The sequence below is a fragment of the Sceloporus occidentalis genome, unplaced genomic scaffold (assembly GCF_023333645.1).
Source record: "Sceloporus occidentalis isolate IW3139 unplaced genomic scaffold, rSceOcc1.0.p SCAF_60, whole genome shotgun sequence".
Classification (NCBI taxonomy): Eukaryota; Metazoa; Chordata; class Lepidosauria; order Squamata; family Phrynosomatidae; genus Sceloporus; species Sceloporus occidentalis.
In genome coordinates this window covers 1,718,440-1,995,000 of record NW_028317040.1, presented here as the reverse complement: position 1 = coordinate 1,995,000, position 276,561 = coordinate 1,718,440, and the positions used below count along the sequence as shown (strand labels likewise).

At 40.0% G+C, this 276,561-nt stretch overlaps 3 protein-coding genes and 2 non-coding genes across 5 annotated transcripts; 3 read left to right on the top strand and 2 right to left on the bottom strand.

Annotated features, from left to right (window-relative positions):
• Positions 1-34,068: 34,068 nt before the first annotated feature.
• LOC149287467 (androgen receptor-like) lies at positions 34,069-170,385 on the top strand. The gene is made up of 8 exons (XM_089492799.1): positions 34,069-35,315; positions 132,141-132,292; positions 158,286-158,402; positions 164,337-164,627; positions 165,435-165,579; positions 169,011-169,141; positions 169,602-169,759; positions 170,230-170,385. Exons 1-8 carry the CDS (start codon positions 34,069-34,071, stop codon positions 170,383-170,385), a joined length of 2,397 nt encoding a protein of 798 aa, XP_089348925.1.
• LOC149287469 (small nucleolar RNA SNORA35) lies at positions 57,752-57,881 on the top strand. Its single transcript, XR_016277496.1, has one exon. It is a non-coding gene; the product is annotated as a small nucleolar RNA SNORA35 (small nucleolar RNA).
• LOC149287468 (small nucleolar RNA SNORA35) lies at positions 116,398-116,527 on the bottom strand. Its single transcript, XR_016277495.1, has one exon. It is a non-coding gene; the product is annotated as a small nucleolar RNA SNORA35 (small nucleolar RNA).
• A 34,958-nt stretch (positions 170,386-205,343) lies between the features above and the next one.
• LOC149287466 (oligophrenin-1-like) lies at positions 205,344-242,610 on the bottom strand. The gene is made up of 23 exons (XM_089492806.1): positions 242,457-242,610; positions 227,758-227,853; positions 225,470-225,531; positions 224,195-224,266; positions 220,482-220,583; positions 220,188-220,298; positions 219,788-219,892; positions 219,086-219,215; positions 218,651-218,751; positions 218,030-218,121; positions 217,411-217,489; positions 216,183-216,216; positions 215,765-215,827; positions 215,393-215,467; positions 214,989-215,073; positions 214,718-214,776; positions 214,203-214,308; positions 209,767-209,926; positions 208,849-208,993; positions 208,056-208,328; positions 207,804-207,969; positions 207,475-207,525; positions 205,344-205,386 (listed from the first exon to the last, which is right to left on the bottom strand). The coding sequence occupies exons 1-23, from the start codon at positions 242,608-242,610 to the stop codon at positions 205,344-205,346; spliced, it is 2,364 nt and encodes a 787-aa protein (XP_089348932.1).
• Positions 242,611-255,789: 13,179 nt separating this feature from the next.
• Positions 255,790-261,808, top strand: LOC149287465 (protein YIPF6). Its single transcript, XM_089492857.1, has 7 exons — positions 255,790-255,834; positions 256,512-256,640; positions 258,136-258,214; positions 259,153-259,195; positions 259,966-260,091; positions 260,802-260,959; positions 261,687-261,808. The coding sequence occupies exons 1-7, from the start codon at positions 255,790-255,792 to the stop codon at positions 261,806-261,808; spliced, it is 702 nt and encodes a 233-aa protein (XP_089348983.1).
• Positions 261,809-276,561: the final 14,753 nt, after the last annotated feature.

Below are 276,561 nucleotides of genomic sequence, written 5' to 3'. Positions count from 1 at the left end.
CTATTAATCAAAGCTACAATTAATTGCATCCTTATTCAAATTAAGTGCATTGTTTAACATGCTTTGTAAGCTATTCATGATGCAGTCTACTGACCAACATAATTTAGTTTATTTAAAAGTTCTGTTCCACTTAAAGAAATAAGTGCATGCTCTAGCAGGTTGAATAATCAAGATTATTAAAAGATTATTAAAATTATTTTGAAGGCCAGGTTTACAGATTAAGTAAAATTGTATGTTAATGCAAGTAACATATCCATTGCTGATTTTATAGCACAAAACCAATGAATTGGCAACGCTGGATACGGTTTGAAGCAAGAACCTAACAATAATAATAATAATTTATGTGGGTACACTAAACACAAAAAGGTAAGTTGTGGTTAAACATATGGTAAAATGTTACAACAACAAAAAAAAGTTCCCATGTTTTCAGTACAAAATATACTTGGCCATGAAGGGGTTAATCAGGCATTTAAATACCAGCAGGGCCATCAGCAAATACCACATAAGGAAATACATAACTTGAGAATATCTGATCTAAAATAGCTGCTTTACTCGTGGGTATGGTTCCAAGAGCAAATCTGTGAACATCTTTGTTCATAGATTTACCTTTTACTTAGGAATTTCATGTTGGGTAGCCAGAGATGCTAATTTTCCATGAATTGGCAGTTAGAATACTTTCTGATTTCAGTCAAATATTTCAAGGCTCACTTTTTAAATGTTATGCTTTCTTAAGTTCACTTACTGTGCTTGACCCAAGATAGGATGATCAATCTTATACTTAGTTTTACTATTGGTGATCTATATTTTTGTATGACTAAACCTCTGGCAAGGACAGGTATAGGAAAGTTGAGTGGAGTCAATCAAAATATTTTTTCTTGACATGCTGCCCATCTTTTCAGATTTTAATTAATCATTGTCATTACAGGATGACATACTGCTGCTATACAGGCAACTTATACTTTATACTGTCAGAAGGATCAATTTATGTTACAAGTGGCATTTGTTCAACTTTGTTCATGCTCTGTGTGCAATGCTGTTCCTGTTCTGCAATAATATATTTTGAAAAGGTGGTGAAAGCTTATAATTACAATAGGACTGAAACAATGATACATTGTTTTTTTACCTGATGTATTAAAGTTCACCTTTCACCAATGACAAAGACGTTCTTTCTGGGGTAAAATCATTCTGTATTTGTTGAACTCACCTATCTTTACTGGTTTTTTTGTTTTTTTTCTGGGATAGGTGCATTGGATATGAGGAAGCTTGAGAGAATATTTGGTGTTTGATTGGATTTGTTATTATTACAGGAAACAGTTACAATCATAGCTTTTATCATAACATCTATTAACCTCTTCATAATGAAAGATACTTTGATCTTGTAAACCCCCCAAAAAACAGAGCCTTTAAGGCATTTTTGCTAGGTGCTATTCAACCACAATTTTCTTATTTTCTCATTTAATGCACATACACAAATTACATACTCACTCAATGTTCTAGAGAATGTTCTTGTGACTAGTTGGGGCTATTCTTTAAACCATCATTCAGTATTAATAAAATATAAATAAGTGAAAAAATATATTCAAACATATTTTTGCAGTTTTACCTGTAATATCTTGTACCTAATTACAGAACTGGAAAATACCATTTGAAACACAGCTATTACTGGGTAAATATGAGAAGGTGCAAGCTACAAATGAGGTGTGTTAATTACCTATCACCAAACCTAATAAGCCACCCAGCAATTCTCCATACTAACCTAACTCTAATGCCCCCAAAAATCCCACATTAGAAATGTAAAAATTAGAATTATAATTTTATATTTTTTATGTTTTATCCTTCCCTACCAATAAACCCTCTAACTTACTCTTATTTCGCACACTAAATTTAAAATAAACATTCCCTGAAAATTTCCCAGATTAACTCATTCCTTACTAAGACTTAGTGGGAAAAATTTTCAGCATTTTCACACTGTTTCCTTAACTATGATTTTCCTTTTTAATTTGTTTTAATTTTTATATTGTTTTTTTCAAGGACAGGTAGAGCTCTATTATTTTAGATGTAAAACATTTAGTATGTAAATGTCCTTTTTTAATGTTTTTTGGATGTTACAGGGGCACAATTTTAAATTTCCCAACTTGAAATTTTCAAATTTTATTTTGCGACACCTATGTCTCATTTGGGACTATTTGACAGCCCATCAGCTCAAAATACCATCACATAAAGGTATTTAAAAAAATGTTATTTGTGTTTTATTTCTGTAAGAAATTCCATTGGTTTTATTTGCAGGTGAGGAGGGGGAGGCTGCTTATGCCATAATGTTTGATCCATATCACTCAGTTTACATGATGGAAGTGTTTGGTTTGTTTGGCTTGTGGGAGTTTTGTTTCTGTCCATTTAAACAGGAAAACAAGGCGACTCCTGAGCCTTGGCAAATCTTTTAAGTGCAAACTGGTAAGTGAGGAGTTAATTTTCAGGAAGCACTTGAAAGACAGCAAGGTGGGGAAAGTTTACACACATTTAAAGTTTGTCTAAATTGTTTTGTAACACCAGTGATACCATGTTGGGAATTGCCACTCAGTGCACATCTTGCCACATGTACGCTCTCCTGAAACAAGTACCTGGGGGCTGTATTCTTGTGACAAGTGTGAGCAAGTTGCATACTTGGAATCAAATATATTGGATCTAAGAAAACAACTCACAACATTGACATTGCTAATATGAAGAGGAGCTTTGATTCTTACTGAGCATGCAATGACTGGGGCCAGTCCTGATGAGGGTGGAGGTGGTATCTAGAGCACAGAGCTAGGTAAGCTACAAGAAAGGAAGTAGGAGTAATAGGTTTAGGGTGGCTAGCTCTGGACTTGCTCAAACCAACATATTTGCCAGTTTACTCAGGAATGCTGGGGAGATAAGGTCAGATCTGGCATTACCAGGACAGGATGATTCACCTACCAGCCAAGTGAGCAGCCTCTCTAGGACCAAGTGGGATGAAACGGCAAGGAAGTCTAGACAGGTTGGGGTGACTCAATTATAAGCAAAGTAATAGGAGTAATCTGCCACAAGAGTGTCAAACACTTTGCAGTTTCCGGGTGCTCAGATTCAGCATGTTATGGATTGGGTGAACAGACTGTTGGGAGGGGCTAGTGATGATAACAATGGTCATAGTACACATTGGTACTAATGACAAAGTGAATGGCAGGTGGTGGGTCCTTAAAAAATATCTTAGGGCACTAGGTAAAAAGTTAGGCTAAGGACCTCCAATATAATATTTTCGTAAATATTACCTGTACCACGGAGGTACCACCAGGGAGGTAGCAGGAGCTTAGAGACATAAATGCAAGGCATAAAAGTGGTGTGGGAAGGAGGGATTTTTAGAGAACTGGGCGGACTTTGCAGTCCACTACAGACTATAGCATGGATGGGCTGCACCTCAATGATGGAAGGCTGCTATATTGGGGGAGAAGATAGAGAGTTGGAGGAGATTTTAAACTAGAGTTTGGAGTAAGGGTGAAGGGGTGGCTGGTGTAGGTTCGGGGTAGGGCTTAGCTTTGGGAAGCTGTGAAAGGTATGGTGGGATCAGCATAGATACAGAAATAGCTAAACCATAACATAGGTTAAAAAATAGTTGCAGTGATGTGTTCAAATGCCCGCAGTTGACACCTCCATGTTGTTGTCTCTGCGTGCAATAAATACAGTTTTAGAATCCTCATTCTAAAACTAAGGTTATAGATTTTCAAAAGGTGTATTTTTTCTAAAATGGAAATATTTGAAGGTGAGTCTGTTTTGAACAGCTTTAGATGGAGTCCAGGAAAAATTGAACTATTTCAGAAATTTCCTGCTAAAGGCAGCAGAACATTGCATCAAGTGTTAGTAATACTCCAAAAAAATGACATCATGTTCCCATCGTACAGATATTCAAAAGCCTCACCCTAAAAACACTTTTCTTTTTACAGATCCCATCACACATTATTTACAAACAGGCACTACTGTTTTCACAGACAATACAATACACTATTTACCGTTGTACAGTCGTGGCCAAAAGTTTTGAGAATGACACCTATAAGTATTGGTCTTCAGAAAGTTTGCTGCTTCAGTGTTCTTGGATAAAGGTCAAAGGCTTTTATTGACAATAAAGTCCTGCTGATGCCAGTTGGTGGTCTCGCTGACTTGTTCCTGGGGCCATCAGTGGGCGGTCACACTGACATCGCGGGACATACCGCTGTTTAAGGAGGAAATAGGCAGGGAGTGGGGCGTGTCAGAACACTGCTCCCACGGCCCAGAATTGTGTGTTTCACTTTTAAAAAAAATTAAAGGCCCCATCATTTTCCACATATTAAAACATAAAAAAACAAATCATAGTGCTGTCTTTCAAGACAAATTCCCACTCACATTATGCAGAGCTATGCAGCTTTATTTTTGTAGGCATTGAGAGATCTTAGCAGTAATCCCTTAGATCACTTGAAGATAGTAATGGGAGGCCTCTAAAATAAAGGAGAGAAGAAGACAGATGCCATACAGAGTATAACAGTTTATTCCATAAAAACAAGAATATACTACATTAAAAACTGATATCTGAAGCTTCCCGTGTACAATGCTAAAAAGCCCTGATTTCTAAGGATTATTGTCCGCAGACACAGCTCCTCTTGGCCACTCAGGTCCTTTTTGCCTAGTGTGATAATGTATGACACTCGGTGATGACGTCCCACGCTACGTGTATCCTTGTTAATCAGCTTCTTCTGCGGACAAGTTTCTTAAGAAATCAGGACTTGCATTGTAAACAGGAAGCATTAATTTGCTGTATTGTTGGGCCAACCTGGTCTTTCTTGCATGTTAAACTCACCAGGATTTACCAACCATAATATACAGATAATGCAGTTTTTTGCACAGTGAATGCCATATACATCTACATTTCTTGAATCAACTTTATGAATTATGAATCCATGAATATGAAAAGGGTCAATTGAAATAGCACAGACACTAGAAGTTTTGGAAGAAGACATTAGAAGGCATAAAGTTGGGGGTATGGTTTAGTCACCATCAAAACTTTATTTCAAGACATGAGAGCTGCTCTTAAACAAGATATGCAAGATATTGCTTTATCCCTCAAGATTGTAAGCTTACGAGCAGGGCTCTCTCCACCTAATGTATCGGTTTGTCTTAGTCTGTCGATTCTCGTCTTGTCATACCCCTTGAATATATGTATTGTATTAAGCGATGCGTAAATTGTTAGCGCTATATAAATAAAAGATAATAATAATAAAGCTGACATGTGACCTGCAAGTACTGTGAGAAAAAAAAAAACAGACCACCTAGTAAAACGCCAGTGTAACAGTACATAATCTAAAAGCTGACTCCCAGATAGAGATAGAATAGCAGACCTGGAAGATAGATCAAGTTGAAATAATATATGCATTTGTGGCATCCCTGGCAAAATTGCAGCGGAGGAGCTGGACACCCCTTTAGCCCACACCACCTGCCCAGACCATCAGTCTCAAGCCAAATATCTCACAAGATGTCACTACTAGGGTGCAATACTATGAAATCAAGGACAAAATCATGAAACACAATTGGAATCAGATCTCCTGGAACACTTTAAAGAACTGCTGCTTTTCACTGGCCCTTCGCCATCTACCACCCAAGCCACACACCAATTTTGTGATATCACTTGGTCTTTCCTCAGACATGCGATCCGATTATAGATGGTGATTCCCCACAAAATTTATCATCAATAAAGATGGGATCACCTCGGTCATCAAAAACCCAGAAGAGGGTGTCCTGATGCTTTGACCTTGGGGTCTTCTTGATCACTCACAAGGTGAGCCACGTACCCAAGCATCCCTGCCTACCACCTCAGTGGGACACTGTCAAAAAGAGGAACACATGAACATTCTGCAAAGCTACAAATGAATGGTCACAGGATTCGGTTCGAGTAGTAAGCATGGCTATAAAAATAGTTTTTTGTTATTATAATTTAGCTGTGACGGTCCGGGTAAATATCTCCCTGGACCTGTGGAGATGCAGTGACATCCAAACATTGGTCATTGTCTGGATGACCATAGATTCACCACATTTGAATTTATTAAACAGAAATGGCCTCTGCCCAACAGAGAGTTTTATAAATTCTTACAAATTAGACATATGTTGCGTGGCAGTTCCAAGTTCTGCGCCACAGGAGGGAAATCTCCACACACCATTGCTCAACTATGTGTTAGGGCACCCATTTTTAAACATGCTATCTTAGCCTTGTTAATTGAGTGCTCTCAAAAACTGAGTTAAATGACATTATGGGAGAGGGAGCTAGGATTCCAGGCCTCACCGGAGCAGTGACGTGATGTGGAGGAGGGCTTGAGAGGAGTGACAAAGTGTACTTATCATTGTTCAAAAATAGTCTGAAGGTGGTATCTCACCCCTGCAAGATTAGCCCAAATGGAAGGAGGAGGGTTGGGCCTATGCTGGAGAGGCTTTACACAATTGGGAAACATGTCACATTTTTGTTGGGAATGCTCAGGGGGTTACTCCAGTGTAGAGGAATATTTAAATTATTAAAGGATAATATTGAGCTCATCTGGCATCCTTCTACTGCTCTGGTACACTTTTTTCCTGAAGATTGCCCTGGGTATCACTGCTTTCCGTTTTGCCATCCTATCCGTTAAAAAGGAAAGAGCTATCCATATGTCAGGATGCCATGAAGCTTAGCTAGGAAAAGAAAATTACTACAAGTATAGTATATATTTTCAAGCCAACCGTAAAACAAGTGACTGATGCCAAAGATATAAGATATATTTAAAGATGTAAAGAAAGTTTTAAAAATTGTGCGAAAGTCAATAGATGTAGTTATTTCACCTTATCCCAATTAATTAGCAATTTAGATGATAATACTATAGCAACCCTTACACCACCCCTCCTTCATGCCATGGATGACCAAGCTAATTTTGCAACTACTACAAGATCATTGATTATGGAATGATGGAAGTGTCAACAGAATTGTTAGAAGACAAATTCAAGAGAACCGAGAAAAGTGGTCACTAGTGGCTACAAGTGGAAATAGCACCACGGCGCGTATAATATATACAGGAGCCTGGCAAGCAGGGTGGAACAGTGACAATAATAAAGATAGCCCTGATCATGTGTATTTAAATATACTAAATGTGGAGGAGACTGTCTCTTTTTTTATTCAAATATCTGAACTAAGAATGTTAATTTCATGGTCTATTTAGACTTAACAAATTCATGTTTTAATTTATTTCCATTTTTAGTGGAAATAAATATAAGACCACAATGTTGATGATATTAATTCAACAGCCTTCCGGTGTTACAAATGACTGACGCCCACACCTTTTTTTGTCATTGTTAAACTTGAATGTTAATACATTTAAAGATTTTCTTAAACAATCTGTTTCCCTTTCAGTAAGTAACGTGACATTTCTCTAATTGTTAGATACAATTACCACTGAATAGAATAAATAGCCCTCAACAACTCGGCACCCCCTTACATCTCTATCCTCCTATCCAAATACACCCCTACCCGCCCTCTTCGCACCTCTCACTACCTGCGGCTTTCTTCTACTGTTGTTACCTCTTCCCACTCCCGTATTCAGGATTTCACCCGCGCCGCTCTGCTCCTGTGGAATTCCCTTCCCCGTCAGACTTTCTGCCTCGTATGCGACTCAAAACCTCTCTGAAAACCCACTTGTTCAGGCAAGCGTACAACATCAACTCATCCCCATCCAAGCAGTCCTCTCCTATTGTCTCACTCCCCTCAACCACCAAGTAGATTGTAAGCTCCCAAGAGCAGGGCCCTCTTCTCCATTGCACCAGTTTGTTATTGTATGTGTTTAGAAATTGTTCTAATGAATGTAACAGCGCTGCTGGATCGGCCGACGCTTTATAAATAAATGTAATGTAATATAATGTAATAAAACCATTTTCTGTGTGTTTTAAGAACAAATATTTTCATTCACAGCTGATGATATTATATAGCTTGTTTTTGGTTAAGGTGTGTACAAATTGACTGGAGACCAATGAATTATCCAAGCACATCAATAGGAATATCCTGTTGTACTTCTCCTGAACAAACTCACAGAGTTTCTGAGCAATGACTTTTGGATATTAGATAACATGGAAAAGAAAATATATTCAAAGAGGCTATTACAAAACTCTACTTCGCAGACAGAATCAAGCCCGCAGAATAAACCCTACCGGAAAAACAATAAACGACAATCCGTGGTTCTCAGAACGATGTTTCACCACTGGCAACTCCTCCCACCCCTATCTCCTTAAGGAAGCTTAGATGTATCATGCCACCATCCTCTACTAATTCTAGTTCTACTAGTACCTATCCCTCCCAGAGGAACCAAGGAGGGATGGGTACTTTTGTTTAAAAGTTTTTTGACTCTGTAATGGGAAGAACCAAGTAGACTTGGCAGTTGTTTTGTATTTTTCTGACTTTAGGGTGTATTTCAGGGTTAGCTGATTATAAATTCTACTATAGGTTGTCTTTAGATAATTGGTGTATGCCTTCTCATTTACATTGTCAAATGACTCCTAAGGCGTCTTTAAAGGTATTTTTATGGCATTGTTAAAATAACATATAACATTTTAAGTCTACACTTTGCACAGTAGTGTCATCCAACAGATATTAATAGTCTGCTTACTCTTGTGTTATTTATTTCAAGCACAGATGGACTACCTAGTGAGCCTCTTTTTTTGCCACTAATCCAGCAGAAATTTCCCTTTATTGCGTGGCTGAATACATTTTGGCTGAAGTTGCAAACTGCAAGTGTAAAAGTGAACCACATGCATAAAGCAGGTGTCATGACGCATGTAGGTCATTTATCATCAACTGGCCTTAAAGTGCCAGAGTAAATTTTAATCCTCAGTCGATTCCTGACTTATTTTATAATTAACAATATATTTCCATTTTCAATGAACACCAAGGCAGTAAATGTAAATATAGACACAAAAAAATATAGCAATCTTCTTAAAGCATGGTTTAAAGACTGAGAAAATATTTTAGATGGTATTTTAACATGCACACTGTTTACCAAAGTCTGCCCTAAAATATCTACTTCTTGTCTAAAACTAAAGCCAACACCATCTACAGTTGACCATACAGTTAAATGACACAGGCTACCCATTCAACACATTTTAGAGCAGAACAATTATAAGAAAATAGAACAAAAATATTCATTTTGAATATTATACAAAAATATTTTTATAAATTATAAAAAATTGGTGCTGTGCATATTTGCAGGTTCTGACCAAACCTTACAGTTGAGCAGACCCACCTGCCACACAGGTGTCTCTTTAATGGTGTCCAGAAAAGGTTTTAAGTTCTTTGCGAGTCTCTATTGGTTTAAAATGCAAAGCAGTCCCACTGATTTAGCAATGTAGCCATGAAAAATTAAATAGGACTTGCCAAATTTGGAGTACTTTTACGAAGTGTTGCGCTAAACAATAAACTGTATGGCCATATAGTGTGACGGATTCTCCAATATTTATTTATGAGTTTTTTATATTCTATTCACTAGGTATGTGTTGAATTCTTGCTTTTTTTGTATATTTCTAAAATATTTTATTAAAATCTAACGTTATATAATTTGTTTTCTTCAACTTTCTCTCACTCTTAGACTATCCACCCCCAGCACTATCACACTATCTGGCAGCCCCATCAACTCTCTCCTTACATCACTTTTCACCAGATACTTGTTAGCTTGTAAATTCTGAGTCACGCTGGCTACAGCCATACAATGACATACATAGTACACTTCACTTTAAAGCCCTCTCATCAATTCTCGCTTAATTTTTATATATATAAAGAGAAGGAAAGAGAGAAAGAGAGAGATAATAAGAATATATTATATAGTAAATTAGTAAATTACAGGGACAAACCCTACATTAATAACAATAAGAATCTGTTACATAATAAAACCCAGATACAAATACTTATGTGTTGACTCATCAGTGGTTCTCAGAAGATTTTTTTCTGTGGCTGCCAATGCAACCAAAAACAAAGAATACTGGTGCCACTACCCCTGTTATCAAAACAGAGTACAAAAAGGGAATTAAATCCCACAAATACTAAACAAAAAAAATAATAATAAAAGCAAAGGTTTCCTAAAATCCTAGGGTAGCATATGTTATTTTAAGTGTAGAAACGGGAGCTCTAACAGACTGTTCTACAGGAAACTCTCCCTGCAAGCTATCTCCAGTAGAAATAACTCCCCCTCCTGTCCTGGAAGTATGAAAGTAAAGGTCCTTCTAACATCTCCAAAACCCCAATATAGCCCATGGTAGTAAAAATAGCTGTCAGAAACCCAACCTAAACATTGGCGTGATTAAAGAACAGTTAAAGTAGCTATGAAGTAAAACAAACCAAAAAAGACCAAACGCACATTTCACCGGAGCCAGGTTTCCCCTTAGTAAAATGTGCTTTGAGTCTTTTGAGAGTTCCCCCCCCCCCCATTTTAATTTAGGTCCTTTTCCTCTAATTCACCAAATGCTATTTTCAAAATTGGGAATATTATATACCTGTTACCTCATTGGTAAATAAAACAGAGCAATCAGCCTGAGATGTATCATGCCACCATCCTCTACTAATTCTAGTTCTACTAGTACCCATCCCTCCCAGAGGAACCAAGGAGTCCAAATTTTCAGAAATGCATTTTGGGTATTCTCAATTTGTGCTGTAAACTCACTCATCTGAAAGATAAAATCAATTTTCCTATGCATGTGGGGCATATTAATAGGGTCTGACCTCCAGGTTTGGGCTACACTTATCTGCCTAAGCAGCTTGTTACTTTTCTTAGGTGACCCTTGAACCAATTTGTTCAATAATGCTACCCAAAGGCTCAATCTTCACAGGATGTCCAAAAATTTTGGTTTACATCAGGAACACTTTGTTCAAATTCGCTGAATATGAATATTCCTCCTTCTGTGAATGCTAGAGGGGGTGAAAATAATTTGGCTGTATTCTCTATAATCTCTTGCCAGTGTTTCAGTGACGGCTCACACTCCAAGTCAAACTCCCAAACCCTCATGCAAGAAAGTTTTTCCTCACTTTATAGCTATATAAAGCATTATGATATCTTATTTAGGCTTCTCTTTGGTTCTAGGTTTTAGCCCAATTTTGTTTCTTATAGACCTGGAATAGCTCACAACTTTGAAAATGTAAGCCAAGTAATGAGTCAATATTGCAGTTTAGCTTGCATCAAGCACAATTCTAACAGGTCCCTCTTCCCTATGACATCCACATTTCTATAAACACCTTTATTCTCCCACGGAAATAGGGGGTCTAGGGCTGTGTTCCAGATGGGCTTTACAAAAACCATTTAGAATCTTGTTTAAACCGATGAATCAAAGAGTCCTAAATTCTCATTGTATGCCTGATTAGGGAGTGCAACTGCCATTCTTTAGGTGTCGCCTGAACTGGTATCTACCAGCGGCACCTGCCTGCCTAAAATTACCTAAAATTAATCAAGTCAATCTCTTTTGGAGAAATGATAGGTCTGCACAGGGAAGCAAACAAAAGAAGTAGAGAAGTTTATGGAGAAAGGCCATCTTTAGGGCCGCAATTCTTCCCAGCAAAGATACGTTCAATTTAGACCAGGTATTAAGGTGCATTAGCAGTTGGTTAAAAAGGGGCGGTATAATTAGCCTTATATTATATTAAATTCTGGTAATATTAACTCCTATATTTATTTGAACTCAAAATTAATGTGTAGACGTTTCACTGTGTTCTTAGGGATGGAAATATTCAAAGCTTTGCATTTCAACTGATTAAGAATATACCCTGAAATTGAAGCATATGTCTCACAGCTTTTATACAGGTATGAAAGTGAGGTGAGAAGGACGGAAGAGCCATCTACAGACAGACACATTTTATAACCTATGTCTCCCATCCTAATCCTATTAACATTCCTATCCAGTCTGATGCTTGCTACCAAGGGTTCATTAGCCAGCGCAAAGAGAAGAGGACAAAGTGGACAGCTTTCTCTGTATCTAACAATAAAAGGATAGATGGGACCCCATCACATTTTACCTGGTGAAGCAGTCTTAAGACATGCTTTATTTTGTCTGGAGCCTCCCTCTTGTATATAAAGCCCACCTGATCGGGATGGATAAGGGTCAGAAGAATACCATTAAGATGCTGGGGAAAGATCCTTGTAAAGATGTTTATGTCATTGCTACGCATGGAAACTGGGCGATAGTTTGACACTTCCAGTGGATATCTTAACAGGTTTTGGAATAACTACTGTGGTAGTGGCTAGCATCTTCCGAATGACCATAGATCATTACAACAGCAAATTACAAAGCTTGTTAGCCACAGTACTAAGATTTCCTTAGAGCAGAGCCAGGTCAGAATACCAGAGAAGAGATAGGTCAGGACAAGCCTGGTCAGGATACCAGAGAGCGGTGAGCTCAGGACAAGCTGAGTTACAATACTAGAGTGCAAAGAAGCTCAAAGCCAGCTGGGTCAAAAAACAAGAAGATTACTGGAGTGAATCTCAGGAGTAAACCATGAAAGGGTATGATCCAGGAATTGTGCAGGGTTATTATATGCTGCAAGGTGCAGCAGCCAGAAGACTAGCAAAGGATGCAGCCACACAGCTCCTGGATCTCGGGTAGTCCCGTGATCCAGGTAGTCCTCTCCAGTAGATGTTTACTCCTCCAGCAATTGACTTAGTTAAGTCTAACATTAGAGGCATCATATTTGCCATGAGTCCAAGCTGTCCCCTAACCCTGCGAAAAAAGAGAGTTGATCCTCATTAGGGGCCTCAATGTTGCATATCAACTTATGTATCTTGGTTGCAACCCCCTCTTACATGATACAGTTATTGCATGGCAGTGGATTGTGTATTCCATCTCCCAATATCCATGGATGGCGCCTATACTTGGTATAGTATATTTGGTAATGGGTCATAGTTTACGTGCCTGTCGGAGTTCAGTGATTTGTGTTGTGCCTGATTACCTTGAAGTCTACCATCTCCAAACTACTATTATAAATGTATGCAAGGCTCCCTCACTCTTACGGAAAGCCAGATGGGGACAGGGGTGGTAGGAACATGCCCTGGTTGACCCTCAGTCATCCAGGAGCCTGAAAGGAGGGACAGGGGAGAACAAAAATATTATTACATAGCTAACAATAACCCTTGTAAACAAAATAATCATAACTCTCAAGTGGAGTGGGCAATTTATGTACCTGTACTTATGTACAGCAATAGATGGAATGTTATCGGAATACCATGCTTATGTTTTCATCTTGAAGGGTCCCAAAATGTAACAACATAAGGGTCTATCATTATCATACAGCATGGTAAGTACTGCAAATACATATGGTATTTTTTTGGGATACCTCACATGGTTCCTTATAATTATTGGAGCTTAAGTAATCACATCATTCAACTGTCTGTACACTTATTTCTTGTTATTGAAGGGATAACCAGTCTTTTTCTTTACATTGATTTTACATGTTCTTAAGGATTGCACCCAGCGAAGCTACTATTTTAAATTTTGATTTACCCCTTCATGACCAGGTTTTTTTTAAACTTTCCAGCTAAAGGCAACCCCCCCCACAAATAAAATCAATAAAAGAAATCACAAATAACTATTATAATTATAAGAATTACCCTACACTCACTATAAACATTTTCTTTTTTTTCTTTAGAAATGGGCTGATGACTGGATTACAACTCCCATCACTCTCAGCCAAGCTGATGGTAAGAGTGATGGCCCACAAAAGCACACATTCTGGCATACTTGTGAAAATGTATCTTTTATATCTAAATTGTATCTGTATAGTGTATTATTATTTAACCTTTTATTTTCTGTGTGAATACTCTGTACTATTCTTTGTGGTGTTGCGCAGTGAACATGTCATGTAGTGTGCCCTGTAGATTACAAAAAAAACCAGACTAAAACGTGTGCGTATAAGGATTTTCTGTAATCTAGAGATGCAGCTGAATGCATTTGGTGGGTTTCTCTGCATATAATCTATTTTATAGAGATAGTATCACTCAGCTGGAACGCTGTTGCAATAAAAAAATGCACAAGCAGGAAGTTAATATGATAGCAAATAAATAACCAATCTGTCAGATCAAATATAATAAGGCATATAACCTATCATTATTGTTTCAAAATAGTCTTTTTGATCCTCCTCCGCACAGTATCCGTTTTTAAAAACCTGTGGGTGAATGAAAGGAAACCATAGTGTGTACTGTAAAGCTGTTTAAAACAGATACACTTTTATTTTTACATCTCGATTAAAAATTATTTGTCAGGCACATTGAAAGTATTGGTAAAAAGAATGCTGATGTGGTTCTCTCGAACACAGCTCTTCACTGGTGGCAGCTGAACTAGTTTTGGCACAATTATCATAGGAAAATAGTACAAATGTTGTTTTTTTTTAAAATATATTTTCATTATTTTAATGTATTATTCATACTAAATGTTTGACTATGCATTTAAAGAAAGCTCTATCTGTCCTTAAGTAAACAATATATAATTTATGTGGGTGCACATCAAACTAAAAAGGAGAATCATGGTTAAAAACATAATAAAAAAAATACATAAAAAGCCCTAAATCTTTCGGTAGAACATACCCTCAGTAAAGAAGGGGTTAAATCCATCTATAACACAATATCAAAATGCAGCACCGTGTACACGTTGGTCTAACTATTCTTTCCACTGTTTTTCAAGAAACAATGGAGGTAAACTTTTTGCCACTGCCACTGAACGACCTGCTGTGATGTCACATATGACAGCATAGTGTAGTGAGGGTGTGTTATATCAAACAAGTGGAAAAGTACAGGGATTTCATGTAATCCCAGCCCATGTTAGTTCAATGGAAAGAGAACTGGCTGCATAGAGAACAAAATAAAGTCAACATTTTGGTCTATAACTATAACTTATTACTTACACTACTTATCTACAGTATCTGCCTACATAGCCTAGGTCTTAGTTCAATTTAGCAGTGATGTCGATCATCTGGAATGAAAATAAAAATGCTAACTCAAACATATGAATGGAAATTAAACCTAGGATATTTAGCTGTAAAGGAGGTTACGTTTTTCAGTAAATCATGCAGCTGTTCCTCTACATCCTAAGTGGCAGCTACTTCTTCAGCCTTTGGGGACATACAGCCATTGGAAGAGTACATTAATGTGTGTCAACTGCATTCTCCTCCAGCCTTGGGGCTCAGGATTGAACCTGGATGGGTCATGTCAGTCTGCTAAGTAAACTAAAGTGCTAGAGAATGAAAGGGTAGGTGTTAAGCAACCATGGAGATTTGTCACATCTGTAGGCCAGAAAGAAAAGGCAGCTGAGACTTCAATTTTTATATGGATTATTTGAAAGTTGACATGACTTTTCTTAAGGTCATGTAAACACTGCTTTTTTCCATGTTATATTGTGAAAGTCTAAAACTCTGGGTATAATAAAATTGGATCTCCATCAAATTTAGGGGCGTGCATATGAAATAATTGCAGATCATAATGTTATTGGAATGACTCGAGCTTTCTGGAGTTACCAGCCAAGTCCCAGCTTCTTGTTGAACCAGTTCAGGTGAGGTGGCGTTTATATAAGGTGGATAAAATATATTGAGAGGCACTTTGCAATGAAAGAAGCCGTTAAGCTTGTAATCATACTGTGCCGTCAGCACCTGGCAATGATGCGGAGTATATTATATATTAATGACCATGCCCCAGGAATGGGGTGTTGGTTGGCAAGGCTGGCGGGGAAGCAACTGCTCCTTGGCTGCCGCGTGTTTCTTATTTTGTGTGTTTTCATTGTTTTTTCCATATGTAGCCACCAGGCTGTGAAAACTTGCAAGTTTTATCACAAATTTTGCTGGAATCCAACAAATCCTCCAAAATTTAAATCTGAGATTGAAAAGTGCAGAGAAAACTCAAATAAAGCGGGTCATCTAATGCATAAATAAAGTTGTCTCATATTTGTCTGCGCTTGCTTGGACATTCAATAAAAGATAAAAGAAATACCAGAAAAAAAAATGGGTACTCATAGATATTGTGTTTGGCTTTTCTTTTTTAATTGCTAATTTACAGCCGCCCCCCCAACACACACACACATATATATATATATATATATATATATATACCGGTGTGTGTATATATATATATATATATATTCATGTATACACACACACATTAATAGTGCATTTTAATATAAAGTGTAGGTTTTCTGAGGCTCCATTGTCCTTTTTAAATGGGGTAACCTTCATAATGTAGGCAAAGTAAAGTGCCAAAAAATGTGTGCAAAGTACTGTCTGAATTAGTCCATTACCATACTTAAAAACAGCGAAATTGCAATCTATCTAAACTACATCTGTAAGAGGAATTGTGGCCTTGAACTTTTGCTCTGTCCATTACATTTGTACTAATGCTAATGGTAAGTCACCTGTCAGTATTTTACTAATATGGAAACTTCAGCCTATCATATTCCCATACTCCAAAGCCCTGGATGCATAAAACAAATATAGGGGTATTTAGTAATAAATTAACTAAATACATTTTAGAAGCAAAAATATTACTTGAAATCCCTATTAACAGTTGCTCTAATCTAGCACAAAGTTTCCCAAAATATTTGCAAATTATTCTAGCAAGTGCAAAAATAAATCAAATGTATTAACACAAATTAAAAATAAAAACCGCACGGCAATTAAATGTACACTGTATAATTTTCTTTTTTTTCATTCAGATTATCCCACCTGATAATGCACATTCACTGTATGCACTATACAGGACCAATTTTTAGCTAGTTATTCACACATATATATATATATATATGCATTTTTGAGGGGGGGGTTATTATTTAAATTTGTTAAAACACATTAACAAATATTGGGTTTAAACCTTATGGGATTAACCTATTAGATAATGGGTCCTATTTTCTACAATTGATATTCACTATAAAAGAGTAACCTTACATATCCACAGTGAGACCGACCAGGGGGCAAGACTAATTATCCTCATATGTAAAATAAATGGGCATCTCCATACGATTGAACTTATGTGCTCTAACAGCTTTTGTTAGAAAGGCTATCGAGAGGGCTGAAACTATTAAACAAGGTTTATTTATTATTGGAGGGGATTTTAATATGGTGATGGACACAAACTTAGACAAAACCTTTCAGAAAAATAACATTTACCCCAAGAACCTGAAAAAAACAATCCTTGGCTTTTCAGCAAATAATCAAAGAATCTGGTTTATATGATATCTGGCGAGCCTTTAACGCAGATCAAAAAGATTTCACCCATTTTCACCCTGACTAAAATCTTAGACTATAATTGGAGACTATACAATCCTCTTCTAATCACAGAAGAGAATCAAAAATGTTTAGGTAACATAACAGTTAGACTTTAAAGAAAATAGGTCAATTGATATTCCTATCACTAAAGTCTGGTGTGCTTTTAAAGAGGTTATTAGGGGCCACTTGATTAAACTTAGTTCCAAGCAGAGGAGATCACAAAATATGTCACTTCCAGAACTCTATATGACTTTAGACCAACTAACCAAAAATAATAAACGTAATCCCACTGGAAGTATCCAAAAAATTAGCTGAAATAAAAGGTAAGATTAATACTCTACATATGTTAAAGAAAACCTCACCAAATTTAGACAAACTTGGTATTATAAAGGTAATAAAGCTGATTATTAAGCAACAAATTAAAAAAGAAAACTGCCCAACAGAGAATATTCAAAATAGTAAATAAAGATGTCGCTTATTACAGTCCTAAAGAAATTGGTTCTGCCTTTGGCAAATATTATGAAGACCTATATAACATTCCTAACTTTACTGATGAAAACGTAATAAGGAGGTAGTTAGGAAATATTAAGCTTCCAACTTTAATGAATCATCAATTAGAAACGTTAAATTCTCCTTTTTGAGTAGAAGAGATTAGAGCAGTTATTAAAAAACTAACAAATAATGTGGCCCCGGGCTCTGATGGGTTTACAAATGTATTTCATAAAATCTTGATGCTAAAAATAGTGAACCATCTAGTAGATCTCTTAAATTCAATAGATCCCAACCTAGATTTTCCAGAAGAGATATTGCAGGCTAATATTGTAACTATACTAAAAAAGGTCTGTCAGTAATTAGCAACTATAGACCTATTTCACTTCTTAACGTTGACATTAAACTCTATGCATCTTGAATTGCCAATAGGCTGAAGGCTTTAATCCCCTCACTAATCAACAATGACCAGTCTGGTTTTATAACGAAGATGCCCTAGTAACAATATTCGAAGACTTATACAAATATTGGATATGTCTAAGAGACAAAGAATACCCCTCTTGTCCCTGTTTCTTGATTCTGAAAAAGCTTTAGACGGGGTCAACTGGAATTTGATGATGGCTACATTAAAGACCTTCGGTTTCGAAGGCAAAATCTTACATGGAATAACTGCTTTATATAAAGCCCCCCTTGCAAGGATTATAGGTGCTGGTATCTCCTCTCCTTGGTTCGTATAAAAAATTGGAACTCGCCAGGGCTGCCCTTTGTCCCCGTTGCTTTACGTTCTTACACTTGAGCCTTTTGCTCAAAGCATAAGAAGTCGGTTAAACATCACAGGTTTCCCATATGGTTCAAAAACTTTTAAAATTAGTCTCTACGCAGATGACATTGTGGTAACTTTAACAAACCCATTATCTTCAATAGATAATCTGCTTAAGGAACTGAACAGATATGGCGAACTCTGTAACTATAAACTTAATATCAACAAAACATGTATCCTAACCTCTAATATATGCCCTAAAGATATACTAACGCTTAAAGAAAAATATAACTTTAATTAGTCAGCCTTCGAAATAAGCTATTTGGGCATAACTTTTACATCTAATATAAATAACATTTTGGCCATCAACTATAAAAACGTAATGTCCCAAACAACCAAGACCCTTAAACGCTGGCTACCCTTAGAAATATCTTGGTGGGGCAGAAAAAACTCAATAAGATCTTACCTTTTGCTGAAATGGCAATATCTCTTCAGATTAATCCTTTTAGCCTTTCTAAATCAAACATTATGGAAATTCAGAACGTTTTTAATAGATTTATCTGGCTAGAGAAAAAACCCAGAATTGGCACCAAAATACTAAATAAGAAGATAGATTCAGGGGGAATCGGGCTCCCAGATATTCGTAAATACCATGATGTTTATATGTTAAAACATCTAATTAAATGGTATAACGACAAGTTTATTAATGAAAAATGGTATCGGATAGTTATCCATTATGTTTAGACTTTCATGAAAGGGAAAAAAACATAATTTACTCTAATTTAGTAATAGAGAGCCTTTTAGGTTTCTGGGCCTCTTTTAAGAGAAAAAAGAAATTGGTTTCATTCCATTACCAAATGTCTCCCTAAAATGTTTGGAATTTAATATCAAAAACCTTTCACTAAAAAAATGGATAGAAAAAGGTCTGTTACTATATAAACAATTAATAATGGACGACTCAATTAAAAAAATTCAATGTTAAGGGAAGATTTTGATCTTTTTCCTGATGACACACTCACCTATCTAAGAGTCAGAAGTTACATTATGGGAGCTATAGGCGATCTAAACCATATTCATAATGAAGTATTAATTAAGATGTTCACTGAGGACCCAAAAATTAGTCAGATATACCATAGCCATGTTATTGAAAGTAATGATTACTCTAAGTGTAAAACAAAGGCGCACAAAAAGTGGGAGAAAGATCTAAGTATAGAAGCTGAGCTAGAGTCCTGGAATAAAGTAATAGTTAAAATATTCATAGCCGAAATCTTATTGAACTTCAATATAAGCTTTTATATAGATGGTATTTAGTTCCCGACAAATTAAACAAATTCTGTCCCTCCTATACAAATACATGCTGGAGATGTGGCCTAGATAAGGGCACAGATGTCCACATCTGGTGGCATTGTATCAGTCTATTTCCATTTTGGAATATGGTTAATAGCACCTTAGCGCATTTGGAAATACATGTTATAAGGCAGGATAGTGATGTATAGGGCTGAAACAACGAATCGATAACGGAAATCGTTGTCGATGATTTCCGTTATCGATTAATCGAGTGATCGATTCGTTGTTGGCTCCTTTTACTTACCTCCGCGAGCATTCCCCCGCTTCCGCTACACGCTCTGCACTCTCCGCCTTCTTTTAGTTGCGTGACGGATGTGACGCGTTCCGGAGGTAAGTATTCTTCATGTCTGTGCGAATCGCTCTGTGCGAGTGGCTCCATTCGCACAGAGCGATTCGCTCTGTGCGAGTGGCTCCGTTCGCACAGAGCGGTTCCGTTCGCACAGAGCGGTTCGCTCTGTGCGAGTGGCTCCGCGCGCAGAGAGCGGTTCGCTCTGTGCGAGTGGCTCCGTTCGCACAGAGCGGTTCGCTCTGTGCGAGTGGCTCCGTTCGCACAGAGCGATTCGCGGGGGTGGGGTTTCAGGGGATGCAGGGCAGAGTGGGGGTGGGGGGGCAGGCCAGGGTAGGAGACTGAGTGCAGGGCAGAGTGGGGGTGGGGATGCAGGGCAGGGTGTGGGGGCAGGGCAGGAGACTGGGTGCAGGGCAGAGTGGGGGTGGGGGTGCAGGGCAGAGTGGGAGACTGGGTGCAGGGCAGAGTGGGGGTGTGGATGCAGGGCAGGGTGTGAGTGTGGGGGCAGGGCAGAATGTGGGGGCAGGGCTGGGTGCAGGGCAGAGTTGGAGACTGGGTGCAGGGGCACAGTGCAAAGTGCTGGGTGCAAAGTGCTGGGTGCAAAGTGCCAGGGCTGGGTGCAAAGTTCTGGGTGCAAAGTGCCAGGGCTGGGTGCAAAGTGCTGGGTGCAAAGTGCTGGGTGCAAAGTGCCAGGGCTGGGGCAAAGTGCTGAGTGCTGGGTCCAAAGTGCCAGGGCTGGGTGCAAAGTGCCGGGTGCAAAGTGCTGGGTGCAAAGTGCCAGGGGTGGGGCAAAGTGCTGGGTGCAAAGTGCTGGGTGCAAAGTGCTGGGTGCAAAGTGCCAGGGCTGGGGCAAAGTTTCTTGAACAGTAATAGTCCACCTCTTTTCAGAATGTTTGGGGTTATTTTGTTTCATAAATATTGTGTTTGGGTTTTTGTACTTTGAAAATATTGTTTTTTTATTACATCATAACAAAATAAGAATGTTAATGTAAATTTTAAGTTGTTTTTTAACATCCAGTTCATTAAATTATTTTAAATAAACAAAAAATTTGCATATTGTTTTTTTTTATCCGATTAATCGATTAATCGAAAAAATAATCGGCCAACTAATCGATTATTAAAATAATCGTTAGTTGCAGCCCTAGTGATGTATTTCTTCTTCATGTAAACTGGCCAAGACTGAACGATATAAAAACATATTTGCTTTCCCATGTTCTAATTGCTGCTAAAATAATTATAGCTAGACACTGGAAAAGTAAAAAAATTGCCATTTGGTCTGAGCTTAAAGCTCAGATTGATCATCAATTACATATGGAGAATGGTCTATTCATAGAGAAATTTAACATTTTAGCTGACAAAGCCTTAAAGATATGGGTATCTCATTTTTAATCTTTATTTGTATTATCATGATTGTATGTTTTTATCTCACCCCTGCTGCTATAATCCCGTCTGATTGGAACCCCTAAATCAATCCAAATGTTCAGCTACTAAATGTTTGTTTTAAGTATATTTGCGACAACACAAAATTATTAGTTCTGTTGTTTTTTTATTTTGTATGTTTTCTTTGTATGTCTAAATAAAAAAAAAAGAAACCTGTGTATCCAGGCAGAGTCGCCCTTCGGCATGGCAGCTGTCACTCACATGTTGGTGTCTGGTCCGCAGGCTGATAGGAGGCAGTGTGCCCTGTGTCTGCCTTTTATTTACAGGAAGGACTCTCCCCACCGCCGCTGCTGCTTGATGGAGCCCTTCGTCTGATTTTGGAGCCTCTAATGTTCTGTATGGATCCAGTTTTTTTCTTCCATGCTTCGGAATGTCTCTCTGCCCTCATATCCCTTCAGAATTTACCTACACCTTGCTTTCCACCTTAACTTGTTACGGTGCTGCTACCAGGGCCTTTTGTCTGACAGGGGCTCAGATGTGGTGTTTGTGCTGGATGGTAGAGACCATATAGAAGGAAACCTCAAGGAAGTGACTGGAGCATGCAAAGTTTTCAGAGCCATGCTAGGAGGCAGTTATGTTGAATCTCAGCAGGGGGAGGTCTGTGTGCAAGAGGTACCTCCATGTGCCTTCATTCTAGAGGACTGCATTGGGAGGCAGGTCCCACGGTCCCGCCAGAAAACTTGAGGGCGTGGGCGGTCTTGCTGGGGTTGCAGGCGGGAGCGGGCGGTCAGGCACTGTACCTACGGGTTCCGGTAATCCCGCGCAGTCCCGCAAGGCTGCCTTCTCACTGCTCCCTTACAGTATCTCCTGTCTTGCTCCGCCCAGGAACAAAACTGAGTCACGTGATGTGACATCACTTCCCGTGACTCCGCCTTGTTCCTGGGTGGAGCAAGAGAAGAGACGCTGTGAGGGAGCAACTCGAAGGCAGCTTTGCGGGACTGTGCGGGAAATCGGCAGTTTAGGTAAGGAGGTGGGCTTGATTGGCCACAAATGTGGTGGGAGCGGGCGAGATTGGCCACAAATATAGCGGGAGCGGGCGGAGGTGTATCTACTTCACCCGCCTCTTAGGAGGGCATCATCGCTCTTCCAACTTTGCCAAAGAGCACAAGACAAGCAGAGAAACTGAGTAATTTACACACCCTTTGTGTAGCTGCACAGTGATATTTCTTCAGTGGGTATCTTCTTACTGCCCTCCCACGGGACATTTTCACCACTCTGTCCATAGTACCGAACAGCAAAATGATGATCCACCTGCTTCCAATTCCAAAATGACAGCAGCCTGGTTTTGTGTCTCCTCTGAATACCATCCACTGTCTCCCCCACTCCCTGCATTCGGTCAGATCCACCAACCCAATGTCTGTCCTCTCCAAACCACGCCTCACCATCACCTACACAGTACCTGTCCTCTCCATCCACTTCCCAACCTGCACCTACCCAGTGTCTGTACTCAATACCATCACCTACCCATCATCAGTCCTTCCCCAGCCACTCCTCAGCGACACCTACCCAGTATCCAAACCACTCCTCACCATCACCTACTTAGTGTCCATCCTCTCTGAGCAAACACCTACCCAGTATCTGTCCTCTCCCATCTGTTTCCCAATAAACATGTGCCCATCCCCTCCCGCGTACTCAATACCAACACCTATTCAGTGCCTGTCCCGTCCAATGTACTCAATACCAACACCTGCCCAGTTTCTATCCTTTCCCACATTCTCAATACCAACACCTACCCAGTGCCGATCCCCTCCTGCATACTCAATACCAACACCTACCCAGTGCCTATCCTTTCCCGCATACCCAATATAAACACCTACCCAGTGCCTATGCTTTCCCGCATACTCAATACCAACACCTACCCAGTGCCTATGCTTTCCCGCATACTCAATACTAACACCTACCCAGTGCCCATACCCCCCCCGCATACTCAATACCAACAACTACCCAGGGCCTATCCTTTCATGCATACCCAACACCTACCCAGTGCCCATCCCCTCCAATGTACTCAATACCAACTACTACCCATTGCCTATGCTTTCCTGTATACTCTATACCAACACCTACCCAGTGCCCATCCCCTCCAATGTACTCAATACTAACACCTACCCAATGTCCACCTTCTCTCACTTCTTCTTCTACTGCACTTCAAACACCCATTAGCTGAATGTACTTCCTGTTCTCCTTCCAAGTAATAAAGATCACTGTTTCAGGGTAACCCATATTGGGCACAAATAAATCTTGTGTTGAACGTAAAAAAAATAAGATGAAACTGCTTATTCAAAAATATAACAACTATATTATATTATATATATATAATAGCTGGAGTGGCCCCTTTAATTGAAAGATGGACCGCCCCTTGAAAAATATACTTAATTGCAACTTAAAAAGAGGTGCCCAACTTTGCAGCATCAATCCATTGATGTGAAATTGAAAATCAGAAAGTAGAAATTTCCTGATTTGGAAGAAAGCAGACATTTATTTTTTCTTTTGAATAGTACTTGTCTTCTTTTCTCAGTGGCTGTTGAGAAATTGTAGTGAAGAAATTACTGGCACTAGGGTGACTATTTTCAAATAACTAATGTTCAAAGTTCCAAAATGACATTATATTTATCAAGTAAATCACTTGCAAAGTCTGTTAATTAATTTTAAAGCTGCAGATTTTATCTTACATTCTGCTTAACTATTTTAAAAATATTTATGCATATAAGAAAATATTTTCAACTTTATGTGCAAACTGATTGCCGGGATCTGTTTTAGCAAGAGTGGGCAAGCCAGATGGGCCCAAGCACTAGCCAAGCTGAACCTGCCTGCAGTATATGCTAACCATAAAGGGCCTGGTGAGGACTACAGTCCTAAACTAGAAAGGAAGTTTGAACTAGCACAGCTCTGGTTGGCCAAGCAAGAGGTTGGGTTCATGCCTAGATCAAGGCCGTGTTGATTTGCCCAGCTATATATTTGATAAACTGACTTTGACACAAATAAGATGTTTTAAATTGGCAAACATTGTATGCATTAGCCAGAGAAAAATCCTGCATGACTGAAATACTACATTGCTCTCGACAGCATATGAACGACCACCTTATCATGTAACACAAAGTAATTTTATGAATTTCATATACCAACTAACAAAGTATTTCTTGAAGCAACATATTAGGAAAAAAGCCCCCAAAAGACTACACTGAGCAGTCAATTGACTTTCTTTGCATGTATTAAAAAGCATTAACTTGTAAGACAGCAGCGAAGTATCAATAGGTACAGCATTGATATCCTTTAAATTCCTTTTAGTTCAAAAATCTTCAATCAATATCATTACAACAAATAACTGGATTATTTCCAGCTTGAAGTTCTCTAAAGAGCTTTTTTTTTCAAATTGATATTCCTAATTGGGTTTTTTTTTAAAGACATGCTCTGAGAGGAATGTTCCATACCATATAGCATATAGATAATTTCTAGTTGTAACTAGTGCCTATTTTAGGTGATGCCAGGAAAAACAGGCAGATTAGATGGGCCAATTGATTCCTATCCGATGGCCAAATTCCATGTTTCTATGCAACCGTTATTTATATCAAAGATGCTTATGTCTGTAACTGCCATGCAGAAACAATTGAGGGGTCTGGGTATCATCATTTTGGGATAACCTGGAACATGAAAGCTAAATATCAGATTGCGGAACCTTAAACAGGGTCGGCTGTAGGTGCTCTGTTCGGGCCACACACCGTAGCGCCTCCCATTATCATCCCCAGTGTTCCTTTGTCCCCTCTTGAGGCTGTGACACAACTATCCTTTCCTCCCCATATAGTTCAGGCATAGCTCAAATAAACAACACAAGGAAAACAGAGCACTACTACTATTTGCAGGTACAGAATAAATAACACATGGAAATACAGCTGAATAACACACAAACCCAGTCTAGCAGATATAGATCAACTGAAAAATCACATACAAACTCAGCATTGATGGTATAGATTTAAAAACATAATGCACGGGAACATTAAATTATAGCCATAGATCACAGGTTGCACACCACAAAGGCCAGCTCTGGCACCCAGATTGCACACATAGGACTTTTCCCATTACCCAGATTGCACATAGGATTTGACCAGCATCCAGATTACACATATGATTTGCCCAGTACATAGATTGCACACATAAGACTTGCCCCAGCACCCCGATTGCATCCGTGGACTTGGCCAGTACCCAGATTGCACACATAGGACTTGACTAACACCCATATTACACATAGAACTTGCCCAATTCCCAAATTGCTGACTCCCAGATTGTATCCACATGGCTTGTCCAGCACCCAGATTGCACACATAGTGCTTGTCCCAGCAATCATCCAGATATTAGCTTGTCCTTACACATGCTTACACACAAACACACTCTCCCTCTCTCATTCCTCATAATTTCTCCCCATCTCATCATCTTTTCTCTTTCTCATTATCTATGCCCTTTCTGGCCATCTCTCCACTTTCTCTTCATCTCTACCCTTCTCTTCAATCTTCCCCTTTCTCATTATATCTCCCATTTTTTTTATCTCATCTCTCCCTTTTCTCGATTTTCCCCAATTTTCTTACTCTTTATTTCTCCATTTTCTGTTTATCTTGCTCTTCTTTTTGATCCCCTTCTCATTATCTTCCTTCCTTTTTATCTCTTTTTCTATGTCTCATCTTTTTATCTCTTAGTTCTATCTCCCTACCCTTCCTCTTTCTATCACCGCTTTCATTTCACCTCACCCTTTTGTCCCTACCCTTTCTTTGATCCCTCTTTCTCATTATATCTTGTTTCCTTCATCTTGTCTCTCTTATTTACGTTTAACTCTCATTTCACTTTATCTCTCCCCTTTCACTTTATTGCTCCCTTTTCTAATCATCTTACTATATATTCTACGATATCCCTTCCCATTCTCCCCACTCAGTATCAATAGCCGACACACTTTGCAAGAGAGCAATAAAACAGAGGCCTTGAGCTCTCTTTATTTTGGGATGGTTAGAGAGAGATCCATGATCTCCACAACCGGCCCTAATCCTCCTGCAGTGATCAGTCAAGCCCGCCTCTGGAGAGGGCTAGTAAGGCGAGATCTCTCCAGCCAGTGCCTGACAGAGCCGCAGAGGAGGCGACCTCTGGGGTGATGCGCCCTATGCAGTTGGACAGGTCACTCACCACTAAGGCTGGCCTTGACCTTCTGAAACTGAGATTAGAATTAAAAGCCCACATAACAAAAGTTATGTGCCATCATAGAAAAATATACATTTTATAAATGCAATGAGGCCAGACTTGAAAAATCTACAATATTAGCATTCAGATGCTTGTATACAGAAGCATTGGTGTCTCCTGTTACAGGACTTTTCTATTAAAACCAGTAAATAACTTAAAAATTCCCTTAAATGCACCTATTTACTTACACTCTGAGATATGAACTCATACCTTCAAAAAAAAAAGTAGCCCATATAGCAGGGTTAACAGGCCGGCCTTAGGTGTTCAGGCGCCCTGTGCGGATTACTTCTCTGGCGCCCCCCTCGACAAACAAGAAAGGGAATTAATCTAGTTTTAATTAGAGATTATTTATGTGCAAATGCAAACAAGCACAATAATATATAACTGGAAACACTTGGAACAATAATGTACCTTAAATACATTAAATATAGGAAAAAAAAAATCTTTGTAACAAAAACAATTTTCCTTTAAATATTTAACAAATTGGACCCTAGGCAATCATTTCCTTTGCACCCCCTCCACGCACCCTAGCATACAATTACTCCCTCCGCTCCCACACCAAAAAAAAAAAATATTGCCACACTGACTGCAGGTTAGGGGAAGACTGTGAGTCAGTGCAGTCTTCCCTCCTTCTGAATCCTACCGTGACTTTGAAAGGTCCTCTCCCACGTAATCATCCCCAGAGTCCCTTTGTCCCCTCATTCACTAAACCACACCTTTTACTTATTCCCTGTAGTTCAGGTATAGATCAAATAAACAACAAATGTAAACAACACTTGCATGTATAGCATTGCGGGTATAGTCCAACAGAATAACACACAAACCCAGTGTTGCAGGTATAGATCAACTGGGGATCACATGTATACCAATGAAGGTATAGATCAAATAAACAATACATGGAAACAGCACTGCAGGTATAGATCAACTAAATAAGATATACAAACCCAGGTATACATAAATAATGTATGGAAACATAGCATATCGGATATAGATCAACAGAATAACACACAAATCCGGCATTGCAGGTATAGATCAAGTGGAAATCACATATAAACACAGCATTAAAGGTATAGATAAAAAACCCTAAATTACAGGCATAGATCACAGGTTGCCCACCCCAAAGCCAGCCTTGGTGTCCACATAGAATTTGACCAGCACCTAGATTACACAGACACATTACAGCCCAGCGTGAGCCATTTTTGTCCCCAAACAGCCCAGCATAAGACATCTTTGTCCTCAAACAGCCCCCCCTGTGCCATCTTTATCCCATAAACACCCTGCCCGTGCCATCTTGGTTCCTGTGACAGACCGACCAGGGACCTCAGGTTGTCCCTCTCCGACAAGAGAGACTTCTCCCTTCAGGACAATAATACCCTGCAATCCGTAGGCAATTTTCCCAAGCAAAGTAAAGGGATATCGCTATCCAGTACCCAAATAACCAGGCAAGACTAGTCTTTAGGTACAACAAGAGGAGAACTGATTTATTTTACACACAGACGGCTGGATATATCCAGCAAAAAAAACATAAAGCAAGATACTGGGATATAAACCGCCCCCCCCTTAATCTGCATCCCCGAGACAACAGGGGCAATAAAGGGATTAACAATACAAAGGGACACAGATACCACTAAAATAAGGAATACACATTGTCTTGTTTAGATTATCTCCCAGACCTTAGTGTGCTGTGTGTAAACAGTTAGGAAATAAAGCAATAATAAAATACATTTTTATTAATAACACACAAAAGGGCTTCATGTCACTGGATAACATTAACCGAGGGGTGGGGTGACTCTAGGAACCGTCACAGTCCCAAAATGCAAGAACCCCAAATCTGTTTCTGAGCTCCACAGTTTTTCGAGTATCTTATGATTTGGATAACGTGGCACTCCTTACCAGGGCCCATAGTCTGTAGGAAGGAGGCTGGCACTCAGTCCCCTCCAGGAGCCCATGGCACGGAGGCTTCCGTGACAGTCCCCAAAGCTCAAACACACTGCTTGTACCATCTTTGCCTTTCCCCAAATCACTTATACATCTATTATATACACAAGTCACTCATTATTAATTCTCTCACTCATTCACACAAATCATCCACATATTAATTCATTCTCTCACCCATTCACACAATTCATCCACACATTACTTCATTCATTATCTTACTCATTCTCAAGATTCTTACAATCTCTTCCCCCTTCTCACTATCTACCCCTCTCCTCCCTTTCTCACAATCTCCTCCCCTTTCTCAGTATATACCCACTCCCCCCTACTCACTATCTACCCCCTCTCCTCCCCCTACCCACCCTTCTTACTATCTATCCCCTCTCACCCCTTCTTCCTATCTACCCCTCCCCCTTCTTACTATCTATCCCCTGTCATCCCTTCTTACTATCTACACCCCCCCCCCTTGCAGTTCACTTACCCTGGTGGGAGCGCGAGGCCTCAGTCATGCCGCGGCGCACACAGCTTCACAGCTGAGCGTCGGAATATGAGGTCATATTCCGATGCTCATCATGAAGCCCTGCACCACAACCAAGGTCTCGAGCTCCCACCACCGCAGTCAGGGCAGCGGCAGTGAGCAGAGGAGACAAAGGGGGCCAAGCGGTTGCTAAGAACTTTTTCTTGTGCGACCACTCGGCGCCCCTTTCTCTCCTCCTCTCCCTGCCGCCTCGGCACGGCCCTGGCCTTGGTGATGGGACGGCCGCATGGTGCCCCTGCTGCCATGGTGCCCTGTGCGGCCGCACAGTGCGCACACCCCTGAGGCCGGCCCTTATGTTAAAGGATCTGAACAGATATAGCCTGGAAGAAAGATGTGACTAGGAGATATGATACGTCAACATGACAAAGGATGAGAGTTTATTTAAAAGGAGAAATACTACCACAACGAGAGGACATAGTCTTAAGCTAGAGGGGCAAAGGTTTAAAAGTAACATTAGGAAATATTATTTTACTGAAAGTGTAGTGGATGCATGGAATAACCCTTCAGCAAAAGTGGTAGATGTTAATACAGTGGAGGTGTTTAAGCAAGCATGGTATAGGCATAAGCTGAAGCTAGATATAAGACAAGGCGAGGGACTAAGGAAAGTATGTAGAGGTGGACCGACAAGATGGGCTGAATGATTGGTATCTGCCGTCACTTTCTACGTTTCTAATAAAACCAGTTAAAATAATTTAATAATCCCCATAAATGCACCTATTTACTTACACTCTGAGATATGATCTTTTACCTTCAAAACTAAAAGTAGCCCATTTAAAAACATAACTTTACTTCAACAATTAGGGAGGGTGAGAGGGACATGCAATTCCAGGATGCTTTCTGTTATCAAGAAATCTGAGGAACTAACTTTTAGTGTTGTTTCTGAGTTTCCCACTATTTTTGCCCAGATATAAACATGTTTGCGGTACTCTAAGGTAGTATAGTATGTCTTCAATTAAGGGTGGGAGGTACACAATTTCAGAAAGATTTCTGCTGTCCACACCTCTGCGGTACTAACTTTTTTGTTTCCTGCCATTTTTGCCCAGGTATAAACTTATCTGCAGTATCCAGTGGTGTAGCTACAGGGGGGCAATTGCCCCCCTAGGATATTCCTTGCCCCCCCCTGTTGCCCCCCCACCGAATTTGGAGTCACCCAGGACAGTCCCGCAATGGGACTTTAACCCCTTGACTGCTAGTCAGGTGCTAACGATGGCACCATGCCGTCACTAGAACTACCCTACCTTGATGGAGGTCTGTGGACCTCCATCACCACCTACCCTGGCGATCCGCCCCTCAAACTGAAGGGCATCACCAGGGCCACCCGATCCGCCCGGTGACTTCTCGCGTGATGACGTCACCGCACAACTTTATTAACAACTGACAATTGTCAGTTAAAGAGGTATGGGGGCATGCTGCTTAGATGCCTGTATCTCAGACCCCCAACATATACCGTTGGAAAGGTAATCGCCTCACCTTTCCAACGGTATATAGCTTGTAAAAAGAATATTAAAAAATATTAAGTTAAAAAATTAAAAAAAGTTTAAAAAATTATTTAAACATTAAGTAGTTTAAGTATTCTAGCTAAATGATCCACTGTGGTAGCCAATGTTACCACAGTGATCATATAGCTATAAAAAGTCACATTCCCTTTTTAAAGTGATTTTTTTCTCCCTTTACCATCATTTCTTTGGGATTGTAAGGGGAAAGAATGGTGTGTGCTTCTGTGAGTGAATGTATGGAAAGTATGGTGTGTGCTTCTGCGAGTGGATGGAGATATGAAATGCGTGTGAATGATCAGTAATTAGGGTTGAAGCCTTGACGTGGCATTACTGCTCACGTAGGAAGTTAAATTATGGTACAAAAAGTACACACTTGGCGCATCAAATGAGGGGCTGTATGTGTTTCTAGTGCAAACCTGGAGTGCGCAAGACACAAATGAACATGTCGCTATGGTTAGAAAAAACATATTTTCTAGCCAAAGCGACATATTCCATCATTATTTGTGGTCAACTTTTGTCCTAGAAATACATGTAGCCCCTCAATTGAAGCTCCAAGGGGCGTAGTTTCTTAAAATGGATGAATTGTCCGAATGAGGGAGAGCATGAGTTAATATGTGGATGAATTGTCTGAATGAGGGAGAGCATGAGTTAATATGTGGATGAGTTGTCTGAATGAGGGAGAGCATGAGTTAATATGTGGATGAACTGTCTGAATGAGGGAGAGCATGAGTTAATATGTGGATGAATTGTCTAAATGAGGGAGAGCATGAGTTAATGTGTTTGTGTGTATCATAGATGTATAATTGTGGAAGGGCAAAGATGGCACTAGCAGGATGTTTGAGCCTTGGGGACCAAGATGGCACAGGCAGGGTGTATATGGGACAAATATCGCAAATCTTATGTGTGTTATCTGGGTGCTGGCCAGGTTCTATGTGGGCAGTGTGGACGCCAGAGCTTACTTTGGGGTGTGCAACCTGTGATCTATGCCTGTAACTTAGGGGGTTTAAAATATACCTTTAATACTGTGTTTTTATGTGAATTCCAATTGACCTACACCTGCAAAGCTGGGTTTCTGTGTTATTCTGTAGATCCATATCTGCTAAGCTATGTTTCCATACATTATTTATGTATAACTGCAAATACAGGGTTTGTATGTCTTGTTCAGTTGATTAATACATGCAATGCTGTTTCCATGTATTTATTTGATCTATACCTGCAATGCTACATTTCATATACTATTATTGTATACCTGCAAATACAGGATTTGTATGTCTGATTCTGTTTATTTGAGATATACCTTCAGTGCTGAGATCACAACTGAATTTCAATTGATCTATACATGCAAAGCTGGGTTTGTGTGTTAATGTGTTGATCTATACCTCCTATCAGCAGCAGGATATAATATTTATATATATATATTTATATATATATATATATATCAGCAGCAGGATCTAATATTAGGCCCTGAAATCATTTAGTGCAAAAGTTAAGGTATTGTGTTGTTTAAAGGATTTCAAGGATTAGTCGTACTAAATTGTGGCTTCAGGCTTCCCATGTTGAATGATCAAGTATTGTATTGTCCAATAACAAAACTATCATTCCATAGCACATTACTTTTGGCAATATATATATATATATATATACCGGTGTGTATATATATATATATATGTTTTTTCAGTGGTATGATTTAATGGTGGAAATTATTAATGCCCCCCCAGTTTGACTCTGGTATCTTGTGTGCCCCCCCTATATATTGTTTCTAGAGTCGCCACTGGCAGTATCCCAAATGCGTGATACCACCTTCACTGAACAATAGCAACCAAACATATCTCCATTACTACCTGTTACCATCCTGCCTTTTAACCCATGCAGAGGGTAAATTTAAGGCACATTTAAAACTGTCAGTTGTGATGTGGCAGGTGATTGACATTTTCTTTGTTGTTTCTTAAGGCAAAATGGCCTTAATTACCGGTACTTAAAGATGTGATGCAACACTTTCTATGGTATACCTATAGGTATACCTATATTTATATAACAATTAAATTATAACTGACCTTCAGTAAACTTTGATTCTTCACTTACAAACCCCTAAGACACCACTGCACAAAACTATAACACAGAATGAATTAAGGATGAGAATAAGGGGTAGTATGAAAATCAATGCTATATTAAATATAAGTTCTGATGCTACTGAACACGTCATAAGTAAAAATGAAAATCAAAATGACTTATGAGTAATTATCTATATATATATACACATCAAACAATTCTGTCCCGTTAGATGAGTGGCTTGCTAAATTAGATTATTATTATCTAGCACTCCGTTTTGATTTTTGCTCACCTAAAGATGTCAATGTTATTTAATATAAATGAATAAGCAGAATACGTAACTATATAAGCAGAGCTGCCAGATATTGTTGGCTCTGTGTCATAAAAATATGTAGCTCTCCTGAAGGTTCTATGTGGCTGTGATCAGCCATGGTTTGACCGGATGCAGCTTTCAGATGAGTTTTGACCTTTCCTTAAATCGTTCTCGCGCCCCAATAACCCCATTCATCTGTGACCCCACGTGTCATCTCATCTGTCACTAGTAAACACCTAGAAGTCTGTTCTTCCACCCTTAGCACAGCTGCCTCCGCCCCGGGGAGTTACTTGGCGAGTATCCGGGGTGAGGGGGGGACGGACCCCGGTAGAACCCGCCCGGCCCCCGGGATTTGGGCCCTCGTTGTAGTTCAGACGCGCTTGGGCTACGTTTGTACTGCGTTACTTCTGCAACCGGAGAGGTGCAGGGAGGGTACAAGCTGCTGTGAATGCAGGGTAGAGCTGGAAGCGAGAAGAGGGTGGATAGATAGCGTTGTGCAGGCACCGGGACAAGTTCTGATGTAGACAGAGGGGACGTAGCGGGACAGGCAGATTAACGCACAGTGACAGTCGCTCTAGTTTATAGCAGTTGGAAGCTCCATACCGAGGGTTCGGTAGTTTGGGGGCAGGTGGGCAGCAGTCCAGCAGTTGCTCCAGGTTTCTGCGAGCAGTTTATGGAGGGACAGTGATATACTGAGGGACTTTGGCTAAGACCTAGTCCGCGGAGGGTGGCAGCAGAAGTTTCTGACTTCGTGGGTGGGAGGGCACACTGTGCTCAGTGTAGTAAGACAGGGGGGCATTGTATTGGAGGGGAAGCACCGAGTACCAGGGCAGCAGGTACGGATAACGGCAAGTGGCACTACACCAGGGGAGAAGCGCTATAGAAGGGGTGGGCGGGCACTCTCCTGGCATTCACCCTGACCCAGGGCGGGGGGGATGGAGGTACACATTGGACTCGGAAGGGTATACAAGCAGCCTCCCGGGAAGATGATCCGGGGAGCCTTCGAAAACCTTTTCCTGAGTGTGAGGGAGGCGCTGCAGGGTGAGCGGAGAACAGTGATAGAGGGAGCCCAGACAGCGACTACTTGGAGAGATCCTGGGGGCAGCCACTCAACTTCTAGCTGGAGCGAAGGCTCGGAAGCGCAGCCCCTGCCCTCCTGGACTGACCCCAGGGTTGACCACCTGTCTCCTAGCTGGGGAGAGTCACAGGGCGCGCAGCCAGACGCAGCAGCGCCTCGGAGTCCGCGTGCTCAGGGATCCCAGTTTCCGGGACTGAGCAGCTGCCCCTCGGAGCTGAAGGAGATTCTGGGAGATCAGAGAGGGATGCTGGAAAGCGACGACAGGTCCTCCGATCACCCCCAGAAGGAAAGTTACTCGAGAGCTCCACAGGGGATCTCTGACAACGCCAAAGAGCTCTGCAAAGCGGTGTCCGTGTCACTGGGGCTCAGCATGGAGGCCCTGGAGCATCTGAACCCAGGCGCAGAGACACAGAGAGGTGACTGTATGTTTGCCGGGCCCCCCACACATACTCTAGATGCCCACAAGTGCCAAGTGGGAGAGGAGGAGAAGAGTGACACATCCTCTCCCCAGTACCATGAAGGTACATTTAGGAGGAGCAGTCAGATCAACTTTCCAGCTGGCAAAGCCCCAGTGGATGGCAGGGCACTGGGTACGGAGGAGAAAGAGCAGCCCTGCACAGACTTGGCACTGCCAGAGCCCGTAGGCTTCAGGCACCGTGGCATGGAGCTCGCACCCAGCCTCACTCTGTACAAGCCCACCACCTTCATGGAGGAGACTCCTGTTTTCTCAGGAAGGGACTATTACAGCTTTCAGATGGCACTTACACCACATGGCAGGATAAAGGTAGAGGGACCCATGGAATATGCGGGCAATGCCTGGGGGGCACCTGCCAGATACAGCGAACTGTCAGGCTTTGCCCACTGTGGTCCACCTGGCAGTTGGCACGCTTTGTTCGAAGAAGGGCAGTCCAGTGGCTCCTATGCAGATGCCAGCCTGTACAACTATCAGCGAAGTCATGTGCCACCTGGGCCAGATGGCGAATACCCACCGGACTCTTGGTATCCAGGACCAGCAATCTTGGGTAGAGTACCCTATGGCGGCCCCATGAAGAGTGAGATGTCACCTTGGATGGAGGGTTACCCAGGCGCATTTGGAGAGATGCGGTAAGTCAGTGAGCATGAATTAACGTTTATGAGAAATGTAAACAATTTGTAACATTGGCACTGTGGGGTGGCTAAACCAGGGGCACAAGAAACAGCACAGTCCACTTATCAGGCACACTATTTATTTGTGACACAATTCAGGTACTGTTTTAATTTTCATTATATTGCAAAAACATATACTCACTGTGACATTTTATATAAATAGCATACATATTGCAAACAGAGCTGAGTATATTACTGTTCATTTGCTTGGTGCTGCACTGGACAGCAGCAGTTTGTTTCTGCTAGCTCTCATCTGACAACTGCTCTGGTTCAATGTTGTAGACCTAGCTGTGCAATCTTTAGAACAAACAAACTTTTGCATGATACAAAGCTCCTACTTTTAAAGATACCACTGTTGATTTTGCTAAATTTCCCCAAACAAACCATAAGGAAGTTAACCAGTAATATCTGTACTATCTATTTTAGGCATTCCATTCCCTTAGCAAAGTTTGTCATCCTGTGTCCCACTTTTGTGTCCATTCATTAGGTAAGCTATGGTAGGTAGTAACCTGGAAGTTCTTCATGTCAATGGTTGAAGCCTCTCTAGATCCTGTTTGACCAATTGCACAATTATTTTAATTCATCAAAACAATATTTACAATTAATCATCCAAAGCCAATTAATGGGATTGAAACATGGTTACTAATCACACGCCTTAATAAATCTCCCTATTTGTGTCTCTTTTTGTGAGCTCAACTCACGCAGTTGACCATGTAGATCTGTAATTTTAAACAGCCTTTAGAACATAGTAACACACAATATATATATATATATATATATATATATACGGTTGTATCTAAGTATCAGGCAGCATGCATTAAAAACCATTTATACACACGCATGTATACAAATATATCTATGTGCCACTTGTTTATTTAATTCACGCACTTTCAAGCAGTGACTCCACAAGTGCTGCATTCTTTCCATCTGTTGGCCTCTAAGTGAATGAGAAATAATTATCATGACACAGGACATTGAGCTTTTAAACAAGAGTGACTTCAAGTCTCCACATTTTTCAGTTTAATAGTGAAAATATTTGTTTGCGATCCTGGCATGTGTACTACTTTCAGATTTAAATTTGAATTTCTCCAGTACGTCTTACACACCATTTTTTTAAAAATGGAATTCTTATTGATAATTTATCTTTAAATGCCCCTACCTATTTTATAAATGGATTTTTTGGGCAACTTGACTTACTCCAGCAAAATAATGGTATCCACAGAATTAAACTGTTCAAGTGCTATACTGTATATGAAGAGGCTGCGAACAGGAAGAGCCCCTAATATTACTAATAATTTTTCTTTTAAGGCATTTGCTTTAAGTGTTCAAGTGCCATAGGAACATTACTAATAATACTTTTAAGATAGTACTTTTGCTCATCATAATTTGATGCGTGTGTTATTTTTTAATGTAATACTGTATTACCCGAGAAGTGTTTATTAGCACGGGTATTTCTCACATTACATTGTGTATTTAAAGTGCCGATAGCTCAGTCTCTGAGGAGGTTCCATACCTGCCAAATTATTTAAAAATTAAGATGAAATTACGATAAAAGTACTTGCAGCAAATTTGCTAACACTACCTATAGCAGCATAATTTGAAATTGTAGAAATTAGACTAAATCTATTTTTCATTCGCTTATAAGATCTCAGAATCAGGTAAAATAGTCGGAACATTTTTTTTTTTTTTTTTTTTTTTTAGCACTGCAAGTTTTCTCAAATACCATTAAGCGAACAAATCTAGGCAAACAAAACAACATCCAAAAAGCTCATGTGAAAGTTGAGTGCCCTATAGAACGCGTAATATACTATTTAAAAAGATTTAAGGGCTTTTTATTTAATTTTTTTATAGAACTGGCCCTTTAACTGGCAACTAACTGGAAAAGAGTCTAGTGTAAATGCAGAGGAATTTGTCCTTGTAATGTTTGTATTTTTTTGCTTGTTTTCTTTTCTTTCGCTCTTCAGTTTTGAACCCACATAACACTGTTTTGTGAGAACATATTAGCATATTTCCTATAATAACACACATTTCGGAACACAGCTTTTAAAACGCAAACACAAGAAATAATGTAACATTGCGAAACCTATGTAAGAATATTATTAGCAATGGAGCAGGTTAAAATGGTTCCTTTTTTAAATACAGGATTTTGCCCAGAAATGCAAATCCAGACTTGAGTTGGGGTTACATAATCACTACCTAAAAATTAAATTCCATAATAAAATTAAAGTGTTCTACAGCGTTTTTACCGCCGTATTTTTCTTTTTAAGCTTTGCAGAAATTTTCCTTTAGTATGTCGGCTGGAAAACTTTTGAAAATATTGTTGCAAAAAGTTTTCAAGTCTTTTTTTTTCTGAGATTGTGTTGCAGCATATAAAAACTGATTGCTATAAGGTTCCCAAGCATATCAGGCGCTTTAGGGCAGAACACTATTATGGAGATGAATGGTTTATGGGATAAGAATAAAAATACGTATCATTTTTTTAATTGCGTTTGTAAACTTTTCGATGAATCATTTTGTTTTGCGTGAGCTCATCAACACTTATTACACCGTCAACAACAATTGGAGCCCAGAACCTTCTGGATATATTTCTGCCCTGATTTAAATGCTGTCCCACTAACTCTGTCACCCACAATATTAAAATGCATTTACGTATTTGTTCACTTATTGTGAGTTTAATTAGGGTTATGGGGCTTTGTACTCCTATAGTGGGAAAGTCGCATTTAATATGTAACGCTGAGGGTCTGATTTACAGGGGCCTCTTTCCACTGATTAAGTCCTCAATTAACCAATACAATTTCCTGTAAACATTATCTTAAGTTTTGTCTGTAGCGCACAGAGATTGTGATCAGAAAATGATTTGGGAAGGCTGCACATGTTTAACCCTTTAAACACAAGGGGGATTAAAAAGCTCCCTTTGCCTCGCTAATGCTGCTTGTAAATTTAGGTTAAACAGGTATAGTTTCCAGAGGTGAATTATTATAAAGACTATAAATACCAAGATTAAAAACATTTTAAAAGCTGAAATTAACCATTCTTTTGCCAAGGAGTGAACAGCTGTAACCCAGACAGTAATGTGTCTAATAATAATCACCGACGGGTGTGGGGACAAAAAAACTCAACTAATTCATTAATCCACTTGCCTGCCAAAGCTGATTTGTGATATGTATGTCTTTTTTTCACTTATTCTGCTTACATTCTTGTTATCAATTCTGTAATGTCTCCAAGGTGTTGTGATGATAAAAAAAACAACATATCTTTTGCCGCTATATTTGCATCTAAAACAGGACTTGTGAGTATACCAAAATCACTTACACCGGGGTAAGTTTAATAATTTTTTAAATATTTAGTGCTGTCATGAAATGGAAGCCAAACACTTTAGACTGATTCGTTTTTGACTTTTTATTTGCATTTTGTTGCCATTTGAAATGTTTCATGGAATCAAGTTGAAATAATTATCCTTTGTCTAAAAACTCTTTCAAATAATTAGGTGGAGAAGATGTTCATCTTATTTCGGCTTAGCTGGTGTATTTCACGGATTATCACTTATGACTTGTGCTATGTTTTTAAAACCTTAAAAGCTTAAAAAAAGACGAAAAAGAAACCCAGAGTATTTCATAATAAGTGGAACATATAACAAAGCGGCATAAGCAAAACCATTTGGTATACAGGAAATTTTTGGTACGCAATTGTGTGTGTACTTATACATACATATAATGACAAAGATACACAAACCATGAAAATATAGGAACATCATCAAGTCAATCTGGGAAACATAACTGCTCAACTCCCCTCTACAGTTTTTGAATATCAGACTTTTATATACAAACTGTACTTTGTTTTACTTGTTTTGTACTAGTGGCCATTTTAGGACTTGATTGCATATCCGGAAGACTATCCCTATGAAAAGCCCTTCTGAATGCTGTATTTTAAATACGTGAAATACGCTTTTGTTGTATTTTAATAGAATACTAATATTTTGAACTAAGATACAAATTTGTAAACTATTTTGCATTGGACAATCCATTTTTCATTGGATTGGTTTTCAATATACCGTGGAAATGAACATAAACTGAATCCACTGAAGGCCACGGAGATCACAGACTGAATTCAGCTGCATTATGTGACTGGTTAATGTTTATTATGAGTGGGCTTGGACAAATGTCTGTAAAATTTCACAAGCTAGGAGGAAGAAAAGGCACATTTAGGGAGATCAATGTAAGGGAGCACATAATGGTAGCTTGTAACATTTCTGGAGCCGTAGCTACCTAGTTCTTTGTATTTGCCTAACCGTGGTTACATGTTTGAATCCGAGTAAAATGTGTTAGTTTTCTATTTGTGAAATTGACGTTTAAGCATGTAGGGATTACTTTTATACAAATGCCAGGTTCCTATATAAAACCTCTCATGTGAGATTTAGAAATTTTGAAATAATTAAGTAAAATTCATTTTTTTCTTTGTGGAACAAAAACATTAAGAAAATTGAGTGCAAATAGTTAGCAAATTAGTCACCAGTTCTAATAAAAATGTAACATTCTTTACCAATTCATCCAGGGGGGTTGAAACTTCCAGCAGATTCTTCTATTACATCGCCATTTCATTCAACTATACAGATTTTTTTTTAAATTAACATAGCTGGTTTTGACAAAAAAAAAACAACTTTTAAACAGCTTAATGAAACTGGATAGATGCCTAAGATCATAGATTTTTTAAATTTCCTTTTTCTTTAATAAATAACATCTGCATTGTAGAATATTTATTAGTTCATAATAAAAAATAGCCAAATATAATTTAAGTTACACAACCATTACATAACTTTTTCCAAGAACATTTTCTAAGCCAGAGGTTGCTCTTAAGGAAGAATGGTAATTATATATATATATATATATATATATATATATAATGCATATGGTATATGTCATATATATATAGTAACCTGTACCATATATATTTTACAGAGGCATGAATGTATATTCAGCTTTATGTTTCCTGTAAATGTATTATATCATGAAGTACAGTTAATACTTAGGACCTTTTCTTGCAACTGAAAGAAGCTGTGGAATTGCAATATACCCTTAACAAAGGACTAGTACTATACCTTAATATAGCTGTTTCTTAAATAATGCGGACTTCAGACATAAAATAAGTTAAATCATTTCCATGATTTTCCTTTAACATTTATAATATTTAATACAATATTAAATTATCCATTGGATAATATAACTTCTGCGTGCCTTACTTCAGTGATGCTACAAAGCTGAGGAAGAAGTTTTTCTCATTAATTGCTTGTTTTGTGAAAATAAATAGAGAAAAGCTGTGATTATAGAGTGTTTCTGTAGCTGTGTCAGTTGTGAAGTAAGGTAGATTTACTGGTACTTTTTATTGAATGGGCATGAAATCACTTAAGCTATAAAAGCACATGCTTGTGCACGCCGGAAAATGCATTGCCGGGCAGAAGTTAATCATATATATATTAACACAAGTTAATGGATTGATTGAATGCACTATTTCCAATATTATATTCATGCACATCAAGCTCGATTTATCAATAATGTACAGTACATGCTCTTGCATACTGCCAAGGGATGCCCAGTGGTTTTCAGTGAAGTCTCACCCAGTCTAATTATTGAGAGACACAAATGCAATAATATGGCATCTAGCCACAGTAAATTGATGGTAGCTTAGACCCTTAGTAGGTGACATGAAAAAATACGCATTTTACAAGGTGCTCTCTGTGCCGTTTGTTCCCTTCTTCAATAAACGCATACTAAAGGTTAATATATAAAGCTCTCATACGAGCCTGAGACTCTAGGTTTTATGAATAATGTTCACAATCATCACTCAAGGAGTTGTAGAATATTTGTAGTTTTTCGGGGTGTTATGATGAGTAACTTTACCATGATTTTTAAAATAATTCTCATTCTAAAAATCATTTTCTGTCAGCACTTCTCATGGACTTCTTATGTTTAAAATCACTCAGTAATATAGTAGGTTTTTAACTAACCGGGGAATTTGTGGGAGTTAGCAGGGGAACTGATAATTTTAACTGCCTTATATCACTATGCACGATGAAGGGACAACCCTAAAGAATGTGATTTGGCCCTTTATCATACATAATGATTTTTTATCAATGATGACATAGTGACCATTTTAAGCATTGACCTAACGATAAGAAGCCAAAAGTTTTTACCTATAAATAGGTTGTGATCTTGGGGAAGGCGGGGGGGACCAGTAGAACTTACACCCTCTTTTCATTTTGATTTTCAGAGTGCCGAGTCTTATAATTTATATGTACAGTTTGTGTAGGAGCCTGCTATAAACTACACTAGAAGTGACATATGGTTAATAAGTGCATGCTGGCAGTGGATGAAGAAAGGAGCATTCCTCCATAAAAATAGTAATGGTGCATCTGTTAGATTTTTATGATTATAGTCTCTGTATTGGTCTAATCCCTGTGTCATAGTGGTCTTAAATACAGCAAAACAACACACTTTTCTTTCTTGGGGGAAAAAATTCAATGTTGTTTGTAATGGCTGGAAGAACAGTTCTTCTAGTATAGTACTACTAAATATTCACTCAGTATGGATCTGTTCATTACTGCTCATAAACTGACGCAACGAAAGGATTTTCGTTAAGGTTTAAGAGTTGTTTTTTGCGTGTCAGAAGAGTTTATTTGATCATATTGTAAAACAATTACTCTTTGTTTATATTATATTAATTTCTATGTGCCAATCCTGTGATCCCTTTATCACTGAAAAAAAATAAATCTCCAAATAGTCTATCAATGTTGAGATTACTGCTTAGATCCAAGTTTTCTGCTACTTAGAGAAGAAGTATATCATGATTATTTTTTTGTTTTTAATGTATACTGTCTATTTTGCATTTACTCCAACACACTGTACTTCATGAAAATTGATGCATTCATTCTGTAGTTATTGGAGTTATAAAATGAGACTTCCATCCTATTAGCCTACCCTCCCTAGCTGAAAATAACTGAAATCAATGGCAGTTCAACCTGCGTACTTGCGGGTTCAATGACATTGAGTCACTTGTATGAAAACCAAATGCTCAGCTTTCCATGTGGAGATGGAGTGTTCCTTTAATAATATGTATCTATCCTTTAAGGGTAGATATGGGACCCCTTATCAAAGCAGATTTTTGAGGTCTTATCTGGACTTCTTTGGAAATCAGCAATAGGTGTGGAGCTAAATTTAGAACTTAAAAGCAGTAAATCAATTTCAGTGTTTGTACACCTTTTGCAATGTATTTTACGATATTACTATTTAGTATTTTAGCAACTTTTTATAAATACCTATTAGCAATATAAATATAGCTATAGTCTTCTAATAAATAAAATGATTTAACAGATGGTGAAATTTTTTCTTAAGAAGGTGTTAAGAACAATACAGATGTGGAGATGTTTAGGGGTAACTTTAGGAAATTCTTTTATACAAAGAGAGTTGTGGATTCATAGATTAGCCGTCCGTCTAACACTGAGTGGTAGTAAAAAGGCATAGAACAGACATGCTGATACTCTGAGCTGAAAACAAATCTGCAGATTATAACTAGGATTTAGAAAGATAAACTAAGATAACTACATTGAAATTTCTAACTCTTTCAAAATTATAAACAGAATTCAGGAAGATTATTATAGCGAGGTATTTGAGACAAGTGCCTATACCGTTGCATTTTTGGTCATAGGTCATTTTTAATTAATCAAATCGGACTGAAAATGATACCCATAAAAGATCCTTGCAATCTTGTGGCTTGTCACAATTTTTCATCTGCTGCAGTTTCACCTGTTCAAGTGCGCCACAGCAATAGCTTAAGACGCCCTCTCTACAAATACAAACTTAATCCGTATTCATGAGCAGGGATGGTTAATTAACTGAAACTTTATCCCCTTCTCTAACATTTCTCTGAGGTCCTTACTGCCAGAGTGGGTAGAGTTACATGTTAAAGGTAACTTTTTCTAAACGATTTATAACAATTAATACCAGTGTCAGAACTCATAAAGTCAGCACAATAAAATGTCAAATTACCTTACGTTGCAAAACACTACACTTTTCAAGAGCATATATTACATATAACATACTTAAAACAAAATTATTACTCAACAAAGTGGCAGATATGAGTTGAATATATACATATATATATATATATATATATGTGTGTCTGTGTGCATGTGTGTGCATGTAATAAATATATACATCTCTGGTTTTTATCATAATTTAGAATTAGGAGCTCAAATTATCTTCCTAGTGAGATCTGCCCCCGTTCTTGTGCACTAGAGACCTCTTAATTTACTGGACTGCTATTTTTAGAGTTTTTCCAGAATGCAATGGTTGTCCCATGCCGTCTTGTATATTTAGTTGATGTACCCTAAATAAAGAGAATGTCACTGAAATCTCCCAAAAGGTGCATGCTCGTTAAACATAACAGTCACCCCATATGCTAGATATTATTGTCTACAATTTATTATGCAGTATATGCTTTATCCTTTTTTTACAAGGTTATAAATATACACACCTAACTAAAAAATAAAAGTAATAATAAAGCACTTGGGAGTTTGGCAACAACATATCTTTATTTAAGCAAATTATTCATGATATTGAATAATGATTTTATGATATGATATTGTGGTCTGACCCATAACCGATAAATGTTTATATTGCAGGTAAATGGAGTTTGAAATCCCCTTTGTTTTGTCCGTATTTTTAGAAAATATTGTCCATTTTGTGATTAGGATTGTTATTCAAGATAATCAGTATTTAGAGTGCATTTGAAACATTTAAAATGTGCACTTTAAATCTCAGGCTATGAGTGACTCCTATACATAGAGTGTTTACAGATAATATTCTGTATATAACCATATTTAAGAAAAAAAGACAAGATTTAGACTGTGTAACGTTTAGCAAAAGAAAGTACAACGTCTAAAGTACATTGTCTATTTACAGCTAAATAAACCAATTTCCATTTAGTGATATAATAAATCATTCTTAATTGATACCTTGGTTTTCTTTTGCATAATTTAGAATTCTGATTTTTATAAAGTTATAATCTTTGTGCTTTCTAACACATATCTATTTTCAGCATTAAAAAATGTGAATTTATGCCAGGGGGAGGCAATAAATCCTTCTTTGCCGTTTTTATATGTATGGTTTCCGTACGAAAAGCAAAGCTTTTATAAATACAGATATTTACTTAGTAGCATAATTACGCTGTTGTCCGTGATCAAAACCTTTAGCATCATTTCTAGAACCCACAAAGTTTTAATTAATTTACCAAAAGTAGTGCATGTTTTAATGAAATTCTAGATAATTGGTTCTGGACTCTTGTCTCTCCCAGGTTATGCTCCTGGAAATGTATCAATAGAAAAAAATACAGAGCAATAATCACTCATACACTTTGATTTAGACATATTAACCATGATAGCATTCCTGGCAGCAGATCAAACCATTTTGCATTTCTAAATATCGTGATTAATAGGAAATTGTTTAAAGACTTGTATCTTGATAATTAAACCTATTATAAAACATAAAGGAGCACCCTGAATTTGTTTTTTATTGATCAAACATTCCTTAGGTATTAGAAGGTTCAGATCAGAAGGTTTTAGTGGTTTTTATCATTTTTCTTTTTAATAGCTGCTGGCATTTTTTCCTTTTTTTTTTTTTGTAATGCTCATGGAAAGTAGATTTTTCCTTTTCATGCACTTTTTCAAATAATGTGGCGTTTATAATTTATAGGCCTTCAAGTCATCATAATTCTATGGCATAGAGTACATATTAATGCAAATCTTAAAAAATATATAAAAGTTGGACGATGTCAGCTCTGGAACTAATCTTAATTAGTATGGCAGTTAAAGCAAAATATTCTTGATATGCAAGATGGTTCAATGTGGATCGTAAACAACCCATAAACAGATATCTCGTACAGTAGTTTTCATGTCATAATTAAGCTTTAGAATTGCATGCACTGCTTTTTTGGTAGCTCGAGAGATGTATTTTTCCTCAGTTAATTATTTTTCCTTATGTCATCAAATGTGATACTTTTTAATACAGATATAAGAGGTAATTTACCGTATTTTCCGTTTAAATACACTTTAGATAAGGATATGTTTCATTTTTTTATATCAAAATAGAAGTTCACACATTTTATTTACAAATTTCATCATGGGTTCAGCAAGCCCACTTTCTTATACGCCGCAGAAAGCCCAAGCCCTTCACACTTGCTTGTAGCATCACTGTGGAGTGTCAAATATAGTGTAGAGTGTGACAATATTAGTATGTCTCAACATTCAGTCCTAAACGCAGCAGAAAAGTTGGAAATAAACAGAGAGCGGACATAAGGGCCTTCCGGTTCTTGTCAATGGTTGTTTGCTCACGCGCAGATTCCAGCACACCGGACAGACCAGGAACCTCACAGGAGCAGCTCAAAAGCTTTACTGATGCTTAACTATAAAGCATTAGTACTATTTTTTTCTAAGTAGGTTGTATGTGTCTCGTATGTAGTAAACAAGTACATTGTGCGGGTGTCTCCTTTTATAGTTACCAGGGAAGGGAATGTATTTTGTAACAATAGTTGTTTACAAACAAGAGCTATCCTTCGCCTTGTCCAGTAGAACCTTCTCCTCTTTCAGATTTCACACTTTGGTCTGATGCCAAACTGAGAAAAGCAACAGGTACAGATGCTTTGTTTATTAGACACCTGTTTGGTAAGCTAAAGACAAGTATCTGATTTAAGACGCTTGTTAGGGAGTGACATGCACAAAAGAATGGTAGCTGGAATAGTCTTCCAGTAACAAAAACACAGTTCCATCCTGAGAGCTAGTAAACAGAGCAAGACGTGCACAGTGCTATCGAATTCATACGATTGGGGGTGGGAAAGAAGAAAATTACCATTCTGCCACTTTATTTTAATTTGTTTTTCTGTAACAGAGCCGACTCTTTCAAAAGCTCAGCAGCGGCCATTTGCCTTTCGACTAAGATTAATTCAGACATATGTAGCTTGGTTTGCCAAAAAAGATGTGTAATGGAGGCAGGAATAACACACCATATTCGTTCTGTTGTGCACGGAATTGTAGGTATTCTGGTATTAACATTAATCATCCGCTCCACCAGGATCAGGAGCATAAACAGAAGTCTGACTTGCAGGAATTAACATGAAGGAGCATTATGCCCCTTATTTATTTATTTTATTTTGTCTTTTATTTCCGTTTATTCATCTATTTTTTACTTCAGATATCAAAATATAATGCACCCTGAGACAATGTAAAGACACAGTACCTTTTACTTATGTTTACTTAAGTGTGCTCGGGTACATGTTGCCCAGTTTTTAATTCAGGTTTGACACTGGCAAAGCAGGTAAGTTCTTATTGCAATCAAATTTGTGTCCAGAGAAGCAAGCAAATGTTGGTGGTTTGCATTAGTAAACTAGATTAAGGAATTATTTCTGCCTCTTTAAATTCCTCACTTTTTTATGCTGTCAATATTTAACATGTTTTGTTTGTTCCCTTAAAAGTACAAACACATGACACTAAACCAAGGCAACCAGTCTCAAAAACTTTAAACTGAGCCCCAGTAACGATACTTTGCAACGGCTGTGCTGTTGTTATGTATTAAATCTCCCCTTCTCCAGCAGGCTTAAGTTTACTGCTAAGACCATTAAGTGTTCAATTGCTCAGAACCTTACAGAATGAGGTCGAGGTCCTGCCAGTTTGTAAAAAAAAAAAACAACACTTTTTTCCTGCTGTACATTGATTGAGATACGTCTTTCGTATTTCAAAGAAAGTGGGGGGGGGGAGTTTTTTCTTTTTTTCTTTCTCTCCTCTGCTTTTATTATTAAGAGCTCAGCTCTATTTGGGAAATGATTTTAAAAAAATAACAGCTGGAGCAATTTATTTTTTTAAAAGGAGAATTCCTTTGGCAGAAAAATACACAGTAATCGTATGGGTTTGTAAATCAGTCTGCACTTTGAACGCTCATGCAACTTTTATATAATCCAGATATAATATGTACATAAGAAAATGCCAATAAGGCTTCATGTCGCTGATTTTAAGCATGGCTGCTAGATATGATTCCATGCATTTGGTCATTCACATCTGACACAGGGTCTTAAATTAAGTTTTTTTAACTTAATATTTAGGCGGAGACTTGTATAGGTTTCATGAACATACCAAGTTATGCATTTTGTTTTATTTCTCTAACTGCGGTTATATATTAAATAGCTGACCAATATAATGCTGTATATACAGTACTACAGAATCTACTGTACTTTCTATCACATGTAATATGAAATATAGCATCTTTGACATTTCTTTCCCCTGTGTTTTTTTGTTAACTTTTTTTAAGTTATTTTAAATGCGTCCTCTACTCGACAGGGAATGCTTTATCTTTTGTCTCCATGAACATATGTTTTTTGTGTGTAAAAAATATCCCTCTGCTTTATAGAATATTTTACCAGTGGAATATTTGAGTGCTATGTATATATAGTAAATTTAAATATAACAAGCTTATATAAATTATATACTTTTATCCACAAATCTTTTCCACCTTAAAAATGGGCCCAATAAAATAAAAGCACCTTAAGAGTAGAAGTTGAATGACATTATAGGGACTATTAACAACCCATGACAAACTCGTACATACTTAGATGGATATTTCACAATGTAATTAGAGCATGAGGCAGCAGTATGACGAAAAGCATCAGTTAGTATGAGGATAGAGTCCTACACTCTAAGCTTAACTATAACCACCACGCTTCACACGACCTCAGCTTTGACATCAAAGCTGCAGCTCTAACAGCCTTTTCCATCTTAAGGAAGCCCTTTTTCAAGGAGCTTAATGTGTAAAAAAAGTATCTGAACCTAAAGGACACTGAGGCGCTAACCTTATTTTCCATCATTCTTCCTCATCTTCTACAACTTAGCGATTCAAAATATGTGCAAAATTTCCCCAAAGGAGTTATTTTCTTAAGCCTGAAATATTTACCCCCATTAGGATGCATGGGAAGGTTTTTCAGTGGTTATTACTAGTTGTAAAACTCAGGCAAGTTACTATACAGCCGGGAAATACCATAAGGCTTACAGAGATCTTTTGCTGTGCTTATTTTTTTCCCTTAATTAAAATGTGTTCAACGTATGTATCTTTAAAATCGCTAAAAGTTTTATGATCGCATTCCCTCTAGTTATTGTGAATCCTGATGTGAATTTTAAGCCAGCATAAGTCTTAATATACTCTTATACTCTTTTTTTTTATTTTCTGCAGGCCACTGGTTCCTTTCTTGAGTTTTGCCATCATTTATAAAACCTGAATGTGTGGCTATATATATATATATATATATATATATATATATATATATAGATAATGTGTTTGTGTTTGTACGCAGCCAAAAACAGATATTCTGGGAAAGAATACACTGGATAAAATTCATAGTTTCTTTATTTAAGTACAATTCAAGTGTGGCTACATCTTATGCCCTTAAACAAAACACAATATTTTGTTCTCTGCATAAATGGGCAAGTGACCGTATGACATAATTTCAGCCCTGGGCAGACACTATTTGTAAACGTTTCAATGATGAGGTTTAGCGTTGAAGTCATTCAGTTTTAAAAACAAATTAAAAATGTTACTCTTCATCAGAAATGTTGTTAGTGATGACACTGAATTTTGATTGCATTATGTCCTTTGTCTTTAGTGTTTATAATTAGTTGAGGAACTTTTTTGACATTATTTTAGTGGTGATCATTTATCACAGACAACTGCTTTGCAATGCTGTGTCTGATTTCATTGAATCAATGAGAAAACATAAATGTCTATATTAACATAAAAGCCAGACATTATATGCCATTACTTAAAATAAATTAGTACTGAATTGACTGTTTTCTATAAATCCACAGTGTCTGTAAAATTGCCCTGTTACATTGTTACTCCAGATTAAGGTGTTTGTTTAGTAGAAAGCCCTAAATCTGTCAGGCAGATGCATCTGAACACTCCTTTAATCAAATGATGTGCCTTGTCAGTGCCTCGTGCATTTTATTCCATTATCTATTGTTGTAACTGCGACTGGATTTTGCCTAGTTATGACCCTGAATTAGGACAAAAACAATTTTAGTGATTACTGACCATGAGTTCTAAGTCTTCACAGCAATTAGCATCTCAAGGGCCAATTTAGAACATAAGAAGTTGCGTAAAATAAAATGAGGCCCTGGTAGGTAAACAGATTCAGTCAATTGCCGTGAAAGAGAATAGTACTTTAACCCTTTAAGTCAACATGAGATGAGAAAAATATACTTCTGAAAAACTGAAAAAAAAATAGACGTAAACAATTACGTTGTTATCAATTATCAGACACATAAGAGGCCAGTTTTACAATTTCAAAAAAGTTATGGGAAGTGTCTTAAGCAATACTTTCGAAGGGTACATTTTACATTCCCAGCTATATTGGCATTATTATTGCACGTTTCCGAGAAGGTTTAAATGCATGTGTTAGTTGGTCATTAGTTAGCTGAATGACACAAGTACCTCGTTAGCATTCAGCTAAAATTAGTAATGAAGTGAGTACAAATTGGCCATTCGAAAATAGCTCATGGGTGTAGTGCATAGTACATAATTCGAGAGATCAATTCATACACCATAATCCTTATCAAATGACCTCTACAATCTTGTGATGTTCTTGGAGTTAACTTCCAGTGCTGTTCTAAATAGAGTCCCACCTTTAAGTGATATTGTCATACAGAAATTAAATCAGTGCTACATTTTAAGGTTACCAGCATGACATATTAAATAGAAATACTACATATGATCTAGTCGGTTTCTGTATTGCGGTCATGACTTCTGACTTCAGACTTTGTTGTGTGCAACTTGAATTGCAGTGTGCATTATGCTATCCAGCAAAGTTTCCCCGACTCCGTGAAAATTCTATAAACAACATAAACAGCATTATTAAAAATAGTATTATGGGAGCAATCACTAATGTACGGAAACATTTATTTGCTGGTTAACTAACATATAAATGTTGAAACAGCCAGTATCCTTTTCCCAGTAGGCTAATAATTTGTTTTCAAGTTCATTATGAAGGATCTGGAGAACATGGAAGAATGTTCCCTAAACATGTCTTCCATGCCTTTTATATTTATATATATATATATATATATATATATATATATATATATACCGGTATATTTTTTTATTCTTTGTTTATTTTTAATAAGCAAGGTTAAAATCTTATTTCCGTTTGGTAACCTTCTGGTCTTTGTTACAATTCTGTTTACATTTTTTTCTTGGTTATTTTCTGATTTTCAGATGTGAATTTACAGCTTTTTATGTGCTCCGCGTTGTTAAAAAGATAGATTTATTAGCTGAAAGAAAAAAAAGATCAAGGTACAAATTGTTGATATATTAGAAATATTAACAAATGCTTTCTTTCTTGCGACTTGCCAAAAAAGCCTTTTTGATAAATGCGGTGCTGATGTCTCTGTAGCATTTTGATTGCATAACTGCAGAGGTAGTATTTTAACATGATAAAAGATGTCAAAGAGATATTGACAGCAGATTCAGCACGCATTAATCTGGAAATCAAAAGAAGATGCATTACTGACATACTATAATTAAGGGGTATTAGAGATATCTGGGAATTTATATATAGGTTATATATGCACCAGTTTTTGCCTTTGTAATCCTAAAACAGTTACAGGCACAAACGGGGACAGAACCTCAGGTACCTGCATTGCACTAATTTCTTTAGGAAAACAAAAAAATACTAGAACATATGCTTGATTAATTAGCGTTATCATCTGTTCTTTTTTATGCAACATTATTTGTTTGTGAAATCCTTAGGTGGTAGTGTTTAGCGTAAATGAAAGTGCTTTATTTATTCAGTTTCACTGCTATTATATAGGAAAGATTTTAAATAAAAACAATTTTGCCTGCTGAGGTTAAATTTCCTTTAATAAAACTAATACCCTCTTTTGGAAGGGAAAACATATTTATCTTGCCAGATTTCTGTTTGAAGCGGAATTATGTTTAATAGCATATCCAGATGTGCCTGGGGTTTGCATTTCATTTGATAATACACATTCTCAATAGTATCCAGTGGCAGTTATAAAACTGAATATCGCAGAATAACGCCACCTATCACACCGAAGGAAGCAGGAACTTTGGCTGCATATCTCTTTATGCAGAATTCTGTTTGGTTACGGTTGTAGCTCCTGTTCCATACAAAAATACTTTGAGCAAGATCCGGTTACAGGGATAGCAAACTATGGCTCTACAGCTGTTCTTAGACCACAGCCGCTATCTACCTCTGTCTGCAAGTGTTGGTTTATTATGATGGGAGTTAACACTAGCTGTTAACAATTCTCAAGAACCAGGTGGCTCTGGCCACAAAGTATTCTTTCAAATCTGGTTATCATCAGCCTTGTATATGTGTAAAGAAACCACTTTTGTATCTGCTTGAAGCAGTTCAAAAATTCAATTGGCGAGCTCTTGCACACCTAACTATTGTCCACTAACTTGCATACCATATACACATAAACGACAAACTAAATGTAGCTCATTTATCTAGTTGTGCATGTAAAATGCACACACAACATGACAGTAATTAGGTTACCTGTTTTTCTTATCTTGATGTTATTTGTATATAATTACAGGCTAGTTGTTTATTTCATTGGTCATGTACTTTTCCAGGTTATATTTTCAGTTATTTATGTTATGCATCATTTTGTACTAACAATCTTATTTTTTGTATTCTATAAAATAATAATAAGATTGCTATAGCTTCTGCTTTATTTTTTGTTTGCTAAATATCAAAGCACGATATAAAGAACATTTCCAAAATTACTATATTTGTGCAACATAAGCAGCAAGGCCTCCAGGAGGGAAGAGGAGATGACAATTCAACAAGAAGCATTTTACTGATCTACTGTAGTTCATTTACTTTATTCTTCAAAAACTGACAATTCATGTTGGTTACACTGCAGAGCATTTTATTAAAGATATAAATTCTATACAATATCAACGTGTGCCTCTAGAAAGAAATCAAATAGAATTGAAATTGGTAATGCATTGTTTATAGCTGGAACCATCTACTGGAATAGGGCGATACCATATGTTTAACCCCAAAAATAATGTAGGAAATGTGGATTTGAATGTATGTCATGTTTTTTTTCTGTGATTCCTTACTGAACGCAACTTTTTTATATTACAAAGTTTGGGAATTACAGCTTTGTTCAAACCGTTACTTTATTTGATGCATATTTACTACATTTTTCTTGCATAGGGTTTGCTTATCATGTCAGCATAATTGAATAATGTATTTTTCCAGTAGAGTTAAAATGCAGAGGGTCCACAGAAAACACCATACAATAATTTCCATCAGCACTTTTCACTTTCTCACTAAACTCTTTCTGTGATTTGGCAAACAGGTGATTAAATGCCTGCAGATTAGACAAGAATGACTAATACCATCCATACTATTTTGCAGCAATGGGGTTTCTTGAGTTCCAGACAGAATTTCCTGACAATCATTATCAAGAAAACAATATAAAAGCACAGTTATCTACCATCACAAGTTACTGGTTATAATAACTGTGAATTTGGGCATTTATTTATCTGTCCTTGTAAAGAATCAACTGGAAGAGTAGGCTATTTTTATTAGAAGCATTTATTTTAATTTTGAATAAAGTGGGAGTGTGATCAAAGTTTTCAAAGAATGGCCAAGTTGCCAAAAACCAAACCAGAGATGTTCAGAAAGGTAAAACCAAACTCTGTTGGCACCTGGCCATCTCTCTTTAACCTTGCCGCACCCAAAATCTAGAGGTTCTGCCAAACTTTAACAAGAATCGCGTCAATTGCCATGCGCACTTCAAAGCATCTTCACTTATTCTTCAGTCATTTTTAAATTTTACTAAATTATAGCTATTTGCAGCAGTCCTGTAACATGTAATAAAATGGTATTAGTTTTTTAGACATTGGACTGCATCTGCATTGTATAAAAAGCTAAAACATCTATTAATTCACGCACACCCCTTTAAGACCATTTCTTAAGATATTTCCAAACTCTTTCATGTGTAGCATACTTATAGAATAAGTATGACCCCTAGAGAAAAGGTCACACATAAGTTCTGTGTTATATATAAACTGCAAGCCTACCCACTTAACCTGTTTACCTGTCAGTCATGCTGCATAGACGTGTGTTGCAGATTTTGTCTAGAATGGGGTCACAGGAACTTTGTTAATGGGCTTAAGAAAGATTTATGGAAGAAATAGCTCTGTTGAAAGACAGCTCCCAGCCCATTGCACTACCAGCCCTCCCCTAGAAGAAAAAACATTTGATCAAAGTTAAAATCACAATGACACCGAAAATGGACCATAAAGTAAAAAAATGCAGAAAACTCTGTTTGGCATGCAGTTTAAGCTGATTGGCTGAGACGTGTGTTGACATCATCGTTGTGTGTCTGTAACCATCAGCTGTCAGTTGGACAGCTACAGAATATGAAGTGTAAATTCCAACAGGGCATACAAAAATAACTGGCCATTTAAAAAAAAAAGTTTATAGGATTGGCTGAAGATCTGATGTGAGAAAAAAAATAAAATAATGGAAGTTGTCTCTTAGTTAGCATTTAACTGCTGCTTTAGAAATCCCATGTTGCATGCAGATATCTACATGTCCTCAACACAGTAACTTGTGATGTCAACCTGGTAAAGGCCGCAACTGAATGTTTTTATCTTTTGCTAAGGGATCTGGCAAGTGCATCCCCAATCTTTTTTCCTGTGATAATTTCCAGAAATGAATATGCACCAGTTGGGGTTTTCAAAATTAACTCTTCTGATTTATACGTTATTTTAGGATTCTGGAGAGGCACTATTTTTTTTTCTCAAAATATGTAGCCAGCCTAGTAAGGCTATCTATTTGGACAACAAAAATAGGAGCAACTTTTTATTGCTTTTTTTTACTCAAGGAATTGTTTACTCAAGGCACTGCATAGAAAGTGATTTTGGTGCAAATCTGTAAAAATAAAAACCAATGGAATATAGCTGCAGATTTGTTACTATAGTAATACGCTTACTTAAACCTTTTTTTCCGCCAATAATCAGTATTGTACCATACAAAAGAGCACATAACATTAGCGTAGACATTATCTTAGTTTATAGCATTTCAAAACTGGGACGACTTTCTTACATTTCTCTCATCAGATCTGTTTTCTATAATAAATTCCCCAGATGTGAACGAGTATTACAGGGAGTAACATCTGTGTTTTTTCTTTCATAAATGGACAAATGCAGTTTCCTGATAGCTCCTGCTGTAATACAGATACAATATGAGTTTATGTTATCTCTGCATCATGGAAACATAGGGGGTCTACACTAGAGCCCTGCGCTGGACTGTTTTTTTAATCCCGCTCCCGCTGATTTTTTAACCAATCCCGTCCGCTCCCGCAATGCAGACGTGTCAGAGGTTCTGAACTCTTCTAATTATGCAATTAATAAATTAACTTTGCAGGATGCTTCACAAAGAAGTGTGTTGAGGTATAGTCTGCCTTAAAAAAAATCTAACTTGTTATTAACCCTAGACACTGGGATTTGGCAGCACTCTTTCAGTGCATATGAGAAAAAATATGTGAAAAATACCGTATTGGCCCGAATATAGGCCGCACATTATTCCTCCACTTTAAGTCTTTAACCCCTTCGTGACAATTGCCGGTCCTGGCACGTCACTGAAAATCGTGACGATTATGACAATTGACGTGCCAGGACCGGCACGTCTTTAAACGGGTGAAAAAAATCGATCCGTGATCGATTTTTTCACTCAAACGGTGTTGCTCTAATGCCTCGACATCGAGGCATTGAGCAACACCAAAAAAACATTCCCGCCCCCCCCGATCGCTCCTAGGAGCAAAAAAAAAAACATGTTTGAAAGACTGCACGTCTTTCAAACATGGCGGCGCCCGCCGCCGAAAAACGGGTTTAGGAAGCGATCGCGAGTCGCTTCCTTTGCTTAGCTGGTGTTGCTAAGATGCCTCAGTATCGAGGCATCTTTGCAACACCTGTTTAGCAAAGGAAGCGACTCGCGATCGCTTCCTAAATGCTCAACTTACCTTCCCGGTGCCTTCGAAACACACGCGGTGTTTCAAGATGGCGGCGCCCATCAAGCCGGGGGGCGGAGCCTGCTGACATCATCGGGGGGGTGTTGCTGGATGTCATGGACATCCAGTGAATAACACCCCTAGTGGTCAGATCACTCATAAGAGTGATCATGATTTGATAAATCAAAGGCAATGTTTTCTAAACATTGCCTTTGATCAGTATTGGATCTGCCCCCCTCCTTCACTTGCTTCTAGTGAGGGAGAGAGACAGATCGGTGTGTTCTGGTATTTCAGGTATTCCCTAATAAAAATATATATATATTGATCCAAAGGCTCTTATAAGAGCCACCCATATAATATTAACCCCTTCATTGCCATTGATCACTGCATAAACAGTGATCTTGCATAGTGGCAATTGTTTTTGGGTTTTGTTTTTTTTTTACATGTTTTTTTACTTTTTTTAGTTTTTTTTAGGTTTTTTTTTATTTTTTATTATAGCCATTAACCCTTTCCTTCCCCACTATTTTTGCTGCAATTCTTACCATGCAGCGGTATACGGCTGAGGAGGCGTATGCCTTTTTGGCCACAGATTCTGAGGCCACTGATACAGCGTCAGATTTTGACGTTGGTCAGTTCACAGATACATCTAGTGATGTATCTGTGGCTGTTAGGACGCCTACCACACGTAGTCGTGGCAGTGCACCAGAGGCATGGGTAGCGCCTAATAGGTACAAGCCAGCTATCCCTCCTTTTTCTGGAATTCCTGGCATCAATATTGATGTTACAGGATTCACTCCACTGCAATTTGTGCAGGTTTTTTTGGGAGACGATGTCTTGGGAGACATTGTCACACAAACAAACATTTATGCCCAGCAGCACCGTGCTGCTAGCCCTAATTCTTTTTGGGCAAAACAGCCATGGACTCCCATTGACGTGCCAGAATTTCTTAAATTCTGGGCACTCACAATGTTAATGGGCATTATAAAAAAGCCCTCCATCCGCTCCTACTGGAGCACCAGCCCCATCTTTAGTACCCCCATTTTTGCCCAAACTATAACTAGGCAAAGGTATGAAATGATTCTTCGTTTCATGCATTTTAGCGACAACAGCCTGTGCCCCACTAAGGAGGACCCCCAGTTTGATAGGCTGTACAAAATCCGCCCCCTGATTACCCATCTCGCTGCCAGGTTTCCAGAGGTTTATACACCTGGAAAGAATATCTGCGTGGATGAATCCCTAATGAAATATAAAGGAAGGTTGGGATTCAAGCAGTATATTCCTTCCAAGCGCTCCAGGTATGGAGTGAAGGTGTATAAGCTCTGCGAGAGCGAGACAGGATATACTCATGCCTTCCGGGTATACGAGGGTAAGGATAGCTACCTTGACCCTCCAGATTGCCCAGATCATCTGGGCACCAGTGCCAAGATTGTTTGGGACCTAATATTCCCCCTTATGAACAAAGGCTACCACTTGTATGTAGATAACTTCTATACAAGCGTCCCTTTGTTCAAGCTGCTGTATTGTTTCGATACGGTAGCTTGCGGTTCTATAAAAAAGAACCGCTTGGGTTTCCCACAACGCCTGGTACGAACCCGGCTAGGAAAGGGGGAGACCTCAGCTCTACGCCAAGAGGAGCTTTTGGCATTGAAGTTCAGGGACAGAAAAGAGGTGTGCATGCTGAGCACCATCCACGATGAGAGAACCGTGGAGGTTTCTGTCCGTGGCAGAGCTGGGGTCACTACAAAGCCAGTGTGCATCAGGGCCTATAACAAGCACATGGGTGGAGTTGATCTGTCAGATCAACTCCTACAGCCCTACCTCATTATGAGGAAGACAAAGGCCTGGTACAAGAAGGTTGCAATTTATCTAATGCAAATTGCAACCTATAACGCTTTTTTGCTGCACAAAAAAGCAGACACTGGGCTGAAGCTGTCTTTTTTGCAGTTTCAGCTCGAAGTAATTTCAGGTATCTTGTACCGTGATGCACCTGGTCCCCAAGTAGTGATGGGAACCAACAGAATTGGGGCTACCCATTTTATTTTTAAAATCCCCCCTACAGCAAAGAAGCAGAATCCCCAAAAGAGATGCAGGGTATGCTACAGCAGGGGGCAAAGAAAGGACACCACATTTTACTGTCCAGATTGCCCTGGAAAACCTGCACTCTGTGTTGGTGACTGCTTCAAGCTGTATCACACAGTTTCCCATTTTTAATTTTTTTTTTGTTCCTGCTCCATTTTTGTATTTTTTTTTAATTTTTTGTTACATTTACTGTTTTTTAGCTTTTATTTGCTCCACCATTTTTAAGCGTTTTTATTTGCACTGTCAAGTGACCCCTGTGTCCATTCCGTGGCATGAGGGACCACTTAAGGTGCTAGATCAAATCCCTTCTTGGAGATAGGCCAGGCTTTCTTGTAACCTGTCCCTACTGATAGTTGGGTACAAGCATTTTTCTTTACCCAGATGTAAAATTCCTACTGAATTTGAATTGCTCATGTTCCAAATGTGGCCCTTTTGCCCCCAAACAATCTGACAAACCCATGCATGTGGGGTATCAATGTACTCAGGAGATGTTGCTGGACACATATCTGGGTGTTGTGTGACAGCAACATATACCAGGAGCTGTAATTTCACACCTGAAGTACAAAGTATGTGAAAAAAACACCAAAAACAATTACTATCCCAAACTTTGACAAGGGTTGGTGGTAGGATTAGTGCATGGAAAGGGTTAAACTATCAGCATCTAAAATACCCTGGGGTGTCTAGTTTTCAAAAATATATGGTTTGGTGGGGTAAATTTAATTTGCTGGCTTCAAAGATGCCCCAAATACCACATAGAGACAGAATTACCAGATTCAGAGAAAAATGGTTTTGAATTAGCAAAACGCTACTTGTACTTATTGCCCCATAACGTGTAGAAGAAAGCAAAAAAACATAAAAACATTGGGTATTTCTAAACTCGGGACAAATAGTAGAATCTATTTAGCAGGTTTTTTCAGTAGTTTTTTATGATGAATAAAAGATTTTTCAAATAAAAGTGAGAAAATGTGTTTTTTTTCAATTTTTCGTCATATTTTATTATTTTTATTATAGGAAATTACATCATATGAAAAAAAATTTGGTGTCTGAAGAAAGCCCTTCTTGTCCTGAAAAAAACAATATATAACTTGTGTGGGTTTAGTAAATGGGTTAAGAGAAAATTACAGCTAAACACAAACACCGCAGAAACGATAAAACAGCCATTGTCACGAAGGGTACAAAAAGTAAAATCAGCCTTTGTCACGAAGGGGTTAAAGTGGGGGTGCGGCCTATATTCGGGGTTTAGCGCAGGAATGCGCAATTCATATCACCCGACGCCCGGGTAATGCAGTTTCGGCCGCCGGGCAGGCAGCACAATTAGGATACAGATCCCCCGCAGCGGTGCAGGGGACCTGCATCCTACTCTCCGATACACTCAGACAGCCTCCCCTGCCGGAACTTTCCACAGGGGGAGTGCCGGCACGGGAGATTGTCTAAGCGCATCGCGCAGACGTTCACCGGCAGCAGCGATGCGCGTACACAACCTCCGCTGCCGGCATGTCTGCTCGGTGTGTTTTAACAATCTCCCTTGCCGGGAATTCCCACGGGGGAAGCGAGATTGTTAAAGCACATCGTGCAGACGTGCCGGCAACGGAGGTTGTTTACGCTCGCCGGTGAACGTCTGCGCAGTAAGCTTTAACAATCCTCTTTACCAGTGCAGACTCCCGGGGCCGGCGGGGGACATCTACGCACAATAGAAGTGGAAGTTGTATACTGTTCTGCATAGAATAGATGTCCCCCGCAGGCCCCGCAAGACACCGGGGACTCCTGGAGTCTGGACTGGTAAGTCTAGGGGAGGGGGGCACATCTCGGGGGTGACACACACAGAGTGGCAGGATATCTCGTTGGGACACACAGAGTGGCAGCATATCTCGGGGGGCAGAGTGGCAGCATGTCTCGGGGGGGCAGAGTGGCAGCATATCTATTACACTTTAAATTACATTTTTTCTTTAAAAAAAGCACCTAACGTTTAGGGTGCGGCCTATACTCGGGTGCGGCCTATACTCGAGCCAATACGGTAACATTATTGTGATTTCGCATTCAGTGAAACTAGTGTTAACATTTTTATTTCTTATAGTTAATCTCTATCATAAAAATTGTCATTGTCCCATAAGAACATTGCACTTTTTTTGTCGCTATCTCTGGCTGGTCATGTATGTTCCTTAAAGCTCCTACTTTTGCTTCTGGTTTAAACCATTTAAAATTATACTTCTAGATTAATAGAAAAGGGAAAACGTTTCAATAAAAAAGAGGTACAACTTTCATTGGGCTACCAGCGATTCACATCTCAAAGGCTGGTTGGGGAGACCAGAGATCTCCCTTGTAAGCATCCAATGCTCCCTGTGGGAGTCTATGATGTTTCCTTGTAGTGCGTGGCTTTCTTTCTAACAAATGTTGCATCGCAAAAATGTACATGTTTTTAGCTAAAATAGTTTTAGCATCTATTATTGGGATCATGTCTATGGTCAGGTTATAAAGAGCATTGTAGTTTGCAGTTATTAGAAGTACTGGTGTAGAAAAGTGGCATGTTTTCACTGTTTTAATTAATTGGTGATGAGCCTATGTCTCTCAGCAAAATACAACTATTTATCTGTTATTTGTTTTCTTGAGTACTACATTTCTTTTTATTACCTTTCAATTCGTTTTGTCACTGAAAACCATCAAGTTAATCTACAAGCCGTTGTTATTTTAAACCGTGGCATTAAACTTGATGCTGAATCCATTATGGGACACTGGGTCACTGTCACACATCATTGTACTATGTCTCTGTCAACTTAATATGTCTGTGCCAGGTAAGTCACGAGATAACAGCCTAGTCAGCATTCAGGACATCCCTCATTAACTTATGCAGAAGTTATCTTTATTTACCTGCCAATTTATGCAGCTCAGTACTGCAGACGTTCTCAGACTTTGTCATGGTGCTGAGGCTTTCCACTTACTGACCATGTCATGGTTTAATAACAGGGTCTCATTTTACACACGCAGGTTCATTCAGGGTTAGCTCAATGGGCTTAATTCCTGTGTATCATTGTTTTGTCCCTGGATCGTCGTTGAGACTGAAAAAAACAGGGATACATTTTCCTGAAGTAAAATAATCCCTTTCCAGTATAATTTTTATTTTATTCTGTAGCCCTCTGAAATCTCAGTTCAGACATTTTTATTTAGTGTAGTGGATTATGTAACATTTATTTTAACCTCTCTACACTTACATTCGCTATCCTTCTGGGGATGCCGTAAGCGTTGCATTAACACTAAAGACATAGTCTCTGATCGTGGGGCAGCAACTGATCAACAACATTTGACACTATCTAAAATTTTAGAAATAAAAATTGCATATGGATGCTTGGGCAACCATATATTTTTGTTAGCATCAATCAAGACCCTTGATATACATAAGGAGAAATAAACAACCAATTAAGACAACATCAGGAAAATAGAATGGCAAAAAAGGTTGTCATGAAACGTTCTGCAAGCAATTCTTTGCTCCTGTATTTTTTTTTTTATTTGGCCATGCATGTGTAACCGGGACCTTGATTTATACATATGGTCACATGATCACATCACGTTTTACCACCCTTGGCTGAATTAGATATTTTGTTTTCTTCCCTGTGGATAGTTTCATGAAAAAACATCATCCCTATTTTAGAGCAATAATATAAATTCCACCTTTCAAAAAAGCTACTCTGTAAGTGTGTAGTTATTTATCATGGTATCCCTATGAGAACTTGTACTGCTGAGTAGCTATTCTGCTCAGATCTTGATGACACTAAAATAGCCACTCTAATCCTCCCTTATTTTTTTCGGGATCCCTTCTTGACACCACCTAAGTGTAATGGCTTTTGTTAATTGATTGAATACAGAAGGTATATTGTGTAACAGATATTTGTTTAGCTTCCAGTTTGTTCTCTCAATCCCTAAGTTAATATCTAGTGCAATAATGTTCATGTCAGTCTTTCAACAATGTTATCTCATTGGAAAGCATCCAGAAATCTTCATGAATGATGACAGGTCAGTATTCAGATAGACTGACAGAGATTAACTTTTTTTATTCATATAACACTGGTCAAACAATATAAGTACAATAGAGAATCACCATTGCCCCAGCGGTAGCTCACTCATAATTTAAGATGTTTTTAGATATCATGGCTCAGTGTTTTAAACTAAAAATTAGTAATACAGTGGGGCAAAAAAGTATTTAGTCAGCAACCAATTGTGCAAGTTCTCCCACTTACAAAGATGAGAGAGGCCTGTAATTTTCACCATAGGTACACTTCAACTATGAGAGACAGAATGGGGGGGGGGGAAATACAGGAAATCACATTGTAGGATTTCTAATGAATTCATTGGTAAATTCCTCGGTAAAATAAGTATTTGGTCATCTACAAACAAGCAAGATATCTGGCTCTCACAGACCTGTAACATCTTCTTTAAGAGTCTCTCCTGTCCTCCACTTGTTACCTGTATTAATGGCACCTGTTTGAACTTGCTATCAGTATAAAAGACATCTGTCCACAACCTCAAACAGTCACACTCCAAACCCCACTATGGCCAAGACCAATGAGCTGTCGAAGGACACCAGAAACAAAATTGTAGACCTGCACCAGGCTGGGAAGACTGAATCTGCAATAGGCAAGCAGCTTGGTGTGAAGAAATCAACTGTGGGAGCAGTTATTTGAAAATGGAAGACATACAGGACCACTGATAATCTCCCTCGATCTGGGGCTCCACACAAGATCTCACCCTGTGGTGTCAAAATGATCACAAGAACGGTGAGCAAAAATCCCAGAATCACACGGGGGGACCTAGTGAATGACCTGCAGAGAGCTGGGACCAAAGTAACAAAGGCTACCATCAGTAACACACTATGCCGCCAGGGACTCAAATCATGCAGTGCCAGATGTGTCCCCCTGCTTAAGCCAGTACATGTCCGGGCCCATCTGAAGTTTGCTAGAGCGCATTTGGATGATCCAGAAGAGGATTGGGCGAATGTCATATGGTCAGATGAAACCAAGGTAGAACTTTTTGGTAGAAACTCAACTCGTTGTGTTTGGAGGAGAAAGAATGCTGAGTTGCATCCAAAGAACACCATACCTACGGTAAAGCATGGGGGTGGAAACATCATGCTTTGTGGCTGTTTTTCTGGAAAGGGACCAGGACGACTGATCCGTGTAAAGGAAAGAATGAATGGGGCCATGTATCGTGAGATTTTGAGTGAAAACCTCCTAGGCATTGGGCATTGAAGATGAAACGTGGCTGGGTCTTTCAGCATGACAATGATCCCAAACACACCGCCCGGGCAACGAAGAAGTGGCTTCGTAAGAAGCATTTCAAGGTCCTGGAGTGGCCTAGCCAGTCTCCAGATCTCAACCCCATAGAAAACCTTTGGAGGGAGTTGAAAGTCCGTGTTGCCCAGCGACAGCCCAAAAACATCACTGCTCTAGAGGAGATCTGCATGGAGGAATGGTCCAAAATACCAGCAACAGTGTGTGAAAACTTACAGAAAACGTTTGACCTCTGTCATTGCCAACAAAGGGTATTGATATGGACTTTTGTTATTGACCAAATACTTATTTTCCACCATAATTTGCAAATAAATTCTTTAAAAATCAGACAATGTGATTTATGGACTTTGTAGTCATTCTGTCTCTCATAGTTGAAGTGTACCTATGGTGAAAATTACAGGCCTCTCTCATCTTTGTAAGTGGGAGAACTTGCACAATTGGTGGCTGACTAAATACTTATTTGCCCCACTGTATATTTAACAGCATAAAACTTAAATTCCTTTCTATTGACTTATATATTTTACCATACGTCACTAATAAATTCACAGTTCTGATGCCTTACAGTTCTAGTAATAACTTTGTCAAGCAAAATATTCAGTTCAGTATAACTTCTCCTGTGACATTCTTCCTCTACCTGCTTTTTTGTACAATTTGACCTTTCCTAGTACCTAGGAAGATTGGTAGATCTTTATCTCTTGATCGTAATTGACCTGTATGAATGTGCATGTATTTAAAAATACAAAAAATATTATATATATATATATATATATACCGTATTGGCTCGGATATAGGCCCCACCCGAATATAGGCCGCACCCTGAAAGTTAGGTGCTTTTTTAAGGAAAAATTTTTCGTAGTTAAAAAAAACGTAGAATAGATATGCTGCCACTCTGCCCCCCCGAGATATGCTGCCACTCTGCCCTCCACCCGATATATACAGCCACTCTGCCCTCCACCCGATATATATACTGCCACTCTGCCCCCCCGAGATACGCTGCCACTCTGCCCCCCCGAGATACGCTGCCACTCTGCCCCCCCCGAGATACGCTGCCACTCTGCCCCCCCCGAAATACGCTGCCACTCTGCCCCCAAGATGTGCCCCCCCCACAACTTACCAAAGCAGACTCCCGTGTGTCTTGCGGGGCCGGCAGGGGACACCTACGCAATACGCGTAGACAACTTCCGGTGCCGGCACTTCCGCCGGCACGGGAGATTGTCTAAGCGCATCATGCAGACGTTCACCGGCTCCGGCGATGCGCGAAAACGACCTCCGCTGCCGGCATGTCTGCACGATGTGCTTTAACAATCTCCCTTGCCGGGACTCCCCTCGTGGGAATTCCTGGCAAGGGAGATTGTTAAAGCACATAGAGCAGACGTGCCGCCAGCGGAGGTCGTTCACACTCATCGCCGCTGCCGGTGAACGTCTGCACGATGCGCCTAGACAATCTCCCGTGCCGGCACTCCCCCCGTGGAAAGTGCCGACAGGGGAGGCTGTCAGAGCACATCCGAGAGTAGGATACAGGTCCCCTGCACCGCTGCGGGGGATCTATATCCTAACCCTGCTGCCTGCCCGGCGCCCGGAACTGCATGTCCCGGGCGTTGGGCGCTAGACCCCGAATATAGGCCGCACCCCCACTTTAAAGACTTAAAGTGGGAGAAAAAAGTGCGGCCTATATTCGGGCCAATACGGTATATATATACTATTTTTGAAACAAAAGCAAATTTTGTCCATTAAAGTAACATGAAATGGATAAAAAATACAGTGCAGACGTTGTTAATGTTGTAAATGACTATTGTAACTATATTGTATTACAAGTTTAACGCCTGGGCCCCCAATGCGCCTCCCATCATCCCACCCAATGTCCATCCCACTATCCTACCGATTGGTCCACCGGCCACGCCACCTCCCATAAGCACACCTTATGAGAACAGTGGCAAGCCTAGGGTTAGTGGCACCTAAGTGCAGTATACTGTATCTTCAGGGCCTCCTTATAACTAACATGCATACACGCAAACTTGCTTTAACACCCACTCACTCTAGTACCGTACACTTACAAACACACACATTTGTTCTCCTGCTCCTCCTCTCCACCTCCCAAGTGCCACTAACCCTATGGAAACAAATTGATGAAGAGCTATTTAAAGTACTGGGATAACACACTACAATTAGATTAACCCCTTAACGTCCATTGATGGGTCAGGCACGTCACGCAAAAATGGTCACTTAACGACCAATGACATGCCTTGTCATTTCATTAAACAAGCTTAGAAAGTGATCTACGATCACTTTCTTCGCTTAAACGGTGTTGCTGTAATGCCTCGATGTCGAGGCATTCAGCAACACCGAGATCGGCATTAGGGTCACAACCGCCACTGCAAATGATTTTACCACTCGCAAGATGGCGGCGCGTCCTTTAAAAAAAAAACTAAGTTGGAAAAGTTCGTCAGAGTGTCTCCAGACCCTCTAGAGAACTCTGGCTCCACTTGCAGCTTTCTAATCACAATGTGAGTAGTAAAATATTTAAAAAAGAATAAAACAATACTGAATATGGAAAAAAAGCTTAAGAAAAAAAGTGGTAACGTTTAAATATAATTATGCATCAAATGAACCATGCAGTTCCAACAAAATGTAAAAAAAAAAGTCCAAAAAGAATAATAATTTTTTAATAAATAAAATAAATAGGTTTGAGCAAGTGCTAAAATTAGCGTTGTATCTTCCAAAAAATCTTGACATGGAAAGAGTTAAAGTAAAAGTATTTCAAATTCCGAAGGGGTGTCTTCATTTTGAAAAATGAATGGTTTGATGGGGTAAATTGGAGTGGCCGGGCTCAAAGATAGGGCATAGGCACAGACTGACCAAAATGGGGAGAAAAGAAGCGCACAAACCCATGCATGGGTGGTATCACTGTACTCAGGCGTTCTTGCTGAATACACATTGGGTGTTTGATAGTGACATATACCTGGAGCCTGAAATAAAATTTGTGTGAAAAAAATGCAAAAAAAATTACCACCACAAACTTTGGCAAAGGCTGGTGGTAGAATCGCATGCATGGAAAGGGTTAAAATACTAGGATTTGAAATACCTTGGGGTGTCTAGTTTTCAAAAATATATGGTTTGATGGGGTAAATTGGATAAACCGGCTTCAAAGATACCCAAAATGGCACATGGGGGCAGTAGGACCAGATGTAAAAGTTCCAAGTTAAAAAATGCGCCCTTCTTAAATGTGGCATTTTACCTCCAAAATAACCCGACAAACCCATGCATGGGGGGTATCACTGTACACGGGATATATTGCTGAACACATATTAGGGTCTTGTTTGAAAGTGACATACACCAGGAGCTGTAAAACTATACCTGAAGGGCAATTTTAGCGATAAAAAAGGGTGGTAGTAGAATTAGTGCATGAAAAGAGTTAAAATACCAGCATTTGAAATACCTTGAGGTGTCTATTTTTCAAAAATATATGGTTTGATGGGGTAAATTGCATGGGCCAGCTTCAAAGATACCCAAAATAGCACATGGGGCAGAATGACCAGCTTTGGAAAACAAAATGGTTTTAAAACAGCAAAACGCTACTTGGGCTTATTGAGAGGAACAAAAAGTCAGGAGTAAGAGTGTTGGGAAAAGATCAGAAAGAGAGGGAGAGAAAAGAGAGGAAGAGTAAAAAGGTTAGAAGAAGGGGAAGAAACACTGGGAGAGAACATAGGTGGGCAGAGATAAGAAAGAGAGGAAGAGAGAAAAATGATGTGAGAGAAGAAAGACAAAATAAAGTAGAGAGAGGGGGGATATGAAGAGAGGAAGAGAAGAAAGGAGGGAAAGACAGAGAATAAATATATTTGTTATGTTTCATTTAAGATGGTTTTAATTGTATACTAATAAGGAAAGTGCACACTATAATACCCCATGCAATTTAACTTTATTTTATCTGTCCCCTTGTGCCATACTATCTATTACTGTAGTCTGTTAGATTAGCCCCCTATTGCTTTGTATACATTAAGGGCTTCCTTGTTATCTCTTTACTTACACATTAATTGCAGACAATTAGTAAGCCATCTTGTTACAAACAGAATATACCGATCACCAGATGTGCATCATTATGATCTCAGTAGGAACCAATTTACAACCTAAATATCTATTCTGGCAGCTATATAAACTGTGTGTAAAGGGAGCTGTGCATGTTGTGAATGTTGCAGGATTAGTTTCTTCTTCATCTTTCAGTGGCAGGAAGCAGAAGGCCAGAGGTGACTTGACTACAAATGTTTTATGATTGCTCTGTAAGTGATATTATTGAATTCTGCGGTCTGAGCAGGCTGACCAAAATCGAGAGAATATGTTTTCTATTTTTGGCTCTGGTACCTAGAAAAAAACACCATTATGTGTTGAATGAGATTAAGGAGTCGCAGAATCCTTTAATACTTTCAGCAGCTAGGGTTTGTGCAACACATGAAATGGTTAACCAAAATTTGTATTTGTTTAGGTTGTAATTACTTTCTGTATATATATATATATATATATATATATATATATATATATATATATATATATTAGCTTAATTTGTGTTAGGCAAAACAAACTGCCTTTTTCAGAACAGAAAAAGGGTTAGATTTCAAGTTGGACAATTTGCACATATCTGCACATGCTGTAAAGTGCTGCCCAGCAATATGTGGATTTTAAGACTAAATAACTGATTCCCTTCTTTGTGTTTATACATCCCACAAATTGCAGGGCTGCACTTTACATAAGCAATATACTAACAATACATGAAAAAAATGGCTAGCAATCTAAACTGTGAGTTATAATGCTCCTTTCATCCCCAAATTCTACCCACAATTCTCTTTTCCAGGAAATGGAATAGGAGAGTAATATAAAAATCTGAATTGTATTATAGCCGACAACAGCCCTAAGTATGCCCACAGTCCTAACCACTGGAGTTAAGTCCTAGCTGTTTGGTGGTCCCTGGCAGAATCTCAAGTATGAGCACATTTTACATCCATAAAAGAAGCAGATGGGCATTCAGTGGGAGAACTGATGATACTGATGACATTATAGGCAAACTTGTCTTTATGTCACCCTCCCTTGCGTGTCCCAGGAAAGTTGCATTCATATGTTGGTAAGTAGTTTAATTTCTACTTTAGGAGATTATATTGAGAATATAAGATAATTATTAACCTACTCATATACATATAATGGTGGATATGTTGCACAGTAATTAAATATATTCTCATGACCACACAGTTTTATACCCATATGAAAGTGTAATTGGAAAAGCAGGACACATTATTGCATGGAAAGGTGGAAAGTCAATGCAAGTTATTTTTATTCTGGAATCCTGATATGTTATGGCCTTAATTATTTTTTCTGGCTTATACAAAACGAACACTTGTACTTGTTGCTTCTGGCCTGAAAAATGGTACAGTAGAAAATGAAGTGTGTTGACAGACAAGTTAATTATTTAAAAGTATATCTTTTTGTAACAAAGTAAATGCTAATTTACTGTAAATTTATTAAATGTTTTATCAATTATAATATGCATGAATACATTTTAAATGCAGTGCTAAATGCCAGATATTGTTGAAGCTATAGAAAATCCCTCTCCAGTGCGTGTCCATCATTTTAGCCAGTTCTGTAAGTAAGGTCAGTAAATTATGCTAATCTACGAAGGCCTATTGAACAAATCTAGGGTCTACGTCAGGGGTGGGGAACCTTTTTTTCTGCCAAGGGCCATCTGGATATTTAAAACAAGATTTGCGGGCCATACACAATTATCAATTTACAAATTAGCCCTATATTGTATATTTATCCCACCCCCCTTTTATTATTGATTTATATGATGCCCCAAGCCAGCACCCCTTGTGAATTAGTGCCCCCACACCCTTGCGTATTGCCCCAGCCAGCCCCACAGTGTCTATGTATGCCACCCAACCACCCCTCCTTAGTATCATGTCAACCCTGGCACCCAGATTACATCCACAGGACCTGTCTAGCACCCAGACTGGAAGCATACAGCCCCCAAACAGCCTCCCTGTGACATCCCTGCCTCAACCAGCCTCCGTGTGCCATGCTTCTCCCCACTTAGTAACATAGTAACATAGTTCATAAGGTTGAAAAAAGATGCCAATTGCCCCATACCAGGGGGAAAATTCCTTCCCGACTCCAAATATGGCAATCAGAATAAATCCCTGGATCAACGTTCTGTCCCTATTAATCTAATATCCATAACTTGTAATATTATTGCTTTCAAGAAACACGTCCAGGCTCCTTTTGAACTCTTTTATTGAGTTTACCATAACCACTTCCTCTGGCAGAGAGTTCCATAATCTCACCGCTCTTACTGTAAAGAACCCCCGTCTGTGCTGGTGTAGAAACCTTCTTTCCTCCAACCGTAGAGGATGTCCCCTTGTTATAGATACAGTCCTGGGTATAAATAGGTCCTGGGAGTGATCTCTGTACTGTCCCCTTATATATTTATACATAGTTATTAAATCCCCCCTAAGCTGTCTTTTTTCCAAACTAAATAACCCTAATTCTGATAATCTTTCTGGGTACTGTAGTCCTCCCATTCCCCTTATTACTCTGGTTGCCCGTCTTTGAACCCTCTCCAGCTCCACTATATCTTTCTTGTACACTGGTGCCCAGTACTGTACACAGTATTCCATGTGTGGTCTGACTAGTGACTTGTACAGTGGTAGAATTATTTCCTTGTCGTGGGCATCTATGCCCCTTTTGATGCACCCCATGATTTTATTTGCCTTAGCAGCAGCTGCCTGACACTGGTCGCTACAGGTAAATTTACTGTTAACTAAAACTCCTAAGTCCTTTTCCATGTCAGTCGTCCCCAGTGTTTTCCCATTTAATACATATTCCCAGCCTGGATTTTTCTTCCCCATGTGCATAACCTTACATTTATCTGTGTTGAACCTCATCTGCCACATCCCAGCCCAAGCCTCCAACCTATGCAGATCCATTTGTAATCGTGCACTGTCCTCTATTGTGTTAACACTTACACATCCATGCTATCACACACACACATATTTAGTAATTCATTCACTCATACACAAATATTAATTCAATCATTCACAGATACTCATTCATTCATTCCCTCATTCATCTATACTCATTCACAAATACTCCCTCATTCAAATACTCATTAATTCACAGATACTCATTCATCTACCCTCTTCCACCCCCTTACCTGAACCGCAGATCTCTCTGTGCTGCTGCAGACTTTCGCAGGGATCGCTGCTTCCGTCTGTGTTGCTTGCACTCTGTGCAAACAACTGCTCTTTTTACAACCCAGGGGAAGCAGGAACAGAGCAGGGCCATGTGACGTGACATAAACAAAAACTCCCCTGTGACCGTGGTTGCTGCCCCTTTTGGCCCGTGGGCCAGATCAAATGAAGTATAAAATAGTAAAGGAACAGATTAGTGCTAAATCAAGTTAGTGTAACTGGGTGTTACAAATAAGCCAAATAGACAAAATACATTGATTTAGAAAACTTATATTGTCTGGACATTTGGTGGCCCTACTCATCATCCTGCACATCTCTACAAACTTTGTGTTACTATTAATCACTCCCTTCTCCTGCAAACACTTCATTCGTAGGGTACCTATGACCAGTGGCGTCGCTACAGGGGGGCAAGGGGGGGCAATTGCCCCCTCTAGGTTAATCCTTGGCCCCCCCTGTTGCCCCCCTGACAAATTTGGAATACGCAATGCGACTTTAAATCCCGTCTTTTTTTTCTTATTATTTTTTTTTAATGCGGAGGAAAGAGAGGGTGCGGCCTGCGTAAGATCGGCAGCCAGGGCAACCGATCTTACGCGGGCCGCACCTCTAGCCCTGCTACTTACCTGTGGGAGGGTCTTCTGTACTGCATAGAGGAAGCGGAACCTAGCAGAGTTCACGTGACATCACATGACTCTGCTCCAGTCCTGCTTCCTCTGTGCAGTACCAGAGAATGCAGAGGGAGGCCGCGAAGTCTGTGAGCGGCATCAAGGAGCTGTAGTGCAGGTAAGGCGGTGGGGAGGGTGTTTGAATGAGTATGCGTGATTGAGGGAATTAATCTGTGAATGAATGAGTATATGAATGAATGAGTGTGTGTGATAGCATGGATGTGTAAGTGCTGGAACCTAGGCATGATGGGACTGTGATTGCTGTTAGCAATCACACTCCTATCATGCCAAGTCAGCCAGTACATGCTGAAACCTAGCTAGCTGCCCCCTTGTGTATTGATGCTGCCAGCAGTATGTGGTCTGCACATCACTTACAGCCACCCTGTACCAGCATGTACTGGCTGACTTGGCATGATAGGAGTATGATTGCTAACAGCAATCACAGTCCCATCATGCCTAGGTTCCAGCATTTACCGGTTGGATGTGTAAGTGCTGGAACCTAGGCATGATGGGACTTTGATTGCTGTTAGCAATCACACTCCTATCATGCCAAGTCAGCAAGTACATGCTGAAACCTAGCGAGCTGCCCCCCTTGTGTATTGATGCTGCCAGCAGTATGGGGTCTACACATCACTTACAGCCACCCTGTACCAGCATGTACTGGCTGACCTGGCATTAATCGGAGTGTGATTTCTCACAGCAAGCACAGTCCCATCATGCCTAGGTACCAGCATTTACTGATTGCCTGGGTATGATATGAGTGTGATTGCTGTGTGGGCAGTGTGGACGCCAGGGCTGTGGATGTGGGTGTGTCAGAGCCTGTTCTGGTGTGTGTGTGTTTGGATGTGGGTGTGGCAGAGCCTGTCCTGGTGTGTCGGTGTGACAGAGCCTGTGTTGGTGTGTGTGTTTGGTCATCTGTTCCTTGGCACTTAACTTACAGTACTAATTATTTAATTTATATTCATCCAGAGATAAAATGCCCTCCTGAAGTTGTAGTGACTTCAAGGGACAAAACGTTCAAGGCCCTGAAATCATTTAGTGGAAAAGTTTAGGGCTGAAACAATGAATCGATAAAATCGATAATAATCGATAACGGAAATCGTTGTCGACGATTTCCGTTATCGATTAATCGAGTGATCGATTAGTTGTTGGAGCACTCGGCTCCTTTTACTTACCTCCGCGAGCGTTCCCCGCTTCCGCTACACGCGCCTTCTTTTAGTTGCGGTTCGCTCTGTGCGAGTGGCTCCGTTCGCACAGAGCGGTTCGCTCTGTGCGAGTGGCTCCGTTCGCACAGAGCGGTTCGCTCTGTGCGAGTGGCTCCGTTCGCACAGAGCGGTTCGCTCTGTGCGAGTGGCTCCGTTCGCACAGAGCGATTCGCTCTGTGCGAGTGGCTCCGTTCGCACAGAGCGGTTCGCTCTGTGCGAGTGGCTCCATTCGCACAGAGCGATTCGCGGGGGTGGGGGTGGGGTTTCAGGGGATGCAGGGCAGAGTGGGGGGGGGCAGGCCAGGGTAGGAGACTGAGTGCAGGGCAGGGTGGGGGTGGGGATGCAGGGCAGGGTGTGAGTGTGGGGGCAGGGCAGGAGACTGGGTGCAGGGCAGAGTGGGGGTGGGGGTGCAGGGCAGAGTTGGAGACTGGGTGCAGGGCAGAGTGTGAGTGTGGGTGCAGAGCAGAGTGGGTGCAGGGTGTGAGTGTGGGGGCAGGGCAGAATGTGGGGGCAGGGCTGGGTGCAGGGCAGAGTTGGAGACTGGGTGCAGGGGCATAGTGCAAAGTGCCAGGGCTGGGTGCAAAGTGCCAGGGCTGGGTGCAAAGTGCCAGGGCTGGGTGCAAAGTGCCAGGGCTGGGTGCAAAGTTCTGGGTGCAAAGTGCTGGGTGCAAAGTGCCAGGGCTGGGTGCAAAGTGCCAGGACTGGGTGCAAAGTGCCAGGGCTGGGTGCAAAGTGCCAGGGCTGGGTGCAAAGTTCTGGGTGCAAAGTGCCAGGGCTGGGTGCAAAGTGCTGGGTGCAAAGTGCCAGGGCTGGGTGCAAAGTGCCGGGTGCAAAGTGCTGGGTGCAAAGTGCCAGGGCTGGGTGCAAAGTGCCAGGGCTGGGTGCAAAGTTCTGGGTGCAAAGTGCCAGGGCTGGGTGCAAAGTGCTGGGTGCAAAGTTCTGGGTGCAAAGTGCCAGGGCTGGGGCAAAGTGCCGGGTGCAAAGTGCCAGGGGTGGGGCAAAGTGCTGGGTGCAAAGTGCCAGGGCTGGGTGCAAAGTGCCGGGTGCAAAGTGCCAGGTGCAAAGTTTCTTGAACAGTAATAGTCCACCTCTTTTCAGAATGTTTGGGGTTATTTTGTTTCATAAATATTGTGTTTGGGTTTTTGTACTTTGAAAATATTGTTTTTTTATTACATCATAACAAAATAAGAATGTTAATGTAAATTTTAAGTTGTTTTTTAACATCCAGTTCATTACATTATTTTAAATAAACAAAAAATTTGCATATTGGTTTTTTTTATCCGATTAATCGATTAATCGAAAAAATTATCGGCCAACTAATCGATTATTAAAATAATCGTTAGTTGCAGCCCTAGAAAAGTTATTTATTGTGTTATAATATTTATTTCAAGGATTAGTCTCACTCAATTGTGGCTTCAGGCTTCCCATGTTGAATGATCAAGTGTTATTTTAGCCCAATAACAAAAGTATAATTCCATAGCACATTACTTTTGGAAATTATGAATGCCCCCCCAGTTTGACTGTGGTATCTTGTGTGCCCCCCCTATATATTGTTTCTAGAGTCACCACTGCCTATGACACAGCTCTCTTAGCATCAGGTAAATAACTGAATCTTGTCAAGCTTCTAAATGTTTGCCATTTGCTTCCTAATGTTACAATTACAATGGTGGTGATTTACTTTAGTCTATTGTGTGTATATTCCAAGCCACTACAATGATAAACATGGACATGGATTTTGTCATGGAATCTGATTTCCCAGATGGTAACATATGCATGGTTATTACATTGTATGTTGTCATTCAGGAACAGGAACTCATTGCTGTGGATGGAACTTGCACACATGATCACAACTGAGAACTGTGTTTCTTGAACATTATATCTAATAACAAGTCTGAAGAATACTAGCAAAGTTATGGTCATTAGGACCATATGAACCAGGTTGGTCATAGTAAGAGACACTACACTACAATACAAGCAGAAACCATAACAAAATTAATGTAAAACCGAGCAGATTGCTAGAAGAAAATTGTTAATGCTAAAGAGGTATGGTGTCTACCCCACATCAACAGTCTCAACCAGGGCAGGGCTGGCAGGTTTTGGCCAGGGTGAGCAGGTAAAGCCTAACGGCCCCAACATAGACACAAGCACACTCACATCATCACGCTAACACACATATTTACATATTCATGCTCACACACATTTACACGTGCGCACATACTAAAATACACTAACTCTATCACAGCTAGCTCTCATTTTCACACCTCAGTTTATGATCCTCACACCAAACTCTACCACACCTTACACCTCATTCTATCACATCTTACACCATCACACCTTTACCTTGCCTGGAGCCTTTTTTTATAGCTTGAATGGCCACACTATTACTGCTGGTCATGTAACGGAGCATTACTGTGTAAGCCTACTTTGCTCCCTCCTCCGTGAGAAATATGCATATGTATCAGGGTGACTGCATCAGCAGTTTTACCGAGGACACATATACATTTCACATATTGCTGACCAGAACAGAATAAAAGGGTCGGGGTTAATCTCTGTTGATCTGTAGAGTGCGGAGGACTGTCTTTGTGCTGGTACAGAATTCCAAGTTAGGACTCATTAAATGGACCAGAGAGCCTTACAATTTCTCTCTGGTCTAATAATGCCATGTCCCACTGGGCTGCTTGATTGATCTGACCATGGTGATACGAGTCTTATTGATTAAGCCCTAGATCATTTAATTTAGGGTACATGATAACATTTTTATCCAGTAAAATTTTCTTTTAATGAGTAAATATTGAAACTGACACTTCAACCGTGAGAGTGATTGTGCAGCTTTAAACCCTTCAATACCTCAATTGGGTCTCTGACTGATTTTAGGGGTTAATGTTTGCCTTCAGTGCTCACAATGTTGTGGAGACCAAATGCCAGTCAATGCTGTGCTCCTAAGAAAAAAAATAAATAAAATCCAGCACTGACCTGGAAGTCTAAGGTTCTTCCAGGTCAGTTGCTGCCAGTTCAAAATGTTGCAGACCCAATCGAGTGATCTGATCATTTTGACCAGTAACAGCTGCCCTAGAGAGGGGGGGGGGAGGGGTCATGCAAGGTAAGATAAAAAAACATACACATAGTAATAAAAAGTAATAATTTTATTATTTTTAATACATAATTATTACTACCTGACCACTTATCAGTGACACTTCAGGTCACTTATTATTGATCATGACCTAATCCAATCCCTATCGCTAACACTATACACTAACTCAGGGCTCGACAAATCTCCTGCAGTCAGTTATTAACTTGATTTACTAATAATTCGATGTATTGATATATCAGTTTATTAAAAGAAATAATGTTTTTACTAATTTATTTATACATGGATTATCATTAATATATATTTTAATTTTTTTTGCCAAAAATATCATGATTAATCAATACTTTATTTTTTTTTTCTATTTATTACACATATTTTGTGAAATGTCAATTGTCTTTAGAATGGGATGCATTTCTCATCTATAATATATATATAAATATTTATATATATATATATATATAAATATTTATATATATATATATTTATATACTAAAGAAAAATAAGTTAGAGCAGGGCTTGACAAATTTGTAAGGAGTGATCTGATCATCATCAGCCCACTTACTAAACTCACAGCATTTGACCTGGAAGCACCCTGGACTTTCAGGTCAGTGCTGTTTAAAAATTATTTTTTTTTTAACTCTTTCAATGCTGATGTTCCATTGGAGCACAGCATTGACTGATATTTAGTTGTCACAAGCTTGTGGGGACAAATGTTAACCCCTGCAATGCCACGAATGTGTCATACACAGTTGTGGCATTGAAGGGTTTAACGCTGCACTGTCACTCTCATGGAGCAATCAGGCAGTAGGGGAGGGTTGGGGCTGGTCTTCAGACTCATGTGGAGACCAAAGAACCCTCTCCCCCTTTCCCTGAAGCTGCCTCTGGCACGGTAGACCGGTGCCTGGTGGGAGGAGTCTCTTTGATCACTCCTGTAGGAGTGATCAAAGGGCTTGTGGGGGCTCGTTTTAACCCCTAAAATGCCGCAATCGCTCTCATGGAGCGATCAGGCAGCAGGGGGATGTTGTGTCAGGTCAATCAACACTCAACCCCCTTTCCTGAAGCTGCCTGCGGCAGCTGAAAACACAATTGCTGGTTTGCCGGCAATCGCGTTTTCAGTCTACAGATTCACTCCGTGGGAGTGATCATAGGCTCGGGGGCGGGCTTGGAGTGGCTGCGCTGGTCTTCCCAGACACCTGGGCAGACAGCAGCAGCAGCGCCCCCGCGATCAACACGATTGTGGCGACGTAGGGGCATTTTTGGGGGGATGTAGCAGTATGACAAACACCTAGGCGCCTCGGATTTGTCGAGCCCTGAGTTAGAGCATCATCTTAGAAGAGAAAAAGGAGAGAGAAGATATGACCAAAACTTTAAATATATGAAAATAAAAACATGATTAGGAAAAAAATTGCTCCCACATTTTTTGCTCAAAAATTGTTGCCTCCTACACACTAGCCCTAACATCTAAGTGTACCTAACACTAAAATGACTGCTAGGTATATTTACTAAACTGTGCTAGTTGGTTCTGAGACACTAAAACACATTTGAAAAGTTAGCCCCAAACCCAGTTAAGCAGAGACCAAAACCAACATTAAAAATAGCCCCAAACCTAGGGAAGGAAAAACACCAAAAACATGAAAAAATTGCCCTCAACGCAGGAGAGGAACATCAGCAAAATCCATGCTTATGTCCAAAAAATCCTATTACATGCAAAACATGTGAAGAGGTAAAAAGAAATATTACTCAATCTCCTGTGTTCCTGTTAGATTCGAGGTCGTGGCAGTCCATTAAGGGAGGTAAGTTAAGTGTCTTTGAGGTCCTTGGGCAATGTGCTTTTTGTGGATAAATAATTTATGGGGATATTTTCATGTTTAGGGGTAGTTTTACCCCAAAAGCATGAGGTGCACTTTCCTGGTTGAACTGTAAAAAAGTTGAAACCCCCTTTGCACTTGGGGACTCCTGTGACCATGTAACACATACCACCTATATGTGGTACCTATGTGCTCAGGAGAAGTTCGAGATTCTTTTTTTGTTTTTTCTTTCTTGTTCCAGGTAGCACAAGGTGAAAAGGTAGAGCAAAAAAATTCAAACTGTTTTCCTGTTAGATTTTTGGTTGCAGTGGGAAACCTAGAGAGGTAAGTGGGGTGTCTTTGAAATCTTCAACGGGTGCATTTTTTGGAAATATGCAGTCTAATGGGGTTAAATTGAATTATGAGAGATCTACTGTGCCTCGCATAAGACATGGGCCCAGTACAGTGATCTGTCAAAATTCCAACTTTGAAAACAGAAATGTGCAATGTCTGAGAAATATGCCATACCCATGCATGTGGGGTAATGCTGTAGTCAGGAGGCGTTGCTGAATACGAATCAGAAACTTACTTGTTCTATAACATATTCACTCAGGAAAAAACATGGTGAAACTGAAAAGTGCATGTAAGAAAAGGTTTCTTTTTTGTTATACCAACTTTGAAAGATGTTGGTGTAGAATCAGCTGCATTGAACATGCCAATATGTCCCCGATCAGTTTTCCTGTGCTGTTGTGTTATAAGGTAAATTGAAACATGGGAACTCTGTTGTGCCTCAAATGAGACATAGACCTAGCAATGTGATCTGTAAAACTTCCAAGTTTGAAAACTGTAATGTACATGTTCCCATTTTGACCCCCAACTTCCAAAAAACATCCCATACCCATGCATGTGCAGTATTGCTATACTCAAGGGTGTTGCTGAATACAAATTATATTGTTTTTATATTATGTGTTTGTTAAAAATGGAAAAACCATAATTTTTACTGCAATATTCGGCACAGATTGGTGCTAAAATGGTTAAATAGAAAGTGTTAAAATGTCCCTAGTAAAATATTTTGGGTTGTCAACTTTTAAAACGATATATAAACTTTTGTTTAGCACTTTTAGTATATCACATTTTTAAAAAAAATGTAGTTTAGAACCTACATACCTTTGATGCACATATTTAGCCTCATAGCTACCAAAATAGATGAAATAGATTCTCTCTTCAATTTTCGATCTGCTATTGTCGAATCTACGTGGACATAACTTCTGCCAAAATGAAGGCGCTTGCAATGACGTCCTCTTCCTGATCCTCCAATCAGGGAGAGGATGTCACTGAAAGTGCCATAATTTTGCCCTAACGTGAATTGAGGGCAATATGTCATCATGTCCGGTGACATCCTCTCCTGCGACTGGAGGATCGAGTAGATAATCTCTGCGTCAATTTAATAAATAAACTTAGTTATACTAAAATATGAGAAGGTGAGAGTTTCTATTTAAAGGAGAAATTTGTGTACAAGCAATAAGGGTATTACGACGGACGTCATTGTCTGTTTTCTAACTCATGTTTCAGGAGTCATGGACAAGGATCAGCCTCCTTTGTGTTATGATTATGTTCCTTCTCTGTGGGAGACTTTCATTTTTGTTTGTTTTATTGCCTGATGACCAGTTTATAGATGGAGCACATTTAGGCCCATGCAGTTGCTTGAATGGTATATTCATCAAGCAGAACAGTAAGAAAATGAAAACAAAAACAGAACGCAACTGTACCAGTACCGCACAGCAAGTAGCATTTAACTGCTTGGTACTTTATATGTTACAATACAGGGAGATTAAGCATCTTCTTAGGGCCCCAGGGCCCATTAGAGAATATAGATAAAATACCTGTGAACGTGGGACACATGCTAATCCTAATGTTAAATTGCTGTATAATTTTGTGAATTATTAAATTAATCATTTCTTTCAAGGTAAGTCAAACAAGGGGTAGCAAATGTTGTATAGGTCTTGTTAATGTCAATGTTTGAAATTTAGCATCTTTTTTTAAAGATTTGTTAATATTCATGCTTTTGGGTTTCACTTACAGTATCTGAATGAAGGTATATATTGTGTACTTGCCACAAAGACAGACTATAGAAACCTTATACTAGCTGCATCCCCAAAGGATTTTGTTCATTGTACAGAGAGTTCCAGACATTTATCATGTTGATAAATGGTCATCTCAAGTGAATTTCTTTGGGAAAGAGGCGTGTATTGGCGCTGCGCAATGCATAGTTAATCTGTGATATAAGTAGTGCGATATATGCATGTTTTCAGTGCTTTAATAAGTGCCAGCCAATTAGAAATTGTGGCCACTTGGGCATTTATCTTTAATAACTTACACTTTGTATTGAAATGAAACAGGCTTCATTCTGGTTCATTCATGTTAAAGGCCATTTAATAATGGACCTCAGTTGTTAGGATTGCAGTTTCAAATGCTGATAGCATCTGGCCTTTGGCTATTCTGGTTTAGCCTAGCTTAGTAAATATGGCCATAAATATTTTTGTGAAACAGTCCGTAAACAACGTTTTGTGTCATGTAAAAGGGACCTGGCGCTTTAAACAGGATATAACAATCGCGGTAAGGAGGCTGAGCTTTCCAATGTTTAGTCTAATGGTGCAGCCTTAGGAACACTTTCAAGTGTTACAGCTTGATGTCAACGTTTCAGAACTGAGCCATTTTAAAGCTCCAACAAAAATATCACTATAACAGTTTTGGCAGCAGCTGAGCGCTCAGCATCCTCTCGATTTCACTTCACACCTGTCAAACACTACACTCCAATTAACCTCTTCAGCTCCATCATGTATAACTGGTTTATATTACAAAGCAGATGCTTATGTGCTCTGTATGTCATATGTTTTTAGAAGGGGACGGTTTGGCAAATTTCAGTCTCATACATATACCTGTTTTACTTGACAAGCTTCATGGTATTAACATTATTGATGCCCCCTTTGGTTTTAGTGTGAAATTCCATGTAAAAACAACTGTTACTCATGGCCCCCATTGAATTGGACTGTCCATAATTAGGCATTCCCTACTTTATAAACGATTTTGTATACATTGTCATTGCTGCTTATACCCTAAATCGTGCTCATTTTGCATTTGCAATATGCAGCATTTTGAGTCATTCCTGGGCTCCTAGGCTATAATGTTTTCTAGCATGTATGTTGTACATGAAAATAATGCATAATATCTCTTTGCAGGACCTTTCCTTACGCTCCCTCCATCTCAGTACCCCTCTGTGTCCACTCCCTCAGGCTTAGCACCAATTCTCTTTTCCTCTCACCATATCATTGTCCCCTGCTTTTTAGTGTTCATCTAGTTAATTAAGGTCTGGTTTAGGGCTGAAACAACGAATCGATAAAATCGATAATAATCGATAACGGAAATCGTTGTCGACGATTTCCGTTATCGATTAATCGAGTGATCGATTCGTTGTTGGCTCCTTTTACTTACCTCCGCGAGCTTTCCCTGCTTCCGCTACACGCTCTGCACTGCGTGACGGATGTGACGCGTTCCGGAGGTAAGTATTCTTCATGTCTGTGCGAATCGCTCTGTGCGAGTGGCTCCGTTCGCACAGAGCGGTTCGCTCTGTGCGAGTGGCTCCGTTCGCACAGAGCGGTTCGCTCTGTGCGAGTGGCTCCGTTCGCACAGAGCGGTTCGCTCTGTGCGAGTGGCTCCATTCGCACAGAGCGATTCGCGGGGGTGGGGGTGGGGCTTCAGGGGATGCAGGGCAGAGTGGGGGTGGGGATGCAGGGCAGGGTGTGAGTGTGGGGGCAGGGCAGGAGACTGGGTGCAGGGCAGAGTGGGGGTGCAGGGCAGAGTGGGAGACTGGGTGCAGGGCAGAGTGGGGGTGTGGATGCAGGGCAGGGTGTGAGTGTGGGGGCAGGGCAGGAGACTGGGTGCAGGGCAGAGTGGGGGTGGGGGTGCAGGGCAGAGTGGGAGACTGGGTGCAGGGCAGAGTGGGGGTGTGGATGCAGGGCAGGGTGTGAGTGTGGGTGCAGGGCAGAGTGGGTGCAGGGTGTGAGTGTGGGGGCAGGGTGTGAGTGTGGGGGCAGGGCTGGGTGCAGGGCAGAGTTGGAGACTGGGTGCAGGGGCACAGTGCAAAGTGCTGGGTGCAAAGTGCCAGGGCTGGGTGCAAAGTGCTGGGTGCAAAGTGCCAGGGCTGGGTGCAAAGTGCCAGGGCTGGGTGCAAAGTTCTGGGTGCAAAGTGCCAGGGCTGGGTGCAAAGTGCTGAGTGCAAAGTGCTGGGTGCAAAGTGCCAGGGCTGGGGGCAAAGTGCTGAGTGCTGGGTGCAAAGTGCCAGGGCTGGGTGCAAAGTGCCGGGTGCAAAGTGCTGGGTGCAAAGTGCCAGGGGTGGGGCAAAGTGCTGGGTGCAAAGTGCTGGGTGCAAAGTGCTGGGTGCAAAGTGCCAGGGCTGGGGCAAAGTTTCTTGAACAGTAATAGTCCACCTCTTTTCAGAATGTTTGGGGTTATTTTGTTTCATAAATATTGTGTTTGGGTTTTTGTACTTTGAAAATATTGTTTTTTTATTACATCATAACAAAATAAGAATGTTAATGTAAATTTTAAGTTGTTTTTTAACATTCAGTTCATTAAATTATTTTAAATAAACTAAAAATTTGCATATTGTTTTTTTTTATCCGATTAATCGATTAATCGAAAAAATAATCGGCCAACTAATCGATTATTAAAATAATCGTTAGTTGCAGCCCTAGTCTGGTTTTGATCCTATCCCCTAAATGTAACAGTTTTCCCCATGGCAATGTTCAGGTTACAGTAACCAACCTAAAGTTATCCTTAAGTCAGAGGGTATCAGAGCCATTATTACCTTCACTTCTTCTAACCCCCAAATTCTGCTCACACTAATTTATAACCACCTTAAATTTCTGTAAGTCTACCATGCTCCTTAACCTCTATACTGCTGCCCATGTGTCACTTAGATGTCTGTGGTCAGTATTGCTTTTGACTTGACAAAGGAAAGTTTATACTCTCTAAAGATCATCCTTAACTCCTTAACGACAAAGCTCGTACATGTACGGGCTGCTGTGAAACAGCTGCATTGCCGCAATTTCTGCCACGATCGGCGGCTTTGCAGCATCCACGGAAGCCTCACAAGTGAGGCTGACCATGGATCCGGGGAAGAAAGCCCTCCCCACAAAAATAATGGCAGCCGCACCGATCATCAAAGATCGCGGCGGTGACAGGCTAAAACAGCTTAGGAAGCGATCGGAATTGCTTCCTAAGCATAAACGGTGTTGCTTACATGCCTCGGTATCGAGGCATGAAGCAACACAACCCCCCTACCCTGATAGTCTTGTGATTGCTCCGAAGAGCAACCACAAGCTCCATCATGTAAATGACGTTGCCGCCACTCGCAAGATGGCGTCACCATCTAAAAAATCAATGAGTTCACAAAGGGTCTATCCAGACCCTCTTGGGAACTCACAAGCTCCTCCTACCATGCAATGTCAATGGAGCCCAGCTCACTAATCAGTGTGATTAGTAAAAAAAAAAAAAAATATATATATATATATAAAAGTTTACATTTAAAAAAAAATGGTAACGTAAAAATATTTCCCCACTGTCACGAAAAAAGTGCATTCATATATTTGCATATATATATATATATATATATATAAAGTTTTTTTATGAGCAAGTCCTATAATTCTATATCTATATCAAAAATTCCTGCATGGAAAGAGTTAAAATATTGGCATTATAAATGCCCATAGGGTGCCTAGTTTAAAAAAAAAATGTATGATTTGATGGGCTAAATTGAATTGGCCGGCTTCAAAGATGGCCCAAATATCAGAGTGACCAGATGTCTAAATGGCAAAAAAATACACACCTCACAAAGGTCTTTTACCTCCCAAATAACCCAACAAACGCATGTATGTGGGGTATCACTGCACTCAGGAGATCTTGCTGAACACATATTGGGGTGTTGTTTGGCAGTGACATATACCTGGAGTACAACGTGTGTGAAAAAATACAAAACATTTTTACTACCATAAAGTTTGACGAAGGCAGGTGGTAAAATTAGGGCATGGAAAGGGTTAAAATACCAGCTTTTGAAATACCTTGGCGTGTCTAGTTTTCAAAAGTATATGTTTTGATGGGGTAAATTGTATTGGCCGGGTTCAAAGATACCCAAAATAGCACATGGGGCAGAATGACCAGCTTTGGGGGAAAAATGGTTTTAAAAAAGCAAAACGCTACTGCTACTTATTGCCCCATAACGTGCAGAAAAAAGCATAAAAACATTGCGTGTTTCTAAACTTAGGACACATAGTAGAATCTATTTAGCAGTTTTTTTTCATTAGTTTTTGCAAAAGAGTAAAAGATTTTTTTTTTAAAAAGTGAGAAAAAGTTATTCTTTATAATTTTTCTAATAGTAAATTAGATGATATGATAAAAACAATAGTATCTAAAGAAAGCCCCGTTTGTCCTGAAAAAACCCCCCCAATATATAATGTGTGTGGGTGCACAAAATGAGAAAGAAGAAAATTACAGCTAAACAGCAACACTGAAAAATGTTAAAAGAGCCTTTGTCCCAAAATGTAGTACGAGTAAGAAACGGTCTTGTCATTAAGAGGTTAAAATTTAATGTTAGTCCAATAAAAATATATTATTTTATATTGTAATACTGATTGATTTTTTAAAATTTACACTACTTGACTAACAAGCAAAATAACCTTATTCTTGTGATACATTTACTGGAGACACACTAGAAACATTAATTTCTGGTGTCACATACGGACAATCAGGAGGTTTCTGTTATCTGGGTTAACTGGCTGGAAGCAGGAAGACCAAAGGTCTGCATTTTTTGCAGTAAATGCCATGGGTACATGTGGGAATCCTGAAGTCAATGCCAATAATAAAAGAGACGCAGAGATAAACCAAACAAAAACACATACTGTTTTCTTTGAACTCTGCGATTTATTTATTTTCTTGCTTTTCTTCTGAAAATGGACACTTTAGTGGTATAACATTCACTTTATAAACGCAGGATGTACAAATGCCTATTACAAGGATATTACATAGATGTGTGTACTTATTAGTATGACCAGTTTTATATATTTGTATAAAATATTTGGCTGTTATCTCTAATGGCCCAGTGCCTTTTTTCATCCATAACTATGTCAGGTGCCGTGTTTATGAGTGTTTTAAGATCCCTTTATTTGTATATGAATGCGACCACCGTTGTGCCCTCTTTGCTTGTCTGTACTTTTTTTTTGAGCTGGACATGGATGATTATGTTTCAAATCCTTGTCAGGATCTTTTTAAAATAAAAAAAAATATCCTAAAACAGGATTTTTCAGGCCCAGAAACTATAGAGTAAGTTTTTCATAAGGAATGGTGGGGATTTGTTAAAGAGTAAACTGAGATGAAATACATCCAGCTCCATTCATCTAGCAAGAGAAATCTGGCCCTTCAAATTTTTCCTATTTTACTTGTTCTTAAGTTTTTCAGCTCATCATCATTTCATAACTGAACCTGTTATTCAAGTATAGTCCTCAATAAGCACCAATGTTTTACTGCCTGGTTCTTCACCTTATGCTCCTCTTCAGTTTGCTGAGTGATAGAATATGATGTCATATCCCTGTATTCAGCTTTCATAGGGAACAAGTGAGGAAGATAGAGCTGTCCATCTATTGCTTTGGTGACTGGTTTTATGAAGGTCTCCCCAAATGGTCCTGTTGTGTGCATTGTAGTAGGACCGGGGTGTGGCGCACCCTGTGTTTTCATCTTATCCCCTCCCTGGAATAGGTTAATGTCCCATTTATCAAAAGAAGCTGAGCCAAGTGGCTCTATATAGACTTTTCAACACTGAGTACCCTCTGAGTACTATAGAACATGTACTCATTTTTATGTACACTGGGAGCCAGTCTATACAGGGATAAAGCGATCTGGTTTGTTATGTTTGTCTATATACTGTTTAATTGTATGTAGTGTGATTGCAAAGCTCCCACTTGGTGCGCAGATTATTTTGGGTGTAATTAGACACAACATTTAAATTGTTCAGTTGCTCTTTTTTAATAGAAATTATTTTTATTAAAGCAGAAACAAATTAAACTTCAGTAAAGGGGGGTTATTAGCTGCCTGCTTAGTATACGCCTAAGTGGACACTGGCATTCTTTTTCACAGTTAAACTAAAACATAACAACTATGTGAGTGTGGAGAAGGAAAAAACTAGTACACATGAAATAAATTGTATCCAGTTATTGAGACAGATCCTAAAGCCTTTTACAAGCAAGTTTTTATAACAAAAATACTTTGCAGAACAGATTTTAGTGTCTGGTTTCAGTTTCCAGAATCCCAGGCGGACCTGAAAATAAAAAACAGATTATTATGTCGTCCTTGGCATCGTTTTGTTACAGTTGCCACAATTCTCTCCCTTATTTTAATTATAACGGTGCTGTTTCTCCTCATGTTGTTCCTTTTTTTGCCAGGGTATTTTTTTTTACCATGTCTGATCACTTATTATGCCACAATGTAAAATTGATCGAATGCTTACACTTTAATTAGGATATGTTTTTTGTGTGCCATTTTCCAGACTGTGCTAAATACTCCAGCATGTGTTCGATTTTATGTGCCTCTAGATTTATCAAGTGCTATGAAAATATCATTAGTGCAAGAATCTGTTGCAGACAGGTTTTCTAGGCATTGCAATAAATCAGCAGCATTGGGGAATAGTAACTGGGTTTAGGAGAGATTTTCTCAATGGCGAATTTTATCACCCCTGAATAAATTGAGGCTTTATAACTTAATAGAGTTTAGAACCTCTAATCAACCAGTCATTTGTCTTCCTACCTCTTTTAATACATGTGTGCTGCCTTGGCATTTTAAATGTTTCCTTTGCGTCTTGCTTTGGAGCATGTACTAGGAATTAACTTTTTCCCTTATTTTATTTGACACCTCCACCATCCTTGGTCAGAAAATGAACTTTCCATAATACAGTCCTCCTTTTGCGCCATGTGCTTTTCCTTAATGCCGAGGAACATTTCTTTCACATCTTATCTTCTTAGTGGTTACTTGCATGTGCCCTTGTGCATTTTAATGCTCGGAGTAGCTATCACTCCTGTTGAGTGCAGATATTATTTGCAGACATATTTTGCAACTCTTACATTTAATATCACAGTCTCTTTCTATTTGTTCAAGATGTGATGTGTTTGTATTCCCACTTTCCTATCAGATATGATCACCTTCTGAATGACTTGTACACCGTAATATAGACTAAAGCATACCTCCCAACAGTCCCAATTCCCTGGCCCTATCTAGCTGTCCTGGGTAGTTGTCCCACTGTTGCACATTTTGCTGGGAGTGGTGAGGTAAGGTGGGGCGGATGGCCATGCCTCGGGCTATTAAGTGTTCCTAGTCTGCAGTCCTGTACAATAAGGTTACAAAACATTTATATTTCAACAAACCTATAGAGGAAGATATGTGGGTAATGTTTACATGCCCCATGTATTTCTTCTAGCTATTGTGGAATGAGCTAATTTAAAGTAATATTGAATTAGTTCAGGGTACCTCTGGAATAAAAATGTATTCAGATTTTTTTTAATAGGACCAATATTAAATTCTTTGTACCTTAATTATGGTAACTAAACGTAAAGTGTGACAGCCTCATCTGTTTGTCCCACATTCTGGCCCTGTTCCTGTTTGCATGTATTGTACCCCATCCTACGTCTTACCCCCTCAGGAGGTAAAAGGAGTGTATTCACTGACATTTACAAGGATTATGGGCTCATAGACCCATGTGTTCCCCTTGTGCTTGTCGGATTCCCTTTTTCTCCCTGCCTGGCCAGGACCAGGACCTAGCCCCAAATCCATGGAACTGTACAACGGCTAGAAATTGTGGTAATTTGGAACTGAGTCACTCTGGACGTCCGTTGTCCCACCACGTTGCTCTTTTGGGTTATGTTGTGCTTCTGCTGGGTTGCTATCGGAGGTGGTTACAGAGAGAGAGAGCTCATTTGGGAAACCTGGTGTTATTAGTACCCATCCTTAGAACCAGGGTTTACCCAGCTGCAGCTCTGGAACTCTGGCCCGGCTTTTCCCAGGGACGTCCCCAGCAATGTCGCTAAGGGTCCCAATGTCAGATCAAGTCACTTTCTAGAACATAACATCCTTGGGCCCTGGGCTCTCCATCTGTACCCTAGGATTGACACCGTTGCCTTGGGATCATCCCGAAATAGTAACTCTTTGTCGGGTGGGCATTGCTAGCCATAGAATGGTATGGAGACGCCAGGCTGTCTGGTAGTTGATGGAATTATACTCCTGATCTAATTATGGTAGTGTATAAATATCTGTGCTGTTCCCAATAAACCTAGTTCTGTTTGCACCCTACACTAAGTTTCGACTAGTGCTTGGGGGTCACAAAGTGTTAATCCACTGAGCAATTGAGCTTTCAGTGACAGGGAAGATTTCAGTTCGAGTACGGGTCTCCATCACATAAACGTTCTTCTTTAACAGTCTTTTTGGAAAACAGTAAGCCTGAAGGTCTATTTTAGGGATATTTCTAATGAGCAAACCTAAGACCTTTCAAGGGCTGGCTCCCCTCTCCCAAGGGCAGGAGGGGTGTGTGTGGCTGCAACACACTTCACAGCGGCAGTGGTTGCCCAAGTAAAAATTTGAAGGGATTGAAGTGCATGGTGAGTGGACAGGACCTGGGTGGAAAGGTGCTCCCCTACCTAGATACTGAACACACCATCCCAAAGCTCATGAAAAACTAAATATCAAGCAAGGGGTAAAATTGAGTACGTTCCCAGCTCCTTTGCTGAGCTTCCCAAACTCTAGGCTTGTTAGTGTGCTATCCCTTTAGAATCCTCTAAACTAGCAATACATTTCTTGTTTACCTCCATGAAGAGGAGAAGCCTTTACATTAAACTAATTTCTTCTTTCTACACCATCACCTAACACCTTTATATTTCAATAATATAACCTTGGCTATCATTATACTGTATATGAAGTTATTTTTGTTGGATCTCTTACAGAAATTATAAAAAAGATGTATTTATGTTGTGCTAACACTTTTTTCCATGTTATATTTGAACATATACACTTTAGCCCCTTTTCTGTGTGTATAACGCTTCTCTTATCCCATCTTTTATACCAGACTGTAAGCCCAGGGCTCAGAAGTGATAAGGTAACGAGGGTTATTCAAGTACTATGTGAGCTGCAGCTCTATTACTATTACTATTGCTGCAGCTCTATTGCATGGTCTGACATTTCTTGTTACTGATTGGCTACTTGAAGCAGCCAGTGACAGCATATGGGAGCACTTTCCACACCACCACACTGCTAGAGCTGACTGGGCGTAAGTATATGTGCATAGAGATATGTGCTGCCTTCTGCCTCCAATAGCACAGCTCTCTCTTCCCAGTGGACAATTACGTACACCAGGTAAATGCCAGATTTTCATGCTTACCAGGGCCGGCCAGACAATGGAGCCGAGTGGGGCAACCGCTCCAGACGGCACTTTTGAAGGGGCGGCACTTTGCCGCCCCGAGCCCTTTTTTTTTTAAATTTTTTTAAAGCGAAAGAGAGAGAAAGGGGCGCCGAGTGGTTTTCGCTTACCAAGCTGTCAGTACCCGCTCGGCGCCCCTCTCTTCCTCCTCTGCGGCGAGTCTTCCTGTTGGGTCTCGGTGCGGGCTTGTAATGCTGAGTTCCGGCGCTCAGCATTACAAGCCGGCACCGAGACCGAACAGGGAGATTCGCCGCAGGACTGCTGAAAGGTAAGTACAAGGGGGGGGAGAGGAAGGGTAGATCGGGGGGGGGGGGGGCGGCATTTTAAAATTCGCCCCAGGCGGCATTTTGCCTTGGGCCGGCCCTGATGCTTACACAATACACTGTGCAGTGCTACATGAAGCAGCCGCTAGAAAAGAGTTGCATTCCTTCACTAATTTAAAAAACATTGGGCATTACTGTCCCTTTAAAGATTGCCTGAATTTGAGTCTTGTGCATTATCCCAGCCATTTTTTTTAATTACAAGTCATTTATACTATATTATTCTACATAGAAATGTTTGCAATTTCATAGCATGCGTGTAGTGAATGTTAGCTGTAATATGATATGTATGTTTTTTATGATAAAGTATACAATTTTTTTTATGCTAGGTAAACTGAAACCTGAACATTCATTCTGAGTAAAACTGACAAATAGTACAAATAAGCCTTGGTTACTCTGAGGCCAATTCAAAACACAACATAGCTATTGTGTTTTGTGAAACTCATATTTTAACCCCTTAAGGACCGGGCTAGTTTTTTCTTTTTGTACCCTGTGGGACCGAGGCTGTTTTAATACTTTTGTGGTGCTTGTGTTCAGCTGTCATTTTCTCCTCACCCATTTAGTGTACCCACATAAGTTATATATTGTTTTTTTCAGGACAAGATGGGCTTTCTTCAGATACCATTATTTTGATCGTATCATCTTATTTACTATAAAAAAAAATAAAAAAAACATGGTTAAAAATTGAAAAAAACCCAGATTTTATGACTTTTATTTGAAAAATCTTTTACTCACCTAAAAAAGCAAGTAAAAAAACTAGCTAAATAGATTCTACTACTTGTCCTGAGTTTAGAAATACCCAATGTTTTTATGTTTTTTTGCTGTTTTTTGTAAGTTATAGGGCAATAAGTACAAGCAGCGTTTTATGATTTCCAAATCTTTTTTAACAAATCTGGTCAGTCTGCCTCCATCTCCTCTTTGGAACATCTTTGAAGCCGGTTAACTCAATTTAACCCATTCAAACCATATATTTTTGAAAACTAGACACCCCAGGGTATTCCAAATGCTGTTATTTTAACCCTTTCCATGCACCAATTATACAACTACACTTTGTCAAACTTTGTAATAGTATTTTTTTTTAATTTTTTTCACACAAATTGTACTTTAGTTACAGATATACAGGTTCTGGTATATGTCACTGTCAAACAACACCCCTGAGTGCAGTGATACCCGACATGCATGGGTTTGTCGTGTTGTTTGAGATTTAAAATGCCACATTTGGGAAGTGCGCTTTTTTTCTCCATTTTGGTCAGTCTGTACCTATGCCCTATCTTTGAGCTCGGCCACTCCAATTTACCCCATCAGCCATTTTTTTTTTATATTAGACACCCCTTGGGTATTTGAGGTGCTTTTATTTTAACTCTTTGTTGATATTTTTGAGAAATCTTAGCACTTGCTCAAAATAATAAACTTTATTTTTTTATTTTATTTTTTTAATACTTTTTTTATATTTTTTTACACATTTTGCTGGTACTGGATGGTTCATCTAGTGACATCACTGCATAATTATTTTTAAATGTTAGCACATTTATTTTTTTCCCCATTTTTTTTTTTTATTATTATTTTTTTAATATTTTACTAATCACATTGTGATTAGAAAGCTGGGCTCCATTGACTTGCATGGTTGAGTGCAGTACCTGTATTCAACCTGCAAGTGGAGCCAGAGTTCTCTAGAGGGTCTGGAGACCGTCTAGCGAACTCTTTCTTCTTTATTGGTTTTTTTCCCGGGCCGCCGCCATCTTGCTGATGGCGAAGATCACCGGCAGCTGCGGCTGTGACCGCTCTCCGGAGCGGTCACAGCCCATCCAGGGGTAAGTGTTTGGTGTCGCTGGATGCCTCCTGATCGAGGAATTCCAGCGACACCATTTAAGTTTAGGAGGCGATCGTTGATCGCCTCCTAAACGCGTTTAAATGTATGGCGGCTGTTGACGCCCCGGGGAGGGGCCAGACATGGCCCCCGATGCCGATCTCGGCCTTGCTGAATGCCTCGACATCTATTTCCTATAGTGAAGTTATCAACCTTCAATTCCACCACCCTTGCATGGGCTGTCTGATCCAATCAACAACAAGCTGCAGTGTAACCACAATGCAGATACATTAATGGGGAGCAATAATAATTTCTCCATTATATAAACTTAAAGTGAGTTTCAAATGTGTATTCTTATTTTAATCTGTAAACACTAGTACATAGGTTTGTTTAGTGTATAAAACATTAAAATATACAATTTGGGGGAAAATGACAATTCTACTTTGAGGATTAAAAATAAGATTAATATTTCTATAAGAACAAAAAACATTTCTATTATCTTGTTTAAATAGAATGGAAATTATAAAACAAAACCAATATATACATTGTGGTTTCAATATTGTCTTATTGGTGGCAATTCTCTTTAATGCTTGTCTGTGGCCTGAAAAACACCAAATGAGCTGAACGTTTTCATCAAACCAAAATGTAACTAATGTTGCAATACCTCCCAATATTTAAAATAGCCAATGACATTTTGTTTTACTGAGACTCTTCTCATTTTGTGACCTACTCACAGCTATTTATTGTAAGGGCATTGCATTAAATGTAAAGACAATGTCATGCAGCCATTGGTCACTGTTCTTGTACACCCCCAAGACAGACATACATAATTGTTGAGTTGAGTCAAGGTTTCATGGCCCGTAAGTCTAATATGCGCTATATAAATCAACAAATAATAATAATGCTGCTTGGTATTTTGTATAGATTTCTATGGATTTACTTCTTCCTGACTCCTACAGTACTCTCAAACAACATTTGTCAAGCCCTTGAAAAGCTTGATTCTAATATATTAATAAATCTCTCTGCTATGTACCACACATAGAGTGACCACATGTCTCGGATTGCCCGGGACGGTCCCACAATGGAACTAAAAGTGCCAGGTCCCGGGCAGCCTCAATCCAGGTCAATGCATTGAGGTATCAGCCAATAAGGAGAGACTTCTCAACTCTCCTGATTGGCTGAGACTTCAGAAGACTCTCCTGATAGGCTGATTCCGTCCTTCACACCAAGCTCAGTCTAAGCTGCAGTCAGCACCAGGTATGTGTGTGAGACTGTGTGTGGCTTTATCTGGTGATAGAGGGGTTCATTCTCTGAATCTGCTCGTCTGGTTATAGAGGGGTTATTACTCTAAATCTGCTCATGTCTGGTAATAGAGGGGTTCATTATCTGAAACTGTCCATGTCTGTATATTATTAAATCTGAAACAACATGGTTCCCAAGGCTTTCTAATAATATATAACAGTATATGTGGATCACTGTGTATGTATAATATATACAGTGTATTTTATGTGTATGTGATGGTGTGATCAGTGTGTATATGAAATATATATATATATATATATATATTTATATATATTATAAAATGTATTTTATGTGCATGTGTGTATATGTGAATCAGTCCTGTGTAATCACGTAGGACTGTTTTAAAGACATAAATTACTCTTTATGAAACACTGGACAAAACTGCCTTTTAATTTGTGTGTTGCCTGAAAATGAGTATAAAATCTCAATTTATTGGTCATAGTACAGTATCTGCAGTGTTAAGAAAAAAACATTGTTGGGTCCCCTAGGCATGCACAAAAATAATTTCATTAGTTTCGCAAGGTGTTACGCACTCTACACCTGCTTACATGTGGTTATATTCTGTAGACATTAAGAAAGGAAGAAAAACATTTGCAAATGCCCTGGAGTGAACAGCGTTCTCAGTAATAGACTAATCAATAGCTCTGATTGTGTTTTTCCCTTGGGTAGTTTCTCCCCTCATCATTAAAAAGTCTTACTGACCTGTGGGATAGCTACACCACCTCCCAATAACCCTTCCACAGCCAAAATGAAATGCTTTAAATAATAAATTGTATGTGTTGTGTTACAGAAGCCATCTGGCAGTCCATGAATTAACACGCTGTGAAGAGCCAATAAGATATTTTTCTGACCTCTCATGTAAGAAACATACGTTTCGAGTCTGCCTTAATCACACTTAATTTCCCAAACTTCACACATATCTGATTTTAAATACAGATATCCTGCTATAAGCCTGGAAATATTTCTCTAAAGCCTGTGAAATCTTCCAAAAACCACATTTATTTTGTAATAGAAGCAACTACAAGTCTCCCATTTCCATTCTGTATATAACCAAGTACTATGTAGTCCTCATTATTCTAGTGAAATGTCCACTCCTTGCAACTCCTCACAGTAGGTGCTTCATTCTCCTTAACGGTACTGAGGATACTTTTAGATACGAGACAAAGAAAACAAATATTTATGGAAGGTGTTTGGCCTGCATAGTAATGTAGTGAACAGCCTTACTCTTGTTGCAGATGGACATGCAGAAAGATTAAATACAGGATGAAAACTTAATTCAAGGTCAGGAAATGGATATATTATGATCCCTGTTTGCCAGCCTGACGTTTGGATGCCAAATTTGGGTAGGAGTTATTTGGCACCTCAACAGGCCAAAGCTGGAGTGTACGTTACTGGGTTTACAGATCCAGTGAAGATAAAATGTCTGTTAGGGGGGCTATTGATCAAACAGGACACAAGGACTTTTGGTAGACAGCTGCATCCATGATGATAACATACATAAATAAGGAGAGCTGGCAGTTTGAAGAAGCATATAAAGTCTTCTAGTGGCCTGTTCGTTTATGCCTCCAAAAACATCAACCTAATAAGAATTGAGAGACAGAAGTATGTGCTTTGGCCTAATGCTCTGCAGAGCTGTATAATGGAACCCTGAATGACCTCTGTTTACTTTCCATGAAAACATGGATTGCAGGGGATAACTGAGGAAAGTAGGTGAGACATAAGAAGGAAGATACAATGGTAGATCATAGATTCAAAGGAATTGATGGAGCACATGAATGAGTTTAACTGAACACTGTCGTGGACATGTAAATTGGCATAAATTGAGTTAATATAAGCTATCATGAGTCCCACACCCTTGAGAACCGCTTGCCTTGACCTTTAAATCTCACGCCTCTCTGGCCTTGTCGCCGTGTTATGTCTACAGGCGCATCTTTGGACACTTCCCACATCTTTGTCTCTGACACTTCACACACATCCTCCCCATAACCCCTGCCACCACAACCTTTCAGTCATGAAAACATTTGTACTACTCACTGATTCAATTACTCTGTTCATGTGTAGACACTAAACACACATAGAACAATCAACTGAATTCATGATATGTTTTGTGATACTTCTATTTGCCATAAACTTTCAGATGGCCAAAACAAAAATCCAAAGTTTACCTGTAATGTCTTAGTATGTGTTATTTAGACATTTAATCAGTTCTGTGTATTTTATACTGCTTGCAGTTCAAGACTGGGATCATTTTTAAATCTTTTCATATCTCTTAAATGTTGTAGCATAAGTTACATACTGAGAGTGCCATATACCAGCTATGAGCTGGCATTGAGGATATTAAAACTAAAAAAGAGGTTTTTAAGATTTTGTAAAAGATGGATCAAAGCATGTAATACGCAAAGTTGATTTTGCAGGTATTTTTAATACATAACTCCTATTGCAAAGTTAAATAATATAATTCAAATGTACACCATTTCCACAACAAATAAGTAGACATTATCTTGCTCAGAAGACCTGCATACCATTTTTTTAAATTACATAATTCTATGTGTACCTGTCAGTGATACCCAGAAAACCCAACTCTTGCAGCACACTCCCAACACAAGTGTCCCAATTTGCAGCAGAACACCTCCTCCATGGTCGACATGTTGAACCAATCAATAAGTGTCAGGAAAGCTCTCCCATCGAAATTAATGCACATCTACATAGGGGTAAAACTCGTGCTGGACCTGTCTGGTGGTAACCATGTCTAGTTGCAGGGGATGTGTTCTGTTCCAAATAGTCAGGGGGAATGTGAAAGGGGCGAATGCATATGAGGGGATTCTCTAGAACTGCCCTGTGCGTTTTCAATGAGGCTGTAAAAATAATGGACCACTCAATTATATGGATTATGTCCCAATTATGTGTGTATAACCATAATAAAATAAGGTGTGCAAATAATATATTACGTATTGTTTTACAAAACAAACTGCATAGATTTAATCCAAATATTTTATTTCATGGGACAGCTCAGATACAATACTTTATGCAATGCAATAATTGACCATGCCTGACACTGGAGCTGCCCTGACAGTTAAGCGTGAATAAAAGCTATTTAAAATGTCCCCTTTTTTATCTGAACAGTCTGTTTTGTGCCAGCATGTTATAATGGACAAACAATTTGTACTTTTTACCGCCATGTTTATGAGATAAATGAAAAAAACACCACAAAACTGATTTTAAAAAAAATAAATCTTGGTAACATACTTTTTAACACATCTGAATATTCTTTTACTGAATGCATGTTCTACTGTACAAATCTGTACAAGGATATAGGCAGAAGTATATTGACATTTGCCCAACTGGATCCAGCAACACCCTTCAAAATGGTGCTCCTGGCAAATGTATAATAATGGGAATACCAGACCAGTTGGTAATTTGTGTCTGGCTTTACTTTTTAACAACGTGGGTACGAACAAACAGGAACACATAGCAAAATTGTGGAATGTGATGGTTACAAGAAAACAAAAGAATACAAATTGAACAGTTAATTAGATGTTTTCATCATAGGTAGGTGTGATGTTAATAAATCTCAGGGCTAGTATGGGAATGGCCAGTTTTTTAGAGCTCTACTAGTGACCACCCTAGTTAAAATACTGTTGACCCATGTCTGGCAGGGCAGGTGTACAAAGTCTTAAAAACAGAATTGGATGTGTCAAAATATCATGTTAAATGCTGGACCTAAATGTTACTGTTACCGATCCTGTATTTCACCATTGAACATGTAATTGCTCTTGAAGCAAGTAGATGCTTGGATCCCTGGTACTTATGCACTCCTAGCACACAAAGCATTGGAAGCAGCCTGCAGGTGTGCAGCTGAGCAATAAAGTGCTCCATGCATTGAGAGAAACAGCATTTGTTTCAAAGATACCTGAAAGTAACCATTCCAATAACAATCTTTATTCAATCTTTATTGAAGGGCATGTATTCTCACCACTACCTGCCTTGTAATGTAGCCCAGAACCAGCTTTTATATAAATGGACAGGACTGTAAACCATGACAAATGCTTCTTATATTAGGCCGCTGATGCCCAGCCAAAAGTAGTGTATGGTGATGGCCCAATTACCAGACCAGAAACATAAAACAAATGCAACGTGGACACAGTGGAAAATGATTTTTTCTGCTCTGCTCTCACAGCTTTATGAACTAAGGACAGCTACTGATCAGTTTTATTATACTGCGTCCTTTTCATAAAACAACTATACTGTCTATTAAATTTAAATAGTCATGTAAAAAAAGTCTGGGTATGTTTCTGGTTGTATTCTTTTTTATAGGACTATGAATCATTTGGCTGATTATCTACGTTTCTTGCTTCCATAAATGCAGTACTATTACATGCATCAGTTTTGACAGCTGGAGGCAAACAGTTGGTGAAATGCTTAAATATGAGATGTCCGAGATATTGCTTGCCATTTAGAAAAGTCTTGAGGTCTTTGTGTTTTTTTGGAGTGACAATTTATTTTAATTCACAAGGCCTCTATAGGTGAGTCTGTTACCAAGGCTCTGTCTTGGTTGTGGTGCAGACGAAAGTCATATCCCGGTGCTCAATAGTGAAGCCACGCACACCAGTGAGACAGAGGCCTTACGCTCCCACCACATGACTTCAGGTAGGCAAGTGAATAAGGAAAGGGATAGTGAGAAAAGTGAGACATACATAGTGAGAAGGGGGGGGTAATTGAAATAAATAAAAAAAGAGAAACATATAGGGGAGAGATAATGAGGAGGAGAAAGAATGGTGGCAGGCACCATGTGTGCAACCTGGATGCTGGAGCAAGTCCTATGAGTGCAATTTGGGTGCTGGGCAAATCTTAAGTGTGTAATCTGGGTGCTGCAGCATGTTTGGATGTAACCTGGATGCTGAGGCAAGTCCTATGAGTGCAATTTGGGTGCTGAGCAAGTCCTCTGGACGCAATGTGTGTGCTGGACAAGTCCTTTGGATATAACTTGGGTGCTGAGTGTAAGAATGCCTTTTATTTCATATATGCTGAGCAAGCCCCATGGATGCAACCTGGGTGCTGGTTTGGCTGTAACTTAAGTGCTTACCAAGTCCTGTGGATGCAACCTGGGTGTCAGGGCTGGCCTTTGGGGTGTGCAGCCTGTGATCTATGTCTGCTATATTGTAGTATGTAGGCGTTTTTTGTTTGGTTTCTTTTATTCTAACTTTGTTAACACCATAAAATTGAATTTGTTGATCTGTGATGAATCAATGTTTATATTCTTAATAGTACATTTTGATAGACCAACCTTTTATAATTTCTTCTGCATTCATGGTGTAGCTGGTCCTTTTATATATTAAAACTGGCCCTTCATAACATGGGCGTTGGAACCGGAGGGGACGGATCAGTAAATCATGCGGGGGAATGATAATGAAGAAATCCCCCCCTAGGGCCGTAGGAATCCCCCCAAACGAAACGCCGTACGGCACCTAGGCGGAGGAGAGAGAGGGGTGGCGAGCGGTCGCTCATGAAAGAGTTTTCCGCAACCGCTCAGCGCTCCTCCTCTGTTCCCTGCCACCACCTGCCTCAGCGTAGCCCTGACTGCAGTGGTGGGAGGGGGAGACGTCTGTCTCGGTGCCGGCGCTTCACGCAATGAGTCCAATGTCATATGCCGGCGCTCAGCAATGAAGCCGCACAATGTGGCAGAGCAGCGAGACAGAGGCCTTGCGCTCCCACCACAGGACTTCAGCACGGTAAGTGAACTACAAGGGGGGGTAGGGATAGGGTAGATAGTGAGAAGGGAGGGTAGGGATAGGGTAGATAATGAGAAGGGGTAGGGAGAGGGTAGATTAATGTGTGGATGAATTGTGTGAATGAGTGAGAGAATGAATTAATGTGTGGATGAATTGCTTGAATGATTTGTGAGAATGCATTAATGGATATGTGTATCATGGATGTGATTTAGGGAAAGTCAAAGATGGCTCAAGCAGGGTGTTTGAGCCATGGGGACCAAGATGGCACAGACAGCGTGTTTATGGGACAATGATGGCAGAGGGCGGACTGTTTGGTGACAAAGATCGCTCACGCTGGGATGTTTAGAGACAGAGTAATCTGGACTGTAATCTGTTTGTGTAATCTGGGTGCTGGTCAGGTTCTATGTGGGGAATGTGGATGCCGTGGCTGGCTTTGGGTTGTGCAACCTGTGATCTATGCCTGTAATTTATGGGGGTTTTATCTATACCTTTAATGCGTTTTATGTGAATTCCTGTTGATTTATACCTGCAAAGCTGGGTTTATGTGTTATTCTGCTATGCTATGTTTCCATTATTTACATATACCTGCAAATACAGGGTTTGTAATGTCTTATTCAGTTGATCTATACATGCACGTGCTGTTTTCATGAACTACATGGAATAAGTAAATGAGCTTAGTGAATGAGGGGACAAAGGAACTCTGGGGATGATTACGGGGCAGAGGACCTCTCAATGTCACGGTTTTTGCTGCGGGAGCGGAGGGAGTCCCAAGGAAATGCTTGCCTAGGGTCCAATTTTTCAGTATTTAAAGAAAATGTTTTTTTACAAAGATTAGCTGTTTTTCCCCTATATTTAATGTATTGAACGTATTTTTACCAGTGTTTAAAGTTATATATTATTGTATATGTGGGGAATGGGATAGTGAGGAAAGAAGTATAGGATGGGGAGAAAAAAGGGGGTATCTGATGGGGGAAAATGCTATCCCCCCAGATTTTTAGGGGTTGCTACCCACATGCTTCATAATTATTGGACACATGTTTTACCTACAACATCTTGGTGTAAAAACTAGGAAAGCTTGCACCAATGGCCCAGCACATATAATTAAAAAGTGGTATTAATATACTGATATTGAGACTTATGCTTTACCACCATCAATGTCTTGCTCAGTTTATAGTGATGGGAGTTGTGGTGTACCACCAACAATGTCTGGCACAATATTTAGTGATGGGAGGTATAATGTACCGCCTTCTGTGTCTGCCTTGCTATATATAACGATAAGAGATATACTGTACCCCCCTCAGTGTCTGCATAACTGTATAGGCTCTGTATATATTGATGGGAGTTATACTGTATCACAATCACGCTCATTATATAATGATGGGAGTTATTCTGTACCATTATCAAAATGTGAATAAACCACTGAGTTTGTAGAAATTTGCTTTACTATTTTTTTATGCTCTGCAATTCTAATTGTTATTTAGTTTCCTCAAAATAACCTCTGTAAAGATATAGCGGCGAGCACAATTTTCTGTTCTTGCCTTGGGCGCAAAAGGAGCTAGCTACGGCTTTACCCCTCTCGCTCAGCAGCTTCTTTAAAGTCACATCACTGGAAGTCACTGACAAATTAAGTGTAATGCTGTTTGTGGGGCAAAAGTTACACTGACAAAATGGCACTGACAAGCTGTTTGAAGGCAAAGATGGCACTGAAAAGCTGTTTGGGGACAATAATTAATCCCCCAGTAATATAGGGCGTTGAGACGCACGGTAGGGGACAGGGCAGGACCTGGCAGACAGACCCACCTAGCCACCCCACACCAGAAAAAACAAGAATTGGAATGAAGGAAGGAAGTATAAGGAAGGACACTGAGGTACAGGAAAGACCAGGCACTGGCAGACAGACACATCCAGTTATGGTATTGTAAATGCACAACTGTCTTAAACCCAATTCAGGAACAGTATTTTAACAACTAAAACACAGTCATACTTTGTGCAAGTACAGTCAAATGCCTCATTTTGTCAATATGAGTATAATAATAATTGTTTTGTGTTGTCCACAAACTAGAGGATGAGCTGGCAGCATAAATGTGCATTAATGTGCAGCTTGGACAGGAAGAGTATTTCAACACCTAAAACACACTGTGTGCACGCACAGTCAAACACATCATTTTGTCACAATTTTTGGTATTGTTTTGGGTTGACCAAAAACTAAAGGAATGGAAACGAATGTCTCCTGCAGTCCCTGTTTATCAATAGTTAACTGATATACAGTTTTATGCACTGAACGTTTGAATTGTCTTGCAGTATGGTAGATGAGCATCAATCTCGGCGTCTGCTAACTGCCACTGTGACTGATTATTTCACACTCCGTCTGTCTGTAACTGCTACTGACAAGTTAAAATGATATCAGCACACTTATATATTAGTATTAGTAGTATTAGTAGTGCTGTACAATGGCTAGACAGGACATAACAAGTAGTATGTAACATAAAAATGTGACTTACAGAAACAACGGGTGAGGAGGGCCCTGCTCAACAAGCTTACAATCGAAAGCGTTATGGTAGGGGAAAAGACAGATAGGCCGGGGAAGGGCATTGCAGAGGATAGGGGCAGCCCTTGACAAATCTTGTAAGCATGCATGAGAGCTAGAAATCAGAGGAGAGGATAAAAGGAGATCATAGGATGAGCGGAGAGACCTGTTAGGAGTGTATTCAGAGATGAGTGAGGAGATCTAAGTGCACTTTTGAATCCTAAAGTGCACAGGCAGCCAGTAAAGAGACTGACAGAGGGGAGAGGTTTTAGTAAAGCAATGGGAGAGGAAGATAAGTCTGGCAGCAGCGTTCATGGTGGATTGTAGAGGTGCAAGGCAGGTAAGAGGGAGATCTGCAAAACTGGGTTACGATATTTAATAAGAGAGAGAGATAATAAGGGCATGGACAAGGGTATATACATCTAAGGCTTGTCTCTTCCCCTTGTAAATGCTGCTTGGCCAGAGTAAGGAAAAAACCTACAGGTGGGAAAATTACCCCCACTTTATTAAAAGTAACACAGCAAAATGGGACAAAAATGCAGTAACAAAATATATATATATATATATATATATATATATACCGCATTTGCTCAATTATAAGATGACCCCCCCAAATATTAATCCATGTCAACTATTTTTATTTAATAAAGGCTATCAGTGAGAAAAATATTTTTTGTTTTTATTTCCTTTTATTTGCCAACCTGCCCCCCCCAGTTATGCACATCTGCCCCCAGGCTTGCCACTCTGCCCCCAGAAATGCCTTATACCCCTATATGCCACTCTGGCATACTCATTCATTCCCTTAATCAAGCATACTTGCTCATAAACCCTCCCCCACCCCTTACCTGAACTGCAGATTTCTCAATCGCAGACTTCTGTAGAGGCCCGGCTTCTTCCCTCTGCAACTTCTCTTGTCCCGGCCCCCGGGGGAAGAAGGAGGGGAGCAGAGTCGTGTGATGAGCATTCACGTGACTCTGCTGGGTTCCTGTTCTCCTGGCTAGTAGAAGAGACGCAGCTCGCACACTGTGCGACCAAAGCACCGGTAAGCAGCCTGGCCCCAGCGGACAATTTATTTTCTATTTGAGGTCTGATTAGAAGACGAGGAGTATTTTTCAGAGTATTTGCGCTGAAAAAAACCTTGCCTTATAATCGAGCAAATACGGTATAAATATGATTGTTAACAGCAATCGCACTGCTAGTATGCCCAGGCAACCAGTACATGCTAGAACCTGGGCATGATAGGAGTCTGATTTCAATATTATATGATTGTTAGCAGCAATCACACTCCTATCAGCCAGTACATGCTGAAATCTAGGTATGTCTGGGCATGATAGGAGTGTGATTTCTGTTAACAATCATATGTAAATATATATATATATATATTGTTATTGCATTTTTTGTCCAATTTTGGTGTGTTACTTGCTTTTAATAAAAATGGTTAACACACCAAAAAAAATCAATAAATTTATATATATGTATATATATATATATCTATATATAATGTCTAACAGCAATCACACTCCTATCATTCCCAGGCAGCCAGCACATGCTAAAACCTGGGTATGACAGGAGTGTGATTACCGGCTCCCTATGTCACCCCCACACACTCATATACTCAAACAGATACTCATTAATTCCCTTAATCACACATACTTGCTCATACACCCTTCCCCACCCCCTTACCTGAACTGCAGATCTCTCACTTGTAGACTACTACAGGGGCCCTGCTGCTTCCTCTCGAACAACTTCTCTGGCCCTGCCCCCAGGGGGAGAAGGAACGGAGCAGAGTCATGTGATGTGCATTCACATGACTGCGCTGGGTTCCTGCTTTTCTTCACCGGTACAAGAGACGCTGCTAGCATAGTGTGCGACCAACACGCAGGTAAGCAGCCCAGCCCCTGCGGACAATTATTTTCAGCCGTTTTTTTATTTCAGCATTTTGCCAATAATGCCCTTTTCGGCCGATATATTTCAGCCACCAATAAATCCTTTTTTCACAGCCATAACTATTAATGAGAAACCCCCCCGATTTTTGTCTACATCTACATATCAGTCATTTATTTGTACCCTCCTAGACACAATCCCTTCCCATTCTCATCAAAGAGTGCCCACAGACTTAAATAAGCACTCAACTTCGTCTGTGATTTCTATGCAACTTTCCAGTCACGGGACAAAAGTTGTTTGTGTATATCTGTTACATAGCTTTCCAGGCCCTTTCGTGCAAATCGGATATAGGTTAATTTGTTCTTCTCAGTAAGTATCTCTATTTTACATCAGTGATCAAACTCGGTTTATCCAAAATTGTTTCAAATCAGTTCATCTGCCGCACTCACGTTTAGAAGATCACCATTGGTGTAATAACTGAAACATTTGAAGGGTTAACACATCTTTGAAACCTACGTGTATCACACTAGCAAACCAGTTTTCTCACAGAAGGAAAATATGGCTTTATGAATTAGTATAAGAAATGAAGAGCTTCTCATGCTAGTCTTAAATCTCTCCAGCGTGTCATACCTCATTGCAAATATCACTTTGGCATTAGGCCAGTCCCTTACACTCCACTACCAAAAGTGTATATTGAGCAAAAATTTACTGTACTTTGTAAATGTGTGTCCTGGGATGGTTAAGCTTTCAGAGTCTTATAAAAATACCATTTTAAGATCATAAGTGAAGGTTAATTAATACGGTAGCAAATACAACATGTGGTTTGATGTTTTTCATGAATGTTTTAAATTAAATATAGCTATATATTTAAATACCATGTAGTCCCAATCCTACACCTTGAGAAGAAATGGTGGAAAAGCCACCTATATCTAGTCTGCAGCTTGCATCTGCCTTTAGCTGTAATTTTCTACGCAGGCATGTTTAAACTTAAAGGGTAATCTCCCTTTTTATTAATAATAGCATTTGTGATCATTCAGTACAGTGCTAGATACAGAAATGTAGATTAGCCCTGATGAAAAGTGCATTTTATTTTATTTTATTTTATTTTGTGAGCTTTCCATAAGCTTCTCTACCATTGTAGACAGGGGTGATATTTTGGGAGACTTCCCAAAACAGCACACAATGAGCTAACTCTTCATGGCAGCGCTAAAGAAGTCTTGTTTGTCCAATGAAATCCTTATTACCAAAGACTTTCATTAGTCCAAGTGTCAATGTCTAGGTTATTAAGACTGATCCTTTTTAATATTTAAAACAAGACGGTTTGTTAGTTTGTCAGGGTATTTGTCTGGTGGATTGGGCTAAGATAACAGCTAGAACAGTTTATTAAATTGTTACAATATGATGGAAGTTCCCCTTTAAAATAGATTTTACAAATATTGTGTTGTTTTGTCTTTCAAAGCAATTATAATTTTCACATCAGTTTATCATCATATTTGCTGTATGTGTTTTAGCTCTCTTATCTTAGCCCAAACACAAACAAGTCTTTATCCTATTGCCTTGTGGAAAACAACCGCATGTTTGCAAACTTCCCTGGGTCCCACACCAGGACATTCGACATGTGTTACATCACAGCAACTTCTCCCTCAATATATGTGGTGTGAAGTGCGGCAATATGGCTAGTGTCATGGTACCAGGAAATGTTTCACTCACAGAGCACACTTTTTTATTCGTTCACAATTCCTGTTTCAGTAAATTGTAAAAGCTGCCGGCAATTTCCCGGTTGAATGACAACCAGTACTGGGGAATTCAGTAGTTATGCAATACAATTTAAATAAACCCTCTGACTAATAAAAGTAGCGTATTTGCTCGATTATAAGACGACCCTGATTATAAGACGACCCCCCAAAATCTGAATATTAATTTATGAAAAAAAAGAAAAAGCCTGAATATAAGACGACCCTATAGGAAAAAAGTTTTACCAGTAAATGTCAATTCATGTAAACTATGTGAACAATTCTTTGTTAATAAAATATTTTGTTTTTGTTTTTATTTCCTTTTTTTTTCAACCTGCCCCCCCAGTTATGCACATCTGCCCCTAGGCTTGCCACTCTGCCCCAGAAATGCCTTATACCCTCTAAATGCCACAGTGCCCCATGATACGCCTTTTAACCCTCTATATGCCACTGTGCCCCATGATATGCCTTTTGACCCCCCTATGGGCCACTCTGCCTCCAGAATTGCCTTATACCCCTATATGCCACTCTGGCATTTAGGGGGTTAAAAGGCATATTATGGGGCAGAGTGGCATATAGGGAGGTATAAGGCATTTCAGGAGGCAGAGTGGCGCATAGAGGGTTAAAAGGCATTTCTGGAGGCAGAGTGTCATTAAGGGGGTTAAAAGGCATTTCACAGAGCACTCTACCTCCAGAAATGCCTTATGGCCCCCCATTTAACACTCCCTCCCTCCTTCAAACTTCCCGGTGCTTCTGAGTCCCCGGTGCTTAGTCCGGGCAGCGTGTAGAGCTCTATGCGCTTGAGCAGAAGTTGTCTACGTGAATCGCGTAGAGCTCTATACGCTGCCCGGACTAAGCACCGGGGACTCAGAAGCACCGGTAAGTTGGGGGGGGGGGAATAACACAGGAGGATCCAGGTCCCCTGCATCTGAGTCCCCGGTGCTTAGTCCGGGTACCATGTAGAGCTCTACGCGCTTGAGCGGAAGTTGTCTACGCGAATCGCGTAGAGCTCTACACGCTGCCCGGACTAAGCACCGGGGACTCAGAAGCACCGGTAAGTTGGTGGGGGGCATAACACAGGAGGATCCAGGTCCCCTGCATCTGAGTCCCCGGTGCTTAGTCCGGGCAGCGTGTAGAGCTATTTGAGGTCTGATTATAAGACGACCCCGATTATAAGACAAAGGTTTTTTTTCAGAGCATTTGCTCTGGAAAAAACCTCGTCTTATAATCGGGCAAATACGGTATGTGGGGAAAGTGAGTAGCATTTAAAAAAACAGTAGCTTGCCAAGGGAGGAGCAATTTGAAGGCCTGTATCAACAGACCTCACACTCCCTTTATTTTGGGCCAGAGGTTGTAGAGGGAGATCCATGATCTTCTCAACCGGCCTTGATGGGCAGTATAGGAGAGGTCGAACACCAGGGGCCGGCCCTGGTGGCAGTCCCTTATGAGAGGCACCTGCCCTCCCCTAAGTATGCAACTGGGACACAGACATTTCAGAAATGTTTCATGAGACCCAACAGTTCCCAGATACCTTCAATTCTAACCTTTCTACTCTCAGAAATTAACCCCTGGATATCAACCCCCACTCTTTCCACGATTATGTCATCCTCTTTTACTACTGCCATTCTAACGTTTATTAAATTGTGAATAATTTAGAGTGGCATTGGAATGAATGTGGCAGTGTGCAGCACTGAGAGATCATGTGCTAGTATGTGCTGCCCTGTGAGATCATATGCCCCAACCTTCAGAGCTGCGATAATCTGTCCTGCGATACCATATTATCTGCTGGGTTAACATGCTTTATTATGTGATATCATGTGCTACTTTATGCTGTCTGACATGACAACAGTCTTACCTTGTGCCTGTCAATCACCCATTACAAGAAAACAAATATTGCAGGTAAAAAGTATTACTGGACTTTATGGAGAGAAATGTATAAAATTATATTTATGATGATCTAGCAGAAGGACTGAAGGAGACTCTTAAAGGGACAATCAAGTCTCTTTTTCACTGATCACTGAAATAAGGAAACTCTCTTGCCTGTCCGTTAATTGAATTAGATCATTAAAAATATCTTTCTGTTGTGCTTTTAAAGACAGAAGATTTTTAACATGTTTCAATAAAAAATTCTACTGCAATTGCTAGGAGCTCATAATAATGGTCACAATAATCACAATACTGTACAAATGACTCCACCTCCACTGCTCTCTGTTTTCTCCACCAGTTTTAAAACAAGCTAAATATATCAAAATAATCAAATAATTACCTAAAGGAACCAAGCTACTGCCGATTATGTAGGTGACCACATTTTATGTCTGCCATTCAGGGACACACTATGAAGCCCATGAGATCACACACACACATATATATATATATATATATATATATATATATATATATGCTTTAGACATGCATTTTTAACTACATTATATGTACTTATCTCTTTGAAATTTGACTTCAAAATAACAGCTGAACTGGCAGTTTCTTTAATATTAGCCCCTGCTGCCAATATACCGTATTGGCCGAACATAGGCCGCACTTTTCCCCCCCACTTTAAGTCTTTAAAGTGGGGGTGCGGCCTATATTCGGGGTCTAGCGCCCGACGCCCAGGACATGCAGTTCCGGGCGCCGGGCAGGCAGCAGGGTTAGGATACACATCCCCCGCAGTGGTGCAGGGGACCCGTATCCTACTCTCTGATACGCTCAGACAGCCTCCCCTGCCGGCACTTTCCACGGGGGGGAGTGCCGGCACGGGAGATTGTCTAAGCGCATCGCGCAGACGTTCACCGGCTGCAGCGATGCACGCGTAAACAACCTCCGCTGCCGGAACGTCTGCTCGATGTGCTTTAACAATCTCCCTTGCCGGTGAATGTCTGCGCGAACAATCTTCCTTGCCGGTACTTCCCACGGCACAAGTGCCGGCACCGGAAGTTGAATTAGCGTTATGCGTAGATGTCCCCCGCACACCCCGTGGAGTCTGCACCGGTAAGTCTGGTGGGGGGGACATCTTGGGGACAGAGTGGCAGCATATCACGGAGGGGGGTAGAGTGGCAGCATATCTCGGGGGGGATAGAGTAGCAGCATATCTCGGAGGGGGGATAGAGTGGCAGCATATCTCGGGTGGGTACATCTTCGGGACAGAGTGGCAGCATATCTCGGGGGGGCAGAAACTTTTTTCTTTAAAAAAGCACCTAACGTTTAGGGTGTGGCCTATATTCGGGTGCGGCCTATATCCGAGCCAATACGGTATATAAATATATATAAATATTAGCCCCTGCTGCCGATATTTATTAATATTAGCCCCTGCTATCAATATATATAAATATTAGCCCCTGCTGACAATATATATATATATAAATATTAGCCCCTGCTGACAATATATATAAATATTAGCCCCTGCTGCCGATATTTATTAATATTAGCCCCTGCTGCCAATATATATATAAATATTAGCCCCTGCTGACAATACATATAAATATTAGCCCCTGCTGCCGATATTTATTAATATTAGCCCCTGCTGCCAATACAATATACCGTATTTGCTCGATTATAAGACGAGGTTTTTTCCAGAGCAAATGCTCTGAAAAATACCCCTCGTCTTATAATCAGGGTCGTCTTATAATCAGACCTCAAATAGGTCTGATTATGAGACTAAGATCCAGATCCCCCGCAGCGATGCAGAGGACCTGGATCCTCCTGTGTTAATCCCCCCCCCCCAATTTACCGGTGCTTCTGAGTCCCCGGTGCTTAGTCCGGGCTGCGTGTAGAGCTCTACGCGATACAATCGCGTAGAGCTCTACACGCTTCCCGGACTAAGCACTGGGGACCCAGATGCAGGGGACCTGGATCCTCCTGTGTTAACCCCCGACCCAACTTACCGGTGCATCTGAGTCCCCGGTGCTTAGTCCGGGCTGCGTGTAGAGCTCTACGCGATTGTATCGTGTAGAGCTCTACGCTCTACACGATACAATCGCGTAGAGCTCTAAACGCTGCCCGGACTAAGCACCGGGGACTCAGATGCACCGGTAAGTTGGGTCGGGGGTTAACACAGGAGGATCCAGGTCCCCTGCATCTGGGTCCCCAGTGCTTAGTCCGGGCAGCGTGTAGAGCTCTATGCGCTTGAGCAGAAGTTGTCTACGTGAATCGCGTAGAGCTCTATACGCTGCCCGGACTAAGCACCGGGGACTCAGAAGCACCGGTAAGTTGGGGGGGGGGGAATAACACAGGAGGATCCAGGTCCCCTGCATCTGAGTCCCCGGTGCTTAGTCCGGGTACCATGTAGAGCTCTACGCGCTTGAGCGGAAGTTGTCTACGCGAATCGCGTAGAGCTCTACACGCTGCCCGGACTAAGCACCGGGGACTCAGAAGCACCGGTAAGTTGGTGGGGGGCATAACACAGGAGGATCCAGGTCCCCTGCATCTGAGTCCCCGGTGCTTAGTCCGGGCAGCGTGTAGAGCTATTTGAGGTCTGATTATAAGACGACCCCGATTATAAGACAAAGGTTTTTTTTCAGAGCATTTGCTCTGGAAAAAACCTCGTCTTATAATCGGGCAAATACGGTATGTGGGGAAAGTGAGTAGCATTTAAAAAAACAGTAGCTTGCAAGGGAGGAGCAATTTGAAGGCCTGTATCAACAGACCTCACACTCCCTTTATTTTGGGCCAGAGGTTGTAGAGGGAGATCCATGATCTTCTCAACCGGCCTTGATGGGCAGTATAGGAGAGGTCGAACACCAGGGGCCGGCCCTGGTGGCAGTCCCTTATGAGAGGCACCTGCCCTCCCCTAAGTATGCAACTGGGACACAGACATTTCAGAAATGTTCATGAGACCCAACAGTTCCCAGATACCTTCAATTCTAACCTTTTCTACTTCTCAGAAATTAACCCCTGGATATCAACCCCCACTCTTTCCACGATTATGTCATCCTCTTTTACTACTGCCATTCTAACGTTTATTAAATTGTGAATAATTTAGAGTGGCATTGGAATGAATGTGGCAGTGTGCAGCACTGAGAGATCATGTGCTAGTATGTGCTGCCCTGTGAGATCATATGCCCCAACCTTCAGAGCTGCGATAATCTGTCCTGCGATACCATATTATCTGCTGGGTTAACATGCTTTATTATGTGATATCATGTGCTACTTTATGCTGTCTGACATGACAACAGTCTTACCTTGTGCCTGTCAATCACCCATTACAAGAAAACAAATATTGCAGGTAAAAAGTATTACTGGACTTTATGGAGAGAAATGTATAAAATTATATTTATGATGATCTAGCAGAAGGACTGAAGGAGACTCTTAAAGGGACAATCAAGTCTCTTTTTCACTGATCACTGAAATAAGGAAACTCTCTTTGCCTGTCCGTTAATTGAATTAGATCATTAAAAATATCTTTCTGTTGTGCTTTTAAAGACAGAAGATTTTTAACATGTTTCAATAAAAAATTCTACTGCAATTGCTAGGGAGCTCATAATAATGGTCACAATAATCACAATACTGTACAAATGACTCCACCTCCACTGCTCTCTGTTTTCTCCACCAGTTTTAAAACAAGCTAAATATATCAAAATAATCAAATAATTACCTAAAGGAACCAAGCTACTGCCGATTATGTAGGTGACCACATTTTATGTCTGCCATTCAGGGACACACTATGAAGCCCATGAGATCACACACACACATATATATATATATATATATATATATATATATATGCTTTAGACATGCATTTTTAACTACATTATATGTACTTATCTCTTTGAAATTTGACTTCAAAATAACAGCTGAACTGGCAGTTTCTTTAATATTAGCCCCTGCTGCCAATATACCGTATTGGCCGAACATAGGCCGCACTTTTCCCCCCCACTTTAAGTCTTTAAAGTGGGGGTGCGGCCTATATTCGGGGTCTAGCGCCCGACGCCCAGGACATGCAGTTCCGGGCGCCGGGCAGGCAGCAGGGTTAGGATACACATCCCCCGCAGTGGTGCAGGGGACCCGTATCCTACTCTCTGATACGCTCAGACAGCCTCCCCTGCCGGCACTTTCCACGGGGGGGAGTGCCGGCACGGGAGATTGTCTAAGCGCATCGCGCAGACGTTCACCGGCTGCAGCGATGCACGCGTAAACAACCTCCGCTGCCGGAACGTCTGCTCGATGTGCTTTAACAATCTCCCTTGCCGGTGAATGTCTGCGCGAACAATCTTCCTTGCCGGTACTTCCCACGGCACAAGTGCCGGCACCGGAAGTTGAATTAGCGTTATGCGTAGATGTCCCCCGCACACCCCGTGGAGTCTGCACCGGTAAGTCTGGTGGGGGGGACATCTTGGGGACAGAGTGGCAGCATATCACGGAGGGGGGTAGAGTGGCAGCATATCTCGGGGGGGATAGAGTAGCAGCATATCTCGGAGGGGGGATAGAGTGGCAGCATATCTCGGGTGGGTACATCTTCGGGACAGAGTGGCAGCATATCTCGGGGGGGCAGAAACTTTTTTCTTTAAAAAAGCACCTAACGTTTAGGGTGTGGCCTATATTCGGGTGCGGCCTATATCCGAGCCAATACGGTATATAAATATATATAAATATTAGCCCCTGCTGCCGATATTTATTAATATTAGCCCCTGCTATCAATATATATAAATATTAGCCCCTGCTGACAATATATATATATATAAATATTAGCCCCTGCTGACAATATATATAAATATTAGCCCCTGCTGCCGATATTTATTAATATTAGCCCCTGCTGCCAATATATATATAAATATTAGCCCCTGCTGACAATACATATAAATATTAGCCCCTGCTGCCGATATTTATTAATATTAGCCCCTGCTGCCAATACAATATACCGTATTTGCTCGATTATAAGACGAGGTTTTTTCCAGAGCAAATGCTCTGAAAAATACCCCTCGTCTTATAATCAGGGTCGTCTTATAATCAGACCTCAAATAGGTCTGATTATGAGACTAAGATCCAGATCCCCCGCAGCGATGCAGAGGACCTGGATCCTCCTGTGTTAATCCCCCCCCCCCAATTTACCGGTGCTTCTGAGTCCCCGGTGCTTAGTCCGGGCTGCGTGTAGAGCTCTACGCGATACAATCGCGTAGAGCTCTACACGCTTCCCGGACTAAGCACTGGGGACCCAGATGCAGGGGACCTGGATCCTCCTGTGTTAACCCCCGACCCAACTTACCGGTGCATCTGAGTCCCCGGTGCTTAGTCCGGGCTGCGTGTAGAGCTCTACGCGATTGTATCGTGTAGAGCTCTACGCTCTACACGATACAATCGCGTAGAGCTCTAAACGCTGCCCGGACTAAGCACCGGGGACTCAGAAGCACCGGTAAGTTGGGGGGGGGGGCATAACACAGGAGGATGCAGGGGACCTGCATCCTCCTGTGTTATGCCCCCTCCAACGTACCGGTGCTTCTGAGTCCCCGGTGCTTAGAGCTCTACGCGATTCGCGTGGAGCTCTACATGCTGCCCGGACTAAGCACCTGGGGCTCAGATGCAGGGGACCTGGACCCTCCTGTGTTATGCGCCCCCCCCAACTCAGAAGCACCGGTAAGTTTGGAGGAGGGAGGGGGAGTGTTAAATGTGGGTTTGAGGCATTTCTGGAGGCAGAGTGCTCTGTGAAATGCCTTTTAACCCCTTTAATGCCACTCTGCCTCCTGAAATGCCTTAAACCTCCCTATATGCCACTCTTCCCCATAATATGCCTTTTAACCCTCTAAGTGCCAGAGTGGCATATAGGGTTAAAAGGCATATCATGGGGCACAGTGGCATATAGGGTTAAAAGGCATATTATGGGGCACTGTGGCATTTAGAGGGTTAAAAGGCATATCATGGGGCACAGTGGCATATAGGGGGTATAAGGCACTTCTGGGGCAGATGTGCATAACTGGGGGACAGGTTGGAAAATAGAAGGAAATAAAACCAAAATATTTTTCTCAAGCATAGCTTTTATTAAAAAAAGTGTTTAAATGAATTAACATTTACTGGTAAAACTTTTTTCCTATAGGGTCGTCTTATATTCAGGCTTTTTCTTTTTTTCCTAAATTAATATTAAGATTTGGGGGGTCGTCTTATAATCAGGGTCGTCTTATAATCGAGCAAATACGGTATATCACTCCCTCCTCTCCTGTACCACAAAATAGGTATAGATCAAGTACACAACACAAAAAGCAGCACTTGCATGTATAGATCAACTGAATAAGACTTACAAACCTACATAACTACATACATAAATAATGTATGGAAACATCGCATAGCAGGGATAGATCAACATAGTAACACACAAACCAAGCTTTGCATGAATAGATCAACTGGAAATCACATGTAAACTCAACCCTGATGGTATAGATCAAAAAACACATGGAAACAGCACTGCAAAACTCAGCAAAAAAGGTATAGATAAAACCCCCTAAATTACAGGCATAGATCACAGGTTGTACACCCCAAAGCCAGCCCTGGTGTCCACACTGCCCACATAGAACCTGACCAGCACCCAGATAACACACATAAGACAGTCCAGCATGAGTCAGCTTTGTCCCCAAACAGTCCGTCCTATGCCATCTTTGTCCCATAAACACCCTGCCTGCGCCATCTTGGTCCCCGAGGCTCAAGCACCCTTCTTTTGCCTTTCCACATCTATGATATACACAAACACTTTTACAGTCACTCACTAATTCACACTTTCATTCACATAATTCATTCACATAATCATTTATTCTCTCCCTCATTCAGACAATTCATCCACACACTAATTAATACTCTCCCTTATTTAGACAATTCATCGACACATTAATTCATACTCCCTCTTTCAGACAATTCATCCACACATTAATTCATTAATTCTCTCCCTCATTCACACAATTTATCCACACACTAATTCATTTATTCTCTCACTCAATCTCACTCTTTATTTATTTCAATATTCTTACTACCCCCTTTCTCACTATCTACTCCCCCTTTCTCACTATCTATCCCCTCTCCCTTCTCATAATCTGCCCCCCTCCCTCCCTTCTCATAATCTACCCCCTCTACCTCCCTTTTCATTATCTACCCCCTCTCCCTCCATCCCTATTATCTACCCTTCCCCCCCTTTGTAGTTCACTTACCTTCCAGAAGTCCTGCGGGGAGAGTGCAAGGCCTCTGTCTCCCTGCTCTGCTGCGGTGCGCGCTGCTTCACTGCTGAGTGCCGGAATATGACATCATATTCTGGCGCTCAGCATGACATGCCGGCACTGCAACCAAGCTAGAGGCCTCACAGAGGAGACGGAGGGGCTCCAAGAAGTTGCTGAAAACTTAAGGAGCGACCGCTCGACACCCCTCTCTCTCCTCCGCGTTGAAAAAAAAAAAAGACGACACTTCAATTCCGGGACAATGCATTGTCCCGGACTGTCCCGGGCAATCCGGGACGTGTGGTCACCCTACATCAGTGAAGATCTGTTACTGAAACTGACTTGTAAACTACAGCATTGTTAAAAAAGAAAGTAAATATGACAAGACAATTACAATTTTAAAGGGACACTCCAGCCATCATATAAACACATTATACTGAAGTGGTCCCTTTAAATGTATGTGTTAACTAAGTACATTAAGGGATTGAGCAGATTCCTCCCCACATGCATTTGCCACCACCTTTCCCCATTTGGCAAGCCCATCTCCTGAAACGTAGTATATTTAACACCAATCAGCTCCAGTGCTTGATTCATGTTTTGTGGTAAGGGGTCTAATGAGACCCTCAGTGTGCATGCATGGCAAGCACTCCCATTGATTTTAGCTGCCAATCAGTGGTGTGAATCGTCAGACTACGGATGAGGTGTTTTTCTGCAGCTCTGGAGCTACAGTTTCTACTAAAAGGTGATTGCTTATGTTTCTTTCAGGTTTAAAGCATGTATATTAAAGTACTTACAAGGTGCATTACAGTGCAATATTTGTTTTGCCAAGGACAGTAGTTCTGTCTGTAGTTCTGCTGAGGACAGTAGAGTGTCCTTTAACCCCTTAACGTCCATTGCCGGGTCATTGTATGGCGGCAGACGCCCGTTTTAAAAGCGTTTAGGAGGCGATCAACGATCACCTCCTAAACTTCAATGGTGTCGCTGGAATGCCTCGATCAGGAGGAATCCAGCGACACCAAACACTTACCCCAGGACGGGCTGTGACCGCATTTCAAATACCCAAGGGGTGTCTAATTTAAAAAAGTAATGGTTTGATTGGGTAAATTGGAGTGGCCGGGCTCAAAGATAGGGCAAAGGCACAGACTGACCGAAATGGGGGAAAAAAAGCGCACTTCCAAAATGTGGCATTTTAACCCCAAACACCAGACAAACCCATACATGTGGGGTATGACTGCACTCGGGAGATGTTCCTGAACACACATTGGGGTGTTGTTTGATAGTGATGTATACCTGGAGCTATAAATTTATACCTATAGTACAATTTGTGTGAAAAAAATACCAAAAAAAAATACTACCACAAAGTGTGGCAAAGGCTGGTGGTAGAATCTGATGCATGGAAAGGGTTAAATACTACCATTTTAAGTACCTTGGGGTGTCTAGTTTTCAAAATTATATGGCTTGATGGGGTAAATTGTAGTGGCTGGGCTCAAAAATAGGGCATAGGCACAGACTGACCAAAATAGGGGGAAAAAAGCGCACTCAAATGGGCCTTTTAACCCCAAACAGGTGCCAAACCCATGCATGGGTGGTATCACTGTACTCGAGAGATGTTGTTGAACACATATTAGGGTGTTGTTTGATAGTGACGTATACCTGGAGCTATAAATTTATACCCAAAGTACAACTTGTGTAAAAAAAATACCAAAAAAATACTACCCCAAAGTGTGGCAAAGGCTGGTGGTAGAATCTCATGCATGGAAAGGGTTAAAATACTAGCATTTGAAATACCTTGGGGTGTCTAGTTTTCAAAAATATATGGTATGATGGGGTAAATTGAATTAGCCGGCTTCAAAGATGGTCCTATTTGGACATGGGGCAGAATGATCAGATGTAAAAGTTCCAAGTTAAAAAAAGGGCACTTCCTAAATGTGGCGTTTTACCTCCCAAACAACCCGACAAACCCATGCATGGGGGGTATGACTGTACTCGGGAGATGTTGCTGAACACATGTTGGGGTGTTGTTTGAAAGTGTTGTATACCAGGAGCTGTAACTCCATACCTGAAGAGCAATTTTATCGATAAAAAACACAAAATAAATTACTACCACAAAGTTTGACAAAGACTGGTGGTAGAATTAGTGCATGGAAAGAGTTAAAATGCTAGCATTTGAAATACCTTGGGTTGTCTAGTTTTCAAAAATATATGATTAGATGGGGTAAATTGCGTTGGCCGGCTTCAACGATACCCGAAATGGCACATGGGGGGAAGAATTACCAGATTTGGAAAAAATGGTTTTGAAATAGCAAAACGCTACTTGTACTTAATGCTCCATAACGTGCAGAAAAAAGCTTTTTTGGCTAAGTAAAAGATTTTTGGGGTAAAAGTCAGAAAAAGTGTTTTTTTGTAAATTTTTCATCATATTTTATTATTTTTTTTATGGGAAATTAGATAATATGATCAAAACAATGGTATCTGAAGAAAGCCCTTCTTGTCCTGAAAAAAAACAACATATAATTTGTGTGGGTTCACTAAATGAGTGAGGAGAAAATTACATCTAAACACGAACACCGCAAAAGTGTTGAAACAGCCTCGGTCCCAATGGTACAAAAGGTAAAACACAGCCTGGTCCTTAAGGGGTTAAGCTAGTTAGGTTTAAATAAAATTCAAATTAGTGCTTATGTCTAGAGTTATGTATTTTATTTTCAATGAAATAGGATATTATATGTTTCTGGGCCAGTGGTATACACCAAATCTTACATACATAGTATTGGCACACCCAGAGCTGTAGCTAGTTCCTTTTACGCCCAAGGTGCCCCAGCCCCAGCTATTTTTTTTACAGAGGTTATTTTATTTAACCCCTTCGTGACAAAGGCTGATTTTACTTTTTGTACCCTTCGTGACAATGGCTGTTTTATCGTTTCTGCGGTGTTTGTGTTTAGCTGTAATTTTCTCTTAACCCATTTACTAAACCCACACAAGTTATATATTGTTTTTTTCAGGACAAGAAGGGCTTTCTTCAGACACACATTTTTTTCATATGATGTAATTTCCTATAATAAAAATAATAAAATATGACGAAAAATTGAAAAAAAAAACAAATTTTCTCACTTTTATTTGAAAAATCTTTTATTCATCATAAAAAACTACTGAAAAAACCTGCTAAATAGATTCTACTATTTGTCCCAAGTTTAGAAATACCCAATGTTTTTATGTTTTTTTGCTTTCTTCTACACGTTATGGGGCAATAAGTACAAGTAGCGTTTTGCTAATTCAAAACCATTTTTCTCTGAATCTGGTAATTCTGTCTCTATGTGGTATTTGGGGCATCTTTGAAGCCAGCAAATTAAATTTACCCCACCAAACCATATATTTTTGAAAACTAGACACCCCAGGGTATTTTAGATGCTGATAGTTTAACCCTTTCCATGCACTAATCCTACCACCAACCCTTGTCAAAGTTTGGGATAGTAATTGTTTTTGGTGTTTTTTTCACATACTTTGTACTTCAGGTGTGAAATTACAGCTCCTGGTATATGTTGCTGTCACACAACACCCAGATATGTGTCCAGCAACATCTCCTGAGTACATTGATACCCCACATGCATGGGTTTGTCAGATTGTTTGGGGGCAAAAGGGCCACATTTGGAACATGAGCAATTCAAATTCAGTAGGAATTTTACATCTGGGTAAAGAAAAATGCTTGTACCCAACTATCAGTAGGGACAGGTTACAAGAAAGCCTGGCCTATCTCCAAGAAGGGATTTGATCTAGCACCTTAAGTGGTCCCTCATGCCACGGAATGGACACAGGGGTCACTTGACAGTGCAAATAAAAACGCTTAAAAATGGTGGAGCAAATAAAAGCTAAAAAACTGTAAATGTAACAAAAAATTAAAAAAAAATACAAAAATGGAGCAGGAACAAAAAAAAAATTAAAAATGGGAAACTGTGTGATACAGCTTGAAGCAGTCACCGACACAGAGTGCAGGTTTTCCAGGGCAATCTGGACAGTAAAATGTGGTGTCCTTTCTTTGCCCCCTGCTGTAGCATACCCTGCATCTCTTTTGGGGATTCTGCTTCTTTGCTGTAGGGGGGATTTTAAAAATAAAATGGGTAGCCCCAATTCTGTTGGTTCCCATCACTACTTGGGGACCAGGTGCATCACGGTACAAGATACCTGAAATTACTTCGAGCTGAAACTGCAAAAAAGACAGCTTCAGCCCAGTGTCTGCTTTTTTGTGCAGCAAAAAAGCGTTATAGGTTGCAATTTGCATTAGATAAATTGCAACCTTCTTGTACCAGGCCTTTGTCTTCCTCATAATGAGGTAGGGCTGTAGGAGTTGATCTGACAGATCAACTCCACCCATGTGCTTGTTATAGGCCCTGATGCACACTGGCTTTGTAGTGACCCCAGCTCTGCCACGGACAGAAACCTCCACGGTTCTCTCATCGTGGATGTTGCTCAGCATGCACACCTCTTTTCTGTCCTTGAACTTCAATGCCAAAAGCTCCTCTTGGCGTAGAGCTGAGGTCTCCCCCTTTCGTAGCCGGGTTCGTACCAGGCGTTGTGGGAAACCCAAGCGGTTCTTTTTTATAGAACCGCAAGCTACCGTATCGAAACAATACAGCAGCTTGAACAAAGGGACGCTTGTATAGAAGTTATCTACATACAAGTGGTAGCCTTTGTTCATAAGGGGGAATATTAGGTCCCAAACAATCTTGGCACTGGTGCCCAGATGATCTGGGCAACCTGGAGGGTCAAGGTAGCTATCCTTACCCTCGTATACCCGGAAGGCATGAGTATATCCTGCCTCGCTCTCGCAGAGCTTATACACCTTCACTCCATACCTGGAGCGCTTGGAAGGAATATACTGCTTGAATCCCAACCTTCCTTTATATTTCATTAGGGATTCATCCACGCAGATATTCTTTCCAGGTGTATAAACCTCTGGAAACCTGGCAGCGAGATGGGTAATCAGGGGGCGGATTTTGTACAGCCTATCAAACTGGGGGTCCTCCTTAGGGGGGCACAGGCTGTTGTCGCTAAAATGCATGAAACGAAGAATCATTTCATACCTTTGCCTAGTTATAGTTTGGGCAAAAATGGGGGTACTAAAGATGGGGCTGGTGCTCCAGTAGGAGCGGATGGAGGGCTTTTTTATAATGCCCATTAACATTGTGAGTGCCCAGAATTTAAGAAATTCTGGCACGTCAATGGGAGTCCATGGCTGTTTTGCCCAAAAAGAATTAGGGCTAGCAGCACGGTGCTGCTGGGCATAAATGTTTGTTTGTGTGACAATGTCTCCCAAGACATCGTCTCCCAAAAAAACCTGCACAAATTGCAGTGGAGTGAATCCTGTAACATCAATATTGATGCCAGGAATTCCAGAAAAAGGAGGGATAGCTGGCTTGTACCTATTAGGCGCTACCCATGCCTCTGGTGCACTGCCACGACTACGTGTGGTAGGCGTCCTAACAGCCACAGATACATCACTAGATGTATCTGTGAACTGACCAACGTCAAAATCTGACGCTGTATCAGTGGCCTCAGAATCTGTGGCCAAAAAGGCATACGCCTCCTCAGCCGTATACCGCTGCATGGTAAGAATTGCAGCAAAAATAGTGGGGAAGGAAAGGGTTAATGGCTATAATAAAAAATAAAAAAAAACCTAAAAAAAAGTAAAAAAAACTAAAAAAAGTAAAAAAACATGTAAAAAAAAAAAACAACCCAAAAACAATTGCCACTATGCAAGATCACTGTTTATGCAGTGATCAATGGCAATGAAGGGGTTAATATTATATGGGTGGCTCTTATAAGAGCCTTTGGATCAATATATATATATATTTATTAGGGAATACCTGAAATACCAGAACACACCGATCTGTCTCTCTCCCTCACTAGAAGCAAGTGAAGGAGGGGGGCAGATCCAATACTGATCAAAGGCAATGTTTAGAAAACATTGCCTTTGATTTATCAAATCATGATCACTCTTATGAGTGATCTGACCACTAGGGGTGTTATTCACTGGATGTCCATGATGTCAGCAGGCTCCGCCCCCCGGCTTGATGGGCGCCGCCATCTTGAAACACCGCGTGTGTTTCGAAGACACCGGCACCGGGAAGGTAAGTTGAGCATTTAGGAAGCGATCGCGAGTCGCTTCCTTTGCTAAACAGGTGTTGCAAAGATGCCTCGATACTGAGGCATCTTAGCAACACCAGCTAAGCAAAGGAAGCGACTCGCGATCGCTTCCTAAACCCGTTTTTCGGCGGCGGGCGCCGCCATGTTTGAAAGACGTGCAGTCTTTCAAACATGTTTTTTTTTTGCTCCTAGGAGCGATCGGGGGGGGGCGGGAATGTTTTTTTTGGTGTTGCTCAATGCCTCGATGTCGAGGCATTAGAGCAACACCGTTTGAGTGAAAAAATCGATCACGGATCGATTTTTTCACCCGTTTAAAGACGTGCCGGTCCTGGCACGTCAATTGTCATAATCGTCACGATTTTCAGTGACGTGCCCGGACCGGCAATTGTCACGAAGGGGTTAAACTACCCTTACACACTGCCTTTACACTAGGGCTGCAACTAACGATTATTTTAATAATCGATTAGTTGGCCGATTATTTTGTCGATTAATCGATTAATCGGATAAAAAAATACATTATTTTAAATTGAAGAAAAATTGCAATAAAAAACGTACAATTTACACTTTCATCTCTTTATTGCAATGGCCTCTCTCTATTCACCTTCTTATTTTACTGACATAATAATAAAAGCTACAAGAACCCAAACACAGTGTTTCTCAAACTAGGTTTTAATACAAAGTTATTAGGAAATATTAATTCATATGTTAACTATTTTTCATATTTAATAAAAACTGAGAAAAAAGCCTTGTTTACATTTTTTTTATTTACCAAACTGCCCCCAGTTATGCACATCTGACCCCCAGCTTGCCACTCTGCCCCCATATATGCCTTATACCTCTTATATGCCAGATTCCGCTGAGCCCTCTGATATACCTTTTACCCCAGATTTGTTTTATGCCCCTCTGATATGCCTAATATCGATATGCCACTGAGCCCCCTGATACCTTTTACCCCCAGATATGTTTATGCCCCCTGATATGCCTATATGCCCTGAAATTCATAATACCCCCCATACACCACTATAACTCACCCATACACCACTCTGGCTCCTCCCCCTCCCATACACCACTCTGGCTCCTCCCCCCTCTCATACTCCACTCTGCCTCCTCCCCCCTCCCATACATGACTTTGGCTCCTCCCCTCCCATACATGACTTTGCCTCCTCCCCCTCCCATATACCACTCTGCCTCCTCCCCCTCCCATACTTCACTCTGCCTCCTCCCCCTCCCATACTCCACTCTGCCTCCTCCCCTCCCATAAATCACTTTGGCTCCTCCCCCTCCCATACTCCACTCTGCCTCCTCCCCCCTCCCATACTCCACTCTGCCTCCTCCCATACACTACTCTGGCTCCTCCCCCTCCCATATACCACTCTGCCTCCTCCCCCCTCCCATACTCCACTCTGCCTCCTCCCCCCCTCCCATACTCCACTCTGCCTCCTGTGAACCTCCGTTGCTGACAAGACACCAGGGAGCCGGGTAGAGAGGCAGAGTGCCGTATGGGAGGGGGAGGAGCCAGAGTGGTGTATGGGAGGGTGGCTCCCATACACCCCTCTGACTCCTCCCCCTCCCATACACCGCTCTGCCTCTCTACCCGGCTCCGTTACTGAAGGCACTTTCACTGCAGCTTCATAGAAGCCTCAGTGTAAGTGAAGGTGAGTAACGGAGTCTGTCTGTGCGATGCAGACCCTCACCGGCTGACAGAGAGGATGATCCTCTGTCAGCCGGTGGGGGTCTGCATCGCACAGACAGACTCCGTTACTGCCCTTCACTTACACTGAGGCTTCTATGAAGCTGCAGGGAAAGTGCCTGTCAGTAATGGAGCCGGGTAGAGAGGCAGAGTGATGTATGGGAGGGGGGAGGAGGCAGATGGGAGGGGGGAGAGAGACGGAAGTGAGAGCCCGGCCGACAGTGAGGAGAATCCAGGTCCCCTGCAGCGTTGCGGGGGATCTGGATTCTAGTGTTATAATCCGATCTCTGTTTGAGGTCGGATTATATAAGGAGAGGAGTTTTTTATCGATTTTATCGATTAGTTGTTTCAGCCCTACTTTACACACACCTGTACATAAACACACATACATGATGCGTTTACGCACACCTGCCCATTAACCGCATATACGCATACATTGCCCATTCACACACTAGCTTACAAACACACACATATATACACATACACTGCCCTTACACAAGCCTGTCCATACATACGTGTATACACATACACTGCCCTCACACTCCACTGCCTTTACACACACATATACACACACACACCAGCTTACAAATACACAAATACATACACTGCTCTTACACAGACTGCCCATACACACACACACACTGCCCAAACACACACACCAGCTAACATACACATATACACAGCGCTTACACCCCTTTTATGATATTGCATTCTAAATACATAGACATTAAGATTAACATGTAGTTGGCAGCTATAACAGCTTTCACTCTCCTGGGAAGGCTTTTTCACAAGATTTTGCAGTGTTTTTGTGGGATTTTTTGCCCATTCATCCAGTAGAGCTGTCCTAGCTCGCAATCTCCATTCCAGTTCATCCAAAGGTATTCAACAAGGTTGAGGTCAGGGCTCACTGTGGCCAGTCAAGTTCTTCCACACCAAACTCATCCACCCATGTTTTCATACACCTTGCTTTGTGCAATGGGGCACCGGCATGCTGGAACAGAAAAGAGCCTTCCCCAAACTGTTTCCACACAGTTGGAAACATAGCATTGCCTAAAATGTCTTGGTATGCTGAAGCATTAAGATTTCCCTTCACTGGAAGAAAGGGGGCCTAACCCTACCTCTGAAAAACAGTCCCATACCATTATCTCACCACCATCAAACTTTACAGTTGGCACAATGCAGTCAGACAGGTAACAGTCTCCTGGCATCTGCCAAACCGAAACTCGCATTCAGACTGCCAAACAGAGAAGCGTCATTCGTCATCCACGAAACGCGTTTCCACTGCTCCAGAGTCCAGTGGCAGCATGCTTTACACAACGCTTGGCATTGTACTTGGTCATGTGAGGCTTCCATGCAGCTGCTCAGCCATGGAAACCCATTCAATAAAGCTCCCGCCGCACAATGTTTGTGCTGATATTAATGTCAGTGGAAGTTTGGAACTCTTCAGCTATGGAATCAGCAGAGCGTTGGCGACTCTGTAACCTCTCTTTGTGGTCTTCCACTTCGTGGTTGAGTAGCTGCTGTTCCTAAACTCCTTTACTTTACAAAAATACCAGTTACTGTTGACCGTGGAATATCCAGCAGGGATGGAATTTCACAAAGGTGGCATCCTATCACAGTACCACGTTTGAATTCACTAAGCTCTTTAGAACAACCCATTTTTTTCACAAATGTTTGTAAATGCAGACTGCATGGCTAGGTGCTTGATTTCATACACCTGTGGCAGCAGGTCTGATTGAAACACCTGAATTCAATAATTAAGAGGTGTGTCCCAATATTTTTGTCCATATAGTGTATATTTTAAGACACAGAGACTGGGTGCATGTTGCCCACATGTGCAACTTGATGTGTTAATATACAATTATTTAATCAACTGTAGTTCTACATCTAGGGTATATTATACATAATATTAGATGATTATATCTGTGCATTTTTTTCAGTTTGTTCACCTTGATGAACATTTTCCTCAAATCTCACCTTAGAAATTGAACACTGAAACATGTTTTATGCATGTGACACGTATTCTATATCACCATTTAATATATCAGCAAGGTTGATTTTTAACATCTAGCACATCTGATACAATAATATAGATTCTGACACACATGGAAAGAGATAAGGTGCTGTTCCTAACAACTAATTCCTCTGTTAAGGCTGAGAACTATAATTACAAATGTCATGTATGGAATATTTACTCAAGAACAAGAGATCCAAGACCTCATAAAATGTTTTAAGCAATATGGGAACCACATTGCCACATTAATCTCAGCTTGATTGGGGTTTCTGAGAGGGGGACAGCTGGCTCTTTTCCCTTTCCTGGCTAGTCATTCCTTAAGTTTAAAAATATGAGACAAAGTTATTCTGATGCAGCAAAACTTAATTTGAAAGTGAACTTCACAGCATTGGTATGTGGGCCTGTGAGAAATTATTTAAGGGCACTCTTCCATATATTCTGCTGCATTTAACACTTTTGTAACTAAATGCAGTGATTTTTTTGGTAAATAATATCTATAAAGTCTTTTGTGTATTTGGATGTGTTTGTAGAATTAGACACATCATCTATTAATTAGTACTGTTATGAATTTCTCAGAAATAATTATTTAATCAAGTAAAGTTATGCCTCATTCATTATTTTGGCCAGGAACACTTAAAGGGACACTCCAGCCACCATATGCACTTTATTGCATTTGATAACTGCCTAGTTCCTTTAAATTTTTGTGTCATCCCTTTTGCAAATGTATTTGCCCCTTTCCCTTCCTCGAGCAAGTTCCCGTGCACGAGATATCTTTGGCCAAACATATCTGCTCCAGTGCTGATTTCAATGGGAGTACTGAACTGTCAGTACTTCAATATGCAGAGCCAAGAGGAAAGGATGACAGATCTGCTAAGGCTTATTTGCTTAACGTTTTAGAAAATGTAAATAATATTTTGTGTAACAGCACCTTGACTTTGGCACTATATATTAACATACAGCGTAAACCCAAAACTTAAATAAGACACAAGTAGGGCTGCAACTAACGATTATTTTCATAATCGATTAGTTGGCTGATTATTTTTTCGATTAATCGATTAATCGGGTAAAAAAAAAACAATATGCTAATTTTTCGTTTATTTTAAATAAAAACGTATAATTTACAATGGCATTTCACGATTCGCCTTCTTATTTTACTGACATAATTAAAGCTATATTTTAACAAGAACTCAAAAAATACCAAAAAAAGCTTTACTAGTAAATATTCATGTAAACTATTTTTGCCCAGTTATGCACATCTCACCCCCAGCTTGCCTCTCTGTCCCAGAAATGCATATCAGGAGGGGTATAAGGCATATCAGGGGACAGAGTGGCATATAGGAGGTATAAGGGGATACCTCCTATATGCCACTCTGTCCCCTGATATGCATTATACCCCTCCTGATATGCCTTATAGCCCCCTATATGCCACTTTGTCCCCTAATATGCCACTGTGCCCCCTGATATGCCTTATAGCCCCATATATGCCACAGTGCCCCGATATGCCACTGTGCCCTCCTGATATGCCTTATAGCCCCCTATATGCCACCATGCCCCGATATGCCTTTTACCCCTATATGCCACTGAGATGCCACTGTGCCCCCTGATATGCCTTATAGCGCCTTTATGCCACTGTCCCCCCTGATACACCTTATAGCCCCTTTATGCCACTGTCCCCCCTGATATGTCTTATGCCTCCCCGATATAAGAAAAACTGACATCACTAAAATAGTTTTTTTATATTTATATTTATTAAATATAGACAAAAAAAAATACACAATACAATATAAATATATATAAATATATGGACAATAAATCAAATATTATAGACATAAAAAAAAAACACAAATGCACATAATTAATAGATCCCGCAAAAATTCTACCTGCCCCACCAGGGGTTAATATATCAACAGAAGAAACACAGGCCAAATGAGCATAAAAATAAAGATAATACTTACCCAGTGCTGCTTACTTGTCCTGTTTTTCTTCTGTTGATATATTAACCCTGGTGGGGCAGGTGGAAGTGGCAGTGAGATGAAGTAGCGAGGTTGCGCACATCGCGCACTAAAATCCAAATCCCCAGCAGGCGCTGCAGCGGGACCTGGATCCTCTCCGGCAGCCGGTAGGGGTCTGTGTGATGCGCGAAGACAGCCGCTTCTCCCCTCCGCTTCCGTTGGGGCTTCCATGATGGAAGCCGCACCGGAAGGTCACGTGACGCCGGGTTCAGTAATAGAAGCCCCGGCGGAAGTGGAGGGGAGAAGCGGAGGATGTCTGTGTGTTTTGCACAGACCCTCACCGGGTGGCAGAGAGGATCCAGGTCTCCTGCAGCTTTGCGGGGGGTCTGGATTCTACAGTTATAATCCGATCTCTGTTTGAGATCGGATTATAGAAGGACGGGAGTTTTTCAGAGCGTTTGCTCTGAAAAACATAATTTTATAAATCGATAAAAATCGATTCAACTAATCGATTATGAAAATCGTTGACAACGATTTTCATAATCGATTATTATCGATTTTATCGATTCGTTGTTGCAGCCCTAGACACAAGAGACTTGAGGTTGTTGGAAAGTGTAAGGCCACAGCGCTTTATTACTGTGACAAATGCAAGAAATAAATTAAGAAAATATGAGATAGGTTATGCCATCAAATAAAATGTAAAACCATAACCATCGCTTAATAACGTTTTGTTATTTAGCGAAAGATCCCCCAGGGACTGAACCCGTGGAGAAAATACAATGAACATAAAATGTTGGTATAACATTTTAAACATAGCATACCTATCTCTAAAATCCGCCGAACACCACAGTCAAATAAAGAAAGGTGAACAAAAAAGGGAGGGAGGGTGGGGATTCACCGATTTACAATGCTGGTCAATAGAATCTGACCAGTGACAGTCTTCTAAGTAGCCACCCAAACCCCACCCAATAGGCTGAGCAATCCTATACGATGCCCCCCACAAAACCCCTTAAATCCAAACCTGGCAGGCTTGGTGTTAATCTAGGCCCAGTCATCCAGGGCTTTTGTTTAATGCTGAGGAGAAAAAATATATATGCCTTTTTCTCAGACTGTTTGCAGATATACAAACACTTTTTCCAAAACAGAAAAAAGTGTTATTTATGGAATCTGGGTGCAGGACATTTTCATCTTTCACACTTAAAGTGGCATCCTCAAACAGGATATCTCTTAAAATGTTTAATAGGAACACCATTTTTGCGACACAGTCCCGATTTTACCACTCTATCCCACTGTCTCACCTAGCTCTGGTTTGTGGAACACTGGAGAATGCATACTGCACATGCACAGAATTGTGCGCATTCACAGTAGCACTGCCAGTTTGAGTGACACGCTACCTCAGCAACATAATAAACAATAACCTGTTGGTTGTGGTGACTTCAAAGTAGTTAATTATGTACTAATAAGATAACTCAGTTGTCCCTATATAATGCATTGTTAGAGCAATGAGAGAATATTGAGATTGTTCTGGCTTTCTTTCAGTATCTGGAACCTTGATATTTGAACCAGCAGCTCTTCAATTAGTGATTGAGATAAGGCTAGATAGAATTAGTCTCAGAGAAAAGTTTCATTCTGTGCGGTCTCCAGGAGTGGGTTGGACTAGACATTGTCAGAGCTGATTACCTGGTTTACAGCAGTACAGACATAGTTATAGGGAAAGCCTTATATTTGACAAAGGACGTTGGGCTAGACCTATTTGCATCGGTTATACTGGTACCTTACAGGAGCAACTCTTCAATTAGTGATTCAAACAAGTTATTTCGAAGGATGACATGGAAAGTGGATCTTTATAGTTCCTTGCCCTAAGGAAGGTAGACCAAAAGTCAAACAGAAGACTGTGTGCAGTTATTAATGAGGCCATGGTTTGCCTGCCATTAGCAATATTGCCATTTGTTGCTATGGGCCACTCTTTATACATAACTGTCTCTCACCATTTTCCCTTACGGAATCCACAAAAGTCTTAATAATAATAATAGTTATTTTCATCTTGTTGATCATCAAAAAGCAAACATGCATACACTTAAAATAAAACTGGTGTCTTATTTCAGTCTCATTAGCAATGTAACCATAAATAAACCATTTGTGTTGACACTGAAAGATCATTTCACTCAATAGGCATTTCCCACTCAAGCCTTATGCTCTACCAGAGTACACACTACATGGTAGGGGTCACAGTTAAAGCTTTTGTTACTGTTAAATTATCCCACTAATTTGCAGTATACCATCTAAAACATAAATGATCAATTTGCCAAACTAAACTTACATGTTTTGCAGTTTTCATAAACACTTAAACATATTGTGTGTTGTCTTACGCCCAGATTATGTGCTAGTATTTAAGTAGCAATAGGTGATGTTTTCTACAAGTGAAATGGTAAAACAGTATTTTACCTAATAAACAGGAATACACGTAATTAAAATTTTTGGTATCTATTATGCAGTTTGTCAGCATATGTTATATATAAACAGAAATTTTAAAAACCAAATGCCCTCCTGATATGCCACTCTGCTCCCTAGATATGCTTTATGCACCCCCCTATATATGCCACTCTGCCCACCTAGATATGCCACTGTGACCCCCCCCCCCCCCCGACTTACCAATGCATCCCCAGACTCCCTGGTGTCTAGCCGGGGCAGCCGGTGTAGGTCTGCGTGATGCGCATAGACAACCTCTGCTCACCACTTCCGCCGGTGCTTCAATGCTCCATCATAGAAGTCCAGGCGAAAGTGCAGGCAGCGTTCACCGGCTGCCAGAGAGGATGATACAGGTCCCCTGCAGTGCTGCTGTTGGCACTTTTGCTTCTATGGTGGAGCACCGGAAGGTCATCTAATGCCGGGGCTCCTTCATAGAAGTCCCGGTGGAAGTGCCAACAGCAGCGGTGCAGGGGACCCGAATCCTAACCTGCTGCTTGCCCACAGCAGGGCTAAAAAATAATACCTGCCCGGCGCCCAGAATTGCATGTCCTGGGTGTCGGGCGATACGAATTGTGCACCCGTGCTAAACCCCGATTGCAAATGAAAAAAGTCATAACGAATATATATGTATCAACTGTATATATATATATATTGGAAGAGGAACTTGAGGCAGCATTTACTCTGTGGCTGGGTCCTTTATGGTTTTACTTTGTTGGTTTACTTTCAAAAAATGAATAGTGAACATTTAGTGAGCTATATTACAGGGTGGTTTGGCTGAAATTGATTGATTGACCCCTGGCCAAAAATGATTCTGTTTAAATATTCCCTGAGTGTATAGTATAATTAGGAACTACCATAGTCAATTGATGACAAATAGACATTATTGTCCAATGTGATTGTTCCTTTTTTTAGCAGTCCTACCATTATTAGACAGGTGGGTACCTCCTTGAACAAAACTTTACAAACCTAAGTAAATTTAAAACTGCAATTTAAAATACCTTTTTATTGCACCAACATTCTATTTTAAGGACAAGCTTTCAAGTGTACCAACCTGCCTTTATCAAGTCAAAAGTAATACTAACCAGTAAGTCATGGACAGCAGTACAGGATTTAAGGGTAATGATAGAGATTGCAGTTATGGGTCACTTTAATTTAAATTGGCCGTACATTAGTTTAGCCAGTGTAAGAAGAATTCGGAGGGGTAGCCACTTATGGGATGCATGTAGTGATATCCTTCACATTGTATTGTAATGCATTGTTAGATTACCAGAACTTTATATGACATTTACTTTTATTCTAATGTATGCATTCTCCTTATTCAACAGGCCTTACTTTATTTGCCTAAAGATATATGCATGAGTTTTTACAATGCCATTATCACCCTCAGTCCTACAAATCTCACACTGGCTAAATTAATTTATGAACACCTTAAACTGCTGTGAGCTGTATGTGATCAGTCTATCATTCCCCTTACCTCCTGTACTGCTGCCCATGTCTTACTTAGATGTTTTGTGGTTAGTATTGCTTTTGACTTGATAAAGGGAGGTTGACGCTCTTGAAGGCTGGACCTTAAAATGTAATGTTAGTCCAACAAAAAGGTGTTATTTTAAATTGCAGTACCCTTTTTTTAATTTATAATACTGGACTAACACAGCTATCTCTAGCTGTTCAAACTAAATATGAACACTTAATCTGCCTGTTATTCGTTCTCTAGCGTGTTGGCTGTCATGCTACTAAACTGGTTAACCTGTAAGTAAAAGGACAAGCCTTATTGTGCCAGGATTTTGAATCCAAAATGAAAAAATAAAATGTCTAGCTTATACTTATTTTATGGGCTGTTATGGATAAGCCAGTTTCTCTTCTCCAAATATATTTATTTTATTGTTCTTTTCTTTGTTCTTCAGTGCAAGAGGCTTGTAGCATTTGGCAAGATTAGAGTAAAAAGAAACAAGAAAAATAAATATTTCAGCATAATAGGGAGCTTATAACATTGTTCTGTGTATTGCATTTAATAATAAGCAGGTCGGGTCTATGCAGCGCTAAACCTCAAAGGCACTGGTATAAGGTACTGTTTTATAAAACACAAATAGTCAATTATAAATTAATTAGAAAAATATTAAATCTAGTAACCCTTAATACATAAGTTCTTCATGCAGATTTGTATAAATCCATCAATATGGTCTTATCTCATACTTACCACTTTACACAGTCCCAGAACACCATATGTGGGTGGCAGCATGGTGTCACATCTTGCTTTTCCCATGTTAAGTCTGCACGAGTGACACCTCTCTGCGTTTTCTGCTCATGGAATGTCCTGCTTTGGCATCATTTTACACACGTAGTTTTCATTTGTAGCTGTACTAGACAGCCTTTAAAGAAAAGCCCACTTTTTTCCCCTCGCCATAACATATTATTTGTGTAAAAAAACTTTACAGAAATATATCACCATGATTAAAATGCCTTACCCTTCTTCACTGGTGACTGGTTTCTCATTAGACAGTGGCCACCTATTTTTACTATTACACAAGGCAGGCAGCTGAAGCAAACGTTGCTTTAAATAAAAGGTCAGTAGGGCTTCTAGTAGTGATTACTGCCAAATCCAGTCAATATTTATTACAGGATGGAATGCATTAATTATTATAACATCTAAAAAGCAGCATGGTATATCATCTCCCTGTGGCTAAAATGCTCAGCTCACCTTTTCCAGTATGAGACAATCTATGTGATTTGTTTAATTGTGGCTCCAGTACATCTTCACATATTTAATTTAATTATATTTCCCTCTACAAAGTACTTATTATGCCTTATTTCCAAAAATATAAAGAAAATATATACACACATAAATATATATATATATATATATATACATACAAGGGTTTCTAGCGTTGAAATGATCACCTCCTTTTGCATGTAAGTCAACTTTATACATGGATCCCTTAGAGTGCATGCCTGCTGTGCTAGAGAGCTTTTTAACAATGCCTGAGACAGAGGTTCAGAAACCAGATCACCATTCTTGGACAGCTGTTTTGTCCTTAATGAGACTAGTCCGCATAAGGTTGGTTACTGGTTTATTGCTTAACTAACCACATGCTGACAAGTGCCATAACATGTGAGAAATACTATACCTTTTCAGTCTGCCTTTAGATATACTTCTCTGGGTCAGATTGTGTGAGTACTATTAAACATATATTGTCCACTTATTGCATTTGGAGAAAATCACAGCTTAGGCAAGGTGGCGAGGGCCTCCTAATTTTTGCTTTAAGTCCCAATAATAGATAAAAATCCATAGATGCTTGTGTTAAAAGAAAACCCTGCTTCTATAGTTTTGTATATATAATCGGAATCTCCTTACCCATTCCACCAGACTTTCTCCCTCGTACACAACTTTTAAAAGCTTTCTGAAAACCCACCTTTTTCAAGAAGCATAAAACTTTTCCTCATAACACTCTCAGCCATCATAATAATCAAGCTATCTGAATGACCAATAACATTTACAGATGTGGACCCTATCAACTCATCCTAATCCAAGCAGTCCCCTCCTATTGTTTCACTTCCACTCAACCACCGACTAAATTGTAGCACTATCACAATAGGGAGAATCAATAAAATTAACATTTTCAATGTACAAAACTGACAGTAACATTAATACACGTTAAGGCATAATGGTACAGAACATGAGTAAGGCTCTTGTGAGCTCTTTTTAAATAAATGAAAGAGAGAAAAATCCCATCCTGGAGTGAAAAAGGAGTTAAGAAAGAGTAAAGATTAAATTCTTTCTGAAATCAGATAAACATTTCACATTTTATTTAACAGTTGGGTCTCTTAGTGTGTACTGTGTGCAGACTCCACAAAATGAAAGTTAATGTAGTATCCTCTGTTTACTGTACCTGCTGGTTGTAATACAAATTTGAATCCAATTTAATGTGTTCATGACTTTAAATGCTTCTGAGTGTGTCTGTCTATATTATACATATGTCATCAGGGAAGGTTGAGCGGTCATTCATACTGACATAAACCAAAACCTGGTGTAGGAGTTGGCCCCAAGCCACCTGGATGATAGGGTCCATGAAATATTTTTGCGCAGGGACCATAGAGGTGGTGTCAGTATGCCCCCAAAAATACCTCTCAACATCTAATAAATCTGTATTATGAGTAACAATAAATGAAAATAAAAAGCTATCATTAGGCAGTAGATACCTACCTAAGCTGATGTTTGTCCACAACATTGAAAAATAAAAGACGGTGGTGACATTGTAGGAAGTGTATAAATGTAGTTATGTAAATATATCTTTGTTGTTAATGCTTTACACCATTAATCAAATTACAGCTATCGTAAATACCATAAATAGCAATTTATAAATCACACCTCAACGCCTCTATCCACTGTCTAAAACAAACTATGCTCCTTGGTCACATTAAAATTGGAAGGTGTGAAAATAATTGTGTGTGGGGGTTGTGTATCGTCTCATCTAAAGGTTGTAAGAAATAGAACGCTTCTTGCTTTTTCCTGTATTGCATGTATTTTGTTGCAGTTGCTTGTAAAGGGATCAATAAAATCCACTGGGGTCATGAAATACCTAACTACATAATAGTTTTAAAGGGCATTAAAGACCTTGTTTTAGATTTTATTCACAGTCCCGATTTCTAATGTTTTACTCGAATTTCAAGCATAATACAAACATTTCAAATGGCTAATAAGGGACGAGAGTACTGCTAAATGTCACTAACTTGTTTCAATGTTACTGTGCATTAACAGGGCTCTGAGACTCCAGCTGCAGTGCTTAATGATTTTATTAACAGATCTTCTTAAAACATACTGTATAAACTTCAACTCCAACTTATACTCAGTTCACATGTGTCTCATCCTACTTAACTACATCCTGGTTAACTGCAGTGCAACACATATTAAACTCCCCCCCCTGGAACCAAACCCTCTCTTTGGTTCCATACATATTGATACATAACTAACCTTGAGGCACACATTTGATTACTGTCTAAAATACTTTAAACTAAAACAAGACAATGCAGTATACATATATATATATATATATATATATATATATATATATATATATATATATATATATATATATATATATATATATATGTAAACATGTTAATAATGGAATTCACCTATTGTCAATGTATGTAACCAGAGCTCTTTCTGACCTTTTTCAGGCTAGAGGCTGGCAGAGATCACCTGTTACCCATTGATTATTACTTCCCACCACAGAAAACGTGTCTGATCTGTGGTGATGAGGCCTCCGGCTGCCACTACGGAGCTCTAACATGTGGAAGCTGCAAAGTCTTCTTTAAGAGAGCTGCTGAAGGTAATCACTTGTTCAACCATTACACTATACACAAAGTTATAAAAATTTGAAGTAATTTGAACAGATATAGCACTGTGTAGCACTGAAAAGGCCCATGTAATCATTAAAGAGCATATTGCTAGCAAAAAGTGAAACAGATGTAATTAAAAGAAAGTATGTATTAAAGCTGATTATAAATGACATTCCTGCTCAATAACCAAGATAATTACAAAACCAATGTTTATATATTTTCTTGCCACTGTTCCCATTGATGTTGGGGTTCTTTCCTTTCTGTAAGAAAGGACATGAAACAATGCTTTTACTTATTCCTTTGCTTTAGAATGGCTTGAGTAGAAAATCTGAAATTAATATGTTGGTTCGTGAAGATCAAGAGAAGGCAGACATTTTAAATCATTGTTTACCAATGAAAAACCAATGCCTGCAGGTTTGCAGATTAAGCCTTTCATTCCCCTACGGACCTACAAGTACATCCACAAAAGTTATGGTAAGATTGCCTTCCTCACATTGTTGCAGCGGCAGGGACATCTCTAACCTACTGACCGATCGTGTGTAACAACACGAGCACCGGTTACATAAGGAATGCACGATTATGCGATCAGCCATTCCTTTCCAGTAGCTGTCACCGCTGATCTCTAATCCCCCTGCTGGCTCACCGAATGCATCGCGATCAGCAATGCAAGCGTATGGAGCCCTGCTTGCTAATTACAGTGTAATCAGTGCAGGGGCAATCAGAGGGACGAGTGTGAGAAACAATGTTTCTCCCTCTTCCCACAAAGGGAAATGTTATTTATATTTCATTATATAATAATAATAATGAAATATAAATAAAAAATAAAAAATGAACAATACAGTGAGATCAGGCTTGTCATTGTGACTTTACTGGCATACATAAGGTGTACGAGAAATCCCTAAAGGGATCTCTGTCCGTATTGCACTAATAATAATGAAATAAAAAAGCCCTGACATCTCATTGCCCTAGCACTACATGTAAAAATTATAACCCACCACTGTTCACTACCTCCTAACCCTTTAAACCAAAAGTATTAAATATACTTCCTTATAGGGTACTATGTAAGGAATAGAATAATAGCACTCACAATTTGTGTATTTCTATGGTTTTAAACGAAAGCCCTATTTGTTTTTAGAAAAGGATGTGTAATTTTTGTGGGTGCATCAAACAGGGAAAAGGGCAAAAAACGTATGGTACAAAGGGTACTAAAAAAACCCTGGAAAGGAAAGGGTTAAAATTACAAGTAAAATTGCTCAAACATGACATAAGGGAAAAAAGTGATGCATTTGCTAATAAAGTTAACCCCTTCAGTCTCAGGGGTTTTTGTTACCTCGAGTCCCTGAACAATTTCACCATTTTTACCATATATGGGTTTCATTAAGGTTCCTTTTTTTCTGTGTTTGATGTACTCAAACAGATTACACATTCTTGTTTTCAGAACAATAAAAAACATTTTTTGTGATTCTTAGAATGTATTTTACATTTAGGTACCACTATTGAATAATGACTGAATTTTTGTTTAGCAACATCCCTGATTACAGATATACCCCACATACATATTTTTTATGTTCAAGAGGGCCACATGCATCCCTTACATAGTACCCTGTAGGGTGGTGTTTTTAATAGTTATGGCTTAGTGGGTTTGGGGGTTGTGATTGAGGGTGGGGGATTATTTTACTTACATTTAGAGCTAGGGATGTTTTTTATAATTTATTCGTTACAAACAATTGGTCAGCCAGGAAGCTAGAAATATGTCTCTGTCCCTGCAAGAAAGTCAGGACGTACCTGTAAATCCTTAAAGGCTTTTAACCAGAGCTTTATAGAATGTACATGTACGTCCATATGGGACTGAAGGGGTTAAACTATATAAAGTCCCAGGGCCATATGGTATACATCCTCAAGTACTTAGGGAATGCAATCTTCAAGGAGTCTCTCTTATCTGGCATGGTGCCAAAAGACTGGTGTAAAGTAGAAGTGGTACCAATACTCAAAAAGGGATAACATTCTAAGCCATGCAATTACAGACCCATGAGCCTGACATCTGTAGTGAGATAATTATTTGAAAGTGTGTTAAAGCATCAGACTGACTTAATTGCATTCTATGGAGAGCAAAATATAGATTACGGTTTCAGTATATGTATTCTGAACTTTTATTTAAAAAATATTTTACTCATCTACAAAAGCTAATGAACAAACTTGCTAAATAGATGCCCTGAGTTTAGAAATACACAATGTTTTCATCTTTTTTTGCAAGTTATAGGGCAATAAGTACAAGTAGCATATTGCTATATCAAAACCATTTTTCAAGTCTGGTCACCCTGCGCCCATGTCCTATTTGTGACATGTTAGAAGCATGCCAATTCAATTTACCCCCATCAAACCATATATCTTTGAAAACTAGATACCCTAAGGTATTTTAAATGGTGGCATGTTACCGCTTTCCATGCACTTATTCTACCACCAGCCTTTGTCAATGGTTTTGCTAGCAATTTAATTACAGGAAAAATAATGTAACAAAGAAAGACTACAAAAGTTGAATTTGTTTACTCGATTATAAGACAAGTTTTTTTCAGAGCAAATGCTCTGAAATATAACGACCATCTGAAAAATAACTACAAGACTAAGATCCAGATCTCCCGCAGCGATGCGCGCAGACAACCTCTGCTGCTGCCGGCACTTACTCTGGGGCTTCTATGACGGAGCGCCGGCATCACATGACTTTCTGGTGCTCGGTCATAGAAGCCCCAGCGGAAGTGCCGGCAGCACCAGCGGAGGTTGTCTGCGCGCATCGCACAGACCTCCACCGCTGGTGCGCTGCCCCCACTAGACACCAAGGAATCTCAATCATAGTTTTTATTAAATATGAAAAAATAGTTTACATGTGTACTAGTAAAACTTTTTTCTTATAGGGTAGTCTTATATTCAGGCTTTTTCTTTTTTCCCTAAATTAATATTCAAATTTGGGGGGGGTTGTCTTATAATCGAGCAAATACGGTAAGTACAAGCAGGACCATACAAAGAACAAGCGGTCATCCATTCAGAAAAACATTTTCACTAAAAAATGCAAAAAGGACTCTTAACAGTAAGAGCAATATAGCTCTTAGCTCACAGAGGCTGTGTTATTTACTTCAACCAAACTTTAAGTAGGCTGGATTAGTTTTTTTTTTAGAAAAGCTATATACCTGGTTATAACGACCTAATGAGTTATAAATTGTTGATCCAGTGATAAAATCAGATTACCATTTTGAAGACAAATATTTTTTCCCCGTTTTGAAGCGCAGCTCTGAACCAGCTCCTTTTAGATCAACAATGGGCTTGACCGAATTGACTTTTTTCAACCTATATTACTATGTTACTTTACAAGAGATTTGGTACAAGTCTTTTGACATTGTGCTTCCAATGCTTAAAGGAGATCTTACAGCAATGACAACTTTACTTTAACTAATGTAAAAATTTATATTTTAAAAAGAAAAAATGTTCAGCAGTTTTAAAGTTATTTTAATATGCAATATGAAAATAACTGCCACAAAATGCATTACAAAAGGTGCACTACTAATCCCTCCTGCCCTAAGTATTTTGTTTAAACAAGTTATGAATATTTAAAAACATAAAAAATAAATTGGCCAGTTAGAGAGAATGTATCTGTCATTGTCTTGCTAGGAAATAACATGTTTTACATTTATGCACATAACATATTATGTAGTTGGACAACTGGTGACTCGTTTGTAAATGTATTCACACAAAAATAGCTTTAAAGAATTTATAATGTAGTTTAGAGACAATTACAATCATGTTGATTTAATGGACATTGTAGGAGCTGCAGTTGATAGTTTTATAATTATATACTAAGGAATTAAGTAAAATTTAACATTAACAAAATTTGCAGTGCAATTTGAATGTTTGCCTCCTTGTATTTGGTATCAGGCATCTAGAATAGGAGAAATATACGGTATATTTTGTTCTGGATTTAAGGCATTACCACATTTGGGAATACATTTTCAGGTATAGTATATTCTCCTTGCTGTCACATGACAGCTCCTTCACATGCTATGGCAAAGGACCTTCACTGAAAGGAAGAGCTGTGAGAGCTATTTCAGGGCTGTTGAGACATAGATAAGGTGAATTCATCTGGCAGGAACTCAAGGCTGTCTGTGCATCTGATTTAGCCATAAAACCTCTAGTACCACAGCTCTCCTCCCTGCTTCCAGTCTGAAGGGTTTAACATTGTTCAGATAGCTTGAATGTCAGAGTGTCACTATTAAGGATTTTCAAGTGATCTGCAGATCGTTGCAGCAAAGTGCAATTAGTCCTCATTGTTTTTTAGAGCTGGAAATTACTTAAAGCTTGGTGAAAGGGAACTAGAATACATTTAAAGTTATTTCTTAATGAAAAACAGATGCCAGAAATGTATACCAGATTTCTCACAGAAAAATAATCCCACTGAAGGCAGTGATTTATTTTTCTTTCATAAATATGGCAGAGCCTTTGCTGCATTATGTTTTATGCAGTTCAGAAGAGTAAGAGCTTGGTAAATATCTGCCCCAAAGCAAAACAAACGCTCTTTCTTTTTCTTTTTGGAAATGCAGTAACATAAATAAATACATGGCCATCCTTAATACAAATGAGGCTCTGGGCAAACCTTTGCTTTGAGAATTCATATCTGACTTAGAGTTTGCAAGCTCATTATTGGTTCCTGAAGTCTGCGTTTCTGGGTTATTTCTAGGAGAGCTGCCATTGGCTCAGTCCAGGTTCCAGCCAAACCTGAACCAGAAGTGGAGCCACCTTAGGAACTCTCTTCCCTCTCTGGTTGTGGGTCCTTTCAGGATCCCTCTAAACTTGCCACAAACTATATCTGTGGATGACTATCGCCACAACCTAGGATGGGAGCTGGCTTTACCACTTATTTAAGGTTTTAGGGGCATTTTCCTTAAGGTATAAAACACTTTTTACTCAAACTTCGTAATTACCTTAATTCCTATGTCCTTTGGTTATTAGATTGTGGACTTCTATAGGTCACTGGGTTCTGGGCAGTGTCCCTTTGACCTCTGTGCAGAAAACCTAAATAAATAAATACATAATTGATTTATTCAGGCCAAGCCAACCACCTGTATACATTTGTTCAGCAGGGCACATTTTCTGTATTTTTTGTACCTGTTCTCGTGTCATTTGATATTGGCACTGTACCTCTGCATCTTTCAGTAGCCAGCAAGGTATTATACAATAGTTTTGGGATGTGATCTGTACAGAATATAGTAATGTCTACACTATAAAGAGGTTAGCTAGTATAACTCACCATTTTAAACTTGAAAAAGTACATTTTACTAACAAATAACTCTTTCTTATAATATTTTAGAATTCCGTTTTAATATTTTTCTGCATAAAGGAGCCAAAGCAAGAAAAAGTGGTTGAAAAATAAAGCTACATAAGCTTTATCATGGGTATCTACAAAGTAAATCCTAACCTAGGGAGGTTTAGGTTAATGTATAAACTAAATATAGCAAATTTACCCCTATGAAACATCCTAAATTTTCATTAATATAAATGATTTTGTGTGTTTTTATGGCAAACCATTTTACTAATGGATTTTTAGTCCCTGTGCACCTAAAGCAGATGTGTTATGTTGTGTATCACGCATATTGCACAGTCTGTTATTTTAACAAAGTAAGTTTAAATAGGTACTACAATCAGGGGCGTACCTAGCGTATTTGGCACCTGGGGCGGATCCTGTATGTGGCACCCCCCCACACACTTTAAAACTGCATAGCTTCTACCGTTATATACCGGCGCAGACACTGAAGGTGGTACAGCATAACACTTACTGTTATCATTATATACTGAGGCAGACATTGACGGTGGTACAGCATAACACGTATCACTATATACTGAGGCAGAAATTGACGGGGGTACAGCATAACACCTATCACTATATACTGAGGCAGACATTGACGGTGGTACAGCATAACACCTACCACTATATACTGAGGCAGACAATGAGGGTGGTACAACATAACACCTATCACTATATACTGAGGCACACATTGACGGTGGTACAGCGTAATCCCTATCACTATCCATTGAGCCAGACATTGACAATAGTGCAGCATAACTCCTATCACTATATACTAAGCCAAACATTGATGTGGTGTAGGCCTACCACTTCATTAGTAGTAGGGATGCACCGAAACGAATTATGGACTGAAACCGAAAAAGCAGCATTTACCTGGCCGAAACCGAATATGGGCCCCCCCACACCATAAAAAAAAATCTAACACTTTTATTTCAAGTAAGTAACACACCAAAATAGGACAAAACAATTAAATAACAATATTAATATATATATATATATATTGTGAGCTGGGATCATGTAACCACACAGTCTTAAGGTTTGAAATACCACATAAGGCTGAATTATTTTTAGAATTGTAGTCCTTTTTATTAAAAGGTCTGTAAACAAACATAAATAAAACAAACAAAAAGAAAAGCCTTGCTCTCTGAGCACTTACTGACAAACAAAAACTAACTATCGTTGGACGGCTTACCCGCTACCAACAAAAAAACATTTAGCACAGACCTTTTTCGTTTAGGAACCGTTCAGCAGATTTGTTTAGGAGAAAATGCAGTCTCACTCACTGCTTGTATGTTTCTCACCTGACTAACTTACAGGGCTCCTTTTTGTAGCAGCCCCCTGCTGCTCATTGGTAACAGGTGAGTAAATCTCTGAACCAGAACTCCTGGACTGGCTGCATCACCTGCTGCAAGTAAACTGTGGAGTGGAGCACTGGCCCTCCCTTCTCTCCAAATGCTCCACCCCAGGGACCCAAACATAACTACAACATTACCATTACTTTGCTGGTAACAAAACATTCTCCCTGGGGTTATCGAATACATTGCACTGCAGTATTTGGTGGGAAATGTACATGTTATCCACCACAATGCCCTGTTCCCTGTCACAATATATATATATATATATGATTGTTAACAGCAATCACATTTCTATCATGCCCAGGCATACCCAGATTCCAGGATGTACTCGCAGACTTGGCATGATAGGAGTATGATTGCCCTATCTACCCCTTCTCACTCCCTTTTGTCCTACCTACCCCTTCTCACTCCCTTCTCCCTATCCCCCCGTCTCACTCCCTTCTCCCTATCTACCCCCTCCTAACTATCTACCCTCTCCCACTTTGAAGTTCACTTACCTTTCAGGAGTCCTGCGGTGGGGGTGCAAGGCCTCTGTCTCCCAGCTCTGCCACTGTATGGAACAGTATAGAGTGATGGGAGTTATGATGTACTAGAGCATAATTATATAATGAAAAATACATTGGAAATGGTACAGCATAACACCCATCACTCTCACACACTTACCAATCCGCACATATGCCAATCCACACACATACCAATCCACACACACACCAATCCATACACACACCAATCCACATATATACCAATCCACACATACCAATCCACACATATACCAATCCACACACATACCAACCCACACGCATACCAATCCACACGCATACCAATCCACACATATACCAATCCAGACATATACTAATCCACACATACCAATCCACATATATACCAATCCACACATATACCAATCCACACATATACCAATCCACACATATACTAATCCACACATACCAATCTACACATACCAATCCACACACATACCAATCAACTCTCACTCACTGAATGCTTTCCTACCTTTCCTCCTCTTCGCTCCTCTTCTTCAGTTCTTCTGTCTTCTTCCGGGTCAGAGGTCACGGACGGCAGTGGGCGCGGCTTCAGTGTTGTTCGCCGGGATCTGACAACAAATCCCGGCGCACAGCAGCTGTTGCCGCGCGGATCGCAAGGGAGCGATATCGGAGGTCTTTAACAGACCTCCGGCTCCCTTGAGTGGTTTTAAGCCGGGTTCAAGGGTGGAACCCGGCTTAAAATCACTCAAGGGAGCCGGAGGTCTGCTAAAGACCTCCGATACCGCTACCTTGCGAGCCTGCTCCTCCAACGGCGGACATTCTCTGGAGCGGTGCCGAGTGCCGGCAAGTTGGCACCCCCCTGATGAGCGGCACTCGGTGCGGACCGCCCCCCCCCGCCCCCCGCTAGGTACGCTACTGACTACAATACAAGTAAAGGTTAAAAATAAACCAGTTGCTTCCCTGTTGCATGTTGATGGTATACACAGTTCATTCTTCTGTGGGTATCACAGAAACTTTTCAAGGGAGGACAACCCCAAGATCAAAGTCATAAGTCACTCCATTCTCCATAAATTTATTTTAACCCATTGTTCATTGTTATTTTAGACAGTAGCCCTGTGAAATGTATACATACCTCACAAATTGGGACATACCTGCATTGGGAATGGGAAGATTTGGGGTCGGTGTAGTGGGCAGAGTTAGCAGCATTACCACCTTACATTGCCACGTGGGAAGCGCAGTGAAGGTCTGTGTTATTGCATTGATTTTACAGCTCAGACTGTCCCAAGCAAGGTAGGATACTTGGGAGTATATATTTAGCTTCTCCTGCTTCTGGGTCAGTAATAATGGTTGAGCCAGAATTAGGCTTAGCTCCTTAAGTTCCCTTGGGTGTATGCCCTCCGGTCCAGGGGCCTTGTCTACCTTAACATTATTTCATTGCTTGAGAACTTTTTCTTGTGTCAGCCAATCCCATGTTTGCTTTAATGGTTCCTTAAAATTAAGTTCTTAAAAAAGTTCCTCCTTGGTATAAACTTAAGGGAAAAAAGTATTTAAGATGTCAGCTTTCTCTCTGTCCTCACTAACCAAGTTTCCCGTTTCAGATAATAAAGGACCAACATTTTCTACCTTTAACTTTTTTCCATTTACATACTTGAAAAAATTATTGGGATTAGTTTTACTCTCCTTGGCAATTAGTTTCTCATTTTCCATTTTTATCACCTTTTTGCAGACTTTGTTGGCATCTCTGTATGCCGTAAATGATACTGCTGATCCCTCACTTTTATAACGCTTAAATGCCATTTGTTTATTTCCTATTTCCCTTCTTACTTTCCTGATAAGCCACATTGGTTTTGCTGTGCTTCTTTTGTATTTGTTTCCCATCTATATATTAAGATGTGCAATTTTGCAATGTGTGCTTAAAGGAATTCCATTTGTCCTCTGTGTTTAGTCCAGAGAACAATCCATCCCAGTCTATACATTACATAGTTGACCATAGCCCATCAAAGTGTGCCCTTCCGAAATTGAGTGTAATTGTAGAGTAGTTACCAATTTGTTTTTTTTGGAACTAATGTCAAATGAAACCATGTTATGTCAATATTCCCCAAGTGTTCTCTTACTTTGATGTTTGAGATAAATTCCCCTTTGTTAGTTATTACCAGATCCAGACAGCCATCCATTCTGGTTGGGGTCTCTACAAATTGTGACATAAATTGGTCATTAGGCTGCTTCAGAAACTTGCTGCCCTTAGTGGAACTAGTTCCACTATTCCAATCTATATCTGGGTAATTAAAATCTCCCATGAATAAAACTTAATTCCAATTTGTAGCCTTTTCAATTTGAAATAGCAGCTTATCCTCCCCTTCATTGCTAATTTTTGGTGGCTTGTAGCATACACCTACAAGTAGTGTGAGACTCTATTTACTAATGCGTCTCCACATTACTACTGTCATCATGCACAGCTTCCTTAATACTGGGCTTTAGTTTAGGGTTTGCATATAAACAAATCGCTCCCCTTTTCTATTTACTCTGCCCGTTCTAAAAAGTAAGTAACCTTGTAATTTAACTGACAAGTTGTGCGTATCATCCCACCACGTTTCAGTGATACCATTTAAATCATACTGTTCATCACTTACCAGTATCTCCAGCTCACCCATTTTGTTTGCCAAGCTTCTCGCACTTACTAAAAGACATTTAAGGTTACTACCCATTTTTGGTTCATCAGTTGACGAATACTACATGACTGCAGGTTTTGTACTATGTAGCTCCATATTGTCTATGCTAACTCCACCCCACCCCACTAGCTAGCACTTCATTTCTATCTTTATCCTCCTCCCCAGAATAAAGTTTAAAAGATCCTTGATTCCTCTAGCCATCCTCTCCCCTAGCATTGTAACCCTCCTTTTTATTGAGGTGCAGTCCATCCCTGCTGAAGAGTCTGTAGCCGACTGTCTGCCCAGTGCTCCAAAAACCCAAATCCCTCTTTCTTACACTAACCTATTAGCCATGCATTTATCCCCCTAAGCTGTCTCCCTGATGTAGCATGTGGTACCTGTAATATTCCAGAGAATATTACTTTGGAGGTCCTTTGCCTATGTTTCTGACCTAGTGCCCTAAAAGGACCCCCCAGCTGCCCTTAACTTAGTCATTGTGTACTACAACCGCGTAATCATCTCCAGCCCCTCCCAACAATCTGTCTACCCGATCCGCAATATGTGGAACCTGCACACCCGAGAGACAGCATACTGTTCAGCATTCAGGGTCCCGGCGACAGATTACCCTATCAACCTTCTTTATAATTGAATCACCTACCACCAGCACCTATCTAGCCTTCCTTGCCTTATGGTTCCCCATTATGCTGGAGAGGCTACTCTCCTGGCTGCTTTTTTGATCTTTGAGTTTGGTGCGGAAGAACTTGACTGCCTCGCACAGAGCCCTCAACCTCATTGAACACCTTCAGGATGAACTGCATTGAACATTGCGAGTCAGGCCTTCTCATCCAACATTAGTGCCTGACCTCAGAAATAGATGAATGGGCAAATATTCCCACAAACACTCCAAAATCTTGTGGAAAGCCTTCCCAACAGTGGAAGCTGTTATAGCTGCAAAGGGGGGACATACTACCGTATTTGCTCGATTATAAGACGAGGTTTTTTTCAGAGCAAATGCTCTGAAAAATACCCCTCGTCTTCTAATCGGGGTCGTCTTCTAATCAGACCTCAAATAGAGTCTGATTAGGAGACTAAGATCCAGATCCCCCGCACCGCTGCAGGGGACCTGGATCCTCCTGTCTCACCCCCTCCATCATACACACACTTACCGGTGCTTCCTGCTGTATTGCCGGGGCAGCGGGTTGACGTCTACGCGATCCGCGTAGACAACGTCCGCTGCAGCCGGAAGGAGGTGTGGCTAGCAGCGGGGGTTGTCTGCGTCCGTCGCGCAAACCTTCCCCGACTGTCAGAGATCAGAGTTCCCCGCACCGGTGCGGGGAACTCTGATCTCTGACAGCCGGGGAAAGTATACGCGACGGACGGATACAAACCCCCGCTGCCAACTCCACCTCCTTCCGGCTGCAGCAGAAGGCGACGTCAACCCGCTGCCCCGGCTGGAAGCACCGGTAAGAGAGGGCTGAGAGGGGAGGGGAGGGGAGAGTGTGTGTGTGTGTGTGTGTTAGTTAAATGGGGGTATAGGGTGTGTGTGTGTGTGTGTGTGTGTGTTAAATGGGGGCATAGGGCATTTCTGGAGTGGCGTTAAGGGGGCATTTAATAGAGCACTCTGCCTCCTGAAATGCCTTATACACCTATATGCCACTCTGCCCCATAATATGCATTTTAACCCCCTAAATGCCAGAGTGGCATATAGGGGTATAAGGCATTTCTGGAGGCAGAGTGCTCTATACAATGCCTTTTAACTCCCTTAATGCCACTCTGCCTCCTGAAATGCCTTATACCTCCCTATATGCCACTCTGCCCCATAATATGCATTTTAACCCCCTAAATGCCAGAATGGGATATAGGGGTATAAGGCATTTCTGGAGGCAGAGTGGCATATAGGGGTATAAGGCATTTCTGGAGGCAGAGTGGCACATAGGGGGTCAAAAGGCATACCATGGGGCACAGTGGCATATAGAGGGTTAAAAGGCATATCATGGGCCACAGTGCCATATTGGAGTGGCAAGCCTGGGGGCAGATGTGCGTAACTGGGGGACAGGTTGGAAAATACAAGAAATAAAAACAAAAAAAATATTTTTCTCAATCATAGCTTTTATTAAAAAAAATAGTTTACATGAATTAACATTTACTGGTAAAACTTTTTTCCTTTAGGGTCGTCTTATATTCAGGCTTTTTCTTTTTTTCCTAAGTTAATATTCAGATTTTGGGGGGTCGTCTTATAATCAGGGTCGTCTTATAATCGAGCAAATACGGTACATATTAATTCTATGTATTTAGAATGCAATGTCATAGAAGTCCCTGTAGGTGTAATGGTCAGGTGTCCCAATACTTTTGTTCATATAGTCAAACAAGTTTAGCATTCTTGCGTTTATAGTCCAATTTATTATAATTATATATTACTAAAGATAAAATAATGTAATATTAGCAATAGCTACCAAATATGTTGAGACAATTACTAGACATTTACTTGCCTGATTTATTCACCGATATGTACTTGGAGTCAACTGTGTCTGTTATAGTGGCTCACAATATATTATAAATCATTTATACCGTATTTGCTTGATTATAAGAGGACCCTGATTATAAGACGACCCCCCAAAATCTGAATATTAATTTAGGAAACAAAGAAAAAGCCTGAATATAAGACAACCCTATAGGAAAAAAGTTTTACCAGTAAATGTTAATTCATGTAAACTATTACATTTTTTAATAAAAGCTATGATTGAGAAAAATATTTTTTTGTTTTTATTTCCTTGTATTTTCCAACCTGCCCCCCAGTTACGCACATCTGCCCCCAGGCTTGCCAGTCCAATATGGCACTGTGGCCCATGATATGCCTTTTAACCCTCTATATGCCACTGTGCCCCATGATATGCCTTTTAACCCCCTATGTGCCACTCTGCCTCCAGAAATGCCTTATACCCCTATATGCCACTCTGGCATTTAGGGGGTTAAAAGGTATATTATGGGGCAGAGTGGCATATAGGGAGGTATAAGCATTTCAGGAGGCAGAGTGGCGTTCAGGGGGTTAAAAGGCATTTCATAGCACACTCTGCCTCCAGAAATGCCCTATGCCCCCATTTAACACTTCCCCCCCCCCCCACACACACACACACACTTACCGGGGCTTCCAATTTCCTGCTGTATACCGGGGCAGCAGTCTTCCTTCTGTCTCCCCCCCATTTAACACTCCCCCCCACCCCCCACACACACTTACCGGTGCTTCCAATTTCCTGCTGTATACCGGGGCAGCAGTCTTCCTTCTGTCTCCCGCTGCAGCCGGAAGGAGGTGTGGCTAGCAGCGGGGGTTGTCTGCGTCCATCGCGCAGACCTTCCCCGGCTGTCAGAGATCAGAGTTCCTCGCACGGGTGCGGCACCGGCACGTCAACCCGCTGCCCCGGTATATAGCAAGAAATTGGAAGCACCCGTAAGTGTGTGTGGGGTGGGGGAGTGTTAAATGGGGGGGCAGGAGAGACAGAAGGATCCAGGTCCCCTGCAGCGGTGCGGGGGATCTGGATCTTAGTCTCATAGTCAGACCTCTATTTGAGGTCTGATTATAAGACGACCCCGATTAGAAGACGAGGGGTATTTTTCAGAGCATTTGCTCTGAAAAAAACCTCGTCTTATAATCGAGCAAATACGGTACTTATTTTTTTACTGTTACTGTTCCCAAATTAAGTTAACACTGCTTTTGCAACCTTGGATTTCCCCCAGATCTCTATAACAACGAAGTAACAAATATACAACAATACTCAACTTACGAACGTGCCCAGGCTGCTGCCGTAGCAACTGCATGTTTAGTTTTCCATATGTCACACAAAACTACATGCAGTATTTAAATTATGACCTCTGAGTTTGGGTACCTTTGCCACAAAAAATGCAATCATTCTTTAGACAATGTATACGAAAAAGTAAATTAATGAAGGTTACAAGGTTTAGGCTGCCTCTAAGTCTTGACGTGGTGAAAACTTGTGAAGAATACAACAGAAAAAAACAGCTGTCTTGGATAGAAATACCAGTTATATTCCTGCACCACTTTCAGTGCCATTGTATTTATTTAATAACCCTCTAATCATTCATAATTCATCAATTATTCATCCTCTGTTCTGCTTCTATGTAATGCCTTGTTGTTTTGCTATCCTGCAGTGGGTTGTATCATTTAGTAGTATAAGGAGGAAGCTGACAGGGTTCTCCACTGTTCCAAAATTCCACAGAAGGTTCAGGCCAGCTGCTGTGATATGTGAGATTTTTGAGCTGTACATTGTGTGTTTCACATTTTGAATTTAAAAGCTGCTTTTTTCTAGAGTATCTACCAAGAAGCCTTTCAAATGAAACAAAAAAAACCCATTAAGTGTTTTGCATGCTGCTATGTGTGTAATACACACAACATTATAGCCATTACTGAGTCACACCTATCCATGTATAGCAGCGGGTAGCAAGGCTCTTTTCACCAGCACACACATGCCACACTTTGCATAGTTCACATGGTTCACAGGCATGAATCATTCTTTGGCTATGTAGCCACAATCTTTTCTGTAACTGCCTGGTGTCCAATAATTGAAAAAGAAGGAAAAAACAAACTTGAGTGCATAGAATGGAGATAAATATTTTGCTTACATGACAAGCAGATGCAGACACAGCCTTGGAGTGGATTAACGATTTGTGCAATGACACACACAGGTACGCACATACTGAGCAAAAAATGTATAACTAATTTCATCTAACCTTTACCACATAATGTCTTATTTATTCAGTGGGTACCAGTCTTGATAGTACCTGGAAGATCTCTGGACTTACAGCGCCTATTAGAATTTGGCTTCAACCAGCCTTAGAAAGACATCTCTGGTATCTGCTGAACTAATGTGTACCTTGCCCTACTGTCAGGTAGACATCACTGTCCTGTAACCTTTTTTAGAGCTGCTAGAAAACAAAATACATATTTGTCTAAACAGCACCCTATTTGCTTATTGTACACCAACTGAAAATACTTGGGAAACAGATTCAACAGATGTATCAATAAATAAAGTAAACCCCAGTCATTAATCTCTTTATTCACAAAAATATCAGGCTCATTTGGAGTACTGATTTAGTTTTAGGGGATAAGTTTCCAGTACACAGATACAAGTGTGCACCACTTAATACTATTAAAATAGTGCATTATATGCATAAGGAATTGCAAAAATAATTTGGTATGTATTATGTAGAGAAGAGATAGCAGGATGAGGGATAGGATAGAGATGTTCACATTCATTAAATGACTCATCAAAGTAAGGAAGTAAGAATATTTCTGAGAAAGAGAACTGTGGGAACAAAATGTCACACTCTGGGGATGTAGGTTGGCAAGCTCAGGGAAAATGTGCATACATGAGAATTTTCCGGGTCTGCAGACCACCTCTTGCTGATCTACTCCATCTATCTGTAAAGACCAGTGTTATATTCTAGGTGTGGCACAGGTAGGGTAGTGTAAGTAGTAACATTTCACAAGAGTATGGCCTTGCTATTAAAATCGTAGCACTTTTAGGAATTGCCAGGGCCCTTTAAGTGCACAAGCATAGTCTACCTGCAGAAACAGTTAATCAGCACCAATGTCAATAACTGCCGTTGACAACCAACGTTGGTGAAAAAAATCCTATATATTTAATTTATAAATTAAATAGTAGTAGTCACCAAATGTTCTACTGCAAAGATCTCTTTCTGAGTTCAGAAGCATAGTATTATATACTGTATATAATGTATCAAGAGCACCTTAGCTTGATGCTTCCTAGCTGTTATGGTTATGTTAAAATTTAGACTATTTTTAATTGGACATGTACCTTTTGTTGATTTGCATTTATGCACAAAACCAAATTTTCCATCTCAGTATTTAAAATGACTTCAATGAACCTAAGACTTTTGCGTTTCATAGTACTGTTTTACTTAGGGTCTCCTAACAAATACAGGGCCAGTTGTCTTTGATGCCTGAAATCTAGCATAATCAAGCTGCAATCAGTATAATCATGTTTCACAAATCTTATTGTGAGGCCTGACAAGGGTTGTGAGAAGCAATATCTTGCCATGCAGTTGGAAGGAAAAAGGAGACCTCCGCTCACTTGTGTGGCTAGATCTAATAGTGATTGAAGTTGCTCGGATATAACCCTGTGCCTTTATATATTATTGCAGCAGACTGTCAGCAAAAAAAATCACTTTTTCTATTAACATCTCTGCTCAGTGGAGGCTCCTCCATAGGAGCACATGCGCACGTGAACCTCCAAGCGCAAAAGGAAAAACAAATTGCAAAATTATTAAAAATCCATTTTAATCTAAATTAGATGAAAATGGATTTTTGATGATTTTTGCAATTTTTTTCCCCCTTTGAACTTTGGGGTTCACGTGCCATGAAGTCTCCTGTCCCCTGATGTAGCCTGCCTATGCCTCTTCCTATCGCACATGCGATAGGAAGAGGCCCTATTTAGCTGAATTTCTGCCGTGCTTGCTAAAGCGCCGGCTGAGCCACCCATTTGATCTCTGTTCGCACAGTAAAAGATGTACGAACCGGAGGAGGAGCTCCCAGCCGTCAGCTTCCATCCAACAAACTGCCCACCCAGCCCAGCCCAGAGTCTCCCCGCCCTCCCCAGTGTCTGACTACAATCCCTGCAGTCACTCTAACTGCCCCTTTCTTGATAGATTAGTTGCTAAAATTAAATGAATATTCGGGCTGCTGAAAGTTAGGGGAGGTGGTTTAGGGGAAGTTATGGGTAATGGGGTGTTTAGGGTCAATTTAGGTCCAGTTATGGTTAATGGAGTGTTTAGGGTTAATTTAGGGGCAGTTATGGTTGATGGGGTGTTTAGGGTTAATTTAGGGGCAGTTATGGTTAATGAGGTCTTTTGGGTTAATTTAGGGGCAGTTATGGTTGATGGGGTGTTTAAAGTTAATTTAGGAGCAGTTATGGTTGATGGGGTGTTTAGGGTTAATTTAGGAGCAGTTATGATTGATGAATGTTTAGGGTTAATTTAGGAGCAGTTATGGTTGATGGGGTGTTTAGGGTTAATTTAGAGGCAGCTATGGTTGATGGGGTCTTTGGGGTTAATTTAGGGACAGTTATATTTAATGGGTGTCTTTAGGGTTAATTAAGGACCAGTTATGGTTGATGGGGTCTTATGGTTAATTTAGGGGCAGTTATGGTTGATGGGGGCTTTAGGGTTAATTTAGGGGCAGTTATGGTTGATGGGGTGTTTAGGGTTAATTTAGGGGTAGTTACGGTTGATGGGGTCTTTAGGGTTAATTTAGGGAAATGCATTTTAACCTATACATTAAGTAGTAAATGTACATTTAATTTTCAAAATGTATATATTGTGAACCCCCATTGGAATTACCCACCAGCCACCACTGTCTCTTCTTCATCGTAGGGCAATGACTAGGGAATTCATGTGGACCTTTTTGAACATAGTAATCACAGGCAATAATAAGCCCCAGACCACTAGTGCCAGAGAAGTAGGAATTTCTATGATACTGATAAATGTTTAGCTCGTAAGAAAATAAAATGATTTTATATGAGGAAGTGATACATTCACTGTTAGTAGCCTCCCAGTCTTCACACAAGTGTTTTCATATTTAGAGCAATTTTAAACTTTGTTTCCATTTTAATCAATGTGACAGACTCTCCAAAGGATCTACAACGTCATTATAGGTTTAAGTTAAGTGTTTCTTCTGTAAATATTTAATCATCGCACAACTCACTTGGCTCCAGATCTAGAGAACCATAACCATTAGTTCTACATACTTGAAATTTGGCACTTATTCAAAGTAATAGTTATGCTTTCATAAACTAAATATGCAAAGACTAGCTGCTACTCTATCCCTGGTGGGATCAGGGTTTATTGATGCCCCAATGAATGCATTTACCTGGTACAGCTGGAATGAGATGATTGTGATGTTCTGGCAGAGTATACTCTGGAAACCAGTGAAACCTTTCTCCTGAGCCTAACCTTAAGATGTTCTAAGAGGTTACAGCTTACTCTCCTCATTTGTCATGTCAGTTTTAAAAATGACAGCATTCCCTGCAACCAGTGCTAGTAGCTGCCACAAGGAATCTTAAGTTTCCATCTTCTGATAGCAGGGAATATTCTAGAATGATTTGGGACTGAGATGCAGACCAGCACTTATCACAACATCTAATTCCTTTGGTGCTTCCTCAGTAAAATACACAAAGGGCACTGCCTGAGTGGGTAATTGTTTTAAGTACCCTCATGCCAAAGAATCGTCATTTCTGCTTGTTTTCTGTACTTTGCCTGTGACCCCAGACTACAGTCTGTGTTTTCCTCATGCAATGGTTTGAAGCCTGACCTGACCTCTTGGCCTACCTAACTTTGCCTCTTGTTGCGCCCTATGGGTTTCATGCTTGTGGGACTTTTTACCTTGGCTAGCCTCACCTAGCCTCACCCTTCCTGCTTAGATACTTTATGCATTAATGTACTATTGTGATCACTTGTGTCTGTATAGTTCCTGGTGCACAGTGATTTGTGGATAAACAGTGTGAACAGTGGTATCTCTGTGTTACATAATTACATGCCAACAGGAACCACACTAATCCTGACATTTAGACATATGTCATGCCTACCATGACACCCAAGTGATGGTACTCAAACAAGATCATTAAATAGCATTGCATTATGTTTTCTTTCTTCTCACATGCTGCAGGTGACTTTCTTAGGTCATGATGACACCAATTGCTGTTTCTGTGATTTTCTGAGGCGATTCGGAAAAACATGCAGCATTGGTGGTACGGGCGCGATGACATTAAGAAACTCTGTACAACTATGCAACTTAATATGTAGAATTATGTAGAATTTTAGTAGGCACACGCAAGTTAAACATTAATAGCTGATCACGCTCTGCTTTCATTTTCATAAAGATACATTAATCTGCCAGTATGTTAACCTGGGACAGGGTTGGCCCTTGGAATTGTGGTACCCTATGTGTGAGCCTCTACCTCCCTACTGCTTACCTATACATGGGCTACTCTGTAGACCTCTGTGATGACACTCAAGAGTGCCCTATGTCATTTGGCGCCTTTGGCAGTAGGGAGATTCATAAAACCTGGACCACTGTTGTCTCTTGAGGACTGGTTTGGGAACCACTGCTCTAAGAGGAAACCTCGTACCAGATTTCTGAATTCCACATAATTTACTAGAAGCCCAGATGAAGTTTTTCCATCCCACATTTATGGCTCAAATAAAAACACTTGCCATATATTACTTACTCTGAAATTCAAGCTGATGTTTGCAGACAAAAAAAAATCTTATGTGATTAATTCTGTACTCATAATATTAAAGTACAATACTTGTGGGTTAGTAGACACTATACACACAATCCATTTTGGCACTGCTTTTCCTAATATAAGAAATAAATGGTGTATGTTGTTATTTTTTTATTATTATTATTTTTTTGGCACAACCTGACAGAAATATTATTTTTGGGGAAACAAATTGTGAAATCAAGGTTTAAAAATCTCACAATTGCATAGCCAAAGTTCATAAAAACCACACTGTTCTGTGCAAAGTGGAAAAAAAGAACTTAATTGTTGTAAATTACTCTAATACTATTAATTTAGTCACTAATATTGCATAACATTAGAATGATCAAGAGTCCCTGTACTTCCTGCTTTCTAACTGCAACTGAACAATATTAATCCTCATTAATTGATGTAGCATGGTTAGGAATATTTAAACAGTGTTTTAAACTAATGAATATGAGATGTATGTCCTCAGGCTTCAGAAGAGTATTTCCCATACTTCAGCAACTGCACGCTAGATCTCGTTATATTTATATTGCTTAGGATAGCAGTGTTATTCCAGTAGTGTAGAGAGTAGTTGCAGTATTAAATAATACCTTTTATTGGAGTAACATTAAATTTTAAGGACAAGCTTTCAAGAGTATCAACTTCCCTGTATCAAGTCAATAGCTATAGTGTTCATTTACAAAATATATATGACTAGATGAAAGGATGGTGATACCCTTGAAAGCTTATTATCAAAATGGAATTTTAGTTCAATAAAAACATATTTAACGCCCTCAGTCCCAAGGGGTTGTTGCTACCTTGTTCCCCAGAGCTTTTTTGCCAATTTTACCATATGTGGGTAATAGCACCTTCATTTGGAAATAATGCAAAAATAATTTTGTGCAAGTATGTAAAAATCTATTCTACACTTTAGGTGCCACTGTTGAACAATGACCACATTTATGTTAGGCAACATCCCCTGATTATATACATACCCCCACAGACATATTTTTTTATGTTCTAGAGGACCACATAGTACCTTATAGGGGAGTAATTTTAATAGACATGTATAAGGGAGATCAGCTAAGACGAGATCATAAGGGCATAAACAAGAGCCTTAATGAGACATCTTGTGTTAGGAAGGGACAAATGTAGGCAATGCTTTTAAGATGGAGGCTGCAGATTTTTGAGACAGACTGAATGTGGGGAGTGAACGAGTCAGAGTCACGGGTGACACCAAGGCAGTGAGTGTGAGGGGACAAGGATATGATTGCACCATTGAGGAGAACTGCTAAAGAGGTGTTAGCATTGTAGGAAGGAAGATAAGAAGTTCAGTTCTGAAGAGATTCGGTTTTAGGAATAATGTAGACATCGAGGTAGAAACAGTGGCAAGGCAGTTAGTTACACAATCTAAGATGGAGAGAGAGGTTGGGAGAGGATAGGAAAATATGTGTCATAGGCATACAGGTGATATTGAAAGCCAAAGGTTGAAATTAGTTTTCTAAGTGAGGTAGTGTAAACTAACCTCAGAAAGGGCTCTAGAACCGAGCGTGAGAGTGTTACTGGAAAGGGAGACCCGAAGGTACCATCAGAAAGGTAGGATGTGGACCAGAAGAGAGCAGTGTCACAGAGACCAAGATCATGAAGACTTTAAGGGAGAAGAGAGTGGTCCACAATGTCAAAAGTAGTAGAACGGTCCAGTAGGATTAACATAGAGTGATGGCCCTTTTATTTAGCAGTGAGTAGGTCATTAGTAACTTTAGTAAAGGCCGTCTCAGTAGAATGTCGGGTGGAATCTAAATTGAAGCTGGTCAAGTAAGTAGTCAAGAAGTAGTGTGTATAGTTTGTTTGGAAACTTGGAGGTGAGCAGAAGTAGAGCGGTGGGACAGATGGGGCGTTATGGTAGCATGCTTAATGGAGAATGGGACAGAATAGGTTGAAAAGGGCAGTTGGGAAGTCTAGAAAGGCAAAACCCACCACCTTTTCTTTCATCAGGTCAAGGAGTGTGAGTTAGGTGGAGGCAGCCATAGGAGATGCTTTTTATTGCAATAAAAAGTGTTACCTTGTACTTTTATATTTATATTAACACTTCATGGATATTTTTATGATCTATTAATTGGAAATCCCAATTCAATCATGAAGTCCAAATTCAATCTTGACAAGATTATGAAATAAAGTAACTTTATTTACTATGTTTAAAATGGAATTGTCCTCTTTCACTGAAGTTCACTACACTTAACAGACTTTTATAATGGTGGTTGAAGATCAAAACACTCCTTTTGCACATATTAGGATAGCAACAATATTTCAATATATTCCTCTTCATTGGGTTTTCCTCAAATTTGTTACAACCTACTGGATTAGCAAAGAGAATACTTTTCAAAGGCAGTAAGGTTAGGGTATGGAAACAATTAGCACATCTGGGAACATCTCCTGCATGCTTCCACTGAAGCTCTAAACCTCCCACTCCATATGGCCCTATACAAGCTCCAGCAGGGAATTACTTTTTAGTAAGGATTTCTCAAAGGCAGAAAGTGCAAATTTGTTAGTTTTTTGAAGAAGTGCGTTTTTACCATTCTGGGGTAAAAACTGAGAATTCCTGCTAAGTACTTAAGAAGCTCTGCTCCCACTTTCCATTCGTGTAATAGGAATACATAAATTACTGTATAGTAAAATACTCATAACTCAATATAACTATAATCTGGCATTTCAGTGGTCAAAATCATCTATAAATATTTGTTATGTAATTACCAGAAAATAGGCATCCGCCATGAATATCCCAATGCCCAAACAGTACCAAAGAATGGCAATGCACTGTTCATATTTTTCTAGGGATGGTCTGATTGTAGTTAGTTGTAGTGGACTTGAAAGAGAACCAACATACAGATTGAAAGTACCGTATTTGCTCGATTATAAGACGAGGTTTTTTCCAGAGCAAATGCTCTGAAAAATCCCCCTTGTTTTATAATCGAGGTCGTCTTCTAATCAGACCTCATTCTGCTGGAGCCATGCTGCTTACCGGGCTTTGGTCGCGAGCAGCGTCCAGGAGAACAGGAAGCCAGCACAGTCCTCACATAACTCTGTCTCCCCCTCCTTTCTCTGGGGGCGGGGCCAGAGAAGTTGCTCGCACAGCCGGACCCCTGCAGAAGTCTGCGAGTGGGAGATCTGCAGTTCAGGTAAGGGGGTGGGGGAGGGTTTTTGCACAATTATGGAATGAATGAGTATTTAAATGTTTGTGAATGAGTGTGTGTGTGTGTGATAGCATGGATGTGTAAGGGGGTGGGGGTGGGGGTGGTAGCATGACATAGGGAGGCTGTAATCACACTACTATCATCCACAGGTTCCAGCATGTACTGGCTGCCTTGGCTTGATAGGAGTGTGATTGCTGTTAGCAGTTTTATATATATATATATATATATATATCCAGAAATGCATTTTAACCCCCTATATGCCACTCAGCCCCATGATATGCCTTTTAACCCCCTATATGCCAGAGTGGCATATAGGGGTATAAGGCATATCATGGGGCAGAGGGGCATATAGGGGGTTAAAAGGCATATCATGGGGCACAGTGGCATATAGGAGCGTATAAGGCATTTCTGGGGGCAGAGTGGCAAGCCTGGGGGCAGATGTGCATAACTGGGGGGGGACAGGTTGGCAAATAAAAGGAAATAAAAAATATATATTTATCTCAATCATAGCTTTTATTAAATATGAAAATTAGTTTACATGAATTAATATTTACTAGTAAAACTTTTTTCCTATAGGGTAGTCTTATATTCAGGTTTTTTGTTTTTTTCCTAAATTAATATTTTGATTTTGGGAGGTCGTCTTATAATCGAGCAAATACGGTATATAATGGCAGCAACGAATAATAAAATAAACAATAACAATATATTTTTCAGGGGAAAAGAAGTCAGGTTAACTTGGCTAGAATTTTGTGCTTATTTAGTGTTACGTGTGGCTAGAATCCCTTTAAACCGTATAGTTCAAGCAAGTAGTTTAATTAATACATCTGATAATATTAAAAAATGTTCATGGCTCCCTTCAGGTAAACTTGGCTAGTGTGCTTATTTAGTGCTATGTGTGGCTAGAACCTCTTTAAAGCAAGTCGTTTAATAAATACATTTGATGATGTTAAAAGCTGCTCATGGCTCACTTTCAAATAGTACGTATTTTATTTATTCAATTCTCATCAGAGTCATTAGCCTTCAGTTTTGAGCCAGACACTATATGCCTCTTATGCATAAAAGGCCTTTAAAAATAAACTTTTTCAACTGGTTTTCACTAACAGAATGTCCTCCCATAAGGCACAGAAGCAAAGAGTTTAAACAATGAAGTGGAAGTCTCTGTGGTATTTTGTGTAATATCCTATTTAATTGCGAGGGGGAGATCAGTAGAATAGTCAGAGCTGCCACCTGGTGGAACTGTTCTAAAATGGCAAGTTACTCACTGGAATGGCAAATCACTTTTGTAGGATGCAGCAGCCATAGGAGCCATAATTTTGCCAGAATTTGAGGGTTTCTCTAATTACTCCATAACCGAATGAATTAACATTGGGTATAGCTGAATAATATATTATAGATTGTCAGTGTTTGTTTAGTCAGTGAAAGGGTTAGAGTGTCTGTGCTAAAGTATATTTAGACTCTTCTGCACATTTCCTGAGTGTGTTTTACGTCTCAACAGTGTGGTAAATCAGCTAAGACCTTTCTAGAAAATTCTAGACATTGGTGTCCTAGAAAATCTGACTAAAATGAACTGCAAACCATATGTTATTTACTTCCATTATAACCAGTTATGGCAAAGACGGGTCATTAAATCAACCTTAATATTCCTTCAAGCCGAGTAATGACACATTTGTACAAGTGGCTGTAAAGGTCATGAGCTACTAAATAAAATAACTAATAAAATGTAATTTAGTCATTTCCCATTTGTAGATATGTACCGCTCTATCAAGTGTGCAAGGCCCTTAATAAGATTTCTACGGGTAAAGTGACCTAGGTCAGCCTTCTGATAAAGTTTTCAAATGTGAAACTTGAATTTGTTCCTAACAGACATTTTTATGTAAAGCAGGTTATAAAGACTTTTGCTATCATTCTGCACAAATATTAACCTGGGCAGCTTTCATAAAACCTGGAATTCCAGGCCAAGCACCGTCTTTCTGCATTTTAAAGTTGGCACCCCTGGTGAAATCAGATAACCATTCCAGGGTATGGTAGAAACATCCTCCTAGTTTATATATTTGTACTAAGACCTGGTTGCGTATGAAAAGTGAGCTGTCAATGACTCCTAATCAGTGTAATTACCTGTTAGAATTTCAGTTAAGTGCTTTATTGGCTTGGAAGCACAGAGCTGAGTCTGTAAGTGACCAAAAAGCTGTAATTCCCAATACAGCCATGATTGACGCTTAAGAATTAACACCTTTCAATACAACTTTTTAAGCTTTGTGGGGGCAGTATAACTGTGGTTTTCTGCCTGCAGTGTTTAGATGTTGGTGAAATAGAACATGATGTCTTTATATCAAATGGTAGGTTTAATTCAAGTCCTTTTTGTCTCCTTGTGCAAATGCTAAATAAGTGACGTGATACATATTCTTATTTTATGGAGTCATTTTCCAACTAAGTTAAAGGAACAGTCCCATTCGGCCCCTTCAATGAATGATGCATATTATAATATTTTGTATGTATAAATCACTTACCATTAGGAGAAACTCCAGATTTACAATAAACTGTGTACTCCTTCCCCCTGAGCTGATTTTCACGCCAATGGCAGAAAATTGATGCCTTTAAAATCAATGTGTGGGGGCCTCATTGCACCCCACGGTACTCATGTGAGAACCAGCACTGGAGCTGGTGGGCAGTGAGTATACCACATGTGTACACTGGCAAGCAGAAGATGTGTTTGGCCAAACACATCTCCTACAAGCCAAGGTGATGGGGACAGAGAAAGAAGAACATTTATGGGGGGCAGCACTCATCCCAAGGACTCCAGGTTAAACTCTTGAAGTTCCCAAGTGTAATCAGGATTCCTCTGTAAAGCTATTTTCATTAATATCTTAGCACACAGCAGCAATTTAAAATTGTATTTTGGAGATTCTGGTGTTTACAGATGCTCTAGTTAAACAGATGTTTTAGTTCACAGCTAGGCAACATTTAAACCAATACAGTGTTAACATTTTTATAGTCACTACTAGTGACTAGTGACACCATAGTGTTGCACCATAGTGTTGCAGCTGGCTGAATATATCTTTTTTATACCATAGCTTTCATGACTCTCTTAAGAATCTCTAAGCTTTCGCTGCTTAGCCATAAATAACAGGTGTTTATCATGCCAGGTTATTGTGAGGTTTTTTTCCCCCTCAAAGATTTCAGGTTTTTTTGCAATTGAATTATTCACGTTACAGGTCACATTAAAGGTGGAAAAAGTTCTGACATGATTTATCTTTGTCTCATTCTTTAACATCACAAGAACCTGGCATTTTAACAGGGGTGTGTAGACTTTTTATATTCACTGTATGCAGATATGTCTCTGCAAAAACTCAAACACTGTATATGGTCAGTAGAGGGCATGGGCAACAGAGATGCCATACCCAGTTCTCTCCATCTGCCTGAGATATCTCTACCCATGATTCCCAGTCTTAAAGTACATATGGTCAAAGCAAATGATAAAAAATGTCATTTAATGTCATTTCATTGTTGTAATTTCCTCTCTCGGAATACCTACCTCTCTCTTTTAGCCTGCATCCTCTAATGATTATTTCCTGTCTTGTCTCTCTCCCTCCACTTTTCTCCTCCAATATCTTGCATTGCTACTTTGCCATGACCTGATATTTTTCACATGATGTTTTTCAATCACCAGGGAAACAGAAGTACCTTTGTGCCAGCCGCAATGACTGTACAATTGACAAATTTCGGAGGAAAAACTGCCCATCCTGCCGTCTGCGGAAATGTTACGAGGCCGGCATGACATTAGGAGGTGAGCTGATTACAGGATCCAAATGACATTCAAAGAAGTCATCATTTCCACAATACCTTCCTCCCTCAAAAAATTAATTGCTTAAAAGCACATATCTTAAAATCAGAACTTGTTTAGAAAGGTTAGCTACAGTATGATGTAATAGAATCATAACAGAGCTGTCTACAAATAAGGAGAAAACTAAGCAACATCAATAGTTGTGAACTACAACCCGTATCATGTTCAGGGAATATATTTTATCTACTTAAGTCTTTCTTATACATTTTAGCAGGAAACATGAAATAACAGGATAGATGTAATCAATTATTAAGGATATCCTTAAAATGAAACAACATAACTTTCATGCATCCTTGATTAATGTGATCAATCTAATTTCCCACATTATTTCTTCAGATTAAGACATAAATCTAACCCCATTATTGATACAACCCTAGATTGCTATCTTCAGCACTACTAACATAAGATGTTTACCATCAAGATGCAGTATTAGTCAGGGGAATTTATTACTCTATATACTTTCTTTTCCTATGTTTCTAGCAGTTGGAGTTTCTACTAAATAATATGTCTTTTATTCTTACAGAAAAATATGAACAATGTTATTAACTATTTTTTAATTTTAAGTTCAACTATTTTAAAAGGATGCTCTGTCCATCATATGCACGTTCTTATTAAGTTTTGTAGTAGCCCTGCTTGCAGATGCAAGTCTTTGAAGTCTTTAGAAAATCATTGTTTTTGGTGGCACATTTATTTTACACATTGAATTCAGAATGGCAGCATGTAATCTAAAATAGCCAAACTAATATGAACCATTCATTAATGGTCAGTGGGGGTTATTCCATTGGGTTCTATAGTGAAACTACCCTTTTTTAACTTTGCATCAGAAACAATGGAGTTAAATTATTTTTTCAGGTGGATATGCACATGTTGTGATCATGACTATCCAGTTCACCATCAGTTTTTGAACTACTTTCTTCTTTACTAGTCATAACAGGGTTAATGCGTACCTCCATCTTGCCATATTACATTAAGAATCTGTAGTCAGTAACAAACAAGCTACATTTCACTGCCCTGACATTGCTGTTCCTGAGGTCAGTCTGACTTTATTCAATCGGCCAGTATTAATTTAATAGCAGGGCGATGGATGCTGGAAGTTACCCAGTTGTATAAGAGAAGCAGTGTAGCAGACTTTGGAAAATTATTTACTATTAAAGACATATAAATTATCCTTCAGGAAATAAAATATCAATAGTCTTTTTTTTGTGTGGCCTGAATCTGATAATTAGTCCAAACCGTAAGAGTTCATTGCAAGGTAACTCAACATTTAAAGGTGTTTATGCCATGTAGCTGGGACAACGAAGTGAGAACCAATGTGCACACATCATACTTACATACAACTTGCTCTGCTGTTCCACTTTTAGAACGAAATGCAGCATAAGAAACCTCATTCCTAGAACTGTATGGATAATAGGTTGTTGTCATAGAAATGGAAAAAAAATATTTTCAACTGTATTGGTAATTGTTTATTTATTGCATTACATTTTCAGAAGGAACAATAGAATGGCAGATCTGTTACTCTAGATCTCACACTAGAGAGCTCAGTTAATGATTTGTGGAACAACCAAACTAATAAACAAAAAAAATATATTTTATAACAACATTATTATTAAAAAATATAAATCTCTCAATAAAAGTACTTAAAAAAAATCAAACATATACATCTGGTGAACAAATCAAAGAAATACCGCAGGTACATATTTTGTGCTTTATCAAAGGTTAGCAGTAGGGAAACCAAACAAAACTAAATACCTAAATCTTAATTAATGAATACACCAGTGCGACATTATAGCAATAGAAAAAAAACTGAGATATCTCTTCAAATCACTTCATGTACCAAAAGTCTAGCTAATTCTTTATTTTGTATCCAAGATTTATTCCAGCCATGATATGCACTTTATTACATATGATAGTTTAGACGTCCTTTCAACTTTGGTGTCCCACTTGCAAATGCATTTGCCTCTTCCCCTCCCACAAGTAATTTTCTGTGCAGAAGATGTGTTCATCTGAGGACATTTCCTTACACATGATATACTTATTCAGCTCCAGCACTGGCTCGGCAAATTGATGATATTTTGTGTGTAACTAGGATGCCACCCCCTGTCAGCAAACACTTTTTTGGGGTGTAAGAATACCGATTTAAATAGGATCCGGATACAAGACATAGAATCAGCCAGACTTCTGGTACATGGGGGTTCTGTAGAAGCCAAATGAATTTTTTAGGTGAAATCAAGGGAACCCCTAGGACCTAATTCAAAATTGAATGCTGTTACTGTATTAATAAATATTGTTATTAATTTATTATTGATTTATGATTTCTTTTTTGGGGTCATATTGGCTTGTTATGAATTAGCATCAATTAGTTTATGCTATTTTTATGAAATTGTTAAAACGTTGTCTTCTTTGACTCTTATTCAGCTTCCTTAACGTTTTCTTTCGTTATTATTTTTGCATTAATTGTTGTATTGCTATTATTAGTTACTTTTAGTACTTCATGTGCAAAACAATTATTTGTTTCCAAAAATGATTTTTTTTGTGCTAGTTTAGTTTAGGTTAAATGACAAAAAATAATCTAGTGAGTACTTCCAAACAAGCTCTTCCTCATAAAGAGTTCTCATTAGATAACTTTTATATGTCATTTATAGTTGTTTAACCTGAAGAGGTTTTATTTAAATATTTTGAAGTTGTATAGTGTTAATAATAATAATAATTAAAAATCCGCTATTTCTACAATAATTATTTACAATATTAACAACATCTGCACTGTATTTCTGATCCAGTTCATATTACTTTATTGGACAAAATTAGTTTTTCTTTCAAAACCAAGGGAATGTCTAAGTGACAATCAATCAATAAGTAATCAATCTTTTGAACGGTAGTATATATAATACAAAATAATATTACTTTAAGTTTACAAAATATTAAAAAATCTAACTAAGGAAATGGAGATGTCATGATTCACCAGCAAGACAATAACTGAGATTTATTGACAGTATCACTGTAGAAAATGGGGTCCATGGCCGTTGCACAAAGGTTCCTGTTATTTAGGTCATTGCAACATTCTACAAATATCAAACCAGCCTTCCTTCTTGCAATGCAAGCCATAGTAATACTATGGCTTACAAATTAAAGCAGCTGCTCCGAAATAGAATAGTGATCTAATTATTTTGTAAGATTTTATTGTATCCACTGTATTTTAAAGGCTGCCAGTCTAAAGGCTGCCAGTCTATGCAACATATTCATAGTTCATTTTTTTATTTGGATTTTTGTTGAAAAACCATTAATTTTATAACATAAATATATTATGAAACTGAGAATCAGAACACCCAGTTAGCCAGGGTGAAGGTAGGAAAACCGAGAAAAAGAGAGACAGGTCGGATGAATGTGTACAGAATCCTCCATCATAGTTTTATTTGGAATAAAAGGAATGATTAGCCACAAATGTTACATATGGTTCCATGCTGAGAATTAAACTATCACCTTTGGTAATATATATACCCCATCACCAAAATTTACGTATACCTCCCCATGAATTCAAAAGTGAGAGACAGATCAAATGACAAGGCATGTATTTTGGCAGTAGTTTGAAGTTTGGTACCTTGGCAGGCCTCCATTTACATGTGTGGGGGCTTTCAATAGGCCCCTAGAACTTTTGCAAAAGCCAACTCTGGAGCTGGTGATGGGTAGCATTGTGTGCATGGATGGTGCAGAGCAAAGAAAAAGGAGGAGGAAATATCGAAAATATATAGAGAGGATTGTAAAGAAACCCTCCATACATTTGCAAGATTTTGCAAGAACAAAATATGATTTTGCTGGATGATTATGATGCCTGGATTGTCCTGTTGAGCCCTACTCTGGGACTGCCATAAATATGGTCGCTTATGATTAACCCAGGGTAAAAAAAATCCTTTACTGCCCGGAGTCATTTCTGAATCAAGATCTTAGGGATATCACTGATATCTCTAAACGTCTTTAAAGAAACATCTACAATGTCTAGTTTTGCCTTGTTGGTTATGTATACACTGTTCTTGTTTGAGAAGTGCACTAAATGTTAAATTAAACCAATATGTTTTTTTCAGGAAAACCTAGAAACGTTTTCCAGAAATGTATATATGTAACATCACTTTGGTGAATATATTATTGACTATGGTAAATAGATTGTGTGTTACCATATAAAGCAAAAATACCTGGTTACTTTTACAATAGGCCTTATTGGTTTCCAGGGGACATTTCCAAGACAATAATAAATAATGTGTATAAGTCTCAAGGACTGGCCCCGCAGAGCAGGCACCTTACTGTAAGTATGACCATAGAGCTTCTCGGTTAACTGTTTTCCTGATAAAGCTGACAATCCCTGCACTAACCAAGAGCCATTTGAAAAATGTAATCTCCGCTGATTATTCCCTTCATCTCCTCACAGTGACCTTGCCCCAGAATAAAAGCTTTGTTTCCAAGGCATCCACTCATTTCCACACTGGATTTCATTTTCTCTGCTGTGTCAGTGCTCATGTGAGCTGAAACCTTCTAACCTTTCCAATAAAAGTGGTTTTCCCTTTTCAGGAAACATCTACGAGTCACGCAGGCTAACTTTAGCCCATGTCAGGAATGCATCTAGTTAGGCCTTTGTACCATGATGTCATCTTTGGCATCTCAAACATTACGCTGTTCAATGTTACCAACATATGGGAAAAATCATATTTCCTTAGAAATTCTTCCCATTTCATAATTACTTAAAATCAAAAAATAAGTTACTTTGCTAATAAATTCCAAATAATTTCATCATCAGAAATGAGTTACAGGTCATAGTAAGGTGAAACCCAAGCATGAAAAGCCTTTTAAACTTGATATGAGGTATGAAAGGAAATTAGGATGGGAATTAAAGAATATATTGCTATATTTAGCAAGGCAAAGCTTTTGACTAAAAATCACGGGTTGGTTTCATACAATGATTTTATATATGCTCCCCTTCGTACTTAAGGGAGTTCTCCTTAGATCCCCTCTATAAACTCTTAATATTTGTTTCTAGAGTGCTGCTACCTTATGTATGAATCTGTCACCACCCCTCTTAAAACTAAGCATTAGCACATGAAATTGTTAACTACAGAGGAGGTGTTGCATGCATGAATGCTTAAAGTTGACTTGTTCCAAATCCACCCAACTCCTGCCCAAAATCAAACCAGCTACAAAGAAATCATTTCAGTGTCGGTTTCTTCACAAAGCTGCTATTATTGACCTGTAGCCATTTTATTTATTGCCTTATTTTTCTTATTAATGCCTTGAGAAGATTAAATACCTCTGTAGATAAGCATCACTTGCTGGCTCAGATCCCAATAATATGTGACTGCCTGGACTTTGTTAATGTTACAATACATACTGGTAATTGTCTGTGTTGTTCTGGAGTCCAGCAGCTGGATTTATTGAATTTATAAAACTGTTTGCCAAAAAAAGACTCAAGAGTTCCTGTCCCACCTGGTCATGTTGGAACTAGAAAGTTCTCACCCCATAATGCAGGCCTTAACATCTTCATATAACAGCAATGCGTAGTCTTTTTTTCTGAAATATATTTAAAAAAAGAAACCGTGTCCTAAAGTAATAAGCACACAATTTTCCTATAACGTTACTCTATATATTCTGTGACCCTTCGGTACTTTTGTTAAGCTCTTTAGGTCTTCAGCAAAGGTGTTTTCTTTTCTGTACAATTTGAGTAAATTGTTAATCCTCTGAAGTGCCTGAACCTATAAGTAAACATACTTTCTCGAGTTGTTTGAGTATTTCTTTTAAAGTTTGGTGCCATCTGTCCCGTTTGTGTAATATTTTGATAGTATATGTTTTTCAAGCTTTAGAACTCTTTTTAATCATTTTTTTTTTTTTTATTTGTAGCACGAAAGCTGAAAAAGTTGGGAAACCTAAAGGCTCAGGAGGAGATGGAGGGATCTTCTGGACAAGGGGAGAGTAGCAGAGAGATGACACCTAGTATGTCCATCCCACAACTTGAGGGTTACAGTTGCCAACCCATCTTCCTAAATGTTTTGGAGGCCATTGAACCAATAGTGGTGTGTTCAGGGCATGACAACAACCAACCCGACAGCTTTGCTCTGCTTCTCAGTAGCCTCAATGAGCTGGGTGAAAGGCAACTGGTGCATGTGGTGAAGTGGGCAAAGGCATTGCCAGGTAGGCAGATTTTGTTGTTGCATTAAAATGACTAAATCCAGTGAAGAAGCTGTTGTAATGGCAAGTCTTTCAGGCTAGACTCACCCTAAAAGAAAATGCTTTTACTCATATTGTCATTAACAATATAGCAATGTTGTAAAAATCTGTAAAACCCATCATTTAAAAAATCATGTTCCCTTGCAGGACACTTATTTAGCGAGTGACAAAAAGGGCATTTGACATTTTTGCTGTAAACTGTAACTATGCCTTACATTGTAATAGTATGGCACCAAGTGATTCTAATAACACTCCTGAATTTAGTCTCTTTGAACAAGGATTTTCAATGTGAAACATCAGCGCCAAAACCACCATTTGGCATACTTAGATGGTGTTAAAGCTAGTAAAACCTTGTGACCCTATAAAATGTCCCCATTTACGCTGAGATCTGTGTAAAATCCAAGACGAGAGGTAAGAGGTGTGACTGGTATTATTATTAATTTTAACTTATTCAACCATTTTGTCACTGAAAGCATGGACAAGCCAATGACTTAACTGTACCAGATAAACATGAATCTCATCTCCCCATGCTAGATACCAATATGGGACCAATATGCTTACACATGGCTGTAATTATTTTAAATGTATTTTTTTAACCATTGCAACAGAATGACTCATGAATCTCTATAAATTACTATTTTATAAACATGTTGTATAATAATTTTCTTATGCAGAGTTACAAAATGGTAAATCTTTTATGCACAAGTAAGACTACACACGATGCTGCACTACAGTCCTGTTGGTAAAATCTATAATGTTCCTTTCTTCCAGGCTTCCGTAACCTGCATGTAAACGACCAAATGACTGTGATTCAGTACTCCTGGATGGGGCTTATGATCTTCGCCATGGGCTGGAGGTCATTCAAAAATGTAAATTCTAGGATGCTATACTTTGCCCCAGATTTGGTGTTTAATGAGTAAGTTTTCTTTAAATCTGAGGGATCTTCATAATGTATTATGTAACATTCTCAGAAAGTACCAAACAGATATGAATGAAGAATAGGAATATATTTTCATGGGTGGAATTAGTTAAACTGTGTCATGAAAGACACTTCTTCCAAAATGAATGTGCGTAGATACCGTACTTAAGGATCTTTTTAATATCCTAATATTGCATATATAAATGATTTGTTGTACAATTGGTTAGCAAACCTGTCAATGGCATCAGGCTATTTTCCACAGATTGTTCGTGTGTGCCACAGCACCCCCTGCAGTCATATTCAAGAATAACTCCACATTAATAGTTGAATGTGCACAGGATCCGCAAAGGGATAATTATGCTTAACTTTCTGAATGCTAGGATGCTCTACTAGTGAAAAAGTTGAAAAATATACCACAAAGCTTTGCGTAAATATTATTATTTAAAGTAGATGGGATTACATTTGCCCTGCTGTAATATTCAAACCTTAATCAACAGTCATGTGTCTCTTGTTAGATTTAGGATAGTCATAGGTTTTTCCCTTGCACTTTTCAATTCCCTTAGTATTTCATCTACCGCTTATGTTGGGAAGCTGCCAGTAAAGTAAAACTTCCTTACATTACATCCAAGCCTCTGGTACTCATTTCTTCTGGTTTGAAATAAACTTTCATCCAGCCTTTTTAAATCTCTATGTATTTAAATGTTTCTATCTTCTCATCCCTCTCCCCTAAGCTATACATATTGAGATCCCCTAGTCTCCCCTGATATTTTTTTTTTAAAACTTGCTTTTCAACGTGTTAAACATGTAAACACATAATATGTTCAACATATATGCCTTGTCCAAATTCATTTGTGCAGTGGTATGGTACAATCATTGTTACCCCCCTTTCGTAGTACTTGTACGTCCTGCATTTATGGCTGCGGCAGGGACATCTTCCTGCCGCTGCACAGGAGATCAGGCTGTCTCTTGACAGCCTAGACTCCCTCTGTCATCTGATGCTGGCTTCCTGTCGACCAGTCCTGTGTAACAGCGCCAACATCCACTGGAAGGTCACTGGAGAGACTCCTGGCATCTCTAATTGCTCCCACTGGTGGCTGATCACACACATTGCAATGAGTAATGCAAGTCTGTAGAGCCTTGCTTGCTGATTACAGTGCAGGGGTGATAACTAGGAACAACAAAGAGAAAAAGTACAAAAAATAAATAAAATACGAAAGGTGTTTTTTATAACTGAATTATAAATACAAATAAAAAAATAAACAATACCGTAAGCTCGGTGATGTTATTGTAACATCACTGGCATACAGGTAGCAAATACACGGGGATGGTAATAATGAAAATAAAGCAACATTTTCCCTGTACTCAAAAAAATGCAATCATAGGTAATTAAATCCAGGCCATTGTCAAAATGTATTACACTCAGATAGGCACTTCAGTTTTTCTCTTCAAAGGCTAAAAAATAAATAATTATGAAATGCTGTATTATTGAAATGCAGCTTTCAATAGCATTTCAAGAGGTTTTCTTGTAGTGCAACCCCTATTGTGAATATCAGTTATAACTAAATTGTTTATATGCGTACTTCAGTGTACACTTCTGACTTGTTAGCCAATCCACATTCTCAGACACCTGAGAAGGAACTATGCATCTAGCATAAGACCAGCGCCAGCTCAGTACGGTACTTGTATTATCTATTTTTTTTTTAACAATACACTAACATTTTAAACATTCCTTTCACCTTGACCAGATTTTGTCTCTGTTAGTGTTTGATTTCTTGGGGAAAGGAGGTAATTTCCATGAATGACACATTACAGTGACAGTATTGAATAGCCTTCATTGAAATCCAACTATCCACCCTGATCACATTGGATGACATAAAATAAATCTCAGTTGAAGATAAAAACAAAAGTCAGGTTGAAAAAAAACACCCAACAACGCCTTACTGTCAGCTTTGAACTGGTGCAGCAGCTTTGGTTTTTTCAGCTCCAAAAATTTGCACTTAAAGCAAATCTCTTGAAATGCTAGTGAGAGCCACACGCCTATCTTCCTTGGTGACAAGCAGCAGCTTTTCTTAATTATTTATTTTTTCAAGTGGAAGCTCAAGCACTTCACTTCTGTGATGCGTACAAATTTATTGAAAGAGTTTTTAAAGAGAATTTATAGGTAAATCTCTAGGCGGAATTTGAATTGACTCTACCATGCCATTAAAATATTTCAAAATAAAGAAATTAAGACCATATTTAAGGTGTTTGCATGTTTGTTTTTTTTAATTGAGAAATAACATTAACATAAATCATAGGGGTACAGAGGTCATTTTTATCAGCCACCAACAATTCTAATGGCACGCTGTGTTAGCTAATCCAAGGTTATGTTTAAAAGGCTAATTGATCATTAGAAAATCATTTTGGAATTATGTTAGCACAACTACAGATTTCCTTGCTTTCCATGAAAACAACTATATATATACAAATACTGATGCTTCTACTTGCACACACAATCAAACACACAGAGTCATATACATATATGCACTTTTGGCTCTTAGGATTGGAAAATCTTGCTGTTTATTTGAAGTGCATGTACACACATACGCTTTATATCGGTCTTCCTTCACTGGGTCACAGTGGCTAACCTTAAACAATCATTCAATCCTCAAACAATTACATGAAGGCTGTGGTTACCCTCATCACTGGTGATATGAGGAGCCTGGTGGTGAGTATGCAACCCCAGCTCAGAAATGTCATGACTTTCATGACAAAAAGGTAAAGGGGGGGGGGACAAACTAAAGGGAATCTAAATCTTGGGGGCAGTGAAGATTAATCCTGCATTTATTTATAAAAGTATGGTGTCAGTGTGCTGTGAACGAGTCTGTGAATCCATGAGGGCACTGTGACATATCTGTGGGGTATAAGGCATATCTGGGGAGGACGGAGTGGCATATCTGGGGGTATACGGCATACTGGGGTATAAGGCATATCAGGGGGCACAATGGCATATCAGGTGGTATAAGACATATAGGGTACATAAGGCATATGTTGGGAGGGCGGAGTGGCATATGTGGGAGGCATGTGGCATATCTGGGAGGCATGTGGCATATCTGGGGGTATGTGGCAAGCCTGGGCTGAAATGTGCATAACTTGGGCAACAGGTTGGGGGGAAAAAAACAAGAAATGCATTTTATCAAAGTTTTTTTTATTCTGCTGTTTTAACACCCTGTTTGTTTATTAAATTATTTTAATTGATTAATCGAAAAAATAATCTGCCAACTAATCGATTATGAAAATAATCGTTAGTTGCAGCCCTACTCCAGTTTAGGGTTACTCACCCCCTTGGCATCCATCGGATTATTATGGAGGCAAATAGAGCTTTTTAAATGAACATTTGATCCACTTCAAATCTACTTTATCATATTTTCTAACTTGTCATCTTTCAGGTATCGAATGCACAAATCCCGCATGTACAGTCAGTGTGTCCGCATGCGGCACCTCGCACAGGAATTTGGATGGTTACAGATCACTCCAGAGGAGTTCCTCTGCATGAAGGCTCTTCTGCTCTTCAGCATTAGTAAGTTTTAGAACAAATGACATGTTTTTAAAAACAAAACATATACAGTTAAAAAGTTTTTGTTAAAAAGGTGTCGCTGCATAAAGAAGCCCCAACAATATTAAAAGTAGTTCACCAGTTTTTATATTTGGTCTCCATCCGGTCTGTTCTGGAGCTCCTTTTTTGAGAAACTAATATGGAAAGCACTACAATATTTATTTATTTATAAAAATAAACCCCAACAATATTAAAAGTAGTTCACCAGTTTTTATATTTGGTCTCCATCCGGTCTGTTCTGGAGCTCCTTTTTTGAGAAACTAATATGGAAAGCACTACAATATTTATTTATTTATAAAAATAAACCCCAACAATATTAAAAGTAGTTCACCAGTTTTTATATTTGGTCTCCATCCGGTCTGTTCTGGAGCTCCTTTTTTGAGAAACTAATATGGAAAGCACTACAATATTTATTTATTTATAGTTCCAGTGGAAGGTTTGAAGGACCAGAAGTGCTTTGATGAGCTGCGGATGAATTACATCAAGGAACTTGATCGTGTCATTTCCTGCAAGAGGAACAACCCAGCAGCCAGCTCAAGGCGCTTTTTTCAGCTCACCAAGCTTCTGGATTCTGTGCAGCCGGTGAGAATAGTTAATAAATGCAGCAAATTCAAACTGGCCAGTTGTTTCATCTTTCTAGGAGGGTGAGTGGCTGTAGATCCTCACAATTCCACCATAGCCCCCCTCCCGGTTTCCATATTAAGAGGTAGGAGCAGAAATCTGAGTAATTTAAACGATCAGCTAGCAAGTAGGCAAACAAAATATGTAACAATAACAAAAATCTTACAGTACGTCCCTCCTATGCCTAACATTTTATAGCTTTGTTGCATTAAGCCATTTATGCTGTTTAGGGGCTATGCAATGGTGGGTACATGATTTGGATACTACCCATCCCAAATTTGCCTACATTTGCGACATATTTGTTTGATCTCTACACATTTGTTGTGGTGTTCTGTGTGTATATATATATATATATATATATATATATATATATATATATATATATATATATATATATATATGATGTTCCCTTTTTTTGTATTTATTCCTAGATTGCCCGTGAGCTGCACCAGTTTACGTTCGACCTGTATGTAAAGGCACAAATGGTGAGCGTGGATTTTCCTGAGATGATGTCTGAGATCATTTCTGTCCAAGTTCCCAAGATCCTGTCTGGCAGAGTCAAGCCCCTGTACTTCCATAATTCATGAAGAGTACAGCCCCCCTGCACTGTGCCTTAGGGGTCATCATGCAGAGATTTGCAAACTGGACTCCATCTCCAGTCTTTTGCATGTCATGCTAGAAAGACATGGACTCTGCATTTAATTATGTATGTATGTACAGAACAGGTGTCGTGGAAACAATGCTCCATTTGTGCCCCATGCCACTAAACAATGGATGACCGTTCAAAGTATAATGCTATTGCTGGAACTGTTGTGAAACTATTATCTCCTGCCTTTTAGGGAGTAAGAAAGGGTTAAATGCTGGGCATTCCTGGAGGGCACTGTGACTTATATACATATATGTGTTTATAGAATATGTCCATGCACACAGGCATAGCCAGGAACAAAGCTTCATGTTATCTCACAAATCCCTGAATTTGTTGTATAAAATATTATTCTCTGCCTAGATTCTTATCATTTATGGATCACAACCAAGCCTGTGTTAACCCCTATATTCCCTATAGAAAAATAAATCATTTAAGTGACATTGGTGAGCAACTGCTCCTAAAGCACCTGTTGCGCATCCATCTGAAAGGGTTAACCCTAATGGTGCATTTGTCTTCAAGCCAGGAGACTCCAAGGCAAAACAAAAAAGTAATTAATTACTTCAAGCTAGATAGATCTTGCCCTTCTTATACATCATTCTGAATGAGCACCACAGCTGTACTTAATAATAGTGGTTTAATGCTGGCTTTAGTAGCCTGATGGATAAGGGAGAAGCTCAGATTACCTTACATGTCTGTTTTGGAGCAGCAAAGTTTAGAAGAAGCCCCTCTGTCAGAGTGCATTTAAAGCCAACCACACTTATTCATATCTTCTGGCATCTTGGATCCAGGACTCCTCAGTAACTCAGTCCCTTCAAAATTGATCATGTTCAAAAAGTGACCGAGTTAGGGAGCCGTTCTAAGCTATGTGAATGTAGCTAAAAACTCCTTAAAGGAATCATTTTATTTTAAACTATTTTTACATTGTTACAACAACTACTCACATCACTGTGAGAAGTAACATTTAGCATTAAGAGTTATTTTTAAAAAAAGAAACCATTTTAAAATACGTGTTTTCCTTTCTAGCAGTTCATTTAACTTTCAGTTTGTAATATTATTTGTACAAAAGGAAAATATACCTTGAAAATTGTAATATGCTTGATCCTTTAATATAACCTTTTATGCTATTTCATTACAGAAAGTATTTAACATATATACAATTACTCATCAACAAAGGTTTGTCTTGAAACATTTGGTTACCCGATTAGCTAACATTAATTTACACTGCATGGCTGGACCTTCTAGTAGACAGCAGATAAATCTCTTGCTACATTTTAGAATTTATTGGCATAAGAGAGCTTAGATGGCTTGTTTATGTGTACTGTTTTCAAGATAAATTTCATTTTTAAGAGATAACCACAAGTGAATCCAGAACCCAGAGTATTTAACTGCATATTTTGTATTTAGCATCTATTATATATCTTATTTTGCAACTTCTGTTTTCACATTATTTTTCTGTGAATTGTATTGTTAAAGTTCATGCCTACATCCTCCAGCAGTTCACATCTGTATGCTTGCTGAATATCATAAGATGTTTTATATAATTGTGGCATAATAGAACTTCGCTGTGATGGGATTCTTATCAGCATCCTTTTTTTCTCTCTGATAAACCCAGAGGTTTTGCTTCAGATCAATAGAGGACCCAAGAGGAGAACTATTACCTGAACATTTTCAGAGCATTATACCACTTGTTTTGTTAAACCTCAGTCATTAAATGCCTGAGCCATTGCATGACTTTGCTGATATAGTGACTGGGGAGACCAGAATGTGCAAGCAATGCACAGAAGCAAATGACAAGATGCCTGTACCCTACAGTGAAGGAATTTAATGTTTGCATGGGATGGGAAATTAGGCCATGCTGAATATAAGATAAGGACCAAGTAAAGCTTGAGGTCTTTCATGGGGTAGAAAAATGGGCAGACCAAATGACATCTGAAATCAAATTAATGGTTTTGTGCCAATTCAGTCATAAACCTTGCTAACCAGCTAGCACAATTCTATAGTATAGGGCATCCTGCAAGATAGGACTATAGGTGAATGCATCCCCTGAGATGCTCTTTTTTTCTTTCACTGCCTCAAATGCACGATTATTTCTGTGGATATTTCTTGTAAATGTAGTTGTGTAAGAATACATAGATATTGTCCATGTATTTTTGAGAAATGCCCTGTAGAAAGAAGAATGTCAACTAATGTTAAGGACAAACACGATCATGTGATCACACATAACGTACAAAGTAACTTAAACTCAAAGGGGAACAAATGCCTTCACTGTTTATTTTGTTTTTGAGTAGGCAATTTACACTTTTGCCTATTCCATGCCTTTGCAAAAATTCGTTGAGAAACAAACCATGGTGGTTAAACCGGTTTGCAATCATATCCTCTAATGAGACAGGACAACCTCCTTCTTATTAGTACATTTCAGCAATCTGGGCCACCTCACTGTTTTATAAATGGCCAACCCTGGAGAGCTTCTTCTGCAAGGAGGACAGACATGACCCTGCATTATGCATGTTAAATCAGGTGGACAAGTTCAGAGAAATGTTCAACCTTACCTATGCATTAAGCAAGAAGAGCCTGCCCGGCATGAGGCATTCGCTGAGGTTGTGCTCTATAACACAGTCACATTAGTGAGTGCAGTTTCCCAGTTTAGTAAGTAAAGGCTGATGACTTAATAAGAAGCTTGATACTTAAAGACCCTCCCAGCCCAATACTTGGTAGCAAGGCTGACTGCATATTGCTTTAAGACATACCTGTATATTTTAGCACAGGTGCCCTTACTCTTTGCCCTGCTGGCCTTTTCTTCCCTTCCCTCATCACAGCTTCTAGACAAAAAAAAATTATCTCATTATCTCTTATAACAGGACACAATTGCTGGAATGTGGCCCTTCATAATGCATAGGTAACGCTTTAAGAGAAAGTGTGTATATTTTATTTGAATATAACTGTTCAGAAGTGCTGGCACCTGATGGGGTTCTTATTCTGCTGCACTGTTGCAGAACTACAACCATAATGATGTTCAGGTAGCATCCTGAAAGATAAGGACTGTTTCTGTGGCAAGGTGGACATTATGGGAATAGTTCCGAAACAGCTGGAGCAAGTTACCTGAAGAAGTGAGTTAGTACATTTTCTTATTACAACTACATATATCAACATAGCTAATACACAGTTCTACCACCACCAGCTCAAATACAGTTCAACCACCACCAACCCAAACCCTGGGCCACTCACCCTTGCCATTTAACCCAGCACGGTCACTGTGCCCAGATCATGGCTGTGTTTGTGCTCTTTGCAGAATCTTTTCATAATAGAAATAATCTGATTTGTACGTCATTACCTAGAATGACATTTTGCTTGAAGAAAGTAGATTTTCATAGAAGACACAACAGGACGCTGTTCAGGAACAGCAGATAAGAATAGAGCAGCCTACAAACAAGACAAGTGTTCTTTTTACAGAGATGCTGAGCAGACATGCTGTATCTGTGTTCTGTGTCAGCAGGGCAGCTTTTTAATGTAGTGCAAAGTGAACTGATTGGCACCACTCTGTAGTCATAATTAAACTAAAAGGTAGCTCGCCAGGTGTTAAGGACTATAACTCCCATTATTTTCAGGTTGCAATTAGCAGGATGCATTGAGGCTGAAGATTATGGGAGTTGTAGTTGAAGGCAAAGTGCTACATGTTTACTGCTATGCGCACAATGTATGTATAAAGGGAATTTTGATTGCTTTGTATAGCAGTTGTAGGATGCATGGTTTATTTGAAAGTAGATTAATCTTTACTTATATTTGGCCCCATTAGTCAGTTTGCATATTAGTCACCAGACAAAGCCTAGAAGAAGAAGCCACCGTAGTACATATATAGATTTTTTGACTTGTGCGCAATTCTTACTAAAGATGTCAGACTGACGATATGATGAGGAAATATTTCGTAAAAAGTAGTTTCACGTTGTCCACTGTACAGTTGTGATAACCACTGCGATTACCCTCTACAACTACCAAAAAGGTTTCCAAGCTGCTTCACTACTTGCATAAAATGCCCTTTTCCACAGCATCACCAGCACAAAATATTTACTCTGCAGTGAAAAATGTCACTTGCATGATGGCCAGTGATAGAGTGTTACAACATTAGGACGCTTCTAAACTAAAAAGACAGATGTTATCGAGGTTTACTAAAATAAGGATTCTTTGTTCTCAGCACACAACCTATGACAGGTTCAGTTTAGGCATCGCTATAAAATTGGAAGTGTTTTCCTCCTACCAGATTAGCCCAGTTTTTTTTTGTAAATATCCCTTCTTATATCTGATTAATATCTAATACCATTAAGTTAACATTTCTGAGGCACACCCACAGAGTCGTTAGAAGTATCCTAAGGGTTATACGTACTGTCGGCTGAAAAATACTAATCTACAAAGTTAATAATTGAGTCATTTTTAATGTGTGTTTAATGCAGCTAGGAACAAAAAATAAATTTTCACTGTGTCGATCATAACTGGGACTGTCTGATGTTTTTTAATACATTTGTTGTAAATATTAACAAAGGTTACAGTAATCCTAAAATATCGTTTTCTGCCATTCTGCCAGACCGGCACTTTGATTGTATAAATATCTCAACCACCATTTGCTAAAAAGTAACCTAATATTTTATCAAGTGTCTTTTATCACATGCAAATATTGCATCATCTTAAAGCGGCTATGGACTTTCAGCAAAACAGCAAACATGCATAGTACAAAAATAGTACATTATTAACCAACCACATGCTTGGCATCTTAACAGAAAATTCAGGGTATCATCTTTTTTTTGTGCAGTCTGAGGCAAGGATGTGCAAACCACTCAATATACTCGAGACAAGCTGTGTTTTTGTTCTAATGGATATATCTCTGGTGTTGCAATAGTTAACTACAGCCTTTCCTTCTGCTTTGCTCAGCAATCTTAACAAAAACCGCATAGTGCCAAATAATCTACATAATAGATAAATATATCTGAACATTTATTTCAACTACCTACAAGATGCTGGCAGCTACCCACACTTATATAATTGACGGTACCTATATGCTGCTGGCATCTTGCCTCAGAGATGTAACACACTTGTTTAGTCTCCAAGTTATAAACTGTTGCTTTATAATTGGCAGATGAGTCTAATACATTGCACGGTACATAACTTTTACATCGAATGCTTTGCATCTACCTAATGTTATGCCCCTGGAATGTTTTATGGGGTACTTTGAAACTACCTATTTCACTTACATGCCTACCTGAAGATGTACGACTTTCAGTGGTCAGGTATGGGACTCGAGTTTGAATCTCGGAGGAGGGGCACCTGAACTCCTGCTGTGCCTTAGTCCAACTGTTGCTAAACGTACGTGTTGGGCATTGTAGACATGGAGTTAAAATGACTTTTGGGCCACAGAGAGCTTTTGTGTGCCATTTTGCTATGGAGCTGTTTTGACTTTTCTGATGAATGGATGGGTACAGCAGAGAAGAAAATGAATTTCCAAAGGACACATTACCACCCTGTTTGGTACCTGATTGTTGGGGTCCGAGGTCTGACAGATCTAATATTTGCTACAAGGCCACTCCTGATCTCCTCCTTTAACTCCTTTGCTGCCATTGGGAATTGGTAGACCTATTTGGAAATAATGGTGGTTAAAAAAGAGTTAACACTATTAGAATGTAGAATTAGAATATTGGCTGCTTTTTATCGTTTTATTTTTAGATGAAAAAAAATGAGAAAGAAAAAATATATGATTTTTATTCATTTTTTAAATGCTATAGCTGTCATTTTTTAAGTATGTAAATGAAATCTATGTGTATGTAAAACATACGGATTGGTATATCTCAGTGTCTGTAACTGGCAAAAAAAATCTGCATCTTTTATTTCTATGACTTGGCTGGATACATCTATAAAGTTGAATGTGATTCTACATTTATGTGTATATGTTTTGTATCTGACACACACATCCACATCCTCATGGGTCAGGAAACGCTTATCCTACTTGGACTCATTGAACAGTTTCATATGGTCAGGGTGACCTACCTCTTCTGAGAAAAAGAAAGCAAGGCAATTAAACAGAGAAGCACATGTGGCCATGTGTGGGAAGTCCATAGTACATCAGACATTCCAGAGACGTGCAAAGCTTATTTAGACCTTATTAAATGATAGCAGTTAACCCTGTGTGTGCGTAAGCAATGTGCACTACACTGTAGAGTGATGTATTAAATACTATTGTGTTTGTAGTCAAACAACAAAGTGTGTACCTTGAAGGAAAGTATTTAATCACTTACACATCAGTGAGGGTACAATACATTGCATGAACACAAATTCATCCTTATTGTGTGTTATTCGTGCCCGTGTAACCAAAACACTCAAAACCCTGGGCTGCCGGAGCAACAGCTGAAAATTCAATGAGAACACAGAATAATGAAATAGTGATGACTGAGGTGACTAAGTAGCGTGAACATGCTTTGGCCACAAAGGGGTTCCAGATAACCATATTCATTTACCTTTTAAAATGGATTTATTTATAAAGAAAACAATCGCATGGAACTAGATAAAGAACAATACACTTAGGTCATTATTGAAGTGCGTGCTGATGGTATGTGGATGACCAGCAAGATGCATGTCTCCAGAAGAAGGTATATATCTGTAGTAGCCTAACAGAAAACAAAGTTTTTAATTGAAGTTGATGTCCTTCATAGGGCCAGCATTGAAAAAAGAAGTTACATACACTTTCAGAACCTCAGGTGTTTCTTCTTTGGACCTTAAGAAGGTCGTCAAAGCTTATGTGATTTGGCCCAATAAAATGTATCAACTTCAACTAAAGACTCTGCTGGTTTAGTAAATGCATCATTTAGCTGCATACAGTATAAAGTTGAAGAACAACATGAATATCTAAATAGGTACATTCTTGGGTATATTACGCACTAATGTAAATTTTTTAACTTTCTTTACAGAAAGGTAAAATAGGTCATGTTGTTGTGTACGTGTGCATAATACATACGCTCTCTTTGTGTCCTAAAAATGGAAAAAGTATTATACAAGAGATTGTATAATATATATGTTAAGTGAGAGGGGATGGAATATTATCTGATAGCTTTTATTTGAAGGCATAATATTACATTAATATTTATGAATTTACATAGTGCCACCAGTAAATCAATACTTAATAAAGCAGCTTGCTTTACAATTAGACATGTGTGTTTGCTTAAATTGGGTTTGTAAAATGATTAGGAGTTGATTCTGCGGTCCAAAGCAGAAAATGACAGGGGTGTTTTTTCGGCAATGGGGCACTTCATCAGAATTGTATATGTGCATGGGCCGCACTCATTTTACAGTGGACAAAAATTGGACAAAAAAATTCAACAATATGACTTGGCATGAAAGGAGTGTGATTGTCAACAGCAATCACACTCCTATCATACCCAGGCAACCAGTAAATGCTGGAAACTAGGCATGAAGGGACTGTGATTGCTGTTAGCAATCACACTCCTATCATGCCAAGTCAGCCAGTACATGCTGAAACCTGGCTAGCTGCCCCTTGTGTACTGATGCTGCCAGCAGTATGGAATCTGCTCATCACATGCGATCCATGCAATCACACACACACTCATTCATTCATATACTCATTCATTCACAGATTCATTCCCTCAATCACACATACTCATTCAAACACCCTCCCCCACCCCCTTACCTGCACTGCAGCTCTCTCGATGCCGCTCACAGACTTCAGCAGGGGGCGCGGCCTCCCTCTGCATTCTCTTGTACTACACAGAGGAAGCAGGAATGGAGCAGAGTCATGTGATGTCACGTACATTCACGTGACTCTGCTGGGTTCCGCTTCCTCTGTGCAGAACAAAGACCCTCCCATTGGTAAGCGGCAGGGCCCTTGTGATCTCGGTTGCCCTGGCTGCCGATCTCACGCGGGCCGCACCTTGAGGTCCCGCGGGCCACATTTGAACCGCATATTGGACGACCCTGCCATATGATGTATGTCAGACTGTATTTACAGGATTAGCTTGACAAGAATTAAACTTGTGAAATTAAGACACTATACTATTGAACGCAGTGGTACCAACCTCTAGAACCAAGTATTGCAGACACTGTAGGTCTGTGATGTGCCATCTAACCAGGAGGCGTGAGAGAAAGATGTCTTCAGTACTTGGGGCTGGTTTAGATCAATAGATAACATTATTACAGTCACCAGCTTCATTCCAATTTAGGTTAATATCAGGTGCTAAGTGATCCCGTTCTATGAGAACAGTGTCTAAGCATGAGATTATGAAGGACATGCGTCCTTATTGTCTGAATGTTCTAAGGAAAAGTATTACACGATGATGTGTGTAATAAAAGATGGATCTTTCAAGAATATTATAGGTTTGTGCAGCCAATGGCCCCTAAATTCCATCACTTTTTTGCACAATCAATGAGTATACGGAATGACAGCACAACACATAGCAATTTGATCAAGCAAAACTTTAATACAGAACTCTTACTACAGCAGATAGAAAATAGTTATGTGTGTAAAATGAGTTAAGCAATCAATATCACAGCAATCAATGCTATAGTGTAAAATGTCAATACAGTAATACATCACCGAGCCAAGCAGTTATCACTCCTCCAGCTGATTAACTCGCAACCCAGCAGGGACTGGGAAACCCCTCATAACAGTCTTTTCGAAGAGAAACTTTTCTCTGACACAAGGATCCCTGGATCCGTCCTGGGCTGCCCGTGCATGTTCTTGCAAACACTCCAGGCGAGGCTTCAAAGTTGGTAGCTGCGGCCTTAGGTTTTTATAGCCACTGTGGGGGCTTTCCAGAATCTTCCAGGGACCAGTGTCTTTGCGTTATGGTGTTCTCTTTGGGTGGCTTCTGTTCTGTGATGCAGGCTAGCCCTTTATCATGTGATGCTGGCCAGGCACCCTAAACAGAGGTCCTTCGCCATTTTGTTCTTATGTGCTTGGGCGCTTCCTTGTCTATTCGGCACAGTGGTCTGTACATGTTGACGTCTGACGCCTAAGTTACAAGTTATATAACTATACTTAGCAAATGAACCCTGTCGTGACCGGGCTCAGGAGTCATATAATTAAAATGCATTATCCCTTAGCCTAGTCTAACCTTAACAATGTGGAGCTTCAGGTTATTACAAATCAAAATGTCTGTGTTCTAGCCGGTATATCATTAAGAAGAGCATATCCGGAGGTTGAAAGTGGTAAGAATTCACTCCCCATTAGTCTCTTACGAGGCAAGTTGTGTGCTAGTTTAATTTGTATATCCATTTGGTGTATAAACAGGAAATAGTCATTTTTCTTTGTCAAAGTTTTATAACTCTAGTGAAAAGTTACTTTCATTGATGTAGGCTGATAAATTTCTGTGGTTTCACATGAATTCACATAGTTTTAATAACTGGAGCTCCTTATCTCCTCTGTGAGATCCTAAGACAATAGTCCATACCCCCAAAATAGGAATTAGTCTTCCTTACTTAAAACTGCTGGACCAGCAAGTTTTATGGAAAAGAGCTTGGCTTTTCCTGGCATATCATGAAAACTTTACAGATCACTTACAAAAAACAAATAAATAAAATGAAACCTTTGTTGCTTTGCCAGAAACCAGATATAAAAGTTTTTTTAATCTTATCCATCAATTTAAAGTTGCACGCCTGAGTTATTGGTAACAATGAACATTTCATGTAGTCAAATCTTTCTTCCTGAATCATAAATGGATCTCTCAGATAAAACAGGAATCCTTTTTCATTAGCTTTCCTTGATATTGAAGTGATGTCCTCAAATTAATTATTATTTCTAATGCCAAAATTACTCACCCCCTCACTGAAGCTGCCCTGGCTTCCTTTTGGTAATATCATACATTCCACTGTCTCCAGCTCCCTTATGGATTTTTCTCTTAATTCTCTAAGGGAACAAAAACAATCCAATGTTGCCAATTTTAAAGGGCCACCTTGGAGCTAGCAGATGCAAGAAAAGACAGTAATGGAAGACAAGTAATGATTCTACACTGATTGCATCTTAGAGAACCAGGTCTACTTTTAGCATGTATATTAACTCCTTATGCACGTAGGAAAACTGCACCAGGATTGCATAATCAGAGAACTTTTTGGGCTCCATGTTTTTACGCTGGTCCTAGAGCAAATTCTGGAGCTGGCTCCTTCATATTCCAATTCGGCTAGTATCACAGCTGAAATTGCTTCATGAGTACAGTTGACAAATATCACTTTTGGAAGTACCTATATTAGAATCATTTGGTTGCTACCATTACAGTAAGTCAATACATTGAATCTTGAGAATTAGATGAGAAACTACCCGAGTCACAGTTGATTTTAACAATGAATGTATGCAGGTGACATGGGAGACACAAATGGCAGAAACAAAAATGATTAATGCTCCGAATGAGTTGATTCTGTGTATCTTCAAACATTAACAATGAATAGTCCATTACAAAGATTTTAGTACAGTGACAAGCTAACAGTGACAATGAAATGATTCTAATAAAACTTTTTATGAAAATCAGTACTTTTCAGGTGGGTAAATATATGTCTCCTATATGTATTCAAGCAATCTGGTTTCTAGTTGTGACATACCAGTAAACATGCACCAATTGTGGTGCTCATATACAACGATCAGCCATAACATTATGACCAGCTGCCTAATATTGTGTAGGTCTCCCTTTTGCCGCCAAAACAGCCCTGTCCTGTTGAGGCATGAACTCCACTAGACCTCTGAAGGTGTGCTGTGGAATCTGGCACCAAGACAGGCAGCAGATCCTTTAAGTCCTGTAAGTTGCGAGACGCTGCCTCCATGGATCCATCCTGGTGCCATGTGTCCTCCAGGTTAGTGACGCACATGCACGATCTTATGCTCACGTGCCCATTGTAGATGTTTTGGCAGTGAACAGGGGCCAGAATGGGCACCCTGACTGATCTGCCACTACGCAGCCCCATACGCAATTAACTGCAATGCATTGTGTCTTCTGACACCTTTCAGAACCAGCATTAACTTTTTCAGCAATTTCAGCTACAGTATCTTATCTGTTGGATTTGACCACACGTGCGAGACTTTGCCGCCCATGATCCCGTAGCCAGTTCACTGCTTCCTTGGACCACTGTTGATAGGTACTGATCACTGCAGGCTAGGAACAGCCCACGAGAGCTGCAGTTTTGAAGATGCTCTGACCCAGTCGTCTAGCCATCACAATTTGGCCCTTGTCAAAGTTGCTCAGATCGTTATGCTTGTCCATTTTTCCTGCTGCTCCTGAAGGGAGGGGAGGCTCGGTCTTCTGACTTCACTTCCTATCAGGTGCCAAGGAGGGAGGAGACCATAGGAGGGGGGGCAGTGTTCCCTCTAAGCTGTGCGCTTGTGCATGCGCACATAACTTTTCGAGGGAGCGCACACATCCTAAAATTGTGCGCACGGGGAGCTGGGGGGGCTGGCAGTCCATCCAGGGTGCCGCTGGCACTCCTCCTGAGACGGACAGTAATGTCCGCCGCTGGAGGAGCAAGCTCGGTTGGGGAGATAAAAAATCTCACCCCAGTCGGCTTAAAATCAATCAAGGGAGCAGGAGGTCTGTTAATGCAGACCTCCGATCCTGCTCCCTTGCGACGCGCGGGGCAACTGATGCTGCGTGTCGGGATTTGATGTCAGATCCCGGCACACAGCACTGAAGCCACGCCCACCGTCTTTACTACACCGGAAGGACAGGACACAGAAGAAGAAGAGGCAAGAGGAAGAACGAAGAGGAGGATGAAAAGTAACTAACAGAGGAAAGGTAGGAAAACATTAAGTGAGAGTGGATTAGTAAGTGTGTGAGAGTGATGGGTGTTATGCTGTAGTTTATGCTTGTGAATGAGTCTATGTTTGTGAATGAGTGTGTGTGTGTGTGATAGCATGGATGTGTAAGTGGGGGGGATAGCATGGCATAGGGAGGCTGTAATCACATCAATTTGATGCCCAGGTTCCAGCATGTACTGGCTGCCTGGGCATGATAGGAGTGTGATTGCTGTTAGCAATTATATATATATATATATATGTATATATACATATATATATATATATATATATAATATTGTTGTTTTTTTATCCAATTTTGGTGTGTTATTTTTAATAAAGTGGGTTGGTTTTTTTTAAAGGGGGGGTCATTTTCAGTTTCGGTCAAGTAAATGCTGAATTTTCGGTCCAGAATATAATAAGCCAGACACTGAAGCGGTAGGTCAACACCACATCAATGTTTGGCTTCATATATAGTGATAGGGGTTATGCTACATCATTGGCAATGTGTGGCTCAATGTATAGTGATAGATGTTGTGCTGTGCCTCAGTGTATAGTGATAGGTGTTATGCTGCCCCACCATCAATGTTTGGCTCAGTATATAATGATAGCAGTTATGCTGTACCACCGTCAATGAGTGCCTTAGTAAATAATAACAGTTATGCTGCACCCCTGTCAATATTTGCCTCAGTATATAATGATAGCAGTTATGCTGCAACACCATCAATGTCTGCCTCAGTATATAGTGATAGGTGTTATGCTGTACCCCAGTCAATGTGTGCCTCAGTATATAGTGATAGGTGTTATGCTGTACCCCTGTCAATGGTTGCCTAATGACAGAAAATATATAGCTCCACCCCCCTTTCAATGTGATTTTTTTTCAGCTCCACCAACTTCTATGGACTGTAGAAGCATATTGTGCGCACAACATTTTGGCTCTGGGAAAAATTTTGCACAACAGAAACTTTATGTGCACACCACCCAAGAAACATTAGAAGGAACATTGAGGGGGGGGGGGGATCCTGATACCTACCCCTATATAAACCATTGGCTTGTGACCCTGTTATTGATCTTTGCTGCCTGGCTGGACCCCTGGACTGTGACCCTGACTTCTCTTGTGTATTTGACCTCTTGCTTAAGTGTTCTGGCTTTGTTATCTATTCCTGAGCTACGCTCCTCATCCCGGCCTGACAAAACTAGTAAACAAAGTATGGAGCATGCAGGAATGGCTGAAGCTCTCCTAGCCCTCACCCAACAAATAGCCGCCATGGCCCATACCATGCAGGGTTTGCAAGAGAACCAAATGCAGAACCAAGTACAAACCCTACAAGGGGAGGGCCCTTTACAACAACCGGGGCTAGCACCGCCAGCACCCGCAGTAGAACCCCTGGTAGAGGGGGCAGCAGCCAGGGCCAGACCCTTATACATACCCGAGTCACAATATTTGCCATCCAAATAACTATACATCATTCATTTTATCACATGATATGTATTAAAATGCCTGAAATCAAACGTGTTAAAAAGCCCAAATAGATTAAATAAATTAGACATAATGCAATCAAAACACTTGCTAGATTAAAAATTTATATTTCTGCCATTAACCCCACACACTCATCCTAGTACTGCATCACTGCATCAAGTTGAATATAACTTGGTCTGCCAGTGTGTTTGTGTATAGAAGGTTAACGGGAATGACTATGAAACCAAAGGGGAATATTCCCTAGTATAATAAATTTAAGAATAGGGTTTCACAGACTCTGAAGAACCAACATTCAAGTTTCCTTTAACTTTACTTTTCCTCTCACTGATTTCTGGGCCTAGAATGTTTTGTCCTCTGAAGTGACTACAAATTCAAGAGGGTGTTTTATCTCTGGATAAATAAACATTAAATAGTTCAATTTATTCCTACAGAAAGTAAAGTGCCAGGAAACAGATATAAAGGAAAACACACACACCAGGACAGGCTCTGCCACACCGACACCCAAATACACACAACAGGACAGGGTCTGCCGCACCGACACCCAAACACACACAACAGGACAGGCTCTGCCACACTGACCCCCAAACACACACACCGGGACAGGCTTTGCCACACTGACCCCCAAACGTAGACACACCAGGACAGGCTCTGCCACACCAACACCCAAACACACACACACACACACACACACACCAGGACAGGATCTGCCACACCGACACCCAAATACACACACCAGGACAGGCTCTGCCAGACCAACACCCAAACACACAGATCAGGGTCTGCCACACCAACACCCAGACACACACACACCAGAACAGGCTCTGCCACACACCACCTGCTGCACACCCAGCATCCCTCCTTGGACTCTTGGGCACTCTTTCCCCAGTCCATGGATGAACAATACGAGGCCCCCTATAAAAGATCCACCACCGAAGCCTCACTCCACAACCTCAGACAGGGTCGCAAACCCGTGGAGGACTACATCACGGAATTTTTAACGCCTCTCTGTGGACACCTGCTGGAACAATCAGTTTCGACTCGGGTTAGCAGAATCCCTCAAGGATTAGGTGGCCCGGGTTGAGACCCCTCCCACTCTCGAGGCTATGATCCACACCTTAATCCAAGTGGATCATAGAATCCGTGAACGTCACCTAGAATGCAACACGCTACCCCTCGCGCGTCCTGGCTTCTCAACATCGATGGAGGAACCCATGCAGATCCTCTCTCGGATACAGAGTGGGTTAGACGCAGAAATGACAACCTGTGCATGTACTGCCGGGATTCAGGCCACATGGTTTGTGAATGCCCTAAGGCACCACCGAGAGGTAAGGCCTCTTCTCCATGAACACCCATATTATTGAACGGTACTCATTTGCCCTCTTGCTTAGGTGTTCTATTAGGTGTTATCTATTCCTGTGCTACGCTCCTCATCCCGGCCTGACAGGTATGCACCGGCCTTGAGTGCAGATCTACATGGGGGAATCTCCTCTGCAGTAGACCGGTAAGTCATGGATCTCCTTCCAACTGGCACCCAATAACAGGAGCTTCTGTTCAGACCTTAGTCTCAGTGTTCCTTTGCGATGATGACATATGCAGTGTCTGTCTGCCTGAGCATGCAACATGCAACTGAAATGAATTTCACATTACTACTCAAGTTAGTGTGTGGCTATAAAGTTCATACTACGGCACTAGTGATTTATGTATGTGCAGTATATGTGTGTCTGCATGGATATGTCTGTGTGTGTCTCTTCCTTTGATATGTTAGTGTCTGCCGGTTATTGTCTGTCTGGTTATGTATGTTAGTTTTTTAAACAATGTATGTGATTTATGTGCTTAGTAAAAGCCTTACAAAGCAAATCATACAAATTATATAATAACCTTTATGTTGCTTATTCCAAAATATTTTTTTCCCAATGTTTGATGAACATAAAAAGAAAAAATAATACCATATAGTGTAATATTATAACAATATAGTAGCTATTGTTACATATGTGCAGTTATATATGTGAAAATGTTTTAGCTGAAATGTGATTATTTGCTCAACATCTAAATAGAAGTTGGACATAAACTAGAAAAATAAACATATATGGTGTAGTATTGCAAGGATAAATTGACTTATGCTTATTCAGTATTGCACTCACACATGTGTGATGAAAATAAGTATTCCCCACACATCCTTGTATATTGCCTCATGTGCATGTGATGTACCCCAGACAGCCCCCCTCCCTTGAGTATTGATGCCCCCTTTTGTACTGGTTAATGTACCCATGTGTATTACCCCCCCCCCATTTATGTATTGACTTATATGTGATGCCCCAACCACCCTGTTGTGTACAAATAGGAATTGAACATAAAAAAGAAATATATATGATACCCCACTCAACCCCCCCATCTCCTTCTCTAATACCATCACTTGTTTTTAGTAGTAACCTCTTTCTTGTTGATTAGTATTGCTTTAGACCTGATGAAGAGGGGATAACTATCAAAAGCTTGTCTTTTAAATATTATGTTAGTCCAATAAAAAAGTATCACCGCATACTGCAATACTCTGTTTTTTTACATTGTATATATATATTATAGAAATATACCTTGGCTGTAACAAGTGGTTATTTCACTTACTGTTGCCTTTTTGTCATCTCGAACCAGTCTGCCCATTCTCTTCTGACCTCTGACATTAAAAAGGCTGAAATACTCAGACCAGCCCGTCTGGCACATTTAAAGTCACTTAAATGCCCTTTCTTCCCCATTCTTGGGCTCGTTTTGAACTTCAGCAAGTTGTCTTGACCACATCTACATGCCTAAATGCATTAAGTTGCTGCCATGTGATTGGCTGATTAGCTATTTGTGTTAGCAAGCAATTGAACAGGTGTACCTAATAAAGTGGTGATTGGGTGACTTAGCATAAATTCAAGTGACTCCAAATATATGTGAAGAAAAATGAACTCCTCAAAAATAGTGTCAGTCTTCTCTCCTTGTATGCTCAATATTGAGAATAAATACTAATCAAATATTCCAATTTATTAAGAAATGTAGTATCTTACATCAACTATCAGTCTCCATATGATTAAACATATATTACTATGCAAGTTACATATCTTAGCAAACTTTCTAACCAATACCTAAAAAAGAGATTACTTAACATCATACAGAAGTGATAAGAAACATCTGGTTTCAGTAAAGAAAGAGTTATCTCAGGAATAATTGCAAGCAGAAATAGAGGATTGTTTCAGGCTTTGAAACAAAAGGCATTGGGTGGATTCTTAAGAACTTAGAGTAAACCCGAGTATAAACTATCACGAACACACATTCCAACAGAAGTTAATATCCATACAAACAAAATGGAGTTACTCAAGCAACATAGCTTCAAGCTTTAACCAGAGGCCGCTACAGTCCATGTCTCTTTGTAGATTGAACGGTAACCATTGGAAGTTCCATATCTTGCTCGTTCAACAACATGCAACAAGCTCAGTTGATGCTGAGTACATTCATTCAGTTCCTTCTGTATTTGATAACCAAAAGCTTTGTCATCATAGAGCACAGTGATTGGGAGGGTCACAGTTTTTGTCTCTCTTTGTCCCTCATGCCCCTGCACCCTTCCTCTACCTTGTATCTGCCCCCCACCTTCTCACTTACCTTTATCAGTTGTATTCTTATCTCCACTGATTTCTTGGCAGGTGCAGAGACCATGCTGACGGGGAGTGGGGAGAAGGGGAGGTTAGTATGTGGGACTGTGTCCTGCTGCATAGAAAAAAAACCATAAGAAAAATGGAGGGGAATGTAATGCACTACATGTCCCTCCATTTTTCTTATGGTTTTTTTTATGCAGCAGGACCGCAATAGAAGCTGCTCTAACATATAATATAATTCTTGTTTGTCTGTAGAGGAAATTAATGCACAGCTTCCCTTACAGACACTGAAATAGTTAATTGCCATTTGCATATTAATTATGCTCCTCCTGAGGTTTTTGGTTTTATTTAATTAATAAAGTTTTACTTAATGTAAGGAAGAGGGTGGTTGCTATGTAGAACGGGCCAGCTTTATGATGACATCACAAACAAAACAAAGCCAAGTGTCTTCTGAGCTATGTATCATATTTTCTATTTCATGCTTCACAAATGGTACTCCTTTAAAAGGATAGCTCTGGGCAGGATATAACTACACACCTAACATGTTTATTTTACCCCTAATGGACGCAGACAACCCCCGCTGCTAACGGCACCTCCTTCCGGCTGTAGCGGAAGTTGCCTACGCGAATCACGTAGACGTCTACCCGCTGCCCCGACTACACACCAGGGAGTCAGAAGCACCAGCAGCGGAGGTTACCAGACAGGAGGATCCAGGTCCCCTGCAGTGCTGCGGGGGATCTGGATCTTAGTCTCATAGTCAGACCTCTATTTGCGGTATGATTATATGACGACCCCGATTATAAAACGACCCCGATTTGCTCTGAAAAAACCTTGTTTTATAATCCAGCAAATACGGTACTAGTGCTCTTTTTCCCACAGTGAAAAATGCACACCACTTTCAGTTATTTCATGTCTTGTTAGTACTTTATTCTAGTAGCTCCATTATATCGATTCTAGGTTGCAACGTATATCTGTATACATGATTGTAGTTCGATACTTTCCAACAAATGAGTACCTCAATTGTCACACTGCGCAGCGGGGCTTGGAACCAACTTTGCATGTGAGAAGTTGATCCAAAAATGTATTTCAGTTGTTTTCAATATTTGTAGTCAGTAGAATTTGGCTGTAAAGTGTTGCCCCTTAGGAAAGTCTTGACCATTACCCAATCACCGGCCTCTAGGTGGTGCACTTCTGTTCTGCAGATTTTGTTCCGTTGGCTGTTTCGGCTGTGTTAATGATGGCTGTTTTGGCTGCATTAATGATGATGTACTCATCCGGCAGCCCATTAGGATTAGGAGCAAAACGTGTGTCTCCTCATGGGAATACTCCTTATTGACATTAGTGTTAGAGGCAAAAGCCTCTGGTTATTTTGGACCTCTATCTCCACATTTCGAGAGTGCCTTTTATTCAGATTGACTACTGTTGGCTTTAGACACCTATTGAGATAAAACTTGAATCACATTAGTCTTTGCGTGTATATTAATGATTTGCCATAGGTCAATTTAATATCATTAACAAATAACCTTTTACATGTTGAAAATGTTGATTTTCTACCTTTCTATTTTACTCAACACTATCCTTCTTTAGCACTCAGAAATACGTTTGGCTAAACATGAGCTTAGAAAACTGTTTCAGTATAGATTAGGGATGTGTCCCAAAACATATTTTCCAGGTCAAATCCACTTAATCCTTATAACATAATCATAGTAATATTATTCATTCACACTTCATTAGTATCACAGGCAACAGTGAAGTAAATTGCAGGATAAATATACAAAAGAAACTTTAACATTAACAGTTCTCCAATGCAAATTTCATTTAATAATATTATGATAGCTATTCTGGGTTACAATAATATATATTTTCAGGCATCCTAAATACACAATTCCTGGTAATCAAACAAAACTAACTTCCAAAACCCAAAAAGAAAAACCGACAATAGTACTTCATCTAAATACAAATATATCCAAATATTACTTTTGTCTTTCTTTCAGGTAAATATACATTTCTCTTGTACACTGGTTCAACAACTAACCTGATTTGAATGTTATTAATGGGGCAGGGGTATTTTGGGACGAGGCTGCACATTTTCTCCTTTACTGATATTGAATGGGCAGTGCAGGCTAATTTAACACTTACAAAGTCTAAACTCCAACACCTATGTTACCCCTAACCACTTTCAAAAACACCAAGGTATCGTATTTGCTGAGTTATAAGACAATCCTGACTATAAGACGACTCCCCTAAATGTGAATATTAATTTTGAAAAAAAGGAAAACCCTGGATATAAGACTACACTATGAGAAAAAAGGTTTACTAGTAAATACTAATAATTTTTGCATATTTAATAATAAAATATGATTGAGAAAAATGCATTTTTTTTTCTTTAGTTTCCAACCTGGCTCCCCAGTTATGTACATCTGCCCCACGGCTTATGCCTTATAACCCTAATATGCCACTCTGCTTCCCTGATATGCCACTTTGCCCCCCTATATGCCACTCTGTCCCCCCTCATATGCCTTATACCCCTATATGCCACTCTGCCCCCTCATATGCCTTATACCCCCTATTTACAACTCTGCCCCCCTGATATGCCTTACCCCCCCAACTTACCGATGCATCCCTTGACATGTCCCTCGTGCTCCAGACTCCCTGGTGTCAAGTGGGGGCAGCCGGTGGACATCTGCGTGATGTGTGCAGACAACCTCCACTGCTACTCGGGACTTCTGCTGGGGATTCTAAGACTGAGGAGGATCCAGGTCTCCTGCAGCGCTGCGGGGGATCCTCCTCTCTGGCAGCCGGAAGGTCATATGACGCCAGCGCATATTTCTTGATATCCATTCTTGATATCACTTCATTTATCTATATATTTACACGTACACAAACAATTAGTATACATGTAAAATACCAGAGTCTCTAATGACTGCTTTGAAGCCCATTGACCCATATGAGAATTATAATTGGTAATACTTGATCCCAATTGTTAATATTTTGCTGATCTGACGGCTGTATTGATGTATAATAAGCTTTCTCAGGTTAGTTAAGGTTGTTAAAACAAAGGATCCTTTTATCCCCCAGCAATAGTTGTTACAATCATCGCACTTCTCCATACAGGGACCGTATATTTTTATCATGGTATCTAATCAATATTAGATTTCCCTTGACAATTTTTGCAGATTTATGTTACTATTCTGCCAACTCAATGACAGGTATCACAACTCTTAAGTCCTTTCACTCATGTAGCATATCTTATCCTGTCACTCGGATGGGTCACCTTTGGAGACAGATAGCTCAGGGATCACTCAGACACTTACATTATAGCCATTTAGAAAGGGCATTTGCCAGAATCTCTGTCCCCTCTGGTTCTCGGTTCTCAAGATGTTGGGGTCATAGACAAGCTTTCAACCATAGCATTGTTGCTATGGATTAAGCTTAAGAATTTAAGCTTTTTATATAGAAACATAGAAAGTGATGGCAGATAAGAACCATTAGTGCCATCCAGTCTGCCCAACCTCTGAGTACTTTCCTTTAGTACCTGCACTTATCCTATATCTAGCTTTGCCTTATGCCTATGCCATGCTTGCTTAAATGTCTTTACTGTATTACCATCTACCACTTCTGATGGAAGGCTATTCCATGCGTCCACTACCCTTTCGGTAAAGTAACATTTCCTGATGTCACCATTAAACCTTTGCCCCTCTAGCTTATGGCTATGTCCTCTTGTTGTGGTAGTATTTATCCTTTAAATAAACACTCTTCCATTATCTTGTTGATTCCCTTTAAGTATTTAAATGTTTCTATCATATCCCCCTGTCACATCTTTTTTCCAGGCTATATAGGTTAAGATCCTTTAACCTGTCCTGGTAAGGTTTATCCTGTAATCCATAAACCATTTAAGTAGCCCTTCTCTGAACTTTTTCCACCATATCTATATCTGTCACGACCAAGGTACAGGCTGTGGATCCGCTCTGCAGAAAAGGCGCCTCCTAGTGGAGTGAGGAAGCTCAGCCACCAGAGCAATGGAAATGCGGCCGTTCACCACAGAGAGCAACGTAGAAGGTGCAATAATTCAGGAACATAAAATAAAAAAATAATAATAATAGTATCCAAGGGATCAGGCAATAGAGTAGTCGGGGTCACAAGCAAAGGTCAGGGCAGGCAGCAAAACAACGTAGGTCAGGATCAAGCAGGAGTCAATACCGGAAAGATAAAGCAGGTTACAAACGCTGTCACAGGCAAGGGTGTAGTGCCAAATGAGGGTTTAAATATCCATCCATGAATACAGATCCTCCTAACCTCCTAATTAGGGGGAGGAGGAAAAATGATAAATGTCACTTTAAGGAGTGATATGAATATTCATTAGTTTAGCCGTTCGCGACGCAACGGAGGCGGTAACAATATCCTTCTGGAGATACGGTCTCCAGCGCTGTACACAATACTCCAAGTGAGGTCTCACCAGTGATCTGTACAACGGCATGAGCTCTTCCCTCTTTCTACTGCTAATACGTCTCGCTATACAACCAAGCATTCTGCTAGCATTACCTGCTGCTCTACTGCATTGTCTACCTACCTTTAAATCCTCAGAAATAATTACCCCTAAATCTTTTAAGACTTTTAAAATCCTGGTGCCGCAACTTGGCCGGCAGAGACCACTGGGCGGTGCGAGTGAGTCTATTGGTCGCCTGCAGGGGCCTCCTCTGGCATCAACAAATTGGCATTGGTTGATGCCAAAAGAGGCCCCTACAGTCGACCAATAGAGTCACTTGCACGGCCCTTTAACTCCTGACGGGGAACTTGGCCTGTCTCCCCGCTCCAAGAGTTAAAGGTCTTTAACTCCTGACGGCAAACCCACGGATTTCCACTCCCATTATCTATGCAGCATTGCAGGGGTTAACGGGAGCAGAAATCCGTAGGTTCGCCGTCAGGAGTTAAATGTCCATAAGAACGACTTTATTGGTCGCCGGCAGGGGCCTAGTATAGGTATATAATCAATTGGTTGATGCCAGAGGAGGCCCCTGCAGGCGACCAATAGAGTCGTTTGCACGGCCTTTTAACTCCTGACAGCGAACCTACGGATATCTGCTCCCATTAACCACTGCGATGCTGCGTATATAAGGTAGGGTAGATGGGGAAGGGACCAGGGAGATTAGTAGACGAAGACGATCACAAAGATCTTCTTCGTGTTGTGTGTCTTCGTCTCCGTATACGTTTTACCGCCGCCATGTTCGTATGTTCGGTATTCGGGCCGAACAACGAAAACGCACTCTTCGTGTTCGTTTTCATGTTCGCCCGAATACGAATGCACAGGTTTAATAGTAAGTAAGTTTATTTTGAGTGCACACAAAGACAAATCAAACATGGATTTCTGGAGGGGCAGTCCCATTCTCTCTGGGGTCGGGCAGTCCTATCTTAGATATTTTTACAGTTAGTATCACAATACATGTTACATACTGTATCTTTGCAAACTTTCTAACCAATAGCTAGAGATTACTTAACTTCATACAGGAGTGATAAGAAACATCTGCTTTTAGTAAAGAAAAACTTATCTCATAAATAATTGCAAGCAGAAATAGTGGGATGTTTTAGGCTTTGAGCCAAAAGGCGTTGGCTGAATTTTTTAAAATTTAGAAGAAAACCGGGTACCAACTATCCTAAGCAAACATTCCAACAGAAATTAATAGACATACAAATAAAATGGAGTTTCTTCATCAACATGGCCTCTTAACCCACATTTCCCAGAGGCCCCTAAAGTCCATATCACTCACAAACCTCTGTTGTTTCGTTCTGTACTCAAAAGATTTACCGTAATCACAGTAAAACATCGTAATTTTTAGGAATGTTTTCACTGATACCTTTTCGTTGTTGGTCTGAATTTCACTAAACTCTGTTTATGGTATCTCCGGTCAAGAAGCACCACCAGATCTAGTGTCCATGCACAGGTGGTAGGACTGCATTTTCTCTGCAACCTTAGGTGAGCAGCCCCTCCTGACACACAAGTGCCTTGTCAATGGTGTCCAGAGAAGGCTTTAAATTGCTTGAGAGTCTCTTTTGCAAAACCAATTCAGCTCCCCGAGAAGCAATATAGCTATGAAAAATTACATAGGACAAATATTGGGTACTTTGACATAGTGGCATGCTAATATATGGCCATATAGTGTGAAGGAATCCCCAATATTTATGCCTTAGATTGGTCGTTATTCTAACAGTAACCCGGGAATCTGAAAGTTTATGCCTTTCATACTTTAGGTTGTGCCCTTCACTATAGTTGTATATTTTATATGCTGATTTTTGATTATTAATAGCAAACAGACCAATGAGTTTGTTGCTTAGTACTTGCCAAATCAGGTTGAGCTCTCAAATGAATAACATTACGGTGATTAACCTGTACCTGAATATGAAAGAACATATTGCTTACACAAAAGAGCTGTAAGAGAAGAAGGCAGCTCCAGATTTTCTTGAATTGTCTTGATGAAAAGGAGTCCATGCAACCCTACCTTGGAATTCTCCTAGTTTCTCCCAGAGACTCTAGGTAAAGTGCAACCTCTCCACATCTCTGGGCATGGTAGGGGTGTTATGCACACTATACAGATAGCCCAATCCTCATGCATGGCTAACCGGGAATACCCCCTCAAGAAACCACCGCTTCATAAGAGGGAGAGTTCCAGGTATAAACCCATCCCCACATGTGGAGGAAATATATGAGCATCAATGACCCAATCATCTCTGTCCTCTTGAATTGTATACTGAATCACCCTTGAAATTACCTAGATAGGCTAGATTATACATCTCTACAACGTGGGCCCTTTAGGAGCTACACAATGTGAAGATTAGGTATATCACATTGTATTACGGGACTCTGCTTACAGGGGAATAAGATAAGGTCATAGATATTTGTGCAGGATAAAAACACGGTGAAACAATGAGTTGTAGTAATTTGAGGTTCATTTTGAGGTGTTATACAAAGTAAAAAGGCAGGGTCTAAGATGTGTACAAATCTCGGCAACATTCTGTGGGAATCCCTCTATCCCACACAAAAACAATAATGCAAAAGAGAATAGTGGTGGTGTAACCCACCACAGTGATCAAAATCCAGGATGTACATGAAAGATAAAAGAAACAAATAATAGTGAAACCTGTGTGCAACACAAATTAATGCAATAAAGGTAATGGGCTAGAACACTCATATGACTGGCTCCAATCAAAATCGCTATGTGTAGGGGTCCACGTTGTAGAGATGTATAATCTAGCCTATCAAGGTAAATTGCACACAGGTTGCACTGTTATTTGTTCCTTTTCACCTTTCATGTACATCCCGGATTTTGATTGATTTTAACCCCAAAGGGGTTTTGCATTTTGAGGTGTTGCCTAAACTCTTTTATGGTCTGAGCTTCCACAAAATGCCACTTTGTATAGTGTTACCAAGCTTCAGGAAACATTTACATTCCAAACACGTCTTGATAAATGTGTGTAGAGCATGGCTTGATACAGCCATATTCATCTTATTGTATGCCAAATAGTTTTACTGGGTTTTTTGGCTGGAGTATGCCTCTCGGCTGAATAGTTCCAGGCGTTTTTCTATTTGTAATCTCCCACAATTCTAACTGTGCTTGGGCCTGCATCGAACACTGCAAGCCTTAACTGATGTTATTTGTTTTTATATCTGGTAATGATGAATGGTGATAGTTATGTTTTTACATTGTTATAGCAGGTCCCTTCATACCTTGTTTCAAGTCCAAATTGTTTAGTGATTAATTATCGTGTCCTGTTTACCCATTCTCCAGTGCTGTAGAATATGATGACACTAAAAAAATCAATACCGGTAAATATATATGAAAAAAAATAAAAGCCTTGTCAGCAAGGCAAAAGCTTGACCGGGCTTGAAGCAAAGGTGGAATCACACAGCACTTGTTGCTCTGTCCCACTTAGCATTTCTCAGACACTGACTATACATATAGAGTGAAGTGTCGTAGGGGCTTTTGATCTGCGTAGGTGTTATACAGCACAGGAGAGATACAGCTCACATTATGTTAGAGGACACCTGCAGAGGGAGACAGGGAGACTCCCTCACATTTTTGTAAATATTATATCTTTTCATGTGACAACACTGAAGAATTGACACTATGCTACAATGTAAAGTGTACTGCCTGACCAGAGCCGGCCTTAAGTGTTCTGGCACCTTGTGGGGACTACTCCTCTGGCGCCCCCCCATCGCAAAAAAAAGAAAGGAAAAAACCTCCCCTCCTCTGCCCCTTCTCATTGCCTCCCCCTGCCCCTTCTCACTGCCTTCCCCCCTGCCCCTTCTCACTATCTCCCCCCCGCCCCTTATCACTATCAACCCCCTCTCCCTACCCTTACTTACCTTGTTGCCGGAGTCCTGCGGTGGGAACGGTAGGCATCCGTCTTCTCGCTCTGTCGCGGTGCGCGCTTCACAGCTGAGCGCCAGAATAATTCCGGCACTCAGCACGAAATGCCGGCACCGCGACAGAGTCACGGAGAGTGAGAGGCGCCGAGCGGTTGCTGAAAACTTCACGAGCAACCGCTCGCCGCCCTTGCCCGGGACTTAAATGAAAACACCGGTTTTGTTTTTTGTTTAACTTAATTTAAGAAGTTCAGTGCCGAGGTTGTCTTTGTGAACTAGACGTATGAGTGCTGCCAGCATTGCTGCAGAGGTTGAAGGGGTGGGGGTTCAGCCTGTCAGTGCTCAGACCATACGCCGCACCCTGCATCAAATTGGTCTGCATGCCTGTCATCCCAGAAGGAATCCTCTTCTAAAGATGATGCACAAGAAAGCCCGCAAACAGTTTTCTGAAGACAAGCAGACTAAGGACATGGATTACTGGAACCATGTCCTGTGGTCCGATGAGATCAAGATAAAAGTATTTGGTTCAGATGGTGTGATGCATGAGTGTTGCCGGCACTGGGGAGCTACAGTTCATTGAGGGAACCATGTATGCCAACATGTACTGTGACATACTGAAGCAGAGCATGATCCCCTCCCCTTCAGAGACCGGGCCGCAGGGCTGTATTCCAATGTGATAATGACCCCAAACACTCTTCCAAGATGACCACCGCATTGCTAAAGAAGCTGAGGGTAAATGTGATGGAGTGGGGGAGCGCAAGGTCTCTAACATCCACCAGCTCCATGATGACGTCATGGAGGAGTGGAAGAGGACTCCAGTGGCAACCTGTGAAGCTCTGGTGAACTCCATGCCCAAGAGGGTTAAGGCAGTGCTGGAAAATAATGGTGGCCACACAAAATATTCACACTTTGGGCCTAATTTGGACATGTCCACTTTAGGGGTTTACTCACTTTTGTTGCTAGGGTTTAGACATCAATGGCTGTGTGTTGAGTTATTTTGAGGGGACAGGACATTTACACTGTTATACAGGCTGTACACTCACTACTTTACATTGTAGCAGTGTCATTTCTTCCGTGTTGTCACTGAAAATATATACTAAAATATTTACAAAAATGTGAGGGGTGTACTCACTTTTGTGAGATACTGTATGGATATATGGTATGCATATATGGATTCAAAACCTGGACAGACTCTTACGTTAAATATGGCTTCCCCAAGCCCATTGATATGCGTGTGATATTTAAAATAGATAGACGTAACCACCCACTTCTCTCCTCCAGACAGACCTCAAACAATTACAGATTCTTCGTAATAAAAACCACACACGACTCCTAAAGAGCACAGCATGGGAACCGAAGGTGAGCAAAAACCAATAGCTTTAATAAAACAAAATAATCTCTGCAGTTATATGTAAATAAGTAAAAGACGTCCAGCGTCTGGTTGAATCTTGGGTGTCGTGGCGTCCCGCGCTCTTTTCAGATCAGAAACTTCAAATGAACGTATGTAGTATTAGACTCCTCCTCCTTCCAATTATGTCAGTACGTATGACTCATTTTGCTCAATGCTTCCTCAAGTACTGCTTACAAATCCTAAAAAACAGACTCATTCAAGTTAAAGGAGAATGAAAAATGTGTGTCTGTGGCTAAATTGTGCAGATTTCAGGGGAGGACATGCACATTTTCAGCTGACTTGCATACTCTTTCCATAAGCACACAAAAGTTAACTGAAATCTCAAATTTCAGAGAACCAAAATACTGCATGCTCAGTCATTAGCAAAAGTCCTTTTGAAGACAAGACGCAAATAATAGGTATATAGTTACTGTCCTTTTTTAACATGTTAAACATCTTAGCAAATATCTAAAATGTACAGAAACTTAAAATGCTGTATTATAAAAAGGCACATTGTTTCCTTGGTCCCATCTCTTTATTCTCTTATTTTTTCTCTGCATTTATGAATATTAAAAATATCTGAATATTGGACACAATGATTTTGTAATCAGACTAAGTTATTATCAGACTAGAAATTTATTACTGCAGCTTCACTTGTATGCAGATGCACTTTACTTTTTTGAGAATTGCATCCTTCCTACTTCAATCCATATCCACAATCTCCCTGGATTGTTATTTTTTGACCTGTTCTCATTAAATTATGAGAAAGTTCAGGGTCGAATCTGTACACACAGAGAAAGTAACAATTGTAAAAAATCAGCCGCTGCCCTCTCTAAATCCCTAAATTAAAACTCAGTTGTTGATATGGAGGGGGGAATCTGTATTTTATCGTTCATAGTGACTGCAGTTTGTAAAGTACTGGTAAAAGAGTTATACATGTCAGTGACGAATACAAAATGTCCCTGTGCCTTAAAATCGAAAGCTTTTATTACCTATTCTAGGTAAGGAAAATGGGCTCTTCGCTCATGCAGGCTACATGAATAGGCACTTAAATATAAGTCATTAGGTGGCACTACTTTAGGTCTGCTATTTTGCACAAACCACAGAAGTTCTCCCAGGCAGTATAAAAACACTTACCTTTAGTAAAGGCTTACAGCTACCTGCCTCTCACATGTCCTGACATGTTGTGCCATTAAATGGCTGTTTGAAGCAGCGAGTCAGTGTCAGTAATGTGCTGCCATTGAGATCATGGATGCACATTGGAGTCTCATTACTCCCCTGTCCTGAATGTCCGTACAGTTGTTTGACCACTGCCAAAATTTGCTTTTTTGTAAAAAAACAGCATTCTAAAAACAGAATTAATTCCATCATCCCTTTAGAACATCCCAGAAAGTTGGACTTTACGTGTCCCCTGCATAGATTCTATGTGTTGTCTTGCTGCAAAATGAGTCCATTGTGACACAACCAGAAAGAAGGGATGGGGTTCCTGCAAAATTCTCTTTGGTCAAAACTTAGTTAATACAACTCACATGCGTGCTAGGATGTTACTCTTTGAAAGAAATATATAGTGTCACAACAGTTTCAAATTTTTTGAAAAGTAATGAGGATAATAAAATAAATGGCAATTCCATGTAAACATTTAACGTAGATAAAAATAATTTCCAAGTATTTTAATACTGATACATTTTTTTACAAATAAGCTTTAGCCAACAATTATAAATAAAACGATGTAAGCTACATATTTGTCACAGAACCGGATGTTTTTTGTGTGCCTTTCCTGAATGAATTATTTATGATTAAATTAAAATAAGCTTGGATTCCCCCCCCCCCAGATGTCTTCAATAAATCACAGTTAATTTAAAAAGTGTTCTGTTCATGACTGCCCTAGAAGCAAAGTCTATATATTTTTTTTTTATTATTTTTTTTTTTACACAGGCCTAAGATTAAAATGGTTGTGTCGCGTTTTTAAAGAATGAAATTAAAACAAATATATTGGCAGACGGGAATTACTTAATGAGGTTAAAAGGCCAATATACACTATATGGACAAAAGTATTGGGACACCTGACCATTAAAGCAACAGGGACTTTTATGACATTGCATTCTTAATGCATAGACATTAATATGTAGTTGTTCCCCCCTTTGTTTCCACAAGATTGTTTCTGTGGGGATTTTGCTCATTCATCCAGTAGAGCATTTGTGATGTCAGACACTGATGTTGGTGGAGAAGGCCTGGCTCGCAATCTCTGTTTCAGTTAATCCCAAAGGTGTTTAATGGGGGTGAGGTTATGGCTCTGTGCGGGCACTAAAAAAAGGATGATATTAAGCAAGGATTAATCAACAGAAACAGAAATGTGTGTACAGAAACAGAGAATAGGGGAGGGTGAAGAACAGGCAAACGTCCCTGAAGTAGGGCTGGCTCTACCATGAGTCCATATTGGTCCATTTGACCCAGACAGCACTTAGCATTGGAGGGGTAACTTTGGCAGAGGAGCGCCAAGGCAGGTGCACTCTACAGCCCTGGCAGCTCTACAACTTACAAGCTGTTGACCAAATGAGAGCCTCAGAAACAGAGATCAACTGAATAACATGTGCAAACCCTGCTTTGCAAGTATAGATCAAATGAGAACCACATGGAAACATAGAGATCAACTGAATAACATGTGAAAACCCTGCATTGCAGGTATAGATCATATGAGAACCACATGGAAACAAACCAACTGAGAAACACATTGTCAGGATTCCACCTTTCATGCCGGGACTGTTTTATATCAGGTGTTATATACCTTGCAATTTCTAGAGGCCACCCTTCTGAGTGTAGAACCTGGGGCCAATTACTATGGGAGTAAACCTGACTTTAAATATCCGCTGTGCCTTCCAGTCTATGCCTTTGCATTGTGGTGTATGCAGCTCTGCTCTTACTCTGCGTTTGGTTAATGCGTCCTGTTCTAACCCGTTGTGACCTACCTTGTTCCGACACTGCTCTCTAGTTCCTGATTTGGCCTGCTGTTTGTAAACTTCTGGTACCCACCTGGCTTATTTGCCTACCTCTTCTCTTGCCCATCATCATCTTCATCATTGCTTTATGGAAGCTTTTTTTGGGTTAGAAATTACCATTCTTTTGATTCTGTAGATCTTAGCAGGATCCTAATAAAGCACACTAGCACACTTTAACTCTGTCTTTTATATTATTTTGCCACAATAATGACTTTTCATTCCATATGAAATTGTACAAATACAGTGAATACATTGCACAGCATGCCCTTATAGCACAGAGTACATGATTTCATGTCTGCTGCGTTAGTTGTTTTATTGAAAGTGCATTCTAAAAGACTTTTATGCCATGGCCCTCCAACTGATATCAACTAATAACTAAATTACGTAGGGACCTGGGGCAACAGAAGCGAGAAGGACAAACAAGTGGTTCTTTCTGTGTGGTACATCATAACATGTATCTTAATGTTTTATAGTATTATTATTGTAGCCAACGTGTGTTTAATCATTTGTCTTTGTACACATTAGTCGACGATGATGAAGATATGCTTTACTTAGCTATTTGTCGTATAATTTAGCATTATTAGCATTGCTTCTTTGACGGGATGTGTTTATTTATATTGTATTATTTCAATGTGTTTATTCAGTTGTTCAGGGCACCCTTACAGCGTTTGTAAATGTTGGTTTGTTATTGAACTAGGAGTAGCGAGAAGCCAGAGAAATTAAATATAACTCATCTTCTCGTGGCCCTTTTGCTCAGACTGATTTCCCAAAAACGCCTTGTGTTTACTTGTTGTGTTATAAATGCTTGAGAGTATTAAAGGGTATAAGGTTTCAGGGACAATGCCATCTTCTGTGGTTCGGATGGAACGGTAAACAATCAGCTTTATAACAGCACATCTAGCCAGAACGATGCAGGTTTTTAATTGTTTTAGGAGACAATATAGCCCATAGAACCAATAATCTGTGGCTGTTTAATGGGTGGAAACAGTGATAGCAACATGTTTAAAGTGACAATGTATGCAACCATGCTGCTGTCAGAGTAAACAACTTTCTGGCAGCATTAAGATTGTGGGTTATGATGTTCTTTTTAAACTATCTAGCTTTGGTTCCAAGCATATGCTATTTTCAGGATGCAGAAAACTTCTGTCGCTGTTCTCATCTGTCGTTTTGGCTGTATTTGCTGTCCAGCCCATATACAACATTGTATTATGTCTGTGTCCAGCCGGCACTTGACATACTGATGGCATCACTTGTTCATATTGCTACATCACAGACCAGGAATTGATGTAGGCTTTCAATCCTGGGGAAAGCCGAGCCAATTGCCCTGTTAATAAGTATCCCATAAAAAAAACATACAAACTTTACAAAAAAATGTCAACGCGCCCTGACCAGCCTTTATAAATAACTATCTTAAACTAAACGAGGTTGTATAGAAAAGACACTGCAAAGAAAGATGCTACAAATGCATAGTTTGGCAGCCTTTATCTATTTATGGATAAGATTTATGGTAAGACAAAAAGAGAAAAGGAAAGTCTAGGAGTAAAAAAACGTAACTTTTATATATTTCCGTAAAATAAATTGTATGATGGGAACTAATAACAATTAAAACTAGTGGTATTGGCTGTATTTCTTTTTGGGCTTATGCTCTGTACCAGCCACCACTAAAAGATCAGCTATGGGTTCATAAGACAAAAGTGACTTTTTGTAAGAATACATTTTAAATGAGTTTTAGACTCACTAGGGCAGTGAGCCACAATTTAGTGCCACTAATTCTTTTTAATAAAATATGCAGATTGAAACAGAGTAAATAACACAAAACCTTTACTTTTCCTCTCACTGATTTCTGGGCCAAGAAAGTTTTGTCCTCAGGAGGGCGTTTTATCTCTGGATAAGTAACATTTACATAGTTTTATTTATTCCTGCAGTAAGTAAAGTGTCAGGAAACCCAAATGTCAGATGACCCAACACACACACACGCACCAGGACAGGCTCTGCCACACTGACACCCAAACACACACACCAGGACAGGCTCTGCCACACTGACACCCAAACACACACACCAGGACAGGCTCTGCCACACCGACACCCAAACACACACACCAGGACAGGCTCTGCCGCACGGAAGCATTTGAGGGGCCAAACTAGGTAGCCTGCTAATATGCTGAGCTGATAGGGGGTAATAAAGTTTGAAAATAGGGTTTGTCCCAAAATACGATGAGAGTAAAAGTATGGCGTTACGAATTCTGGTGTTCCACCTTTAGGGATTTGGATGGATTCCCAAACTCACCATTAGTGACTATGCAGTATTTATGTACAGGGCCTGTGTAATGAATGATATTATTGTTTTTTGTGTCACAACTGGAGTGATGCCCGTAGCAGAACTGAGCCTACAGAGGTCTTTCTGCACCTTATACGAAAATGAATGGTGTTCTCGAAGGAACACTGGTGGTCCCTGTAAGTAAATCCTGATGTTATATTGGGGGTTGTATAAAAAGTGGTTCTAATGCAAAGATGATAAGTTGTTACTTTTGATTAGTAATCTCATTGATTGCTATATTAAAAAGAACACTTGAAATGTTATAGCATTTGAATCACTTATTACACATAACCCAATGTTTAAAGATTAAAGTGATTGCACCATTTCCATACTTGGCATGCTTGCTCAACACAATGACACTTGAAGAGGCTGGTAATGGTGTAATTTTACATTACATTTAGTCTGACTTGTTTCATCTAAACATAATGACTTGAAAAAAATGATAAAAATATAGGCTATGAATAATAAAGTAAATATGAGGTGACCCTTTTCCGTGAGACAGTTGATTCAGTAATAGGTTTCAAAATGAATTGTGTTACTGTAAGTGGATTTTTTTAAGTTACTTTGTAAACACAAGTACCCTTCCAATGCCATTGGTGAGTAATAATTTCAGATAATAATTCATGTGTATTATACGATGAGGTCTATGTAAGGTCAACCATGTTCAGTACTACCTAGCTTGTAACCATGTTATCAGTCCAAGATTAGGCCCTACTTCGCACCAGTTGAAAATAAGAATCTTATTAGCTGTTTTTTTTTTTTACTTCCGTCCCAATGAACAATGGTTGCTTTATTGGAACAGTACAGCTTTAGCAAAGTAAAACAGTTTGTGTGCCAGGAGCATAGTGTGTCTGTGCATCAACATCCACGCAAAGCCTGAATTTATGCCATATCAGCTCCTCCACCATTGAAGCTGTGTTCAACATAAGCAGCTACGTGCATTCACATTTAGGTTCATTTTAAACCTACCTCACCTCACATCAAAAGGCATGTCATCTCATTCTACCTTGGATATGTATTTTGTACATGTTTTATTGGGCAGTTCAACTGATCTACCCTGAATGTTAATATAGGAAGATCATGCCCTGTCATAAGCAAATCTGATATCAGAATGACATATCTTAAAACAAAAACAAAGAATTTCTTGTCAGGTATATTGTGTTTATTTCATATTATTTCTCCATTATTCCATAAAATACTGGAATTGTGACCCTTGATCTAGACACTAGAAACATATACAGATAAAATTTACAAAGTTATTCACATACACAAAATCTATGGCTACAAGACAAAGGGAAAAAAGTGCACAGGAGGTTAATGTCTGCAGACTGGAGTTGATCACTGGTACAGTACGGTTCACCTGTATCCTGGTCTTAAACCAGTAGCATTCTGTGCCTTGGAATCCCGATCCCGAAGGAATGTGCACCACTCCATAAAATGTAAATGTAGGTTTTTGTTCCAGGTTATATGGAACAACAAAAGTTGACCTATTTAAAAATATATATAAATTATATATGAGAGAGAAAGAAATGGTTCTTCAATATAGAAAACAAAACTAACTGTACACAACGTAGTTCACATACATTGCTAGCATGAAAACGGTTATTTTGTTAATTATTTTGTTTGTAGGAGGCTATGGAAGGAATATGTTCACATCGTAGATTCACATTGTAGATCAAATCCTACTTTTGGAAAATTAAAATACCTCCTCAGCTTACAAATTGCCTGTTTGTTAAATAAATTATTTTTAAAACGGTTGGCTGATGGCTTGAAGAATTGAGTGAGAAAATATTTTACTCTTACCAATATAGTAATATCTCATCGATCATACTGAATCTACTTACTGATTTTAAAATGTTGGAAAGGGTTAAAAAGTGACACTTTCAAAGCTAAAGGTAGATACTGTATGTATATTCAAGCTGGAAAAAGCTTTACCAGCTTGCAGGAAAAGGTTAGTAGCCAGGAAAGGAATTTTTGAGTCCGCTCACTTTTAGGTTTATGCAAAATCTTCACTCTTCTTGCACATATAAATACATGCCATTATTTTATCATTTGTTTCCCTCCCTTGAAGGGGGTAATACATTTTTTTTAATCCATCAATAAATATTAGCACATGAATAGTTTTACTACAGAAGTCCATAACTGATTCTGCAAAAGTCTTGTCTTTTGGCAGTCACACACTGTGCCAAAGATTCCGAAGAACATGGCATAAAGGAAGTCTGTTTAAGTGAGGTGGACAGAATATTGGACACCTCCTCCTATCACACTTATGACATTCTGTAAACATCCCACTACAAGGGGATTCAGACCAGTAAATGTTCTTCTTTCCATGTGGTGGCCAATGTTTTTCAGAAGAACAATATTATACTTCCCAAAACATCCCAAAGGAAAAAAGTGAAGGGAGGAATGAAAAGGATCATCTGAAGCCCAATGCATGGTCTGCTTGTATCACTATGGCCTGCTTGCGGAACTGGATAAAGGGTTTCCTTGGACCAGCCAGGGAGAGTTTGTCTCTCCTCCTGAGAAAGAGTAGAAACATTTTAAGCAATTGCCATAAACCCAAGTAATTATCTGCTTCATTGTTTGCACTTTGCTTCATTACAAACTTTGAAATGGTTTCTTATAAGACTTCCTGAGTAGTGACATATCCCGGACTAGGTTGAGGAGGCCTATGGTGGCAGGACCAGGTCGGGTGGCAGTCCGTCTTCTGCAAAACCACAAGGCAGATCACACTCTTGGGTGATCAGGCCCCTCGCTGTAGTGCTGCTCAATAGGCCGATTACAGGGGAGATTTTTTCCCAGCTCGACACAACCTCTATAGACTGCATTAAAAGGTGCTGGGCTCCATGGTGGCTGGGGAGGGGGCGCTGACTTAGGTCAGACCTAGGGCAGCACCAAATGTAAATACACTGCTGTTCATTAGAATACGTGGAGAACATGGAAAAAAAAATAATACCTCATTCCTCAGCTTTCCTCCATGGCGATCCTATTGGGAGGGGATGGTGGGCTATATGGGACATAAACCAAAAGATGTATTAGTTCAAAATCAGTGGTACACGTTATGGATCCTGATACAGTAAGTTGTGCTGTTAACTTTGTTAAGATTGCCTATGTGACCATAACAAGGACATCTAAAGATAAATAACTAAGAAGTTCGCTACACTGGCTGCACTGTGCTAAATCTAAGGCCCAATTGAGGAGCTCTGGCCCCTGGAACAACTACATAGGAAGGGTTCCTTCTTTGGATTTCCTTCCTTTAGCAAGCTATTCTGATTTCTGCAGTTATTTTAGCCTGGCTAAACCATTGCCTCTTCTATCATTACCTGGCAGATCAGCTTTTTAAGAACATATATGCCATGCTAAACTTTCACCACAAGGGGCAGTCATGCCGTATTCTATTACAATTGGTAAAGCAAACCAGGGTCCCGTCTGGCAGTGTTTACATGAGAATTGGTACAGCATATTAACCTCTCATCCTGACATCATAAGTTCACAGACAGCCAGGAAAAATTTGATTTCTGTTTGTTCATTTAATACAGAGTTTTCCATTTGCGGATCAGAGATTCCAGCCACCCAAACAAACTATGCCTCTGGTGACCCCATACATATCAGAAAAAACAAGAGGCTTTAACAGTATAATATAATGGAGTTTTACTGCCATGGAGAGGGTGATAGTTAAAAGCCTTCCAGCAGAAGTGGTAGTGAGGGAATATAAACATGTGTTGGATAGGTATATGGTTATAGATACCTGGAATATAAGGAAAGACAAACAGCCAAAGAAAGGTTTAACAGGTAAGAAATACATAGGCCGAATGATGAGCCATCACATTATTTTGTCTCTATGCCAAGCAATAAAAATTTTTAAGGGCAAACCCCAACATGTCAGGCATTTAGATGTATTCATGATATAAAATACACGTGCTTGCTTTCTCAAAAAACATTACCACTACCATATTATATAAATAAACAAACATTTCTACATAGACATAAGTGCTTTGTCTTATTTATACTCCATACAGCAGGGGTCCTCAAACTGTGGCCCGCGGAGCGCATTTACCCGGGCCGCCGGGTGTTTTTGCCTCAGGACATCCATGTGTTCCGAAAGATGCTTTCGAAACACAAGGATGCCTCTGTGAAGTCCCTGCGGCACGCGTTTACTTTAAAAACGCGGGGACTGCCGGGAGCAGGCGCACGCAGCGACGTCACTGACGTCCCATGCGTGCACCCATGGCAACCGAGCGCCGCAATATGCCGGCATATTGCGGCGCTCAGCAGTGAAACAGCCGGCACCAGCAAGCGGCTTTTAAACACTGATGCGGAGGAGAGAGAGGGGCGCCTAGCAACCGCTCGGCGCCCCTCGTTCTCCCCCGCATCAAAAAAAAGAAGACAGCCTTTAAAAGCCGCTCGCTGGTGCCCGCAGCTTCACTGCTGGGCGCCGAAATATGACGTCATATTATGGCGCTCAGCAGTGAAGCAGCGGGCACCAGCGAGCGGTGCAGGAAGAAAGAAGCATCGTGCTCCCGTCGCTGGACTTCAAGGTGAGGGGGGGGGGATATATAGTGGGTAAGGGGGGAGAGGATATATAATGGGTAAGGGGGGAGAGGATATATAATGGGTAAGGGGGGAGAGTATATATAGTGGGTAAGGGGGGAGAGGACATATAGTGGGTAAAGGGGGAGAGGATATATAGTGGGTAGGGGGGAGAGGATATATAGTGGGTAGGGGGGAGAGGATATATAGTGGCTAGGGGGGAGAGGGTATATAGTGGATGGGGGGATATATAGTGGGTAGGGGGGGAGGGTATATTTGTTGATTTAACTTTACTTGTTCTTCATTTTAAATATTGTATTTATTCCCGTTTTGTTTCTTCACTTCAAAATAAGATATATGCAGTGTGCATAGGTATTTGTTCATAGTTTTTTTTTTTTAACTATAGTCCGGCCCTCCAACGGTCTGAGGGACCGTGAACTGGCCCCCTGTTTAAAAAGTTTGAGGACCCCTGCCATACAGTAATAATGCAAAATAATCACAGTGAAAAGGTTATAGCAGTAGTAAAGTTTAATGGAAAAGGGTTTCAAGCCATCTCGAGACTTACCTTCCCCTTGGTCTAGACGCACTCTCAAAAAATTTGGTGCGAGATGCAACCCTATAAAAAAAAAACATTTTTGTCAATTTTGTCGATTTTTTTTTTTTTTTGCAAATATAAGATACAGCTCTCCCGCTGAGTACAGAAATTATGGAACTGTAAGGACAACCCAGGGGTTAATAAGCACCTTAAAACCAGCAATAAGCAGGAAAAGTAATTAATAATGAGACCTTTCCCTAAAACTTCATCTTACCCACATGGTTATGGAAGTCAGTCCATGGTTGTTAAAATCACACTGAAAGTTTAAACAGCCTGAACTGAAAGCGGTAGATGCTTACACTGAAGATGGAATGTCTTCCTTTCCTCCTGAGATGATCTCTGTTTTTGGTTCTGTTTTGTGGGCCAGTGCTATCCTGCAGGGTGGGTCTGGAGGGCGTACTGGAGGGCGGCAGATTACTGGCCTCTCTCCAGGTGTCCGGGCTTTGCTGCCGTTATCGCCTTCGCCTATAGAATCAGACAATTCCAATTTAAGCTGTGGGTGAAAACATCTCTGATCATTTGTTTTTGGCAGAAGCAAAACAAAGTCTTACTTTCTCTCTGATTTGTTGGTCGGGTTGGGGGCCTTTTGGCATACTGTGGAGACGCTCTGTTAATCACAGCGTACTGAGGCAGCTCCCCATTTACATGGTTTGTTACACTTTTGGATCCTTTGTCTTGCATAATGGAGACCATCTTGGCAACATCTACCTCAAAATAAGTATCTGATGGCTGAGCATCCGCCCTTGAAGGCAATTTTTTCCGTTGCAGTGGAAGTGGGGGGTCATTATTGTTCGTAATGGAGCCATTTTGCACTAAAATTTCATCTAAAAATGAAAACATTTATATTGATGAATAATGTTTTTGAATAGTCAATTGACACAGTTATAGACCTCCCTAGGTCTGCAGCTCTAAATAGTAGGTTTGGAATATCAATTGACACAGGTCCGTTTATACTGTGAAAGTCTTTGTACACCCTGAACATATCCCAATAGGAAGAGAATACTCTTACAAGTCTGGCATACAGCTGGGGGGGATGTGCCCTAGGTGAGGACTAGAACAGGTACCCCTAGAAATATATCACCCATTACAGCTCAGGTTTGTACATATACAGACACATTTAGATTTTTCTCATATTGCCTTCCTTTTTTTCTATTTTTTATTTGCTTAGGAGAATAGAATCTACAAAAAAGGTTGTGTGTATGTATGGGATTATGCGGTGATTGCATGTAATTTTTAAATTTGATTTTACAAATGGCATCACATTTGATGTTGTGTCTTGACATTTGACTAGATAATGAATAAGCAACCAACATTAGGGTGTTAGAATGTGTTAAAGTGCCTTACCCTCACTTTCACTTAATCCATGCTGCATCCCAGGTCTTCCCCTTACAGGCCGCTTGGATATGGTGATGGGTTTGTGGGTGCGAGGGGTTATTCTTGGCGGTGGAACAGGAGGAACAGTGTTTTCTTCAGGAGGACCAGAGAATATCTGCAAAGGACAAAGATGACCAACGGAAGGTTTGGTCTTAATGTAGTTCTATCACTTGAGACACGGCATTCATGATGGAGTAGATTCATTTTTCATAATATACCAGCAAAACCCTAGATTGCTACACCTAGCCATATTAACAGTTTCTCCGAAAATATTTATACATGGCAATAACATTTCTTTGGTTAATGTGTCATGGATGTACACTACAAGTCAACCCAGGGAAAGATTTAAATGCAATTGTGCTTTATTGAGTAATGTAACCAGTTCCAAAATACTCAACTGTACATGCTTGGTTTCTGTGAATGGTTAGAGCAGATGTTGAGCCGCGTGAAGTAGCTACCAAGCGTATCTTCCCCCAATAGCTGCTAGTGAGACTAAGTACATAGATGCAGTGTCTAGTGTTATATTCCATTAGTGGCAGCCTAAAAAAAGTAGGCCGGTTCTCTATCTACATGCTTGTTACATGAAATATGCCATGATAATGATCCCTAAAGTTGAAAAAAACATTAATTAACCCAAGAGAGCGCTTGGCTAGCCCCATACAATGCATAGTTAAAATCAGGGCGGTTTCTTATCACTTTTGTCATTGAATGAACTATGTGATTTTTCAAGGCCCTCCACCATGCGTAATGAATTTGTGCTGCAAATATCATAATTATTTTTATGTAGTACATACACTTCTACATTTTAGGAGAATACATGTTTTGCTGTTAATATGAGTGCCTTATCCTACCGCTTTGATAAGTAATTGTAAAATCGGGGGAGCTTACCTTATTGCAGTGTTCTATGAGAAGCTCCACCACAATATTCTGAAACTTTATGTTCATCATGGCAGCCACTGTGTCCTCCTGAGCTCTCATCAGAGTTGGACCGAAAATGACTCCCATATTAGATGGAGACATAAGGTTCTCCTTGCTGTATTCACAAACTCTGCAAATGATTAGAACAAGGAGAAACAGAAAGGCTAGATTATATATCATTCACATTTATACACAGTACAAGTGAATAATCAATTTATCACCAATGACAGCCATTAAATGTTTAAAAACTGAAGCACTAAATCACATAAGTCATTTTCAATATCACTTTACATTTCTTCTCTTCTGCCTGGATAGTTTAGATATTTCTCCATAAATTATAACGCATCAGTGAGATAAGGATAGCCAACAACTAGCAATGCAGTTATTGCGAAACTAATACGCTCACGAAGCTCACATGGCCACTTATAGACCATTCTTGATGCTGGCTGAGCAACACTTGAGTAGTGTTTTGCTATCAGCATTTCATGGTTGACATCCCTGTTTTAATAAATGTTACTCCACTAAGTGTAATGATGATAACTCAAGATTTTCATGAGGACAGGTACTAGAACCATTTGGTTAACACCTTTGATGAGTTGCTACCTAAAATCTACATGATAGGCCAATAATATTACATTAAATGGGTTCATATTTTAAGCTTCTCAGGCAGGGGCGGGCTGGGCCGGGGGGCAATTGCCCCCCAGGCCGCCCTGAATCTGGGCAGGCGGCTTCCACCGGGACTGGCTGCTGTGCCTCCAAAAACGATGCGCGCGGCAACTGTGGCTGTGCGTCGGGACTTGATGTCAAATCCCGGGGCACAACACTGAAGCCACGCCCACCGTCTTCCGCGCACCGGAAGGACAGGACACAGAAGAGGAAGAAGAAGAAGAAGAGGAAGAATGAAGAGGAGGAGGAAAAGAGACAGTGCCAGAGGAAAGGTAGGAAAATATTAGTAAGTGTGTGAGAGTGATGGGTGTTATGCAGTAGTTTATGATGAATGTTTGTGAATGAGGGTTTCAGATTGCATGGAAGTGTGGGGGGATAGCATGGCATAGGGAGGCTGCCTAGGCATGATAGGAGTGTGATTGCTGTTATCAATTTTTTATTTTTTTTCGTCCAATAATTCAATAACAGTATTAATAGATATATATGGTTACAAACAGCAATCACACACCTATCATGCTAAGTCAGTCAGTACATGCTAGAACCTGGGCATGATAGGATTGTTATTGCTGTTAATTATATGTGTGTATATATATATATATATATATATATATATATATATATATATATTAATATTGTTGATTTTTTTTTTGTCTAATTTTGGTGTGTTACTTTTAATAAAGTATTTTTAACATTTTTTTTTTTTTTTCGGATTTGGCCAAATGAATGCTGAATTTTCAGTTTCGGTCAAGAATTTTCATTTCGGTGCATCCCTACTATATACTAAGCCAGTCACTGAAGTCAATCAATGTCAATCAGCCACATCAATGTTTGGCTTAGTATATAGTGAAAGGGGTTGTACTGCAGTATTGTCAGTGTCTGGCTCAAAGTATAGGCACACATTGACGGTGGTACAGCGTAATCCCTAAGTATATAATAACAACTATGCTGTACCACTGTCAATGTGTGCCTCAGTATATAATGATAACAATTTTGCTGTACCCCTGTCAATGTTTGCCTAACCATAGAAACTATGCAGTTTTAAAGTGTGTGTGTGGGGGGGGTGCCACATACAGGATCTGCCACAGGTGCCAAATACTCTAGGTATGCCCCTGCATCATGCAGCAGTCAGACCCAATGGCCATTCCTCAGCTCTTTGTCCCACGTCTTAAAAGGGGTGGGATAAAGAGCTGAGGCACGGCTATTGGGCGGCGCGGTGCGTGCACGCCGGCCACTTTAATTTCATTAAGCGCCAGTGGAGTGATTGCTATCAATGTCGCTCGCAGCCGCTTTGGTGGCGCAATGGGCCACTTGACTAGACTCGCCCCCCAGGCCTTAGGCTGCCAGCCCTCCCCTGTTCTCAGGGTCAAGTCATTTAGTTCTCAGGTATGATGATAAGGAGTCAAGAGTGTTTGTCTCATAGAATAGACTAAAATAAATAGCTCATATGCATATGCATCAAAAAGAAAACAGAACTATTTTTCAAGCCATTCATAATCTTATACTAGTACTATGGGAGTCCCCTTTACTGTTACTGCACACCAGATATTAGCAGTGCCCAATCATAACTCTGTATACGTCTATACATTCAAGAAACATGTATGCCAGCAATGTTCGTGTAAGATAATTGTCTATGTGTTTGAGTAGTTGTTAGCACTACTTACACAAACGTGTATTAGGAAGCAGTTTGGGAGAGGGCAGCACTTCCTGTGTCCTCTCTGCAGCTGCCATTTCCTCCACAGGGCACTCGACAGGGTATGGCATTGCCTCTGAGGCTCTTTCCCAATAAATCTATCACTGGAATATTTTAGCGTTTAGGATTTAAACTTTATTTTTAACACTTAAGAAAACCATTAAGCGAACCAAAGTGTTATCTTAAGAGTTTAAACAGAAAAGAAGCTTTGCTTACCCACTGCCAGTCACTTCCTGACACCTGCTTTCTATGGGGCCCGGTGGGCAAAGCTAGCAGCGGACAGTACAGCCTCCGCTAGTTGTCTCTATTATGCTTTAGATCCTCACTAACGTAAGGTAACGTAGCGCAGTGTCAGAAGCGAGAAGCTAACAGCGCATATGGACATTGCCAGCACCTTTCCATATAACAAAGGCTTGCTTATTTGTTTTCTGAAAGGGGCATTTAATGCCCCACACAGCCCCACCAACAACTCATATTAATGTTTTAAAGTACGCTAATATTATTATTAATATCTTTTATTTATATAGTGGCAATAATTTACGCAATGCTTCTTACAGTACATACTAATGAAGGATATGACAAAACTAGAATTGACTAATTGTTTAAAAAAAAATCAATACATTAGGTAAAGAGGGCCATGCTTGCAATATAGAGCATGCATTCTTTATTTATGCAGAATAAATTAATAAACTTATCTGACAAAAATGCTGCAATTCCAGAGCTGCAGCGGCATACCCCCCTCTGCTGACTGCATTTTATGGACATCCTCTCCCCCAAATGAGAGGGTTCCACAGAGGTTCTGCCCTTTCTTTTGAGAGTAAAGGAGACAGAGATGCAGAAGGACAGCAGAGAGGGTAGGGAGACACTCATAGAGAGAGTGAGTAAGAGTGAAGGAGTGTGAGACTGAGTGAGCGAGAGTGTGGGAGAGAGCATTAGTTAAACGATGAGACCAGCCTACCAAAAGTCTTTTGTAATATTTCCTGAGCATCATAGTTCGTTCTCAGCAGAAGTATATATTGGAAGCTATGCTGTACAACTATTTGTCTGGCTCATTTTATAGTGATGAGAGTTAAGGTGTAGCCACATGTGTGTTTGTGGATCACTATATAGTGATGGCGTTATGGTGTACCACCGTCGATGCCAGACACAGTACACGGTGATGGGAGTAATCTAACACCATCAGTGTCTGGCTCACTATTTAATGATGGGAGTTAGGCTGTGCCATTGTCAGTGTCTGGCTTGCTATATAATGCTGGCAGTTATGCTGCACCACTGTACCATATATATATTTCAGATTTTCATGAAATTTTGTAGCATGGTAGAGGACATAAAGTAACTTCATATACAAAAGCTTAATGCTTAGAAAAGTACAATAGTGTTCCTCAATTAGAAGTTATTACATTTTTTATAACATGTCAGGTTCACTATGTAATAATGCTCACTATAAGCTGCACTGTATCATATCTATGTTTGGCTAACTGTATACTGATTAGGGTTGCACATACATAATGGGGATTATAGTACACAAACTCTAGAGTGCCAAAGGTTAATAGTTACCTGATTGGCACAAATTGTGAACAAACGACTGGGATAAGAGATATTTGTTTTACTATTTCTTAATTTTCCTGTTCTAATACCATTAATTTCCTTGTTATTAATGTACTTTCCTCAATGTAACATCTGTACAAATATAATAGGGGTGCATTTTTCTGTTCATCCTTCAGGGACAAAAGGAGGTAGCTACGGCTCTGATATGCATTCCTTTAAGTGCTAACAGTAATGTTTACTGGCACAGGTATGGTAATTTACAGAAATGACAGGGTATTGTCAAATCCATATTATAGACCTCACACATACAATTGGATTACTTGTAAAAAAATAGTTAAAGCAATATGACATATGTCACATTGATCCATGTTTATACATTAAAAAGAAAAGATCCCATTTAATTCCTTAATAAAGTGGATACATGTATCAGCCACTAGAGGACACTGTCTTCAACAGAAGGGTTATAAGATGAATATCTTAATGTGTAATTGCCATTAGGTACCTGGATAAGTGACGTATGATCAGCTCCAGCATCTCTCGATGATTGTCTGGAAGTCTGTATACAAGGCAATGAATCGCTCCTAGCCGGTAATCCAAATTCTCTGACTCTGTAATGAATAAATGGACATCATAAACCTTAATCCTGTCCCTATATTTTCACACAGTTTATCTTGCCGAGCTGTTTTTAGCATATTGCACTTTAAGCTTTTTCATATCCATAATAATTAGTAGCATGTCCCTATCCTAGGCCGATTGCTAAATCTTTGTAAGTTTATACATGGAATATAAGAGGTTCTTAAAAGACAATGAATATCAAAGGCCGTTTTCATGCTATAGTCTTTTAATAAGCCCTTATTAGTTGCCAGGTTCACTTTAACGTTTATCTACAATGACACACTGTCTATTAACTATACATGTTGTAAAAGTCAATTTCACCAACATGTCCCATGCATGAGCATTCCATTATAATAGTACTTCTAATACACAATAATAACAAATTAAAACAAGGGGACTTACTTGCAGCAGACACAAGTTCCCGATGCATTTTATATGTCATTACTGGTTCTGAGAGATTCCTGAAAAACAAAAAAGGAACACGTTATGGAGAAAGAATACAATATAACATTCACAAAATAATTATAGGAGAAAAGAACACATTTAGAACAGTTCATTTGTAATGTCTAAGCATAAGGAGCAGAGATACACTATGACACGTTGTAGTGGTCATCTTCCTGGGTCACATGATGTAGCTTGGCGTATCAAAATGTTATATTTGCATTTCATGTACCTGAGATAAAACTTTAGAGAGCTTGTAATAGTTTTAATGTCCCAATCACTGCTCTGTAGATCCACATTTCCGGGACATTTAGGGTCTAAAAGTGAATAAAAGAGAATAGGAGTCAATCTAACTAATTGAGTCTTATACTGGAGTAAAAGGACTATATCAATGTTATAACATTGTCTTTTGCCATTATGTATTCTAAATATGTACCATTTTGTGTGATATCATTACGGTCAACGAGTGTCATTTTTATAATTGCTATATAAATATTCAAGAGACACTATGAGAAAATAATCTAACTTGCTGGAGACAGACCTGCACACATACATATTCAATGGCAGAATCTTTGGTAGATCTTTGGTAATCAGTTATGTGAATTGTGTAAAAAGTAATACAGATGTGATCCATACCAAAAAAGGAATTAAGAAGCTTCTGCACCTGGATGTTGCTCCCCACGGTCCTGTATACGCCTTCTGTAGTGATTCCTGTAAGAGGATAGACATAGAGGCATTCCTGGGATATCAATAATGTGATCAATCGAAAACCAGCCAAAGGTAAGTAACGGGAAAAACATGACTTTCAACATGGGAGCTAGGAGAACCCCTGAAGATATTGTCTATCTCTACCCTCCGCCACCATCCCATGCCTTTCTCCTCCCCCATGATGTAGAATTTGTAAAAACCAAATTACCAAAAAGTATCTACCCCGCCTTATGAATGTGTATTCTATTACCAAAAGATGACAACTATTGTCCCAACAATACATTTTGTATCACTGCCTACCTGTTGCTTCCACTGCATTGATGCACTTCCGAACAAAGCGGAATCCCACTTCATTCAGTTCCACTGGAAGAGAGGCGCCATATTAGTACTTGGGGCTACAAAATGATCATAGTTAGAGCCCCTATGCCCCTAATGCCGAGCAAAGAGAGGCCATATACACACAGGAGTGCATGGACCTTCGACTGCTTATAATAAGCAATATATCAATTAGAACCAGAAATGCTATTTATACACAACTCCATATGATGCAGATAAATTACATAATCTAACAAAGACGATTGTGAGCAGGAAAATGATTGCAAAAAAAGTTAGAGCTACATGACTGAGCAAATGCAAAAACAGTCAAAGCTACTACTGGAGTGCAAGTATGGCTGTTTTTTGGTAGAGTGTTCGTATAGCCAGAGTGCTCTGCACTTACTTTCATCGCGCTTCGTGATAGGACTGTGATAGATCTGTGGAGGAAAGCAGAGAACAGTTTTATACAGTTCCAGACAACCAAACTGACCCATCCTTGTAGTATTGTAAGTTATTTTGTCCTGGCAACTCCTTTTAAGTCTGTTAATGTGGATATTTAAAAACAAAAATTACATTGTGTAGATATGTATTTTTGAAACCTAGGTTTACACATGATAAAAGAAAAAAATGTAATAAAAATAGAATCAATCTTCTCCAGACATTAAAACCTTCAGAATATGTGAATACTGTATATATATGCTTAAAAGGACATCCAATCATTATGGGATGGGAGAGCTGTTTCATAACTTTTATTATACTTATATACAGCCAACTTATGAAGTGCTTCTTACAGTACATATATTCAAAGGGCATGAACAAAACTACAATTGACAGACTAAGACAAACTGACACACTAGGTAAAGAAGACCCTTACTATCTAGGAGATGACATCTGCCAATTCTTTTAGGTAGTGGTTTAAGGAAAGGCATAAGTAGAACATATGGCAATATGTAGACATTGCTGGACTGGCATCCCTGGCACTTTTAGGTGAGTAGACAATGAATCACAGGCTGCATATTACACATATATCACACAAGGGCTGGATATTACACATATATCACACACGAACACTTTTGCAGTGTGAAGCTGCCCCAACCAGACTAACAGGTGAATGGAGACGCCATTGGGCACCGACTCAGCATTTGCCTGTTGCGCCTGAGAGCCAGTTCTGGCCTGTACATAGGAAGCAGAGAATCAATGTTTTATAGAAAGTTTGTGTGTGTTTTTTTAGTCACACAGAATCATAAGCAAAGTAATATCTCTATTTATTGAAACCTATGTGATGCAAAATGGGAGGCCTGAATTTCTGTGTCCTCGTATGGACACTAAAACAATAAACAGAGTGTTTGTCATCCACAAAAGCTAATAGTGTCATTCTTACAGCTGACATGGGGTACTTGCACGTGCCAAACCTATGTCTTTTGGGACAAAATGCACTACTAAATACTGTTAACTATATTTAATTGTTACGTTTGGTATGTTTTTTTCCTTTGTATTATCATAATAATCTACCATGGAGCTAATGTATCGCCCGCAACAAGTGCCAAACACATATTACTGGATATTGTGCTGGCTGTGGCTCATGATAAGGTTTCTTCCAGCAGAGGTCACTCAAACCTCAGCATACTCACTGGCTCCTTCCCATCCATCGCTTCAATCCATAGGCGTCTATTGGTTTCAGACGGAGCCTGCAAAGTGAGGGTCCCAGGTCTGAAAGAATAGAAATGGGAGAACAAAAAGCGAGTCAAAATGATGTTAGGACCTGTCCTTGAGACACGTTTAAATACTAAATTGTGAACTAAATTTTACAATACAAATGCTTACCCTGTATGCCTTCATCCTCTGTTGCAGTAAATGTATTTATGTATAAGCACATTGTACAATGCCGATGGATCTGCTGGTACTTTATATATTAGTTTAAATGGGAAGATTTTACGCAGTGACTTCAGCACTATAAAACCCCCATGGAAATCCTAGCTTGTGGCAACTCAAAAGTATAATGTATCAGATAACCAATGTAAAAGTCCATAACATACAGGCTGCAAAAGAACTGACAAACCCCGAGAATGAGGCACAAAGTAAAAAAAAATGGTAAGATTCAGATACATATACTGGTTCAAAATGATCCTAAATAGCAGCACTGAGGTCCAGTTAGTAAATGACATTCTAATGTTGTACACTTATGGTGACTACACAACGTACAAAACATAAGGTAGGTTTGGACGTTCCTGTAATACCCATAGAACTCACCTTTCATTGGTCTCCACATCGAAGCAAAACCTCTTGTCAATAGAATCACTCTTCCTCCTGATGCAAGACTTGAGTGTCAGCTCCTGGGTCACCTACAAGGCGAGGAAGAAGTGGGAATCTGGTGAGAACATAGTATAACGAACGCGGAGGAGTTAAAAGAAAACAAAGGGAATATCTCCTAAAACAGATGGTAGCGGTAAGGGATTACCACACAGGCAAACAGGATTACAGCTCACTAAGAGAAACAATTACCTAACCTGTATTTTATTACGATATTCAAAAGCAGAGGCTGTGCTTCTCATCAACCAAAAGGATAAAAAAATCAGTACCCTAACTGGGATTTTAATTGTTAAAATAGACAGAATTATACATTTCACATCATATAACTGCACTATTGGAAATTATACTAATAATTTTATGTCTCCAGTAATTTTAAAAGATGCAATGATCGGGTCCTGGATGTACATTCCATACAACACTCAGCACTCAGCATGTTGAACAGGTTTTTTATTGCTTTCGAAGATGTATTTTTAACATAATAAAATATATATAGTATGGTGTTTGGCTGGGCAACATGGCACATATTAGCCAGTTTATGCGTACACAATACATTTCACTTACCTGTTTGGGGCCTGGTTTCTGCTCTAATGGAGTCATGCTTAAGATCTTTCTATCTTTCTCATATTTACAGTAATATTTCACCCAAGTGATGCCGAGAGCCCCTGAAAGAAGCAATCAAACAAAGACATTATGTTTCCATGAGGTTTAACTGTCTTTACTGTTATCTCAAGGAGCTGTTTCTTGCTATGGCCGTCTAGCTGTAAGCTGAAGCATTTAGTGGTGACCGGGTTTGAAGGTGAAACTGATATAAATGCCAAGATATCATGTACAGCCTCAGACCTGCCATAAGTGCAGCATTAAACTCTATAGTATACCCCGGAGATCCTGCCAAGCTCACTATCAGAAACAAATGTGAAAATCCAAGTATGTAACTGTTATAAAGTAAGTTACAGCCAGTGGCTTTGTGCACAGGCTTCTAGGTATAAGCAACATTACTTTTCTCCTGAGAGTAAAGGTATCCTTCGATGGTACTCTGCCCTTTCAATTTGCAGACTATTGGAGCATCAGTCATTCGCTTCTTTAGATCCTCCATCTCCTCTCGGGTCGAGGTGAAGTGGTTTCGGGTCTGTGGGGCAGGCAAATAACGGTAAGTGCACATTCCAACAATAAGCAAATGAACAGACTTTTAGAAGTGCAATGTACAAGATCTTGAAATTGGGTTGGCTATGCATGGACTTGCAGTAAACGGAAGCAGTGAGCCTTGTTTAACAAGTGTAACTTGCACATGCTGCGCAACAATTTGAATACATTGCCAAGAAAAGGGTAACAAAAACATTCTGTAACCATTGGTCTACACATCAATAGTCAACGAGTGTTTTCTTTGCTTAATTACACAACATACTTTGGATACACATTTGACTTCTACCGAATTTACAGCCAACTGGCTTGGTGCCCAATGAATGCTGCTGAAGGCCAAGGCAGGAAAAAAAATCAAAAGAAGAAAGAAATAAATGGCAATGTAACAGGAAATGGGTAATTCATTTATAAATATGTTTTATTTTGATACTACACAAATGATGCCATACAAAATGTTTGGGGGTTGATGCTCCCCAATCCACCAATCACACACTCTACACTCCCTAAAAGAATTAGTATTTTAAGTGCGCATTGCGGTTTATTTTCTGGTACAGGACTTACATTCTGAAGACTGAGCTGCAGCTGCTGCTTGTAGGGCAGAAAGTCTTGCGTCAGTTCAAAGGTGAGACTGTTAGACGTGAAGAGGCAATGCAAGAAGGCCAGCACCTGGGAACAAAGACATTGATGCATTTACACTATTAGTGAAGGTCCATGCATATTTATACTATAAAAAAGGAATACAAAAAAGCAATAAATCTGTTGCGGGTGTCATAGCTGGAGAGATGGTGGGAGCGCCCCTGTTATGACATTAACTGTATGTACACATATCTGGAAACAAATGGACCAAAAACCTAATCATTTGTGGTCCATTTGCACAAGTCTATGTATTACTAAGCAATTACTTAATACGCTTAGCAAATAAAAACAGCACATTCAACAGGAATCCTGTGTACTTGCTCACCGGTTCCACAATACTGAATTTCTTGCTCTCCTGCACCTCTTGAATCTGGTAGACATATTCTAGGGAAGATTCATAGAAATTTTGTTTTTCTTTGTCTAGTTGCACATCAGCCTGCAGAAGAGAGTAAACCAGACTGAGTAATGTATACTTTTTTTTTTTTTTACTAAATATTTACATATTTTTTATACTTACTTTGGAGAGCTTATGATTCATTCTCATACATATCAAAAGTGAACCAAAATTATTTAATGTTATTTACATGACACTATTGGCAATGCATCTGCCACTCCTCACCTCCTGTAGCTGTGTCTCTTTCTTTTTAGATGACAAGTGCAGATGTCGGTCAAGAAGTGAATAAAACTTTTCACTGTCTTTGTCAAACTTTTTCTTCCTCTCCTGAAACAATAATTTTTAACAAAGTGATGCCTTTTATAAAAAGTAACAGGACTTTATTAACATTTTGTGTGTCCGGAGGGGGGCCACTTCTGTGTCAGAATGCATATTAAGGTACTTAAGAGTATCAGATTAAAAATAAGTTTTCAAAAATATTGTGATGTTAGCCCAATCTACAAGCCTGTAGTAAACAATAGAATCACTCAAGTAATTGAGGAATGAACTTCATTAGCATTACCATAGCAATTAGCTCAGTGTGGTGTTTGAGCAATGAAAAATAACCCAAATATCACGACTGACAACAATGACAGCCACCAGATCTGAAAAGAAAGTTTGAACAAAAGGAGATAAAACCAGTGGCATTTACATTTTGTAAATGTCTCCATATATGACCGCTGTCCTCACTGTGGAGTACTGGGATCAGGGCCGGCCCAAGACAAAATGCCGCCTGGGGCGAATTTTAAAATGCCGCCCCCCCCCTTATCTACCCTTCCTCTCCCCCCACCCCTGCTGCCCCCCCCCATTATCTATCATTCCTCTCCCTCCCTATTATGTACCCTTAACCCCCCCTTGTACTTACCTTTCAGCAGTCCTGCGGCGAGTCTCCCTGTTCGGTCTCGGTGCCTGCTTGTAATGCTGAGCACTTCCGGCACTCAGCATTACAAGCCGGCACCGAGACCGAACAGGGAGACTCGCCGCAGAGGAGAGAGAGAGAGAGGGGTGCCGAGTGGTTTTCGCTTACCAAGCTGTCAGTACCCGCTCGGCGCCCCTCTCTCTCTCTCCTCTGTGGTGAGTCTCCCTGTTCGGTCTCAGTGCCCCTTTCTCTCTCTTTCGCTTTAAAAAAAAAAAAAAAGTGCCGCCTGAATCGGTTGCCCCACTCGGCTCCATTGTCGGGCCGGCCCTGACTGGGATGATGACCTGTCAAAAACATGCGGGTGTGGGCGGTTTTTCGGGTGTTGCGGGCGGTCAGACAATGTACCTGGGGGTCCCAATAATCCCGCACACTCCCGCAAGCCTGCCTTCATATTGCTCGCACACAGCGTCTCTTCTCTTGTTCCACCCAGGAAGCCAGCGGAGTCACGTGAATTTACGTCACATGACTCTGCTCTGTTCTGGCAGGACAAGAGAAGAGACGCTGTGTGCGAGCAACGCGAAGGCACTGGTCAGGTCCCATTCAGGCTGTGGAGCTGCTACTCTCTGGTTTCCCCAGTTTCGCTACAGTTCCCCTGTCTCGCTACAATCCATTCCTGGATTTCCTTACGCTCTGTCCTGAACTTCTGATTCTTTGATTCCTGCTCTTAGCTTCAGCTTCTGTTTCCTTTATATGGTGTGCCCCACCCGTTTGTTATGTTTGTCTCAGTCTGCAGTCTAAAGGTATGTCCTACTCTGTTCTTTGTATAGATTTAATGTTTAGTTTCAGTTTATTAGTGATTCAGTAGGTGGGTTCATCGCTAGGGCCCACCCTATATTTGAGTACTCTGGCGTAGTGGCAAAGCATACTATGGCCATAAGATGCGACTAAATCTTCAATTGTTATCATATAGTCCTAGGCTAGTCCTGTATTTTTGTGTGTTTGTCTTATGTGCCTTTGCCCTCTTTTTCCTGAATCATCTGAGGATTTCGGTTTCTCCTTCCTCTCCCCATGTCCCAGTTAAGATATCCTATGCTTGCTTAAAAGGAGACGTGTCTCCATCCCTTGTGTGCCTTGTTTCCCTGTCCTCTGTTGTGTCCTGTACCATGTATGTATTGTCTGGCTATGTTTCTTGTTCATCTCCCTGTTCCTTGCTCTGTCATCTCCCTGTTCCTTGCTCTGTCATCTCCCTGTTCCTTGCTTGCTATGTTTCCGCTGTTACTCTGCTTAGCTTCCCTAATCCCAGCCTGCAGCATCCTACAAATTTGTCTGGAGAGCTATGTCGCATGCCTGCTCCAGGGTGCCTGCAGGATATCACTTTGTTTTGTTCTGGCCAACATCCGCTGCTATGTCAGGGCCCTGGTATGTGGCCACACAACCCTAGGTGCTCAACACCCTGGAGAGTGCAGTCGCCCTGCACGAGGCCCTGTCCATCTCTACTAGTGCACAATACCTCCTGAACTCCATCTTTGGGTGCTCTGGGTCATTACAGTCCTCTGTATGGACCCAGTCCCTGACAACACCCTTGCGGGAGTGCACGGGGAAATCTGCAGTTCAGGTAAGGGGGTGGGGGAGTTTGTATGCGTGATTGAGGGAATGAATGAGTATCCGTGAATGAGTGGACGAATGTTTGTGAACGATGTTTGCGGTGAGCGGGCGGGATTGGACACATATGTTGCGAGAGCGGAACACACATGCTGCGGGTGGTCAGAAATTCAGCGGGAGCGAGATTAAGAAAACACTCCTGCGCAGGGCTCTAGTCTGTACTATTAATAGGCTGGTTAAGGAGTTGAGAGCTATCTGAGCAGTGACACAGTACAGGCCTGATCAACCGAAGAGGTCAATCTGCTCCCTGTTTTGCAGCAACCGGGTGTGCTGGAGCATATCTAGCCGACCTAGGCTAGGCCTACCAAAATTCCTCCAAGAGCGCATAAACAATTCATACAGGAGCTCACAAAAGAACCCAGACTAAAATGTAAAGAGCTGCAGGCATCACTTGTCTTAGTTAAGGTCAGTGTTCACAATTCCATAATAAGAGACTGTGCAAAAATGGCATCCATGGGAGAGTGGCAAGGCAAAAAGACAGCTGACCAAAAACAACACAAAGGCTCGTCTTTGGCATTTGTCAAAAAAACATCTTGATGACTTTTGGGGTAATATTCTGTGGAATGATGAGTCGAAAGTGAAGGTTTGGAGTGGCACAGTCAAATTACTGACTTGAATCTGATTGAGATGCTGTGAGATGACCCTAAAAAGGCAGTTCCCACTCAAAACCACCAATGTGACTGAATTTAAACAATTCGGCTAAGAAGAGTGGGCCAGAATTCCTCCACGGCGATTTTACGGGGGCAATTATGTTTTCACATGATTACATGATTAACTTTTTACCTTCAATAAAAGAAGTGATCATGTAAAAACTGCATTTTGTGTTTGAACGATCTAAAACATTTAAATGTGACAAGTAAGCAAAAATAAAAGGCATTGCCAAGGCAACAAATACTTTTTCACAGCACTGTATATGTGGCAATGAAATGGTTATGAAGCAGGAGGCAGATCCTGTGCCGATTCCAGATTTTCTTGGCTGCTCTCAGCTCACTCATTCTGGCAACCTCCAGATGGCCTAAGAGAGGATCCAGCCCCCTCTCTACCAAATGTGGGCCTCTCCATTTTTCGCATAATGTCAGAGTAAGGGAGGTGACCATGTCAATGAATGACTTCCAGGAAAATAGAGAGCTTACTTTAGTTTTCCCAAGGAAATAACATATGCCATACTTTACCAGGACACACAAAAAAACTGTTTAGAAGATCATGTGGTTTTTTTTAAAGCTGGAAATGAATAAATGTGTAGTCAGGGAAGTATATTACTGTGACGCAAGCGTCCCAGTTGGCCATTCTCTTTCTTAATACGTGGTGTAAGTCAACATTAAACATATATGATATGTGCAGATCACAGTCAACCCTTACTGATTTACTTGTAACATACCTTGGTTAGTCCAATTTGATCCTTACGGAATCCCTCAAGAGGTTTGATCAGAAGATCATCCGCATTTTGTAGCTGAAGAGGCAAAAATAACGTTATTGGGCCGTACAATATAATAATCACCTTCAATCTTTTCTCAAAGTGCAGCCATGTGATGAAAGCATCAGACAACAATGCAACTTTTCTCAAAATACAGTTCACAGCATACTCAAGTGAAATGTCTCGGTTGCATATGTATGTCAGTCTATACAAATATTACATTCTGCAGAACCACCCCAATGCATTTGCAAGGGGAACACCAGAAACATTTAAAGGGACCATGGAATGCCTATGATGCCGGAGGTGTCCCTTTAACGTGGCATGTAGCGAATTGCATATGGTGTTTTAGCGTTTTAAAAAAACACATCCAAAAATGAAAATGTTACGTGTAAAAATAAAACAAAGAGTTCACAATGTTATAATCTGAGCCATGTTCAGGGTCCTAATGGGGGTGCAGCAGAATGAATAAATTAAATAGTGAGGGGTGTATTTGAGGAGAGATAATACATTGAAAACAAACAAAATAAACGGCTTTCTGAATAGATCCAAACCATATATATTGCTGTTATAACAAGAAGCAAAGCAAGGTTTCTGTTGAGAGGATTCTAAAAAGGGGTACAGTAAGGATTATTCCATACACTAAACTCAGCGTACATCTACATATGCTGTGGTCATGTTAAGTGGACATGTGGCCTTGTTAAGCAAGGTGGGTATACAATGCGGGAGGTATCATTAATTGAACAGTCCTCCAGGTACCTTAACATGTAAGGAACCTTCCATTCTAATAATACATTTCTGGATATACTACACCATAATTATCCATTTTTCACTTTTGTAATTCAGTAAACTGTAACCTTTTGAAGTTACTTAATCACTGCTTAAGCTTTCTAAAGGTGCACCTCCCAAATCAGGGTTGAGCGTAGGGTTACTGGCTACAGACTGGGGGTTTAATTGGTGCGGCTGCCCCCACCACTTAACAGATAATACACATACACAAACTGTACTCTTACACCAACACACACTAACACCATGCCCACTCTAGCACCATACACTAACACATACTCATTCACACTCCTATCTTGTGTTATGCCTATCCCCACACTGCACTACTGCTGCAGGGTCAGGTAACGTTGTGTTAGGTGACCCAGCTGAGCACCTCTATTACAGGGCTGCCTTAGCTAGCCTCTGACGGCCGTCTAAATGGATTTCACAGTAATTTCTTTGTACGTCGGATCTTACCATCATCATCCTTTCAATCTCCACCTCCTGCAGCAAATCAGCAAATTCTTTGAAGGATTCAGCTGTAAAACCATAAAAAAAATCCGATGGTGGGTTACTGTTAGAAAAGGTACTGCTAGGCTGGGGGAGCTTCAAATTTGAGTTTGTCATCTTATTCTCATCCCTCCATACACATGTACTTAGTTGTCTCTTGTGCATAGAACAGAAAAGTATTACCAAAAGGCATCTTGGTTCCTTTCCTAACTGGTCTTTTGTTACATTCTTTACAAAATGAGACTAATCCATAATTAAATCAATGAAATTACTTTCAATGAATCCCATATTAACTTTGCCCTGCATGCAGTAGAAGCCCCCCACAAATGTTCATTCAAAATACATATTAAAGTCACCTACAAGCTCTTGCTTTAATAAATTTGCCATTTTACTTCTAAAGAAATAGGATTTGTTAGATTCATTCATTACAAGTGTCTGTGGTCTATTAGGTAATCTGTTAAGAAAGAAAAAAAAGAACATACAAGAAAGACTGGGATTTATGTTCTACTGATCAATGTCCCTATTTAAAAGTTAAAAAATGCCAAAGAAACTCAATAAGCAACAAAAAATGTACCTACCATTAACACTACCTATTGTAAAACAGATTAGACTTGTATAGCAATACAATAGATTTTGCCAATACACACATCTGTTTTAAATGTTCATATCTATTATTTTTTTTTAACATGCATCCCTTTCTGCTAGAAAGTCTCGCAGTGTAGCTGAGGTTTCTCCAGCACAAACTGTTTGCAAATAAAGATTTTGTCAATTTATGAATAATGATCACCGCCAAACCCCCCAAGGGTGCTGAAATTTCGTGGAGATTCCTAAAGCATAAAGAACTTGTGCTGAATCACTGTTTTTCTTCCTTGGGGCATAACAAAATCAACTCAGTGAGGCAACCAGCCACTTCTCTAGGTTGTGTCATTTGCTATTACAGCATCGTGCAGACACTCAGGGGTTTTATTCTCCAAGGCAGAGAGTAGCTGTTTCGACTCCCAGACTTCACTATGCATTGAACCTGCTCCAAGAAGAGATTGATTGGCCCTGTGTTATGTGTAATTAAATTACTATGAAGGTCCCCTCTGCAGGGTGGGTTCTTCATAATAGTGAAGCTAGTGAGTGTCAGCTTTAGGGATCATCACACATTAATAGGAGCGGGGGAAAAGACAGTCTAAGGTTCAAAGGCCATTCATTCTGGACTCGAATCATTTCAAAAGAAGTCAAATCTCCAGAGCTCTGTCCTTGGGCATTAACCTGAAGAACACCATGCATGCATAATGTATAAAGTGTATCCTCCACAGGCAGTAACTAGAAGATCCATACTAATGTAATAATATATGGCAGCATCTCCCACGGGTGCTAACCTGCAGATCACTATCTACGTAAGAACCTGGACTGCACATGCCACAGAGACACCAGCAGAAAATTAATCCTGCATATTGACATGAAGAATTCTAAAATTCAGAGGTTTGCGTAAATCTGTTAATAAAAAAAAAAAGACAGACGACTGCTATTTCCGGCTAGGAATTAATTGGATACACATGTTTTGTATTGGAATGATTTTTTTTTTCTTTACTTGTTTTACTTTTGCCCAATTCTATGCTGGATTAATGCTGTGTTATGTGGCCGTGTTAGATTTTTCTCTAAGATCGGCACTTTTAGGTTCAGGTCCAAGTCATGGGCTGGTGTACTCGTCACAGATCAGCCAGTTAGGGTTCCTCTTCTATCAGACAGGGCCCTTTTTTGGAGCACAAGGAGAGCTACAGATGAGTGTGTGATTGTGAGTCACTGCTTGGCTCGGGTAGCAACATCAGTTTCCAACATCTGCTATTAACATATTAAATGCCAGAGACTCACCACAAGCTTGTGTATAGCCAGTGGGCTATCAAACATGACTATAATGCAAAGAAAAGGTAAACGCTGTATAACTCATACTGTACCTGCGCCAAGGGAATTTAAATGTGATTTCCCTTTTTGCAAAAGATGAAACCACAGCATAGCGTTTAGGAGATCTATTCTTTGAATCTTACAATCTACTGTTTAAAAGTAACTTCATTTTATTACAACAAGAATGATTACAGAGTTGAAAGTAACCCTCATCCAAAAAATAAATAAAAAGGGGGAGTCATTTAATTTCCTTTTAAGTTTACTGCAGAAATACCGGTGACAAATGAAATACCAGTGTATCTATATTTTATTTATATTCAGGGTTAAACTGGGCATTTCCATTTTCCATTATTAGAATGGCTTACCAATATTTATTTCATCATCGGTCATGGTGTCCCCAATGAAATCAAACTGGAAGCTTTGTAAGGTTTGGGAAAATTTCTGCACAGCATTGGAATAGCCTAGAAATAAGAAAGAAAAAAAAAAGGGTTAATTACACAGAAAGAGATAAAATTTCAGGTCTCAGCCACATAGTTTTACCACATGCAAATGGATCATATAAATGCTTCGGTATAAACTGAAATAACTACGGAATAAATATATGACAGCACGTTAGTTTATCCAACATTTGACAAGCCAGATTAGCTGGTAGTCGGCATTGATGTGTACAGCTTGTATTTAAAAAATTAGGTTGAACATATCTCTGGCCTTTAAAGCAAACACAAGAGACGCCCAATATAGAATACGTGGGACAAGTAGATCTAGAAAGGGTTAATATCATCAGTGAACGCATACTGTACATAACAGACACCGGAGCTCAGAGTTGCGAGCAGGGTGTTTGTTCTGCATGCTATGTGTACAATGTAGTATCGGGGATGTTGTAGCTCGCACCAGCCTGAAGCACAAACAAATGGGAAAATATTGCTCATTCACATCATGTACTTATTAGTCAAAAAAAGTAAATCAAAAAGACTTCTGCAATTTGTCTCTAAAATGTAAAATATTACAAAGTGCGATATTCTCATTCACATATGCACTTGATTATTACATTTCTATGTATATTCTATTTAGGTTCGCCTCAACAGATTTTCTTCACCGTGCTGCCAAACTCAGGGTGGCTTTTTCCCCTCCAGGAGGCCATGGACATTTTCATAGTTTTGCTATCCTTAAATCCAGGGAAAAAGCCTTTTAAGCAGCTTTCATCAATATATTATTTTAATAATAACACTAATAATATTATCATTATTATTTTACAAACTAAGATATTCATAGATTAAAGAAACGTATTTATCACAAAATATTAAAGTTAAAAAAATGAAAATTAAATCCCACACAAAATATTATATATATATATATATATATATATATATATATATGCTCAGAATATACTTCTACAAAGATGTTTTTCATTAGACCCAGCCTTTTCTATAGACATAGTCCGATTAATCTTGAAATCACATTTCTAAGCAGGTGGAAATATCAGCAATGTTAATGTGTCACAACATATATAAATGCACAACTTTATAAAATCAGATCTATACTGATAAATACATGCTGCTGCATAAATATTGGCTTTATATTAAAATCTAAAAATGCTTTAATTGTGAAAGAAGAGAAGATAACAAAGTCAAAGTGATTCATATTTTTATGACGTATATAGTAGAGGAGTAAAATGTCCTGGTTTGGTATTATACCCAGGATATGTGGCCTTTCACTTACACGGATATTCTAGGTAAATGTACAGTGATCTCAGTTCTGTGCCATTTCCTTCTGTATCTTTAGCAACTCTTGTGATAATAGATCTTTATCATACGCTTCAGAAGAGCACAATGTATTAGAAAATATAGTATTACAACAGGCATGAAGCTACTAACTGTCTAAATGTGTAATAAATATGCTAAAAATTTTAATCGCTTGATCAAGAATCAATCAAGAAATCAATGGATCGATGAATAAAGTTGTGTTTAAGCCAAGTAGTCCAACGCTATAGAAGGAAATATATACAGTAAGGTGACGGTTACAAAGGTCCATGAGTTATCAGTACATTCATTAAATTACACTTAACTCTGCTGAATTTAACACTTTTGTAACCAAATTCAGCATTACAAATAGAATTCCTAATTCTAAGAAATTATTTCTCATCGTGTAAAATTCTGTAGCATTCCTAATTTTTGTCGGGAATAGTTAATCGCCAAGAACAAACCCTGAGAGGTACTTGCAAACTTAAGAAGCGTCTTCAAAAGTATCTGTGTTTTTGTTTTTTTAACAAGTAAATCTTCTGCATTTAAATAAAACAAACCCGCGAAGGTCCTTAACATGCTAGATGCGCAACTATTGTTTTAGCCAAACGCTACAAAAGCTTCCAACAATTCCGACGCTAGGGGGAGGCAGGTATACATTGGCACGTAAAAGAGCATCATTCCTATGTACCATTTTGTAGTTGTCGGGAGGTCAGTGTATATTGTGAATTCACGTACAAATATCAAATGTACCCTACTGCAAAATGCTTGTGAGATTATTAATGATTATTGACGATTATCTTAATCCTTGTATAAAATTCTCAGATTTCACATATCAGAACGCTAGGCAAAAAAAAAAAAACCCAAACCGAAAATAATCCTGCTTTGAGCTTAAAGACGCACAAAGAATTGACTTTATCATTTTATAAATAGTTTTTTTTTTAAGATACATGGAACAGTTTTCATATTGATCATCATAGCACAGCTTTAATTTTATATAGATAGGCTTCCGATCATTGATTATCATACTCATGCAGTAATGGTAAATACGCAATATGAGTTTTTTTTCTTCTTCAATACATTTCCAGAGAAAAATCCTTTCACATATGGATAACACATGCTTTGAAGCTGAGCTTTCAAGAGGCCACGAGTTGAGGAGAGGGATTTTTCACAAGAGAAATGTGGGTGGTTTAAGAGCCGCTCCTTATTGTGAGCTGTATTTTCTGCTACGAAACTGTAAAACACTTTCGCCTGCAGGGAAAGCCCAAAAAGGCATTGAGTAACATGGAAACCGCTCAATACTAAAACTTTACAGGCATTTTTATCGTCACTTTCTATATTCTACATAGACTTTAAGAGAATTTCCCCCTCTAAACGCTTAGGAGGAATTAAAACATGTAGCAATCTAATAAAAACATGACGCAGCACTTTAAAAGCTTTTTCTGAGTGTTTTGAGTTACTGTACTGGAGAAACTTTCAAGGAAACCAACAAGTCATTTTGTAGAACCTACAAGGAACACACTGAGGACCCTAGTTGGTCAAAAGAACCAAAGGATAGCTGGTCGGCAAACAGCAGGTAATTCCGACACTTGGATTTTGCTTATTCTTCTGATCCTAACACCAGCTTATTGAAGCACAACATTAGTTGCACCCCCCCCAAGGCGTTGTTAGAGTTAAACATCTTATTGTGTAAATACCGTAAAATCAGTAATAATGGTGCAGTACCTGTAATGTTCTACAACTGAGAGGTTTGTATCTCATAGAGCAGCAAAGGTTGCATTGGTACTACATTTTAATCATTCAGAAACAAAGACTGGGTGAGCTATTGCTGGCTCATGCCATGTGCCTGAGTGTAGCCCATTACCACTCAAGTAGCAAGTTCTCATAGCGTCCTTCTGGATAGGACCGAGGAGCTGTACATGTAGAGGAGGATCTAATTCCACGAGAGGCTGGGCGGTTGGCTGGGCTCTAGCTTTCATTGCCCCAAGGCTGACTTGCCCAGATCTAGCACATTCTATCGACACTTGAATGTTGATCTAACAATCACAGTACGTCACGGGGTAAAGGTCCATCTCATCCGTCCATCTTCATTCTAAAAGTACTTTTAATTATTAAATTAGAGTGTACTTCATAATTCTGCATGCCTTATGTAGAAACATCTAGGAACTAATAGCTATCCTTTCTGTAAACCCCATACTTGATTTAAAGATGTATTATTTAGAATATCTTTATCACATCGTGGTGTATGATTTCCTATACTTTTTGCCATGAAAAGGCTATTCCGGGTATCCAATGTCCTTTCTATAGAGCATCAGCCTTGACCTCGCCATTGTTTCAAATGCTGAAAAGGACCTACTAATCGTGACTTCACTTAACCGATGTAACAGTTCAGCGTTGGCACACGATTTTCAAGAAATAAACAATGTGTCAGGAAAGGATATAATGACCAACATCAAGGAAGGAACTGTTTTTTCGTGTTCTTTTGGTCTTTACACAGTGCAGGGGATTTTTGCTGTCCCTTGCACAAGATTAAACTACATGATAAACCTGACATTTTCTAACTGCAATTTGTTCCTCTGTTTAATGCAGTTTCCAGACCCGGCTTCTAAATGAGCCCAGAACAAACACACCACATGATTTTCCAGTAACACCTCGTGAGAGATCTGCAGCTACCCGGGGTGGAAAGTTTGCCTTTGTGGTATATTTCAAATGTTAACACTAAGGTGGCATAATGTAAATATCTATGATTATTATTATGTATGGTTTCTATGCCAACAACTTATTAGTGCCTATTTTGTGTCAACCAAAACTGCGGATGAGGTACAATTTTACATGATTAAATATTTATTACTAGCCATATTCAGTACTATTGTTTCTCAGTGGGGGGGGATGTGGGGCAAGTGCATGGGACCAAATACCACTCCTGGTCACTTTCTTCTTACTCTGTTTAGAGGAGTGGTATTTGGTCCCATCCACTTGCCCTAAAATTTTACCTCATCCGCAGTTTTTGTTGACACAAAAGAGGCACTAATAAGTTGTTGACATAGAAACAAACTGTTTCTTAAAACTTCCTCTATTGAACTTTAAGAGAAAAAAAGCATGCTAGAGAATGCAATTTATGCATCGGGATTACACATACAGTCAAACGCTACACAGAATACAGCTTCTTAGAGTTATTGACTATCAATCTATCATCCAAATGCCTAACAATGAGACCTTGTCACAAAGCTGGTAAATCAAAAGCTGGTCACATTAGGGTACACACAGTCAGGTGATTTTAAGTATGTAATTTACAGTTACAAAGATGCTATATGAAACAGATGTTCGGAGATCGGTCAAACCACGAAGCTACCAAAATGGAATCATTTACCAAGATACAAATAAGACTGATCACAGGAGAGGCTAGCTGATATCGGAACAATACATTTTGGGCAAAGACACAAGCAGAAAGGTGCATAGGGGCATTGTTGCTGAGGGGCTCAAGTCACCCCTCATCTTGGGTTGTCAGGGGTAGCTTTGCCTCATTTACATCTTAAACTTCCTTCCATTGTAAATCAATGTGAATGTAGTCCGCTGGGCAACAGAAGATGGATTTAACACACAAAATTACATAGAGGTCTGAAGAGTGACGGGCCCCTGCAAATAAACACACAACCAAAGACACTAATCCTATAGCTGGAAAACCACTGACACAGCAAGAGACTGGAGCTGACCGAGGTCATCCACGGTCAAACTCGTTCTGTGTTTACGGCAAGCAGCAGGCCAACAGTGATCCAGGAAACAAGCAGATGTCTATAGCAGAATACTAAGTTATGGAGCTGCTGTACAATGTGGCCAGTGAAGTATAGGGTATTTTAAGAAAGCAGAACCTAAATGCTTCCAAAGTTAGCATGCTCAGAGTCTTAGCCAAAGAGGAGAATAAGCACAACTGGGAAGCTGAAAATCGAATATCCACCTCATCTTAAATTGGCCGCATATTGTTGCAATAATGCAATTTTAACCTATAATGTTAATGTTCTTATCTGCTTTATTAATATGCATATGTAAATAAATATGAGTGTAATAGTACTGCAGCCTGCTTCTTTGTAAGTCTTGTTAGTGTGAGGACACATCTGGTCCTGCAGTGAATCGGGAGCCTGGAGCTCACTCAGTAAACTTGGCTGCCCAAAACTTCTTTTTTTTTTGGAGAAGGTAAACAAGGGTCTGCTTGTTCAAAAGTAGCGGGAGCAGACTCAGCGTGTCCTACATACAACATCCCCTTTGTTGGATCCCAGTTTCCTCTGTAGCTTCAATAAGACCTTACTTTTCCAAAGGCAAAATTAAAAGGCCACTCTCTCTCTCTCTAACAGATTTAGCACCAGAAAGGGCCTTAACCCCACATAATTAACCATTTAATTGCAGACTCCCCCATTCACTACAGGGCTACTAAACTGACCTGTCAACAATGAGGGTAGACAAAAAAAATTCTTGGGGGCAAAAAAAACCCAAAAAACATTCTTGGGTAATAACAGGCAAAAGCATGCAACACGACGCAAAAACTAGCTGTACATTATATGCAGTTCAAAATTAAAACAGCCTGTATATACCACATGAATTGAGCGGGGCTACAGAGCATTGTAGTATGTTTCTATTGATATAAATGATAGGTTCCTTTTACACATTTCAAAGCAATCATCATCATTTTGCAAAAGCAATCCACTTTGGAATGTGAGTTGATCTCGTAACTAATTGTTACCATGTGCAATCTAACATTTGTTATTGATACAAATAAAAGATAGTTATGTACACATTAATGGGCATAAGAAAGATGGAGGCTGGGGTTGGGTGTAGTCGATGAAGTGTTGGGTTAAATGGAGGCTGAGGTTGACAGTACCGTATATAGCTACAAACGAAGCTTAATGGAAAGATGGATTATAATCAACATTCAAGCCTATGAAAGGTATTTACCAGTTCTACCAATATCAACCAGTGGTTGGAACTACATTGTATAAAAAAATATTATATAGTTATTACAGGCACTCAATAATGGCACAGACAAGGGAAAGGCAAATATGATGATAAGGGGGGCATGGGGACAGAGACAAAGGATCTGAGGAGTGACATTCTAATTCTCTATCGTTGGATCTTACTTTCATAGGTAGTCTTTGACAAGATAAAAGTGATGGTGTTTCTGAGGCAGGCCCTTTAATTATCTTTTAAAAGAGCAACAAGGGAGATTACAAAGCAAGGATTTCAAGTTGGAAACAAAACCAGAGAAAGAGGAATGATGAGATGGGACAGAATACAACAACATCAGCAGGGCACTAGGATAACACAACTCTTCTCTTTGAACCATGAGAAGCAGATATTGACTGATTAATCAACATTTACACATATTAACAATGTATGCCAGGCACAACCATGGCTCTAGCTGTGCAGTGAAGCACAGCTAGCAGTCACCCCATGTCTAATTGACCAATATCCTGTCCTGTCCAACACGCATTCACCAAAAATAAATATATATTATTACTATTATAAAAATAAACATACACCAGGAGGACAGAATATGTATTTTCTAGATCATTTTCTAGATGTCCATGTGTATATATGCATAGATGCGGCCTTTGTGGCTGCTTAGGGCCCCTTATTTTTCCATGATGCCCCATTGAGTCATGCAGATCCACCTTCCATTAAACAGGTTTGTGTTAAAAGTGAAGATATTTCTCACATGTTATATACGATCATAAAATGTATAAATTTAATTTAAAAATTACATTTTAAAAGTATGCATCACTGTAATGTACAAAAACAAACATACATATCAACTAAATTATGTTTCTTTTGACAACTTACTATACAAAAATTATAATAATATACAATACAGTGTTCACTATAGGACCCTTAAAAAGATAGACCCACTCTGGCGTGTCTCTCTTCTATATTCATGCTTCCTGCTTTTTTTTTTTTTTTACAATATTTAATTTCAGCATACCAGACAGAATTATAGCTTTTTGTAGCAGCTACAAGTTTCCTGAAACCCAAAACAAGGAAGTTAGAAATATATTTGGCTGGCCAAGACAGGCTTTCTGTAAAGTATACACATAAAAACAAATACATCCATTTTATCTGGTAGTGGTAAGCAGAACAGTATGCACTTAAGTGTGGCTTGCATGTGTTTTAATCGATTTTGTGCAGGTTGTGTGTGCGCGCTTTGGTGAAGTCCAGGTAATAAAGGGGGCCCCCACGGTCTCATACCTCCAGCCCCCCCAATGTACTGCCAAACCGCCGCTAGGGGCCAAACTTCATCAGGCCTAATATGTTAAGTGTCAGAATATGATATGATTTCCCGGAGCTCCGATATAAACGTGAGGACCTTGAAAGAGCAGAAGAGATGGCATCAGCCTAATCCCTTCTCAGCCAACAAAGGCAGGTTGTGTGCTTGAAACCTTGTAAAACGTCTGTTTACAGAGGAAGAACATTTTACTTGAACTTTCTAAAGTAAAAACAGACAAATCCATGGCACCTGATGGGATACACCCAAAGTTATTAAAAGAGCATCAGGTAAGACTAAAGAATCTCAATCTCAAGAAGAGACAGGGGAGATGTAATGGAAATATTTAAATACTTAAAGGGATTTTAAAAAGTACATGATAATAGCTTATTTAAAAAAGAAATGTTACAACATGAGGCTATAATCTCAAACCAGAGGGTCAGATGTAATGAAAAGAAATGAGGAGTGGTAGATTAGTGAAACAGCCTCCCAGCAGAGGTGTTAGAAGTTAATACTGTGCGGGAAAGGCAAGGGTTTTTTCTTTGCAGTTAAACAATTACTTGGTAAGTACTTTAATATGCATTCATCAGTGAGGTTGTTTGTGAAAACTGATGGTCTTTAACCCTTATCTTATATGCAATTGTGGAATAAATATTTCTGTAACATCTGAGCCAACCAGCAGCCATCTTAGCAGGTCAAGTCCTGTGATCTTTAACAGTACACATAAGCTGGCTTCTTGTGGGGAGATGAAAAAGTTGCTGTAAAATTACTTTTTGCCCTAAATCATGTGATTGGATACAGAGTTTCACTTATAGCTTAACTTGCCCAATATAGGTTTCCCTTGCTAAAAAAAAAGGTTTATATGGTTACTACTTGATACCTAATTGAACTATAGCAAAACCACAGAAAATGTCATGGTATCCCAAATGTTCCCCTAGCGTTCTAAGCATAAAATCATAAGATGAATTAACTTGAAAAGCACTGTGGCATTAGAAGTTGTCAGATATTTTATCATAGAAAACATGTATTCCATATATTCTGTACTTTACATGAACACAAAATGGAGTCAGAACCATTTTATTTTAATAATATTTTAGTAGCTGCCAACCCTAAACTGTGTAGTATTTTGCAATTCTAGAAATCTTGTAAGAAATGGAATTTAGATTAGAGATACCTATCTTGGTTACTAAACAATTACAAAACTATACATGATACAAAAGGCTTGATTGTAGTAACAGGGTTAGGGTGATACATTTCTAACTAACAAATGGCAAGATTGGGTTAACTTCTCAATGGAAAAAGAGGAGATTCTGTTACAGTCGGTAGGTATATTAATATTCAATATAAAAAAACCTGTCTGACCTGTTGATCATTCAAAGGTGGCCATATAATGGTAAGATAAGAAGGAAGGAAGTGTACATTTTAACCAAGAAATATTGAGCTTGATTCAATGACTTAACTAAACTTTAATCACTTATAATGGAGGTGGAAAATGCATTAAACCACTAAAAAAAAAGCTGCAGTGGGAGCATCTCCAAATGATTAAAATGATACAATTTCATCATCTACACGATGTGAGTAAAATTTAAGTCTACAAATATGTAGATGAGTGTAAACTCATCTTACATTAACTCACTTATAACACACCAGGTTGCATACACAGTGTTGTGTGCAAGGGCAGAGACACAGGGCTGCCAGATAATGTTGTGCATGAGGGGTAAAAAATAAAATAAAAAATGTGAGAGAGAATCAGAAGGAAAGAAAGATAAAGAGAAAAGGTACAGATTACTTCAATGACAGACACATACGCTAGTGACAAAAACAATAGAGCAGTGCTTATACAATATGTTAATAGTTTCAGACATTAGAAGCTTATATATAGCGAAATGAACGCTAAACTGTAGACGCATTATATGCAGAGCACCTGGCTGGCCCACCTACCTACCCATTCTTGCTCTGCCCCTTTGACACCTGAAGGCTACTTTTATTCAAGATGGTTTCAAATGATACAGGAATAAACAGATTTTGTAAATACACAAAATACGTATTGACATACATATTGCATGCTTTCAAATTTATGGTTTTCACTTGGTCTACATTTGGGTCTTTCCAACTCTACCCAAACAACTCTGATGTAACCTCTAAACAATTGAACTGGATTAAAATCTAAGCAGCCTTGATGAAAATTCCCACCTTCCAGTTAAGTGGGAAGTTCCAGTTTGTTAGGTATTAAAGGATTTCCTCTCTGTTCCAGTAATTCGTTCTCCTAAAGGTCAGATATGGCCCAATAAAATGTCTATGGTTTTTACTGGATTGAGCTGACCTGTTGAGTTGGTCCATTATTTTGAAGGCCAACTTTGGTCTTCTCACAATAAACACTCCCTTGGCGAGTCATATTGATGGCGAAAACCATTAATTGGTACACCAGGTTTCTCAGGTGCAGTGTTTGTGAATTCAGTCCCCACCAAAACCATTTGAGATTGAAGTTACGACAGAAGCCAAGTGCTATCGATCACCTTGGTGGGAGTCTTTCAGGTCTCCTGGTAACACTGCGTATTGTTTGCCTTCATAAAGCTAAATATTAAAAGGTTCTGTTCGACCTACTCTGATGACCTTTACACTTTTGTAACCAAATGCAGCATTCTTCTTAGCATTGTTGAAGTCTTTGATTCTTCCAAAAATATATTATTTAATTGTGTAAAATGTTCTATTATTCATAGATTTTATGATAGATTGTTGAAAAACAAACTTTGTTATGTTATTAAACCTTCAGAGGAAAGAATAAAAGGTAATCTGCTAAGGTATATTTACCTAACTACAAAGAGCAATTAATGTTTTTCTAAGCGAAACACCATTAAACAATTGTGGGTTATACATATAGGCACATATAGAAGAGCAATCACACATAGTAGTAAAACGTCAACAACAAGAACATAATATGGGAACACTTTTAAATACACAAAAGTGAAAATACCATGATAACCTATGTTTTCCATTTGTTTATAGGAGAACGGAAGGTTGCCACTTGAACGTATCCGTTTTCATATAATATTTCTCCATGCTTGCACACAGGATCTTTAGGCTACGGTGCGCTCATCGCACGCCATACCACAGAACATCTTCCTGTTTCCCTTTCCTTTGGTGGGATTCATGAAAGTGAGCGGCTGGAAATCACTGATTTGCAATGAATGGCACACGCATAACAAATTCCCACACATCAGCATCGAGATGTATTGTCATGTGCAATGACAAGTTTCTTGTCTATTAACTTGAGTTATTTTGCTGTACTGGACAACATAAAGTTGCTTTACCAGATAAGTCACTAAACAACTTTATGTCAACTGAGAAGCACAACTCACAAAAAAAAAACACACCTTTGAATGGAAGTCCTCATAGAAGCTCCCTATTTTTATAATGTAGGTAGGAGTCAGAGACCTCTAATTACAGATTTTCATAGCAGGGTTTCATACATTTAAACAAAAAACATTCTATTCCAGCATGTTATGGTCTCGAACACGCCTTCAGATTATTGACATTCCTCCAGACACTACCACATTAGCAATCAAGAATTATTGATTCTGGGATCCCAAGCAGGTGGTGGTGGTTGGGGGTGGAGGTTTTTGATAATGCGCCTCTACTCAAAAACTGTGATCAACAAGTCATACAGACAACGCTGCTGTTAAAGAGACAACCACGGCCACCAACACCGTGAATATATGCAGAACCTCGATAATAAATCAGTAAAAAAAACAAAAAAAAAAACCATTTCCAATCATTCTGAATAAGAGGGGCACTTAAGTATTCTGCAACATTTTAATAATCTTCTCAAGTATGTATACATTAATGGAAAAAATATTAATACAAATATTGAGGAAACTGACTGGGAACATGCCTTTCTATTTATTTTTAGTTCTGAAATCTTTTCATGGTTAACTTCCTAGAAATGATTGAGTCAAGTCATGAACCATATGTATAATATCTTCCTTATTTACAGGCATGCTATAGTATTCTATATTATGTAATCATAGAAGCATATTACAAACTTACATTGTAAACCCTACATGATCATGAGGATGGGCTTATTCAATAAGATGTGGCCCATAAAGTGTAATTGCTCTGCTTATTAGACAAGCGATGTGAATACTGACAGAGTGGCCCTCGTGTGCGGTGGTCCTACAGGACAGCAGAAATATACACGGAAAACAAAACCAATGTTAGAAGATCTGCTGGCTGTTTTCTACAACTGCCCAGATTCCTCAGACATGGTTCAGGTTTCAGATGTTCGCACATATGTCCTATAAAGTACGTAAAGTAGGGCTTGCTGCTTGGAAAATGCTCCATAACACTTAGGTGCCGAAGATGTGACCTGGCATTAGGATGTTCAGCGGGTCCTTCATGGTCATATAGTTAATACATTTTGTGTAAACAAATCCAGTGTGTCCATAGGCACGTGGCCTAGTTAACCACTTAATAAGCCCCAGTAAGGAAATACTTGGGTGTATAGGGCTGGGTAAATCCATACAAAATGTAGAAGTAATATATCCATATAGCACAAAATGAGACCGCCTAAGATTTGTCTAGGCCTGGAACCATTGATCACGATGCACGTAGTCAGTGTTCTGAAATACCAGAGGTAACCATAACAACGCTACCTACAAGGCATGTGGGTCTCATTAGTAAATATGCAGTTGGACATTTTATACAAAAAGAAGAAAATTAAATATGTACGAGAACACAGATGGTAAAACTTGGCTGCATCCAGCCCCCACACTGATCTTCAGCATCCTGAACAAAACAAATCATACACCCATTCTTACTCAGCAGTAGTCTGCATCATTTAATGCACATGGGGAAGAAAAATCCAGGCTGGGAATATGTATTAAATGGGAAAACACTGGGGACGACTGACATGGAAAAGGACTTAGGAGTTTTAGTTAACAGTAAATTTACCTGTAGCGACCAGTGTCAGGCAGCTGCTGCTAAGGCAAATAAAATCATGGGGTGCATCAAAAGGGGCATAGATGCCCACGACAAGGAAATAATTCTACCACTGTACAAGTCACTAGTCAGACCACACATGGAATACTGTGTACAGTACTGGGCACCAGTGTACAAGAAAGATATAGTGGAGCTGGAGAGGGTTCAAAGACGGGCAACCAGAATAATAAGGGGAATGGGAGGACTACAGTACCCAGAAAGATTATCAGAATTAGGGTTATTTAGTTTGGAAAAAAGACGGCTTAGGGGGGATTTAATAACTATGTATAAATATATAAGGGGACAGTACAGAGATCACTCCCAGGACCTATTTATACCCGGGACTGTATCTATAACAAGGGGACATCCTCTACGGTTGGAGGAAAGAAGGTTTCTACACCAGCACAGACGGGGGTTCTTTACAGTAAGAGCGGTGAGATTATGGAACTCTCTGCCAGAGGAAGTGGTGATGGTAAACTCAATAAAAGAGTTCAAAAGGAGCCTGGACGTGTTTCTTGAAAGCAATAATATTACAAGTTATGGATATTAGATTAATAGGGACAGAACGTTGATCCAGGGATTTATTCTGATTGCCATATTTGGAGTCGGGAAGGAATTTTCCCCCTGGAATGGGGCAATTGGCATCTGCTTCATAAGGGTTTTTTTGCCTTCCTCTGGATCAACACAGTAGGGACACAATATGTATATAGGTTGAACTTGATGGACTTTGGTCTTTTTTCAACCTTATGAACTATGTTACTATGTTACTATGTTATTTATACGACTGCAGAGAGCTCACATGCAAGATTTGGCAATAAATTAGGTTGACTGTACAAAATATCCGAGCAGAGAAAATAAACAAAGCACCACGGAGACAAGAAGTCTTTGAAATGGGGTAAAGCTACTTTACCGGCAGTGTGGTAGATAAATGGAACAGCCTCCCATCAGAAGTGGTAGAGGCAAATACAAATCACATATTTGCTAAGGCACAAATATTTTTCCATGTTTACATGCCTTTAAAAATGATTCATTTACAGCTCTAGGGACCCATAATACATCAGCAAATAGGAAAAGCTAACAGACCTACACAAAACATGTACCAATTACAACAACTGGATCCTACAATATTCACATGTAGAGTTCCCCTTCATATCTATTTTTTGTGTAAATGTTCCAAAGACATATATATGTTCAGAAACTTGTAAAATATATTCAAGATCATAATCATCAAAACCACGGCATTATGTGCAAACAGTTAATACCTAGTCTACTTTTATACACGTTTCTATCATATGTATCATATTTCTATCATCCCACCCATTGAGTGCATCTGCAGGGTCTGTTTCTACATAAGGAGTGAACTGGGAGATTGGCATATACTGTATATGCAGAACAGACGAAGGTTCAGGACTTTGCGGTCCATGTCAGTACAACTGGCAACTATGGTTACAATAGACTGTAAGCTTGCAAGAGCAGGGCCCTCTTCTTATTGTGTCCCAATAATCTTAACGCGTCCCCTATTGTAACAGCATTAAGGAACGTACTGGCGCAATATAAACGTACTGTACTATGGATCATATATGTGTACATTATCACCAGTGATTGTAACATATGTCTCAGCTTTATAATTACATGGTTAAAGATTGTCATCTTGTGTTTGCTCACAATACAATACCTGCTGCGTGCATTTTTTCAGGCACACAACTAAGTGCAGCCAATTGGAAATGGAATTCCTGTTAGACTTGTCTCGTTTCAGTTACAGATGAGGCCATACATAAAAAGTGCAGTGCTTGGACTAAGTGGTAAATGCGGGGCAATTGCCAGGTTGCTATAGCGATGGCTCCACCAGAGAACTTAACTCCAGATTTGTTCTTTATGAAGATGACCTGCAGACTATTTCATATGCTTACAATTAGCTTCATAATGTCTCTCTCATATATATATATATATATATATATATATATAAATAAAAATCACATTTTTCGGGTTGAGATCATAATATATCAGAACATTCAACATGAATAGGACATTGTTACTACAACCTGCTAATAATGCTGGTCAGTGTTCAATAGGGGAGTAATAACGTGGTCTTATTTACCTTTTATTGAGCTAATCAAGGAGTTTCCATCCTTAATAACATCTTTTATGAACTTGTTGGTCCTCTCAAGCTCTTGTTCGTAACCCTTCAAGCTATCTCTGAAGCAAGGGCTGTCCAGATAACAGTCACTGAATTCGAGAGGGGAGTGACCCATGGCGCCTGCTTGGGGAGCAAAAAATAAAACATGAGGAGCCGAACGCCAAAACATAGAAGTATTCAGCATAAAACATTAATGCCTAAACATAACAATTATTTTTCGTTATTATGTTATTTGAAGATTGTACATAAAACAATCATTTCATTATCGAGTCATCAACCGTCATATGCTGATCTGGACAGCAAAATATGTACCATATGATCATTGATTTTCATGGCTCTGGCAGCCTAGGCTCCTTCCTGAAAATCCTTGGAGAGCAGCTAATCTAGAATGTCATGTTTGTCTCTGTCATATATCATGACAGATAAACATCCAGTGCATCTCCCGCTTCCTAAATCCTAGATACACTGAACAATGGCAGATAGGCTGGAACAATAGCACACTGACCATAAAACATGTTTAACTGTAACAAAAACACATAATGAATCATAATTCTTGCACTTTTGTTTTAAAATGTAACTCATGTTACTTAAATTCACAAGACACCCCCTCCTCCCATCTTCATAACATGAGGTACTCATTATACTGTGATCGCCTGGCTTTCAGGATCAATGAATGATTGTTGCTGTAAACGAATGGGCCACCCAGCAGTATATATTACTCGCCCACGACCAGGAAATCCCTAATAATAATAATAATAATGATGATGATTAAGAAGAAGAAGAACAGTGGGTGCAGAAGTTTCTCCCCCTACCTGCTGCGATCTGGATGATGGAGGGCGCAGGGAGGATGCTGTCTGGGGGGTCTTTCTCTTTCAGGCAGGCAGTGCAGTGATGGAGGAGAGGATAGATTGTGGGTGTATCGCTCTCATCACTCGCAATCATGCGGGGGCAAGTGGCTGCAAATGACAAAGGTCCGTGTTGTCAGCGTTCGGGGTTAAAGCCACCAGCTCCCCCCAGAAAGATTTCCTAGTGCCTCCTTCCCAATGCAGAGAGCAGCCCTGGCTGGGTAAGCCCCGCCTCCTCTCCTGCCTGCTCTCTCCTTTTAAAGAGACAGGGGCTACGTTTCGTTTTCCTTCATCCTTCAAGGAAACGCCGCTTCCTACATTTGGTTTCTATATCCGGCTACGGAATGGGCACCGCAGCTCCCTTACATACTGGATGAGGGGTTAAGTTATGTTACAATGTACACAGCAGACACATTACAGCAAGAACGGCAGATACTTTATATGGCGTTGGTTTTATTTTACCCCAAAAGACTTCCACTGCACAGGAATTCTTCAACAAATGCTAACATTGTAATTAAAGGCAACCTATGAATTTCCTATAGAAAATAGGAACTCACTTAGCAAATAAAGGTGCTGTCCCACTTAAACATTAATTGCACCCTCTGGTATGTTAATAAACCTTATCCGAGCTGTCATTTTATTATTTCTTCTGAAATGCACAGTTTCTATGGCAACAGTTGGGGCCAGACTTGGGATGACTAGGTGGTCCTGTCGCTTTAAGGCCAGTGGCCGCACGTTATGTTTTTATACTCATGAAGCTCATGGATGGGCGGAAGGTGTAGCAGCGGATCAGGTGAGTATTGGCCTCTGTCTGCCCCCGGGCTACCAGGCATTTGATGTCAGTGGGCGTTAATGCTGATGTCGTGGTTGTCCCACTTATGTTGGGGAATGAAGGGGAAATGTGTGGGGAGTAGGGCATGCGGCAATGTCGTGACCCGGAGATTCTGGCTGAAGTGCTGCTTCTGCCTGGTCAACACATGGAACCTCTGGGTCACGGAGTTGCAGCATGCCCAACCCCACAAAATCCAGAGAGTTCCCAGGTATGATTATTACTGATGATGTTCCTAAAGTGTTAACTTTGGTAGAGCAGGGGAACTTCTAGTGTACTAGTAAACTGTCAGACACAACATGGCATCATGGAAATAGATGTCATATGTATGGAAGGCGGGGGTGGTAAGGTTCATGGAAGACCTGGCATAGTTGGACACCATCGATGTTCAGCTGTGTATCATATGCTACGAACTGACATGTTTTCAGCATGGTCATGTCAGGCAGATCATCATCCTTCTCCTGGAACCCATGTAGAGATTTATGTGTACTCCTCAGCATGTATCAGGCTATGCTCCCATTAACAAAAAAAGTGGCAATATAAATCTATGCTGAGTGACTGACACTGTCTTCATTCATGGTGTTGTTTATAAGTACAATTGCGTAACTAAGGCTGATTGTTGCTGATATGTTTTCTTTATGTAGTCTTTTAGTTTCTCTTTCTTTGTGTCCCATCTGTGGACCCCCGAATACCCACTGAAAAAGTTTAAAATTATTTAGAATCACTACACCGCCCAATCATTGTTCTGCTAAGCATTCTGCTTAATGCAATCTTCCAAGTGCCAGCAGACTTCATCTCACTGTTATAATAGGGGTAGATGTAAATATTTAACAAAGAAAATGTAATGACAATAACATTAACGTGCATTTAAACATACTGCTACTGACGGAGAACAGGGCCCAGACCTTCTGAGTTTACAATAACATAAACATATCCGTGCTTCTAAATAAATTGCCCTGTATAGGGTATGAAGAATGATTGACCCTAACAGCAAGTGCATTCACAGAAGCTCAGCTTTGGCTCATCCACATAAGCATCTGGTTTTCCACTTTGACATCATAAGATAAATCTGATAATGTGATTTGATAAATATCCTTGTAGACTTGATTGTAAAACTAACTATGGAGAAGGGAGAAATGTAAAGGGGAGATAAAATGGTAGATAAAAGTACAAAGAAAATAGACAGGGGATGTTTTATACAATACAATACATCTTACAACATTGTAAGATAGAGACAAGTCCTTGGGTTTTGAGTAGAATAGATTTTAGGGTTTTTACAGATTATTAGGGATGTTAGGGATTTTTGTAGAACCATGTGATACACTCTTACACAACAATCACAGTGAAATATATGTGTCCTGGAAAAATGGGTGAATGTGGTCACCCTATTTACCTGCTCTGGACAGGAGTATGTGAAATAGTCCTTGGAAAAACCATTGCTTTGGTCACACTTACCTCCCAAGTGCCTTGTTTTGTGATTTTTGGGACACTGTCCTGTCAAGCAAGCCCACAATCCTGCCTTTGCAGACAGTGTGGATCATTGGCAAGTAGTGGTGATACTTTGATCCCCCCCTCCTGACCAGCCCTAGGACTGGCAAACCCCTCCATTTGCCAGGGTGGCCCAATTGAAGCACCGACCCTCAGCCTACTATTAAATATCTCACATAATATCTTAATATCAGACCTTATAGGGTATTTTACTATATCTGGTATTTAACCACATCATTTTCAGTGCCATTCTGAAGGAAACAATGGACAGATGAGATGGACAGAATGGTTCTTATCTTCAAAGTAATTCTGTGTTTCTATTATTATTATTATATTATTGTGCAACCACCACATGAAACAACAACTTCCTCCTACAATTTTGCTTTTATATGCAAAATCCAATTACTAATAAGAGGCTCTATAGGCTTTTACATAACTGATTTGAAAGTATATGTTTGAGGTGGGTTTTTTTTTGTTTTAGTTCAAGCTTGCTACAATTTGTCTGTCCAGAATACCACATATTAGGAAGAAAAACAAATTGATGTAAAAATACATCAAACTGTGACATTCCTGACATAACTGGAATGATCAGACACTAGTAAGAATGAGATGTGATATACTAGAAGCTAGCATTCCTCTCATTATTTAGAATTCTAATTCTGATGCTTTTTAAAGCTCATTAATGTGTGAGCCACTATAAGGATATCAGGCTTATAGCTCCCTGACAGCTGATGCGCAGTAAATTCCATCCAAATATCCAGCACACCCAGTGTGTACTTGTGTGACTGTTAGACAAAGAAAATCAACCCCATAATACACAGCACTTATACTTATAAAACTTACATAAAGTGAAATCCCTAACACTTCACTTACCAGCTTGCTGACAATAAAGGGAAAATTATTAGATCTATTATAAGCTGGTTTTAGTTTCTGTAAGTAAAGAACAACTTGTTCTGTTTACTTGTCTGTTTTACTTATTGTCCAGAATATGATTAATTTCATTTTTATAATTTAAAGAAAGATTATTTATAGATGGTAATATCATGTATTATAGTCAAATTATAATTATATATATATAATTTATACAAAGATTTATCTTTATTTTTCACTGCCATCTATGTTTTTTTTATTTATAAAATAAAGCTTCTCAATACATAAATGACTAAAACTGGAACATACCTATGCATGTTCTGCGAGATAAATGGCTGTAAACTATGCAATGGTATAACATATTGTCTGACTGTACTCAAAATAGTCCAAGGTTACATAAAAAAGTTTTGGCAGCGGGGGTAAAAATGTTTTGGTAGCGGGGTACCCAGGGCCGGCCCAAGGCAAAATGCCGCCTGGGGCGAATTTTAAAATGCCGCCCCCCCCTTATCTACCCTTCCTCTCCCTCCCGCCCCCCCCCCCATTATCTACCCTTCCTCTCCCCCCCCTTGTACTTACCTTTCAGCAGTCCTGCGGTGAGTCTCCCTGTTCGGTCTCGGTGCCGGCTTGTAATGCTGAGCGCCGGAAATCTTCCGGCGCTCAGCATTACAAGCCGGCACCGAGACCGAACAGGGAGACTCGCCGCAGAGGAGAGAGAGAGGGGCGCCGAGCGGGTACTGACATCGTGGTAAGCGAAAACCACTCGGCGCCCCTTTCTCTCTTTCGCTTTTTTAAAAAAAAAAAGGGCTTGGGGCGGCAAAGTGCCGCCCCTTCAAAAGTGCCGCCTGGAGCGGTTGCCCCACTTGGCTCCATTGTCGGGCCGGCCCTGGGGGTACCCCATAGCCACGTTACCAACCTCATAAATATTAGCCACTTTAACCAACTAAAATATTGGGAGAAATGCAAATGACATGCTTAAAGTACCTCAATGATTCAGTTTATGAAATGAAAAACAACTTAAAACGTTGGAAAAAAGTAGTTAAAAAGCACAATGGGGATTAAATATGTATATAATTTGGACAATATAATGAAAGAACACAGGGTAAAATAAAAGTAAGGAATATACAGTTAAAAATAAGACGTGAAAAAAGATGCTTAAAAATAAATAAAAAAGATGTTTAAACAAATGAACTTTCCAAACTATAATTTTCAACAATTTTCAACATATACTAATCAGCCATGACATTATGACCACTGACAGGTCAAGTGAATAACATTATCTTGTTATCATGGCACCTGTCTGTTGGTAGGATATGTTAGAAAGGGAGTGAACATCTCATCCTCAAAGTTGATGCGTTAGAAGCAGGAAAAATGGGCAAGTGTAAGGATTTGAAAGACTTTGACAAGGGCCAAATTGTGACAGCTAGATGACTGGGTCAGAGCATCTCCAAAACTGCAGCTCTTGTGGGGTGTTCCCGGTCTGCAGTGATCAGTACCTATCAAAAGTGGTCCAAGGAAGCGGTGAACCGGTGACAGGGTTATGGGCAGCCAAGGCTAATTGATGGGGAGCAAAGGCTGGCTCATGTGGTCAAATCCAACACACAAGCTACTGGTTCTGATAGAACACACAGCGCATCGCAGTTTGTTGTGTATGGGGCCATCCAGACACATACCAGTCAGGGTGCTCTCTAAGGTGGAAAAATCCTGTCTACTTGGACATTTATATATGTGTTTTTATTTCATTACCTTTTCTCAATTTTATTTAATTACCTTTTCTTCAATTTTCAACTCTCTAGGCATTATGAAGGACACATCCTAGAACGTTATTCCTGTAAAAGGACTGTGATGGCCCTGCATAATGCATACTTGAATTGACTTACTAAGATTTGTAAATGGCTAACCCAGCTCTTTTTGTAGGAGATGCTAAGGCTGGAGCTTCATATTGTATAGAACTACAAGAAGATTAAAATGCTCAACTATCCAGCAAACTTCCACTACAAAGAATGAACCCCTGTTTATGAGCACAGTGGCGTATCAAAGATCTCCCTTGAAATTAGCCCATTTAAGCTAGGGAGGTCTCTGCAGACCCCCATAGTATCCTTCACTTGTGACCTGATATAGAATGCCAACCATATGATATCATGACAACATGGTAAAACAGGAATGGGAACTTGGGCTGGGGACAACCCACATAAATAGATCACAAAGTGAACAAGGCAGGATTCAATATACCCCAAACTTACTCTAGCTATAAGAAACTATTTGATTAAAAATCAAATTTAAAAGCTTTTTAATAGGACAGAGATATTTGCTGCAAACATACAATGAAATGTAGTGAGGCGACAGTACAGAGCTAATCATGTTTTGTGTTGGTCTTTATATCAAACATGAATATACCTCAGTGGGCTATAAAGATCTTTTTTCTTATTTATGTTTTTCAGAGAACACATTAATATATAAACATTAAAGGTTGTTATAGCTTTCACATCCATCCTCAATACAAGGAGTAATTATTGTATAATATATGTGCAGGCACTAATTCTACTAAAATGACCATGTTAACACTTTCAGACTTATATCTTCCTTGGTGCGTTTGGACATGAATTATGTTTTTCCTCTCCACAGAGAGAGATATTGGTAAGCAGATCTTTTTATTTTCCCCATTTTTATAGTGTTTATATATGTATATATAACATTGTGCGCTGCCTCCATGTTCTAAGCTTTACGTGCCCAGTATGATCAGAGAAAATCATTTTTGAGCAGGTAGTTGCTGCAACAGAAGCTCATTACAACCAGTGGGGTACATGCAGTGATGTAAATCACTTTGTGTTTTCTTATGTTAATTTGGATGGCTATTATTCCTGTTTTGCTTTTAATGCTGATAATGTATCAGCTGATAGAGTCAAGTTCTAAAAATAAGAACAAAGATACATTTGTCAAATACTGGGATGAAAGTGAAAGTGGATGGTTGGAAAGAAGCTGTCCTTTTGGAACTGACTATTTTATGCTACCACCTATGTTTTAGCTTTGTCTGTCTTTGTGTTTCTTTGACCTTTTTTATCCCATATCAAAGTTCTTTTAGACATGTCTTGTGGATTCGAGCAAGTTTCTTGCAGTTCAGAATTCAGTCACTATTTGGTGTTTAGTCAGGAAGTTAAATTGCAAACCATGCATTTTTTAAAACCACTAATTAGAATTTAGGCAGGTTATTTAATCAAGCCCTTCATGTGTGATCTAACCGGACAAGCCTGACATTCTGAGACACACTTTGGCCTACTGCGGACGATGCCTAAGTTCCATTCTTCATGTAGAGAAAAAACAAAGAGAAAAGAGGAGGAAGAGACATAAAAAGAAGACTCAAATTAGCAAACAATGTGAGTCTACAGATAACAGCTAGTGGAGCAGGATATACATTCTGCTGACGCTTATAATAACTAACGAAAGAGATAACTTAAAAAACATTATAACTTTCCTAGTATAAGGATGATAACATAATTGACCTCCTTGCCAAAAATAACATACACGTCCACTCCAGTAGATAACAGCAATGTTTAACCACGTTCAGTGCTATGAATATTTAAACAACAGTCTTGTTTGGGTGCTGACATAATAAGGCCATAAACAAAAACGATATGTGTTACACTTATTCAAAACGAATGTGCTTGAATAGCCCAATACTTCCAGAAAAACTTAGTGTTAATCCAAAAACATGTTCACTTGGAAGACCATTGGTGAAGTAAGTCTATCGATGCTGCTTGTTTATCCTTACTGTCTCTTGCCATGACTTCCCAAATGTAGTAATGACCTCCTTTTGCGGGCTACTGAATGCCGTAGTTATGGAGCTTTACCAAGTACATTTTCACCATACGTCGTTGGCACGTTGTATTTCTGGGGCAATTAAATCCTTGGCTAGTTTATTGATGAAACCGTGTGTGTTGGTTATTAATCCTAAATGGAAATGTTTGTTTTATTATGTGCAGACTGTGTGACAAACAGTGCTGAACCCAAAGCATAGGTACCAGGTCACATCAGTCATCAGCACTATATTGGCTGGATCATGCAGAAAGGTGTGTGTGGCACCAATGCTGTCCCATGATAGAAATAAACCATCTATCGTATGTGACTTTGACTTTTGACATCGTATGTGAGTATTTCTGGGCATCTACAATTTTACATACACTCTATATTCTATAGAATATTCGATATTCTATCTATTCTATCTATTAATCTATATTCTATATGTTGATCTTCAATCTATGAACTTTTCAGGTCTTCAATAAGAAAAAGTGTTACAGTTCTAAAGTGGGGCAATAATTATTTAAAGAGCCATAGAACAGGTACCAGTCATTCCACAGCTGGAAAACTCTTGTGAGGTATGTAGCAAAGACATGCCATTGTCAGTTATTTTCTTACAAAATATACATCCTAAATGATATGTCATTGCATTAATGCAGGGAAAACAATATATTATTATTATTATTATTTATTGCTTTATATGGAGCCATCATATTCTGTAGCGCCGTACAATGGGTAGACAGGACATAACAAGTAGAATATAACATAATAATTTGACTTACAGAAACTACAGGTGAGGAGGGCCCTGCAAGTTTACAAACTTACAAACTAGATCTCCCAGACAGAAACATGTCTGTCTAAAATAACTGTAGATTACATTTGAAAGGCTAATTGATCATTAGAAAACCCTTTTCCGATTATATAAAACAGCTAAGTGACCCCAAACTTTTTAATAATTATATATATATATATATATATATATATATATATATAGTGCTATTAAGCTTTCCTTGGAAATGGGTGCAGTCTGCTGCTTTAATCCAGCACCTGGTACCCTGGTTGGAAGCTTTTCTGTTTTTTTTGTTTCCTCAGATCCATCTGTTGTCTGGGCACTTGCTGTTTGTGTTTGTAATCGAATGACATCGGAGAGTTGGAAAATGAAGGATAAAAATAGAAGAAAACTTGAAAGATAAATATGTGGTGTATGCTACCAGGAGCTAGAAATTCTTCAAAATCCAAGCAAAGGTATTTGGATAATGTTTTCACATATGTGGGTGACAAACATTCTTACAGAATTCCTTAGAGAAAAAGTGGTAAATCACAAAAGGATTCCAATGGTAACAGCTACACACAGGTAACTATATTATATTATCCATAAGTCCCTTGCTCCTTGCCCCATTCACTTTGGGAAGGGTGTAATAAAAGTAGATATTAACCAAGTAAATGCTGGGATATCCTGATCTGCTCTTATAAATAAACATTAATCCATCCAATCTCCTAATACCTTCAATTAAGTGAAGATGGCTGCCTTGCCATGCATTGAACCTGAGAACCACAAAGTAGCCAGACAGGTCCACCCTCCAACCATCTGATCTACCTTGAACCCCTTCCCTGAGGAAGATCTCCCACTTTAAACACCAGGAAGTCAAATGTGCTTAGTTTAAACTGCTGCAAAGCCAGCCATGAGTGATCTTATCACACTTTTTCTCCAGGTGTCCTGGTACATAAATGGGTGGAGCCTAAAGTAGGCGCAGGGTGACACTACATGACTCCACCTACTTTAGCCCCAACCTCCCTTATGTCCCCAGGTGTCAGGAGCTCATTTACCAGCGTTTATTATTAATACCCCCCCACAAATACCGTATTGGCTCGGATATAGGCCGCACCCGAATATAGGCCGCACCCTAAAAGTTAGGTGCTTTTTTAAAGAAAAAAGTTTCTGCCCCCCCCGAGATATGCTGCCACTCTATCCCCTCTCCGAGAGGGGGGATACATTTTAAAGCACATCGTGCAGACGTGCCGGCAGCGGAGGTTGTTTATGCTCGCATCTCCGCTGCCGGTGAACGTCTGCGCGATGCGCTTAGACAACCTCCCGTGACGGCACTCCCCCCGTGGGAAGTGCTGGCAGGGGAGGCTGTCAGAGTGTATCAGAGAGTAGGATGCAGGTCCCCTGCACCGCTGCGGGGGATCTGTATCCTAAAACCACTGCCTGCCCGGCGCCCGGGACTGCATGTCCCGGCCGTCGGGCGCTAGACCCCGAATATAGGCCGCACCCCCACTTTAAAGACTTAAAGTGGGGGGGGAAAGTGCGGCCTATATTCGGGCCAATACGGTAATACATAATTATTGCAACCTGATCCATTATTAGTGACACTTTAAATCAGTGATTATTAATCAGTGAAAAACTGATCAATGTCAGTGACCTAAACCTGTCACTTGCAAGTGATTACATTTTTTTCCAATTGTATTATACACTCTGCATATTAATAATACTGCATATTGTGAATTTGGGCCATATTTTATTTCAATTAAAAGTGAATGCGGCCCAAGTACACAAGACTTGGACACCCCTGCACTTGAAGCTCCAAGATTTTTTTTTTATTATTATTCTTGTGTTTATTTCTATTATTTTGTTGTGTGAGGGTTTTGTCTCACTACATTTTGTATTCATTTGTAATGTATTCGTTGCAAGCTTTGGGGTATATAGAGAAAAAAAAAAAATCTGAATAGTTTCATATAAATATTCATAATTTCATAACTTTCATTTCAATAGCAACTGCAGAGCCTCCCAAAAGTGCCCATGTGATATAACACATACCCAGCTCACTCACATCAACTCAACTGCAGTCTACTACTTACATTGTAGTCAAAGGAGGATGCAATGGTTCCACTGGTACACAGGGGTATAGAAGCACATTCCTGGGTAACCAGCGGCCATTTTTCATTCTTCTCTACATAGCATGCTTTTTTTTTTTTTTAAATAGTTGGGCTTTTTTTATTGGCTCCTTTCAACAGGGTGAAGATATAACTCAAGATCATCATTTGACAACCCTGGAGGGCCTTGAAATATTATTATTATATTTATTTATAATAATATTTTTATTTATATAGCGCCATCAAATTTCGTAGTGCTGTACAATGGGTAATAAGTGAATGGTGTGCGTTGTCCACTTTTATGAGACATAAGCACCTTGCTTACTAATGTGTTAATGCATGTGTACACATGCGGCTTGGTTAAGTAACAAAACCTGCAGTGCCATCAGCGTACCTTGGAACTTCTGGGCTCCGGCTATCCAGAGCCTTCCCTTGCGGGATGCGGCCAGGACTTCCGTGATGTCAGGGGAGTTCCTGCCGACGCCAGCGGGAAACACCCCCATTTAAAGGGACGTGTCAAGACCCCGCTCCCGCAACCTGGAGGATTTGGGTCTTGCCCCGGAGGTGCTTTATCCGGCATTCTCCCGGAGAGTTTCCAGCTATGGCCATCAGCACATAAAACGGATAGGTTAAGGTGCCAGTACCAGGAAAGGGAGGGACTGCGGTTCTGCAGAGGGGCAGAAGTTGTAAATAAATGTGGGTATTCTAGTGAAACTACCCCTTTTATGTTTATAATTATCTGAAAATGACAGAACTGCTGTATGACACGCATGTCCGGGAACTGGCACTTCTCTGGGTCACTACGGTGAAACTCCGGGGGCGCCGCATTCCCCACCCACAATTTATTGTCTCCTGCTACATCAGCGGGACCTCCCACCGCCGGCCACAAGGGGGCTCAGGATAGCGGGAGCCAGAGAGTTCCCAGATACAATGACATGCATCTGTAAAAACTAGCAGAAATATAACCAACTGTTGCCCTTTAATTCCTCACATTTCAAGCAGCCAAAGGGGGAAACTTTTGTCTTTGTGGGTTCCGCTAAGGCTAGGTTTCCACTTGGGTTTTTGTCCTGCGTTTTTTTTCTTGATGAAAAACGCCAAGAAAACTGCCACTGCATTTTCCTGCGTTTTGGCGTTTTTTTCTGGAGTTTTTTCTGGCGTTTTAGCCTTTCTGTGGAAATTGCTTTTTTTGACCTTAGGCAGTTTTTCCAGCCTTTACAAGTTAGCAGTTTCACCCAGCTAAAAGGGATTAGGATAAATGGCAAGTATCTGCCCCCGATGTCATTTACTTGGTAGACCCCTTTGTCTCTTTTCTGTGGTTTGTAAGGCATGCTTTATTCCGAATGTCTGCTCCTCGAGGAAGATTGGCCCCAAATGATGGTGCAAATTGTTTGCTGTTGCTTTTGGCACGCAGGATCCAGTTGATGCGTCGCGTATGTTTGTTTGTAATGGCATGTTTGTTCCAAATGGTGTAAAATTCAATATGAACCAGTCCAGGACTTTGTTTTGTGTGAAACTGTTTGTTTCCCGCCTATTTCTCGTAGGACACACAGATACTGGGTCCATCTTCTGCATTGTAACTGTTGAAAAAACACCATAAAAAACGCCAAGGCAATAAACCCACATGGCTTTTTCATGGCGTTTTTTCTCTCCCATAGACTTCTATTGGAGAAAAACGCCAAGATTTCCTTGAAAAAACGCCAGAGTGTGAACATGCTGCGATTTTGAAAAACTGCCACAGAGCCCAAAAAAGCAGAAAAACGCCAAAGAGGACTGAAAAAACGCCAGACAGAAAAACGCCAAGTGGATATGGCATTCTGCGATTTCCTATTGAAAAACAGCTAACATCTGGCTGCTGCGTTTTTCCACTAAAAAAACGCCAGGTGGCGCTATTGGCGTTTTTATGGGCGTTTTTAGCATAAAAAAAACCAAGTGGAAACCTAGCCTAAAGGCGGGGGGGGGGGGGGCGCAAGGATTTACTAAGACCTTTAAAGGGCCACTTTGACGTATTGATGGCTGTTTCTAAACAAGAATAATATATTTTATACGCACTATTTAAAATATAAACACCCTGCTGATGTTTGTGGCCTTTTAGGGTGCAGTAGTGCACTGTGATACCCTCACAGCCAAAAAACATTCTGAGCTCCTAGACAAGACGGATACTGGAGCAGATGGAGAGATAGGTCTAAAGGAGGAAAGTTTCCTCCTAAAAAGATACTTGCGATGCGTGATTTAACTTTACTTTTCTGCAACTACTTTAAAGCATTTACTTTACTTCTCTGCAACTACTTTAAGGCATTTAAGATCAAACAAAACTATAACCCATTCACAAGAGTCATTTTGGATATACCGGTAGCTTTCGGATGTCTCTCAACGAAATCGAGCATTTCAAATCCGCTCACAACACTGGAGTCAATCCTAGCGTTCACAACAGATGTACTTTAGTGTTTAGGACTCTGGGTTGCCACAGAGATACAGGCGCTTCCGTATTCGTAACGTCCTAGGTAAGCGACAGAAGCGGAAGCGGAGCTTGGAAAGTTGCTGATGATGTAAATATCCGTTTCCACGTCGCCTCAGACTGACAGAGGTGGAGGTAAAGATGGCGGAAGCCGAGGAAATGCAGGGGAGTGACAGTAAACAGATGGTAAGCAAGACGTTTAGGGTATACTGACAGCCTGGCGTGGCGGGCAATTGGTCAATACTTCGCTTCTTGCAGAGCAATGGTGACAGTAAAGGATATATTGCTCTAGTTTAACATAAGGAGTCAGAGGTCGGTCTGGTTAGCAGGCAAGGGTGGATGTTATTTCCATTCGTAGGTTTTTATATATATATATATATATATATATATATATATAAATGCCCGTTGTCCATCTTAATATACCCATATATAGCAATATTTATAATATATGTATGTATATATATGTATATATCATGCCAGCAAAATATAGATCAGGGAGTTTAGTCTAAACCAGGAGTTCTTTCCATTTGGTGCCAAAACATTTACTGTCTTTTTAAATTGCTTCTAAGGGATCATTCTGGAGATCTTTGGGTGCCGTATTGGTTAAAAAAAAATGTATAATTGCTTCACAACTTAATATGTTCTAATGGTTTCAAGGAAGATTGAACTATGGCTGTGTGAAAACAAATCAGTAATGGCCTTGTTAATGTGTTTAGATACCTTAAATATTTTTACCGGTTTCCAGATTACATTAACATGTGTTGGGTAACTTGGGCTGTTAAGTTTGGATCGAGTCTGACTTTATATTGTATTGTTTTATCTTGTTGTCTTAGTTATTATTATTTTGTTGTTTTTGTTTTTAGTTTGCAGGGCTGTCAGATGTTTCTATATCTGGGGATATTCCTGTGGAGGGAGAGATCACTGTTCCTATTGCTTCACAGTCGCATGAAGATGATTATTCTACGCTGGATGAGCCCGTCAAAGACACTATTGTATGAAAACTAACTCTTTGAATAACCTTGTTTTCTCTGTATATACATATGTTGAATAGATGGGTTGATCAAATCTATTCATCATGCAGCGCACTGGGTTAGAAAAGTTAGGAACAACGTAATATTAAGTGCGATAGCACCCAGCACTAATTCTCTTGCTGTCAAGTCATGCCTAACAACATCTGTATTAAGTCCTACCACAGTCTTACATTAGATTTTTAGAGCATAGGCATCTACACTTCTCTTTCCTACCTTGGTTTGTGTTCTAAGTATTATATAAATGCTGCTTGAAGGCTTTGTCTACGTTTTTTTCTTATCCGCAAGTTCTTAGAATAATAGCTCTGAAAGGATTACTGGTGTACCCAATGTAATTTTTTATGGGGGGAAAAAAATACATTATTTGTTTCTTTAGTGTTTGTCCTTACCTGGTGTCATCAGAGGTCTGCTAGGCAGTACCAGAGCCACATTTCTCTTCAAAGGATGCTCTGGATTTAGTGCAATTGACTGGGAAAATTATGGCATTGCTGAACTAATACATTCTGATATATATATAAATGTAAAACAAAGTAAGAATTCAGCACATACCCGATACAAAAAGCACCTATCTAAGGCATAAATATTGGAGACTCTGTCACGCTATATGGCCGTATATTGCGTTGACCACCGCTACATCAAAGTACCCCAAGTTTGGGTCCTATCTAATTTGTCATGGCTATATTTCCTACCAAGGTAATGAATCAGTGGGACTGGCTGCTCATTCCATTTAAAGCCTTCTCTGGACACTATTAATGAGGCAGGTGAGGCTACTCAACCCTAGGGTTTGGTCACAACCTGCAAATGCGCAACAAAATGGACAAAAAAGGCAGCGCACAGCCTAAAAAGCATAAAAGGCATAGACATTCATGCTTCCAGAAAAATCCTGAGCAAAGTACACAAAACAAAGCAAGAATCCAGCGCATACCCAGTGAAACGCCTCTCTGAGGCATATTATTACAGATCTATATGTCTGGAGACTCCTCGCTATTCAATAAATGGTATGGCTTGAAAAGAAAAATTTGTGTTTCTGGCTCCTAAATCCTAAATTAATTACCTCATCTGTACCATTGAACATTCATTTTTATTGGGGCTGATAAATAGATGTTTGTTGGTTAATAATTTCTTTATTATGAAATATAGAACATTTTTATTGTGCAGCAGATCGATTATGGTGAAAAAACCCCCCAAAACATTTTGTAGCAGTCTGACGTTTTCTATCGGTTCAGTTTTCCATTGTGCAGCTTAAACTGTTTCCTGCAAACAATAACAGGCACTAATCATGTTTCCTGAATGTTGTACCGATTCTTTTTCTTTTCTATGTCTACTACCTTTTTTCAGAGGTCAGTAGGTTTTTGTGGTATAATTCTCAGAAAGGGAAGACATCTGGTCCCTTGACTGTGTTCTGCAACAGCACATTTCCTCAATAATTTCTAGGTACTTTTTGTTTGTTTTGTTTCAGATGCGGGACCTGAGGGCTGTTGGGAAAAAGTTTCTTCATGTCATGTATCCCAAAAAAAGCACAACCCTCTTAAGAGACTGTGAGTATGTGAATGCCAAAACATCTTTTACGGTTTGAGCACTAGGTGTCGCTTCTAGAGGTTATTTTGGAACTCAGATGAAATACTGATTTCCCACAAAAATTGTAATAGGAAAGAACACAAAAAGCCATTCCAGTAACAGAATAATCAGAATAAATGGGTAGATATCTCCAGTTGGTTACCCCTTCTGCGATCTTCATACCACGCCTTGGACTATATGATGTAAGTGGGTCCCGATTTCCTTTCCCTAGCGCCCACCCAGTAAATATTATTCTCAATGACTTACCTGTAGCAGTGAGACCTTGCCTCCGAACTGAAGCATTATTTCATTTAAATTTATTAGCTTGGGTGTAACTTTAAACCATGACGTGGTGCCGCCAACTCCAAGTTGTACTGAGTTCCTTCCTTTGTTTCTTTTTGAAAGAGTGGTAGTAATAATAATAATTTGGAGAACCAACCCCGTATTAATGCTCACCTGGCTATAAATGGAGGAGAATGATGTGAACCGGCTTGGGAATCATTGCTTTTGCCTGCATTTGTGTTTTGGTCCTGTCCATTGCTGTATTCCAAGGCACAGCCCTATGAAATGTATGTTGGAGTCCGTTTTGCATGAGCTCCGGTGCATTTTACCGCAAGCAGGTTAATGGAGGCATTGTTTTTCTAACTGATTTAACTCCTCTCCCCAGCTGCCTCTTATAACTGAGGCCGTTCGTCAGCATGATCAAATTTGCATGCAATAAAATTTATTGGTTTAATGCAAAACATACCTGCATGCAAAAAGAACAATCGTGCCCTAAAATAAAGAACTCAATGGTATGAACTTCTTTGAATTACGATTATTTGAAGTGAACCATTTTGATTCTATGTGCCACTAATCTGAATTATCGTTACTGTTGGCACCATATTCCTAATGCTGTGGTCTTGTGGTCTTTCTGCAGGGGATTTATGGGGCCCTCTTGTGTTGTGCGTCTCACTTGCTCTGTAAGTATTTATTACTTCCATTTCCTTGATGTTTGGAGATTACCCAGCAGTCTGTGTAATTATGTGCCCAGTGTTTATAATCTATCTGGCCTTCTATCTGGAATTTTTTATTCTTTATCATAAAACACAGTCCTCACAGAAAAGAAAATGAGACAAAAACCTGTTAATCTTTTTTTTGTTCCAGTCAGCGACCATTAACTGCAGAGCTGCCATTGTTCAGTCATGTGATGTTTTGGGAGACTTACCAAATACCACACTGAGTTGATAATTTATGAGGGTTGTAATGAATTCTGCGCCTGTATTTATTTAGTCATTGGTTGCCACAAGCAGTATTATAAAGTTTCCGTGTGTTTATCTAGTCGGTTGGGCTAAGGTACACTATGGCCATCACACCTACTGTATATAAGCTTGTCAGACATGTCATTCCAAAACCGGGTGCATTAATCTGCAGTTGTGCTCCCCCACACACACACTTTTGCAGCTTCCACTCCTGGGAAGGCTTTCCACAAAGATTGCAGTATGCCCATTCAGGCAAAGTCTTTGCTACTCACGTAATACAGGCTTCAGTTTTGCTTTCTGCCACTAGAGGGAGTAGCATGCATAGAAGACTGCATGGCTACCTATCCGTAAACTAAATAAGTGGTGATTCTAAGCTGGCATGATTGTTTCTTTAGGGCGTTTGATGATTTTTAAACAGGTATATGTTTTAATTATATTTTATCTGCTTGTTTAATATTTATTAGAGCTGTAATGTTTTGTCTTTGTCCCAGAATGCTTCAGGGTGGCCATGCAGACAGTAAGGATGATGGAGGACCCCAGTTTGCTGAAGTCTTTGTAATAATATGGTTTGGGGCTGTTGTGATCACTTTAAACTCTAAGCTGCTAGGGGGAACCATGTAAGTAGAAATTAACAATTTCAATTCTTTGTGGAAAGGATAATCAATAATAATACTTAGAGACAATTTTTAGATAATTTAGTTTCCGAGAACTCCAGTGTTCTAAGTGGTGTCAGCGAGGAGCACACTGTAGTACTTATCTGTGCATAAGCTGTCACGTGTTACTTGTCTTGATTTTCAGAACCATTGTACTAGTGCTAGTAGCTGAAAACATTTGAGATTATCCTGAGGAATGAATAGCGAGCTCCCAAAATTGAACTGAATGAAACTGTTATCATGTGGAATAAAAACACCTAGGCTTTTGGGTGTTCATTCATTCACTTTCTGGCATAGAGAGTATAATGATTCCATCTTCAAAATGTATTCTGTATGATGTTTGGGGAAGGGAGATATGTGCCCATCTATGTCCACACCACAGTGAACTCAGATTTAACAGGCAGATTTAAAAATGTTATATAAAACAAATCTGCACACCATCGCAATACAGCCATCTAGACTATGTACACAAGTAACTAGTAACACTGACAAAAAGTCAGTTAATGTAATCGGAAATATCAAAGCAGCATACATGAATCTTTATTCTAGTGAGTGCCAAATGCTTTTATGTATTATGAAAACAATGTGATTCGTATATTTTGCATTTAGAGCTGTAGAAGAATGCATTACTAGTCTGTTTTATGATTGTAACTATGTTTTCCTTTCTTTCACAGCTCTTTTTTCCAGAGCTTGTGTGTGCTGGGTTACTGCATCTTACCTCTGACGGTGGCCATGCTGGTGTGCAGGTTACTGCTCCTAGGGAGTAAAAACACAGTGACTTTCATCGTGCGACTGGTTGTAGTGACGGCTATGTTTGCCTGGTCCACCTTTGGTAAGGATGCTTCATTTCTTTTGTATTGAGAGAGGTTTGTTTGTAACACTTGACAGTCAGAGCATGCGCACACAGCATTATGTAACATAGTGGGGAGGACTGAGATTGATGTGCATGCAGTCCACCTGTTAGTACACCAATGTGAAGCTAATTCCAGTATATTTTCTTTTTATGTATATAGTAGTGATTTTGCAAAATCAGTTAACATATAACATGCTATACTAACCTGCAGTTTTCATTCTTTGTGTGCCAATTTATGGACTGCCTCTACACTTTCTTGTAATTACAAACGTGAACCTGTCATCCAATAAAAGTGTAGATGACAGGTTCCACTACAGGGAAGTATGACACATCATATACACATCGTGCTAGAGAAATACCTAGCAAATGTATATATAAAAAGTTATACTTACTTGAGGGGTATTTTTTCCTGGTGGTTATGCCTGAGTATGTATGCTCACCCAGATGCACCCTCACTCCCAGAAAGCTGTATACATAATTGAGCATTATGTGGAGGATTGTGGTTATGTGAGTATCCGGCGAGGCACCCTTGGTTTTAGTTTAATCTTTATGCTGGATTAATATTCACATACAAAAGTGCAGTAGTAAATGCATAAAAAGCGGTAACATATATACAATGGTGCTTGGCAAGACACCTTTTGTAATTTTAAATAAAATAGTTGCGTACAATTACTGTTAACGTAACAACTTTTGTTTTTTCTTCTAGCATCCACTGCCTTTTTAGCAGACAGTCAGCCACCTAACCGAAGAGCTTTAGCGGTGTACCCCATATTCCTCTTCTACTTTGTCATCAGCTGGATGATCTTGACCTTTAACCCTAGTTCATGAGTGTGGACATCTTGTATAGGCTTAAGGAATCTGGGCCAGTGTAAATATACCAGCAGCCTGGTGGATCACGCACCCGTATGTCGAAGAACCAAACTATGATGAAGAATGAAACACGTGGGTACCGGCTGCTTTGTGCAAGAGTCCAAGAGTCATGATGTATATATCCCTGCACTAACTAGACACCAATTTCTGTTTTTCTTCTAAATGCATATCCAGCAATAAAAAGTTGGATTAGAGGCTCTGTGAACAGAATGAAGGCCAACACCTAAGAAATTGTTTCAGTAATTGTTATTGTTACTGTGCAACTATCATCAGACACTGATGCCACATCTATAGTTTTCAGAAGGTGTTAAACCCATTTTGATTTTGTACGCATTACCTTCAAGAGTTAGCGGGCTAAGTAGCATGTATGTGGGTCATTTGTAAAGAGGTACCACTTAATGGCACTGGTACCTTTTTTATTTTCTATGGAAAGGCCTTTTGTAGGATAACCTGGTTTCTCCCTTAACTCTGGAAACATATACACTGCATTGTTTTCCTGCATTCTTGGAATTTCATGGCAAATAAAAGCTGCCATTCTTAAATTGCGTCCAAACCTAAAGTAGCCATGAGGTTACCCTTACTTAATCTGAATATGGTATTGACAAATACGGAAGAGGTTAATATTACAGCGCTCATATTAAATGGTTGAAACATGCAACATTGCCATTTGATCTGTATTACAGGCAGTCTGTTCCTGTGCGGCAAAGCTTATTTTGTTTCCCCCAAGCTAATATTAACTAAGAATTTAGTTTTTGGAAGTCAATATCATAAAGACAATTGTGTGAATTTTTACTCTAAGGGGTATATTCACTGACCCAAGAGCTTTCAGGAAATCTGTACAAAAGGCCAACCGATCATTTTCGATCATAATGGGACCCTGGACAATTCTCTTCTAGTACCCCGATCGTAGTGAGTACTCTGTCCCATTCCAGTAGTACCTCCTCCAGGCCCCTTTTCATCCCTGGTGGTTCAGTACAATGAAGGTGGGGGAATCTATCTCCCACTAGTGAGTCACTTTGTGGTTTGTGTGTTGCCTGATACTGGGTTCCAGGATACATCATCACTTCCTGGAGCTGTGCGACATCAGATGATATGCAACCTCAAAGAAGCACTCAATAGTGGCTGTTGAGGGTGCCATAGGGGCGGCTGCCCACTTGCCTTCTGTAAAAGGCAGACCTGAGGCCAATCCTAGTGAGCATCTCCTGCAAGAAGGGCTGAGCTCAGTTTGCACAATAAATGTGGCAAGATTTCTTGGAAGTAGTTTGCCCAACGCAGTTCAATGTACATGCATACTCTGGGATAGCCACTGCTAACTCCCCAACTGCTTGAGTTTCAATGGCTGCTGTACTGATCAACTTCTGCTTGCATGTGTGAATAGAGCTGCTCACTAAGGAGTAAAGATGGTACCGTCCATCTATAGTGTGTGGTGTTGTCTCTTCTTCAGATCAGTGCCTTCCTATCGGTGTTCATGTGGTGCCCAGTGGGGAGCACATTCTACCCATGCAAGCAGCTCTTACACAGTGCACCTTCACCATCATATGAGCAAAGGGCACTCAGACCCATAAAACCTGGATGATATTTAAGCGCAGTGTATAACAACTGCTTTAAAATGTAAATGCTACAGATTTTAATTCAACTCTTAATAAGGAAACTACCACAGTTACATAACTTGTAAAAATCTTTAAAAAGATCATTTTTATAATGTATCCGGGTTTACTGTGCGCATAGGGAGAGTGCTATCGTCTAGGATGCTTTGCTACATTTTATGTGGGAATTGGGGGATTTTTGCTGTTTGCTTCTTGTGATGCCTTTCTTTGTTGAACATATAATGCTACAAAAAAATTGAAGAATAGTTATTTAAGCCGGTAGGAGGCGGTGGTGCATTACATTGTACATATATGCATGACTGAAAAAGAGTGTATATTGTAAAGGAGGCAATATGTGTATGTATATTGCTTCAAAAAGAATGTGTGTGTGTATAATTGTCATAGACTCACACATATGCTACAACACTACTGTTTACTCAATGTAAATATGCTTTTTGGGGGGGATTACAATGATAATTACCAGGTGGTTGCTGTGAATTAATTTCATTTGATACCTGATCTGTTTTAAAGGTTTAAATGCAATCTATATTTTTAATTTATTAAAAGTTTTCTTTTTTAATTCAATGATGTCTGTCTGATTGGCTAACAGTCTGTGATGTACATCAGTGTAGCATGACCATGGCCTTGCTAATCAAGAGAACATGAAAGTTGCCTTTAAGAGGATTTTGTGCCACTGGAAAATGCAGATTAATTCCCATTCACTTTTAAGAAGACTTGTTAAGTACTAGCTCAGAGTTCCAAAACGCACAAGAAAAATGTAAACCTAAAGGTTCTGTGTCGCCAAAGATGAGATATACAACATTGTCAGACGGGTGCTGCATGATGTAAAAGGGCAAAATAAATTTTGTCTTTATTTTTCTCCCCAATGATGCCTATGACCTAAAAATTAACATTTGAATAGTGGTACAGCTTAGAAACAGAGCCCCGGCATTCAACTCTAGCTCTCCCACATCTTACATTTACAAATGCTGTCAGAATTTTCTGAACATCGTTTCATTGAACTGTTAGCGCAGCCTGACAGTTCTGACTGTGACAAGCCTTTTATGTGTAAAGACATGTATATGTTTTTGTAAAGCGTATTAGGTGTATCGAGTTATATATTTACATGATTTATATATGACTATATGTCACTTTAATAGGAAAATGGAAAGTTAAGTAGCCCCAGACTTTCTTACCAATTGATGACTTCTCTGAAGCTAGAGGTGAGAAAAAGGAAATTCTGGAGAATTTTCTTCCCACTCTAGAGCTTTTTTATGCTCGTACACCTTTGTTGTTAAAATGTAAGCCTTTATGGAGGGGGCGTGGCCTGGTGTTTGGAGAAGATGGACGCACTTTGAGTCAGCTCCTGCTCACCCTCTGGCAACTCCAGCTTTTACAGCCGTTCCACCCGTATTCTGGTGGCTCTCCATCGGTGCCGGCCGAGATGTCATCCCGTAGGGCCGGTAAACCGGGCCCTACCTCCGAGGTGCCGGACTATTTTAGGAAAAAAGACACTACTCGCGGCGACGGCCTAGAGGGCCCAGATGAAGCGGGGCCTTGCACGAGGAGTGACATTGCCGACCTTAAGGCATGTGTCCTCTCCGTTAAAAAAGAGCTGCAGTCAGACCTTAAGGCAGGCCTCTCAGCAATATCGGCGGACCTCACGGCACTGGCTACCAGGACGGTTCACCTGGAACAAGCTGTCGACGACCTCACCTCTGCTCAACGCGACCGAGATGTGGACATGGTGAGGCTGGAGGCCACGTGCGCGGCTCTCCAGGAGGCCGTGGAAGATCTCGACAATCGTACCCGCCGGTCTAACCTGAGAGTCCGGGGTGTCCCGGAATCCCTGGTCGACCTGAGACCTTTTTTCCACCGCTACCTGCGGCAACTCCTCCCGGACTTACCTGAGGCCGAACTCCATCTTGAGCGGATTCACAGGGCGCTTCGCCCACGGCCGGGTAATGGCGGCCCTCCCAGGGACATCATCCTGAAGTGCCATTACTTTACCACCAAGGACGCCATCCTGCGTGCAACGCGAAATGCCTCACCAACTATGGAGGGTATTACCCCTGTTTGGTATGCCGACATCGCCCCCACTACCCTCCGCAAGCGACGGGCCTTGAAGCCAGTGACAGACCTCCTCCGGGAGAAGGGGATCTCTTACCGCTGGGGGTTCCCCTTCAAACTCCTGGTCCAAGATGGGGGTTCGCTTCTCACACTCCACGATCTGGATGGAGCTGCTTCCTTTCTCCGGCGCTTAGGTCTTCAGGTTCCCCGCGCTCTGGATCCACGGCTCGGCGAGACTCAGCATCCTGCGAAGCCACGGGATCGATCTCCGCACCGCTCTGACTCTCCGAGGTCATCGCCTCGGGCGGAGGTTGGCCCGGCACCGTCTCCGGACATTGCCTGATGTTCCTGCCCTCGTTTGATTCCACGAGTCAAGCTGTTTCCCCCCTTGTTTGGGGGGGGCGGACCCTTGCCTATACCACGGACTGAGCTCCGTCTGTTGGACAGCTAAGTGCCTCTGTTGCATTGGGCCTCTCTGGGGGTTGCCATTAGGCTTGTTTTATATGTTATTTTTGTTACGTTAGCCGTTAACGATGGGGCAGTTTGCTACCTATCCGCTGACCAGTGTGGCACTGGGGCCTGTTTTGCGGGTATCTGCTCACCCCGTCTCTCTACGTTGGGGCCTCTGTGGTTCATTTAGGCGTACCCATAGGCCTACACGGCCGCATACACACACATACTGACCCTGAGGCCTTACACACATCCACACACATGGTTTTTTTTTTTTTTTTTTTTTCTTTTTTATTATCCTGTACATTCACATAAGCGGGATTCCCTATTTAGTGCTGTAGCGTGTGTGCCTTGTCCTTTACGCTGTTCGGGTAGCGGTGGCCTTCCACGTGTGGGGGGCTACTTGAAATGTTACTTGCGATGGGCCGGCCACTTTCTGTTTCTGGAGGTTGTCCCCTTGGTGCTTCCCCCATACACTTCTGTACGCACTTTTGCGGGTCGCGCCCCTCCTCTGGCTATTTGGCTGGACATGTATCTCCACACACACATGCTCTCCTCCACACACATTTTTCTCTCTACTTTTTTTTTTTTTTTCTTTTGTTTTTATTTTATTATTATGTACATTCACATAAGCGGGGTTCTCTACCTAGGGCTGTGGCATGTGCACCTTGCCCTTTACACTGCTCGGGGGGCGATAGCCTTCCCCGTGCGGGGGGATAGTTTCAACGTTACCTGCGATGGGCCTGCCACTCTATGATCCTGGCCGTTGTCCACTTGGTGCTTCCTCCACACACTTATGTACACACGCATACACTCCTTCACACGCATTTTTTTTTTTTTTTTTTATTCTTTATTTTTATTTTTATTTATTTTACTTTATTATTATGTACGTTCACATAGGCGTTTCCCATAAGCGTTTCACATAGTTGAAACGTTACCTGCGATAGGCCTGCCACTCTCTGATCCTGGCCGTTGTTCACGCGGTGCTTCCTCCTCACTCTTATGTACACACACACACACTCCTCCACACGCATATTTATTTATTTATTTTTTATTTATTTATTTATTTATTTTTTTTTATTATTTTATTTTATTTTTTATTTTTTTTTTTTTTATTTTTTCTTTCTTCTCCGTCTCCTGCTGCTCCCTCTCTCACTCCGTTAGGGGGCCGGCGGGTGGGCGCTTGAGCAGGATGTACTTTTTTAGGGCCCAACTTACTTTGGGCTGTCTGCCACGGCTCTAGCACTCCTGGTTCTACGTATCGGCCCCAGTTTCGGGGGATCTGTAGGATGTATTTCTATTGTATGGTTGTTGCCGGGGGGAACTTGTTCCGTTTCTCCACCTAGTTCCCCCGGGGTGTTCTATTGTAGACGTGGTTGTTCCCGTCTACTGTATTTCAATTGTTTTCTCTTTCTCCTGGTGGTCTGTCCCATCAGTGTTCTCCTCTTCTCTCTTTTCAGTCTCTCTTCTTTCCGTCTCCCGACCCTTTTCTTCCCTCCCCCCTCCGTTTTTTTTTTTTTTTTTTTTCTTTTTTATTTTATTGTTATTTTCTGTCTCTATGGCGACTCCGGCCGCTTCTGCACTAAAGATCATATCTCACAACGTTAAGGGCTTGCTGTCTCCGCAGAAACGTAGGATGGCGATTCGACACTATATTAGATCCAAAGCCGACATTGTCCTTCTGCAAGAGACTCATTTTCGTAAAGCGAACGTTCCCAGGTTTTGGGATCCACGATTCCCCTTACATTTCCATTCCGCTGCGCCGGACAAGCACAATGGTGTCTCTATCCTTATTCACAAGAATCTGCACTTCCGAGTTCTCAATTCCATCTCAGACTCTGAGGGCCGCTTCCTCCGCCTGGACGGCTTGATTCATGACCAACCGGTCACGATTGCGAATGTATACGCTCCAACTCCCCCAACTCCTGCGTTCTTCGATGAACTTGCTCGCTCGCTCATCACTGCCCCACCCGGCGGTCTTATCATCGGTGGGGACTGTAACTCTGTGATGGACCCGTATTTGGATCGCACCTTGTCAGTGGCTCGCACCTGCCCGAAGCATCTTTTTAAACCGCTACAGCATTTTGTTAAATCAATGGGGCTGTTCGATGCCTGGCGTCTTCTCCATCCGTCGGACAGGGACTACTCTTTTTATTCTCATCCACATGCAATGTATTCACGACTCGATTATTTTTTCCTTAATCAAGGCCTGCTTCCGTCTCTCCTGAGCTCATCTATTCACGAGATATCCTGGTCTGACCATGCTATGATAGCTATCACTCTGTCAGCCCTTCAACCTCCCAACCTACGACCTCTTTGGCGTCTGAATGATGCTCTGCTCCTTGATCCGGAGATTAGAGGGACTATCACACAGACTCTTTCTGACTACTTCAAGGAGAATCTGACTCCTGATGTTTCCCTGGGTACCGTCTGGGATGCGCACAAGGCGGTCCTTCGAGGCCAATTCATAGCAATTGCATCTGCTAAACGGAAGCAACATCTCTCGCAGATTACAGCTCTCTCAGATACACTGTCTAAACTACGGGCGGACCATAAACACTCTGGGGATCCAGGTCTCCTCCGAGACATTGTCACGACGCAGGGTCAATTGAACGTGTTGTTATCCGCTGACTCCATCAGAGCAATTCTCCGGACTCGACAACGGTTTTTCGAGAAGGCGAATAAACCAGATACTATGATGGCGCGTAGACTCCGGGACCTTATGGGCTCCAGGACTGTGCGGGCTATTAAAACCAGAGCGGGCTCCCTGTCGTCTGACCCAGCGGCTATAGCTGACCGGTTTGCTGAATACTATTCTTACCTTTATGACGGCAAAAAAACCTCCTGCTCCTCGTCTCTCTCGACCGATACCCACCGGTTTCTCGCCTCCTGTCAGCTCCCCTCCGTCTCCGCGGAGATGCTGGATAGCGTTAACGCGCCCATCACCTTGGACGAGGTTTCGGCAGCTCTGAAGCTCTTCAAGAATTCGAAAGCCCCTGGTCCCGATGGCCTGACGACCAAATACTACAAATCCTTTGCCGCGTCTCTCCTCCCTCACTTGACATCCTTGTTTAACTCTTTCCTGGCGGGCACGGGGCGACCATCTCCGGACATGCAGAGGGCCAAGATTGTGATGATCCCTAAAGAAGGGAAAGACCCTTCTCTCTGCACGAGCTATAGGCCGATTTCCCTCATTAATGTTGATTTGAAAATTTTTGCCAAACTCCTCGCCCTTAGACTGAACGTGCTCCTCCCCAGCTTAATTCACCCCGACCAAGTTGGCTTCATCCCTGGTAGGGAGGCCCCAGACAATATCCGCAGGACATTGAATCTGCTCCACTCGGGTCGTAGGTCGGGGACACCACTGATGCTCTTGTCCCTGGACGCCGAGAAGGCCTTCGACCGAGTGGACTGGGGATACCTGTGGTCTACTATGCGAGCCTTCGGGTTTGCTGGTGCCTTCCTGCAGGGCGTACAGGCCCTCTACTCCCACCCATCTGCTGTCGTAGACATTGGCACCTTCCGTTCTAGGCCCTTCTCGATTCTGGGTGGGACACGCCAGGGTTGCCCGTTGTCGCCCCTCTTATTTGCTTTGGCCATCGAGCCCCTTGCCCAAGCTATTCGTCAGCATCCCGATATTAAGGGTCTCACGGTGGGCCGTCACGTTTATAAACTCAGCTTATTTGCGGATGACGTCATGTTGTCCTTGACGTCCCCACTTACCTCTTTGCCTAACTTGTACCAGCTGTTGGAGAGGTTCGGAAAATTGTCGGGTTATAAAATCAATTCTGATAAATGTGAGGCTTTGAATGTCACCCTCCCTGACCATACGGTTAAGCTTTTGTCCCTTAATTTTGACTTCAAATGGCAGCCGACCTCTATCCGTTCTCTTGGGATCCATATTACCCCTTCGCACTTGCAGATGTATGAGGCCAACTACACTCCTATTCTCCTGCGCCTGAAGCGTGATCTAGTGACATGGTCGTCCTATGCTCTGTCTTTTATGGGTCGGATTTACGCGGTAAAGATGACGCTACTGCCCAGGCTTCTGTACCTATTTCGCTCTATCTCCTTGCCTGTCCGGAGGAAGGACATCACTAGTCTCCAGGGTGCGATTGAGCGATTCGTCTGGCAGGGCCGTAGGAGTCGACTCGCTAAAGCCACCCTCTACAAGCCGAAGACTGCTGGTGGGCTGTCGGCCCCTCTGCTCCACGACTATTACGTTGCTGCACAATTGGCGATGCTGCTGTCTCTCTCGGTGGTTCGCTTTCCCCCCCGTTGGGTCCAACTGGAGTCGGATCTCTGCTCCGGGGCTCGCCTGGACTGGCTTATGTGGCATTCGTCGCTCGACAAGTCTCTGATATCCGCTAGCCCAACTCTGTCGCACTCTCTTCTCCTGTGGTACCGTCTACGGTATAAGATCCGCCTCACCAGCCCTAGCTCCCGGATGACGCCGCTCTTTCAAAATAGAGACTTTCCCGCCGGGGGTCTTGTCCGTCCATTCCGCTGGTGGATCGCGAGGGGTGTCGTCACGGTGGGAGATATGCTCCTAAACAATAAGCCCTGCTCCTACCAACATCTTCTCTCTCGCTATGAACTTCCAGCTACAGAAATTTTCCGGTTCCATCAGCTATCTCATTTTGTTCGCCTTTTTTTGCTGCATCATCCGGACCATGCCCCAACGTTCTATGAGCAAGCGGCCAGGCTCCCACACAAACCACGTGGAGCGATCTCTCATCTTTACAATCACATGTTGGGGATCAAGTTTCCGTCCTCGCCTCTGTTCGAACAGCGCTGGGAGGAGGACCTGGGGCAATCCCTTGAGCCCGCGGAATGGGGTGAGATCTACAAGAACATCTGGAAGGTCACAGCCTGTACTTTGGTTCAGGAGAACTGCTACAAGGTCCTCTCACGCTGGCATCTGACACCATCCAGACTTCATCGTATGTTCCCGATACTCTCGCCTCTTTGCTTTAGGGGCTGTGACGAGGAAGGGTCCGTTTTGCATACGTGGTGGACCTGCCCTCAGGTAACGCCTCTCTGGTCCCACTTCTTCGGCAGTCTGAGTGCAGCCCTTGGTGTCCGCCTGACTCCTGACCCTTGGACGGCCCTTCTCTGTAGAAACTATCCACTGGATACGTTGCCCAAACCGGCTCATCGTTTAATTTTCCGCATTTGTACGGCGGTCCGTCTGGCTATCGCTAAAATCTGGAAGTCGGGTGCCCCCGCCATCCCATTTATTGAGGCCAAAATATGGGACATTTTTAAGCTGGAAAAAATCACCGCATATTTGCATGGAACGTCACACATCCTTTACCTCACATGGGACCCATGGCTAGACAAATTCATGCCGCCCCACGTTGCTGTAGCTTGGCTGTGAGGGTCGTCATTTTCCCCTTCCCCTCCCCCTCCCTCCTTTTCCCTTCTTTCTTCTTTCCCTTTCTTTTTCTCTCTATCTTCTCTTCTATGCTCGCGGATTTCCGTAGCTGTGTTACGGTCTGTACAGGCGCTGGACGGGGAGACCGTTTTAGTGGCATTCTAGTTTCGGCTCAATCTTCTGCAATCAATGCTTATGTATTATGTGTTCCACCATTAAGTGTCTGTTTCTTGTGTGCGGGGCCCGTCCTCGCTATATGGCTCTCGACTGTTCGCCATCTATGTTGCCTGGTTTGGTGTACTCACCACTTGTCACCTATGTACCTCTGATAATAGCTATATTGGAAATCCTGCCTTGCTTTTCTGTTATACGTTGAAAAATACAATAAATTACTTCTAAAAAAAAAAAAAATGTAAGCCTTTATGGTCATCCCATTTGTTTTCTTTCCGTTCGAGTTGGTCACTGACACTGAATCCTCCCATCCTTGGAATCTCTTCCACCACTAGGAGAGAGAAGACTGTCTCCACATGAAGTTACCATCCTGTGTGCATATTGTTAAACTTTAATTAGTATTTATGTCCATTCAGAGGGTACACATTAAACATGTTTACGCCATGGTAACCGGGTTGATAAATCTCATTATATAAAGTTTAAGAAATTAGAAGAGCATTTAATATGTTTCATTAGATACTGGGCACCCCACATGCCCTCTGAGATTCTATCAAAGAGCTAACAATTGCCTCTCACAATCCTACTGCACCAGACGTGCAGTCACACAATGTTGTGTTACCTGACCCTAACACCAGCCATAGACCTTTGCTGCCGCTGGCCCCTGGGTGGACGGTGTATCAGGAAATATGCCGGTACCCAGTGAGGCCAATTCTTCCCTGGATGAGTGCACTCAACACACTACTGAACTTATTTGATTATTATAGAAAACATTTTTTCAGTGTTATCAATATTAAAGATTTCACTGTACCACTTCTGATGAAAAGCTTTCCCACATATCTACCACATAAGTACAACATCCTTACCCTCTAGTATTAGATTATGGCCTCTTGTTCTAACATTTCCCCTCCTTTGTAATGAATTTCCCTCCTCTCCTTTGTTAAATCTCTTTAATCATGATTAAAGAAATGTTTCATAAAAAAATACTTGTTCATGAAGGGGTTAAATTGCAGCCAAACTGTCACTGCTCCCATGTCTCTTTCTCTTGGTCTTTATGATGTCATATTCTGCCAAGTTCTATATGCACAGGGCTTGTGGCCACACTCCTGCACTTACCTGTTCAGTGAGATACAAGCATTAGCTTGGCTTTGCTCAGAAGTGCAGATTTGGAGATAGAGAGTGAATTTTTGAGAGATAATGTGGAAAAAGGTAAGTTTATTTACTGTATTTTACATTAAAGTGTAACAACCATCACCCCCCAGACCTCCGCAGGCTGACAACCAGCAAACAAAAGGTTACAGGAATTTACCAGAACATAGAAGCCGTTCTATAGCTAAGCTTTATATTTTAGGTGATTACCTTTCATATTTTAATTGTCTGAAATAATATTACCCAGCATGCAGCTCATTCCCTCATCCTGATTGGCCATTCAAATCTTTTCCATTTATTTATATGTATGGAGCTGCTTCAGAGGTCTAGTTTTTTAAAGGCATTTAACACGATATAATAGGAGCTTTCCAGAGTTTTGGGTTTAGCGATAGGTCCTTGTCAAATGTATCGTTAATCTGGAATTGGCTCTGGGGCCAATATTATCCATCTTTGCTTCTGCTCATGGATTTGGTGACATCACAGGTTATGTTGCATAATTGTTGTTAAAGGGTTGTATAATTACCTGCCCAGCCATAAAACTAGATTTAATGTAAGGAAGTTAAATAGAACAGTGGAAGCGGTAGAGACTATTACAGTAAGGGAATCTAAACATGTGTTGGATACGCATATGGCTCTTAAAGACGAGACCAGGTTCTAATAAATGTTTGAGTCTAGATGGGCCGGATGGGGCCAATCTGCTTGCAGGCTCTATGTTTCTATGTTAGCATTTTTAGGATGAATCAAGAGATGGTGTTCAAAATGTGAATTCATTTACAGTATTGTCTATTAGCAGTGCTATCAGAGCTCCATAAATCTCACCTAATAACTTCATCCCGACTGGTTGATCTTTTTTGGTGATGGTTTTGCAGCCCAATAGATAGTAGTGGAGAAAGTGTGAAAAACTTGGTGAACCCTTTTCAAAAATGTTAACTTATTAACTGTTAAAAAAATATTATTATTATTATTATAACTATACAGATTTCACCATCCTGCTTACATTCATATTCTGACCTACTGTCAGTTCTCCTATTTGAAGGCATATATGGCGACCTCATTGGCCATTTTTTTCAGGATTCATATGCATTTCACGTGTTGCTGACCAGCCTGTGTAAAGTACGGCACCACATACAGCAGCAGGCGGAATTTTACATGTAAATAGCCTGCAACATATTCTGATTTATTTATATAGCAGCATCATATTCTGCAGCGCTGTACAACAGAGTGAGATGTATATGTGTTCTAAAACAAATGGCTGAGGTTGACACCCTAAAGCCACCAGTCCATCTCAGAGCCTAATGTGTGTATGTATATATATATCTATATATCTATAGATATATAGATATATATATATATATATATATATACATTTGCTCCCCTAGCCCTCCCATATACAAGGCTGATCATACATAATTTTTTTCTGTTTCTTTTAGCCACGTATTTCATTATCCAGGGCCATGGAGATGGACTCTGGTGTTTTTGCAGACACCATAAGGATAATAGATAATTTTTACCAGATGTGCTCAGATGAGAACCTGTGCAAAACAGTGAGTATTACCCTTTTGTGTTAAGTATTTTTTCCACTTTTCTGCAGGCCCAGAAAATTTCAGCAACTTGATTTACTCCTTTCTCTTTCTTATTTTCCTCAAAAGGTCCCTGACATTGACGCAACCATAAACAGCCATTGCTAAATAAAAACCTCTATCAATAAACACATTAATAGACAAATCCAAATATATTTGACAGGATTCTGCATCTGCAAAATCTATCATGTGCTCAAGATGGTTGGAGTGTGGCTTTAACATTTCACCATATACAAGGCTTTGAATGATTATACAAATCCTTAATCTTCATTATTTAGTGCCACGTTTCATCCTGTGGCCGGGGAAAGGAGCCACCCTGATTTGTCCGAGGTCAGGACGATGTTAGATCATTTGTGGCACAAAATAAATGATTTGATGGGGTTAAAGTGAAATGGCCAGCTTCAAACATGTCCAAAATAGAAAATGAGGATAGGGTGACCAGTTTTCAAAACTAATATGTTTAGGATGTTTTTATGCTTTTACTTATTTTTTCACTTTCCTGTAGACTCATCTCGATTTAACCCTTCCTCCTTTTTTTTCCTTGCCAGTTTGTTGAAATAGACCTGGGAGAAACCACAGTGGGTGACTACAGTAATGATGCTACAGAGTGGGCAGATCAGGTAAACACTAAATCTAAATATAAATGTTTATCAATGCACATATTTTATGCTCTTTACAATTGCCTCTAATTAACAAAAACCCATGAATAATGCCGCAGATTCATCTTGTAAAATGAATGAAATGTAAGGGAATTTAAACATGTGTTGGATACGCATATGGCTCTTAAAGACGAGACCACGGTCTAATAAATATTTGAGTCTAGATGGGCCGGATGGGGCCAGTCTGCTGGCAGGCTCTATGTTTCTATGTTAGTATTTTTAGGATGAATCAAGAGGTGGTGTTCAAAATGTGAGTTCATTTACAGTATTGTCTATTAGCGGTGCTATCAGAGCTGCATAAATCTCATCTAATTCCCTCATCCCGACTGGTTGATCTTTTTTGGTGATAGTTTTGCAGCCCAATAGAAAGTAGTGGAGAAAGTGTGAAAAACTTGGTGAAACTTTTTTCAGAAATGTTAACAGAACTTATTAACTATTAACAAATTATTATTATAACTGTACAGATTTCACCATCCTGCTTACATTCATATTCTGACCTACTGTCAGTTCTCCTATTTGAAGGCATATATGGCGACCTCATTGGCCATTTTTTCCAGGATTCATTTGCATTTCACATGTTGCTGACCAGCCTGTGTAAAGTACGGCACCACATACAGCAGCAGGCGGAATTTTACATCTAAATAGCCAGCAACATATTCTGATTTATTTATATAGCAGCATCATATTCTGCAGCGCTGTACAACAGAGTGAGATGTATATGTGTTCTAAAAAAAAATGGCTGAGGTTGACACCCTAAAGCCACCAGTCCATCTCAGAGCCTAATGAAGCTGTGGTGTGTGTGTGTGTGTGTGTATATATATATACACATTTGCTCCCGTATCCCTCCCATATACAAGGCTGATCATACATAATTTTTTTCTGTTTCTTTTAGCCACGTATTTCATTATCCAGGGCCATGGAGATGGACTCTGATGTTTTTGCAGACACCATAAGGATAACAGATAATTGGTACCAGATGTTCTCAGATGAGAACCTGTGCAAAACAGTGAGTATTACCCTTTTGTGTTATGTATTTTTTCCACTTTTTTGCAGGCCCAGAAAATTTCAGCAACTTGATTTACTCCTTTCTCTTTCTTACTTTCCTCAAAAGGTCCCTGACATTGACACAACCACAAAGAAAGAGCTTGAGGATCAGGTAAACAGCCGTTGCTAAATAAAAACCTCTATTAATAAACACATTAATAGACAAATCCAAATATATTTGAGAGAATTCCGCATCTGCAAAATCTATCATGTGCTCAAGATGGTTGGAGTGTGGCTTTAACATTTCACCATATACAAGGCTTTGAATGATTATACAAATCCTTAATCTCCATTATTTAGTGCCACGTTTCATCCTGTGGCCGGGGAAAGGAGCCACCCTGATTTGTCCGAGGTCAGGACGATGTTAGATCATTTGTGGCACAAAATAAATGATTTGATGGGGTTAAAGTGAAATGGCCAGCTTCAAACATGTCCAAAATAGAAAATGAGGACAGGGTGACCAGTTTTCAAAACTGTAAAATGTTTAGGATGTTTTTATGCTTTTACTTATTTTTTCACTTTCCTCTAGACTCATCTCGATTTAACCCTTCCTCTTTTTTTTTGCTTGCCAGTTTGTTGAAATAGACCTGGGAGAATCCACAGTGAGCGACTACAGTGATGATGCTAC

What these genes read in the sequence shown, in the direction of transcription:
- LOC149287467 (XM_089492799.1), top strand. Translation starts at nt 34,069, where the DNA reads ATGGAGGTACACATTGGACTCGGAAGGGTATACAAGCAGCCTCCCGGG. An exon ending in CTTTAAGAGAGCTGCTGAAG is followed by an intron (nt 132,293 to 158,285) that starts GTAATCACTTGT and finishes TTCAATCACCAG; the next exon opens with GGAAACAGAAGTACCTTTGT. An exon ending in GGCCGGCATGACATTAGGAG is followed by an intron (nt 158,403 to 164,336) that starts GTGAGCTGATTA and finishes TTTTATTTGTAG; the next exon opens with CACGAAAGCTGAAAAAGTTG.
- LOC149287466 (XM_089492806.1), bottom strand. Translation starts at nt 242,610, where the DNA reads ATGGGTCACTCCCCTCTCGAATTCAGTGACTGTTATCTGGACAGCCCT. An exon ending in TCTCTAAAGTTTTATCTCAG is followed by an intron (nt 214,777 to 214,988) that starts GTACATGAAATG and finishes TTTGTTTTTCAG; the next exon opens with GAATCTCTCAGAACCAGTAA. An exon ending in ATCATACGTCACTTATCCAG is followed by an intron (nt 209,927 to 214,202) that starts GTACCTAATGGC and finishes AATCATTTGCAG; the next exon opens with AGTTTGTGAATACAGCAAGG.
- LOC149287465 (XM_089492857.1), top strand. Translation starts at nt 255,790, where the DNA reads ATGGCGGAAGCCGAGGAAATGCAGGGGAGTGACAGTAAACAGATG. An exon ending in AGCCCGTCAAAGACACTATT is followed by an intron (nt 256,641 to 258,135) that starts GTATGAAAACTA and finishes GTTTTGTTTCAG; the next exon opens with ATGCGGGACCTGAGGGCTGT. An exon ending in TTGTGCGTCTCACTTGCTCT is followed by an intron (nt 259,196 to 259,965) that starts GTAAGTATTTAT and finishes TCTTTGTCCCAG; the next exon opens with AATGCTTCAGGGTGGCCATG.